Below are 274,301 nucleotides of genomic sequence, written 5' to 3'. Positions count from 1 at the left end.
ATCCTTCCCCAGGGGAAATGGCTATTTCCTAGATACAATAGTTAAACCTATAGGATTAAAAATGCTTTTACAAAGACATTAAAAAGTTGTTTACAAAAAGGATGGTTAATTTAAGAAAATAGAAATTGAAACTTGAAATGACTGCCATCAGCTTTCTCTAATGTTTTTCTCTAATCTTTTTTCCTGCGATGTAAATCAAAATACTTTTTTTTTTAAAAGACTGTTTTCAGGTGAGGATAAAAACAGCCAAAACCCTGAATTCGTTAGTAGTCTTATGATTCCTAGTCACCAACTATTTTTATATTCTTTTGTGAGATGGTTGTTATCTTTCAGCCCTCTCTAATACTGTATGTAACTAATCTCTAGGTAGAGAAACTCTAATTTCTCTGTTGTTTATCATTCCTGATTTTAATCTTTTATTTGATAAAAGCCCAGCTTTTTTATATGTAAATATTAGTAGTAGTCTAAAAATGCCATTTCTCAATGAACAGGATGCATTAACTTGGAAAATAGAGAATCAGGTAATCACCATTGAGGAAATCAGCAAATCGAAGAGTCCTATCCAGCTGGAAGGAAGTCAGACAGGGCTATAGCATGAAAATATTGGAGAAGTTTGTTGGAAGGGCAAGACCTAATATAGTTTACCTTTACACTTTTAGAAGATTTTGCTTCTTGCCTCTGCTTGAATGCCCTCTGTCATTTATTATAACTGGATTTATTGTTTCAATAGTGTTGTACCTGGAGTTTTGACCACAGTCAAAACAAACAAATCACTGGATATAGCTGAAGCCGTAGATAAATGACATGGCAGGGATTCGTGCACAGATTTGCTCTAGTGCCCTCTCACATTCTTGTACCATCAATCTAGCTGGTGCTCTCTGAGGGTCATCAAAGGTCAACATACTTTCAATAAGGTGTTTTTTTTTTTTTTTTTAAATTTCAGTAAGGTTTTAACTGAAAGGTGCCCTTAACATTCAGTAAACTTCAAGCATGTTTATAACCAAAAAGCCACTCCCCCTGTGGAATGATCACCCTCTACAGAAGTCACCCAGCCTGTGTCACATTTCCCAACAGTGCTCGTGCTCGATACATTGACCACTGATTCCCATAGGCCCAGCTGCTTCCAACGCTGATGGTCCAAATAATCTCAGTTGTCTGCCTGGCCTTGTCAAAGTCATCTCATTTCCCATCTTTGTGTTTTTGCTCACACGGTTCCTACGTGGAAAGTCCATACGCATCTACTTCATTTTCCACCTCATCATTCCACCATCCATATGCTCTCGGGACTATCCATCATCAGAACTGCTCTTAGCTGACTCTCCACCAAAAAGCTTTCCTTGAACTCATCCTGAAATAGCATTTTTTTCTGCTAAATTACCATTTGTCATATATTAGTGCATGGCATCTCTAACTATCATGAATTGGAACAGATGAGAGAAGATGGAACTTGAAAGGAAATCTGCTCTTTTAAGGTAGGCCCTGGGGAAGCAGGCCTGGCTGGAGGTGATGTACAGTCTAGATGATGTTTTCAGGATCTGAAGATGGTAACAACCACAAAACCAGTGTGAGCCCAGACAAGCTGCCAGTGCTGGTCCTAAAACTAGGTATTTGAATGAATGGACAAATCAGCTTGGAGAATTGTGTCAGTAAATAGAGGAAGGGCAGTCAGGGGTGCAGTGCAAGACTATTGAGGGAAAATGGCTCAGAGATAGCAAGACGAGGGGTGCCTGGGTGGCTCGGTCAGTTGAGTGTCTGACTTTGACTCAGGACATGATCTCATGGCTTGTGAGTTCAAGCCCTACGTTGGGCTGTGTGCTGACAGCTCAGAGCCCGGAGTCTGCTTCAGATTCTGTGTCTCCATCTCTCTCTCTGCTCCTCCCCTGCTTGCACTCTGTCTCTCTCCCTCTCTCTCAAAAGGAAATAAACATTAAAAAAAGAGAAAGAGAGAGATAACAAGACTAACACATCGCCTAAGTTGTTGAGAACTTAAGGCTATTACTAAATCACTGGATCAATTATATGAGCATAAGACAACACAAGAACATAGCTTAAGTCAAGATTAGCAGTAGGGTAAACTAATATTGAGTCTTAAAACACTGAGCTAGAAATATTTAAATCCTTGCCAAAGGTAAATATAAAGGGCATGTATTGGTTCAGGGTGAATTTCAGGTCTTTTGTAAAGAAGGCTAGAACAAAAATATTCTTTTCCCCTGAAAGGGAACAGTGAAGCATAAAACCCCAAATTTAGCTGCAGGTTCCATCACCTGCTGGTTTGTGTGTGTGGAACATGAAAGGAAGGCTCAGAAACAAAAGTCTGTAGGAAAAAAATAGAAGGCAGCATTTACTCCCAAAGAAATGTGAGGAAGTCAGACTTCAGAAGAACAGGCCCAACAAATTAAAAAATAGGACAAGTATTTGTAAACAAACAAACAGTATTATGAAAGCTCAAGTTCTCATCAGTGTGTTCATGGTAGAAGACAGCAATTTTATCGTGGTTACCATATTCACCAAGTTCATAACCTGTCTTCAGACAACAGCATTGCGAACGTCAAGGGTAAAGTCATTTTCACTTAGGAGTTCGCAACTTGCAGGGAATACTCAAGGTTTCATTTGGAGGACAGAACTAGGCAGAGAGATTCTTTTAGTTTTTATTTATGTAAGGGTGGAATGTTGAGGGATTTTTTTTTCTTTCGTTAGTGGTGAGACTTGGGGCACATGCTTACACTGCTGACAGTGCCAGGTGTCACTTTCTGTTTTGGCAGTCCTTCCTGTGGTCATGATTCCCTGCCCCCCATAGGACACATTTGTCTGCCTACATTTGCTTAGCAATTTTCTCAGTTGTTGTTATTGATTTCATATTTTACTTTGACCCATTTTATTTGTGTAAATATAATGAGAAATGTTGATTCACGTATAATTACCTCCTCGTAATTTTTCTTAATGAAACAATACGATACTAAGACCCAAGATTTCACTTCTGGTTGTAGGTTCATAAAGTCTTTCTGGTTTTAATTTATTTCTATGTGTTTATTAGCTCAGTTGAGAGCAGACTATACCACCCAGTTCACCTCCACCCGATTAACAGTACCTGTAATTGTAAGGCTGCCCTTTTCTCAAAAGATACTCCGATTTCTCAGAATCCACACCCTGCCAAAAAGTAACATTCTTTCCCACCTATAGAGCTGAGATTCCCTAGTCCATCAGGGCGAGTACCAGGTGAGTTTCCGGAAGCATGCTATAGGCATCACTCTATATGCAAAACAAAGAGTTGTTTTTATTACTGAATTTGTCTCATCTACTTGAGTGTAATTTGCAGCCTGATTATGTTAAAATTTTATTTTTCCCATCATATGATGGTAGAAAAGAGGACAGATTCTTATTGAAGCAATACAAATAACTATACTCTCATTTAAAGTAAAAGTTTTTAAGGGCATCTGGGTGGCTCAGTCGGTTAAGTGTTGACTGTTTGTTTTGGCTCAGGTCATGATCTCACCATTCATGCGATTGAGCCCCCATGTTGAGTTCTGTACTGACAGCCTGGGGCCTGCTTGGGATTCTCTCTCTCCCTCACTCTTTCCAAATAAATAAATAAATAAATATTTAAAAACTGTTATCTTCCATTAAAAAGAAGCTTTTATTAACAGTAAATTTATATGTTTGACCATTGTAACTAATTTATACCTTTGGTATATTAATCTCAAAATTTTAAATTTCCAAATCAATTATAAACCTGTCAACCCAGAGGTATTTTTGTTGATGTCTTTCAGAACCCAGGACATAATATTCTGACTTTAAAATGTTTATTTTCTATTTAATGGTGGAAAATAATCTATATGATGACAAACCAATCTAGAAGTTAGTAGTTACTTGTATAGTGGATACAGGAAAATTTTCTATATTTATATTAAGTGCAATACTCTATTTACCTATAATTACGGCTTTCTAAACTCCTCTTTAGAATGACTAAAAATGATATTAGAGAGGATGGTCATGTTGATGTTTAAAGCTGGTTCACCATTCTCTATCTCACTCTTATACAGAAACCTGACTATTTTACCACAAAAATGCATATTTAACATTTAACATTTCTTGAAAGGATTTAGAGGATAATCCCTATTCCCTCAGATGGCAATACTGCTATGCGTGTGAAAGAATTGACTCCAGAAGGACTATTTCTAATCTGGCAGGACACTGTAAAAAAACACTAGAAAACAAAGTACATGGTGCATGTTAAGCATATTTATGATTTCAAACTGTCTAATTGCTCTAGTGTTCTGAAAAAGTAATTAGATTTCTAGTTGGTCAAGAAGCCATAACTGTCTTGACTCAGGCTTGCTAAGACTCTAAACCTAAGGAAAAAATGGGGCACCTGACTGGCTCAGTTGGTTAAGCGACAAACTCTTGGTTTCAGCTCCAGTCATGATCTCATGGTTTGTGGGGTCAAGCCCCACATTGGGCTCTACACTGACAGTGCATGGAGCCTGCTTCTGATTCTCTCTCTCTCTCTCTCTCTCTCTTCCGCTCCCCCTCTCATGCTTACTCTCTCAAAAATAAATAAATAAACTCCAAAAAATTCTAAACCTGGAGGAAAAATAATAGATTTCAAAAGAAGTATCATAGGATAGAAATATGAACATAAGTTATAAGTCCCTAAGGGCAATGGATGATAGAAGCATAAAACAAGCATAGCAATAAGAAACCCTGATCATCAGATACAATAAGATAAAATGATTATTAAAAGTGTAGAATACTTGATTAAAGAGTTATTCAAATTTATAGCAAAAGCAAAAACATCATAAGTACCATGACTAAATGAAAATCCTTCACTATCTGGAAGAGAATAATTTTTTACTACTTTTACTAACAGCAGGCTGGTATATAAAGGTTGATTTATCATTTTATCAAAAAGAAAACCCAAAACTATTGCTTTTTTTAGATCTATATAAGAAATTGCACTAAAAGGTTCAAAAGCCTTTTTTATGTTTTATACATAAACTCATTAATATTGGATCAACTTACCGGGAAAATTATAAATATTTTATTGTTCATTTAAACCCATTTTTTTACAGGTATTATAAACTATAGTAAGTAAAGTTTATCTCCCTCAGATATTCTATAATTATTACACACCCCCCAAATCTGTATTCTTATTTATTTATTTATTTATTTATTTATTTAGAGAGTGAAAGAGAGAAAGTGGGGGAGGGGCAGAGAGAGGGAGAGAGAGGGACGGAATCCCAAGCAGGCTTTGGGCTGCCAGTGCAGAGCCCGATGCAGGGCTTGAACTCATGAACTGTGAGATCATGACCTGAGCCAACATCGGACGCTTAACAGACTGAGCCACCCTGGCACTCCCTAAATTTGTATTCTAAAGTCTAATTGCATATTCTGGCACAACAATAACAATTTTGCTTTTAGAAAAAATTACTCCCATTTTGCCCTGATAAACAGAACATATTAAGATCTTGCATGCACTTTTCCATACATTCACACGGACTTAAATTCTTAAAGAATTAAAGAATGAACATATGTAATAATAGGTGCTAAAGGTATTTGTACATACTGTTCATTTTCTTATCTGATAGTCATTCTATAATGTATAAAAATAAGGGGCATGGATGTTAAAGGTTTTGCTTGCATATACAGAGATTATTTATTAATGATCTCAGTATAATATTTATGAAAGTTCTCAAAGTTAACTAGTATAACAAAATTCCATGTAAGCTGACATATTACATAGAAACAAAAATTTATATGAAAATTTTGTCAAATATTAAATTTGTAAAGTTGTTCCCCAACAAGGTAAGAGTGATTTTACCTACACAGTATAATGATTTGTAGCCCTGTCTCAAGTTACAGGAACAAAATCTCTTAAAAGACAGTAGTTATTATAATTCAATTTAATTGAACCATAAAGCCAGTGTGGGACACTTTGAGAGCACTGATTAATTAGGGTATTTTATAAATTAGAAAAAAAAATATGCTTACATTAATTCTAACATTGTGATAAAGTCTTGAAGAAAACATAATTTATTTAAACCAAAATTATTACACCGTATACATTTATCCAAGGATTTCCCCTTATTAGGAATCTTACTGAACTTTATTTTAATCAAATAGAAAAATCTTTCAAATTTTGTTTTAAAGTAACAAAGGCATGGGATGCCTGGGTGGCTCAGTTGGTTGAGTGTCCAACTCGTGATTTTGGCTTAGGTCATGATCTCAGGCTTGTGAGATCGAGCCCTGCATTGGGCTCTGCACTGATGGTGTGGATCCTGCTTGGGATTCTCCGTCTCCCTCTCTGCCACTCCTTGATAGGCACACTCTCTGTCTCTGTCTCTCAAAATAAATAAACAAACTTTAAAATAAAATAAAATAAAATAAAATAAAATAAAATAAAATAAAATAAAATAAAAACAAAGTCCTTAGAATTTTGTGGCTCTTCTCAGGCACCTGCCTTCCCTTGTTTCTTATCCTTTAGCGTAGCAACCAAATTCATTAATTCAACTCGGAATTAAACCTCAAAATTTTTGTTCTTCTGAATTCAGTTCAGCAAATCACCTGTGTTTATGTAAGTAAGCAAATGAAAACAGCTCTATTAAATTCAAGACTTGTTTAACTCACTTCTTTCATTTTCTCTAGACATAGTAAAATATATATAAGAATTTGTTCAAAAAATATTTATGTCATACAACAGGACGTCATTATTAAATTCTGGGCCAGTGATGATTTTCTCCTTATTTTATTATATGCTTTTATGCGTTGTTTATTTATAGTCCTCATCCAGTCAGATTGTGGGTCAAGTTAGGGACATAATTATTGAGGTTAAGTAATACCTTATAGTTGGCATACAGAACATTTCTTGCATCTTCTTGTGACTCACTTTTTAATATAACTGTGAGATTTTCCTGGTTTTGGGGTTTTTTGGTTTTTGTATTTTTTGTGTGAGGAGAGAAAAATTTGCACACTTGAAATTCTAGAGTTTTCAGACGGGCATGCAACTCCAGATTAATCAAAAGCAACAATTTCCACTACAAATTGTATTTAGGCTCACTAATGTTTGGTTTAGGCAAATTAAGCAAAACCCTCTCAAAAGTTAGAACTCTCCAGGGTGCCTGGGTGGCTTAGTTGATTAAGCATCTGACACTTGGTTTTGGCTCAGGTCATCCGGGGTCATCCCAGGGTCATGGGATCAAGCTTTCCGAGGAGCTCCCCACCCCTGTCAAACCCCCCATCGAGCCAGGCTCTGCACTGGGCACGGAGCCTGCTTGGGATTCTCTCTCTCTCTCTCTCTCTCTCTCTCTCGCTCGCTCGCTCTCTCTCTCTCTGCCTTCCTTAGCTGTTGCTACAACAGTAATTTGAATTGCAAGAGCATTAGAATCACCTGGAAGGCTTATTAAAATGCACATTTCTTGGCCCTTGCTGGGCAGTATGTGCTTCAGTAGGAAAGGTCTGGGAAGTTGCATTTCTAAGTTCCCAGGTAATGCTGGTAAAGCTGGACTGGGGACCATTCTGAGTCCAATGTTCTAGAATGTTTGCTAAACGACCAATTTCTGTGCCCAATTAATCTGCCAAAATTTCCTGAGAGGGGGAAAAAGAAATGAAGAGTAGTAACACTTAAAAACAGACAAACCGCTATAAAGGCTAATTAATCTTTCTTCGTAAGAATGGGGGAAAATTGTATTTTGTTTCACACTCACAAAAAGCTTTAAAATCTAATTCATATGTCAGAAGGAAGCATAGAATGCAAAATTTACCGACCCAGATCTCAAAGGAAGATCAGAGGCTCAGAGGCTCTCCATTCCAATGAGCACAAAAATTTTGAGCAAAAATTAAAAACAAGGAGGATGCTGGAAGTTATCAAAATTTTGGATGTAAGCAGACCAAAAAAAAAGATTAGAAAAGTCCTGGGTGGCTCAGTCAGTGGGCATCCAACTTCAGCTCAGGTCATGATCTCGTGATCCATAAGTTCGAGTCTGTGCTAAGAGCTCAGAGCCTGGAGTCTCCTTCACATTGTCCCACTCTCTCTCCGCCCCTCCCCGACTCATGCTCTGTCTCTCTTTGTCTCTAAAAAATGAATAAACTTAAAAAAAAAAAAGATTAACAAAAGGTATGAAAGACTATCTCTGCTAGATTCCCCAACACTTTCACTCAAGAAAGAATGTCTCTCCTAATATTACCCAACAAAGTCAAAGAATTGTGGCCTGACGATAAATTCCCAACAGGAGTCTTGGACGTGGAGGCCCCAAATCAGAACATCTAGATTATTGAGGCTTAGGTATGGGTTTTCTGCAGCTCAGTCCCCAAGCTCCAGACCATTCCAGGCTCATTGTTTTCTGTCCTTGCTATCTAAGAATTCTAATATTTTTGAATTTCTTCCATTTCTCCTAGCAAGACATAAATACATGAATACAGTATAATTTGTCATTCCTGCTTCCTTGAAATTTTATTAAGAATTTCAGAGTAGAATAAACTGAGGGTTACTGGAGGGGAGGTGGGCAGGGGAATGGGTTCAATAGGTGGTGGGGAGGAAGGACTGTACTTGGGATGAGCACTGGGTGATGAATGTAAATGATAAATCCCTAGATTCCACACCTGAAACTAATGTTACACTGTATGTTAACTAACTGGTATTTAAATAAAAACTTGAAAGAGAAAAAAAAAGAACTCCAGAGTAAAAGAATCCTTTACTTTCCAACCTTTGTTACCTAGTGGTGTGAAAATAAGGATGAATGGTCGTGAGTTCTTTAATCGCCTCAACACAGGCTGACCCTATCAGTGGTATAATGGAGGATAAATTGGAACCAGTGTCTCCGGGGTCACAAAAATAGGCTGTGCAGAGTTGTTCACCATGGTTTGTTAACAATTTTCAAGGAATTTAGCAATTTTCAAGGAATTTATGGTTAAATCTTTGCCCTTCATAAAAACTGTGATGAATTTTATAAATGTAATTTGACTTTGCCACTTCAACTGATATAAACAAATTGCTTTACATATTATGCCATAAGAATGTTCCCCCAGGTCAAGAAACAAAAAGTTACAATTGTTGCATAACTGTGTAATTTTTACATGTAGATATAAATAATGTATATGTGTGTATATGTGTATGGGTATATGAATGTATATATGTGCATATAACTAAATTCTACAAGTAATGTAATCATTCTCCTATTGATGGAAATTTACCGTGGTCCCATATATTTTGCCGCCATAAAAAAAGCAGCAATAAACATTCTAACTTTCCAGAAGATGTATTCTTTCACACTGGTTCTTTAATCTCCATAGGCTCAAGTCCCAAAAATGGAACTGCGAAGTCAACATGTTTTTTGTCTTTAAAAATAATAATAATAATTACTACCAGATGACTTTACAAAAAGTTTTCAATTCACATTTCCACCAACAATGTATAATGTTCGTATCCCTGAATCCTCACCAGCACTGAATTTTTTTAATATAATCTAATGGAATTAAAAAAAACATAGTTTCCCTTTCAATTTGAAATTCCTTGATAATACTGAAATTAAACATCAACGTTATTCCTTTAATATTCAAATGCTGAAAATATGTATAACTACGATCAATGTCAAGAATCGAATAACCAAGAGTCCTGGTAAATTATACATCAGAATTCCTAAGCGAACACAGCACTGGATGTGGAGCTGGAAAATTCCTATATAAATCCTAGCTCTTCCATCTACCACATTGAAAATGTGGGTAAGTTGTTTAACTTTTCTAAGTTTTAGTTCCTACAATATCTAAATTGGACTAAATCACCACTCCTACTTCTTGAGGCATTGTGATAATGTGGATAATGTGACGATGTTGAGGAGTATCATCTGCTGAAGTGGTTAGCACGATTCCCAGCACCTAGAGAGCAGTTAATAGACATTGTATTACATTGTATTAGTATTACAAGGATGCTTACCACCTTCTGATATGCTTTCACTCTTTTTCTCTCTAGGATCTTGAGTGAAACGTGGTTAAAGAACAAAGCGGAATGATGTCAACTTGATGACCTCAATGTATTCACATTTGAAATACCTTAAAATATTTTTCTGGCAACACAAAAGACATCTGCTGTCTTAAGTTGGCACTGACACTTTCTTTAAATTATATATGCAACAATATTACAGTGACATCGGCAGCATCAAAGAAACAAAAACCAAAACCCAAACAGAATGAAGCAAAACACAAGAAAGCACATAAACCTTAATGGTGAGTTAATTAAATTCTTAATAGTGAGATGGCAATGTTTTGAGTATTACAATGCCTTCATAAATGAATAGGTAGCCCCTGTGAAACCATGTTATTGGTTCACCCATTCACTCACTATTTTTACATCTTTGCTCTTTGTCTCTGTAAATTCACTAATTCTTTCTGATGTTATGTTCTCACACTCTGAGCCATTTTTATCAATTTATAATAAACTTGATCGAATAGTAGTTTGCATTTGTTTATCCTTGGTTGGTTCAAAGCACTTGGTATAATTTCCTTGAAATCATCTCCTCCCATTTCACAACATTGCATTCTTTTCAATTAATTCCCAATAAACTCGTAATTGTCCATGCTCTGTTAGAGCCAGCAGTTAATCTCTGTTTAAGCTAATGGGTTCAACGTCTTCAACAAACAAATCTTTCGTGAAGGCTGCTGACAACCCAGAGTATTAACTGAATCTAGTTTCATTATTTCTCAGTTTCCTTGATCTTTTTCTCTCTTATTGTTTGGGAAATAGTCATGGCATTCTGGTACTAGTATATAATGTGATAAGGACTAGAGAACACAGTGCAAAGAGTCAAACTATTCTCCTTAAAGCTGGTGTGACCCTTCTTGTATACCAAGCCTCAGATGACAAGCCCATAACATGGGTAGTAGTACTCTCTAAACTCATTTTCAAGCATGAAACCAAACACATCTGACAATGTATGATTTCACTCGTACCTTATACAAGTGCCAAGAATAAGAAGTACAGTTGTATCAAATAAAATGATATATTTTTCAATTAGAATTAATTTTTCAAAATGGAAAAACTTAACCACTATTTTTATTATAAAAGTAAATGTACTCATCATTTTTAAAAAGTACAAAGAAAAAGGGAAAAAAAAAATTACCAGCTGTCCTACATCCCAGAGACAATCACTGTTAACATACAGATGTGAAATATCCAAACATTTGGATAAAATAGATAAAATTATTTAAAAAAAAAATACTAGACATTATTTTGGATAACCTATTTTTCTAATTGTATAGAGCATAAAATAAATGTCATCACTTGACAATATAAACTAACCTATTCTTTTTTTTTTTTTTTTTATGTCTATTCCTTTATTTGGAGAGAGAGAGAGAGAACAGAGGAGGAGCAGAGTGAGAGGGAAAGAGAGAATCCCAAGCAGGCTCCACACCATCAGCACAGAGTCTGAATTGGGGCTTGAACTCATGAACAGAGAGTCGGATGCTTAACCTACTGGGCCACCCAGGCACCCCTAATCTATTATTTTTTTAATTTTAATTTTTTTTTTTTTTTTTAAGGAGAGAGAGAGAGACAGAGCATGAGCAGGGGAGGAGCACAGAGAGAGGGAGACACAGAATCTGAAGCAGGCCCTAAGCACTGAGCTGTCAGCACAGAGCCCATCGCGGGGCTCCAACTCACAAACCAAGAGATCATGACCTGAGCTGAAGTCAGACACTCAACCAACTGAGCCACCCAGGTGCCCCCCTAATCTATTCTTTTAAACAGCAAGGTACATTTCATTGTAAATATATGTAATATACCATAATGTATTCACTGAGGCCTCAGGAGGGGAATTTAAGTTGCTTATAATTTTCCTATTACAAATAAACATTATAAAAGTAATCTTTGATGGGGCACCTGGGTGGCTCAGTCTTTTGGACGTCCGACTTGGGCTCAGGGCATGATCTCGTGGTCTGTGGGTTCAAGCCCCGCGTCAGGCTCTGTGCTGACAGCTCGGAGCCTGAAGCCTGCTTCAGATTCTATGTCTCCCTCTCTCTCTCTGCCCCTCCCCTGCTCATTCTCTGTCTCTCTCTCTGTCAAAAATAAACATTCAAAAAAAGTTTTTTTAAAAAGTAATCTTTGCAAAAATTTTTTCTATGTTATTTGTGTAGGAAAATTACTAGAAAGAGAATTGCTAGATCAAAGATCTATAACAATTTAAATTTCAAGATATTGGGACTAACTGTCCTTCAAAATATTGTACAGAACTGTATTTTTGAGTTTCTTTCCTTCGTTTTCTCCATAGCCAATCATTTTAATTTTTTCCAGTCTCTGAGACAGAAAAGAAATCCAGTCCAAAAATATACAAGGGAGATGAATAGATAGAGAAGGAAACACAAATGGCCAAGAGAAATAAGAGATGGTCAAAGTCAGTCCAATCAGAAGAGCTAAACTTTAAAAAATGCAACAATATTCACTGTTAGCAAGTGTGTGAGTATTAGACATTCTCATATCCCATAGACATGGTATTGGCAGGAATACAAACTAGGGCCTTGTTTTGGAAGCGTATTTGGTCACAACAAAAAATATTATTCGTATATTCATTCCACAGCAGTTTCATTGAGGAATTTATCATAGAGATAATCTTGAAAAAGTACAGAAGCCAAGATATGTTATTAATGTTACTGGTAGAAGATTATTTAAATAAATTATAACATTCATACAGTGCAGTTTTTAAAAGTAATATCTTGAAGATAAATTGAAGAACTCAACCAAGCTTTCATAATATATATGCCTATGAAATTATTATGTTGTATACCTTAAAGTTATATAATGTTATTTGTTAATTATATCTCAATAAAGCTGGGGAAAAAATGTAAAGCCTAGATTCCGAACATCCTTTTGTATAATTCCAAAAGAGTAAGTTATATTTCAGGGCACCTGGGTGGCTCAGTGGGTTAAATGTCAGACTCTTGATTTCAGCTCAGATTGTGATCTCACGGTTCGTGGGATCATCCCTGCATCAGTCTCTGTGTGGACAGTGCAGATTGTACGTGCGTTTCTCTCTCTCCCTATCTTTCTGCTCCTCCCCTTCTCTTGCGCTCTCTCTCTCTTTCTTGGATTTAAAAAAAATTTTTTTTAATGTTTACTTATTTTTGAGAGAGAGAGAGAGCACAAGCCGGGGAGGGGCAGAGAGAGAAGGAGACACAGAATCTGAAGCAGGCTCCAGGCTGTCAGCACAGAGCCTGACGCAGGGCTTGAACTCATAAACCGTGAGATCATGACCTGAGCCAAAGCCAGACGCTTAACCAACTGAGCCACCCAGGCGCCCCAATTCTTGGATTTCTTTTACCAAGTGCATGAATTATATTTTTATGTCAGCCTGAGGTATTAACTAAATAAAATTATGAGCCATTTTTGTCATTTCCCACTTTTGTGTATAAATGAAGAAAACCGAGGCTTGTCTTTTTTAAATTTGATCATTCTAAGTCTGTAATTTTTATGAAATCCTCTGCTAACTTCGTAAAGTTTAGTGCTCTGCTAACATCCTTTCACAAAGACTGTTTATGTTGTACAATAACTAGTTGCTCAAGACAAATCTTATAAGGTAGATACAAAATGTGGCATGCATCTTCTGGGTCAAACTAATTTCATGTAATGAACAAAATTGTGTAAATATCAAATTATAGGACCTTCATATGATCTATCAATCTACCAAGTTAAATAGCTGAAATCACTTCCAAAACAAATCCTTTTGCAGTCAGCAAAATGAAGCAATTACATGAATAAGTTTTTCCACTTGGCCTATTTTTCTGCCCATGGTTATTAATCAGTCTCACTGACTACATTTTCCATTTTACATCCACTTTCAGGCACTACTCCAGGTGGCCAAACATTTCACATTACGTAAATAAAATAAAACAAAACCTTTGCCCATTGAGCAAATGGATGTACTTCAGATCTAATTCTTCCAGCCTCTCTCAAATCATTCAGAAAACACAATATGGATTCTATAAAAGGATACTCAATATTTTCATTTTATTTGGCTAACTGGAATTTGTTTAAGTGAAATTTTGCTCCAACCGATATTACCCAGATAGCTGAATTAATTTAGGTTGATGGCCTGTTTTATCTCATGGCTCTTTGATACCTTTGGCTCGATTGTTTGTTGCTTTGCCTTGTCTCTTCTTCCGAATTCAAAGTCTGGGAAATGCCTGTTTGGAACAGCTGTTTCACATAATGCCTCTTTCAGATGCCAGTTCTTAACCCTTGCTACATATCAGAATGACTATTTCTTTATACTACTATTCTAGACGCAATCAGGTGGTGATTCAGATTTAACTGGGCCAAAGTGGGGCCAGGGCAATTTTTTAGAGCTTCAAATGTGATTCTGTTGTGCCCGTACATCCTGGCCGTCAAGCAGGGTCAAATATTACTCTATGTTAATGATAGGTCTCTTAAATTTAATCCAGGTCCTTACAGCTGATAGATTTCTGTAGGCTGATCTGCCCTGAGTGATAACATGGCTGTAACAAATCTACTCACAACATCTATGTTTTTCATAGGAATTCCAGTGTTCTAAAGATTAATGGTTCTTAGGCCTCAGAGCGTTTTGTTTTGGTTTTTTGGGTTTGGGGTTTTTTTGAGAGCTTTAAAAAATAATAATGCTTGTACCACTCCCAAAGTCTAAAGTGTGACCTGGGCATTGAGATTCTTTAAATTTTTCCCAAGTGATACTAATGTGCAGCCAAGGTTGAGAATGACCATATAGGGCCAAGATACTTAAGAAAATTCAAGTCCTGCCTTGTCAAATGCAGTTTCCCTCTTTCCCAGAGAGATTCCCAGGGGATAACTTAACCATGGGATAATGACCACAGGAAATAATCCACAACTATTATATATATACACACATATTCTTCTTTGAACTTTGGCTTGGAAATATCTGTGTTAGAGTTCATTTCTAGAACTCTATACGGGACAGTCCTAGGGGAAAAAAATGAGACTAGAAAATATATTTTCCATGGCCTTCTCTTAGCTTCTTTTATCAATTCTCCTCATTTCCCTACCCAGGAACTTTTCTTACATCACAGTCTCTGAGGGCTTTGCTCTCAGCTAATTAGCTAAGACATTAGCTTTCAAAAGTATAAGATGTTTTCTCACAAAGATGTAGAGTATCTGTATTTAATAGGACAGGCTATGGAAAGATTTTAATTCTTTCCAGGAACACTACATCTTCTCACCCTATTCATCAGAATAGTCAGGTTTCTAGACCAAGATTGAAATTTACTGTTAAAAAATAAATTCCTATATGACTTTTCTACAGCTCTACTATGCTCAATATTATCTTGATTATAGCAACAAAAATTCTTGGTAAATGGGGATATCGATCACCTCTTTTCCTGTATCTCTCCCTTTCATGACTGGCTCATAACCATGGCTCCTTTGGTCTGAATGTTTGTATCCCCCAAAATTTGTCTGTTGAAATACCAACCCCTAAGGTGATGGTATAAGGAGGTGGCACATTGGGAGATGATTAGGTCATGAGGACCAAACCCTCAGGAATGGAACCAGTGACCATAGGAAAGAGACCTCAGCCAGCCCTCACCTTTTCTACCATGTAAGGACACAGGGAAAAGACAGCAATCTGTGATTGAGGAAGTAATCTCTCTCCAGACACCGCATCTACCAGCATCTTGATCTTGGACTTCCTAGCCTCCAGAATGGTGAGAAATAAATTTCTGCTGTTTATAAACCACACACTGTATAGTGATTTGCTATAGCAGCCTGAGTAGACTAAGTAATGGTGAAGGTCACAGTGTTGTTGTTTTTTTTTTAATTGTATTTTAATGCATTACTCATTGCTGTTTCTGCATTTTTAAGTAGTTTGTATGTATTAAGAAACATTGGAAATGCAGAGAAAATAGTAAAGAATGAAACAAGAATCACTGACAGAAATGGTCACGATGAAAATCTTAACCCACTCCCTTTCAATTTGTCTCTCTGATTGATATTGACACCTATTAATGTCAAAGGAAAAAATCGGAGATTCAGTCCTGTGAACTGGCTGTAACTGTAAGACATTTGATAGTGTAAGACAAACATGAAGCTCAATTCTAGCCAGACTCCATGCAGATTAACCCTCTTCTGCTAAGACATCATTTGAGATGGAATAAATATAGTTACTAACATACAACCTTTCTTAGTTAAACCACAATTCAGTTATGCTTCCCTGACTTGTAGCAGTTGGATTTTGAATGATCACAGAACATGTCTTGAATAATTTCTAAAGATGGTTGATTATTTCTTTTGCAATTTGCTTCTTCCTTTTTAAATTCAGTTCTTGGAACATCAGTATAATTTGGGGGTACTTTTCTTCTCATATTTATATTCTCTCTCTCCCAAAGTTGATGTATACTTCCATATTTATGTATTTGAACATTGTATGGAAAAATGTGTAAAACAATGAGGTTATACAGTATATGCAAGTTTTTTATACTTCTATTTTGAAAAGTAATTGAATACTGAATATATATAAACTAATATTTATAAAATACGGATAAGATACACACATAAGTAATGAAACAATAATATATCTGCTTTGACTAGCCCCTCTCTTCCTCCTCTTCTCAGTCACTTAATGGGTCCTAAACTGGTTTGTTCTCAGACCCCTTCCAATCTACTCACCTGGTCTATTCTGTATTTAAGGAAAAAACATTTGCAGGTATATTTGACCTCCAATTCTTCATTAGGTTAGCCAGTGGGAGGTACTGGGAAAAGGCAGGGTATGATCTCCCTGTCTCCTATGGTGTCTCCAGCAAAACTTGTCCCTCTTTTGCTGGTCTAATTCCTGACAGATACCCTCTCCTTGCATGAAGCCTGCTCTCCTAGACAATGCTGATCTTAGCTCTACTGGCTGCCAGAGATTCCAGTCTCTTGAGTCTGAGAACACTTCTCCCACTACTCTTCTGGCCCTAGGGGCATGACTGGCTTCCTGTCCCCAGTAGCTGACTCAAAATGCCTGGTTTGACTTTCATAATCTGAGTAACCAAATTACCCGTTGTAATCACCTCTGCTTGAAAGCCCAAGAAATTTCTGATTTGTAAGTGGATGCTAAAAGCTCTTCCATTTCTAGTTTGCTAGAAAAAAATTATTAAGCTTTATTACTTAATTTTATTGAATTCACTTTCAGCATTTCCGGGGATAATGATTTGCTTTTCCTTCTTTAACTTGTTAATGTGATAAATTACATCTATAGGTTTTTTCTATTGTTAAAAATCCTACATAGACCAAGTTTTCATACTACACTATGAATTTTCTAGGTCACTATAAGAAAGAAAATTTGCTGAGTTCTAATTTAGAATTTTTACCATTAGATTCATGAGGGAGATTGGTTATAATTTCTCTTTATTGTACACTTATTGTATAATGTTGGTATCAAGATTATAGGGACCTCATAAAATTAACTAAAAAGAGTTCCTTCTTTTCCCATTCTGGTATAGTTTTCATATGACAAGAATAATACATTCCATTGACATTTGTAGAGCTCATAAGTAAATATGTCTGGGCCTTATGGCTCTCTTTTTGTGAGAAGAATTTTTAACTTCTAAATCAAATATCTTTACTGGTAAGAAAAATTTTCAAGTGCTTTATTTCATTGTGAACATTAATAAATTTGGACTATGAAAAGTCCTTAGATATTATTTCCTTGACTATAAACTTTCCTAATTTTCTTTATTTTTCTTTTCTACATCTTATCAGATATTGCCTCTATTTAGTTCTTAATCTCTACTTCACATATCCGTCTCCCCTCCCTGTGCTGTATTCAGGATAATTTCCTCATATCTAACTTCCAATTCATTATTTTATCTTTGGCTCTATCTAATCTAGTACTTAACCTCTCCATTAAGGTTTTGATGTTCATTATATTTTTTATTTCTAAAAGTTCTCTTAAATACAGTTCCAAACTTGCTTAATACATGATATATATACTGTTTCTAACTTCTGTTACCGACACATTTCATTGATTTCTTTAAACATATTAAATGTGGGTTTTATGGTTACATAATAATCCTAATATCTGAAATCTGAGTAGAGTTCCTTTATATGTTTCTGCTCAGGATGCCTATTTCCTTATGAGTTTTTTCTTTTTTAAGTTTATTTATTTTTGAGAGAGAGAGAGAGAGAGAGAGAGAGTATGAGCAGGGAAGGAGCAGAGAGAGAGGGAGAGAGAGAATCCCAAGCAGGCTTCAGACTGTCAGCACAGAGCCCAATGCAGGGCTCGAATCCACACACCATGAGATTATGACAGCCTAAATCAAGATTCTGACGCTGAACTGACTGAGCCACCCAGGCTTGCTTCCTCATGAGTTTTGTGATAGTTTATGTTTCATTCTATATTTAATGGAATTTTGGGTGTAGTAATTCTCTGAGACCTGGAATACATGGATTTCTCCAAAGATATTTTGCTTTTGTTTTGGCTAAGTTCTTAGAAATAATACGAAACAGGGACAATTATAAAATACATTTCAGTTGAATTTTTTTTTTTTTTTTTTTTTTTGAATCACGGAGATCATGAGAATTTAAACTACAAATTCATGTGAAGATGTACTTGTGATTTCCGCCCCCTCAACCTTGCACCAAGTTTGGGGCAGAAATATTTCCTAATGCCCTTCTGAGGGGCACTTATTTTTTCTACTTCATTCTTTCACTGAAAATATAGTCCTTTAGATTCTGGCTTTAAATAGGTTTCTCTGTAAGACTGCTACCCTGAGCAGGCTCTAAGCTTTGTCTCCACTTTCCCATATCTTGATAACCATAAAAATGGAAAGTCAGGGTTTTAAGGACAACACTGTTTCATGGAAGTCTCTGGTGATGGTGTTTTCATACCTCTCTGGATTCATGTATTCTCCTCATGATCTTCCTATAAGGTACACCTTAATACCTTGGCAAGTTATCAATACACTTTTAAAAATGGCATGTGCATTTTACCTGGTATTTGTAGGATTGTGGTACAGAAAAAAAATCCCCTGCACCTTGAAAACATTATGTAAAATAATTTTTATTGTCATTCATATTTTTTTAGAGCTGTGCTTTTAAATGTCTGCCCAGCATTTTGTTAGATCTTTTTGGTATGTATTTAACTAATGTGCCCCTCTTCCCTTTGTGCTGTGGAAGTGAAGGTTGTACTCAACTCTCCATTTTAAATAATGTTGCAATAAATATCACTCCCTATAGCATTTATGATTATTTCCTAGGGAGTAATTAGTGAATCATGGCACACGAACAGTTTTGATGTTTGAGATACCTATTTCCAAATTACATCCCAGAAATTACAGTACCAGTTTATACTCTGATAAGCTCATGTGAAAGTGCCCATTTCACTGCACTCTTACCAAGAAAAACTATCACTATTTTTATACCTATAAATCTGACAAGGACTTTAGCAGGCATCTTATTATTTCAATTTGTATTTATTTGATTACTAAATTACTCAGCACTTACTTTATCATCCACTTTCAAACACAACATAAAGATTTTTTCTTATTGTTTTCTATGTTAATGCAAACGCTAAATCACTACTTTCTTCGTCCAAAATTATTTCCTAAGCAAATTATACATGCCTTATACGTATGTTTTCTATTAGATTATTCTCCCTTCTATTTATATCCTGTAAAATCTGTTAAAATATATATTAATTATGAATGATTGATCAGAAATAATATCTTCATTTGGGAAATTTTCTCTGTAAATCTAAGTTTCCATAAATCTTCCTTTGAACAACTCTGCAGAATTTCCTCTAGTTTTAATATTTGCAGATAAACATTTCTTCCATTTCCTATTGCTTCTGGTCTGCTGCTCTCTCCTTTTTCTTTCATAAGGTAAATAAAAATTCTAGTTTCAGATTTTGTGATATATTATTTCTTACTCACAACCTCCCACAACACTTTAAGGATTCAAATTGACCTTTTCTCCCATTCTTCTTATTTCCTGCTACCGGTATGTCAATACCTAGGAAATCTCATCAAAGATGTAACTGTCCATATCCAACTGACTCATTCCTTCTTTCAAATTGGTCTTCCTTATTCTCATTCAATTTTTTTTTCAGTAATATAACTTCTTCAAGCATTTTACCCTCTAATTCATTTCTCCAAGCAACAACTGTAGCCCTTACTTGTCCTTATTCAGCAAAAACAAACAAACAAACAAACAAACTGCACTAATCTTGGAAACAAATGATTATATCAAATCTTCTATATCATATCTTCTCCCTCCTTCATATAAGTTGTATGTGACAAAATTAGTTAATCAAGTAAAAGCACCACCTTTCTTAATGAGAAGGAGCAGATACTGGCTATTATTTTCAGTGGTGAAATGGGTTATTCAGTCCCAATTAAAAATAGAGACGACAGAGACTGAGACCAAGATTTTTAATTTAAGATGTGCCTGTGATGCAGTTACATTTGCCAAAGGAAACGGCTTCAACAGTTGGATGCAGGCTTCTTCTCTCTTCTCTCTGAAAAGAAGGGAGGAAACAATAAACTTACAGAAATAAAAAAGATGCCACCTAGCTTCTTTTACCCCACCACGTTGCTTTCTTGTAAACACTGTACAGAGCAGTTAGCATTCAAAAAGTCAAGCCTCCCAGTTCTAAAAAAAATTTAAAAGACCCACTGTGATTTTATTTCAGAAGTTTTATCAAATACTATTTACAATGCTTTTCTTTTTGCTTCATTAAAATCTGATTAACAATATCTAAAAACTTCCACTTTATTAACAATCAATAACATCTCTTTTTCTGATCAGCATTTTTTTTTCCTATTAACTTTAGAAAATGAGTCTGGAAAGTATACTTAACTTTTTATCCTGAGATTTTATATTTTCAAACTGAAGTTACTTTCCTCTTGCACTACAGAAAGTACTTAAGACAGTTTAGATAATATTTAAATGCTCTTGGATGAAATGTGCTTAGTGACCAAAGCCAATCATTATACAAACCATGTGTTTTTCCATAGCAAATTAAATGAAATGAAAGAAGATGACAGTTCTAACTAGTAATCCTGCTTCAATAGTACACAAATTAGGAGCATCCGTATTCTATTATATTTATAAATTCCAGGACTTCTCTTTAATTAGAAACAAAATAATTGATAAGTAAACAAATTGTGTGTGATAATGAAAGAATGGACAGATCTAGAAACCCAAATTGCCTGAAGAGCTAACTAAGTACTTTAAGCAAGATGCATTTTTATGTCCATAACTTTGTATTAAACTTCAGTGACAAATAAGCAGAGTACACAGAACATAATGAATACTTGATGAGTCAGGGTTATCACCACACAATAACAATATGATATATAGTTTATAGTTAAAAAGTGACTGCTCCGTGGCGCCTGGGTGGCTCAGTCGGTTAAGCGTCTGACTTCGGCTCAGGTCATGATTTCACAGTTCGTGGGTTTGTGCCCCGCATCGGACTCTGTGCTGACAGCTTGGAGCCTGGAGCCTGCTTTGAATTCTGTTTCTCCCTCTCTCTGTTCCTCCCCCATTCATGCTCTGTCTGTCTGTCTCTCTCCTTCAAAAATAAATAAAAACATTGATAAAAAAAAATTAAACACGTGAACTCTCTAAAAAAAAAAAAAAAAAAGTGACTGCTCCTAAGACCTATGAGATATTCAGGGAATGTAAATAGCGTATGAAGAGAACAATACACCAGTAGGATTTAGTCTGCTACCTACAGGAACAGTATCTAAATTGTAAGGATTCCCTTAGCTTTTGAACAACCTCCACTCGTGTTTGGATTCACCCCATAATCACGGTCTACCTTTCTGGTAACATTGCTGAATGAAGACCCATGCTTGGGTCTAGTTTTTACTAATTTGACCCATTTAGATTTCTTTAACTCTGAATCTTCTTTTTATGTTACGGTAAACATACATTAACTCATATGCCAACGAGTAGAGTGGAAGATGGACAAACTGCCAAAGAACCATGGTGTTTTTTTGTTCTTTTCACAAACCAGACACCATAACAGAAAACAAATTTAAGAACGTGTGTGGGTCCAGTAACCTTCCGTGCAATTACACTAATTATTTCAAAGTTCATAGGAATCAATATTTTTTGAATATTTACCAGGTCTGTGATGGCTTATTTGATGTGTAACTTGATGGGACTACAGGGTGCCCAAATATTTGGTGAGACATTGCTCTGGCTGTTTCTATGAGAGTGCTTTTGGATGAGATTAGATTCAAATTGGTAGATCAAGTAAAGCAAATGGTCTTCCCAAACATGAAGCCTCATCTAATCTGTTGAAGGCCTGAATGGAACAAAAAAACAGACCCTCCTCCAAGTAAGAGAGGATCAGCTTTTCTTCTGCTTTCAACCTTGAACTGAAACATCAGCTCATTTTGGTTCTTGAGCCTGCCGACCTTCCAACGGAAACTACACCATTGAGTCTCCCAGCTTGTGGACTCATTCTGCAGATCTTGGGATTTGCCAGCCTTCATAATCATGTGAGCCATTATATGTATATCTTACATATGTCATTAGTTCTGTTTCTCTAGAGAACTCTGAGTAATACAAGGTCACTCACAGAATGTTAGAATTTTGACTGGGAAATAATAATGAAAATGACTTTTTTACAGTGTTCTATAATCTCCTACCATTTCTTCTTCATGTGCTGTTCTGGTTTGTGTGTGTGGTTATTGTTATAAGAGCAGAGGTGAGCAGGGGTGTTTCTCACGACCTCTTTAACTTTCTCTTGTATACTCAATTTCCTGACCAGTTCATGCTTTCCTCTTGCCCGTCTCAGTAAGATCTGGAGACAAGTAATAGATTAGCTCACAGTACCTATCTATTAAAGATGAATTTATCTTCCATCAGTCCAATTTTTAGAAAAGATACTGGTGAAATTGTTTCATATTGTAACATCAAAATCATTAACCAGATTCCAGAGCTAGAGGACAGGTTGACTCCCTGCATTCTCAGATGCTTATAAGGAAAGTTGTATCCACTAAAAAACCAAAAAATACAATTGAGGCAAAATCTCTTACTGCATATCCAACAGCTATTTCTCTTTTCTCCTTCATAAAGGATCCTGTTATTGTTTAGGACTTTGGTCTCAAATGATGAATCATGAAGGATTTTGAGATAATATGTAATATCATTTCTCCTTTGCATGTTATTATTTTAGAGGCAAATTTGTGATGTATTTTTGACCTCTGGGGTGTAAGAGGGAATATTTTGAGGATTCTTGGAAAGATTTTACCCTTAATTTTTAAAAAAGAGGGTGGGAGGTATCTTTTCCTCCTTTCTCTACCTTCCTATTTTGGAAACTTCAAATAAATATAGGCTATCTAGAGCTGCAGCCACTGTTTACAAATGTGAGGGGACAAGCCTGATGAAGAAATTCAATATTCTGAAGAAGTCAGTTAAAGGATGGAAAGAAACTAGTTTTTTAAGATCCCACTGGGCCACCAAACCAACCCTGGGGACAAGCTACCTTAAGAATTCCTGTTAAGTAAAAATTAAATGTTGCTCTGTTAATAAGGTTTTTTACTGGTTTCAACCAAGCACAACCTAACTGGCGTGATCTAACATAATTAGTTATATATGATAATGTATGGATTTGTCTTTATTTTTCAAAAGTTCTTTCTTGTTCTTAGCTTCATGCTGAGTAGCCTATCTCTTTTGCATTATAATTGCATTCTGTTGATTTCTATTATGATGTTTTTATTGACATTCCCATTGATTTAATTCCCTATGGTTGCCTTTGCTTGCATAGTATAATCTCCTAACATACTTTGTTAGAAACATAAAAAAATATTTCCTTTATGCTAATGGTCTAGAGTGCTCTATAGAAGCTCACAAAAGCTTGTAGTAAAATGCTTCTTTTTTTGGCAAAATAACATGTATGTATGTGTATATATATATATATATAATAACATGGCAAAATAACATATATATAACTATATACACAAAAAATAACAAATAACATATATATGTTATTTTTCTATTTTTTTATTTTTTAAAGAAATAACTCTTGATTTGATCCTGGGCCACTATAGAGACTGAAGTCTTATCAATGGAACAAAACATGACAACATGAACTGCTTGTCATGAAATTAGTGCTACCCAGTTAACTAGTATTAACTAGGAATAATATAGATGGACTTGAGCCAAAGCAGCTCCTAAAGGCACAGAAAGCTGCATGAACTTATTCTCTGAGCTGCTGCCCCTCCTTGATCCTCATCTCTGTCTTCACGGGAAGTTCTCTATGTCCAGCTCATGAATGAGGGAAAAATTGAGCCTGTTTTATAGAAGCACTGCTCAATATATCAGTGCCAGCCCAAAGTTGACAGCTTAGGCATTATAGCCCACTTGAGTGTAATCTTAAGAGATACTTCAAGCTGTATATTTGGTTGTCCACTATTCCTGCAAGATGAGTTATTGATTTATGCATGGTAGCTAATAATTTAGCTAAATGATTAGGGACTTGGAAGGAACAAGATGGGAGGACTGGTAGTAATGAATTTGAGGGAAGAAATATGTGGATGAACCACTGAGAATGAGCTAGAGTATGAGAACATTTATGCTTAATATGAATGCTTACCAAACTGTCAAGAAGATTATCAATCAGATATGTAGGTGTGAAACAACCTCTTTCACCAGGCACATTGCTTGTTCAGAAAGCTTATGAACAAAGCAACCTTAGCCAAAGAAAGCTTAGCAACAAAGGCAACAGAAAACATTCATAGGCTCATCAACATACGTTGTCCCTCACCAAAGCCAATTTATCTGGCAAGACTATTACATGTCCAACATGCAAGCAATAGTGAGCAAGGCTAAGCACTCAACAGTGTATCTTGGGCAAACAAACTACTTACCTTTTGGCAGGATCATTGATAATATTTAATTCCTCTGTCACGGTGGCAACAGGGAGTTTCATAACTGGAATAGATAACTCTTCTGAGATTACATTGTCTTTATCTACACACCATACTTCTCTGACCACCACCCCCCATGGGCATATTAAATGCCTTAAATGCTGCCACAGTCTGTGTTTCTACACTGCTTGTATGCAAGGAACTCTCTTTATAACAAAATAGTAGATATGCATTGAACATGCCGGTCTCACCATTTATCCTATGACCCCAAAATAACTCTTACCACTGTCTGGTGAATATTCTGTTAAAAACTCAATTCTAATTCCAGCTGAGAGACAATGGCTTGAAAAGTTGGGCTGATGTTAGAGGATGTGGTGTGTGTTCTAAACTAGTGATCAAGTATGAGCTTATGTGGGTTCCCCATAGAGCAAATACAAAAATCTTTGATTTGTGTTCTGGATGTCAGAGTGACACCTTTCACCATTACAATTACCAATCCTTTAAAAACTTTTGTCTCTTACTCCTGAGATTTTAGGCTTTACTGAATTAGTACCTGAGGGAAAATACACAGCAAGTTTCCTTTGAATTTGAGAATGAAAGCCTTTTAGGGTTCTTCATGCTTCTGGGCAATCAAAAGTTTAAGAGGCAGTTATATTGTTGGCTGGGGAATAAAATTTGACTCTAGAAGGGAATTGAAATGGCAATTTCGAGAAAAATTAAAAGAACACAGAGGCAGGATGGTGCCAAGGTGGCTCATTCTGTTAAACCACTGATTCTTGGTTTCAGCTCACGTCATGATCTCATGGTTTGTGAGATCCAGCCCTGCATCAGGCTCTGCGCTGAAAGTGTGGAGCCGGCTTGGGGTTCTCTCTCTCTCTCAAAATAGATAAACATAAGAAAAAAAAAAAAAAGAACACAGGGGATCTCCTTGGATAGCTCCTAATTCTGCCAAGTCCTACGAGAAAAATCAATGAAGACCTAATGGTCGAAACTTGGAAGCAACCAAGATGTCCTTTCATTAGTGAATGCATAAATAAACAGTGGTCCAAACACACAATGGAATATTATTCAGTGATTTCTATAAAATGAGCTATCAAGCCACAAAAAATTCTTGAAGGAAACAAATGCATTTTACTGAGTGAAAGAGGCCAGTTTGAAAAGCTTATATACTGTAATATTCCAACTATATGACATTCTGGAAACCACAGAGTCAAGTAAAAGTATTAGTGGTTGCCAGGAGTTTGGGGAGGGGGAAAGATAAGCAGAACAGAGGAGATTTTAGGGCACTGAAACTATTCTGCATGACGTTGTAATGGTAGATGCATGATATTAGACGTTTGGCAAAACCCACGGATCTACACAACACAAAGAGGGAAGCTTAATGTAAAGTAGGAACTTTAGTTGATAATAAAGTATCAATATTGGTTCATCAGTTTTAACAAATGTGCCATACCAGCACAAGATGCTAAAAATAACAAACTGGGGATTGAGGGAGATGAACAGAAAGAGAATACACAGAAATTCTGTGCGTTCTACTCAACTTTTCTATAAACCTAAAACTGCTGTAAAGAATAAAGTGTATCAATTTTGTTAAAACAAATGCCCACAGCAAACTCATGCAAGTAGATTATAAAGGATATTTATGTTAAGAATGAAGATTTGCGGGCACCTGGGTGGCTCAGTCGATTAACTGTTGGACTTTGATCTTGTCTTAGGTCATGATCTCATGGGTCTTGGGATGGAGCCCTGTGTCAGGCTCTGTGCTAACCATGTGGAGCCTGCTTGGGATTTTTTCTCTCTCTCTCTCTCTCTCTCTCTCTCTCTCTCTCTCCGCCCCTCCCCTGCTGGTTCTCTCTCTCTCAAAATAAATAAAACTTAAAAAAAAAAAGAAAAGGAGTCTCTTCTTTAAAAAAAAAAAAAAGAGAGAAAAGGAAAAGAATGAAAATTGGTCACTCTACAGTGGAAAACTCTGACTATAGAGATGTTGGCAGAGGGCACACGGTCACAGCTGCCAATAATGACCTGATGATCATCCACAGAAACAAAGGCCTTAACATCCACCCACATTTCTTGCGTTGTCTGGTATATTTCTATTTTATACGTATTTTATATTTATATATCTTAACAAAATTTCCCTCTTCTTTCTTCTCTCTTTCTCCCTCTTTTTTGCGTAGGATATTTTGGGGGTGGTTAGCTTATTTTTAAAACCCCGTATGACAAAATATCAAGATAGTATAGTGATTGGCTTAGAAGAGGAATGGACATCACCCAGAATTCTTGGATTTGGAATAGTTGCTGTGACTGATGAGATTTTTCGTTTGTTCCCTTGTTGAAGAGAGTGTAGCTAAATATTCAGTTGGTGAAAAAATAGTTGCATCTCTTAGTATGAAGCATGAGTTTTAGTGTCTAAAAAAGAGAAAAGTTTATGGTGATGAACAAAGCATGAAGTTTTAATTTATTATTATTATTAAAGTATAATTGACATACAATGTTATATTCATTTTAGGTGTACTACATATTAATTCGACAATCCTACACATTACTCAATGTTCACCATGTGAGGTATAGTCACCATCTGTCATCTTACAACATTATTAAAATATTATTGACTATATTCCCTATGCTGTCCTTCTCATCTCTGACTTATTTATTTTACAACTAGAAGTTTGTACCTCTTAACCCCCTTTATCTATTTCATCCATCCCCCCACCCACTTTTCTCTGGAAACCACTAGTTTGTTCTTTGTGTCTAAGAGTCTGAGTTTTTTGTTTGTTTGTCTGGTTTTTGCTGCTGTTTTTTAGATTCCTCATATAAGTGAAATTATATAGCATTTGTCTTTGCCTGACTTATTTCACTTAGCAGAATACCTTCTAGGTCCATCGATATTGTCGCAAATGACAAGATCTCATTTTTTAATGGCTGAGTAACACTCCATTGAATAGACCACATCTTCTTTGTCCATTCATCTATCAGTGGACACTTGGGTTGAAAGCATGGATGTTCTTATTATTTGAAGCTGTTGTATTATTTGTAGCTATTGTAGAAATTCCTTAGCCTCTCAGTCTTGATGGGAGCAAGAGACCACCTCTTGCTTTAGAAGCTGAAATATCAAATCCTCACTTTCCCAGCCTCCTTTGCAGCTAGGGTAGCAGCATATGATTTAACTTCTGCCAATCTGTTTGCCTGCGCTGAATTTTGACACAGGAATTCATAAAAAAGAAACAGCTTTAGTTAAGCTTTCTCTGTTTCTAGTGGAGGCAATGCAGCAGCTGCTAAAGCATCTGTTGTATAGCGCACAGTGGGAGCGAGCGGGAAGGGTGGTTAAACAGGTGGCCTGGGATTGAGCAACAGGTACAATCGTGGTGTCTGCGAACTGCAGCATGAGTTCCTAGAGGTGTGCCAGTAGAACTCTGGTCAACTTCTACATCATGGTTGGGGCATGTTTTGTGGCTCGTTAGCTTTGAGTCTGGTTGTACAGCCTTTCAACAGTACCACAAACACCGTGATATTTCTGATCAACTTATTTACTGTTGAAGTCAGAAATATTAGGCGACTGTAGTTTATATTTTTAGAAGTCCAAGATCTACAAATGTAACAGATGCTCTCACAACATTTGTCTTTTTAAGTTAAAATGCAACCTATGTCACAGAAGGTAGAATGAGCAGAAGTCAGCAAGTTGAACTGAGGAGAGACCAAAAATATCCAAGCCTGTTTGGTCTTAAAAATGTAAGTGGATGAAACTTAGGCTTTTAAGTAAGTAGAAAATACTTTAGGTAAAACACAAATAATAAATTAACATTCTCATTATGGATTTTTGTACTAGAATTTTTACTCTAGACTTTTTTCACTTGTTAAAATGTTGACTATGTTGCAAATCCTTAAAAATGTGAAATATAAACCTCGGTATTTTCCAAATGTATTTGAACATGGACTATTTTATTTACTAAGTTAGCATGCGAGTGCACTGCTAGACAATGGCAAATACTAATATAGATCAATTATGATCTAACATTTTAGTGCTAATGTATTCTGATAATTTGGTCAGAAGGAACAAAGGCATAATTCAAACTGGCTCATATAATAAAGAGAATTTGGAAAATAGTAAAAACTCTTACTAATTTAATGCCAAAGTTTAGTGATGACACAAAATAAATGCTTCTTGTCCTTTCCGTATCTCCACTCTACCTTATTAGTACCCATCTTATTTATTGATTGAAATTCCATAGCATCACCGGGTAACTACCTCGTGCTTCCTCTGATATGTTTGGAGAGAAGCTATTTCCCTCTCAATCACTGAATGAAAAAAACTGTGCTCCTTTCTGATTCAATGAGTTGAAAGCACATGCCCCTTCCTGTGCCAATTGTCATGACCAAGAATTCAGCACGGGTGTCATCCCACTCAGATGTTGCCGTGGCTGAAAAATTCATCGTCTGGTTAGGAGTGTGTGCATGGGGGAAGGAGCATATTGAATGCTTGGGAGGCCACTGTATATATTTCCAACGATGTCCACCACATATATTTCCATTTCAGCAAACTTTGCCATTAGGATACTGCTCTAACAAAAATCAGAGGAGCAGAGCTTAGATCCCCCAAGTTTGTTGATCTGAACAAAATGAGGCTGCTTGCAACTGGATAGTTTTGAATTTCACATGCACTTTTATGCCCTAGTCCAAATTTACATTAAACAATTTCCAGACCCCTATGTTTAGCATATTCTGCTTGTTGGTCTATATATGTGTATATTTCATATGAGATATAAGATATTTATATTTATAATTATAATTATATTTATATTTATATTTATATTTATATTTATATTTATATTTATATTTATATTTATATTTAACATGCACATGCACACACACTCCTACATATAGTTTGGAGGGCTTCACATTATACTGTTTTTCCCAAAGAGTGAAAAAAAAGGGACGCCTGGGTGGCTCAGTCAGTTAAGCAACTGACTCTTGATTTTGGCGCAGGTCATGATCTCATGATCATGAGATCAAGCCCCGTATTGGGCTGTGTGTTGACAGTTCGGAGCCTGCTTGGGATTCTTTCTGTCTCTCTCTCTGTCTGTCCCTCTCTGCTCTCTCTTCTCTGGAAATAAATAAAAAAATATTTTGCATTCTGGATGAATTAATATCTTCATGATTTTGTTTATTTTTTTTCATAATTTTGTTTGTTTATGGCTTAAAATAATAGAAATTTATTTCTGATAGTTCTGGAGGACAGAAGTCTGATATCAAGATGTGAGCATGGCCATACCCCCTCTGAAACCCATGGGGGAGAATCCTCATGTCTTTCACCTTCTGGTGTTTGCTGGCAATCCTTTAAGTTCCTTAACTAAAGATACTCCACTCTCATCTCTGGCCCTGTCATCACATGGCCTTCTTCTCCCTTTATAGGTCTGTGTCTTCACATGGTCATCTTCTATCATTTTAAATACTACTTTGAAACAAACAAATGCTTTCCCTTAAATCTGGTCAACTACAAGATATAAAAATATATTCGAGATGCAATTTGTTTCTCAGGATCCTGTACAGAAACTTAAAAGGCCCCTATATTTCAGAATGTACCTAACATGGGTAATTGCACACACACACAATGGTCTACAATTATCGACCAACCGACAGAGAGAACAACAGGGTGTTACTGAGAGATGGTAGCACCCGTGTTTGCATTAGCTTCTACTAGTTCTTTCTTCTGTATCTGACATGTTTCATGTCACTGTTACTTAGCTACTGAGCTAATGTGCCTATATCTATAAGGGGTCTCATGTGAGCCTGTAAATAATTAAAGACACATTAGCTCCCTGGAGGGCCCACATGCCTCCCCGAATAAGCCGAGATACCTAGGGACCTAATCATGCAATTTCCCTAAACCACCTAGCTTTGAGGAAGAAGTCACATCACTCAGCAGTGAGTATTATAATTATTCACAGCAGTTTGCCTGGTGCGATATAACATTCAATTTACGGAATTAAAGGTAATGCAATTCAAAAGAAAAATAGCTGGTTTTAAAAAACGAATAGCCACATCAACTACTAAAAGTGTCTTTGGGTCAGAGCCTCTATATTAGGGTTTCGGAAGGCTTATGTTTTTAATTAATATCCTATTCGGTTTGGTAAAATTTCCATTGAGCTTCCCCAAGACAAAACAAATCGGAAATTGATCTCTGATTGTAAGCCAAAAAGCAAAGAGCCAAAGAATTGAGACAAATTTTGAAGAAAGAGATTTATCAGAACTAATCATCTCAAAAGGATAAAGAGTAATCAGACAACAAAGAACCGAATATAGTACAAAAACCCTATGACATACACTGGGAAAAAAATTATTAAACTTTTTCAAGAGGAAGCGTTTAACCTTCCAGAGAAAAGAATTAGCAGTTTTGACTGTAAAAGAGACAAATAAAATACCAAAGAATTACTGAAGTCTGTAAGATGAAGCTCTAAATGTTCTCAAAAAGAGATCGGATGCTAAAGGGTAGGGTTTAGTTAGTAAGAACAGGCAATAGAGGAATAGTATCTTCTAAGTTGGGAGAGAAAATAATTGTCAACCTAGAGTTTGACAACCGAGTAAACCATCATTAGATGGATAGGAATTAAAGATATTACCAAATGTATATGGAGAGATTTAACTCACAAATGTCAATATAATTTGACTGTTGAAATGTAGTAAATGGACACCTGATAAGCTTCTTGGGAATTAGTTCAAAGCTCTTCAAAGCTGATGTCGTGTGTCCTCCTTGAACACGTGGAGCTTTGCACTTGATGTAGAAGCGATTCTGTTTCGTCTCCAAAGAAATCTCTGCAACTTCACTCCCCCAAGTGTAAGTGTAAGAAGTGAAGGGTTTTATTTTTGGTCTCTGTTCCCTGCTTATGAATATGCATATTCGCGTTACACTCGGGCTTCTCTTTGAGTTACTTAATTCCAGAGACCATCTCTTTCAAAAAATCATTATAGTCTCACCATCCATGTAGTCTTGTGCTAGTTAACTTGGTTAGCTGTATTGACTGTATGATAGTTATTTGGTTGACACCTTTCTTTATAAAATATATATTATATATATTATATTATATTATATTATATTATATTATATTATATTATATTTAGATGGGGAGCCCTAGCTACACTCAAACTAAGAAAATATTTTCTTTGGTAGTTTCTGAACACTTAGACACAATGACTGTTAACTCCTCCTTCAGCAAACAAACCAGCCAAAATAAAAGTATTTATAAATATAATTTAAAAAATTTTTTAAGGTTTACTTATTTTCAAGAGAAAGGGACAGAGTGCAGGCAGGGGAGGGGCAGAGAGGGAGGGAGACACAGAATCCCAAGCAGGCTCCAGACTCTGAGCTGTCAGCACAGAACCTGACTCAGGATTCAAACCCGCAAACCATGAGATCATGACCTGAGCCAGTCAGTCGCCCAACTGACTGAGCCATCCAGGCACCCCCATAAATATAACTATTTTAATCATACTTTCGGATGGTAAACGGGATAGCCCATGAAGGGCAAATAATATTCGGTGGGGAGGGAATGATTATTTCTTAAAAACTGGTGCTGAGAAAGAGAAATGTGTGGTGTGGGGAATGTGAGAAAAGCCTGAGTGTAGATACATCTTACATTTATAGAACAAGAATTCCTGATTGTGGAATGAGTAGGGCATCATGAGATGCTCTTTTTCCTCACTCAGTGTCTGGCACACCACAGTAACTTCTTACAAAAAGTTAAAGTTACATTATATGACAAGACAGAGCCCATCGAAGAAACTGGACTTTCTGGATGGGCGTGAGACAGTGTGGATCTGAAAGCGGTAGGGAAGGGAAAAGGAGATTCCAGGTGCTGCAGAAGGCTTGTGGTGCCTTTCCAGGAAAGCTGGGTTGGCGTTAAGATAAGGAAGAAGAAGGGATTTTGAGTGGGGAAACAACAGAGAGCAGGATTTCTTCATCACAGACGGGGTAGAGGGGCCTCTGAGAAAACCTGTCGGAGAAAGAAGAGTTGCTGTGGAGGAAGGATGTGGGAAGAAAACCCAGTGAGTCACGAAGAAACGATAGCATGCAGGAGGGCGGAGGCTTTGATCAGTTAAGGCTGCGGGGAAAGGAAGGGTGTGAAACTTGGTGGAACTTGTTGGCTGCATGTTTTCCAAAATAGTTAATTCCAGCAATCCCTTGGTCTTTGCCAGCTGAGGAAATAGCAGACTAGTGGATGGAAGACCTTTCTGGAAGAAAAAAGCTCGGTGCTGTCTTTTAAAAGCTCGTACAGAAAAATAGTAATTATGAGGTCCTGCCACGTCCATTAGTTTATTAAACATACATCTCTATCTATCTGCCTCTCTATCTCTATTACCATTATTTCATTTTACTTTTTTTTCTCTCCTTCCCACCCAACCGTTTCGAGTACTTTCTAGACCTCTGTGTGCTCCTTGCTGCTGGGGAGGGACGTGAAAAGATAAAGCAGAGAAAAATGTTTTCCTGGCTTTGGTTTCCTAAGTCAGAAGCACTCGGGGTAGTTTCCTGCTAGAGAAGGATTCTGGATGGAGAGGATTCTGGACTTAACAAGATATTTAGAGACAGAGCAGAACTTACCCCAACTTCTCGTTAAAACAAAAACAAAACCCAAAACACTTTGGGTTCAAACTGGAAGAAAGAGAAGGGAAGATAATGAAAGTGGAAAGAAGTGTTAAGACCTAAAAAGAGAGATGGGGCACCTGGGTGGCTCAGTTGGTTAAGCGCCCGACTTCAGCTCAGCTCATGGTCTTGCCGTTTGTGAGTCTGAGCCCTGCATCGGGCTCTGTGCCGACAGCTGGAGCCTGCTTCCGATTCTGTGTCTCCCTCTCACTCTGGCCATCCCCACTCGCATTCTGCCTCTGTCTCAAAAATAAATTAAAAAAAAAAAAACCTAAAAAGAGAGAGCCATTCCTATAGAGTCGCCCTGATGGGAAAGAGGAATGTTACAGCAAAGACCTGCAAAGGGGCAGAGGGGTCGCTGGGGACCCAGGAAGTGGAAGCTGAGCCGGCAGGCTCGGCCTTCACTTGCATTAGCAGACTAGTTGCCTAAGGACAGTTGGCTGAACTTACCCCTCTGTGAGCCCTGGTGCAGAGTCCACCCTTTGGTAGTGTTGTGCCTGAGATTACCGGTGACCCCTATCAGTACCCACGAGGTGGATAATCACATCTCTACGATGCCACTGGATGGAGGGTGTGGAAGGTATGGAAGGGAAAGTCTTCTTCCTGAACCCTGGTAAGACACACCTCGATGACAGAGCCTATCTACCGAATTCAGGTAAACAATATCTAGATGCATCCCTAGAAAATTGGGTTTTACTGGAGAAGTTTGTTTTAAAAAGAAACATTTTCTTTTAGAATTGAGAAAAATAAAGTAAAATAAAGACCCCACTTATTGAAGTGTAGCAATGTTTGCTTTTCCCCTTTTTTTGTTGTTGTTAGTTTCGAAACTCCCTCTGAGAAACAAGTGATTGTTTCAAAACCTGTAATTTGAAACGAGGCTAAATTTGTTCCCGTAAAAATAAAACAACATGTTTTGAAATTATGCCAATAAGCTATGTTATTAAAAAGTGTTTAAATAAGGCAGAAATATTCATAATACCACCATTCAGAAATAATCGCTCGTAACATTTTTCTGTGATTTCCAGGCACACTATGAAACATAACCATTCAGATTTAAAGAATCTGACTTTTCAAAAGTTTGCTTTCAAACTGTCCCTTCAACTTATAGGGAATGAGCTGAGCATGATGAAATGGGAGCTACCAGGAAGGCATGAAGACATTTTTGTATGTTTAAAATTGGTGATTGTTGGATCAGGTTTTCTTTTCAAGAAACCTGTCATTGTCTAGGTCATCCCAGCAATGGCCTGATGGAGTGTTTGCCTCATTTTTATTGATTTATTTTGTCTTTATTGTTTTGGTCAGTCAACAATTAACACAATAATGCTGAGTAACAAAGGCACTCCAGACTCTGTGGTTTAAATTTTTTTTTTTTAATGTTTATTTATTTTTGAGACAGAGAGAGACAGAGCATGAACGGGGGAGGGTCGGAGAGAGAGGGGGACACAAAATCTGAAGCAGGCTCCAGGCTCTGAGCTGTCAGCACAGAGCCCAATGTGGGGCTCGAACTCACAGACCATGAGATCATGACCTGAGCTGAAGTCAGACGCTTAACCGACTGAGCCACCCAGGTGCCCCGAGACTCCGTGGTTTAAAACAAAAATCGTTTGTTCTTATTCATGTGTCTGTGCCCGATCTAGGCTGGGGTAGACTGAGCTTAGCTCCAAATGGCAAGATGAATCCAGGTCTACCTTACATGTTTCTTATCCTTCTGGGAACCCGCAGAGTATCTAGGTTTATCTTCTCATGGTGATGGCAGAAGTGTAAGAGAGCAAGTCCAAACACTAGCACATTTCCAGCTCCTGCTGGTTTCATACCTATGAACAACCTATTAACCAACACATGTCAGTGGACAAGTCCAAAGGCAAAGGCAGCAATGTACATGTACTCCACTTGGCAGGAAGCCAAAGAGAGTCACCCATCCAACACAATAAGTAGACCTCTCCCCTGCAGATTAGAGGGCAGAAGGGTTTTTGAGTAAAAAATGGAATCGATCCTGTTAGATTTCAATACAAACATTGGAAATCGTAAGCTCGCTTTGTTAATTCTTGAAGTAATTGTATACTATTAATGTGAATGATACTTACATTTTGATTTACCCAAATTTGCCCAGGACAACTTTTTCACGGATGACTTAATTTCATAAGACAGAAGAAGAAAAATCCATTTTTAGAATTTATTCTCACTAGGTTGTTCTGTGACCACTTTTCCACGATGGTAACTAGTGATAGCAATGCTAATTCTAATCCCTGGTTCTGTTATAAACTTTCTTTGTAAACTATAAGACTTTTAAACAGGTAGAGCAATCATTTTAAACACACAGTAGTTCCCACATGGGGCAGTAGAAAGGCCAGAGACCCCAAGGGAAGAGAAGGTCAGATTCAGGGAACTAAGACTCTGTGGACTGATTCCAGGGATGAGAAGCTAGGGGAAAAGGAAGAAGGCACTTTGCTGTGATGTCAAGAAAGAAATTTGCAAAAGTCTGTCCACTGAGAACACCTCATGCTTTCATTAAAGCAAAATCATAAATGAATAACAACCAAGTAACTTTGAAAGGGGAGTGCTCCAATGTACTTCCTCATTTCATCCAGCTTGCATGTGCGATGCCACCCTTTTATAAGTATCTATCTCAAGGGGGAAAAAAAAGAGAGAGGGAGGCAAACCATAAGAGGCTCTTAACTATACAGAACAAACTGACGGTTGCTGGAGGGGCGGTGGGTGGGAGATGGGCATTAAAGAGGGCACTTGTTGGGATGAGCACCGGCTGTTGTATGTAAGTGAGGAACCACTAAATTCTACTCCTACACCAATATTACCCTATCTGTTAAATAACTAGAATTTAAATAAAAATTTGGAAAGAAAAAACAAAGCGTCCATCTCAACCACCCCAAAAGAAAACTTTTCCCTTCCAATCTCTGTATGTATATATGTATCTGTGTGTGTCTTTCTTCAATAAACTTTCCTCTCTATATATATTCCTAGATTTCAAAGAAATGCAAAAAGCCCACTTAGGTCAAGTCTCTACCATTAGACAAGACCACACCTGAAATAATCTAGACAGAAAAGACAAATACAACTAGAGTTGGCAACCTTTTTTGTTGGAAGCTTGCCGATGTCAACACTTCAGGAGGCTGGTGTGCCAGGAGGCAGGAGGAAACAGACTTGTATTCTGTGGGGCATATGAGCAACTATAATAGATGTAAATGGGGCTGCTGTTGGGACCACACCTGGTCCCGATGGAATCAAGTTTAGGTAGGGCCTGGCCTAGTTCTAGGCTAAGCAATTGGCTGAGACTGATTTTATAGGACAGGGAATAACTTCCCTAGAACTGCACGCACTCAATGCAGGGTGAATGTTTATTGTCACCCTCTGCCAGTTTTGCCATGCAAAACCGCTGTGGAAGGGCTCTCGCCAGCAGATATCGAGCAAGTCATGTCATGTGCTTTCCTTTTCGAAGGAAAGTGTCTAAGATTTTAGTGTTTGAGATTTCTGATTTCCGTGGTAAATACCCCCCACTATGACTTGTTTCAAGCTACCGGTAAGTCACTGCTTATGGAGTGAGGAAGAGATGTGTACGATGGGTCTTGCAAGCTTCTGCGAACCAACTCAGCACATCACGGGCTCCAGGACTTCCCACTGCCTAGAGGGTCCCGTTTCACTTTCTTTACTCCTATTTATTCAGTATTCGGCATCATTGGTGCCTACAAATGTTTTCCCCTGCTTCAATCTGAGTTATATGCCCTCTGCCTGTGTTTCTATTTTGCATCATGGAAGTGCACCGCCCTTCTTCCCTTTAGTGAGTATTCAGTGAGTGTTTTCTGTGTTTTACATATTAGCTTAAGTAGAAGAGAAACACTGTTGAACATAGCAAATTACTCACGCTCTGAGCACATTTGTTCATCCTCTCAAAAAAGGAAGACGAACAGTAGGTGTGCTAAGTACTATTACTGGGGTAAGCACAGAGGAGGGGGCGCTGACTTAGTGAATAAAATGAGAAGAAATCCAAACGGTGAAGAAGAAAATAATCCATTTCTTGATATAATTCAACCCCGAAAGATGAGTGAACACTACAGATCCATCTAGAGAAATGCAGTGAACTGACGCAGTAGGTGATTTTTTTATCAGACTAGCAAGAGATCTTAAGTGACACTGCCTTCATTCCTCCCCAAGTGCTGCCCCTGAACATGGAATCAGTATTTGACCTGGCCTAACATATCATAGTACATCATCCGCTTAGCAACAAAAGATAGACCCTTGATCCAAGCTGGGAAGATAATTATATTGTTTTTATTATGAGGTTAATATATAGGTCCTGGAGGGAAGAAGTGATCCTTCCTCCACTGGGTTTACTATGCTGCTATGTTATAGATTTGGGATTACCATAGGGCCATTTTCCTTGTTATTGGAAAGTAAGAAAATGCCAAGCAGAAATGGAAATGGAAAGAGAGAAAATTCAAGTTGAGTCCCCAGTTTGATTCCCTAAGTCACTAACTAGTTCTCCTGGTTCTTGTTTTGGTCTGGTAAGCCAACCAAGCACCTTTTCCAGTTATTTGAGCCAACAAACCAAATCCTGCCTTTGCTAGTTGAAGTTCTCTTATACCATCAATAGTGACATTGCATGTGATCTCAAAGAGGCAAGACTGGATTATAGCAATGGAAGTACCAGAAATGTACTTCCACAAGGTTGAAGCACTTGAGGAGAACTTAAAAGATCAGGGCATAAATAAAACGTTTGGGAATAACAAGAAGAGTATGGGGCTTCCCCATACTGTCCCATTCAATATTAGCAGCACGGGGGCACCTGGGTGGCTCAGTGAATTAAGCATCTGACTTCGGCTCCGGTCATGATCTCGCAGTTTCTAAGTCCAAATTCCACATCAGGGTCTGCGCTGACAACTCAGAGCCTGGAGCCTGCTTCAGATTCTGTGTCTCTTTCTCTCTCTGCCCTTCCCCAGATCGCACTTTGTCTCTCTCTTTCTCAGAAATAAACATTAAAAAAAAATAAAAATATTAACAGCATGTTCCCTTTAGTGAAGAGCAAAAGAAATGGAGGAATTTGGGATGGACTTACCGCCAAAGTGGGACTCAGAAGCAACAGAGAGAGCCATGTGGTCCCTAACACAGCAAATAAGCAGTGTTCTCTCAGTTGGGAGAGGCTGTGAGCGACAGGGCTTCTAGCATTGTTCTGAGGGGTCCACTGGCCCAGGAGCAGACTGGCTTCCCACGCATACCTTAACACAATGTAAGCTCTTTTAGACTTCAGTAAAATCCCAGGAGAACTGGAGTAGAATTCACAAAAACTAAAGATAAATTTTTTGTCTGCTAGACATGATAGGACTAGAAATAGAACTCTATTTAAGCAATCAAAAGTAAAATATAGCTCCTCCTCCTCTTCCTTTCCTCTTCCATCACTACAGTCTCTGCTTCCGTGGTCACATTGCTTCCTCCTCTTCCATCTACACGTCTCTCTAATCTCCTCTGCCTCTTGCTCGTAAGGACATTTGTGAAGGCATTTGGAGCCCAAGAATCTAGGATAAATCTCTTCCTCCCCAAATCCTTAACTTAATCACACATATAAAGAGCCTTTTTCCCTAGAAGGTATTATTTACAGGTCCCAGAGATTTGGACCTCATACCTTTGAAGGCCAGTAGTTGACTTGCCTATCACACTCAACGATTTGGAGGTAATGGAGCATCAGGTTGGCAGATTTCTGTTAAATATTTCAGACAAAAAAAAGTTATTTGTTCTCTACTTCCAATTTTTTATAACTTTATTTCAGAACAAAGAAATATGGATATCTTGAACAGTTGAAAGTAAAGGAAGAGAAATGTTCCTCCAGGGAAGCACTTGTTCTAGAATTCCTCCATCCTCTTCTACTACCTCAGATCTGTGCGGGTTCCCAGTTGCCACCAAACATGAGGGGGTTACAAATATGAGGAAGAGGAAGGCCCCGCACAGAGACTTATAACTTACTTATAACAAATGCATCCCAACAATACAATAGAAATTACCAGGTAAATTGGGGAAACAAAGGAGGAATTGGTCAATTGTATATGGAAGTGAGGGAGAACATTTTTGAAAAGTGGCTCCTCAAGAGTAATTAATTCTTACTAAGCAAATTCTATATCTTTCTTTGCATGTGCTTATCTCATCCTTTTCTTCAATCATAAAGAGACAGGAGCCATTGTTCTTCTCAGTTTTTAGATGAGAAAACTGAGAGTTTAAGTAATAACAAATTGTGGTTATGTACCTTGTCCAAATTTACATCGCTAGTAAGTTGGAGTGTCAGAGTTTGATCCGAACTCTTCTACTTCAAAATCTACTTCAGTCATCACAAGCCTTTCCTGGGATGAGTGTTAAAAATGCTTCACAACTGATACCACAAAGAAGAGAATGAATGCATATAGTGGAAGTTTTTACCTGACTTGAAACAGATAAATTATTGAAATTACATGAAATACAATTCACTGCCAAGAAACCAACCAATCAACAAAAACTCCACATGGTTAGCCAGCTAAAACTCTTTGGAAATTCCATATAACCTTCTTAGTTAGGTACATTACAAGCTCAAATTAGTTGGAGAGAAACCTATTTAAATTTATTTAATCCACTTTCCCCAAATTTACTTGAATCTGGAACAATTTGGAGGGAAATATCATTATATAATATGAAATTAATATCCAATGGCACACTCTTACAGAAATGCTTCTCTTTTGTGGAGATAGCATGAAATATTCAAGATCATAACAAAAAGGAAATCAATTAATCAATGCATATGTACTGAGTTTCACTAGTATATACTCAGCACTGTGCCAAAGGTTATTTAGGAGCAGTGGAAACAGAGTAACAGGGCAATCAAATATTCAAGAAACTTAAAACAACAACAATAAAACAGAGTAATTAAGATTTCATGTCATTGAACAATTATTCATTAAACTACTTCCTTTGCATCCTATTAAAATAATTTCCATCAAAAGTTCTTCTGAAGTTACTAAGATGAGTAAAACCAGTTCCTGCCTTCAAGGAACTTACAGTCTAGAAATGGGGAATTCAGGGAAGAAGAAATATTAGTGAATTGGTGAAGTTAGGAAAGATTTTTTTGAGGAAGTAGTTTTGATCTGAAGGAGTTAGCTTTAATTTTTTTTTAATGTTTATTTATTTTTGAGAGAGAGAGAGAGAGAAGAGAGAGAGAGAGATAGAGCATGAGCAGGGGAGGGGCAGAGAGAGAGGGAGATACAGAATCCCAAGCAGGCTCTAGACTCTGAGCTGTCAGTTACAGAGCCTGACTCTGGCTCGAACTCATGAACTGTGAGATCATGACCTGAGCCAAAGTGGGACGCTTGACTGACTGAGCCACCCAGGCACCCTTGAAAGAGTTAGCTTTAAGTTTTGATTGTTTGTTTGTTTGTTTGTTTTTTAGAGAGAGAGAGAGAGAGAGAATCCCAAGCAGGCTTCATGCTCATCGTGAAGCCCAATGAAAGGCTGGATCCCATCACCCTAGGATCATGACCTGAGCCAAAATCAAGAGTCTGATACTCAACTGAGTGAGTCACCCAGGTGCCCCTAAATTGTTTATTATTTTTAATAAATAAAAATTTAAAGTTCCTGTCTGACTAAAGCATATCTACGGCAGAAAAGTGATTGCTATCTGGAATATATAAAGGTCTCCTATAAATCAATAATAAAAAGTCAGAAAACTCAATAAGAAAATAGAGAAAGGCTATGACAGTCATACTCAATTATACTTGTACACTCAAAAGACTATACCATTTACCAACAAACACTTGAAAAGATGCCCAATATCACTAATAATCAGGGAAATGCCAACAAAATAAGATGAATATTTTTCATCTTCCCTGCTAAAAAAGATAAAGATTTGTAGTACCTATTACTGGGAATGATGCAAGAATTAGTAATCTCAAAAACAGTTGCTGGAATATAAAATAGGGTTATTTTGAGAGTAATTTGTTTATACCTATCAAATTTTTAAATTGTCAGTTCCCTGTGATCCAGTCAGTCCACTTATACCAATCTATTCCAAAGAAACTGCTGAAATTGTGCATACAGATATACACTTATCGCAAACTGTTTTAATCAGAAAACATTTTGAAAAGCCTATCATGACTGCAGAGGCATGGTTAAAGTATATTATGGCCTGTCGGTTCAATAAAATTCTGTACGGTAGCTGAGAGAAATGAGCTAGATCTCTTTGCACTGACATAGAAAGTTCTCCAAGACAGTGGAAAAATCAAGTTGCAAAACAACACGTATTATGTGGTTCCTTTTAAATTAAGATGTATATGTATAAGCCGATGAACGTATATATGTGGATATATAAATGCAAGAATGAAAAGATTCTCTTGTAACTATTAATACTAATTATCTTTGGGATCAGGAGTGGATTTAGGGGCTTAGATATGTAGGAATTTTCAAATTTTACTCTCTGTATTAATATATGCTTAAGTAGTTTGCACTGAGAATATATCCATGCAGTATTTACGCACTTTTAAAAATAAACCAAGGGATAGGTATACAACAAAGTAGAATGAATAAGTGTGAGTACAAGCTGAGAAGTGGGAGTTTGTTTTAATGGGATGATGAGACATCTAATTTAATGAGGGCCAAGGATGCTTCTATGGTAGAAACGGGAATTAAAGTTTATGGAGAGACAAATGGGACGAAATTAAAGAGAAGTCTGGAACTAGAAAGAGCAGTTCAGTTTTTCTGTTACAGCTTTGGTGTTAGTTAAGTGTCTTAAAGTTGCTCGAAAGGGCTATCAAATCTCAACGAAACCAACACGATGCTCCATTTGACCTTAGGTTAGGCGATACGGTAAAGACCAAATTGAGACAAATTCCACATCAAACTACTTAAAATTCACTTCCATTTTGTCGAGTTTATTCAAGGGTGACTTTGTTTTGCTCATACTTTGATTGCTAGACCTACCAAATGAGGTCAGGGTAGCAGGATCAGTTTCTCCCAAAGCAATACTGCAGAAAGAATTGCCCAAATCCACTTTATTTAGGAAAGGCCAGTTGGGCCTAGCAGGCATTTTGAATTTTATGGATTTCTGTCCATTACAGAGTCACTGCAAGAAGGCCTTATAGATCGTAGGAAAGAATTTTGAGATCCCAGTGACTTCCCATTTCTCTCATATAAAATCCCACTTCCTCCCGTTGGCTTAAAGGCTCTTGGTGATGTCTTCCCATCGCAATCCCTCATGCTCTCTCTCTCCCTTTTTCACTCTCATTCTACCTCAAAAGCAAATTATCACAGTGCAGTTTCCACAGCTGACCAAGGCTGCTTTGCGTCCCCAGGGGCATTTGCTACTGATGACACCATCATGCATTTGGGAAAGGGGGCTGTTCTCTTGCTAATTCTGCCTCCCAACCTCTTTTCTTAATTCCTAAGAAATAACAGAGGTCAGGCTTTGACTTTTCTTCAGATGTAACTGAGGACTGGGATTCCTTTGGGAAAGGAAGTTCAATGCAGGAAAGGGAAAGATAACTGCCACTAGTAGAGGCTATTTTGAGAGCCTGTAGGCTCCAGGCCTGTTTCAGAATCCATTAAAGGGCTTCTTGTTGGCTTAACTCCTGGCCTGCTGCCATTGGTGAGGCCAGTTTACTCTGAAGCGAGACTTCTGAACATTTATTTTTCTCAAAGTTCAGCTCAACTGCTGAACGTTTTGGAGAAAGGAAAAAGTTAACTGCAGTCTATGTCCCTGCTTCAAGAAGTTAATCAACTCCTTTGTGCCTCAGTTTTCTCTTTTGTAAAATGTGAAGAATTATAGGAACAGCTACCATCTAGGAGTATTGTGAATATTAAATGAGTTAATCTATGTAAAGCATATAGAGCAATGTCAGGCTGTTCTCATAACCTCTGGATACGTGTGACTTATTAGTAACTATGTCACGACCATTGAACTTAATGCTACATTTCCATTGCCTTATGCTTCTGGGTCTTTTAGTATAGGTGAAAAATTTACATTTTTCCTCTAATAAATTTTGTTTTTTGGCTTGCGATTGTTTTTCTAACCTGGTGGGACTTTTCTGACTAGACCCAATCATCCAACGTATTGATTATTATCTTGAATTTACTATAGCACACTACCAGAGTTCTCTCTCATTGTGAATGATTTTTATTTATTTAACAAACTGATTAAGGGCCCTATTATGTGATGTGTTCCTGAATGCATGTGAGTATGTGTGTGCACACAGGAGTGGTTAAGGCAGGGATATAACCTCCTCATCTCAAACATGCATATAGTTTTTAATCACTGTAAAATAAGCTAAATTTTAAATGAGAGTCTGAGATGAGGTCAGGTAAATGAGATATTGGCTGTGGGCAGAGTTTGAAATAATTATGCCATAAAGATCTAGTATGGAACACTGATGCTTTGCATGGTTTTTATTGGAGAAACTTCTCTTGCAACAATGCATGCCACGAAAGAAAGTTTTTTTTTTTTTAATCTTATCCCTTAACATTTAAAAATATTTAAATATATCACACCTTAAGGGCATGAACAGAGTGAGGTCAGTTTTGTTTAACAAAAACAGGGCAGCCTGTGAGGCTTGAAAAGAAAATCATATATAGGACAAATCATAAGAAGCCCTATTTTTTGAAGGGAGTAGTAAACCAAGAAGTGATCCAGACAAAAAACATCAGGTAGGTTTAAGACTATTTCAAATTTATTTGTAGTAAGGGTTTTCCTTGGAGAATGCGAGCTTCGTGGATGAAGAGATAACCATCAAATAAATTTGGGGGAGTTGATAGATCTTAAGCTTTGTAGAGAAGTGAGAGCACAGAATGATAGGGGGAAGTACAAGTGATACCCTGTGGAAAAGAAGGAAGTGCTTTTGGTAGCCAAGGGGCCTACACGCCCAGGAAGAACATGAACCTGCCCTGCCCTACCCTGCCCTACGCTGGAAGTTTCAGGACAGGTCTGAGCAGAAAATGTACTGCATTGTGACTTTGACATCAAAGATGGCAGTGGTCCTGAGTGCAGAGGAACATTTCCTCTTATAATTCATGATGAATGTGATGTGTTCTAGGCTGTTTGACAAATCATTTCATGTTTTCTTTTCTGCAGGATAAAGGATTTGCAACACTGGAACATATGATTTCTCATTGCATTTGTCTCTGGAATCTTAAGGTTCTGTCAGGGGTGATAGCGATTTCTAATTCTCCTAAACATCATGTTGCCGCTTAATCAGAATCCAAATTGGACTGATTAAGGGTCTGAGGCAGTTTGTTAACTCCTGCATACTTATGCTGATAAGGAAGTTGGCTAAGATTGTGTTACACGAAAAGAGGCTGCAAGGCACCACTGTTCATGCATTCAACCAACACTTAGGCCTGCCTCCTGTATTTCAGGCACTGCACCAGGCCCTGGGAATTCAGAACCAGCTGAGACATGGTCTGCTCAAGGAAGCCTTCTCGGTGGAGGACAAAACAACAAGAAAAGTGCCATTGGAGGCCCGTCCTAGGGCGTATGGCAATATAGAGGCAGGACGGCTACATCAGCCCTGCCGTGTCCTTAGGTAGAACAGGGAGTAAGGATCAGAGCAGTATCTCACTTCTAAACCAGACAACAAGATTGTAGGAGCTTTCCCCTGACCGGCAAAGGAGTGGCTTTTTAAAACAAGCCAGATATCCATCTTCTAGGGAGACCCTGGCACGTGCTTGTTGCCTCTGCCAATTTTTTGTGGACGGAAATCCCTAGGAGGGAAGAGCTGGTGAGTGTTTGGAAGTAGAGGAAGTCCCTCGAAAGGGGCTGCATTTCCTAAAGGGTGTCCCAAAGGGGCTGAACTATTTCCATCTGGGAGAAAAAGACTCCGGCAGGGAGGGCACGGGAAGGTGTATGTCTGGAGGCGTGTCAAGGCTTTTTCCATCTTGCCTGATGGGGCAAGAAGGAAAGATTTGTTCGTTTTATTTATTTATTTTCGATTTTTAAAGATTTTTCTTTTCCCTTTCCCCTCCCTCCCAGCCACTCCGGTTTGGGTTTTCCATATGACTCATAATCCCTTCCGAAAGTGGAGTCGAATTCATAAAAGTGGTGGAAGGGGGGGGGGCAGGCTGGGAGCCCCGGGGAGTCTTCACTACCTACATTCCCACTCAGCCCCCGGCGCGAGCGGCGGCCGGGGCGGGGACGCCCAGCCTGCGCCGGGGATGGCGGATACTATTCACACCCCGGCGGCCGGGACCCGGTGACTGGGCGCGGGAGGGTCTGCAGCGGGCGGCGCTGCAGCAGCAGCCTCGGCACGGCCGCCGCCGCCCGCGGGCGCGAGTGTGCGCGGGTGTGGAAGGCCGGCGTGCGGGCCGCGAGGGGTGTGCGCGCGTGAGGCGGAGCGGGGCTCGCCCCTCGCCGGCGCCCGCCGCCCCGCCGGTGATCGCTCTCCGGCCGTCTCCAGCACCTTCGGCCCCCCACGGCCGTTGGTCCGGGCGGGGGAGGGAGAAAGTGAGACTCGGTGTCATCACCATCCATTGTCAGGAGGGGAGGAAATTGGAATCCAGCAGTGGCGAGCAGCAGCTGGGCGGTCACATCTGGGAATGCAAAGCCGACCTCCCCCTCCTCCTCCTCCTCCACCACCTCCTCCTCTCTCACCCAGGATCACTTCCGAAACCACTTCGCCTTCAGCCCCTGCCTCGGCCAGAGGTTTCATTTTTAACTGAATATTTGCGAAAGCTGGAAGCGTGCGAGGGGGGTGGGGTGGGGTGGAAATAGCGGCTGCTTCTTTTCCAGGGATTTATTTAATGGGGATGTGTTCAAGGCAAGAGCGAATTCAGAAGGATATCGACGTCGTGATCCAGAAGTCCAGAGCCGAGAAGGACTGCCTGTTTGCAGGTGAGTTCTCGCCTTTCCGGAGCCTCCGACCCAGAGCCAGCTTCCCTTGCCCGCCCGCCGCCCCCCTTCCCAGTTTTCTGACCGCGACGTGTGTGGCTCAGGCTGGGGGTGGGTTGCACGTCCCTGTTCCGGGGTTCATTTGGCAACAGCTGCTGCAGCGGAGCGGCAGCCAAAAGGGGGAGGGGGCGCCAGCCTCTCCCCTACTCCCCTCCCCCCCAGTCTGGGGCGGCCACCAGCTCTGGGGGCAGAACCACCGTGGCCCGAGCCGGGGTCTAGCCAGAGGGGCCGTGCGTGGTCTTTTTACCCCCTTGTGGATGCCCGGAGCGTCCCAGCCCGCCTCCGGGCTTTCGGCAGCGGCGGCCGAGCCGGGAGGGGAGGACCCGCGGGTTTGCGCAATGGGCTGAGCGGCGGCGGCCGGGAATGGAGCCCGCTGCGCTGCGCTACGCTGCGCTGGCTGGCTGCGCCCGGCGCCGAGGCCCCCGGGGGGCAGCGCTGGCCGGGTCTCCCCGCCTTCAGCTCCAGCTAGTCCCCACCGACTGGCAGCGCGTTGCCCCGGAAAGAGAAGGGACGCCCGGGGTTTCCGAGGCGCCCTGCTCCCCTGCCTGGGGGTCGCCTTTCGTCCATTTTGCTCCCCCGGGAGAGGGATCGGATTTTGCTTTCTCAGCCGCGAGCTCCGCGGGGGCAGCTTCCGGCCGCCCCTACCGGGAAATTCCCGCCGTTGCCATGGCACCCGGCACTTGTTGCGGGGGGCGGCCTCCCGCGGCACCTGGCCCGGGGTGCGCAGCATCCCCTTCGGCGTGGCGCGGAGAGGGGACCGCGCGGCTCTCCAGCCCACGCCTGCCGCCCCGCCAGGCCTTCCCCTGGCTCCACTAAATAGGGGGCCCAAGTCCTGACCGGGGTTAAAAACCCAGTTAAGGGGTAGCTTTTAACAGGACTTTTCCGTTTCAGATTTCAGATACTCAGACTCCACCTTTACTTTCACCTACGTTGGCGGCCCCAAAAGGTATTTGTGTGTATAGAGTTGCTTCATTTCCTGTTCACAGGCTTGTGTTTCCTTTGTTCTTAGCATGTTCCTTGTTTGGGTATTTTTTTTTTTTTTCTTGTTGCTGTCCTTTAGCCACATCCCGAACTTGAGGTCCCTCCGTTTTAAATAACAGAGGGGAAATAAATATGCCCGATTCAAGTGTGTCTAAGATCACGCCACAGGCAATGAGCAGAACTCTTGCACTGTTCATGTTCTGCTGTAGTAGCTTCTTGAGACGTTTGGGGGTTGATGGAGTTAAGCGGGTGCAGAACCGGAATACTAGGTATGAAGTGAAATACATAAAAGATGAAAGATGTCACAAAGTATTTCGATCACAAATAATAATTTTCCTGGTGAGTTGGGGCTGCATGTTTCCATATTTTCTGAAGGTTGACATAAATATTCAGTCTCCCAATTCTCCATACCTTTTTTTTTTTTTTTTTAAGGAGTGGTATTTTGTTTTTCACATTTAGTTTTGGAAAGAATTTGGAAGTTCTGTGTAGCTGGAGTGTATCACTTCTCTCTCAAGGGGGAGGTAGGACAGATGCCTATATTAGTAACATATTGTTAACAGTGTGAGAGAAGTCCAATTCCAATTTTGTATTTAGGAAGTAGAGTTACAATGAAAGGTAGCCATTAAAATGTGACTTGCTGTCTTCACTTGTTAAGATTTTCTGGGACACAGGTTTAAAAGAGCAGTGGCCACATGTGAGAACTGTCAGAGATTTAGCCTTGCTGTTAGGACATGACACGCAGTATCATTTGATCACATTCCAAAATGTCGCTTAGCTAATGGAAATGTTTATGAACACACAAATTGCAAAAGAAGCTTTCCTCTGTAAATACATTTTTTTAAGGTTGGAATTAATGTGAATCTTTAAAATGCTAAGGATCTGTGCTGAAGTCTAAATATCAAAAAAGCTTTAATTAAGATGGTTATCACATTTCCCATATGTACAGCCTAAGCCTCAGGATTGGTGTATTGATTTGATTAACTAGTTGAAAATAGAACACATATAACATGTGTACTTACTGCGAGAGAATAAAATTACCATACTTCTTAATGTATTGGGGTGCTGTCATCTTTGTAATTATGAATAAAAAGAATAATCGAGAGGAGATTCAGCTGAATTAATGCTGCTCCTGCACTGACTGTCCCAAGGAGGTTGGTGTATATCCTTTTGGATTATTTTAGCAGTTAAAATACGCTGTGTGGCCCATTGAACACATTCTCTCCCATTCTCTCCCAGATATCTATTCAGGTAGATATCTACTTGAGTAGTCAGTTTCACAGTTAGGTTGTTCACCCAGGGAGAGGTGAGGCCTGGGGAATGCTGTGGGTCGGTTTTTCAAATAACTAGCTTATTTTCAGTAAGATACTTGAGTTCTTTTGGGCTCAGTTCACTTACCTGTACAATGAGGGAGTGAGCCAGACACTTAATCTCTAAGATCTGTTAGATGCTGCAGTAAGATTCTTTATCAGCAAATTATTGAACTGGTGTTAACACAGCAAGAGGTGGAGAAGGTATGAATGCCTCCAGGAGCAAAGCCAGGGGGGTTGGGATGAATAATTAACTAATTAAGATAACATCAGTTTTCACCGTAGGAACCAGTACCACGGTTGCTCTTCAAGTAAGAGAGGTTTCCTTTTCTATGTAATCGTATTAAGGGATAGTATTTTCTTCTGTCTCTGATTTAAATACCTGGGACTTGTGTCTGTCTTGCAGAACATACCGTCTGTTAAAGAAGAAAAATAACTCTTTGGGACTGTTGGTGTGATTGCTTTGTCTCCCCAAAAGCTTGTTCTCCAAAACAATATATAAAAGGTTGCTTTAGTATAATAATCATAATCCCTTTCATGATAATCCTTTATGGATTTATAGCTAATGGCAAAGAAGACATTTTTTTCCTGAAGAGAAAAATGCATTGTTTTCATTAACTACATTAGAATCTGATACTATGTATTTCTCATTGTGGCATGTCAGTTGGGCATTTAAAATTTTTTAAATCTCGCTGTTTTGATTTAAAGTGCTTATCAACTTCTGATATTCCATTAAGAGTGTCCTTTCAGGTAAGCTAGACTTACTTCACCATCAAAGGAGGTGGGAATCTTAAGGAGAGATAGTACATGATTATCTTGAATTCTTTATCATTTTCTCTAAACCATTGAGGACATATTTAAAGAATAATTTTCAGTTCAGGTTGTAGATAAATTAAGCCATTGTCTCTTTGTCACACATTCTAAGAACAAGTTACACTTTGTTCTAAAGGCAAAGGTTGACCTTACATGCTACTATTCAAATAAAGAAATACTATTGAGAACTTTTGTTACATGTGTATGTTTTATGTTTCTGTGGATAAGAGGAAATGCCCAGAGGCAGCTGTGTCTGGGCTGGCCAGTGGCCTAGTGAACTGGCCTTTCGTGTAGAGGTTGAAGTGCCCGTTAACATTTGCCCTTCTGCTGCGTCGGTCGACTTTCGGTGAGGAATGAGGGAGAGCCGATGGTCAGCTGGGAGACCGAGTTCAGTTAGTTTTGCCTCATGGGAAGGTACAAGGAATTCTTCTTCTCACTTTCAGATGTACAAACTGAGGCTTAGAGAGTTTAAGAAACATGCTGAGATGTACTCAGTTTGGTGAAGAAGCTACGGAGTAAACCCTGTTCTGTCACACCAAAACCTGTGCTACAGTAGTTTTCTCGGCCTCCTTGACCATGGGGACGCTTTAACATTGAAAGATTCTGTGGATACTTATTTGCGAGTGATAGTTTTAGTGTCATTTCATTGAGAAATAATGAGAAAGGAGGTGTTAAATGTTACGAATTTGGTTATTAGTACCATCTTCAAGTGCTTGAAAACATATGGTATGTATGCAGCCTAGATCACTTTATTCTAGCAATGCTCCTTGTAACACCTCTGATTCCCGGGTTCCTTAGAGGAACTTCACAGCCGTCAGTGGTTCAGGGCCTGCCACGGGCACCTTCTCGGCACTGCTGCTAGTTTCAGGGGTGTGCCAGTGTCTGGCCTCAACTCTAGACAGTTTGGAAGTTTATGCAAAAGTCATTCCTTCCCCATACTTGTCATGCTTCTGATCTCCTGCCTCCTCCTTTCTCCCTTATCAATGGACAATAAAATCCTTAAGACCCACAAAGGTTTGGGGTTCTTCTGGTCCTTCATCTCACTTGCCATCGGTCACGCAGTTAGTGGTAGGTGACACAGAAAGGGTAAAGTGGGTAGTGACAGCTACTAGAGACGGGAGAGCAGGCTGAGTCAAGAAAGACAAGGATTGGGCAAGTGAGCCCGATGGGCCTGGCCGTGGACCCTGGGGGGGGTCCCTGGGGGATTCCCTGATTGTGAGCTTCCAGCAAGGAAAGTATTGTGAGGATACAACTGAGATTTTAAAAATACACAGATAGTGTTGATAGTAAAAAAAAAAATTGAAAAGAAGAGATAAGCCAACAAAAAACAAAAAGAAACACACGATTTTTCCATCTTCTATTAAAGTATTAGAGTTTATTCTTTCAGAAGTTTTTATGTCTGTATTCATGTAAAATATATACATCCAGATTGTATTATACTCTTTTGAGACCTCACTGTTTTTTTCACCCAAGAATGTAACGATGTCTTCCTTTTAGAAAGGACATGAGAATACAGAAATGTTTGTTAAACGGAGTTTTCTAATCAAGGAGTATGACTGCAGGACAAGAAATCTAATATTAGAAATTACTAATAAGTTAGAAACTTAGTATCTGGCAGAATGTGCAGAGTGTATATACATATATATAGTGTATATATGTATATATATACCCATATACCTTTTATTGTAGGGACAGACACTCTCTCACGTGGTCATTGGTAGAGTGGCATCTTTGGAAGTGTGTCCCGCCCCCCGCCCCATCTTTTAGGATTTTCTGTTCATGTAAATGTTTTAGAACATCACGTGTAACACTAACAATAGTGTCAGCAATCCCTCCAATCACATGCTACCTCTTCTTTCTCCTGTGCCTTTGCACGTGCTGCAGAACACCCGTCTACACCCTGTCTTCCCACCCCTTCCCCGCATTCATTGTTGGATCTTTGCTAAGCCAAATTCCCCTCTGAGAAGCCTTTCCTGGCATCCCCTTGCCTGTCCCTGTATTATTCTTTTAGTTTTTTTGTTTTCATATTTATTTATTTATTTGTTTGTTTGTTTGTTTATTTATTTATTTTGAGAGAGAGAGAGTGCATGCATGAATAGGGGAGGGACAGAGAGAGAGGAGGGACAGAATCTTCAGCAAGTTCTGCGCTGTCAGAGCGGAGCCCGACATGGGACTCGATTTCATGAACAGTGAGATCATGACCTGAGCCGAAGTCAAGAGTTGGGTGCTTAACTGACTGAGCCACCCAGGTGCCCCACTGCTAGATACTTCTAAAACCATGTTGTCACGTTGTGTTGTTAGCACCTGAGTTTACTTGATCGTCTGTCTGACCTTGAGCCTCTGGGAGGTAGGGCCTGTCCTATTCACTGCATTTTTCCCTTGCCCCTAGCTCACTGCTTAGTACACTATGTTTTCTGAACAAGTAGATATTGAATCAATCATTATAGGAATGCTAAAAGGTCTTTTGGCAGGTGGGGAGCAATTTCCTAACTAAATGACTAGGTATAGAGATAATCACATACTTCAAAAAGCCCCAAATCTGGTAATGTCACTTGCAGTGGACTCTCTTAAGAATCCAAAAGTTGCCTTGCCAAGTTACAAGCCCTGTGGCATGCTCAAATGCTTTCAGGGGACAGGAAGATAATGCAGTGGCTTAACATTTGAAGAGAGTTATGAAGACTGGCACACTGGAGAGTTTGGACTCTTAAAAGTATTTAATTTCAGTTTAAAAAATCAATAGCACTTTGGTGATCAAGCAAATTTTCTGGGGGCCCTGAATCACCTGGGCTCCCAGTGTTGAATTTCTTACTCATGGGATGTCATGGAGAGAGACAAGCTACTTGACTGCAAAAGTGCATTTGTTTTGACTTTCTTAGAAAGGAGGAATGTACAAAGGTGTGCAGGAATGGGGACATTGGGAGGGTGGCAAAGTAGAAAAAGATCATCTGAAAAAGATTAATCAATTTCATTGTGAAAGAATTACATACTCACTCTAGAAATCTTGAAATATACAATTATTTTGAAACTATCAAGTGCTCCTTAAGATGTCATAAGGGAAAGAATGATCATTTTTTAAAATCAGAGATTACCACATTCCTCTTGGCAATGGGGACTTGCTTCCCATAATCTTATACTGTATCAGTTGCTATTTTTTATAGTGTGTTCCTTGGAGCCCTGAGAACAGACATTGGAAATTGGGGTGCCTGGTGGAAGGGAGTGCAAAGGAAGCCGAGTGAGGGAATGAGATCTGGGCTCTCTCATCCCTTTGTAGACTATAGCTGCTTTGGCTCTTTTCTGTGTACGGTTTTTTTGAAAAAAACTTTCATTGTTAAATGAATTTCAAAACCACTGACCTAAAATAGCCACCAATTTTTAACACGAATTTAACTTCATTGAAACTTACATATTAAAATATTTAAACCCCATTTACTTCACGGGTCAAGATAATACTCTTAATCATCTTTTTGGTCACAGTCTCTGCTATGCCTTTTGCCTACTGTACATCCTATGTTTGCAACAAAGACGAGTAGGTATTTTGTCAGCTATTTTACATTTTATAGCTAAAGAAACTTAGGCTTAGGCCATTTAAATAGCCTACAGTTAGTATGAAGCAGAGTAGGGATATATTTCAGTGTAAGTCAATGTTTATGTAAGGTTGAGGGGCATTGGTTGAATTGGCATGACTAGGATAGTTGGGAATGTTTGAGGTTGGGGAAGGATTGCTTAGTGGGATGTCAGCCAGGGGCAGTACTGAACATTCCACTGGTTGGCAAGGGAAGTGCCCGAGCCCAGCGCTGAGCATTAACAGTGAGAAAATTATGTACATTGGCTGTGGAATCCTTACACAAATATTGGGCTGATCCGTTTAAATTCCCCATCATTTCTCTCGGCAGCATTTTGAAAAATACATATAAGTGAAAATTTATCAGTCCTAAAAATATTTTGTAATTCTCTGCACAGATTTGCTGTTGGATAGATTGTGCTGTAGTTGATAAATCTTGCTTTAAGACAGCTGCCACTGACTTAGTGTGGAATTGTAAAGTTATTGGCGTGTAATCTTTCTTTTTCATTCTCTAAATTTTTGAAATCTTATTTTCCATGTACCCCCAGGAAACGCTAATAAGAAATAGGTTTTTATTAACAAAATAAGGCTTGTCATTCCTATTGTGACATAATTCAGGTTTTCTGTTCAATTGTCTCACTTAAATGGTGGACACTCAACCCAGCCTATCAGAACAACTCGTGATTTCCTCGTTAAAAGAAGCTGCCCTTCCCAGCCTTTCCCTGGTATCACATCATTTGAACCTCAGGTCTCATGTGTCTCACCTTCCTCTTCATTTCTTTCCGCTTCATATGCTCCTCTGCTGACTCTTCCTTTGAAATCACTGTGGTCATCTTCATCCTTCCCAGGGTCCACATTTGGTCCTGGCTGTGATCACCTTGACTTACATCAGTCACTTTAACCCAGTGTTTAAAAATTCTAGATTAACAGCCCCTCACCCATCCAGTTCATTGATACCTGAACTCTTTTAAGTATGAATTTAACCGTAGCATTTTTTCTTCATGGAAGCCTTCAAATGTGACCAGGGTTTTCTCCATATCAAATTTAAGCCCCCATTCTTGGCTTTCTAGGGCAACCTTCCTATCCAGTCGTATGCATTTCTTAGGCTTCCACTGTTTGTTTATTGACCTGGTCTCTTCATTCAACAGCAGGTTGTATTTAGTGCATTAAGCATGCACAGCTGTTGAAGGTTTATTGATTGATAGATTCTGTGTCACAAAATACGCTTGCTTTGGATATCATGTTCATGATTTTTATTATCACCAATGACAGTTCATTTAATCTTTTCTTTGACCACAGGTGGCATCTCTGTGAAAATATATGATGAATTTATGGTCAAGAAGGGGATAGAGTAAGATCATGAGTAGGACAAACAGAATAAGACAAAGTGAGATCTGAGGAGGATGGGATGAGAATATGAATAGTTCTGGGTAGTTCTCGGTTCATTACAGAGTAATGGCAACAACAAGTTTTGGGTGTAGTTCATTTGCATATCAGTGACATCCCAGTTTATGGCTGACACCTTCTTGGTATTAATGGTGGTGGGAGGGGGAGGGATGCCAAAGCAGAATGTTAAATTTAAAAGGGAATCATCCACTTAAACCTTTGTGCAGTCTGATCAATTTTCTCTGTATAGGAAGTAGCAGAAAGCTAGCTGCTAACAGACTTTCCCCAAGAGGGTTTCTTTCTGAACATTTTGAAATGTAGATGGAAAAGATCTTACTCATGGCCTGCAAGTGTCCTTAGGATTTGTCAACCAACTCAGAAGTGCTGTAGTTATTTGGGTTTTCATCATTGTTTTGTTTAAAAAACAAGTATAGGTTGTTATTCCAGGAATCCAAGAATCACTTATAGAATATTTACTGTACACAAAGTGTAGATTGGAGCCAGAGACTCAACGTAACTACTTTACATTTGTTAGGCTTTCACAGCTATGAAGAAAAAAGTTCAGACAGAATTGGAAAACAACAAAAATGCTGTTAAGGACAGAGCTGTGTCAAAGAGAGAAAGTAAGTCAAATAAAGAAAAAAGTCACAAAAAATCAATATTCTGTTTAAAGACTAGAATTCTGGTTCCCAGCAGAGTGCCTAGAATACAATAAATATTTCCTATTATTTCATTAAAAAAAAATGTTATTTATTTTGAGGGGAGGGGAGAGACAGAAAGAAAGGAAGTGAAAGAATCCCAAGCAGATCTGAGCTGTCAGCACAGAGCCCGGCGTGGGGCTTGATCCCACGAACCATGAGGTCATGACCTGAGCTGAAATCAAGAGTCAGACGCTTAACCAAGTGAGCCACCCAGGCGCCCCTTTCCTACTACTTCTTAAACGACAGTAATATTTTTCTTACATTATGTGATAACATTCCCAAACTGTTGAATTAGGTGTTAGGTGTATGGCCAAATATGTCTGGGAAATGCTGAGATAAACAATATTAAACCTTTCTAATGGTTGGCATTTTAGAGCTTTTTATATATTACTGTACATTATGCATATCCAAGAGGTGAATGAAGTCTTCAGGCTTTCTCAGACTTATTTGAGCACAGATCTGGAACGTCTTGAGAGAGTTGTTTTGTGGAAAACACTTTGGCAAACTCTGAGTCTTAGTCATTAAGAATAGTTTTTGAGTAAACAGCAGTATAGTAGAAATAGAAATTGCCGATTCACATTGAGCCCTGAAGAATTTATTTTCGGTGATTTTTATAAAACTTGCTTTATGACCAGGAAAGTTTTGGTTAAAGGCATTTGGCATTTCGTGCCACTCACTGTTTTGTATGAGGGTTTATTTCTCTGTGTTTGTCACTTTGTCCTCAGTCATGTTGAATCCATTTATAAGGGCTTTCAACTATTCTTCTTCACAGCCTTGAAGCCAGCAGGACCCAGTCTGGTGCAGGATTAGAAGTCAGCCTCATAAGGAAGTGTTTGAGATAAATAATGATTTTTGTGTAGCAGGAGTACTCATTATATCCTCTTGAATTCTGCCACTTTGACTGCAGTAGGGCTTCTTAGTGAGCAGTCTTTGGTGGAGTATATACTTTTGGAGAAATTCATGGTAAGGGAAATCTGGAATTTATCTAAATGTTTCTTTCTTTCTTTCTTTCTTTCTTTCTTTCTTTCTTTCTTTCTTTCTTTCTTTCTTTTTTTTGATAAATTACATCTAGAAATCAATGAAAATATTTTATACAATTTCCACCCAGTGACCAAATGAGAAATTTACTGAAGGGGTTTTAAAATCTTTCTCAGAGTTTTTCCAGCATTAGTCAGGAAGCAAAGCAGACTCTTTTAATTTTTCAGACAGTGTCAGCCATTAAACTTTAGGAAGTCACCTTACTTTCGGTAATGCATGAATGGAGAATGAAGCCAATGCTTTAAAGTGTACTCCTGTGGACTCAGGGCCAGGTGTATATTTTAAATGATGCATGTTAACAGTAGACTCATTCTTACATGAAAAGTCCATAGCTGTGGTGATTCAGGGAAGCCAGTGGAACCTCACAGATACTGGGAATCCAGTAAATTCTAGGTTTTTCGTTTGAAGTCAGTGCGCAGAATCTCAACTGAGTGAATTCATGGTTGTGATAATACGTTTGTCAGTCTGTATGTTTCTGTGGCATTGATCTTCTTAAGAACAAAGTCTTAGATATTGTTATGGTGAAGATCTAAGCAGGATGTTAAGATCCACTTCATAAGGTAGAAGCTGCTGCTGTCATCATTTCTCATTAAAATGCACCACAGCTAGATCTGAAAAAAAAAAAAAAAAAAAAAAAAGCCCTCTAGCTGTCAAGCAGTCATCACTTTATTATCACCACAGAATTTGATATGATTTCTCTAGTGAATGGTCAAATTCATTTTTAGTTAGCTAGGAAAAAAGTTTGAATAATTCACTGTGAGCCAGAATCTTTCCTGATTCTTTTTGGAGCAGTCCATCCTTATGGGAAAACCAGCCTAGAATGGTGATTTAATTAATTCAATTAATATGAGAATTGCATATTCTTGGCTGAATGTGACGCCCAAATGATAAAATTTGGACCAAGAAAGATTTTATTTTATTTTTTAAAAAGTTTATTTATTTATTTTGAGAGAGACAGAACACAAGTAGGGGAGGGGCAGAGAGAGAGGAGGACAGAGGATCCGAAGCGGGTTCTGGGCTGACAGCAAAGAGCCCAATGCAGGGCTCGAGCTCACCAACGTGAGATCGTGACCTGAGCCAAAGTCGGCCACTTAACCAGTGGAGCCACCCAGGCACCCCAACCAAGAACGATTTTAAACTTCATTTTTTAAAAATCATACTAGTTTGGTTTTCTTTTTAAGATGAAGTATAATTGACATACAGCATCGTATTAGCTTCAGGTGTACAGCATGATTCGATATTTGCATATAGTATGGAATGATCACCACAATATGCCTGATGAACATCTGTCACCACACGTAGTTACAAAATTTTCTTTCTTGTGAGAAGGACCTTTAAGATCTACTCTCCTAGCAACTTTTAAATATGCAATACAGTGTTATTAACTGTAGTCACCATGCTGTACATTATGTCCCCATGACTTAATTAGAACTAGAAATTTGTACCTTTTGATCCCCTTCACCCATTTCTTTTATCCCCATCCCCATTTTGATTTAATATGAGCTTTCTGTGTTGACTTCCTATGTCATTGATTTAAAATTTCCAGTGTTCTCGGGGCGCCTGGGTGGCTCAGTCGGTTAAGTGTCCGACTTCGGCTCAGGTCATGATCTCACGGTTTGTAAGTTTGAGCTCTGCGTCGGGCTCTGTGCTGACAGCTTGGAGCCCAGATGGACCCTGCTTCAGAATCTGTGTCTCCCCCTCTCTCTGACCCTCCCATGTTGATGCTCTGTCTCTCTCTGTCTCTCGATAATAAGTAAACGTTTAAAAAAAGTTAAATTTCCAGTATTCTCAATTCTTGATGTCCAACATACACGAAATCCTTTCCAGCTGTAGGTAATTGGCATGGAAAAATCTACTGAGGGCAGGAGTTTTGCAGAAGCTTTTTTTTAAAACAGAAGTGTGACATTTCCTGTCTTTGGGGTACATTCTCGGAAATGTTACATTTCAGACGCACTTTTAAATGAAAATACAGGTACTTACCATTACATACCTATTAGAATGGCCAAAATTCAGAACATTGAAAACACCAGATGCTGGTGAAGATGGGAAGCAACAGGAAGCCTTGATTCATTGACAGTGGAAATGCAGAATTGTCCTGTCATTAGAAGACATTTTGTCAGGGGTGCCTGGGTGGCTCAGTTAGTTAAGCATCCAACTCTTGACTTCAGTTCAGGCCATGATCTCTTGGTTTGTGAGTTCGAGCCCCGTCTCGGGCTCTGTGCCGACAGCTCAGAGCCTGGAGCCTGCTTCGGATTCTGTGACTCCCTCTCTCTCTGCCCCTCCCCAGTTCGTGCTCTCTCAAAAATAAATAGCCATTAAAAATAATAATAATAATAATAATAATAAAAAAAAGAAGACAGTTTGGCAGTTTCTTACAAGAATAAAGATGTTCTTACCACAGTGTCCAGCAGTCACACTCCTCTGTATTTACCCAAAGGGGTTGAAAACTTAAGTTTACACAAAACCCTCACATGGATATTTATAGCAGCTTTATTCAAAACTGCCAAAACCCGGAAGCATCTAAGGTGTCCTTCGGTTGGTGAATGGATAAATCAACTGTGATACATACAGACAATGGAATATTATTTAGCACTAAAAGGGAATGAGCTACCAAGCCTTGACAAGACATGGAGGAAATAATTCCTATGACTAAGTGAACAAGACCAATCCGAAAGGCTGCATACTGTATGATTCCATCTAAATGGTATGCTTGAAAAGGCAAAAATATGGAGACAGTGAAAATATCAGCGGTTGCCAGGGGTTACAGGAAATAATGAATAGGCAGAACAGAGAGTGTTTTTAGGGCACGAAAAATAACAATGGTGCATACATGTCATTATACATTTTTACAAATGCGTAGAATGCACAACACCAAGAGTGAGCCCAAGGGTAAACTATGGACTCTTGGTGATAATGATCTGTCACTGTGGGTTCATCATTAGTAACAAATGTACCACCCTGGTGGGGGCTGTTGATCATGGGGGAGGCTCTGCATATGGGGGATAGAGGGTATATGGGAAATCTCTGTACACTTTGCTCAATTGTGCTGTCTCCAAACTGCTCTAAAAATGAAAGTCTATTAAATAGCCAGAAAAAAAAAAAAGTCAGGTGCTTGCCAAGACTTTTTCAACTTCTAAATAAGGATTCTGATCTGTAGAAAGTTTAAGAACTTCTTTTTACATGATACAGGCATGTAAATTTGAATTAGGAAAATATAAAATTAACAATTTTTATTAAATAAAAGTGCCTTGGCATAAAACTAAAATGCATAGCCTATATTATGGATTTAGTATGCAGCTAATTACATAGCAGACAGTCACCATTTTAAATTATGTTTCTATCAGTTTTTTCTAAGTATACTAAGCAATAAATAATCAGTATTCCAAGAAATACTAACAACTATTACAGAAATTCTATGCCTGTTAATTTTTTAGTTGCCGTAGAAATACATAATGCCGGTGAACTTTTCAAATAAAATCAAGTAGGAGTTGGTGCCATCAGATACTTCTGTGGCTGAATACTGAGCGTAAACACAAAACATATTTGAAATGTGTACGTTGTTGTCTCTCTTGCACACGTGATGCACGGATGCCCCCACAGACATTTGTGTGCACATACCTGCAACACGTTGAAGTTACAATGCGTTTTAAGTTTTCCTCCTAAACATGCAAAAATAACCTAAATTGCATTTACAGACATTAAGAAAATAATAATATACCTATTTCTTTCTCCCTAACTACCTCCCCACCCACAACATGCACATACACATGCACAGGCACACAGTTCTCAAAGATAGAAAGTAATGAGAACTTCATCGCACTGGAAAGTTTTTGTGGGCAGGAGGAGTAGGCAGGTGAGGGACACCTCATAGTTTAAAAAACTAATGATTATGGCTTTTAGAACCACCACAGATATACATACAATTCTTGTAAGTCCAGCTTTAAATTGGACCATGTTTACAGATTAATTGTAGTCTAAATATTTTTCAGGGTTTATGAAATTGCATTTTATAGTTTCCAAAGGAAATATTTCCAGTGTTGGTTGAGTTATAAGATTATTATTTTTTTAAATGTTTATTTTTGAGAGAGAGAGAGACAGTGCACGAGCTGGGGAGGGGCAGAGAGAGAAGGAGACAACAGCAGAGATCCTGATGTGGGGGCTCGAACTCATGAACCGTGAGATCACGACCTGAGTCGAAGTTGATGCATAACCGACTGAGCCACCCAGGCACCCCAAAGTTATAAGATTATTTTAAACATTCTTTGTAACTCATAACATTACAGTGCAGTATAACAGAATGGACAGATTGATTTGGTTTCCTTTTAAATAACCAAATGACTTAACCTCTTTGAAAAGTCTTGATTTTATCATCTGTGAGATGGCGGTAATATTGCAAGGTTTTCAGGATTGAACTTGATAATATGCTTGGGTCCTGAAGACTACTGTCAGGCTCAGTGGTTTGCTAGAAGGAATCACAGGGCTCAGAAAGCTGTTATACTCACAGTTACAGTTTATTGTAGCAAAAGGGTACAGAATAAAATCACCAAATGGCAAAGGCTCATCGGGCAAAGTCCAGGAGATGGGCACAAGTTTGCAGGTGTCTTGTCAGTAGAGTCCTATGGACACACTTAATTTTCCCAGCAGTGATGTGGGACAGCACAGGCAAAGTGTTGCCAACCAGAGAAGCTCACCTGAGCCTGGGTGTTCAGGGTTTTTATGAGAGATCAGTTACAAAGGCATGTTGCACCTTTATGAATTGACCTCAGCTACTCAGAATCCAGCCTCCCAGAGCAAAAATGGTTTCACCATACATCACATTTGTTAGCATAAACTGCCTGAGCAAAGTGGTATTGCATGGCCCAAGACTTAGGGCATACAGAAGCACTCTTACCAGGCAGAATATTCTAAGGGCTCAGAGCTTATTTCCTTGGAACTGGCCCAGGGCCAGTCTTGAAGACAGGCCTTTCTTGGGAATGTGCAGGCTTTGAGCAACCAAGGCTTGCATTAACCCTTTCCTGCACATACACTGATGTGTCCAGCTCAGCACCTGTCAGAGCAGGCAGTACTTGATATCATTAGTTAAGCACTAGCCCAATTCCTGGAACCAGGACCTCAGGAGCAGGCAGAGTAAGGAAAAAAAAAATTGCCCCCGTTTTTTGGTAGGACAACTGCTCTGACTGGTTTGGAAATATAAAATTTTCTCCATTTCTCTACTATCATTGAATAACAATTTCTAATAAAAATTACATTAAATGTACATAAAAGTAAAAAATAGCAATAGCATATGTTTATTTTTATAATTGCATGCTATTTTTTTTCCCCAATAAATAACAAAGCATATGTTCACTCGTTTAATTGTGTGCTGGGTTTTTGTTTTTGTTTTTTTTTTCAGGGTCACAAAGTGCAAGGCTAAACTTTTATCATTTTTAGAATCTAAGGGTTCTCCAGACTCACTTTTGGCCATTATCAGGTCACCACAGCATTCAGTGATAATGCTTTTCCTCTCCACTAGTCTAGATTCCTGATCTTCACCTACAGTTCTAGAATAGTTAGGATTTTTATTTATTTATTTATTTATTTTGAGAGAGAGAGAGAGAGCGCGCGCACGTGTGTGTACATTCACAAGTGGGGGAGGGGCAGAGAGTGGGAGAAGGAGAGAATCCCAAGTAGAGAATCCACACTCGGTGCTGAGCCCAACTCGGGGCTCAATCCCACGACTGAGATCATGACCTGAGCTGAAATCAACCATCAGACGCTTAGCTGACTGAGCCACCCAGGTGCCCCTAGAATAGTTAGGATTTTTTATCTAACCTGAAAAATTTTATGTTTTTGTTTATATTCCTTATTTGCTTACCCTTGTATTTTTTTTTTCTCCATTCTTTACCTGAGTTGTGTAATACTGGAAATTAAGTAGTTTCTCTGGAAAGGCAGCTGAAATGTGTTTTAGGGCCACCACAAGAGCCTTTGTCTTGCAGGTACCTTGCAGTGTCCCAGTCTCCCTGATCCTTAGGAAGTCAGGGTATATTCTGATACATGCAGCAGTTTCTGCTGACTTTTCTTGCATTTTCTGACATGTAACAACCTTCTCTGTAGGGAAAAACCTTTTTCTGTTGTTGCTGTCGTTTTTATAGGGAACAACTTTTAATTTCACGGCTGCGTCATCGCTTTGCCCAATAGGCAAGTGGTGGTTCCAGGGCTGAGTGACATAGGGTAACCATGAGATGAAGTGCAATAGTCTGTTGAGGGTCAAGCTCTCGCTTTTGCTGATGCTGGCAGATAAATGTCACAACTTCCTCCTACACAGCAGTTAGCTAAAAAGTTTCTTTCAATATATGTATGTATGTATACGTAAGTGAAAAGCATGAATTTTGTTATCAAGAAATAACTGAACAAAGGCTCACTAAACAACTGATACGGGATAAACAGATCCTAATTCTTGCTTCTTAAGTTACTGTCACATTTTTGTCCCAAGCAAATTTCTCATTTATTCCATGGAAAGGGTAAATGAGAAGCTGTTGGAAGGAAAAGGTGGCTAAAGCAACTTTATACACTGGATTGCCTCAACATTTACATTTTTTTAAATGTGTATTTATTTTTGAGAGAGAGGGGGGACATTGCTAGCGGGAGCGAGGGGCAGAGAGAAAGGGAGAGAAAATCTTAACAGGCTCCATGCTCAGCGAGGAGCCTGATGTGGGACTCAATCCCACGACTGTGAAATCATGACCTGGGTGGAAATCAAGAGTCAGATCCTTAACTGACTGAGTCACCCAGGGGTCCCAACAGCATTTACATTTTTAATTAAAGTATCTGGTTGATAATTTAAATTAATTTTAGGGGCGTCTGGCTGTCTCAGTTGGTTCAGCGTCTGACTTCGGCTTGGGTCATGATCTCACGGCCTGTGGGTTCGAGCCCCGTGTCGGGCTCTGTGCTGACAGTTTAGAGCCTGGAGCTTGCTTGAGATTCTGTGTCTTCTTATCTTTCTGCTCCTCTCCCACGTGCGCTCTCTCTCAAAAATAAATAAATATTAAAAAAAAGAAAAGTTAATGTTAAGCCGTGTTGTAAAGGGAAAGATCCTCAGATTCTCTGGGAGAAGGTGTTCGGGACCAGATATTTACCGTAGGCTCACCGCTTCTGCCTCCTTCCTTACCCTGCACCCGTGGTCTGTAGCCTTACTTTCTGTAGCCCCCTCCCCTCTACTTCACACCCCCTCCATGTTCTCTATAAGCTCCCGGTGTTTTATCTTTTTCCACAGTGACTCTCAGGGCTCTTGGAGTTGCTATGACACGTAAGGTGGGAAACTGTGGCTGAGCATAGAGGTCATCCGTGAACCAGCCGTGTTCCCTTTGCTCCTCCATTCACTCTGTGTGTGTCTGTCTTTGTGGAAGTCTGTGTACGATTTCTGTGGAGCAACTATTATCACAATTAAAGCATACCGCCTGGCAAATACATGAATTGATTTCCCCCACACCCCCCAGAAAACTTGCTTAAGTGCCGCACACTCAGAAAAGAAAAACACTGTTGTCTCATAAAGTATGTTTCACTTTCATGTGCCTTTCCTCTGCTAGAAACTAAGGCCGCCCTGCTTGAAGGGTTAGCCTCTCAGTAATGTGGGAGGCCATATGTAAGAAGACAGAATTAGAAAATCAGATTTAAATTAAAAGAGTAAAATCTTCATCTGTCTGGCATAGATCCATCAGCTCTGTATGTTTTTATGACCTAAGGGCATGCCCGATTTTCATAAAAGCAATGCATTAGCATTCAAACAAACAAGCAAAAATTATTTTTGATACCCTACTTGAAAGGGTGCATGAATACTTTAAGTGTATTAAAAATTTCACAGATGGTTGAAATTGTATAAAATGCTGAGTTTTACCTTTTTTCATGCATTAAAACAGACCTTGTTTTCTTAATAATGAATTTACGTAGATACTTTCCCTAATAATAGGACATTAGTGAGTCTTAGTTCCAACTCAAAAGAATATGTATTTCCATAGGTATACTAGAACAATCAAATCTGTCTGATTCCATTAAAAATCCTACTTTTTCCTAAAATCTTAAAAGAACTTAATGTCTTAACTATTTCTTGTTTTATTAAAAACAATTGTTTTAGGGGACGCCTGGGGGCTCAAGTTGTTTAAGTATCTGGCTTTTAGTTTCCTGTAGGCTCAGGTCATGATCCCTTGGTTTATGAGTTCAGGCCCCACAACGGGCTCTGTGCTGACAGTGTGGAGCCTGCTTGGGATTTTCTCTCTCTCCCCCTCCCTCTGCCCCTCACCCGCTTGTTCTAGCTCTTTCTCTCTCTCTCTCTCTCAAAATAAATAAATACATAAATAAACTTAAACAAACAAAAATGTTCCAGTGAAATACAATTGAGCAATTGAAATTTGTTTTCCCAATATCTACAAGCTTTTTTTTTTTTTTTTTCTTTTTGGCTTTAAGTGTGTTTGGCTTTGAATTCAGTTCTTCCATTCTTGAAGGTCTGTTGTGTCACTGATCTATGAGGCAAACGCCATTTAATCATCCTGGATGTGGGTGGACGGTGACTTTTAAGCATCTTTTATTTCTTGTCCCTAAAATGGTGAGGGGGGCGGGGGTTGGCTTTGGGAAGCTGGAAAAAAGCGATAGTGAACATTCCTCTTTGATCATCTATAGTAAGTTTATTATTCTTATAGCTTCAAATAGTCTGAGAGCTTCATATAAAACTTAATTTCAGTTTCAACTAGTTGTGAAGCACTTAACCCAAAATAAAAGTCTTTGATTTTTAAGTTGTAGAGGAGACTCCAGAATCAAAACAGAAGTTTCTTTCATCCTGAAGTTCTTTAGAGTCTGTGAGAAGGCCTGAGTGAAAAAGCAAACTGTTTAGTTTGGTCATTAAGGGGGAACTAATTAATTCAGTGGTTACTGTGATTGGAAACCAAATAACTGAGCTTGTTAGAATCATTTCTAAAATGGCACAGACTTTGTTCAGGGACGAGAGGGAATGTAAAGACATGGCTTTGTGACATACTTTGGTGGTTTAAACCTTTCTTTGTGTTTTGTTTTCTTCTGTGCTTGATTTCGTAGTTATTATTTCACATCCTCTGATTAGTGCTTTGGCTGCAAAGCAGTGTAACTGTTGCTCATGGTACCCTTGGTCATATGGGCAAATGGCAGTACTGATGGTGGGGTATTGCTGTTTGTCATTAGAAACTTGTTTTCCCAAATATTCAGTACATCCTCCTCTTCTGCTGAGTGGAGAAACCTAGATGTGAGGTGAGGCTGATTGAATACACACCGGGGTGGGGCTAACATTTGATGTCAGCTTCTTTGCTTGTCAATTGTTCGTTGCCTTTAAATATGAACAGAAAGGGTTACCACCAAGAATATGAAAGTAACATTTGCTAAGCTAAATTTTAATGAAATCATTTTGGCTTATTTATAGTCACTTAACATTTTCAGTTCATGTGTTAATATTAATTCTACTTACTGGAGAGAAAGTACAGAAAATGTTATTCAGTCTGATAACCACCTTGTTACTAGAGAAATGTAGAAGTTTGGCATTTTAAATATCGGATGTTTTAAGTTAAAAAAAATTGCCAGTGTCCTGTAGCACGGAGAGATAAATCTGTGCCTGCTTGTGTCCCTTTAATCTTTCCCTTATAAAATTAAGCCTAGAGGCCTTATACTATTTTAAATTTTCAAAATTAGGTCACATAAATGTTGTGTCAGACTTCCAATTCATAAGTAGTATCCTTACGAATAGGAATATAGGATATATTTATATCCTAATTGCTTAACTGTGGACCAGAGGTGAACTTAGAATAATGATGGTGTTTTCAAATGTTAGTAAACTGTTTTTCTGTGATCTCATATACAAGTGTGATGGCTCCCCACCACCCCCCCCCCCCCAGCTAATATTAGAACATATGGTCTGATACATGTGAGTACATTTGGGGAAGGCAGGACAGAAATCAGGATTGACCTGGAAAAGACTTGGTCCCAGTATTTGTGGATTAGGAGGGGGAGGGACCAAAAAGGAACTGGAAAAGCAGTGACCAGTAGACCGAAAGGTTTAGCAGCAGAACTGGGGTAGCGGGGCAGGGGCAGGGATTTCTCCTAAAAGGCTGAGGAGAGTTCCTGTGGTCACTCCCTGCTGCAGGGCTCAGACTGAGAGCCATCCACCTAGGAAATGATTTAAACACCCTGTTTCTAGCTGGAAGGTGAATGCTTTATTTACTTTGAGGAAGATGTTTGACCCCTCAGTAGATTCCATCAATTTCAGATGTAGTGTAAATACATTTTCCCTTTGGCTATTTTACAAGGACATTGAGGATTAATTGTATTTAAAAGAAAGTAGCTCTTGAACTCCGGCATGGAACTCCCAGGAGATGAGGAGCTGTTTATCATTTTCTCCTCATTCATTCTTTATTCATTCATTTAACAAATATTTGTTGAATACCAATTACACTGAAGAGACTATAACAGGTGCCCTAAATGGGAATACAAAGATGAATGATTAGGGTGACTTCTGCCCTCTTTATATTATGTGTTCATATTTTATTTTTAAAATTCCCAATATGTGTAATTGTGCTAGGATATAACATTGCCAATCTCAGCAATAGTTGATCTTTGATCAATATCACTGACATATATATTTACTTTGTAAGTTCATTTTTCCTTTCCAATTTTAGAACTACTCTAACTTCTACTGTAAAAGATGTACAACATAACTTCATGTTTTTTTCCTAAATTATAATCCGTGCTATAAGAACTGTTTTTTCTTATTTAAAAAAAAACACAAGTAATACTAGTAAACAAACAAGAAAAACAGCTCCTTACACTTTACTTCTTCCATTTAAGATACATCTATCATATTTTTATTTATTTATTTTTACATGTGTCTTATTTTACATAGCACACCTAGAATCATTTGTTACTTAATGAAAATATTACTAGGTAGAGGCTTAAAAAAGTTTCTAATATTTATATTCTTTTTAAAAAATTTTTAAAGTTTATTTATTTTGAGAGAGAGAGAGAGAGAGAGAGAGCCGGGGACGGGCAGAGAGAGTGCGAGAGAGATAATCTCAAGCAGGCTCAGCACTAGCAGTGCAGAGCCTGATGGGAGACTTGAACTCACGAAATGTGAGATCATGGCTTGAGCTGAAATCAAGAGTCAGACGCTAAACCAAATGAGCCACCCAGGTACCTCTCTAATATTTATATTCTTTAACTAGCATTACAAAGCATGTGTTAATCCATAGTTTGAATTAAAATATGTTAATTATCAGGGACATGAACTTAAGATATTTCCAATGAATATTGATAGGATGTTCTAGTACAAGAATGCATGCCTTTTTTGGGAAGGCTAGTGAAGATTTCCTAGCTTAGGTGATATTTATTTGTTTATTTATTTATTTATTTATTTATGAATGAGAGAGGGGCAGGGGCAGAGGAAGAGAGAGTCTTAAGCAGGCCCCACGCCTGTACTCCAGAGTCCTGATCGTGGGGCTTGATCTCATAAGAGTGAGATCATGACCTGAGCTGAAATCCAGAGTTGGACACTTAACTGACTCAGCCACCCAGGAGTCCTTTAGGTGACTTGTTAGCTGGTTGGTTCTTGAAGTTCATTGAATAATGAGTGAACAGTTTTGACTACCAGCCTGAAAATGTTAATCTTTAATTTCAATCAGAGCAAGTGAAAGCAGATAAATTAATAATGTGTGCCCGATTCTCTATTTTGGGTTTGAAAAGAAATAAAGACTCTACCTCCTAAATTAGGATAGAAGGGAGGAGTATTTCTCTCCTTGATTATTTCTCAATTTGGAATTGTGTTTTTGGAAAAGGAAAATAATAGTGCTGATGTCAGTAGCCTTTGTCACTGCCAAATGACGTAGATACGTCGATGTTTTGGACTAGTTGTATAAAATCATAATTAAGTGTGTAGTCTCAGATGAATATCTGTAAAGATGTACGAATGCTGAGCTAACATGAAAATTATGGGTTGGAAAAACGGTGGATTGAGAATAATAAGTGGTAACTAAAGTTATATATATATATTCATTGATTCTGTTTCTCTTCAATTTACATAATGTCATAAAACTGATAAAGTGCCTAAGTGTAGACTTGACAGAGAACCAGCATCCAACTGCTGCTTAAATCACATGAGCCTGTCAGAAACGTTATGACAGTATTTTAGGGATAACTTACTGTTATTTGTGAACCACGGTCAGGAGTGACTTCTAGGACTCATTTGACTTCATCTTTACAGCATAGACTTTTAAAAATGATTATATCCGTATGGCCGCTTTGAAAGCCAGTTTAGTAAGTGTCACAAATGGCAGATATTTCTCTTCCTGCCTGCTGTTCCTTCCCCAGAAGCAGGGTATGGGATGAGGTCTCTTTGTAGGTGGTGTGCTTGCTGGTCAATCCGGGGACTCGTGGTTCTTTTGCATTTCCATCCAGTGAAGATCAAATCTTAGCATTTCTGTTGCTTCAGCTGGTCCATTTATAGCAATTGCTCCAGACTAGTTATCTGTATGTTTCTTTTTCAGGAATGCAGGTTTTCTGATATTCCTAATCATTCTTTTTGTATTTAAAAATGTTTTTAGTTGATTAAAGAATGGGGATCAGCAATCCAGGAATTCCGGAATGCACAGCAGTCTTTCAGGGCATGGAGCACCACAGGAGAGCTGTTTGTCTTGAAATCTGTGTGTGTCAGGATGCGTTTATTTGCTAATGACAAAATACTCAACTCAGATTGGCTGAAATAAAAAAGAATTTTCTTGTTTATGTAGCTCTAGATTGGGTGGTAAACTGGGTTTCCGAGTTGACTGGATTAGGGCTTAACAGTGTCTTCAACAACTTGGTTTCTATCCAGAGGTCGACTCTTGCCTTCCATGTCGGCTAGTATCCCTTCCTCGTGGGATTGCGAGACAGCTGCTGAAAACTCCAGTGCTTTTTCCTCTTCCATATCCAGAGAGGGGAAATGCTTTCAAAAGCTGATTATTTTAGGCCTCAATTCCATTCCCATTGCTAGAGTCAGGGGTAAAATTAGCTGTCCTCAAATTAGCTACCCTGAGGAAGATAGGATATGATGATGAATAATAGGAACATTTCTAAGAAAAAGGGATTAGATGTTGGTGTGACAACCCCGAAGTCTGCCGGAGAGAGTTTTTCCACCTCCATTTCACAGTTTATTTTTCTGTTGGGCCTTGGAAAATCTAGGGAGCAGTTGGACTTATCTTAGGCAAATAAGTGTACTGTGTGATGTGAGGATAGGCCAGTCTGACACACAGCGTCTGTAGCACAAATGAAATACCCTCCTGGATTTGAGTGTGCCGAGGGCAGACTTCTGTAACCACTATTTTTGCCATGAGCCCCAAAGAACCCTGTTGAGAGTGCATTACATAAGAAGAGGCCTCAGGAGATAGAGATTTACTGGGAAATAGATCAGAACATGTCATAATGATTCACCCCATTCCTGTGCAGGTGGTAGAGATCGTGTGTAAATATTTTATTCTTTTAGATAATCTTCCACAATTCATTTGAACTTGATGTGATTGCAAACCCACATAATGTGACATAAAGTATGTATTAATACTTTCAACCAATAATGATAGGAATAAATATCAGGTAATTCTCACCTCTCTATAAAATGTAATTATGAAAGTTCTCAATTAATATTTATATAACGCCTAGAAGTTAATTCTAGCTTTACTCTTCAAGTACTCATCAAGTGACATTTAAATTCTTTACAGAATTAAAACCATTATATATGATGTGTGACTAAATACATTTTATTCCTTTTATTATAGCCTTGTCAGTTAAGAAAATTAAGAACATCATGGTACATTACTGGTTGAGCTATGGTCCAAGAAAATTATCAAGAACAAGAAAATGATCACATTGGTATTCTTGATCTCAGACAAATATCATTCAGAGCTGCTTCCTTGTTTGGGCCAAAGGAATTGGGTTGGGTTTGGGAAGATGTTTAGATAGGAATAATTTTTCTTGCTGAGTTCTTCAAGGTACGCTACATTGTTCCTTTGGGCTAACCTACTGTTTGACCCTCTGGCCTTCTAGGGAAGAGATTCTTTAGTGTACTAGATACCCGAGATCAGATTTCCTAGGAGGCTGACTTGCTTGAAACTTTAAGCTGGCTACTCTTGTCATTTTTCCCACCCTATCCACTCCTGTCAGCCATCAATCACAGCATTTGATATTCTTGGTCAATATGAAAGTTTTCTACTTTCAGTGAGCATAGCCTTCTTATGTTGCAGCAACCAAATACTTGTGAAATATGAACCACTTAATTCTGCCAAGATTTATTTTCCTGTTACTCTCTATGTTCATCTTTGGCTCATGGAAGCTCCATATCATTACCTGGGGAGCCAGAAGAGCTCCTTCTTGCATTGCATTATCTGGAAATACACCCTGCTTATTGTACATTTCAGGTAAAGAAAGAACCTGGAGAATTCTACATGGGCCTTTCATTAACTCTACCTACAAGTGATACACATCACTTCCATTGCATATCATGGCTCACATTAATCATGTAGACCTACCCACCTATAATGGTTACAGTGAAGAGAAGCAAAAGGAATATTGGTGAACATTGCTGTACCTGTTGTATTTTTCTATGACCTAGAAAATGTTGTAATTTCTGCATACTTGGTGAGGTTCCTGGGGACTAATTTATCCCTTCACCTCCTGCCTCACTTGGTAAAAAGGTCTCTTGGAGTCCATAGACCTAGATAATTCCTAAATGAGGCATATGTCCCACCATGCACCTGGATTGTAGTTACTTCTTATTGGAAGATTCTTTTGGAAACGTTCTAGCCAGTGGCTGCTGGTGCAGACTCAATAAGGCTCATCAGTTTCTAGCCGATTGGACTTGCCCTGAGGTCATCTTCTCCTTATAGTCTCACGCCCTTTTGCTTTATAGTTGGGAGCTGGGGCCAGTGAATTATGTGTGATGATGGCAAAAAGATAAAAGAATTTTCATTTGATGCCTTCCAATCTTTCAGAAGGTAGAGGTAGAGGAAGAGAAATTAAGAAGGTTGGAATGGTTACTGTGAAGACGTGTGGAGAAGGGAAGAGAGATCCCCACTGCTTTCTTTTCCATCCTTTGGCTTTTGTAAAGCTGACTGTTTTTGCTGTACCCCCTTTTTCCCCCTTTTGCTGGTCTCTACCAAATGCCTGGTTATTCTCTCTTATTTACTGAGGACTTTGACACACGGTTTGCCCCTTTCCTGTCAACTCCATATTCAGCCAGCACATGAGTGACTCCAAGGATCCATATCTATGATCTACTTGATATCCACAGGTCTCTTAATTCTTTGATGATCTCCACACTGGTATTTTCAAATCCTCCCCGTGTTAGCCACCTACTTCATGGTCACACTCTGGAACTGCTTAGCCTCTGGTGTATTTAACCCACACACCTCATTCTCTGATATTGTCAGTGTTCCATCTTTCCTGCTCTCATATTATTACTACCCCGTAATTGAGACCTTTGATCTCATGGTCCACTTAGTTTCTAGTAACTTCCTCCTAATTCCTCCCTTCCCTTTATAGCCATGTTTCATTTCCAAAGACACATTTGGCAATATCCTCTCCTCTTTTTATGTTTCTGTGGGAAACTACATCTAGCTAAACTACTTCTAAAGACTGATCTACCTCCTCATTCCACTCCTGTGCCTGGGCTGGTTAACATTTCTTCAGGTAGATGGGGCGCCGGGGTGGCTCAGTCGGTTAAGCATCTGACATCGGCTCAGGTCATGATCTCACGGTTCTTGGGTTCAAGCCCCACATCGGGCTCTGTGCTGACCAGCCCAGCCTGCTTCGGATTCTGTGTCTCCCTCTCTCCCTCCCGTCCTGCTCACGCTCTGTCTCTCAAAACTGAATAAATGTTAAACAAAACAAAAGAAAACATTTCTTCAGGTAGAGACTCAGGAGCGACCACTAACGTGCAATCTCTGACCTCAGTGGGCCCTCACAAATCAAGTATTGCATAAATCGTAGAAAGAATGGGGAATAGTGAGAAACAAGCACGGTCTGTTTTCCTGTTTTCCATAGTAGTTCCTCTTCCTCTTTTTACTACTCTTCTCAAAACTCTTTTTCCTCCACCTCTTCCAGAACACATTCCATCAAACTTCACATTAAAATCGATAACCAAAAGGGAGCAGTACTTTTTACTTATTTATTGCCAGGTGTCTACAACCCCACTGTGCTCTTGAGCATCTGTTGCTCCCATTGGAAGAAGCCTGTGGCTAATATGCCAGTGCCCCCCCACCCCCGTCCCCAGTTGTGCTCTGGAACACACCCATTCCATGACTTATCCCTCTTTCACTCATCTTCTCAGTGGCTTGTGTCAACTTAAAAAAAAAAAAAAAAAAAAAGTTTAAAACAAGTTTACAAAGAAAACCTCCCTTCCAATTCTGTTTTTGCTCCTGGCTTCCTCCCACCCAAAGCCAGTTTTCTGATGGAAGTGTTTGTGTCCTTTTCTTTACATCCTCAGCTTGTCTCCTCACCCTAACAGCAGTCTATATTGGTGGCAGCTATTACTTGACTTGTGCAGCTATGGCCTTCCACAAGATTAATCATGCCTTCCATTTGGAAATGTTCTCCTGTCCAGGCCTCGGTGATGAACCCCCCGTTGTGCCCCATGTCTCTGACTTCTGCATCCTGCTAGGGACTCTTCTTCCTGTTTCCATTCCATAAATGTCAGCGTAACTGAATGTTTCCCGCCTGTTCTCCCACCTTTGTCCACTCCAGACATTCTGGGAAATCTCCGTTAACCCCCTTGCATTCGGTTAATCTCTGTATTTTCGTGTCCCACATCTCCCAAATCCTTGACTCTTTGTTTTTAAACACTATGATCTGTTTTTCAGCCCAGATCTCTCTTGTGTATATCCCCCTCTCACAACTTGGACATTTTAAGAATCTCCACGCTAAGTATATAAAAAATGAATCTCCTCTTCCACTCCCTCCCAAGTCCTTATGCCATTGATTGACTCCACTTCTTGCCCATATTTTCCCATGTGAAAAACTTGGGTGCCATCCAAGATGCCTTTGTCTTCCATACACCCTCCATATATAATTAATCACCATATTCATACTGATTTTTAACTCCTTAGTATCTGTCAAATGGCTGATATTGAATGGCTAGTACTTTCCACCACAACTCCTCTACCTTAGCTGGTGACCACTGCCCACAGTTCTTACTTTCATCATTCCAAAAGCCTTTTCCAAATCCAGTCTTGCTTTATTCCATTCCTTTCCATTGCACCCACAGCAAAATAATCTTTCTTAGGTATATATCTGATCATATTACTTCCTCCTCCTAAAGCCCTTTCTAATTTCTCCACTGACCACAGAGTGAAATCTAAACTCTTCATCATGGTATTTATTTATTATTATTTTTTTAATGTTTATTTTTGAGTGAGACAGAGAGAGTGAGCAGGGGAGGGGCAGAGAGAGAGAGAGAGAGAGAGAGAGAGAGAGTGAGTGGGGGAGACACAGAATCTGAAACAGGCTCCAGGCTGTGAGCTGTCAGCACAAAGCCCAACACAGGGCTTGAACTCAGGAACAGCTAGATCATAACCTGAGCTGAAGTCAGACGTTTAACTGACTGAGCCACCCAGGTGCCCCTCCTTGTCATGGTATTTAAAAGCCCCTTTGTGAGCAGGCATCGGTTGACCCTCCTGGCCATAACTCCCTAGTCCCTACCACTTTACTTATTTTTGATAGTTATTTTTATTTTGCATCTTTTATTTTATTTTCCTGTTTGCTTTGATTTCAATTTAGGTGTCATTTCCTCCAAGAAGTTTTCCCTGAGGCACTCAGAATTAGATTATATGTCTCTCCTAGATGATACTCTGCCACATGGGGATAGTGATCACATAATTAAAATTCTCTGTTTATGACTCTATCTTTACATTCCTTAAGGGCAGGAATAGTTTCTTTTTCACCAAGCACAGTGCCCGAGTTAAAGTAGATAATGAAAACTTTTCATTGAAGGAATGAATGCTGTTGGGACATAATTAGACAGGCCTATTGATGGGAAATTCTCTTGGTTGCTTTTTCTTACTTCCATAGGATGGTAAAAATTAATACTCTTTACCCTCTAATTATTTGACTAAATCTTAATTACCTTTCAAGATTCAGCTTACCTAGTCACACCTGATCAGTCGTCACCCTGTCTTAAAGGCACTTACTTTGTACTCATGTGGTACCCTGTGCTTGTTTGTTTTAGCACTTAAAACAATGATATATAATTACTGGTTTTTTCTGCCTGTATTTCCTTCTTTAAATTCTTTGAAGCAACAGTTTGAAGTTTTTTTAATGTTTATTTATTTTTGGGAGACACACACACACACACACACACACACACACACACACACAGAACAAGAGTGGGGGAGGGGCAGAGAGAAAGGGAGACACAGAATCTGAAGCAGGCTCCAGGCTCTGAGCTGTCAGCTTAGAACCTGACGTGGGTCTCGAACCCACTGACTGAGCCGAAGTCCGACATTTAACTGACTGACCCACCCAGGTGCCCCTGAAGCAACACTTTATATTGTTCTTGCCTGTGTCTCTAAATGACTGGCCCAGGAAAAGGGTAGCTCTTAAAATTTTTATTGTAAGGGTATTGGAGACCGCTGTTAGGAGTTTTTCACTTAAATTAAACCTAGGAGTTCTCAAGATGATTACCAAACTAAAATGCCATTGGCAGATTTTCAGCCAAATCATCGGTTGATAATAAATGAAAGAGGTATTTAAAAATTGTTTTCGTAGCCTTTAATTGTTTATCACAACTGACCGTAGATGCTACTACCAGTGGCCTGTCTCAAATAAAGTGTGAATAAGCACAGGAAGTAGCTATTATGGCCTCGGTGTTTTCTCATCTTTTATTAATTCAACACTACAGTTGACAGTATCCCCCAGGCATAGAATGGATTACATGTAGCCAGCATTTTGAATCTGAGCCTTTTTCTGAAGCCATTAGGAAATTAAGTCTGTCCAGGTGTTCTGATTGTTTTGACGGTCTCAGGAGGTCAGAACCGCTCTCGGGATAGAACATAACTACATTTATAGAAGAACATGTTCAGAGTCTGAAGTGATATGATAGAATTCTAAGCTTGTTTGTTTTGTTATGTTCACATCTATATTGCCCATGATTTTAGAGTTATGCCGTACTTACTCTAAAAACTTGACCATGCAGAAAGGTATGAAAAGGAAAGAAAAATTGCTTATAATCTCTGCACCCAAAGTTAATGTGTTAGCAGTTTGATATATCTCCTTTCAACTTTTTTTTTCTGTACCCATACCATGCGGCGCACATGGGTGCAAGTTGCTCCTCTCATTCTCATCTTTAATTATAAGGAAGGAATATCCTAAATTCTGAAGTGGTATTTTGCAAGTAGCCTTTTTTCATAATAACCTAAATCACTGTTTATAACCATTTATTTACCATACTTTGTTTGAGGCAACATTTTTGTTGCTTTCAGTAGCCTGCTGTGAACAAGGATCCTTGGACTTCTATTTTCTTGCACTTGTCGCTTTCCTCATAATATATTCCTAGAGTGAAAATTCTGAGTCTTTTGATGCATGTTGTGAAATTGCCCTCATGAATGTGACACCAATTTACACGCCTGGCAGCACTCTCATGACTTAGCTCATGCAGCATGCTCGAATTCTTTTTTGGTTTTGCCAGTTACACACACACACACACAACACACACACACACACATGCAGTTGAATCTCATTATAATTTTAATTTGCATTTATTTGATAGTAAATATATTTTCTTTAAAAGATTTTTTTTAATGTTCATTTATTTATTTTGAGAGAGAGAGAGAGCATGAGCAGGGGAAGGGCAGAGAGATAGAGGGAGAGAGAGAATTCCAAGCAGGGTCTATGCTGTCAGCAGATGCTTAACTGACTGAGCCCCCCAGGCGTCCCAATGGTGAATATATTTTCATGTTTAGTTTATTCTGCTAGGTTTGATCAAAGTCCACTTGAAGGGTCTCAGAACCGCATTTCCGGTGGAGGGATTTTAGCTCTGCTTATAGAAATTTTGTGTCCTTGAGGCATTTCCTCAGGGTGGCTTCAGGAACCTTATTAACTATGAGTATGACAGTACGGCTTGAGATTATCTCCTTCTAGAAACTGGGACCATGTTGACCTGGTTATATAGACTCTCTAGAATAATCAGCTCCCTAGTGTAGAAATGTAACATCTTGACAATACTGAACTGTCAGTGTCGGGCAGGCCTGAGATTTATGTGTGACCGTGCAGTGCCTGCAATGCTTAGAAAATGAAAAAAGTCACAACCGAGTCCAGGTTCATGTTCAGTCATTCAGACCTCTTGAAGTATTAACGTAGGTTGTAAATGACTATTGGAGTCTGACTAGTTTAGCTAATTGGATATTTATTGGACACACTTCATAAAAGCAAATGGATAGATTCTGTAATCTGTTCTAGTAATATGCACTAATTAATTAATGATTACTATTGTCAATAAAAAAGCAAAATATTTCAATAAGCTTTTCTTTTATGGCTCTTTTAAAAAATGTGGTCACTTTTTCCTTTGTTAGTGTTCAATTTTGTTCTTTTTAATTTTTGTATCCTTGCTTCATTGTAGAGTTCAGAAATGGATTATTTTCTAAACTCTTCCTAATAATAAATTATTTTGATTTAAGAATTACTCAGCAGATATGAGATCATTATTCTCAGAAGGACTGAAAGTTGATTTACTTTTGAATATGCAAAATTCAGGCTTTAGTGTACTTGAGCAATATTTTTGTGATTTAAAGCTGCTATGAGAAATATAAATTTCAGAAATTTTCACTTGGGTGAATTCTAAATTATTCCCTACCATGACATTATTTTGATATATTTCAGCTGAATATACTGTTTATTTTTGAACAAAGACATGATTCAGGTGAAAGAAATGCATGCTGTTTATTGTTACGAATTATGTAGATCTTATAAATTCAGTCTGTACATCAGTACTTAGAAGACATAATTTGATGCTTACACAGAGGAGATGGAAGATTTTGTTTTAAATGAGGATAAAGAAAAAGTTACTTTGAATTAATTTCACACAGATAATGTAGCAAAGGAATGAGTAGAATCAAACTATACCATGGCTCCTTCTGTGGGTTAATCTTTTATTACTTTATAGTCATCATTTGAGCTGCCTTACAGAAATAATAATACAAAAATTAAATTGGAATTCTTTTAAACTTTATGGTCTGAAAGCTGAAAAGTTTTAAGATTAGTTTAAACTTGCATAACTGAAAAATTGTCCCAAATTTTAAATTCAATTTGGGCATCCAAGGTACCATATTTTAATGTATGTGGAACACCATCCTTAAATTTCTTGAATGATTAGCCCATAAGCTTCAATTTGAAAGGATGAAAACCGGAAGGCAGCTCTGATTATATTATCTAAAAACAAAGTAGCAATTCTTTCTACCCATTAGCTATTTCCCTTTCTCTTTCCCCCTGAAATAATGTTATATGCTTATTTCTCATTTACTCATTAACCCTTTGTTATTTGTCCTCTGCCCTCACTTACCTGTCTCCTTCTTTGTGTCTTCTTTATGTAAAATGTTTTTCCTCTTGATTTTACAACATTACTCCTAGTTTGTTTGTTTGTTTGTTTGTTTGTTTGTTTGTTTCTTTAATCACTTCTCAGGCTTCAGCATTTCTACATTTATACTTCATCTGCTTGCCCCTTTCATAATTGACTCTGTATCTGTTGCAGTTCCATATACTTTTGCAAACTTAGTTGTCTATCTGCCCCGGAGGAGTCAACGTTCTTATCTCTTTGCTCTTGGATTTACTGCTCTGGCCTTGGGAGTTCTTATTCTCACTTATAATAGTGACGCCCAGTTTGCCACTACAACTGTCACTCAGATAGGACATTAAAAAGAATGGGTCATCTCCTTCTGAGTCAAAAACTGAAGGGTTTTTGGAAAGCTATTAAACAAGATGGCAGAATCTTATCTGGAAATCCTCTCTTTTATTTGAAATCCTGGCCAACAGTATCTGAAAGAAGAAAATCAGTACTTTAAGTCAAGGTGTTAGTAAATTAAAAAGACTTATTCTAGAAAAAGTTAAAAACCGAAATTTTCTTCATGAACATGTTGGTGGTTATAGATGTTGGTGGATACTCAGAGCTGTATCTTTTAAGTAAATATTCTCGTTTGTTACCCGTAATGTAGTTTAGTGTACGGCTTATTAACTATAACTAATTTTACTAATAAGGAAAATAATCACTGTGTGGGATCACTGGCACTGCTCTTCTTTTTTTTTAAATCTCCTTTGTATGCTTCTGGTCACTGCTTTAAGTATCACACAGAAAAACCCCTCTGTTTCTCTCCCTCTCTCTCCCTCTCTTTCTCATAATTAGGTTAATTCTACTAGAGATTTCTCAGTGCATTGAAACTGCAGTTTCATATATTTGTGTGTGATTATTTGATCAAAATTTAATTTCTTTGTCTGGACCATGAATCTACAAGGGGCTTTGGGGTCATGTTTGCCTCAACTTTCCCAGGGCAGCATAATGCCTGGTACACAGTAGGTGCCCAGTGGCTCTTTCTTAGTTATTTATGTCAGTTACTTATTTCTCAATAATTGAAGGAGTTAGTGCTTCATGATTAAATTAGAGATTTAGATAAGAAAACCTCTGAGAACAAAATGTATAAATGTGTAAATGGCCAATTGATTTACTCATCCGCCACTCCAGCAGACACAGGCACCAGGGAAACAAAGATGAATTCAACATGACTCCTGCACTTTAGGTGTCTATACTAATCTAAAAGCTTCTCCTATATAGAGGGCTTTCTGGGAATCCTAGAATGTCTATGAGCATTATAACTGAAATACTATGAAATGAATTACCTTCTAGAAGGTTGTTCATATCTCCTTTTTATTCCTTAGCATCTTTTCACTTAAAAAAAATTTTTTTTTAGTGTTCATTTATTTTTGAGAGAGAGAGAGAGACACAGAGCATGAGCGGGGTAGGGGCAGAGAGGGAGACACAGAATCCGAAGCAGGCTCCAGGCTCTAAGCTGTCCGCACAGAGCCCAATGCGGGGCTCAAACTCACGAACGTGAGATCATGATCTGAGCTGAAGTCGGATACCCAACTGACTGAGCCACCCAGGCACCCCAGCATCTTTTTGCTTCTTATCACTGTGATAAAATGACCGTTTGCCTTAGATGAAGCCAAAATTATACCTGAGAGTTTTGGGGCACCTGGGTGGCTCAGTCGGTTAAGCGTCTGATTCTCGATTTCATTTCAGGTCATGATCTCTTGGTTCATGCGTTCAGGCCCCACATTGGGCTCTGTGCTGACATTGCAGAGCCTACTTGGGATTCTCTCTCCCTCTCTCTCTGCCTGTCCCCTGCTCACATGTGTGCACCCTCACGCCCACGTGCTTTCACTCTCTCAAAAATAAATAAACTTTAAAAATTATACCTGAGAGTTTTACATGCAGGAGAATCTCACTAGAAATGAGATTCTTCTCCCTACAGCACAATGGAGGACAGGAAAGAGGCCAGAGACCATTTCTCAAAGACCATTCCATCAGCCTCTTATCCTGATGAGATTTTTGCTTTACCCTCTTCCTCTCAGAATGGAAAGAAAAGCCATTAGAGGAGATAAAAAGGAAGCAAAAAAAAAAAAAAAAAAAAAACTTGAAAAGAAGCCATGGGGTCAGGGGTTCTTTGAAAGGACTTAGGGAAGGACAAAGAAGACTAGGTGATATGTAAGATGTGCTAGCTCAGGTGATCGTCAGCTTCTATCTAGTAAGTCAAAAACGTACCAAGTGAATCTACTCAAGACATTTCCTCCTGCTAGGAAGACTTAGAAAAAGATTTTACTTAGTTTCACAGAAAAAAAAAAAAAAGTTTCTTTGAAAAGAGTCTTCCAACTTCGCCTCCTTGGAACTATAGTGGAAAGGTTTTTCCACATCCCTGTGTTCAAGAAATGAGGACACTGTGGTGTCATTGGATCCTGTGTGTGTTTCTGGAAGCGGGTGATTAACCTACTCTAGAACCATGATCATGTCAGTTCCATAGAGTCATGTCAGTTTTATTCTTTGCTGACTGTACTCTTGCCCGTAACATGGCAGGACATGAGTAGTGTTGCGTAAGTATGTGTTAAATGGCTGACCAAAAGAATGAAAGATTGAGAAGGGCCTACAGTGCCGAAACATGGGAAGGATCGGTTGTTGACCCTTTGGATCCCTCCCTGGCCAAGCCCATTACCTAAAGAACATGGATCTTGGCAGGATTGGAATCTTAAGAAAATATCACTGTACCGATGGTTTATTAAGACTTTACCAATTTCAGAGTGTCTGTTTATACATTTTCCATATAATCATTTCCATAGCTGCCTCCCAGTTTCCTAGTGGACTTGAGCACAAGGTTAAAAAGGTGTTTGGATCGGAGAAAGCATATGTTTACCCTCTTCATTAAGACATCAGCACCTGCTCAGGATTTCTCCTAAATTTGGTCCTAGGGAGACCCTTGTAAGTCAGCCAAATTACTTATACTTCCATTTCCACTGTCAATACGACAAAAAACCAAGTGTGCTTTGCACTAAATCTTAAACTGGAGTGTTGTAGGAACCACTTGAACATCTGTTGAATGTAGGTTCAGATTCAGTAGGTCTGAGGTGGGCTAAGATGTGATATTAAACAATCTTCTAGGTGAACAGATGCTGCTGGACTGTGTAGGGACCATATTCTGAGTAGTGGCAAGTTGCTTAGGGCACTTTTGATGCCCCTTGTCTTTCTCTGGCTGATAACATTCTTGATAGGGTAACGTCACTGAGTTAAAGTGAGTGAAAATACCGTAAAGAGACATCAATGGCTTATGGAACCTCTCTTCATTGAAATTTAGTGAATTAAACCAGACTAAATTTCTGAAACCAGACATTTCTGAAAGTCTAGCTGTAGGCACTCTGGTGAGAAAAATGAGGCTTTCAGATGTGGTTACTGGTTTAAGGTCAAAAAAATGAACTAAGTCTTAAATCATCAGCATATGTCCTCTTTCTGCTCTACCAAGGGCCAGATGTGCTGGAATCAGCTTCCAGAAAAAAAGAATTACACTGGTTTAGGAGTGAAAAAAGCTGATATTTTTTTATCTTTTGCCACCATGCTGAAAAAAAATCTTTATATAGTTCCCCTCTTTAGAATTCTTTAAACGGTAAAGCTTCTTCACAGTGAAAACCAAGTTCTATCAAACTATTGATTATTCTGTAGATTACTTCGTTCAGAGTTGGTAGATAAGTTTGCACATAAAAAACTTTTTTCCTTGGGAGGCCTGTGGTTTCCAAACATAAAGTTTTTTTTTTTTTTTTGCTTTTCTGTAACGCGGTGAAATTAAGAGACTTAATTTGATCAACTGCAAGGAAATAAAACATAACATGACCTAAATTTACTAAACAATGCTTTAAGGCAAGTATTTAAATTAGCAAGAATTGGAATATATGTTTGTTTTTCTCCCATTTTAGCAGTGTTTGTAATCTCTTGAGTGTTGCTCATACTTAGTAACTGAATATTTGTGTCAGGACATCATTTCTCAAAATTGTATTTCCCCCCTGTGGATACAATATTAAATTCATGTAGTAATGCTAATTCACTACTGTTTCATAAACTTCCATGTCCTTTTTTAATCTGGCAAAAGCCTTCTCTCAGGATAATCATTACCCTCTAGCAGTTCTCACTCTCATGCTTGAAGTCGTTACTAGACAATCCTCCGAATAGTACTCCAAACCCATCTAAGTATCATTTAAACATTTTTTTTTAATGGCATTGGAGTTTCTGAATTTCTGTATCTATGAGACAGTGGAAATTCCCCAGAATATGAAATGGAGAAGTTTTTACAGTTTAATTCATATCCAAGTCTGACATTGTTTGAATACCCTCATTCTCATTTTAAATGTGATTTATTTTTACTGACTGACATGGATGCAAGTCACAGATTGTAACTTTTGGAGTTCAGTTGACTCTAGCCTCTGTTGTTATCCCTTTTCTCATCTATTTTTTCCCTCAGTAGAAAGGGAAAGATAGAAAGATAGAAAGTGTTTTATATAATTATCTTTAATAGTGGATGCAGTTAATGGTAGTGGCTCCAAGGATGAGGATAAGTGGATGAACTGAAGTGAATCTCAGTGGCAGAACAGTGGGATTGATGTTGATAGTAGGTGTTGATTGGATGTGAGAGGTGTGGACTGGGGGAAGCCATTCAAATACACTCCTAAGGGTAGTGATTTGCTTATTTGGGGATAAAGCCTTTAGTTTTTCTAACAAAAAGACTACACTTTTTATCTCAGTCCTTTTTATAAATACTTATTTGCTTTTCTTTGGCATAGTTTCCATGGGTGGCATATATCATGACATTCTGATTATGTGATTCCACTTACAGCTTGAATCATCAGATTTGAAGTGACTGGCTACTACAGTTGGGTTTTTTGAAATCTGGAAAATTTGTAAGGTCACTAAAGTGATAGAAGTTTGCTTGGAAAGACCATCTAAAGCACATGTTGATTAGTGACTGCAGAATAAACTGTTTACTCTTCTGCAGTATGCGGATAGAGATAGATAACCACATACGGGAAGATCTTGTGTTGCTCAAGAGACTACAGATAGGGTACATATTGAGAATTTTTGTTTCTGTTTTTGTTTTTGTTCAGTAACACAGTTCTACACAGCATTTAGAACTTCTTCTCTTCTTGTTTAGAAAGTTGGTACCTTTTTATGTCCTAATTTTATTTTTATTTTTTTAATTCTATTTTTTTTAACTTTATTTATTTATTTTGAGAGACAGAGCAAGGGAGGGGCCGCGAGAGAGGGAGAGAGAGAATCCCAAGCAGGCTCCGTGCTGTCAGCACAGAGACCAATGTGGGGCTCGAACTCACAAACCGTGAGATCATAGCCTGAGCCAAAACCAAGAGTTGGATGAATGTTCAACCGACTGAGCCAGGCGCCCACTAATGTTATTTTTTTTTTTTTTTAAATTCAGCAATTTGACCTTGTTTTTATAGCTCTAATTCATGAGAATAATGGGTGTAATTATGGAGCTGTGATTGTTTTAGTTTGTTTTTTGTTTTGCCAACTAATGTTTTGAATAAAACACCATTCAGTTTTCCTGCTTTTGGAGATGAATTTGTAGCATATATGATTCGAAATCTAATGAAGATCTGTTCATCTTTAGTTGTACAATTTATGTGACTGTTCTTAAATGTTGTCCTGTCAGAAATAAAATCATCTTCTGTTGATTTTTAATTAAATCTTATTTAATATCTCTAAGAAAGGACATTAAAGTTTTAAATAAGTAGGTAGTATACATAATCATATAACTGCCGTAATCAGACCTAGTCTTCTAGGACAATAAATAACTTGATTTGTGAACACTGATAAAACATGAAAGTAATCATTTAACTCAATAAAGTCCTACTTTATTGGCAGCCCGTAGAACAGAACCACATTTATAGTTCACAGCTGTCTGTTGAAATGAAAGCATTTTGAAGTGACAAATTTCAATACTTCTCATTTTGTTATTTCATTCTTTAACACATTTTTATTTCTAAAAAGTATTTTAAATTCATTCTATGTCAGAAAATCCTGGTTCACTCCAAACTAAGAAGCTAGTAAATGACACCCTTCTTTCTGACATTTCTAACCTCTGTAAAAAGAAAAAGAAAAAAAAAAAGTATAAAACCCCAAACATCATTGTTACAGCACTGCTCTTTTCCCCCACCCACTTTCTCTCGGCTTTACTCAACAAAAGTAGTAGGAAGTGTTGTTGTTGTTGTTTAGACTGTAGTCCTGTAGAAGTAATTGAGGCACCAAATAATGCTAAGTGCATCTCAGGCTCAGTTCTCACTGCTGAGAACAAAACTGTCAAATACCTTGATCTCAGTGAGCTTGCTCTTTGTTCTCTGTTCCTTTGATGTGTCTCACCTTGGGGACATCCTCCTGGAAGTGTCCTCTCTGAAGAAAGCCTCAAGGAGAAGATGCCCTCGGGTGCGACGTTAGGGCGACATTGACATTTGTACACTCCCTTAGGATTGGGAAAGTGAAACAAAGGCATGGTCAAACAGTAGGATCTTGGAATTACTCATGTCTGGCTTCGAAATTTCAAAATCTGTCTTCCTGTTTTTCTACCCTTCAGACTTCAGCCTGTTACTTAATCTTTCACTTCCTTAGGCTCATATCTAGACTATGACAGGATGGCAGTAATAACTTTCTTAACTAGGGGAAGAGGAGGAATATCTGACTATGTTGGTGTGAACTTGTAAATATGGGAAATGAGTGTGCTTACTCAATTATTGTTACTGTGTTGATCTTAATTGGATTGAAGGGTAAAGAGGAGAGGTTGAAAATCTTATGGGATCATAGGGTTTCCCTGTCTTAAGGACAGAACGTGTCTTACCTGGTTCATTTTGTGGTAGTTGCCATAGCACCTCACATGGTGCTCTTCACCAGTGAGATGTTGGTGGATATTCAGGAACGACTACCCAATGATCGGCCCATTGATCTAGCAGCTTATGTGTTGCAAGCCTTTGAGGGGCTTTATCTTTATGCTGGACATTGGCGTTTGAATCATAGGCCTTTTCAATGGAGGCATTACTGTTGCCTTGAAAAGATACTCATCTGGAGACCTCATGAAATTTTCTTTTGAAGATTTTATGTCAAATATGGGAGGCCATTTCTGTTTTTACATTTTACTAGTTTATATTTGACTTAAGACTTTGTTTAAAAATTTTTTTAATTTTTTAAAAAATTTTTTTGCCTTAAGCCTTTGAACTTTCAGGGGCACCTGGGCGACTTAGTCAGTTGAGCGTCCGACTTCAGCTCAGGTCATGATCTTGCTGTTCGTGAATTCGAGCCCCGAGTCGGGCTCTGTGCTAACGGCTGGGAGTCTGGAGCCTGCTTCGGATTCCGTGTCTCCCTCTCTCTCTGTTTCTCTCTCTCTCTCAAAAATAAACAAACATTAAAAAAAAAGACTTTGAACTTTCAAAATATTCTTAATGTAGGGATTGAAGTTTGTTTTTATTTTTTAAGGAAAAATACTGTCATTTGGGGGCACTTACTAGAAAAGAATAATGGATCGCGTCTCTAATTTATTGATTCTGTAAGTTTTTATTAGCATCTCTGTGGCAGGCACTTTGCTGGCAGCTGGGAATGTAACAGCAAGCACAATGAATGGCTAGGTTTCATTATGCAGTCTGGCAAAAGATAGTCAATGAAGTTTCTAAGTACTCTTATACAAAATGTGATATAATAGTTAACAAGATCCCTGTTTTCAACAAAACTGTAATGAAGCGGAGTTGATAAAACTTAGTTTAATGAAGAAATTTGATATAAGTAAGGTATTGTATGATATTGACTTATACGTATAGTAGTATCTCAAAGAAAGGAGAAGCTGCATGGCCCTGAGTGATGTCTTGTATTTTTAAAGTTGACTATAGTTGAGAAGAAAATCAAGAAAGTGAACAGTGACACTAAAAATGGTAGCATTTTTCGGGCACTTACATGTTCCAGTTACACACACACACACACACACACACACACACACACACACACATGTATGTCTCGTACATACTTTGAGTTAACATTTTCAGTTTTGAGCTTTAATTCTTTAAAATCTTGTGTTATCGTTTACTAAAACATTGTAGGGAGTATTTTCCTCCTTTATCTTATCACCTCAATTATACCATAAATGTAATGATAATATTTTGAGAGACTAGGAAGCCATATGACATAAAAATGACAAAGTCTTATAGGAAACTTTTGTGTAATAAATGTAATATAAGAAAGTCCTTATTTAATAGCAGTTAGTGGAGAGAAAATGAGTTTAAAAGAATGAGCTTTTAAAAAGCTTTTGGTATGAAATACAGAGAACAAACTGGAGGTTGCAGAAGGGAGGTGGGTGGGGGGATGGGTGAAACAGAAGAGTGTGAAGAGGATGAAGAGTGCACATGATGAATGGGGCGCCTGGGTGGCTCAGTCGGTTGAGCATCCGACTTCGGCTCAGGTTATGATCTCGTGGTTCATGAGTTCGAGCCCCGCATTGGGCTCTGTGCTGACAGCTCAGAGCCTGGAGCCTGCTTCCGATTCTGTGTCTCCCTCTCTCTCTGCCCCACCCCTGCTTGTGCTCTGTCTCTCTCTGTCTTTCAAAAATGAATAAACATTAAAAAAAAAAGTGTACATGATGAGCACTGAGTAATGTACTGAATCAATGTCATGTACACCTGAAACTAACATAACACTATGCTAATTATACTAGAATTTAAAAAAGGCAAAAAGCTTGTGGTAGGTATTTTAATATTGTTGGCCTTTCGTGTCAGATAATCCCTAGATCCCTCATTGTTCCAAGTGCGGTTCCAACTTTTCATTTCTCTCATCTGTCTTTGAGAGTTTGCAGTGCTGAGGAAGTAAGGCATTTGTTGCCTTTTCTATTCCCGTTTATTCTTAGGGAGAAGGCACAAGCGTCCCAGATTCAGTGTCTGAGCTGGAGCAGTCTTCCGTGTCACATAGGTGGGGAACCTGAGATTTAGAGAAAGAACTTACCCCAGGTTACATAGCCCCCCAGCCCACGCAGGGCCCACACATGGTGTGCAAAGCCACCCTTTCTTACTCCATTCTAATGACTTGTTCACAGCACATGATTTTTCTTGGTGGGGAAAACAAATTTAAAAGGCAAGCCCTCCTCTCCCCACTTCTGATTTTTAGAATCCAATCTTTTTTGCTTATTGTAAAAAAACAGGTCTGAAGAAATGGACTTAGGTTTCCTAATCTTTCATGTCGGAAACCATTAAAAGGTGGGAATGAATTAAAATCGTAATCTGCTTGTTTTAGTGGTGGACTTGGTGAATACAAAACTATGGCTGTGGCAAAATATGCAGAGAGCTTGGACTTCCCTTTATTGCCAAAAGACCAGCGTCCAAAGACTGGTAGAAGAGTAGAATAAGGAAAAGCTTATTTGGTTTTGCATTTCAGCTCAGGAAATTTCTTCCTAGGGAATATAGTACTCATTTTCAGCTTCCCCAGATTTTATCCTGAAGTTCAAAGTCTACTAACTGCCTAAGCCTTATATTTACAGTGCCTCGTCCATGGCCATCCGAGTCAAACACACTGTTATCTTGGACAGCATCTTTGGAATTCTGTGTTCTTCAGCACTCTCTTGACTATTCAGAGAGTACGACCCTATTGGTGGCATTGTACCGATTCGGCCTGCATGCGTGCTTCCCAGTTTTTAAATAATCTGATTGTTTCATTACAGTTCTTACTTTTTCTCCACATCTGACTCGGACCTATTAGAATACTGAAATCTGAGAAGAGTCTAGATCAAGCCATTTGAATTAGTTCGTTTGTTTTTTGAGTAAAGTGGGAGTGAGGAAGTAGAGGGAGGAAGATGGCCCATCCACTGCTACTTAGATAAGAAGGGTCGCATTTGCAAGGATGTTCTCCAACAGCGGCTGTGTTGGCTTTCAGGGACTCAGCCTAAAAGCTGGTTGGGTGGATGTCACCGGGTACATTATGTGGCTTGCTAAGGTGGAATGTGCCCAAAAGCTGGCATGGTAAAAACACTTACGGTTTCAGCCCCTATCACAGTGCTGGGGATCTAGCTCAGCCAGAAACATTCCAGTCACGGTAAGAGTAAATTCACAGTACTTTGCAATGAATTTTCAATAACAGATAACAAATTTGCAGTAACTTTGTTGATGTCCACGGATTAACGCCTCAGTTATTTCACAACTTAGGCTTTTCTTGTATGAGAGTTTCTGTGTTAGATTATGTGAGGTCCCCTCAATTTTATTCTTTGCACTTTTTTAAAGTAATCTCTGTGCCCAACGTGGGGCTCGAACTCAACAACCCCGAGATGAAGAACTGCATACTCTACCGACTGAGCCAGCCAGGCGCCCCTGAACATTGATTCTTTGAACATTAAGTTTCCATATTAAGACGTGAATTATGGGAGAAAGTATCTACTATATAAAGCAGGATTTAAGATTTAGTTGATTATGTATTGAATGAAATGGTTTTGTTGTTGTTATTTTGAACCTTATTTAACGTTTATCTAATTTGCCCTCTTAAACTTACATTAAAACTTTTCCTGTAGCCAGAAGTTGTGTTACGGGTGCATTCCACAGACAGGGTGTCAAATCTGCCTTAGGCTGAAGAGGCTGGCCTACTTCAGCCTTTGAGACTCCAGATACCTCAAAGTCCTTCTCATTCTAGATGGGAGATCTGATATTAATTGATTCCTGTAGCCAGTTCTTATGTGTATATATCCCAGTAATTCTCCTTAGCATATATAGATTCTGATCACCAACTGACTATCAAAAAAAGGCCATTTTAACTGTCTTTTTTCAGATCATAATCAGAAAATACTGCCTATTTTTCTCCATCTTTGAAAAACTACCCTGACCAAGGTATTAATACCTAAGTGAGCACAGAGCCATTTACTTTATTTTAAAGTTTATTTATTTATTTTGAGAGAGAGTGTGTGTGTATGAGCAGGAGAGGGGCAGAGAGAGGGAGAGAGAATCCCAAGCAGGCTCCACATTGTCGGTGCAGAGCCTGATGCGGGGCTTGAACTCATGAACCGAGAGATCATGACCTGAGCCGAAATCAAGAGTCAAACAACCAACTGAGCCACCCAGGCACCCCTTACTTTATTTTCATCTTTACTCCCTAAATGCTCACCTCTAAAGGTATGGTAGCTAACAGCCAGAAGTGGCTTTTGAGCACTTGAAATGTAGTGGAATTGAGATGTGCTCAAAGTATAAACTATGCACCAAATTTCAAAGATTTAGTATAATAAAAGGAATGTGAAATATCTCACAAATAATCTTCCATTGATCACATACTGGAATGACATTATTTTGGATATATTGGGCTAAATATATTATTAAAATGGATTTTTATCTATTTTTTTTTCTTTTAAAAAAAATTTTTTTTTAACGTTTATTTATTTTTGAGACAGAGAGAGAGCATGAACAGGGGAGGAACAGAGAGGGAGGGAGACACAGAATCTGAAACAGAATCCAGGCTCTGAGCTGTCAGCACAGAGCCCGAAGCGGGGCTCGAACTCACAGACCGTGAGATCATGACCTGAGCCGAAGTCGGACGCTTAACCGACCAAGCCACCCAGGCACCCCTATTTTTTTTTTCTTTTTAACATGATAGTTTAAAGTTACATCTGTGGCTTGTAATATTATTTCTTTGGGACAGTGCTGCTTTAAAATAGGAATACAAGAAGAATTGTTTTTTAAAATGGTTTGGGGATGCTGCATCTGTTGATCTGTTTGTAGAGTTGTGGGATTATTTTAGAGCAGTGTAATTTTTAAATTTATAATTACTTAATGGATAACTTCCTTCTAAAGCAAGTGAAAGCTTTAGTATTGCCAATATTATAATCGGGCAGACCACAGATGGCCAGTACAGTCCCTTTATTGCCATTCGGATTATCTTCTCAACACACAGATTGACACTAATGCACACAGTGGAAATGTTTTGGTGGACATTTTTGTTTTAAAAATCGAAAAATGTATACTTTGTAATTATTGTCATGACTGGTACTGTAATGAAGCTTTGCTCTGGGTTTTTTTTTTTTTTTTTTTTATGCTTTGATGAGTTTCTAGACACCAGAGTAAATCGAGGGGTTTTCTACATGTGAGTGAGATGTAGTTTTTCTGCATCTACGTGCCTCACTTGATTATAGGAGAGCAACCACGATAGCTAATTAGCTTGCTTCTCTTTTAATTGCCGTTTCCTAATGTGTGACACAAGTGAGAAAAGAAAAATAATAATTTGATAAAGATGACTGACTTATTTTTAGTTAACTGGGCTCGTTTTCTTTTTAAAATCGGAAAGCTGCAATAAACCATAGAAGAATTGGAAACGTAATTACGTTGAGATAAATTATTGAAAATGAAGTTTTTAAAGCAAGTACTTTATTACTTTCAGAAATAGTTTACTGATTAAGACAGTTGCTCTGTCTCATCATGGCTCAGGAGAATGTGTGATTTTAAAAGTAAAGCATGAAAAGAACATTGGTGATGCCTCTGGCCAAACATTTAGGGACTATTTTCTGTATGTTCTGGCTCAGCTGTGAAGGGTAAAGGGGAGTCCGTTTACTAACAGAAATGGATGAAATAAAGTGATCATCTAGGTATATTATTTCAAGGCACCAGGGTGCAAACTAATTGGAAGATAAACATAATAGAGTTTCTGTAGATACAACATAGAAAAAAGTATAGGTGATAAAGTAAGATATAAGACATATGGAGATTACTAGCTGAGGAACTAAAAAGGCATATGTTTCCAAAGAGTCAGCGGGACAGGCCTGGACTCGATTGTCATCATAAAGTAGCTGCACGTACCTTGTTATGTGTTGTCATTTGTCTGCATTTCCTTAGTATATATTTTTAATTTGGTCTCAGGCAGTGGGTCTTACAATGTGGTTCAGGGTTTAGCTGCATCAGAATTATTGAAGTGCATGCAAAATGTGGATTTCTAAGTCCCACTTCTGAACAATTGAATCCATTTTGCTGGGTGTGATGCCGGGAAATCTGTTTTAGCTTGAATCCCAGGAGCATCCTGAGATCACTGAAGATTAAGGTGCGATAACTTCTGTGAGGTGTCAGAGTGTATATACTTGGCGAACGTTTTCCTGACACGTGAAGTATTCAGCAATAACTAAAATGACCGTGCACCACAAATGTGTTGGGATTGGTATAATATATAACTCTAGCTAGCCCTGAGCAGCATAATGCTGGGATTTACAAAGCACTTTTTGATAATGTGATTGGGGATCCGTAGTCTATATCAGTGATGACATGTCAGTGCTCCGTTTCCTACTTCTTGGGGCTAAGAATACTCTGATTTCTCTTCAGATTGTATACCAATTCTTGGGGCTAAACAAGTCTTTTGTTGGTACAGTATTTTATACTTGTAACACAGTGGCCAGCATATGGGGCATTAATCCTAAGCAAAGTATGCTCTTTACCGTGGTGGTTGCCTGTTGTGACCATGTCAGGGATGGTATCCTTGTCTCAGCCAGGGTTACCTGTGTTACAAAGGAACATCATACACACTGCTTCTGCTGCACTTACAATATTTTTACAGCAAATAGCAAAATGCTGGGACTCAACTGGCTTAAATATGAAGGAACTTTATTATGAAATACCAGCACTACAGTAAGCTGTACTCAGGCATTAAGTGATGTCATCAAGAAACCAGTTATATAGGCTTCATCCTAAGGCTGGTTTTCCACCTGTTTTCAGGATGGCTGCCATTAACAACTGGTATTTTGCTTGCTTACTTGTTCAGATTCAACAGAAGGAGTGAGGGGGACATCTGTCATTTAAACCAGGAATTCAGATCCTTTTCCTGCATTCTTACTGGGCCAATTTGGAACTAAGGATGGGGCCATTTTACTCAACGTCTTGGAAGCAAGAGAAGTGGATACTTGAAAAAAATTAGGATTTTTTTTTTTTTTTCTCCACGAAGGAAGAAGGGACACTGTAAGCAACTAACATTGCCTGTTATATAGACATTTCAGTATATTTCATGACAACTATTACTGGTAACTTGTAAAGTTGGTAATGCAAACTTTACAGATAAGACAGTATAAATGTGATGATATGTAATAGTTGATGAACACTACCTGTATGTTGGGCACCATTCTAAATACTTTTAATATATTAACTCATTTAATACTGAGAGCAGTCTGCTAAATGAAATACTACTGCTATATCTATTTAATGGATCAGGAAACTGGGACATAGGGAAATTAAGTGACTTGTCCCAGGTAACTTAAGGAGGAAGCAGCAGGTAGGGATTTGAACTTTCAGACTGGCTCGAGCTAACTCTCCTACCTGCTACCATATGGCTGTCAGAACAGGTGCTGGATGATGTCAGTCAGCTTGCATTGAATATGGTCTTTGAGAACTGAAGAGTCACGGTATTCATGAATCAAGGTTATTATCTTTTTTAAAAGTTTTTACTTATTTATTTTTAGAGGGAGAGAATCCCAAGCAGGCTCTGTGCTACCAGTGCAGAGCCCCACTCAGGGCTCAAACTCACGAACCGTGAGATCATAACCTGAGCCGAAATCAAGAGTCGGATGGACGCTTAACTGACTGAGCCACCCAGGAGCCCCTGAATCCAGGTTATTGTTACAGCTCTACAGCTTGCTCCTGTAGGTGCTACAATAATTTCAAAGTGAAATAGAGTGATTATTCAAACCAGAGGTAATAATAGTAGCAATAAAGTAATGATAATGATGATGATAATAATAAATTAACCTATGTTTCAAATATAAACCCCTCACAGTGAACTTATCTTTATGATTTCACCATTATCTGGGATAGGTGACTGTTAAATTTCCTAAAACCATGCGTTCATTTCTCCCACCTTTGCATTCATTAAGCATGATATTCATTTAGTCAACCAACATGTGCGTTTCTCTAAGTATAATGGTCTATGTAACAGTGATTTCAAGGGTAAATAGACATAGCAACTTTGCTTTTAAAAAATTGATGGTCTGATTAAAGAAAAACAACAGGTAAACACATAGATCTAAGATAGAGTAAAGATTACTGAAGTAAAAGAATGGAGAAGCTATCACAGAGACAAGAGGTCTGCAGGTTGTTGGGAAATGTCAAAAGTTTGGAAATGTTCTTGGACAAAAAAAGATTCTGGAAGATGAAGTGGGTAGACCCAATTAGGAGGATTAGAAAAAAGCATTTAAGTGAAGAGCATTTACAATGGCACTGGGAACTGAAGAGCTTCTTATTACTTTTTTGAAGTTTATTTATTTTTTGAGAGAGAGAGAGAGAGAGAGAGACCATGAGCCAGGGAGGGGTAGAGAGAGGGAGAGAGAATCCCACAGCACAGAGCTTGAACTCAGGGCTTGAACTCAAACCATGAGATCTTGACCTGAGCTGAAACCAAGAGCTGGACGCTTAACTGATTGAGCCACCCAGGTGACCCAAACCAAAGAACTTATATGTTTGGTAAATATAAGTGAAGCGCACTGTTAGGTTCTGAAAAAAGGATTGAGAGGATGGTTGTAGGAGTTTAGGTTAGACAAGTATTTTTGGAATGTTGAAATTTTTAAGATTCATTGAATTTTATTTCATTTATTTTTATTTTTTATTTTTTTAGAAGGAAAGAGTTTGTGTGAGTGAGGGAGAGGGGCAGAGGGAGAAAGAGAGAATCTTGAGCAAGCTCCACATTCAGCTCAGAGCCCAGCGTGGAGCTGCTTCCCATGACCTGGGATCATGACCTGAGTGAGCAGAATTCAAGAGTTGGGCACTCAACCGACTAAACCACCCAGGTGCCCCAAGATTCATTGAATTCTAAATCTTTAAGATTGGGCACCTGGATGGCTCAGTTGAGCATCTGACTCTTGATTTCGGCTCAGGTCATGATCCCAGGTTGTGGGATCGAGCCCCGAGTTGGGCTCCACTCTGAGCATGGAGCCTGCTTAATATGCTTGCGCACGTGCACGTGCTCTCCCTCTCTCTGAAATTAAATAAATAAATAAGCAAACAAATAGTTAAATCTTCAAGATACACTTGTTTCTGTATCAGTTTGTGGCTCAGAAAGTGTAAAAACACCTTTAACTTCTTGATTTTTAGTTTAGATTTAGAATCTTTATTCGTTCAAGACCACTGATATTTGGTAGAACAGATAAATTTGGGATTGTTAGCCATATTGTCACGTCCTCACTGCATGTAAGTAAAAGAATTCTTTAATATTGGATGTGTTTCAAAGTACTGAAGAAGTGTGTTATTTGAAGAAAATCATTAATAAATAATTTTATGTTCAGAGTGAAGACCCTGAATTATTCACTTTACACATATATTTTGATTACAGCATACCAGAAATTTCTTTTCCAGAAGACATGATATATATTTATTTAAAAAAAAATTTAATGTTTATTTATTTTTGAGAGACAGAGCACAAGCAGAGAGTGGACAGAGAGAGAGGGAGACACAGAATTCGAAGCAAACTTCAGGCTCCAAGCTGTCAGCACATAGCCTGACTGGGGTTCGAACCCATGAACTGTGAGACCAGGACCTGAGCCGAAGTCAGATGCTTAGCCGACTGAGCCACCCAGGCGCCCCTATATTTACTTTTAAACCCTTGGATTACCCTATATCAATTTTGTTGTAGTGGAATTATTGTATTCCAGTGTCATGTGGTTGTTTCAGATTAGTAAAGGTATTAATTTTATTGAGCATCTTTGTATGTCTCTTTATATACTTGAACTAGATTCTCTCTTGGGTATATTTTAAAAGTGGAATTGTTGGGTTAAGATTGGCTGATACTCAAAAATTGCTTTCTAAATTGGTTGTATTTAATTTATACTTCAGGTAGAATGAAAGTCACCATTTCCCTCACTCTTGCCAGTAGTTTATGTTACATTTTAAAGTCCATATCAATATTATAGTGTTGAGGTGCCTGAGTGGCTCAGTCGGTTAGGCAGCTGACTTTTGATTTCAGCTCAGGTCATGATCTAACAGTTGTGAGATCGAACTGTGCATAGGGCTTAAGATTCCCTCTTTCCCCTCTGCCTCTCTCCCCCTCCCATTTGTGCTCTCTCTCTCTCTCTCTGTCTCTCTCTCTCTCTCTCTCTCTCAAAAGAAAAATTAAAAAAAAGGAGTGTTAAATCATATTCCATTGTTATTTTAATTTGCATATACTAATTATTACTGAGTTGGAACATTTGTTTTCAAGTTCATTTATTTGTTTTGAGAGAGGGAGAGAGTGAGCAAAGGAGGGGCAGAGAGAGGAGAGAGAGAATCCCAAGCAGGTTCCACACTCCCATGCAGGAGCTTGACGAGGTGCTTGATCCCTCGACCTGTGAGATCATGACCCAAGCCTAAATCAAGAGTCACTTGCTCAATCGACTGAGCCACCCAGGCACCCCAAGTTGGAACATTTCTTAAGTTTGTTGAAAGTTTAAAACTTTATTTCTGTGAAGTTTTATGTTATTTTACATATCTTTTATTGGTTTTAAGTATTTTCTTAATTATCTTTAGAAATTTTGTTCTGAATAGTTGGTTTATGGGATGGAAAACTTTTCACGTCTGGTATCAATTTTCGTTTCCCTGAAAAATCTTTTAATCCTCTTCCTATCCCATTTGGTTATGTCTGGAGTCTTTTGATTGTAAACTTCTTGTGGTGGTTAATGTCAGAAACAAACCTGCTTGATAATTTCAGTGGTTAGGACCAGGGTTTCGAGTCGAAAAGTTTCAGTTTGAATATAGGCTCCTCATGATCTTGAGTAGTTAATCTCTCCGATTTCTACGTAGAAACAATAACCTGCTGTATGTAGTAAAGTCACACAAACACAAATCCTTAATTCAGAGCTCAGAACTGTACCCGCAATAAATGGATGCGATAATAAGGAAAAACAACATCAGTACTTAAAAAAAATTTTTTTTTAACGTTTATTTATTATTGAGAGACAGACAGAGCATGAGCAGGGGAGGGGCAGAGAGAGGAGGAGACACAAAATCCGAGGCAGGCTCCAGGCTCTGAACTGTCAGCACAGAGCCCGACGCGGGGCTGGAAATCACAAACCGTGAGATCATGACCTGAGCCAAAGTTGGACGCTCAACCGACTGAGCCACCCAGGCGCGCCCATCAGTACTTTCCATTTTGTCAAATGCTTTATGCTTTCAGAGTGCTTTTATTTAAATAAAATGTGGTTAATCTGAGCATTTCCTAATTCATATTTTAATAGTCCATTGTGCTCCTAGTAGCATAGAGTGATTGATTTCTGCAGTTTCCATATACTGGAATGCATATGTCTTACTTATGAAATCATTACTCAAGGGTTTCATAATTTACACAGAAATCTATATAGCTGCTTTTTTTACTGGGTAGTCTTTTCTAAGTGTTAGATTTGCATGTATTTATGTAGTTCACTAAGTCAGTATGTTCTTTGTGAATGGATATATAAAATCTCTTTATACACATTTATAAGAGCATTTATTGATTTAATAAATCAGACACTTGTCAACCAGGCATCAGTGTGAATTGTCGTTTATGTATAATGTAAGCATGTGCCTTAGAGTACATAATTCATCATTCAATTAACATAAATATATGAGTAGTCAGTATTTACCTCCCATGGCCCAAATCCTGCAGGAAAGAAACTTTCTTTGATATATAGAAGTTACAGTTGTTGTTCATTTGATGATGCTCTTAGTGTGTTTTTGTATTTTTTGCAGTGTTTTAAATTTAGATTTTTTGATGCTCATTTCACCGCAATAATTAAATAGACTTAACAGCTCGTTAGAATGCATAATTTTTTCTCAAAAACAATGCAGTAATTGCTGAAGGTTTGATTAAAATTCTTGATTAAAATTCATCAAAAACCTACTTAATGTCTGAATGTAATATTTGAATGATTTTAAAACTTGATCTTTGGAATGTATTCTTGAAGGGCAAGAGAGATTGATTGATTGACTGATTGATTAGGGGACATATTCTACTGCTTTTCAGGGAACAGTAGCCAAGTGTAGACACCATACTACTTGCCAAGATTGTCTTCTGAAAGCAGTCTTTTGACTGCTTCTTTTGGATTTGAATGAATGGTGGTTTTATCCTGCTTTTCTTTGCTCTTATCTGTTTTTGGTATCAGTGGGGAGTTTTCTTAAAACTCTGTTTTCATTGAAGTAAATGCATATTTAATTACAAAATCAGACAGTATGAGCTCATGATCAATATGTTTACTATATTTTAAAATAATTCACTTTAACTGCTCTTTATGGATTTATCCATTTTAGACAGTTTTTGTTGAATACATGTTATATTAGTATTTATCTCTCTTTTGTCTCTTTACCCTATAATCTCGATATAGCCATTTCACAATTTTTGGTTGCATGAATAATCAACATTATATTTACAGTGACTGTATTATTATAACTATATATATACATATATATAGTATATATACATATGTATACATATATACATATATACATACATATACATACTATATACATATATATAACTATATAACAATTTTTTATTTTTCCTAGAGTTAAAAATTGCCTATGAATTTTTTTCCACTAGCTTTTATTTGACTATATATCAATTATTTTTTTAAAAAACTATTTTAGAACATTTGTCATGGCTGTCAGTAATTTTCCCAAATGGTCAAAAACATAAAATAAATTATCAGTGACTTATCCCTTCCCACTTCCTGTCTTTTCTTGAAGCCTCCTTTTTTCTTGAGTCTGACCTATATTCTCTGTGGATTTGATATGTTATTTTAGGACATATATTCTTTCAGCTGCCAGAAAAAGTTTTTGTTGAAAGTCATTTTCTTGAGTCTGGGAATGTCTAAAAAAACTTGATTTGATCCTCATTTTAATTGACAGATTTAGAAGGTATGGAATTCTGGCTTAGAACTCATTGGTCCTCATAATTTTGTGGACGTTGCTCCATAGTGTTACAGTGCCAGTGCTTTTGTGTAATTCAGTATCTTCCTGATCGTAATTTCTTTAGATGTAACCTGTCTTTGTATCTTTCTGGAAGCTTTTCAGAACTTTCTTATCCTTAAAGTTTAGAAATTACCAATGATGTGGTTAGGAGTAGACTTTAAAAAAAAAAAAAACAAAACTGACTTGGAACTCACAGCCAGTGTTTTTAATGTGGAGGCCCCCTTTTTTTCCTAGGAAATTGTTTTGTCTTATGTTTTTGATAATATTTCTTCACCTCCTCCAACTCCTTTTTTTAATGAGCCTCTGTGTTTCTGTGTTTTCATCTTTTCCATGTCTTTATCTCTTTATTCTGCCATTTCAAGGTTTCCTCAATTTGATCTTCCGGCTCTTTTGTTGAATTTTAATTGCCAGTATATTGTTTTTATTTCCAGGGTTCTTTCTTAATTTTTTATTATTTTCCTTTTGAAAATACTAAAATATTTTCTTCTTATTTTATGTACGGATCACACTCAGTTTATAGTGGGATTACATCCCAACAAACCCATCATGAATTGAAAATATTGTAAGTTGAAAATGCATTTAATGCACCTAGCCTGCTGAACATCATTAACTTAGCTTTGCCTACCTTAAATGTGCTCAGAACACATACATTAGCCTATAGTTGGCCCAAATCATCTAACACAATGCTCTATTTTATAATAAAGTATCTTCTGTAATTTATTGGATACTGTCTGTACTGAAAGTGAAAAGCAGAATGAGAACAGATGGTTGTAAGTATTGGTTGTTTACCCAGATGATCGCATGGCTAACTGGGACTTGCAGGCTCACTGTTACTGCCCAAGCATCACGAGAGAATATCGTTCTGCATATGGTGAGCCTGGGAAAAGATCCACGTTCAAAATTCCAAGTATGGTTTCTACTGAATGCTTATCACTTTGGCACCATTGTAAAGCCCCAAAATTGTAAGTAGAACCATTGTAAGTCAGAGACCATTTGTACTTAAAATCTGTATTTCTCTATATCAACTTAGTTTCTTCTACTTCCTTTACTGTTTCTGTTTTCTCCAGGTTTCCTTTTTTGTTTGTTTTGGTCTCCTACATTCCTGTTGGAGGCTTTTCTCAAATGTCTAGTGATCTTTGCCTGTTGACATTCAAGAGTAAGGCATCGGGTAGACTATAGTGATCCTATAAGCAAGCATGATGGGAAGAGGCAACAATAATCCGTGTAACTCCAGCATGCAGTAGCCACATGGTTGAGAGGACTGTCATCTCAGGACTCATCCAGAAAGAACAGTGTCATTAAGCCCTACCACTGTTGCTAAATATAAAAGAAAGGGAAAAATGGAGATATAGAAAGGCCAAGAGACCAAGAGAGAGAAATGAAGACAGACTAAGAGTCAAAGATGAGTGGATGGATTGTAAGGGTTTGTGTACGAGTGTGTATACAGGAGGAGAGGGAAGTGGGGGAGGGAGAGAGAGAGAGAGAGAGAGAGAGAGAGAGAGAGAGAGAATACATGATAATGATAATGATAATATATATTCAGGGATGTTTGTGAAATGAACTTAATGACCCTTCAATAGAGATGAGCTGTGTGCAGATTTTGGTAGAAAAAGAATGGCAATGAGGGAAAAGTCACATTAGTAATTATCTGGGGTTAATTATTTATTGTGTTTTTATTTCATTACAGCATTATTCTTAAAATACTCCTTTCTCAGATATTTACAGGTGATCAAATGAGCACCTGAGGTATAAATTGAATTTTTTTTTTACATTTCATGGATCTTTGCTTAGATTCTGTCTTTTACTAATTTTTATCTCTATTTTGGGATTATTTATGAGGCAGCGGTTGCTGGTGCCTTGGTACTTTATAATAGCAATAGTAATAGAGAAGTACTCTCATACTTCTTATTTATATTCTTTTAAAAAGATTCTTCTCTTAGAAGAATCAGAGATTAGAATGGATTCAACACCCAATGGTATCCAGATCTCATTGAGTCCTGCTAATTCTCATTTTTGTAACTACTCCTTTGTTCTGGTAAGAACCTTTTTAGAGAAAGATAAGGAACAGCTTGTTTTTGTGTGTTTTCATGTGCTCCTTAATGGCGCACAGATTCTTGGATTTCATCTTTTTCAGAATGTCAATATTTAAGTATAAGGTATTTAGCAGTGTAACTCTGCTGTTGACTTTTGAAACAACATAATTTTGTTTACATGTCTGTAGCCCACGTATTTGATGGAAAATTATTATATCTGAGATGTTCTGGTTTGAATGAACCTTGGTGTATCCACCTCTATCTCTTACCTTGTTTCTGTCTATATATCATATATTCACATACACGTATACGTGTGTGGTATATATACACTCAAATATATGTATTCAAATGTTTCCTGGCATCAGAATATATAAGTATGTGTAGCTACTTTTTAGAAAGTGAATGGTTTCTTGTTATTGATCGTCTATAAAATGGCATATTGATTCCTTCTTTGGTGAACATGGCTGTATTTATGTATCTTTCCTCCCTTATCCTGCCTCCTTAGAGCTTGGTAATTTGGCCAGTAACAGAGCTAACTTTTCTGACACCATTTGTTTCTCACGTTTCGAACATTATTGTCTATCAGACATAGATTCCTACCTTTCTCCATGCAAAGAGAAAACCAGTTTTTGTTCACAAAATCACCCTTAGTGAAAATGAGTGGAAAACAAATTAGTTTAATCCAATTGTGTACCTTGTTCCTCTTGCCCACCTTCCCCTTCCTCCCTATCCTGATTGATTCATGGCTGGCTGTAGGATGCACATCTGGCTTCTAAAAGGAGTTTGCTGGAAGTGACTCCTATGCTGTTAAGAAGGAAACACACAGGAAGCCTTTAGACATTCTCATGTCTGGATGTAATGTTGGGACTGCAGCAGCCACCTTGTGCACCACACAGGAAGTTAACCCAAAGGTGAAACTTGGTATATCCTAAGAGAGAAAAGATGGGAAAAACTTGAGTCCTTGATGACATTGTTGAGCTGCTGAATTAAACAATTAAACAGTGGTGGAGTACTTCACTCTTACCCCCCATCCCCAACACCTGTACTCCCAACATACATTTCTATACTTTTTAAATGTAAGATAATCATGGTTTTATTTTTAAAGTCGGTTCAGTTTGGACTTTTGACACTTGGCAGCCAAAAGCATCTTTGGTGAAACATTATTACTGGTTTACCTTTTATTGCTGTTTTCTGTAGTGATTATTAATAGACCTGCTAACCCTCTTTTGGCTTTAAAGCCAGTGGAGTGAATGATAACCAGGTTATTATTTATCTAGCATCATTGCAATTATGATAAGCCTTTGGAGAAGTAAAAATCTAAAGGGTTTTTCTGCAAAATTGATCTATCTACTTCCCGAAGGATCTTATTACTTCTTCTGTCTCTGACAAATACATATATTACAGTATGATTTTCTTCTTTATCAATTGTAAGTTGTATTAATCTTCACTTTGTGCAAGATGGTTTGAAATGGACTACAAAGTTGAATGGCAAAAACTAAATTATGTCCAAAACAATAAGAACAAACAATGCATGCTCACCTTTGGCTGTTGATTACCATTTTGTAGACTTATCCAAGCTATACATTTAGAAATAGATATTTGGCATTTCATTAAAAGCAAAGAACTTTTGGAAAAGGTTTTCTGTTTCTCCACAGTGAATATATTCTGATTTGTGAAGCACATATAAAACAACAAAATGTTCATGTTTTTCATTCTCTGATTATTGTTGATTGCAGAAACAAAATAAACAGGAACATTTTGGAATCTATTCAACCTCATATTGATTTTATGTTAATCTATGGAGATATTTTAAGAAGCATACAAAATGGTAGCAGTAATTAAAGATTCTTGGCAAAACAACTTACCAGGTTTTTAAATAACTGCCGTTTGTTACTTCTTCACTTATTCATTCAATAAGCCCCGACTGAGGACCAGGCTCTACAGGCCACCCTGAGTATGGAGAAATCCCAGGCCTCAAGACACTCACAGGTCAAGGGCCAGATAAAGAGGCAGACGTTACAGTGTATTCTGATTTTACAAGTGACAGTATGGACAAATAGGGAACCATCGGAGCATAAAGGATGGGGACCAAATACAGAGTTGGAGAAGAAGGAAAGTGTTTATACTGGTGTAAGGAATATTTAGAACTGGAAAGTGGGAGGCACAGAAAGTGTTTCTAAAGTTCTTATGTTAATATTGTGCTTGATGTTTATCATGTTTTTATGTTCATGGCAAGAGATTTATGTAATAAATTCATTGCAGTCATATCATAGTAATAACAACAGCTAAAATTTGCTGAGTGTTTACCAGAGTGGTTAAGAGCACGCGGATGGGATTTTGAATCCCCCTTCTTTTTTTTTTTTTTTTGTCTTTAATGTTTATTTTTTGAGAGAGAGAGAGAGAGAGAGCGCAAGCGGGAGAGGGGCAGAGAGAGAGAGACACACACACAGAATCTGAAGCAGGCTCCAGGCTCTGAGCTGTCAGCACAGAACCCAGTGCGGGGCTTGAACCCATGAACTGTGAGATCATGACCCGAACCGAAGTCAGACACTTAACCCACTGAGCCACCCAGGCGCCCCTTGAGTCCCCCTTCTGTAAGATGCGTGCTGTGTGACGTCAGGTATAGGAATTGTGCTATACGTTTCTCAAGATGGTAGTATGTGTGTCATAGGGCTGTTGTGAGGTTGTTAAATCTCTAAGGGATTAAGAAAAGTCCTTGGCATTTCTTGAGTGCTCAATAAACTTTAGCTATTATTGCTATTATTGGGATAATCTCACGTAATGTTTTCAGTAATCTGACAAGGTAATGCGGTCGAAGGAGTAATGGCCACCACATGTCCACATCCTAATCCTTGGGCCAGTGAATATGTTCCCTTACACGATACGACGTCTTTTGAGAATGTGATTAGATCAAGATTTTGAGATGGGGAGATTATCCTAGATGACCGTAGTGAGCCCAGGGTAATTACAAAGATCCTTACAAGAAGCAGGAGAGTCAGAGTAGCCGATGTAATAAAGGCAGCAGAAGGGGAGAGTCCGGGGTTTGGAGCTGCTGGGCTGTTTACTGTGAGGGTGGAAGAAAGCACCATGAGCCAAGGAACGTAGGCAGCCTCTGGAAGCTGGAAATGCAGACACCTGATTTTTGCCTCAAACCCCTAGGGGGAATGTGGCCCTGCTGACAACCCCATTTTGGCTTGGTCACACTCATTTTGAAATTGTGGCATCTGGGAATACAAGATAATAATAAATTTGTATCAGTTCAGGCCACTGAGTTTGCGGTAGTTTGTTATGGCAGCAGTAGAAAACAAATGCAGATTTTACAGATGAAGAAACGAGCTCTGGGAAATGAAGTTTCTGGCAGGGTTCCTGGAGGCTCTGGGGTGTGAGGAGGAGGGCTTGAAGGCTGATAGGCCTTCCCATGGAAGTAGTCACCGGGGAGGGACTTGGGCCTACAGTTGTGTATAGCCTGCAGCCAGCTGGTTTTAAGCCTCCCTCCAGCTTACTGTGCCTGAGGTCCTGAACCTCTCCGGTGCCTTAAGATGGCAAACGGCCTCTCTTCTCGTGAGGTCCATTCTTGCAGGTAGCCCACTACTTACCTCTTCCACTCTCCTAATTTACTTAACTTTTTTCAAAAGTGTTGGAAAGTTTCTTTCCACTGATGGCTCTTCTTTTCTTCCTGTCCTTGTGAATTTATGCCCACACCTCCCCCTTCCTTCGCTCTCATTTTGGTAAGGGTTCATCAGGAAACCGAAATCACTGGTCAGCCAAGCACGGTCCACCCGAGCAGCATGTTAATTTTTGACCTGTGGCAGGGCCTCCTTTCCTTTCAGCTCCCTCAAAAGACTGCAAACAGTAGCATGAATTCAGCCAAGACTAGCACAGTCGAAAATGTCTCACGCGGTCTTCATGAAAGCACCCACAATTCTTGCTCTCTTTAGTAATCTTTCCATGCAGCCTTTTTTTATTCAAATACAATTAACTCCATATAATCTTAATGGTGGAACAGTGGGTAGGAGAGAAAATGCTCCTTACACACCCTGCCAAAATAGTCATAATGAATAAATTTCATAACTTTGGACAAATTTTTATGAATTCTCTTATATTTTTATGTGTTTTCTAGGAATTTACTCATAACTTCCATGAATTCCTTCTCTCTCCACGAATTCCTTCACACTTCTCTGGCTGTGTGTATATCAGTGTCCTCATATTCATCAAGACCTCTTCTAAAAATGAAACGTTGCAAATAAAGATGACCAAAATCGGTCACTTCGCGAGGAAAAAACAATGTGATTTCACCAAAATTTTTAAATGTTTCTTTTTAAACAGTTATTCAGACCACTGTGTTACATGTTACATGTAACAAGGGGACCCAGTAAATATGAACTAAGAGAATATTTTAAAAAGCTAGCATTTAAATTAAAATACACAGCATGTCTACCTCTTAACTTATATTAGCAAATTCCTGTGCTGCACGTGAGTGGAAATTGTAACCGTTAGGCCTTCACGGCACAGAAAGGGCCAGGGTTGCCTTCTCATTCTCATGTAATGTATGAGACCGATTCAAGTTTTTTTCATCTGTTCTTTAAAGCTGAACACTAGATTACATCTTTATTGTAAGTTTTTGGTTCCCAGCTTTCTTCCTGTAATTCCATCCCTCTTTAACTCCTGCTTGTGAAAGTATAGTTGAATGCATGAAACCGACATTGTAGCAAGAATCTCAAATTTATCATGCCTTATAAAAATGAGTAATTCTGTCCTGATCTTTGACATGTTTCAAAATGGCTATATATGAGACCCTTGGGCTTCCGAAACACGGAGACCAAGAATCGTCAAATTGGAACCTTTTGTGAAGAAAAGAAGCTGTTATTCCGTACTTTATTTAGACTTCTGTGAAGTTACAAAGGAAGACAGCTTGATGATGTTGCACAGAACTTTCTAAGTGAGATAATAATTAATACGACTTAGGGTGGGTCTGATTTAATAGTTGTGTCAATACAGTGAATGTCATGGGTTTTTACTTGCTCATCAAAGAGGCTCTGCAACAGTAGATTCTCAGATTAAAGAAATTGGGTAAAATGTTCAGTTCCTTGCTACTAGGGAATGTAAGCTGTGTTTTAATAAATATATTGCAAGTTTATGGCGTGTTTTCATTACCTTTATTAGTTCATTTGACAAGTAGCAATTGCATACACTCTGCGCATCAGCCACTGTCCTTAGTGCTGTGTGCACAGCAGTGAACAACGCAAGGTAGGTAGGGGTAAGGTCATGTCAGGCATTTCTCAAGAAATTCGAATTTTATTCTGACTACAGGGGAGGCCATTGGAGAGTTTTAAGCAAGAAAGTTACATAATTTGTAAATATGTAAATGACTTACATAATTTATAAACAGAGCACTTTGGCTTCTCTGCATACCACGGGTAACTTGGGAGAAGCAAAGAGCGAGTTAGTTGGAAGATGGGATGGAGGCATTACCAACGTTCAGGGGAAAGATGATGGTAGCTTGCCTTGGGGTTAGAGAAGAGGAAGTGCAGAGCAATGTATAGCTTCCAAAAGTGGTGTCAGATGTGGGGGCGGGTGAGGGAAGGAAAGAGTAATCATGATTGCCTGGTTTTTGGCTTGAGCAAGTATTTAGATGGTAAAGATAGAGAAATCTGGAAAGGAGCAGGTTTGGGAAGTAGGGTAGGGAATCAACAGCTAGGTCAGATAGGAAGTTAGATTTTTACTGTGGAGTTTTAAGTGTGAAGTCAGGGTAAGAAGGATGGATTTGGAGTTTATTGAAATACAGGTGATATTTAAAGCCCAGGAACAGATGATGTAACATTTATGCAGATAAAAAAGAGAATGCAAGACTGAGCCCTGGCACATTCTATAATTTAGAGGTCAAGCACGATGATGGATTCAGCAATTGATACTAAAGGAAGGAGTGTAGACATAGAAACCAAGATAGAGTATGGTGTCATGGAAGCCACGGAAGAAAGTGTGGCCCGGAAGGGAACATCATTGACTGTCCAGTGCTCATGAGAGTACAGCAGTGATATAAGTGACCATTGGATTTGGGGTTATGGAGGTCATTGATTATATTAACAAGACATTGATAGTAGCTCAGAAAAATTACAGTAGATTATACTAGAGTGTGTTTGGATGCTGATGGAAATGATCCAAGAGGTAAGGAGAATTTGATGATGACAGACAGGGCGATTTCACACATGAAGTTGTCAAATTGAGAGTATAATTTTTGAGAAATTATATAGTTGTGACCAGTGGAAATTGATTTTAACATCTGGGAGTTTGACCATCGTAAGAACGTTGGTAAAACTTAATGGATTTTCTAAATTTTGATAGTGATACACAGATAAATTTACCTTAATTACTTTTTTCTCCCAAAGAAGTAATCTTGTGTAATGTCTTTTTTTTTTTTTTAAGGATAACAGCTCTTTAAAAAATTTTTTTTGATGTTTATTCATTTTTGAGAAAAAGAGAGACGGAGCATGAGTGGGAGAGGGGCAGAGAGAGAGGAAGACACAGAATATGAAGCAGGCTCCAGGTTCTGAGCTGTCAGCACAGAGCCAGATGTGGGGTCTGAACCCATGAACCGCAAGATCATGACCTGAGCCGAAGTCAGACACTTAACCAACTGAGCCACCCAGGTGCCCTTATGTCTTCTTGATAAAAAAACAAGAGACGTATTATTGAATAAATAGAAAATGCTTTGAAAACCATGGAGAAAGCTTATGTATTTTTTTAATCTTTAAAGTATGACAACAGGACTTTGGACAGAGAATATTGTCAGTATTTTGGTTGTTTGTTGTAGACTTTAAGAAAAATCATATTAAAATGTGTATCCTTTTCCCTCTCAGAAGTTAAGTAGTTTAAAGATAAAGAGGGAAATTATGGAAATAAATACTTTCACAGCTTCTCCAGAGAAATAAAACCCCTTGGAAACAAAACATGCAAGTACATCCTCAGAAATGATTTTCATCACAAGTCAGAGTCTGCTATAGATCAGTTTCATATGCCAGCACCTGAACTTTTAAGAGACTTAACCCGTAGTGTCTTAATTTTTTGTTTAAGTTTATTTCTTTATTTTGAGAGAGAGAGAGAGTGAGTGCGCGTGCACATGTGAGTAGGGGAGGGGCAGAAAGAGAGAGGGAGAGAGAGTCCCAAGCAGGCTCTGTGCTGTCAGTGTAGAGCCCTACCTGGGGCTCAGTCCCATGAAACAGGACATCATGACTGGAGCCGGAGTCAGACACTTAACCAACGGAGCCACCCAGGCACCCCCTGTAGTGTCTTCTCAGGTATAAGTGTTACAAACTATAAAATCATCAGGCACGTTATTTGAAAATATTTGACATATTTCTATCCTTTTTACCTTTCAAAAGGAACATGTTTAGGAAATCTTCCTTTTATTGCTCCAAAAGTGTACTTTGCATTGCTTACATTATGAGAGACATTAAGCTAACTCAGGCAGTTGTTTTGCATTCAGTAGGGATCTAGGCCATGTGTCAAGGGAAGTTGTGTGTTTGGGGCCCCACTTACCCCTCTTGTTTTCAGTTCCTCAGGCTCCAAAGTCTTCACATGGCAATTTGGCTGCAATTAAGAAAAAGCCCATAATACCATTGGCTTGCATGAGAAGTTTTTTTTTTTCCTTCTCACGTAGGTCTTTCAGGGCTGGTCTGCTCTGGGACTCAGGCCCTTCCGGCTCGTCCCTTCCTTATGGCGCAAGGTAGTACCCCTGTTCCTGACAACAGGGAAAAATGGAGAAAGACAGCAGCAAAGGTACATATACCAGCTGCCTCTTACAGGAGGGTCCCAGAACCTGTTACCAGATACTTTTGTGTATACCATATTGACCAGAACGTGATCATATCATAATTCCTGGTTCCGGGAGAAACTGGAGCACAGGGTCTTGATTTGGGGCAGGCATGTTCCAAAGCTAAGCATCAGATTTCTATAGAAAAGGGTCTGAATAAATATTGGGGCCAAAAAGCAGTATCTGGCACACCCTGACACACCAAGGTCTGTATTTCCATGAAATAGACCATGCTTTTGAGATCATCTTTCCTTTTTCCCTTCCCCTCACCCTTGCTCTTTGACATGGATCTTTGGTATTGAGAAAATGGCTTCCCTTCCTCCTAGCCAAGCTGTGCTAGGGTGCAACTCTTACTGGGCAGAGTCCGGACTAGATCATGGCTCTCTTGGGAGCCCTTAGCCTGGAGCCCTTTTGCTGCACACAGTTTGCACAGCGGTACATGGCCGTCCTGTTTCCTTGCTCTAACATCTCTTCTGTGTCCTCAGCGTCTTGTGGGGAGAAGAGCGGTGTAATGATCTAATAAAGCGATTCACCTGAAGTAAAAATAATTGGTGTTTTACCGTCTGCAGGGGTTATATATGAAATATTTTTGATTTGGAATAAAACTCTTCCGGTCCTTTAATATCCCTGTGTCCAAAACTTTTCAGTAGCGGTTTTCCTGCTCTTAAGAGAAGTCTGTCTCTTTTGTTAGCAGCAGTGGGTGCCTCCCGTGTTTCAGAAAACATGCCATTTACACACCAGTGGGGGCAGGAAGCTAAACCTGTGTGTGTGTGTGTGTGTGTGTGTGTGTGTGTGTGTGTGTGTTAGAGGTAGTCTTGGCTTTTGTGAAGCAGTCATACCCTGATAGATGATTTCTTGAAATATGAAAATTGGCCAGCTGTTTAAGAAGCATTAAGCTAATTGTGGCTTGTGTTACAGTCCTTGCATTCAGTAATTTATCTCAGAGTGTGTCTGAGAAATGACGTTTTGCTCCCCCAAGGAATCTCTATGCCCAATGTGAGGTTTGACCCCGAGATCAAGAGTCACATGTTCTACCGACTGAGCCAGCTAGGCACCCCCAGAACTGACATTCTTGAGAGACCATTCAGTTCACTGAATCCTCCCATTTTCCCTGAAATCCTGAAGTCAAGTACCTGTGACTTCTTAACTAGTTGTATTGTTCTGTGCCTTCCTTTGTCTGTGGTTAATTAGTTCAGACAGGGAGGAGTATAGTGGAAATAGCCTGTACTAATAGGGGGATGAGATGGACACTATCTCGTGGCTGAATCTTTTTCCTTCTTTGGTAACTTTGTAGATGTTTTTTGAACACAATAGGGTCTTAGCCAGAAGGGGTGAGTGAATTCATAGAAACGTCTTGTCCTTAATGAAAAGAAAAGTTCTTACTGGTTGATAAGAAACCACGCTTTGTATGCAACATGTAGCGATTAAATAAAAGTGCTAAAGCTGGGTTCTGATTTTTCTGCCTTTCTTTTCCAAGCAGTTCTTGGAACATACGCTTTCCTTTTTTATGTTATTTTATGTTTTGTTTATCTGTATCATGCTCTAAAACTTTTGTAGCTTTGTAATAGTATTAAGGAACATGACTAAGTAGATGAATCAGCTTTTATTTTTCATGTCCAAGCTGTTTCCTTTTTCATTGTGCCCAATTAAAATATGTTAACAGTTTTCATAATGAATGTTTCAGTGTAATATTTGAGGAGGAAGGACAGCTGGACTGAACAGATTTCATGAAAGTTTTAGGGATTACTGAAATCTTGAAAATTACAGGCATACCTTAAAAAAATTAAAATTACAGGCATACTTTGTTTTATGGTGCTTTGCAGATTTTTCCTTTTTTTGCAAATTGAAGGTTTGTGGCAAGTCGGTGTTGACCAAGTCGATCGGCACCAGTTTTCCAACAGCATTTGCTCACTTTGTGTCTCTCTGTCACATTTTGGTAATTGTTGCAGTGTTTCAGACTTTTCCAGCATTATTATATTTGTTATGGTGATCTGTGATTGGTGATCTTTGATGCTGTTATTGTAATTATTTTGGGGAGCCCTGAACTGCGCCCATATAAGAGGACGAACTTTATGATAAATGTTGTGTGTGTTCTGAGTGCTCCACGGACTGACTCTTCCCCATCTCTCTTCCTCTCCTCGGGTCTCCCTATTCTCTGAGACTCAGCAATATTGAAATTAGGCCAGTTAATAACCCTGCAATGGCCTCTAAATGATTAAGTGAAAGGAAGAGTCACATGTCTCTCACTTTAAATCAAAAGCTGAAAATTATTATTAAGCTTGGTGAGAAAGGCACATTGAAAGCCGAGATAGGTCAAAAGCTAGGCCTGCTTCTTGCAACGATTAGCCAGGTTGTAAATGCAAAGGAAAGGTTCCTAAAGGAAATTAAAAGTGCTACTCCAGCGAACACACAAATGATAAGAAAGCAAAACAGCTTTATTGCTGATGTAGAGAAAGTTTGAGTGGTCTGGATAGAAGATCAAACCAGCCACAGCATTCCCTTGAGCCAAAGCCTATATACGCAGCAAGGACCTGACTGTCGTCAGTTCTGTGAAGGCTGGGGAGGGTGAGGGAGCTGCAGAAGAAAAGTTTGAAGTTAGCACAGGCTGGTTCATGAGACTTAAGGAAAGAAGCTGTCTTCCTAACATAAAAGTGAAGGGTGAATGAAGCACCAAGTGCTGATGTGGAAGCTACAGTAGGTCACCCAGAACATCTAGCTAAGATAATGAAGGTGGCCACACCGTATGACAGATTTTCAGTGTAGATGAAACAGCCTCATACTGGAAGAAGATGCCATTTAGGACTTTCATAGCTGAATGGGAGAAGTCAATGCCTGGATTCAAAGCTTCAAAGGACCAGCTGACCCTCTTGGTAGGGGATTAATGCAGCTGCAACTCTAAGTTGAAGCCAGTGCTCTTTTACCATTCTGAAAATCCTAGGGTCCTAAGGAATTATGCTAAATTTATTTTGCCTGTGCTGTATACATGGAACAACAAAGCCCAGATGACTGCACATCTGTTTATAACATGGTTTACTGAATAAGTTAAGCCCACTGTTGAGACCTCAGGAAAAAAGACTTCTTTCAAAATATGACTGGTCATTGACAGGGCACCTGGTCACCCAAGAGCTCTGATGGAGGCGTACAATAAGATTAATGTCGTTTTCATGCCTGCTAACACAGCATCCATTCTGCAGGAGTAATTTCAGCTTTCAAGTCTTATTATTTAAGAAATACATTTCGTAAAGCTTTAGCTGCCATAAATAGTGATTTCTCTGATGAATCCGGGCAAAGGAGATTGAAAACCTTCTGGAAAGGATTCATCATTGTAGATGGCTTTTAAAAACATTCCTGATTCAAGGGAAGAGGTCAGAGTATCAGCATTCATAGGACTGTGGAAGTTCCAGCCCTCGTGGATGACAGTGAGGGGTTCGGGACTTCAGTGGAGGAAGTCACTGCAGGTGTGGTGGAAATGGTAAGAGAACTAGAAGGAGAAGTGGAGCCTGAACATGTGACTGAGTTGCTGCAACCTCATGACAGAACTTGAATGGATGAGTTGCTGGTTCTCCTGAATGAGCAAACAAAGTGGTTTCCTGAGATGGAATCTGTTCCTGGTGAAAATGCCGCAAAGACTGTTGAAATGACAGCAGAGGATTTAGCGTATTACACAAACTGAGTTGATAAATCAGTGGCACCGTTTGAGAGGACTGATTCCAATTTTGAAAGAAGTTCTCCTGTTGGTAAAATGCTATCAAATGGCATCTCATCTACAGAGAACTCATTAGTGAAAGGAAGACTCAATCATCATGGCAAACTCTTGGTTGTCTTATTTTAAGAAATTGCCACAGCCACCCCGGCCTTCGACACCCCCCACCCTGATCTGTCAGCAGCCATCAACATCGAGGCAAGACCCTCCATCAGCAAAAGATTACCACTGGCTGAAAGCTCAGATGATGGCTAGTGCTTTTTGACAACAAAGGAATTTTTTAATTAAGGTGTGTACATTGTTCTTTCAGACATGATGCTTTTGCACCCTTACTAGGCTACCGTGTAGTGTAAACACAACTTTATGCACTGGGAAACAAAAATTCGTGATTTGACTGGCTTTATTGCAGTACTTGCTCTCGTGCAGTAGTCTGGGCCTGAACATGCAGTGTCTCCAAGGTATGCCTTTGTGGATATTTGTTTTCCTCTGCCGTTAATTTCTAATTAAAGGCATTGGAAAACTGGAGTTCTAAGTAATTAAATCTTACAATAAGCCCAGTGTATTAACGATGTTAAAGGATGCTGTGGTACAGACTTCTGTGTGATCACCAAATTCCTTTCTTCCTGGCCACACGGTGAGACTACATTTTTCCACCTCCTTGGCAGTTAGCTGTGATCATACACTTGAGTTCCAGAGAATGGAGTGTGGATGGAAATGATGTAGGTCCCTCCAAGGCTTTGCCCATGAAACTTTTCGTCATGACTTCCATGTTTTGTTTCTTGCATGTGGATTGAATGCGGAGGAAGATGAAGCCTTTGCAGATTGTGGGGCACAATAGTTTAATAAGCCTGGGGCCCTCATTGACTGTGTGGCGCAGAATCTCCTGCTCTTCTCCATATACTGTGATATGGATGAGAAGTCGACAGCTATTGTGTTCAGCTACTGAAATTTGGTGTAAGAATCGATATCAAAAGGTATATGCTTCTCAGTCCTCTTGGGACCTTGGAATCCAGCTGTGTCTTCTGGAGGCAGTAGGATGTAGTGAACACAGGACATTGCCTCTCTCAGAGAGAATTTGCCCGAATTTTCAGATACGGGTGTTTTGTGTATTTAAAGATTCTACACATCTCATGTTATCCCAGACCTTTCCTAACCCTGAAGAGTAATGTGAGTTGTGTACTCACTAGAAATGTTTGGGACGGTCCAGCATCAAGGAGGCATCTCATTTCACTTTAAGTCATGAATATTTCTGCAGCAGATAATTAACATTGGTAATTGTATTGTTTTATAGCCAGCTTACTGGAATGATCTGTAATGTGGCTTGGCAACAGTCAACAGCTATCAGATGTCATTTGAAATAATTTACTGATTAGAGATAACTTATTATTTCTTGCTCAGCCTTTTCACTGTGAATGTTAAAGTATATTTTTGCCTCTTAAATATGGTAATAGCTTTTACTTTGCATGCAAATATGGGCAATAAGCTAAAAATTCCCTTCCCTTATGAATCAACTTTCAGATGCCTGGAATGGATGATGATTTTTTTAATGTTATCATTTGGTTCTCAGATGCTTGTTTTAAAAATTTACTTCAGAGTCCTGAAGTGAAGTCCTGCATTAGGAAGCAATGGATAGATACTAAATTTCTCCTTGTACTCTTGCCCAGGGGCTTTGAGTTCAGTGTATCCTCTACTAGGGATAGATTGTTCTGTCTCACTCCTTAGATTAAATGGTTGCCTTTTCAAGACCCTGGTGATGATGATAATCATGATGATGATGATGGTGATTTACCATTAATATGGGTTAAGTGTTTGGATAGCAAAGGCCAGGGGTCTTTCTTTTCAGAAAAAGGTGATGGTTTATTCTTGGCCGATTTGTATTTAATTTCATTTAGGTAGTTTAGGTTTGCATGAATATTAGGCTCTTGTGCTCATTCTATCACTTTCTTGCTATCTGGTATCAAATCAATCTGTTAACCTCTCTTTGCTTTCTTGTTCACTCAAACCTATAATGTGGAAAGTTACGAAGCCCTTTAAAGCTCTATGATGGTGTGATACATTGAATTTATGATTTACTTGTGGCGGGTAGTACCTTTATCCTTGGAGGGGGTAAATCCTACAATTAGAGGTAAGAATAAGTTCTTGAAGAAGGAAAAAAAGGGGTGCCTGGGTGGCTCAGTCGGTTAAGCGGCTGACTTCGGCTCAGGTCGTGATCTCGCGGTCCGTGAGTTCGAGCCCCGTTTCGGGCTCTGTGCTGACAGCCCAGAGCCTGGAGCCTGTTTCGGATTCTGTGTCTCCCCTCTCTCTGACCCTCCCCCGTTCATGCTCTGTCTCTCTCTGTCTCAAAAATAAATAAACGTTAAAAAAATTAAAAAAAAAAAAAGAAGAAGGAAAAAAAGAGAAAACTGAATGAGAAAAATAAAAGAAACATGAGAAAAAATATGCATTGTTGAAGAATATTTCCAGATTTCCCTAAACAGGTTTATTTCTATTCCTTATTAGATTAAAAAGCAAAACAAAACATGGGGCGCCTGGGTGGCTCAGTTGGTTAAGTGTCCGACTTCAGCCCAGGTCGTGATCTCATGGCTCTTGAGTTGGAGCCCTGCATCGGGCTTTGTGCTGATAGCTCAGAGCCTGGAGCCTGCTTCAGATTCTGTGTCTCCCTCTCTCTCTGCCCCTTTCCTGCTCACGTTCTGTCCTTTTCTCTCAAAAATAAATAAGCGTTAAGAAATTTAAAACAAAGCAAACCCTTCTTTTAGGAGGAGGGAAGGGAAATTTTTAAAAGATTTCAGAGGTTTAAGTCCTAGAGACATTGAAATATTTAAAAAAAATATATTTGTGAGGAACTTAGTTCCCCTTTTAAATTTTAAGTAGAGGATTTCAGTTTCTCCAGAAGAACTTATCTCTTTGGGTCAATCTCCATATGCACAATGACAACCAATAAATATTCTTCAAGACCAACTGTAAAAATTCTCAAAAATGTGATTGTCTATTCAGATCACATGCCTTTCCTTTCTGCTTTTGCTTTTGGAATGAACAAACAAATTTATACCACGGTGAAATTCTATTGTATGTGTGAAAATTGATTCTTTACTTTTACCTACCTTAATAAGCACACAGAGTGCTAACTTTTCAGTAGATGCATTTAAAATATATTATAGCTAATCAAATGTTAAAGTGAATTACAGCCAATCAAATGGGTTTTGTTGTTTTGTTCCCTTTTAAATGACACAGTACATGAGCCAGCACAGCAAAGGAAAAAAATCGGTTTAGTTATCCTTTACTGAAAACAGAAGTTGATTGATTCAGAAAAGAATTTGCAGCTACATGAATTGATATTGATGATTTGATATGTTAGGTGGGTAAGAATCACAGATGTGTCCATCAGAAATGACTGTCTATGATATGTAGTGAAATGTTAGATCATTATTCCCTCTTCTATTCATCTGCCTACAATTTAATCTTTTATGATGGAAAATGTAATTAGGTGCTTTTTTTTCTAAATTTTTTTTTTTGGTAAAAGCAATACATATTACAATTTTGGCTGTATATGATACTTTTATTTAAAATTTTCATTGTTATCATTGTAGGTAGAATGTCTGAAGCTCTTTGATTGGAATAGTAGCTTAATACCATTTAAATAAATGTATTTGCTCTTCATAAGGCATTTTACATCATTTATGTATGTGCATATTAGCTAGAGGTAAATGCCCACTAATGTCTAAAGTAAGAAAAACGATCAGTGAATTATTTACCTTATTTATACTTTTAACAAGATACTTACACGTAGGTTCAAACAACAGTCTTATATTTGAGTCATCACTATCAATCTGGGAGAGTATCGGCCAACTCCTGCACGCTAATGGGAGCACGTGTTCAGTGAGGGCCTGTCTGTAAATTTCAAACGTAATTTCATGTGTTTACTGTTAATAATGGCTGTTAATTAAAACAAATTAGTGGTCTACATAACACAAATTAGGGAGTAATTTATTAATTCACTAAATGTTTTTTCCATGGCAGACATTTTCAATTGTTTACACGGCATACAGCACTGGTCATAAAACAAGGGTTTACAGCTAAGTCACGATAGCGGTAGAAGGTTGGTTAGGTCTTAAGCCAGTCTTTCTGATAGATGATCAGTATGTTGGTGGTTGTGTTTCAGAACAGCTCTGCTAATGTTGGCCTTATCAGTCTGCTTAGATAGTTTATATAACTCAGTGCATATATACATTCCTTCAAATTGAAGCACCCTTTAGAGCCTGAGTGGTTTCTGGTTATGCCACCTATTCCTATGGTGTTTCCATGCCTCTTTGGGGAAACCTGGAAGTTTGATTGCTTTACATGTGTTTATTTTACAGCTTACTATGTTGTTTCAAGTTGTCTCCCTCCCTACTTTTTTATTTAAAAATGTTCTTTTCGTGGTGTATCAGACAAGTCACTTTTTCTCTTAGTAGGAGGTGGCATTGGGACTGTTTCAAAGCTTGAGCGTCCCTGTTTCCTCAACTACATAGTAATGGTGGATTCATGGCATCTTAAAAGATGATGTGATTGTGTGTTACTTAAAAGGTGTTCAATAAAAATCTGTTGAATAACGTATGCAGAAACTTTCATTAGCTATCTTCCAAGCTTTATTCTTTTTTTTCATTTTATAAATACGTTTGTACTGATAAGAGTACCTCAGATTTGATTTCAAAATCTGAGAGGGGAGGCTGTTTCTTCTCATTTAACCACATTGATTAGCATCACCAACCACTGTAAAGCATGTTGTATATTGCCAATGCTTTCTCAATTAAAAATTCCCTTGGGAACAAAGCACCATTTAATAAAGTTGGCATAGGCTCAGAGATGATTCAGAAAGTTCCTTTTCCTAGTGCGGGAAAACTCACAAGGGAGCTGCTTTGTATGCTGGTCTCATTTAGACTTGCTGGCTCCTGAATATTCTCTCAGAAGGGCAAGACCACCAAGGATTGTACAGACAAGTCATGTGCAAGCCTGAGAGGCACAGCTCAGGGCTTGTCACTGTGGATCATCTTTGTCCCCTTGCTGTAGACCTTTCTCAAAGGGCAGATGCCAGGCACCTTTGTTTGCCCAAAAGGGCAAGACTTCTTTATCTGGAGGGGAAGGGCAGAAATGTACTAGGGAGGGAATTCACATCTTAGAATAATACATCACTCTGTGTTTTATATTTCTTTTTGTGGAAATAAACAAAAGAGTGGTCATTAGAAACTACTCTTCCATATAAAGATAAGGCATTCCCATGTTATATGGTAAGGATGACATTTATAGTCATAAATCAAAATAATCTGGAATTTCTCAGGGCCTTTTAAGTTGGTAAGAAAACCACAGCCACGTTCTTTGTACTCGTGTTTTGTGAGTGACAGAGGATCGCACTGATAGCAGTTTTGGTAATCATTTTGTCCTTAGCTCCTTATCAGCTGGGCTGTAGTATTTTTATGACCACCTCCCCTTCTTTTAATACACATCTGAGCTACTTCCTTGTACACAGAGCTGTAGGCACATTTGGACATGTTGTGAGTCAGCCATGGCTCTTGTGTGCCAATACTCTCTTCTGTTGGAGTGTGCCCAGTGCCCAGGCCTACGGCTCCTGTTTCCCATGGGGTTTGGTTTCCTCTGGAAAAGATGGACACTGATCCCCTCAAGCTGTATCCCTCTTTTCATGGCCTTTTGTGTGTGCATACTGTGCTTTGATCAAACTTGTGGCAGGTGTTTTGGTCAAACTTGTGGCAATATATATATATATATATATATATATATATATATATATATATATTTAATGATTATTTATTTTTGAGAGAGTGCTACTGGGGGAGAACCAGAGAGGGGGACAGAGGATCCAAAGTGGACTTTGGGCTGACAGCAGACAGCCTGATGTGGGGCTTGAACTCAGGAACTGTGAGATCATGACCTGCGCCAAAGTCAGACGCTTAACCGACTGAGCCACCCAGGCGCCCCATTTTTTTAAGAATTTAAATACTTCGGGTAATCTACATGACTTGTAGGCTTGCTTTCCATTCTTCTCAACAGAATATGTTAAGGCAGATTATGATTTGTACCTTCCACTGTGCCACGGGCTACAGATACTGCAGATACCTAGAGGAGTAAAATATAATCTCTGCACACGGGAAGGTCTGCATTCCACATTTAGTTGGGAAGCTATAAGGTTAAAAAATGAAAATCTTGAAGAATGGGATGGTGTGTTTTAACTCCTTCACCCTTTTCCTTTTACTCATTTACAGATTTCTATGGGAAACTTGGTGTCCCTGCACCGATGGCAAGTCACATGCCCTTGTTTTATGCTCCAGTTTATGGTGTCATCCTCCTTCAGAGCATTTGTCACGGCTGTAGTTTTCATTCATTTGGGTGACATTTTTACTGTATTTTCTTTGGCCAGCCTCGAAACTTCCTGAGTCCAGGGGCTCTGTCTTTTTAAAATTCAGCTCTGTTGGTACAGAGCGGGTCTTCGAGAATCATTCACTCCATAATTGGCTGAATGATTGTATGCGTTCTGATTATTAATGAATGGTGAGAACAAATTAATTGAATATAGTTTCTTCTTTTCACTCTAAGTATGTCCTTTCTTTCAGGGGCTTAATATTTGCCATATTTATAAAACCTCTTGTGTGCTTTAAAAAAAAATTTTTTTTTGTTATCTACCTATTGAGAGAGAGTGTGCACATGTGCGCATGCGGTGGGGAAGGGCTCAGGAAGAGGGAGACAGAGAATCCCAAACAGGCTCCATAAGGAACCCAATGTGGGCTCGATCTCACAACCCTGAGATCAGGACCTGAGCTGAAATCAAGAGTTGGATGCCTACTGACTGAGCCACCCAGTTGCCCCTAAAACCTCTGGTGTGCTTTTAAAAGTTCTCTTTTGTTTTGTAGCATTTTTAGTCACAGTAGAATAATCACTGTGAATTGTTTCCGCAGAGGCATGTTTGTAAGTGCTCGGGTGCGTTGAGATGGTGTGTGTTTGAGAAGGAACGTCTTGGGGAGTAGAGCTGGACAGACACGACCATTGACAGCATTCATTAGTTCTGTGTCATTTTTCTGGGTGGAAATAACTAAAGCTAAAGTATTTTCCTTCCAATTCTAATGAATATTTCTAAGCCATTATCTTGTTTCTTCTATTAAATGAAAACATCAAGTTAAGTTGTATTGATATTTGCAATTTTAGATATCACACTGTGTCTAAGTGATGAATGGCTGCTATTACAATTAGAATGACTTCAAAGAATGATCTGAATTTTGAGTTACCTATGAATCAGCTCATTAAAAAAGGTAAAAATGATTTTGTTGATCTTAACACTTTGAGTTCTGAAAAACATTTGTCATTTGATATGTTTATATAATCCTTAAATTGACATCATTTTCCTATTCTTTTTCCTCTCATATTCTGAGTGCAGTTTAATTGATGGCAATCTTACCACAAAAAACTTTCGCTTTTTTGTCAAACTATTTTTGTGTCAGGTTCTTGTTTTTGTAGGAATCACTTTCAAAATTAAGGTCCTGCGGTTTTCCTCAGTTCTTAAAAAAACACACAGAGCTTTTTCTTTTATTCTGTGTTTTCTTTCTTTCTCTTTTTACTTTTCCTTCTTTCTCTCTTCTCTCTTTCTCTTTGTTGGTACCCACATGAGACTTTCGGCTACTCCCCTCCCAGAATTAGTTGCCTTTCTTTTCCCAAGAATGCCTGATATAAAAATGTGTCTCAAAAAGCAAGTAAAACCAATACTTCAATGTCAAGGAAGTTGAATATTTTTTGAATTGATAACCTCTGCAATAGCATTTAAAATGTTTCATAACTTATAAAGTATGGTTTTTAGATCACTCAAAATGAAATTTTATATGGAGTATTTTAGAGTTTTTCCATACCCTCTCATATTGGAGCTATCTATATGTTAACTTTGAAAAATATTTAATAGTGTGATGAGAGAAAGGGAAGATCTTCACTGATACAGAAAAAGGTAACCAAGAAAAGCTCATTTTTATTAAAATTGACTGAAGATTTAAAACTTTTCTTCTCATAAATATACTTAGGTATGTAGTAATTTTATGGCCCAGTCTTATGGTACATATGTAAGTGTGTAGTTGTTGAACAGTGCTCCTCTTCTAAAGTGTGAAAATTTCGGGGTGCCTGGGTGGCTTAGTCAGTGAAGCATCCAACTTTGGCTCAGGTCATGATCTCACAGTTCATGAGTTCGAGCCCCACATTGGGCTTTCTGCTGTCAGCACAGGGCCAGCTTCGGGTCCTCTGTCTCCCTCTTTCTCTGCCCCTCCCCTGATCGTGTGCATGAGCTCTCTCAAAGAAGAAACATAAAAAAATTAAATTGAAAATTTCATTAAAAAAAAAAAACAAAATGGCACACGTTTTTTGCTTTCATTGCTTTGTCAACTATTAACTAAGTAAAAGTAGTTTATTAAAAAAAAATTTTTTTTAATGTTTATTTATTTTTGAGACAGAGGGAGAGAGAGCACGAGTGGGGGAGGGGCAGAGAGAGAGGGAGACACAGAATCTGAAACAAGCTCCAGGCTCTGAGCTGTCAGCACAGAGCCCAATGCGGGGCTCGAACCCATGAACCGTGAGATCATGACCTGATCTGAAGTCGGACGCTTAACCGACTGAGCCACCCAGGCGCCCCTAAGTAAAAGTAGTTTAAACAGTCACCTCATCATTAAAAGAACTTTCCTCTGATAGCTAATATCAGTTTGCAAAACTGATGCCAAATAGAATTAGACATGTCTCCACTCACAAAAGCTGCTTTGCTAAGGAAACAAAATATAGAGGAAAAATAACTTTCTTCACATTTTTAAATACATTTCATGATTGGTTTAAATTGGTTGATTTCTGGGGCGCCTGGATGGCGCAGTCGGTTAAGCGTCCGACTTCAGCCAGGTCACGATCTCGCGGTCCGTGAGTTCGAGCCCCGCGTCAGGCTCTGGGCTGATGGCTCGGAGCCTGGAGCCTGTTTCCGATTCTGTGTCTCCCTCTCTCTCTGCCCCTCGTCCGTTCATGCTCTGTCTCTCTCTGTCCCAAAAATAAATAAAAAACGTTGAAAAAAAAAAATTAAAAAAAAAAAATTGGTTGATTTCTGACTAGGAGTAACAGCTGGTGTTCTGCTGCATATACATATTAATAAATGTACTGTACAAGTTGTGGAAGTGGCAAAATTTAGTGGAAGGCCTCTAGATCAAAGGAGACCTAAGTTCTGGACCAGAACTTCCTGCTCTGTACCCAAAGACAAATTGATAGACTTCCCTGCACCTTGATTTCCTTACTATAAAATAAGAGGCCCAGATAGGATGGTCCATTTTTATTACTATAATTTTATGAGTGTTATGGGAATAAATTTTATTTCTCTTTGCAGTTCAGAAAAGTAACCCTGTTTGAATTATTTCTTTTCAGTTAGGTAGGAATATCTCCTGCAGGCATCTTCCATCCAGCTCTTCCAGATTAGCTGCCTCACATGTTTTTCTTTCCTTTTCTTACCGATAAATTTGGACTCCCTCTTGACGCCGATGACAACTTCAGCATCCTTCTTGTCACCTTGCAGACTTTAAACATAAAAATACTCATTGGTTTTAAAAGGCAAAAAAAAAAAAAATGTATATATTAGGACTATTAAGCCTGGCCTTGAAACATTTCCTGTCTTGTATTAAATGTCTATTACCTGAAGAGGATTTATTTTAGGATGGAAAGTGGGAGAAGAAAGGAGCTAGACACATTTGAGAATGCAACTATGGTCATGCAAACATTTTAAAAGCCTTCTTAAAGGGAACACATGGAAATGTATTAACTAAGGTATTAAGAAGTGTTACTGCTTGTCTGATGCTAATTAAGGCAAGCATCTGGGTATATTTCCTCTTCTTAAATTGAAGTATATTTTAAAAAAAAACATAAAACTTAGAGTCATCAGTACAGATTGTATAAGAATTTTAACTGGATTTTGTTTGGTCTTAGTTTCATCCTTTTTTTCTTTGTCAGTCTATGTAATTTTATAAATGTGAAACTATTTTTATTTCTTGAAAAGCTGATATGACAGAACTGAGTCTGTGTGCTGATTATTAACCAGTACTTTAGCTGATGTAATATTTATTCAATGCCAAAAATCATTGAGATATCTTTTGTTATAGCTTAAGTGACTTCCTTTGAAAACAACTCCATACTTTTAGAATATGAATAATTTCTTTTGTTAATAATGATCGAAGGTGAAATATAATAGATGAAGAAATAACTGGGATCACCTGAGTGGCTCGGTTGGTTAAGCCACCAACTCTTGTTTTTGGCTCAGGTGATGATCTCGTGGTTCTTGAGTTCGAGCCCCGTTTTGGGATATGCAGCATGGAGTCCGCTTGGGATTCTCCCTCTCTCTCTGTCTCTCTGCCCCTCCTCTGCTTTCTCTCTCTCTCTCTCAAAATAAACACACTTAAAAAAAAAGAGAAATAACTGCATAAACTTAAGCATATTAATTACAAGACAAGATTGTCATCTGTGGAGGAAAGGATACCTGGTGGGCTTTTACTTACTTTGGGGCAGTAATGTTTCTCTGTTGCTTCTATTTTCAAAAATATTTTGAGGAAGGAAGATTAGATCTTGTTGCAAAATACTCTGAAGTTTCTTGCCATAAAGCTTACAAAGTCACAAGAGGAAAAAGTCAGAAAACTTAGCTCTGTCTCGGTTCCACATGGAAATGCACGAATCCTTATGAATTTATGTTTCTTCATCTGTAAAGTGAGGGTGTGCATTGGGCGATTAAAGACCTATATTCCTCTCTAATATTCTGAGAAATCAAGACATTATGTACGTTCCCCCCCTCCCCCCATTTCTAAAACCTTTTTCCTTTGGCCTTTAGAGAGTAAAATCTAAACAAAGTCTCTCCATTTTGAATTTCTTTTTTTCAATTGATTTCTCTTTTGTTTGTCTGTCCAAAGGAATGATCATGTTTGTCTGTTGGACTTGAGTCAAATGAAAGTGCAAAGTAGGAAAATCATAGCGTTGTGCCTTTACTTGCACAGGTCTGGCTTATGTAAATCCGAGAATTCTGGTAGAGTTCTTAAAATTTATTTATATGCTAAAGAAGATGTGCTTGTTGAACCCTGAATAAAGGATCACTAGACAGCTTTTTATTCTTTCCATTGTGAAGTTATTTTCATCTGATCTTACTATGATGGGAAATGTTTGTTGTCTCCTACAGATATTTTTCTTTTCTTTTGTTTTTGGGATACAGTCATTAGGAAAGCATAAAGTATAGGCTTCAATGTTTAGGTATTTAGGTATAGATTTCTTACTATAATCAGTTAGGTATTTGCTTAATTACAGAATGTGGCCTCATGAGTCATCCTTTTAGATATTAAAAGTTAAAATATGTGTGTGTGTGTACACACAATTTATTATCCAGAATTTTTGAATCCACAAGACTCTGAATGTTGAAACAAAATTACTTTGTAAGTTTGGCCCATTAGTGGCAAACTGATCTGAACTGACACGATATTATTTATAGTGGGAATGTTCATGCGTTTCTCCAGATATAGTATTGTTTTTGATGATAAGGTGTAAAATGTGCACTCTGTTACCTTTCTAAAATATGCATAACTCTGAATTTCAAAATACATCTGGCCACTGGGGGTTCAGAGAAGAGGCTGATCTTTGTCATCATTCTCAAGGGATTATTAGCATGCGAGCGTAAGAATATTGCTTTCCTATTGTTGCTGGCAGTGGAAATACAATACAGTAAATAGACAATAATTAAGTTCTTGCCCCTGGAAAAGGTTGGAACTAGAATCTGGAAAAATAAACTGCATACAATATGGGAGAGAATCTTAACAAACAGAAAACACACGATAGTACTTATCCATAAAGATTAGTACATAGTACTTACAATTTTTAAAACCAGTTTTGTGCTTGCTATAAATGCAAACAGGGTTTTATAAGATTTGCTAAACAGGGTTAAAAAGAAATTCTGAATAGAAACAGTTGATACACAGACTGATATTTGCATGAAAACAAATTTAACAGATGCTTTGGAAACATTGGATATATTGTTGAGTAAATTGGCTTTGAGGGCAAAGTAGTGAAAAAATTGTTTCTTTCAATGACAAATGCAAACAACATACAATAGTTTTTACTCAGCAGATAGTATCTTTTTTCTTTTTTGGTAACTGTGGAAATGAAACTGAATGATTCTCTCATAGCGATGCTTTTTTTTATCTGTGACCTATGGTCATAGAAGACTGATTTAAAATGGACGAAAAACTTGCTCCTGACCTAACAGATGGTGTCTTGTACTCTCTGGTGGGCAACTTGACTTTTAAAAAAGACCTGAAAATTCAAATTGCTAATATCCATACTTTATGAAAATTATTTTCTTTTGCTTGAAAAAGTCTCTTTTAATAATTCATGATGAAGCAGTTTCTTAAAAAGCTTTTAAACGATTCTGTGACTGATTGACTTGAATGTAATATTTTATAATTAGTCAATATTTGAAAGATTATATTAAGCTTTAACAGTAGTATTTATGCTTAAATTTTAGTTGAACTGTATTCAGGGATAGAAATAATGGGGTTAAATAATTTAGAAAACAACTCATCATTTATTGACTCACAGCCTCACAATTTGTTATTTGTTACTCACAAAAAAGGGTATTTTGTCAATATCTATTGTAGAATCTAATATCCTTACTATCATTTTCCATCACTTCTTACCATGTGAGGCTTCATTTTATTTTATTTTTTTAAGTTTTATTTAAGTAATCTCTACACCCAATGTTGCGGCTCGAACTCAGAACCCCAAGATCAAGATTCTCATGCTCTTCCCATTGAGGCTGCCAGGTGCCTGGAGGCTTATTTTTAATATTCAGCATGATAACTTGTTTTCCTACCAGATCGGGTGCCCTACAGTTCTCTACAGATCTGGTTCTCACACTTGTTTATCTTTTCTTTAAATCTCTACTCCTCTTCAATTTCTAGTATGTTCTCAAGTATTATACACTTAACCTCCAAAAGCCATCTTTAAATGGCCTTGTCCTATTTGGGGCATTTCCTTATTTTCCTCACACTCTGTACATTAACTGATTAACTGTACATTAACTCTTCTAATGAGGAAAATGAACTTAAGTGAACTTTGTTATGAAAAGTAATTTTGGAAGCATTCGGAAAGTTGTGAGGGAACCTATCATATAATGGTATTAAATATAAAAAGACAGATACAAGTGACACAGAGGCTTTTAACATTGAATTTTATCTTCCTTAAAGAAATTTTTTTTAATGTTTATTTATTTTTGAGAGAGAGATTGAGAGAGAGAGAGAGAGAGAGAGAGCGGGGGAGGGGCAGAGAGAGAGAAAGATGAGGATCCAAAGTAGGCTCTGGGCTGACAGCAGAGAGGCAGTGCAGGGCTCTGTCTCACAAACCATGAGACCATGACCTGAGCTGAAGTACGACGCTTAACCAACTGAGCCATCCAGGCGCCCCTATCTTCCTTTCTTTTTTAAATGGAGGTTTTATTTAAGATCCCATAAGGATATTTATGTTTTTTTTCAATTGGTATGTGTGAAATTCTTAAGAATTTATGAAGGATTTCTTTTTTTGTTTTTAATTTTTTTAAATGTTTATTTATTTTTGAGACAGAGAGGGACAGAGCATGAACGGGGGAGGGCCAGAGAGAGGGAGACACAGAATCCGAAGCAGGCTCCAGGCTCTGAGCTGTCAGCACAGAGCCCGACGCAGGGCTCGAACTCACAGACTGTGAGATCATGACCAGAGCCGAAGCCGGATGCTTAACCGACTGAGCCACCCAGGCGCCCCTATCAAGGATTTCTTGAGGGTAGAGATGGGGGTTTGGAAATCTTATGACGGAAATTTTATCATTTTCCTTCTTACTGTCCCTCTGAAGGAAAAGAAGGAGTGAAGAGAAGAAAAGATCTTTGTGATGGTGCAGAAATAGAGTATCCAGTTCTCCATTTGCTTTGGACTATCACTGGATGATTATAATGATGATAATCATCTATAGTCAGCCTGTACGTGATAACAGAGGGCAGCATGTACGTGAATTATTTGCTGAAAATTACATAATCATTTTAAACAAGTCACAATTTGTCAGTAGTATATTTACTGTTATATAAAATTAGGTAAAATTGATTTTTTTCTTATTTCATGTCCTTAGAAATGTGTAATTCTCAACCATATTGCAAATGTCCCCAGGATGCCTAGTATAAATTTCCATCTCAGATTGACTGAACAAAAACAGTTAATGCTCTGTATCTCTTGTTCTCTCTCTTTGCTTTTCTCTGTAACCTGAGAAATTTCTTCATTGACTTAAATGAAGCTAAGAGGTTTACCTATTTTTAGAAACAGAGAAGTGACTTTTCCACGGGTGCTGGAGTTTTCCCGTTTTCTTCCGTGAAATTCATAGTGCCAAAATCAAGGACGCCTAGACACAGATTTAACCATGCATTGCCTAGAAAGGGAAGCTGAGACAGTGTGATATTTATGCCCACCCTAAATTCAGACTATAACAAGATTATGTATGAAGAAGCCAGTGTTAGACAAACCTATGTTTTAGAGCCTTAATATTATTAGTATCACTATAATGTATTGCTATAATAGAAATTAATCATGAACAAAAAGGTTGGTTGTGACTGGAAGAACATTTTTATAAACCAGATTGATGGCTGCTTCTCTCATGTGGTAGTGCTATAATAGGATTCAGTGTGCATTTGTTTGGTGCCTGGGGAACTATCTGAACAGAATATTTTCTGTAATTTATTTAAACATATTTGCATGGCCTGCAAATATTGAAATTTCAAGACCTTCAAGTCCCCTTTATTGTTTGTTCAGATTTTATCATCAATGTTGCAAATACCAAGCGTAATATTTTCGTGATTTTTGAGCATGTTGAATTACAGATGAATGTCCTTGAACCCTCTGCATATAATGTATAAACACAGACAGTATGACTTCTTTGTTTTCACTTCATAACATGATACAGTATGATAAAATTCCATTACCGTGATTTGTTTAATGCAGACACATTATAGGCCAAATTATATCCCTTAAAATATTACATACGTAAAAAATCTTTTCCATGAGTGAATGGCAAATGTTACTCATCTCTCATAAAATCCGGCTTATAAAGAGACTCAAGTTAATTGGATTTAGGTGGTTTATCTTTGATACAACATACTTGTTACTCTACCATATTTTAAGAGTCATTCATTGTCCATGGCAAAGGAGCTATATGTATATTTATATATATACATATATATGTATATATTACATATGTAATATGTATACGTACATATACATATACAATTACATATGTAATATGTATACATACATATACATATGTATATATATAATATGTGTATATTATATATATACATATATATGTGTGTGTGTGTATGTGTATATATATATATATGTATATATATATGTGTATATATATATATATATATATATATATATATATAAAAGAGATACATCCTAAGAGGTACTTTTAGGATGCAATATGCATATATTGAGTATCAGGCTCACAACAGTGGATAAGACAGAGAAATTAGGTCTAGTAGGGGAAAGAAGCATTGATTTCATATTCACCCCAGTTATAGCTATGAAAAGTTTTAGAAGGGGTTCATCTAGGGCCCTATGACAGTGTCTAGTAAGGAGTCTTAAATCTTGTCTGCATCAGATTGGACAGAGTGGGGTGAAGTTGAGAGGAAGGGCTCTTGAAGGTAAAAATGTGAACTGCTCCCTGAAAGACGTGGAAGATCTAGCCAACAGATACAGAGGTATTGCTCCCATTTTATTAATGACTGTACTTTTACTTGCATTGTGAAATATAATTTATAAATTAATTCTAGTAGTTTTCCTCTATAATTATACTTGATTACTGCTAGTAAAGTTTATTCCAGGAAAATTTGGAAGAAAAGAAAGCAGACGTCATCAGCGATAACAACCATCAGTGATCCAACACACCTTCTCCCCAGAAAGCATACCCTAATACCCTTCTCCCCGCCTCAAAAGTCCTATACAACTCGGAATAGATGTATTAATAAAGGTGTTTAAATCCAAGTTTTTTTTATCAGAAATTGGGTCACAGTATTATTAGATTGCAGTTTTACTTTTTCTAGATTTTACTTTTACTGGCTCCAGCACCTTTGCAAGAGACATACCATTATCTATTTAACCAGCCCCTACTTGTGAACCTTTTAGTTACCTTTAACTTTCTCACAGTCCCAAAAATACTTGAAGCAAAGTCTACTCTATTTATAAACTTGGTTTGGTCAGCTTAATGCCTATATTAATACGAAGTAAAGAAGGCATTCATTTGTCAATACCAGAGCTTTTCGGTGTAAATTTGCATACTAAAGATGGCTCAAATGAGAACTGGGTACACACACATTTAACTGACTGAGATATATATTCTTTACTGAAAGAAAACTCACTTGTAATGCCATAAATGGGAGTAATTTGCATTATGATCAGTCTTTTACCGCTTAGCTTTTAGCCCTGCAGGGTATGAAGATCGCTGAGTTAATCAGAAACCCCTTTAGAATCAGAATCTGCAGGGTCCACTGTTGAATGAATGCCCAGTGTGCCAGTGGAAAACATTCAGGATCTTTTATGCCCATTTTCAAGTTTTTGACAGTTTTCTTTAGAGTCTTCCTCCTGAGATCACAAGTAATTTACAAAGGTAATTCTTCATCCAAAAAAAACCCCAAAAACTGCAGCTAGAGTGTTAATTGGCCATAGAGGCCTCCTCTAGATTTGCAAATGTAGAACCATGAGCTGTTGAGGTGATAGAATTAATTTCTCTCCAGAAATTTTTGTTATAAACCTTGGATTGGACTTTTAAAAGCCTCTATTATTTGCTTCTCTGAGGCTAGGAAAACAAAACCAAGAAACTCTCTCCAAGAGATTTCCTCTTTAGTACCTGTGTAACTGGGTGAATTTCCGTCTGGTTGAGGCTCCCAACATTTGCTAAGGTTCCTGTTCTGACTGACGGTGACCTTTCTTACCTTCTTATAACTTTGGGAACCTATCTGCCAGCCAGGTGTGTTAGGCCAGTTTTCTTGGGGGAGATTTGTAAACTTAACCCTTGTTAAAAACTGAACCCTTGTCTTTCAGTAGTTGTCACTCCTGATTATGTGAAAATCATTTTCAAATATGATATTCTCGGGGTAGCTTTGGTTACACAATTGATTTGTCCAAAGTATTCTGCCAAAAAGAGAGGGCAAATTCTTACTAAACCTATGGGAAGAACTATATGGCCATGGGAAGTAAGGATGCCCATTATTCGTTTCTGAAATCTGGAGAGATCAGTGAGAATTAGATGCTCTTTTAACGTGTTTTGTTACTGGGGTGCCTGGGTGGCTCACTTGGTTAAATGGCCTACTCTTGATCTCGGCTCAGGTCATGATCTCATGGTTTGTGAGATCGAGCCTAACGTCGGGCTGTGTGCTGGCAGTGTGGAGCCTGCTTGGGATTCTCTCTTTCTCTCTCTCTGTCTCTCTCTCTGTCTCTCTGTCTCTCTGCTCCTCCCCCACTTGCTCTTTCTGTCTCTTTCAAAAATAAACATTTTTAAGTGTTTTGTTTTAATTTGAAACAGCAGTGTCCACCAAATTGAAAGGTATAGCTTAAAAGGAAAAAAAAAAAAGATGAAAGTCTTACTCATATATCATTAGAAGACAGAATATTAAAAGCAACAACAGTATCTGAAAAAATACCTGCAATTAAATGGTACCCATCCATTAATTCAATCTTATGGAATTCTTATTTCCTTGTATCTAGGGTCAGTGGAGTCTGCCTTGATGAAGTCTTCTCCCATAGGAAAAATCCAGAGACTAATTTAGTGTTTAATTTAGACGTATATTCAAAACTGGTATTATTATTGTAACTGCTTTGTTCAACTGCCGTTTTCCTTTGGTAAAACCATTTGCATGGCTATTTTTGTGTTATGTATTTGTTACTTTGAGGCTGGCTTTTAGTTACATATTCACTGGCTTAAGAATGAATTGCATTTGTTAATTGAATATCTAGTAATCAATTAACTTTGTGGCCAAAATATGTCAGATTTAAATACAGTACCCTTGTTTTCAAATAATTATACTTTCCACATTAATCTTGCGAGAACAAATCATTTTTCAAAAGCTTAATGAAGAGTGAAAGGCTAATTGATTGTAGCAAGCACTTAGAAGTACTGTTCTACAGTCTACAAGTATTCCCACTCTGCTGTTGAGTTGCTAACTTCCCTAAAGGCTGTAGTCTAGAAACAAACAAGAAAAACAGTGGTTAGGACTATAGCTTTTCAAATCCCACTTTCTAGAATATATATTGAAACAAAATAACAAACCAAATGCATATGAAGGACTAAAAAAATCATTTATCCATAGGGAAAAAAATACTGTACCTTAAAGAAAACGACCATAAAATAATAAGACCTTTGAACTCACAAATTTTGTTGTATAGTATCTAATTTATTACAATTGTTTTTGGGTCATCAAGTCTATAAAATGTATGAATATTACTTAAAATCCTAAATAAATCACTAAAGTATATACTTTGTAACGATTAGGCAAAAATCACAAAATTAAATTAAGCCTGTATGTCCGTTGTTTTTTAGTTTAAATAGCTTGCAGATGTTCACATTAAAGCATCTCAACAAGCCTAATAGGTCTATGTATCAGTTAAGATGATTTTGGTTGTAAGGAACAAAAAATATTTTATGCTGGTTTAAAAGAGCAAAAGGAAAGTTATTTGTTCATTGAGAAGTTCATTGATAAGGAATTTAGGTTTAGTTTGATCAGGGCTCTGCCTCTATCTCTGAAATTACCTAAGCTCTGCCTTTCTCTGTTTACCACGGGTGTTAGGCTACCAGGGAAACTAGGCTTATCTGATTGGCTTATCCATTTGCTCAGCTCTTTTCTACCCCGGGTGAAGGGATTCTCCTCTTGCAAACCCAAGGGCTTCCCTATCCAGCCGGGAGGGGAAGGGGTAGAATGGATAGTGAAGAACTCTACTACAGAATTATTTTGCATATTCTCATGCTTGAGTTTTGGGAAAGGAGAGGAAGTTGAGAAATATTTTCATTGATTGTCTCCTCTTATTACACAAGCCGCTTTCTTACACTTATCATCTTCCATGTAATCCTCTTGACAATACTAGGAAGTAGATGTTATCTCACTTCACAAATAAGCAGAAAGTTAGCCAATTCTTTTTCTCAGGCTCACATGGCTTGTGAAGGTATATTCTAAAGTCCATGTTCTTCTGTGCTCTTCAGATTGTAAACTAAATCACATTTGCTAAGTAATTTTGTGAGGAATGTTATTCCAAGTTGGAAGATCGCAAAGTATTTAAACATTTATCAATATCCATTCATTCCACATTTACAGTGTTCCTACTGTGTACTAGGTGTATGTAGTTGCTGGGATATTGTGGTTAGAAGTGCCTTCGAACCGTACAGATTTAGTAGGAGAAACAGATGTTAATGTCATGCAAATAAGTATATAATTACAAACTCTGTAACTGCTCTATAGTAAGATCTGAGTCTGGGAGAGGTGATCACAATGTTTCTTTCTAGGAGGTGACATTTCAGTTGAGATCTGAAGGATGAGAATGAATTAACAAGACAAAAGAGGAGTGGGAATAATGGGTTTTTGGAGTGATGGTGGGGTTCAGAGCCGACAGCCAAGATAGAATTCTTGAAGACGTCTTTGGTGCAAAAAGGTGATTTTATTAAAGCTTGGGAACAGGACCCATGGGCAGAAGAGCTACACGGGGCTGTGCAGAGTGACTGCTTAAATACTGTGGAGTTGGGGGAGGTAAAGTCAAGAGGAAGTTTCTTAAAGGGCTTTCCCTATGCTAAAGAGGATTTACAGATTGTTGGAGGCCTAGCTATTGCTAAGCTAAGGTGGTTTTTCCCTTTCACAAAGCATTATCCTTAAGATAGTAGGGAGTTCTGGAGATTAGGCTGTTGATAAGATTGCCTTTTTCTTGTGATATTACTAAAATATTTGTAAACTGATGGAGGTTCTATCAATGTAACCATTTGTTTTCTGTGCTTTCCTTTGTTCTTGAGCAACCAGGAGTGCCTGAGGAGTGTCAGGCACATCTCACCTCGGTTGGGTGGGGGGAGGGGCGGGGGGGCGGCGGGGGGGGGGGGGTCGTGTCTGATGCATGCCTAGAAAGTAAAGTGAGTCCTTTTTGTTGCAGCACAGAGAGAACACAGGGCAAGGCTAGGATGAGGCAAGTAGATAGATCGGATCCTGCAAGGGTCTTCAGGTGGTATTAAGAATTGTGCTGGATATTCCACAAGAAATTATCTTGGAAAGAACCGATCTTGGAGATCTTAAGTCTTTGAGAAAGTTGGTGAGGTGGTATTTTAGTATTTATTGTCGTTATCTCTCTGCATAATTTATAGTGTTTTCTTAAAACATGTTTTCTTGCCTCAACAAAGCCATACTTCATTTTTAGAATTCTTCTATCGTATTCAGCTTTCCAGTCCTGGCATGTTGTGTAAATCATTTGTAACCACTTTAAACTTTTTATAACTGTTTATAACTTGAACCTAGATAGAAAACAGTGAAGGTGGGGGTGCCTGGGTGGCTCAGTGGGTGAACCTCCGTGCTGGGTGTGCAGCTTGCTTAAAAAAACACAAAAAAACAGTGAAGGTAAAGGTATCTACATTTATCGAATGAATATTTATCAAATAGTATTGAATTAGTTGCAAACTGCTCAGAGAACAAAAGTCTAGACATTAAACTTTGGGGAGGAAATATAGAAATAATATATATAACTAATTTAATGTTGGTGACTTGGTGTTCTCTTTTCACTGTTAAGGTCTTGTTGGAACTGCACTTGTGACCTCCCTTTTATTTTTGGTTACAATTAAAGAATAAGAGAGAAACAAGACTTTATTTAAATATGCAGTTGGCTCTTTTCATTAGACTAAGGCAGTATAAAAGGAAAATTTGCTCATACCATATGGTGTATTAATATCATAAATAAAGCATGCATCTGGGTTACAATCAAAGTTGGACTTAGGTCCTTCAAGTTCATGTCTGTTGACAAGATGGTTTACTTGGAATTCTGAGCACTTGACCTATAGTATAATATTTAAGCCTGAAGCTGCTGACTCAACCAGTTCCCTAAATGTCACACAAATGAACGCCATTACTTTAATCTTCTTACATCACTTGCTGAAAGTAAAGCTTTAAAAATTATCAAAATAAGACTTGAGAGTAGGAACATATGTATTATTGAGAAACTAACTGAATGTGTAGTGGGCAAACATCATCATCCTTTTATCTTTGTAAAGGATAATGTGAATTGTGTTATACCAACAGTTTATTTCATTGTTGGGAAAGATGTGTCTTCTCTTCTGGAATGTAAGCTTAGTTCTCTTGTCTCCGTGTTGAAAGCTCTAGAAGAAAGGCAGGGCAGAGATATGTGCGTGGTTGTTGTTAAAATCCTTGACTAAAGCGGGGAAAAACTGAGAGCTTTTTCCCTGAGATCAGGAACACGACAGGGATGCCCACTGTCACCGCTGCTGTTTAATATAGTGCTGGAAGTTCTAGCATCAGCAATCAGACAACAAAAGGAAATCAAAGGCATCAAAATTGGCAAAGATGAAGTCAAGCTTTCGCTTTTTGCAGATGACATGATATTATACATGGAAAATCCGATAGACTCCACCAAAAGTCTGCTAGAACTGATACATGAATTCAGCAAAGTTGCAGGATACAAAATCAACGTGCAGAAATCAGTTGCATTCTTATACACTAACAATGAAGCAACAGAAAGACAAATGAAGAAACTGATCCCATTCACAATTGCACCAAGAAGCATAAAATACCTAGGAATAAATCTAACCAAAGATGTAAAAGATCTGTATGCTGAAAACTATAGAAAGCTTATGCAGGTAATTGAAGAAGATATAAAGAAATGGAAAGACATTCCCTGCTCATGGATTGGAAGAATAAATATTGTCAAAATGTCAATACTACCCAAAGCTATCTACACATTCAATGCAATCCCAATCAAAATTGCACCAGCATTCTTCTCGAAACTAGAACAAGCAATCCTAAAATTCATATGGAACCACAAAAGGCCCCGAATAGCCAAAGTAATTTTGAAGAAGAAGACCAAAGCAGGAGGCATCACAATCCCAGACTTTAGCCTCTACTACAAAGCTGTCATCATCAAGACAGCATGGTATTGGCATAAAAACAGACACATAGACCAATGGAATAGAATAGAAACACCAGAACTAGACCCACAAACGTATGGCCAACTCATCTTTGACAAAGCAGGAAAGAACATCCAATGGAAAAAAGACAGTCTCTTTAACAAATGGTGCTGGGAGAACTGGACAGCAACATGCAGAAGGTTGAAACTAGACCACTTTCTCACACCATTCACAAAAATAAACTCAAAATGGATAAAGGACCTGAATGTGAGACAGGAAACCATCAAAACCTTAGAGGAGAAAGCAGGAAAAGACCTCTCTGACCTCAGCCGTAGCAATCTCTTACTCGGCACATCCCCAAAGGCAAGGGAATTAAAAGCAAAAGTGAATTACTGGGACCTTATGAAGATAAAAAGCTTCTGCACAGCAAAGGAAACAACCAACAAAACTAAAAGGCAACCAACGGAATGGGAAAAGATATTTGCAAATGACACATCGGACAAAGGGCTAGTATCCAAAATCTATAAAGAGCTCATCAAACTCCACACCAGAAAAACAAATAACCCAGTGAAGAAATGGGCAGAAAACATGAATAGACACTTCTCTAAAGAAGACATCCGGATGGCCAACAGGCACATGAAAAGATGTTCAACGTCGCTCCTTATCAGGGAAATACAAATCAAAACCACACTCAGATACCACCTCACGCCAGTCAGAGTGGCCAAAATGAAGAAATCAGGAGACTATAGATGCTGGAGAGGATGTGGAGAAACAGGAACCCTCTTGCACTGTTGGTGGGAATGCAAATTGGTGCAGCCGCTCTGGAAAACAGTATGGAGGTTCCTCAGAAAATTAAAAATAGACCTACCCTATGACCCAGCAATAGCACTGCTAGGAATTTATCCAAGGGATACAGGAGTACTGATGCATAGGGGCACCTGTACCCCAATGTTTATAGCGGCACTCTCAACAATAGCCAAATTATGGAAAGAGCCTAAATGTCCATCAACTGATGAATGGATAAAGAAATTGTGGTTTATATACACAATGGAATACTACGTGGCAATGAGAAAAAATGAAATATGGCCTTTTGTAGCAACATGGATGGAACTGGAGAGTGTGATGCTAAGTGAAATAAGCCATACAGAGAAAGACAGATACCATATGGTTTCACTCTTATGTGGATCCTGAGAAACATAACAGAAACCCATGGGGGAGGGGAAGGAAAAAAAAAAAAAAAAAAGAGGTTAGAGTGGGAGAGAGCCAAAGCATTAGAGACTGTTAAAAACTGAGAACAAACTGAGGGTTGATGGGGGGTGGGAGGGAGGGCAGGGTGGGTGATGGGTATTGAGGAGGGCACCTTTTGGGATGAGCACTGGGTGTTGTATGGAAACCAATTTGACAGTAAATTTCATATATTAAAAAATAAAAAAATAAATAAATAAATAAAAAATAAAATAAAATAAAATCCTTGACTAAAGCACGCTTGCTCCTGGCATGGAATATATGATGTTGCAACAAATTCCTGCTCAAACATTTTCTAGTCCGCTTTCCTCTTCTGTCTAGAACTGTCTATACTTACTTTCCCGTGTAGTTCTTTCCTGACAAGTAAAAAACTAGTAAACTACTGATCAGTTTGAAATGCTAACATTTCTACTTGTTTGTATTGAAAGTAACTGGTACTTCCTTTTTGGTGGGGGGGGGGGGCATCTGAGAGATCTTCCCTTATTCTGGGCCATTGAATTTCAACTCATGCTATCAGGACTGATAATAATGCAAGTATCACCTTTAGTATGTAGATTTGAAAATGGCAAATACGGAGAACACATATGATCTGGGCATTCAGAACCCACTCTATTCTGTGCATCACGAAAAGCCTGCGAAGAGAATGTGAGGAAGAGCCGGACACTCACATGCATGGTGGTGTGGACCCCCAGGGTGAACTGTTGGGTACCAGCATTTGTTGATTTTCATCAAATATTTCAACACTTGCTGAAGCGATAGGTTTTCTATCAAGGACTGTCATGGAATATCTAGTACTTTTGGAAAAATATATGATTTGTTCATTTATTCAGAAATTATTTATTGAGTGGTAAGACTGTGTCAAAGCTCTAGGAATTTGAGGATAAAAATGCTTGGTCCATACCTTCAGTCTATTGGATAGTTAATGCCAAGATGAAGTGGGACATAGGGGAAGAAATGCCCAATCTTCCTGGATTGTTGGAGAAGTTTCATAGGAAGTTGTCCCTGAGATTGAGCCTTGAGGAGAGAGAGGAATGTGTTCCAGAAATTAAGTCTATGTGTGGGAGTAATAATAATGATAATATTATAGAAGAGGGTCACCTGGGTGGCTCAGTTGCTTGAGCATCCACTTCGGCTCAGGTCATGATCTCACAGTTTGTGGGTTCAAGCCCAGCATTGGACTCTGTGCTCACAGCTCAGAGCCTGGAGCCTGCTTCAGATTCTGTCTGTCTGTCTCTCTCTCTGCCCCTCCCCTGATTGTTCTCTCTCCCTCTCGTTCCCTCCCCCTCTCCCCTCTCAAAAATAAATAACTAAACATTTTTTTTAAATTAAAAAAAAATTTAAAAAGGATATTATTAATGAAACAGCTAAGGTTTATTGAAAATTTTGTGATTGTTTTTTCTCTTTTCTTCTCTTCTCTTTTCTTTTCTTTTCCTTCAAAGTGTTTCACGTGTATTAACCGGTTTACTCCTCATAGCAACCCTAAGAGATAGTAGACTACAGATAGGAAACTGAGTCAAAAAGAAGTAATTCTCTAGCTCACAGTCAGTCTAGCACACAGTCACACAGTTAATAATGACGGAACCAGATTTCACTTCCAGAGTCTAGGGCAACTTTGCTTTGTGTGAATAAAATGACCTGTTTGGTAACGGTAGAACTTGAAATGGTTAGAAGTTCAGGTCGCTGGGTATTTGATAGGGTTTTGGCTGGTCAGATTGTTATGGGTTACATTGTGAACAGCCTTGGAAGACATGCTAAAGAATTAAAATTTAGAAGTAAATTAGAAATGCACATACCAGGTCCTACCTCACATCTAGTGAATCAGAATTTCCCTGCTCCAGAAAGTATCCAAGGGTTTTGTGCCCTGATATGGTCAAATAGTGAGTAGATCTATAGTTTCAAACAGCAAGTGCTGCTATTATTTGCCCCAGGTTTCTTGGTATTTCGTTTGTTGAGTTGAAAAGTAAGGTAGAGAATGCAATAAATCCTATTTTGTATGACTTGGGTTTAATTTGCTTGCAGAATATCCTATTAAAAATGTGAAAAATAAAAAGCTGCCTGCCTGATTTGGAGATAGGGAATTTTTTAGTCTCATGTATGGCTGGTAGGAGATACTCATGGATATAGTTGAGATTACTCATGTGAGAAAATAGAGCAGTCAGCATGGATAGAAAGCATTGAAATATGAAATTTGAAATTTGAAATATTGTAAATGAAGAAATTAAGAAGAGCATCTTCAAATACCAGAGGGAACCCGGGGAGAGATGGAGTTTGGGAGCTAAGGAAGGAGGGTTTCACGGTATCTTTATTTTTTTTAAATGCATCAGAGAATTTGCGTAAGAAAAGGACTAGGGGGAAAAAAAAGACCAGGGATGTTGTGAAGAAGCAGAATTTTGGTGGGGTGGAAGCCAGATTGGAATGTACACTTGCCAGTAGGTAGGTAGTAAAAAGGGCTTAGATGACTCTTTGCAAAAACTTGATTTTAAGAAGGAAAGTAGAGTGATAATAAGAAAAGGCTACAAGGTAAAAATTACTAGCTTTTCCCTCTTTTTATTTAATACTTCTTATAAGATTGAAACAATACAGATACAAAAGATAAAGCTCCCTTTCATCCAAACACCAAGAGATAAGAAATGTTGAAATTTGTCATTATTTTTCAAGCCATGCTTCTATGAATATGTATTTGTAGTAAATATGTATCTATGTGTTTTTAACAAAAATATGTTGTAGCTGTCTAAATTTTCATATGTACCTTAATGTACTGGAAACACATATCTCTTTCATTACATGTTATTTTACACTATTACCTTTTCAGAGTTGCCTGGTGTTGCATTGTATGTATAGAATAGTTTACATAATCCAATTTTTGACATTTTTGCTTCTCTGGGTAATTCTTCATTTTAACAGTGCTACCATTAATATCTTTGTGGGTAAATTGTTAACACTTTCATAATTATAGATTTTTTATTAATTTCAAATTGTGGAACAAGGTCCCAGATGGAGCCTTCATTTACGGGATCTATAAATCAAGTAGATGGACCAGTCTTAGATAAAAGCATAGACATTTCCATCTTCCTGGGTGGGAGGAGAAAAGTATTAGCTTATAGGTGGTTGGTAGGAGAAAGGATGAAATAGCCATATGATGCTCTGTTTTATCTTCCTGCGGATAGTTGAAAGGGCACGTTGTTACAGGACGTTGGAAAGTTGTGAAGGTTTGAAAAAAACTACCAAAAAGAAAAAGCACAAGAGTATATGAAGGGTTACTGGGCAAAGTTGTGCAGAACTGGCACTGAGCACTCCATGTCTGCAGGGGTTCCAGATGCCTTGGTTCCACTGTCCTCTCCAGGGGCATTCAGAGCCCAGGTCTAGGGAGTTGAGAAGGCCAGACATGACTTATCTATGGTTTGGTGGTTACAGGTCTGGTAGGTGGTCGGCATGGGCAAAATAGGGGTACACCATGAAGGAGTTGAAGATGGTGTGGAGAGAGCAGTTGGGTCTCTACAGTCACATGAAGAAGAAAAAGAAGCTTGAAGGGACCATAAAGAGCACAAAGAGTGAAAGAAAGCATGGGGATTGGCGGGTGTCAGCGAGCAGGAATAAAGGACTGAGGGCTGAAAAGTTATAAAATTGTGGCCCAAAAGTGGGACACCGAGTTGAGATTTTAGAAGGAGAGCAATTACACTCCAAGTCAAGGTCCAAGGGGTAGCCATGGATCTGGTGAGCTAAAATTAAGGGAAGATGAGGTCATGGAACCATATGCAGCTCAACGTTGTCCATATGGCTGTGGGTGATGTGAGGATTTTTAAGTAAAGAGGAAAGAGTGCCCTAGAAATTCCTAATCCTGGATAAATGACAAAACAATTGGTAGCGAATAATGGTAAATAACGAAGGTGCTATAGCTGGTTGGCCTGGATATTTAGAAAATATTTATGGAAGGTAAAACTGATAATAAATGCGATAATGAATCTTTTGGGAAGCAAATGGCATCCAAGGAGCAAAATGAGCTTCTAGCATGCCAAAAGTCACCGTCTAGCTTGAGATGCAGGAGTTGGTTGAGGAGATGGATAGCTGGACGGTGTCTTTTTCACCCTGTAACACTGGACATTGGGGAAGACAGGTGCTGGAGTGAATTTTCTTCTGGCGAGCTCACAGTGGGTCTGTGAGTGGGGTAGGGAACATATACCCTCAGGTCTAAGCTGTTGTCTTGCAAGTGAACATACAGAATTGAGGCCTGTACTCATAAGCATTGTAGCCAGGATGGAGGGTTGCTTGCCAGTAGCTGCAATTTTTTGTGAGTTTCTGATTTTGCTTTTTTTCTTTTTTCCACGTAAATTTTAGAAGTGATCTAACTGGGAGGAAAAGGAGCTGTAAGGACTGGCTTCCCAGAGAAACTGTTTTAGAGAGTAAGGTGAAAGACCTGGTGAGATTCTGGGTTTTGCTTGCTCTGCCAAAACCCCCTGGGTGTAGCTGAGAAAGTATGAGCTCGGGATCCAAGATTCTTGAGTTTGAGGTATCAGAAACGTTATGGGGCCAACAATTAAAATACAGCCACTGAATCCAGTACCTCTGAGAGGTCTTCGGAATCTAAAGTCCTTTTGTCTTCACACCCGAGTTCCCTTCCCTGTTATGTTAAAACTGCCCTTTTCATCATCTCCCTACTGTTCTTAAAGAATTTCCTTATATCTGTGAACTTGGGGACTAGATATAAACTCCTATTCTTAGTTCTTTGCAGGCATTTCAGGAGAAATAGGATGGTAATGGAGTGAGTGGTGAGTTTAGATAGAAGAATGACCTTACGAATGCTTTTAATTACAGGAGTAAACAAATAGAGAAACAAAATACAGGGTTAGGTAGATAGTGAACACACATCTGAGGGCTCCCCCAGGAGCTCCCTTACAGGCTTGTGGCAACAGAGAGAGGTCTTTAGTTGGGACAGTTGCTCTCAGAGGAATAAGGGATGGAAGCCGCCATTTTATTTATGTTGCATGTAGCATTGACCACATGACGACCACCTTAAATTTCTCTGGCAAAGCACCTCGGTGTAATTGTAATTCAACATATTCTAAAATTTTGAAGCCATTTTTTCCTGAATCAGAATTCAGAGCTTGCTCCACGGTTTTCTTCCTTCTCCTGTTCGCCTTCCCCTTTCATTTCCTCATGATAATTTTGGCTGCTTTAGTATTTAGCATGTGCAGCACATTTTATGTAAGCCTATACATATACTATTATACCCTCACTCCTATATCTATTTAAGCTTGGTTCTTTGCCTTTTTTCTCTTTTTCTGGCCCTGTGTATTAGGTCCTTTAGTTTAATCATCCGTGTCTGCTTGTACTAGATTGTTTCCCTAAGAACTCTGTAAGCCACAGAGTGAAACTGATTTGGATTTTACAGCCCTGGTGATTTTCCTTCTGGTGTACTACCAAGAAAGTGCTATAGCACAGGAGCTGATGAGTCATTTTGCTGGGCTTTTGCTTTCTATTTTGTCTTTGAAAAATCAGGTATGATCATGAACATGGAAATGTCTCCTAACATCATGAGGGTAACACTACCATAAAGTAAAAGCGTCAGTGTTAGTTTTGGTCCCCGATAAATGGAATACATTGTGATTTCAAGTAAATTGAGTTCCCCCATAAAACATTCATTCATGTAAAATTTCGTTTCTCTAAATTTTCATTGCTTGTACTGGAAGCTGACTAGAATTACTCGGCACCTGCTGGTATGTGTCTGGCGTTGTCCTGGGGGCCTCACACCTGTTAAGCCATTAAATCATCACAGCAGGTTTATATGGTAGGTCTGGATTCTCCCATTTTACTGAAAAGAGGTTGAATCTGAGTGTGTTGAAATAACTTTTCTTATGCCACTCAGCTAGTAAGGCTGGTATTCAGGATCTCTGTGGCTATGACTGCAACAGGCTTCCTGATTGGAGATAGACATGGGAACGTATTAAGGTTTCATTTTGGATTTATACATTCATTTGGATTAGAAATGAAGCCAACTGTTGTTGGTTGAGATGGTAGGCTGTTGGGAATTAATTCAGTTTAGTACTGAGTATAATCTCTGGCAAGATCCCAGTCTTCTGTCACATAGTACTGCCAGATGAAGGGTTACCTTGATCGTCAATAATTTCATTTCTACATAGTATAGTTTCATTATCTAAGGAGATGAATTGTGGGGCAAATAAATTCATTGAGGTCATAGTGTATATTTCCCCCAGCTTGTTTGAGGCATCACTGGCATGGTTATTTTATCTTTTAATTCTTGGCATTTGATTCAGGGCCATGATTTCCAAAGCTGGTCTCTTGGCTGGGCTCCAACATCTGCCATTTGTTCCTGCGTTTTCTCCTCCCCGTTACATACCTCCCCACTGATCGTTGCTCATATTTTGCCACTACGGTAGCTTTTGAATCCAGTCTCCCTCTTCTTCAGTCTATCCTACATATTGCCAATCATAGCAGTTTTTTTCACAATACTCGTTTGGCCTCAAAATACTATTGTGCTTCATGGCACACTCTGTGATTCCATTTATATAATGTTCTTGAAATGACAAAATTATAGAGATGGAGAATTGATTAGTGGCTGCCTGGGGTTAAGGATGTTGAGGTGAAGGGAGATGGATTTGACTCTAATGAGGGTAGCACGAGGCAAATCCTTGAATGATTGAATAGTTCCGTAGCTTGATGTATGGTGGTACATGATGCAAATGTGATAAAATAACATAGAGCTATACTCCCTTTACCTAATGTTGATATCCTGCTTTTGATGTTGTACTGTATGTATATAACATGTCATTAATGTGGTAACCTGGATGAAGGCTACATGAGTTCTCTCAACTATCTGTGCAACTTCATATGAACCTATAATTATATAAAAATGAGAAGGAAAAAATACTGTTGTGCTTTAAAATGTTTAAGTTCCCATGTCTATCATATTCCTTGTTTTATATTCTTTGTTTCCTCCTGAATTAATCATTCAAAATCATCTCCCGATTTTTTGTCTACCTAAATCGTAGTTGACATTAACATAGTGTTTGTCTTTTATCAGGTTACCAAGAAATGCTTTTTGAATTGATTGATCAATTAAATATGCTTTATGAAAGAACCGTGTATCAGTATTTGGTCTCATTACAAACCATCTTGTTTTCCTTCTCACTTCCTTATTCATTTTTGTCTCTGCCTAATCTCTTTACAGGGACTAAGCAGCAGGCCAGGGATTTGATTGGTGGAGACTTGGGCTTGCCTAGAGGGGTTGCATTGCCTGTGGCCATAGTCACATTGCCCAAAGTCCAGTCACAAATTCTAAAAGGCAGTGGCTCATTGAGGGCTTACGACTTAGTTATAAGGGCTAGATGAGTCAGGAAACCCAGGATATGGACTAGGGTGAACCACAACCATCCATTCATTCAGATTTACTAAGACTAGTTTTATAGCACAGTGTATGATCTTTTCTGGTGAACGTTCCATCCATGTGTATCTGAAAGGAAAAGGATATTCTACAGTAATTAAAATCTATTTCGGATCTTCGGTCTTCAGTGATTTGGGTGGGGGGTGTCTAGTTCTATCAATTACTCAAATTGTGATTGTGGAGTTGTGCTTTTCTCCTTTTAATTCTGTCAAGTTTTGCCTCATGTATTTTGAAGTTCTGTTATTAGGTGCATACACATTTATGATTGTTGTGTCTTCATCCTGATGAATTGACCCTTTTATCATTATGATGATCTCTTTGTATCTTTGTCTTGAAGTCTTCATTATTAATTTAAACACGTGAGTCTTACGCTTACCATTTGCATTGGTATAACTTTTCCCTCCTTTACTTTGAATCTGTGCCTTTATATTTAACGTGGATCTCTTAAAGACAGCATAGAATTGGATCTTGCTTTTTCAAATCCATTCTGGCTGGCTTTGCCTTTTAGTCCGTTCACATTTAATGCAATACTTGCAATTGTTTTTTAAGGTTTGCTTGTTTGTTTGTTTGCTTGTTTGTTTCTTTGTTTTGTGGTTGTTCTAGAGATTACAGTGTATATCCTTAACTTTTCTTAGAAGTTATTGTTTAGGGTTAGTATTATCCCATTTTGAATAAGATAGAGGAACCTTGAAACTACATAAGAGCATTTAACCCCTCCCAGACATTATGCTATAATTGTCATGTGTATTACATTTACATATGTTATAAATCCCACAATGAAGTGTTAGAATTTTTACTTTAAACAAGTCATGTATTTTTAAAACAGTAAGAGAAGAATAGTCTTTTATATTTACAATTTCTGGTACTCTTCATTCTCTCTGGATATTTGATTTTCTGATATCATTCACCTGGAGAACTTTGGGATTTTTTCTGCCTTAGGTTTGCTGGCACAGATGTCCACAATTTTCTTTCATCTGTAAGTTTTTAAATTTATCTTCATTTTTAAAGATCCGTGGCCTGGATGTAGAATTCGGGGTTCATAGTTCTCCCCCAGCTTTTCATCATTCTAGTGTCCTCTGTCCTCTACAGTTTCTTATGAAACATTGATTCTTATTGTTTTCCTGTGTGTATAGTGTCAGTTTTTTCTCTTTAAAAATGTTTCCTTATATTTGGTTTTCAGCAGTTTGCCCACGTGCACCTGGATGTAGCTTTCTCTGCATGTAACCTGTTTGGGGTTTTCTGGGCTTCTTCAGTCTGTACATCAGTCTTTGAGTCAAACTGGGAAATTGCCAGCCCTTTTTTTTTTTTCCTGCAGTGTTTTCTCTCTCTTTACCTCCTGAAACTTTAGTTATACAAAATGTTTGCTCTTTTACTAGTGTCCAAAAGACCCTGATGATCTGTTTTTTCTTCTTTGGATTGGATTTTTCATTTTTACTTCCGTAAACATACTTATAATAACTTTTTTAACATCATTGTGGGCTGATTCCAGCACTTGGGTCAAACTTTCCCTTGAATATAGGTTAGATTTTCCTGTTTGTTCATATGTCAAGTAATTTGAATCTTACAGGATTCACTTTGTGAATGATACTTTGCAGAGATTCTGTTTTTTTGGTCCTTCAAAGAGAATTGATTTGTGTTAACAGGCAGTTAATTTGGCTGAACTTAAACTAAATTTTGACTTTTCTCTGGCAGGTGGCAGTTCCACCAATCTCTTCAGAAAGCTAATATTGAATATGTTCTGTGTGTCATGCAGTAAAATAGAGGACTGTGCTAAAAATAAAATAGACACGGACCCTAACCTCAAGAGACTCACAGTCTAGCTGATAGAGAGAGGAAAGTGGAGAAGTAATCGTGATAGCTTCTCATGTGTCATTGAGGTAATACCTGAAGGCAGTAGGGTTACTGGGGAAGGAGTTGTGAAATTGTTAAAATGCAATTTAAAAATTGTTTTTAAGGCAACCCAGTCCTCCTGAGGTCTGGAGATAGTTCGTTTATTCTATGTCGTGACGATGAGACATTGGCTGATGAACAACTATGAGTTACGCTGTCATCCTTTTGTTAAGTCTTTGAAGAAAAGGACATGTTTCAGAATCACAGCAGATTGTGGAGAAGCAGTATCAAAAACAAATGTTTAAATTCTGGACTGCCGTACCAAACAGAAAGAATACTTTATTTTGGGTTAAAAGAAGGTGACTTGATAAAATCTGAGCAGATGACACAAGTGATCATGGATTAGGGAATATTAGATATTGCTGAGATTAAAAAGACCTGTCTGTACTCAAAGTACCACTGTGGGAAGAACGATACTTCAAAAATCATTTCCAATCACAGAAAATATATCTCAAAACTCTGTAAGTTTCCGATGTCAAAAATCAAAATATTCTTTCTAATCTGTTTTGGATGTTAGTTGTTCATCTATAAAAATGAATGGGTAATATGACGGTTTTTATTTTGTAAAAACATATATTCCTTAGCAGTAACTTGAGCCTTTCTTTTCTCTTTTTTCCTGTTTTAACAGTGTATCCTATTCAGTACATGTATCTGAAGATTACCCAGGTATGCATTTTTTTTTCTTTCTGTTTTTATTACAAATACTTGTGTCGTGGTTTCTTTGAATATTTTTTTTTCTTTTGGAGATGGAAAATGTATATAAATATATCTGGGAGTGAAGCGTTGGCAGGGGAAGACTTAAAGATCCAGAAAAATTCTGTTGGTTGCCTGTGAAATACATGTCTTACCCTGAGATGCAGTCCAGAATCAAAATAGTTTCCTGATGAAAAATAGTTTACTTGAGCCCATGTATAGCTTCAGCCTATATATATTTTTCTCATTGCAAGTAAAAAAAAAAAAAGATTCTCTGAACTGGTTCAGTCATTGGCTTTGAAACATCATTTGAATCCTCATAATGTAAAAATAATAGGTAAGGATAGCAGCTAAAATAATAGGTAAAAATAATAGTAATAGCAAAAAATAGTCCTGTCTTCATTTCTCTAAGTATGTGTCTCATTAAACAATTCTGACAACGATCCTATGACATTGTTACCCTAGCATCCCTTTTTTCCTCATGAATGATGACACAGCTAGTAAGAGGAAGAGCTGGGTTTTGAACCCAGGAGTCCAGAGTCTGGACTGTACCACTGGACTAGGCCAGGTATCTTGTTTATGTAGTCTCACTGAGTGTCTGTTACTTGAAATATATTACTACGCCCACAAACACTTCTCCCTAGAAAACAGAATGTAAGACCACTGCAGATCCATTTTTCTATCAGTCAAACAAGGGTTTTTCTTCTAGGCCATGGTCAGTCCTGTTTTCTAGACACATGTAATCTCATCAGAGCCCAAGCTGTGTATGCCAACATTTTAGTCATGACAATTTTCAGATATGTAAACAAGATGTTTCTCTTTAGTATTTTCCTCACAAGTGATATCTATAATTTTATCTTGAATAAGAACATAAGTATTGTAGACTTAATGCAGAAAAAAATACAACTTGATTACTTTACCTCAGAGAAAAGAGTATAATGCAAGCATCTATTGTTTATCATATTTTGTAGCAAAGAACAGCAAATTTTTTTTTGATGTTTATTTATTTCTGAGACAGAGAGAGACAGTGCATGAGTGGGGAAGGGCAGAGAGAGAGGGAGACACAGAATCCAAAGCAGGCTCCAGGCTCCTAGCTGTACGCACAGAGCCTGATGCGGGGCTCGAACTCACAAACCGTGAGATCATGACCTGAGCCGAAGTCAGTCACTCAACCGACTGAGCCACCCAGGCACCCCAAAGAATAGCAAATTTTAACTGCCTGTATTTCATATATGTTTTACTCCAGCATTCAGACTTAATAAAATCAGGTGGTCACCAAACTAACTGTTGAGATCTGTCAGTGTCATAAATTAGAAACCTAATTTCAATTCTTATTCAAATCTAGCCATTTTATTCACATACTCGCATGATTTGGATCATATTTTTCTGTGTAAAATGACTAGATTGCTATAGGCAACTTTGATGATCCATACTTTGAGTACTTTTAAAAATGGTTAGTTCATAAGATAGTATGAAGATGTAAAACTTATTTCTTTAGCATTCATGCTAGTATTTTTTGTGGTTGTTTGCATCATGCATTTAATCTTTTATAAGATCAGATGTTACATTTAAAAATAATTTTGTGAGTCATAAACTCCAGTTTCAGTTATTTTGCTATGATCTCCATATATGTTAAGCATATTAGTCTTTAAAACTTTTGTACAGTTTTACAAGGGGAATTATTCATTATTAAAGAGATGGCCTATTTTTTTTAATAGTAGTATAAAAAGAGTTCTAAACAGATTTCATTGGAAGAAGGAACACAAGAAGTATTTACAAAGAAAAATTTTTTTGTAGATTTTGTAATCAGCTCTCTCCCTTATGGTATAGGATGTTTTTGATACTGAATGTTTGCTAAGTGTGTTAGGAAAATAAAAGCTCCAGTGTTGTGAATATTATAATTATTGTGCTTCTCATCTGAGGCAGCTCTTAGAGATGTCAGTCATGAGAGGACTTGAAGTCAGAGTGATAGAGGTAATGCCACAAATCAAAGCCACGTTGAAGACAGTAAGTGAATTATTCTGTAGCACAGGAAATAGGGCAGAAGATGCCCTTAGTAAACGAAGGGAGCCAAATGTTTAGCTCCCTCTTGTGGCCAAGAGGTATCACTGGCTTTTTCTCTCTGTGCGGGAGGTAGCCCCTTTAGGAAATGCAATATACAAAAATTGAAACTTAAAACACTAGTTATCATTTGTGCTTTTTAAAAATAAGTTCCTTTCTTGGAGAAAGTCTGTAGCGAATTTCCACTATAATTTCATTTCTAAAAATAAAAGGAGTGTAAATGAAACACAAGTTTTGGTGTGAGAGAGATTAATGCATTTTGGGGTAGAATTTTGAATTGGCTGATGTAACCAGTTCACTGTATACCAAGTATTTTCATACACATAATAGAATAGACTCTAAATGCTACTCTGTGTATAAGCAGAACAGAGGCTATCGTGACCATTTATAATTGAAGCAATGTGTCAAGAGAGGGTAAAGAGTATTTCCCAAGGACATGCAGTTTGGTGGTAAAACCAAGTCTGTAATTTAGTTCTGATTCCTGTCACTTGTATGAAAGAAGCAGTGGGAGTTATTTTTATGGAGTGTTCTTCAAAGTGAGTATTACTACATTAAAAAAAAAAATTCAAAGTGTTACTATGACAATATTTTACCCATTTTATTAAATTTTAATCTACATTTATTTGCATTAAAAGTTCAGTTAATACACTTGATTTCTCAGGTAGCTAATATTGCATACAAATTATGTTTGCTCTCCCTTTCCGGTATTCATCCTTGTGTCTTTTCTGCCATTACACTGCTAGAACTTCCAGAATAATTTTTAATGATGATTGTGAAAGTTGGCAGCTTTGTCCTTCTTTTCCAAAATTAGTGAGCGTGTTTCCATCTACTTTCAGAAAACTAGTTTTCTCGTTTTACCAAGTCTTTTTTTTTTTTTTTTTTTAAGAATGAGTTGTAAGTCTTGATCAAATTCTTGCTTAACATCTATTGAGGTATCACGTACGCTTTCTCCTTTTGAACAACAAGGTTGTTTAGCAGGCATCTTAATGTTGATCCGTAAGAACCGTATGCATCTTGCCATATATTTTGCTGTTAAAGAGTTGGCATTGCTGAAGAAATGCAGCTATTCTTTGGCATTTGCTAGAACATGCCAGCAAATCTCTCTGAGCCTGGCATCTCTTCAGGGATGGTTCTGGGGCAGTTGTTATTTTTCTGCCGTGATTATTGTCTGTTTTGTTTTTCTGTTTCTTAGTCACTTTTAAACATGAAAGCTCACTGTGTTGGTGAAATGTCCCAACTTCTGTAGCAAAAAGTTTTTTATCGTATTCGGCCTGTACATCTGAAAATCTGCCTCTTTGTGGATATTTCTCCTGTCTCGTACCTATTGTTTTACATTTGTTCTTGTCTTTTTCTCCTTTTGGTTTTTCTTCCCCAAAGTTTACTTATTGTAAAAATCAACTCAAACAGATAGCTTTTTATGTTGTTTTTGAAAATTTCTAAGTCTTGATAGTAATTACTATCAGTAATCGTGGTAGTACTTCATTAGTTCCTTCTGCTAATGTTCCTCAGTCTTTTCCCTTCCTACTTTCTCTGGATTATATGGTTGAATGATTAGCTCATCATCTAGCTTTGAAAATTTGGAACTTGCTTTGCCCTGTAGAAATATATGAGCATAATCCTCCAGATTCAGGATTATGGCACTTTGTTTATTTCCTTAGGAACAGATTTATCACTTCATAATTTTAATTTATTAAGTAACCTGTGCCACCTATTGAAATTCATGTCATAGTTTTGTTTTGTGTGAACAAAGAAGATCTTTATTGAGTATTAAGTATACTTTAAGTAACATGTTCATAAATGCAATGTTAAATGATATGTGGGCTTTTTTAAATGCAGCGAAGAAATAGAGCAACCTTCTGGTTTACTTGTGCTTCCTTATGGAATTTATACTGTAGACAGATTTTTGCTTTTTGAAGGCAAATATATTACAAGTCACAGATAATTGGCTCCACTGGAACAAAACAGCAGAATTTTTTCTCATCAGTTCCCACCTTTAATTAGGAGGCTCACCTACTGGTGGGTGTGAATTTTCTCATCCCTTTTTTATGTTTTACAACACATTGCGATTGTTGAGTGACAGCTTTTTAATATTAAAAAAAGCATAGCAAAGAACTGATGTCTGAATTCGGACAGTTTTACCACTTACTTGCCATGTGTAATTTTTTTTGTTTATTTATTTTTGAGAGACAGAGAGACAGAACGAGAAAGCAGGGGAGAGACAGAGAGAGGGAGACAGGACCTGAAGTGGGGGCTCTGCGTGACAGTAGAGAGCCGATATGGGGCTCGAACTCATGAACCATGAGATCAAGACCTGAGCCCAAGTTGGACACTCAACCGACTGTGCCACCCAGCTGCCCCTTAATTACTTAAATAATTTGGGCAAATTGTTTGATTTCTCTTAGCTTTGGCTTCCCCATCTTTAAAATAGAGATAATAGTTGATTGGTTTGAAGGTTGATATGAAGTGTATAAATATTATATAATTTAACACTCAGGGGAGATATCCAGATTATATTACAAAGCCAATATAATTATTATTATAATTGTATTATTTTTCTGAACGTACATAGTAATGAATAATGGAATGACTTGGCTTAAATTATGTTGCCTTTGAAATAGAATGGAAAAATAGTTTCACAGATGCTTTCTCATAGCTCTCTACCCATCTTGCCCCAGTTGTCCATGGAAGTCCCAGTAATGGCTTGCATAGTCTGGTAGGGCAGGGAAGAGAAAATAGTCACATTGTTAACAGCCTTTAATAACGATCTATAGGTCCCTACAAAACTTACACGTTAAGGAACCTAGCTGTCCTCGGAATTTTCGGGGGGCAAAAAAAAAAAAAAATTGGCACCTCTGGAGTCAAGTGGGAGAATTCCAGAGAAGGAATTTGAGTTTGAAAACATTCTATTCAGTCACTGACTCATTCTGTTACCTTAAATGCATTCCTTATCCTTTTTATGTCCTACTTTCTCATGTCTAAACAAAGATGATTTTATTATTACAGATGTCAAAATAGTTTGAGGAAGGTTTAGAAATGATTATTTAAAGAACAGCGAAAAGAGAAAACAGAATTCATTCATACAGCTGGGACGATCCTCAAAGAGCATCTGCAGACCTTCACTTTAGAACTAAAGCAACCATGGGTTAGTTAAAAGGGATCAATAGCTAGTTGGTAGTTGGGTCTAGATTTTATGTGCTTTGTCTACTGTCCTACATTTCTGTTTTTCACTCAGGTATATATATCTCTTTGATCGGGCCTATGATGTCGTAATGATGATTTAATAGATATTGGCATGAAACCTGAAAACATTTTGGCTTGGGTAAATTTAGCCAGAAACAGAAATTGAAAGTGTTCAAATGCCTAAACACTAATCAAGATACAAACTGGTAAAAAAAAAAAAAAATCTCTTAGAAAATGATGTGTTTGACTGCATAATCCTGTCTTAAAGCATTATGCAACGTGTGTTCATTCGTTCAATTCAAATTACATTCTCTTGAATCAAAGCTGACTGCCTTGTAGTGTCAACACCACGTAAGCCATTGGATCCATTAGATTGAGTTATTCACTTCCTTGTTTTCATAAACAGAATGCCCTAATTTACTTTCCTCTTAAAGATTTAGTAAAATGCTCCCGTCCATGACACTGAGATACTGCATGATACTGTGTGCACTTTGTGGATTTTTGGGGATCTCCCCTTCTAGGTGGTGGTTTAGCTATTACTTTTTTCCTTTAATGCTCATTTTTATTTTTAATACTCCTTTTCGCCGTAAGTTTGCTTCAAGGAATACATTATCTACAGGGAAAAACTAATTGAGTTGATTCAGTAGCAAATAACTTTGAATCAGTAACCCTCTGAATGAGGGTTTAAGAAATTGAAATACTGGCTTTAATAGAGGGGTTTACTCTTCACCTCAGAGTATGAGGTTATTGACAGAAGAGACTCCAGATAAATGGTCAAAGTCTCAACCAATGTGATGAAACAGTAATTAAAACAAATTTATATTAAACCTGTTTGTTAATCTGTGGTCCCACTTGATAAACACAAAAATCTCACACCCTCCTCAATGCTACTTGAAAGTGAAACAAGGCAAAATTTGTAATTAAAACAAAGTAATGAGGCAAACCTGTTTTGTTTCAAATCTAATCCACATTCCTCTCCTCTCACCTTCCAGAATTATTAGTAAAGCCTTATGTCTATTGAGAGTCTTTGAGACTATGCTGTGAACACATCACTCTCGACTCACTGCACTCAAGGTCTAAACACAGTGCAGATGTTTCTTTGCAAATAAAGTAGTGACTTTGATATCTATCAGTTAAAGATCGTGTTCTCACTGTACTGACACAATATTATGAAAACTTGGCTCAAGATCTTTTATCGTGTATTCAGTCAGTTGTCAGAATGCTCATTTCCTTTTGCAGAAATTGATAACAGGTTTCTATTATTTGTTGGGAATATTTTACACTTTTTATATTTTATACAGTGTCAATGAGAGTATTATAGGACCATAATTAATGAATTGGTGAAGCGTTTGGTAACGAACAGCGATCTCACAGATGCCCAGTAATTGTCAATGAACGAAGTAGAATAAATGGCTGTGTGTTATATTATATGCACAAAGATCTGTATTTTTAGGGAAAAATCCTAAATTTATTAAAATATTTTTTTCTGGAGAAAACAAATAATGAAGAAAAAAGCTGTGGAATAATTTAATGTTTTCTGTGCATTCAACTTGCTTAGTATTATTTAATGAAATTAATTTATGGAAGAAGAAGAATTGTGAGACTTAATATCATTTAGAAATATACATTAGAGTAATATGGAGGTATGATTTTCAACCAAGGCTTTGGTTCAGTTTTTTTAATGACTTGATATTGAATTTTTTTATTGTACCAAATGTTCTTGTTTTAGCTTTCTCCCAGTATCTGCTTCCTGTTTGGGGAACAGTCCCTATCCGCAGTCTGTATTTCTCTAGGAGACACAAGTGTCTTTGAAGAGGCCATTTAAAATTAAATCACATGTAAATCTGTGATAAATCATGTATACTTAATTTTTTCTGAGATTAACCAGAGCAGTAGTATGTGCTTCCTGAGTGATGGAAGCGATGTGGATATAATTTAACTTTTTTTAATAAAGGCTTTGTTTTTTTTGGTTACCATGCCTTTAATTGTCCATATTTCTTTGCAGATAATACGTATGTGTCAAGTTCAGAAAATGATGAAGACGTATTAGTTACTACGGAGCCAATTCCGATAATTTTCCACCGGATAGCAACAGGTAATAGGAATATACTGTTTTTTTAAACTCTAGATTAATGTTTTCTTGGCTATAGGTAGCTTTATTTACTTATTTTTGTTCTTTTAGCCCATGTAACAGATATTTATCTCCAGCATCTATAAATCTGGTGTCCCATACAAATTTTCTGTTCTAACTTGCATTAGTTTGTTTTTCAACAGTTTTTTAAACACATAAATTTACACTACTTTAAAAAAGCCCTGTTTAAATGCATTGTGTTGATATTTGCTCTTATGAAAATATTCCATGCATAATGACACTGGTAGACAAAATGAATATTTAAAAAGCTTACTTAAGGCAATGTAGATCCCATGAAATACATAAACGAGAGCTGAAGGGGTCTGTGTAGTGGCACTTTGGTTTGACCGTATTTTGATGGGCAATGAAAAAATCAGAATAGCTTATGTATCATGTAACTTCCTAACATAATATAATTATAAAACATTCCTTAATCTTTTGGCAAAGAGAGAATCACCTGAGGCGTGTTTTTATACTGAAACTTATAAATATTTGATAAATAGCCTGCTGAAAACTAAAGTGATGTTTTATAAATGATGTTTTATAACTTTCTTTCAGAATTAAGGAAGACAAATGACATTAACTGTTGCTTATCCATAAAATCAAAATTACAGAAGGAAAATGGAGAGGTATGAAGATTACATTTCATATTTTATACTTTATTCAAAACAGAATACATTTTAAACTTACCTTGTATTTATAGTTAATATCATTGCTATTTAGGTTAAGACTGTAGGGGCGCCTGGGTGGCTCAGTCGGTTGAACTTCGGACTTCGGCTCAGGTCATGATCTCACGGTCCGTGAGTTCGAGCCCTGCATTGGGCTCTTTGCTGACAGCTTGGAGTTGGAGCCTGCTTCGGATTCTGTGTCTCCCTCTCTCTCTGCCCTTCCCCCATTCATGTTCTGTCTCTCTCTGTCTGAAAAATAAATTAACATTTAAAAAAATTAAAAAAAAAAAGACTGCATATAGTGTATGAAGCACAGGCTTGTGGCCAAGAGACTTAAGTATAGGGAAGGGTAGTGACCTAGAATTAACCCTGAGAAGGAAGCTGCCTTTAACAGAAAGAATGTCTGGCTTAAATCTAAATCAAGTGCACACAAAGCTTAACTTATTCTCTGTATTTGGTCAAGTAATGTAGTTGACTGAGGAGCATCTTCTGTAACTTACAGTTCTAACAGCTGCATGTGGAACCCTTACCATTTCATTTGTAAAAGGTGATCTCTTTACCTAAGGTAGCAAAGAGAATGGGTATATAGTCTTATTATTAGTGGCCAATGTTAAAACAACATCAACGACAAATTCCTGCTACCCCTTCCTCACCTTTAAAAAATCTGCTAGAATCAGTCAATAAACACTGGGGTGTTAAAAAAAACAAGATGAGTGCAACAGGACTGACAATTTTTTGCTTTTCAAACTACGCACCCAGAACAAACTCCCCCCCCCCCCCCCCGCCCCGCCCCTTAGTATTGTATCGTTCCCTCTACTCTCCTTCATCCACAGCGAGAACCACAGATTTAGCAATACTGGCCCCCAAACCCAAATCTGTTAGCATTTTATAAAACCCAAATTCCCTTTTGTTGGTTTTTCATTTTCCTTAAGAATTTGAAATTTGGTCTAGAAATTTAGAAACGATTCCAAAACATTGGGTTGATAGATTCCTGTGTCTAATGGGATTTGCCTTTCTCCTAATTATTTTAACAGAGCCTGCCGGGTATGGGAATATCATCATTAGTTACTTTAGGTAAAATTTTACTGTTTGAACTTCAGACACAAAGCATATGTGGTTCCATTAATTAGAAACTTAGACTTCAAGTTCAAGCATATTTAATTAAACATCCTTTTGAAATCTGAAATCTAAAGTAAATAATTTCTGTATGTAGAAAGTTCTCTTCATAATGTAATTCATATTTATTTTCATAATTTGATTTTTATATTATTGGAGTTCGAGTGTCTTTTATTTCATACCATTATGTAGAGTTGGCAGTGGAAGTGAGCACGGTCAGGGATAAATAAATAATGCTGAGGAACTTTTTTTTTTTTAATGTTTATTTTTGAGGGAGAGGGAGAGAGAGAGAGAGAGACAGAGCATGAATGGGGCAGGGGCAGAGAGAGAGAGACACACACAGAATCTGAAGCAGGCTCCAGGCTGTCAGCACAGGGCCCGATGCACGGCTCGAACTTGAAAACCACGAGATCACGACCTGATCCAAACTCTGAGTCTTAACTGACTGAGCCACCCAGTCGCCCCAGGGCTGAGGAACTTTTTAGTAAACAATTGAATCAGTATGAACTCAGAAACTACTAGATCATGACCTGAGCCGAACTCTGAGTCTTAACTGACAGAGCCACCCAGGCGCCCCAATGCTGAGGAACTTTTTAATAACCAATTGAATCAGTATGAACTTGTCAGATGTTTTTATCAGAACAAAACCAAAGTTGTAGTTGATGACACATAGTTTTATGTAAACATCAAATAGTAAATTGTACAACTCAAAATCAATGAAATAGAACTTTTAAAAAAGATGTACAATAAAGCTTACTACACTGACAAAACTGTCTCTTACTGCCTTTTGTTTTTGGCTTGTACTACACCACACACGTTTTTTATATAAAATCCGTGTGATAAGCAAGCACAAGACCTATCTATTATGGCCACTTGCTACTTTCTTTTCAAAAGAAGGTAAGCTAATCTGACCATTAAAATTCTTTTCTTAATCTGTTATTTAAGGAGTCAAGACAAAATAGTACGGTGGAAGAAGATTCCGAAGGTGATAATGATTCTGAAGAATTTTATTATGGAGGACAGGTAAGCACATCAGACCCGTCAAATACCCACTCGCAGAGTTCGCAGTAGCCCTTACGCCCTAGTGAAAATCTGTGCTTGTGATCTGAGAGACCTGTGTGTTAGTTCTTGAGCTAACTTGGAAACCTATATAATTTCTCCGTTTCTCATTTCTACATATTTTCAGAAATCAAGATTACTTTTGCAACTCTTTGACTGTAATCACTCACACTGAAGTTGTCTTGCTTCATCACTGAGATTTTGCAGGCAGCAGCATTGTATCATAAAATAAAAGTTTTTTGACTTTTATATTTCTTAAGCATAATGGGTTCAGTCATTATTTTGAAATGATGACACTTCTAACAAAAGCATGGATGGATGGTTAGTTTTAAATAGATGATTAACCTTTATCAATGTTGATGGTCCCTCATTACTGAGCATCCTTAATGTTTGTATTCATTGTCTTTTCCTCTTACACTGTTGTAAAGTGTTTGTTGAAACATGTTGATGAAGAAACATCATAATTTATATATATATGAGAATGGCATAGCCGCATATATAAAAGAATTCACTATTTTTCCAGGATCATGTTAAAATTTTAAACCGTGGAGTTGCTTTTAGGATTTGGCTATGTAAGGCATCTTGTTCTGTTTCTGTAAACTTTTTTAAAAAATTATTTTTAAGTTTATTTATTTTGAGAGAGAGAGAGAGAGATTGAGCTAGTGGGGGAAGGGCAGAGAGAGAGAGAGGGAGATCGAGAATCCCAAGCAGGCTCCATCTCACAGACCATGAGATAATGACCTGAGCCAAAACCAGGGGTCAGACCCTTAACTGACTGAGCCACCCAGGTGCTCCATGTTTCTGTAAATTCCTTGATCAAAAAGCTTTGTTATGTTTCTTTGGTTTTTTTAATTAAAAAAAGTGTTTTTTTAATGTTTATTCATTTTTTAAGAGAGAGAGAGAGAGCTCTCTTGTGAGCAGGGGAGGGCCAGAGAGAGAGGAAGACACAGAATTTGAAGCAGGCTCCAGGCTCCGAGCTGTCAGCACAGAGCCTGATGCGGGACTCAAACCTATGAACTGTGAGATCATGACCTGAGCCGAAATTGGACACTTAATTGACTGAGCCACCCTGGCACCCCTTGATCAAATAGCTTTGTAACTTGGATAGTGTAATGGGAAGGTAGTATGTTAGAGTGGTATTTTAAAGCCAAATTTATTATTGTGTAGAAGAATGCAAGTCAGTTTACTTTTCTGGAATCAAAAACCAGTAATTTATCAATGGAGCATAAACAAGGCTGCAGAGGCGTGAACATATACATACAACTGGGCTTCTTCTCTCCAAGAATGCCCGTCCAGCAATGGGATACTTTTCCTAATGATTCTCTAACCAGTGTTGCACTTCAACATTATGCAAAATAATCCTTCCAGTTTGGATTTTTGTTTACACAGCTAGTATTTGCAGAGGGGAAGTAAATGCTTTTTCTCAGTATAGATATTCAGTCTAGAAGTTTTCAGATTATCTGCCAGCCACTACTTCATTCTTTTTAACATTGATCTTTTCCCCATATCAAGGTAGTCTAATTTTCCTTTCAAGCATACTAAGTTATACTAGACATAGGTGAACCTATGAACTTTAGCGAATATACTGCTGTATTCTCTGTATTTTTCAGTGAGAAATGTCTATGGCACAACCTGCAGGGTAACACCTGTCCAAGAGATGGTTTGTATTTGATTCTTTTGATTCTCTTCACCATCCCTAAGTCATTTCTAAACCATCCCTTTCCATCAGGTGAACTATGATGGGGAACTGCACAAGCACCCACAGCTTGAAGCTGATTTGTCAGCAGTGAGAGAGATATATGGGCCACATGCAGTTTCTCTCAGGTAAATAAATACCTCTCGTGAATAAAAATTGAAACAATTTGGTAAGCCAGTCATTGGGATTTTTCTGTTGCATTGTTTAAGTGGAAGTATTCTTGGGCTTAATTATATTTGAAAGTTCTGAGGACATTCTGCTGTGTTTTTACTTACACAAGATAGTATGTTTATGGCTGTAAGGATTTTTGTTTTGGGTACATGTGGTTTAAGGGTACATTGATGCATTAAAAAATTAGTTAATTTGGAGAGTTAGTTCGATAAAATATCAGTCTTAAATAGTGTCGTAATCAAATCCTGTAATAGATTTAGCCAGCTGGGTCCGTGCTGTTAATCATAAATCAAGGGCACATGCACGTGAACAATAAAAGTCAATAATGCATTAACGACTGAGGTCCAGAGATGACACTGTGATGTGATCTGACCCCAAAAAAAGAAAGGAAAAAAGGGACATAAATTTGCCGAGTGTTTGTTTGAATGACAATGTAGTTTATCTTTCAGTTACTTAATATATAATTTGGTGATAAATTTTGGACCATTATTTATTGCTTTTAATTATTCAGAAGACCCCACTATCTTTACTTTTTTTTTTCTCCTTCATTTGAAAAAGAAACTCTTTCCTGCCACTATCTTAGTTTCCCTCCATGAATCAGATCAGATTATTTCAGATTCTTTCTCTTTGCCTAAAGAGCAGCCTTCAACTTTGCAGTGGAATTCCAGAGCCCTATCCCAGCCTGCCCTGGGTTCCCACCTTGCCCACCCAAACCACAAATGCCCCCATCCTCCAGTTCTCTGTGATCCCTCTTGACCCTGGGCATTTATCTGAACTTGTTTCTTACCAAGAAGTGCTTCACTCTCAACCCCACTGCTGTTGTTATTCAAGCCACAGTCCAAAGGCCACCTACTCCTTGAGCCTTCTTTGAATCTCCACTGCAGGTTAGTTGTTCTTTCCTTCAGACTCCCATCACATTTGGCTCTATCCTCATTTATTATACTTCTCATATCCTGTCATTATTGCTTTACTTCCCCTCCTCATCCTAACTTATGTGACTTCTGGGACAGTGCAGTTGGTTTTTAAAGTTTATTTATTTTGAGAGAGAGAGTGTATGCGCCGGTGCATGGGAGGTGGGGGGGGGGGTGGAGAGAGAGAATCCCAAGCAGGCTCCTTGCTGTCGGCTCTGAGTTTGGCCCAGGGCTCGATCCCACAAACCGTGAAGTCATGACCTGAGCCGAAACCAAGAGTCAGACACTCAACCGACTAAGCCACCCAGGTGCCCCTGGGACAGCGCACTTTTTGTTATTCGCTTTATTTTGTTTTGTTTTGGTTTTTAACCATGCTTGTATTTTGGTACTTAATATAGCCCAGGGGACTATGTGAAATATGGGCTGATGATTCTTGATCAGTTCCAGTGACATCCATGAAAGATGTTCACATTATCTGGTTGCATTCTCTTCCATGGACATACCCAGATTTGGAGAGAGCAAACAAATACTTTAAGTTGGAAAGTACCACACAACTAAAATTTATAATTGTCAAGTGTTTCATTTTAACTTCAGAAACAAACTCACCACCACCTGCAGCCTAAATAAGCTGGGGTTGTATGCACAGATCCACTCTTTCCCACTCCCAGAGCTCTGGTAGGTTGCAGTTGAGTGAGAATGATTGGGATTATATTTGGAAAAGCAAATATTTGCAATTTTCAAGGTTTTAGCAAATGAGCTGCAATTATATCTCAGTTGATCTCTGCTATGGCTCCAGGCTAGGGAATGTGGATATTCAGTAAGTGTGTTAGAACGAATAAATGAAGAAGGCATTAGGGATTTAATCAAAAAATAATCCAAAACAATGACTAATTTTTTAACTTGAGTCAGAATTTGCTTAACAGCTTAAAACTTTGATCACAGTGATTTAATCCCCTCCCCCACTAAAAAAATGGATACAATTAATCATAGAATTCAACATGCAATTCGACTTCTTTTCATTTGAAATACGTATTTTGGGGGAGGATTACCTTAGCACATGTTGATTGCTCATATAGTGAAGGATTTTTTAAATACATATTTCCATGCTGTCTAAGCTCTAACTATACTGTTATGTGTGTGTGTGTGTGTATATATATATATATATATATGTGTGTGTGTGTGTGTGTGTGTGTGTGTGTATATATGTGAATTTGTTTGTTTCTTCAGCAAGAATTTATTAAGTACCAATGATCATCTCTATTAGTATTTTCCATTATTAATAAAATTATTGATAATTTATCAACTCTTGAAATTGGATAAATATTTGGAATTTCATTCAAATGAAATATCTAAAGTCACAGGGTTTGATTTTGTTTCCCTCTTCCGTATTTCACTTACAAGTTTTGATTCAATTTGAATCTTCATGCATATAAGCCATGTTCCTGCCTGCTGTAGACTTACTCTATCTACAGAGGATGTTTCCCGAATATATAACCTCCCAGAGGCCTCATGGTATAAAGTATGAATCACAGCAGGACTAGTCTGATTTACTTGAAATAAATACGAATGAATTTACTGTGTAGGATGAAATACTAAGGCTTGGGCACATGGCAAAGGCAGTAGTTAGGCATAAGGTCCTGGAATCTTCTTCCTTGCAAAGTTCTTAGTCTGTTGAAAACAGACTGTTCTAATTAGCTGTTCTTTTACTTAATTGAGGTTTATAAGAACTTAATGGAGTTTGAAGAACAAAAGTACCTCTATATACATAATAGGCTATTTGGTGTCGTTTTTTTTTTATGTGACACCTAATGAGAAAGGCAGCTAACCACATCTAAGTTCTCTTCAAGAGATGGAAATAACTAGGATTGCTTCACTTGAGACAAAACCTCTTAAAGTCAGTTGAAGGAGGATACAGAAACAGAAACTAATGACCAGTTTATTACTTAAGTAATTTCTGCTGTACATGGTCATATCATTCAAAAGCAGAATCCTGGCTATATCAAACTGTGATTCTAAACACTGGTGACAATTCCAATCCATAGGCTCTTGTATTGGAAGTGAGTTAGGTCTCTGGGAAAAGCACGAAAAACGATTAGTTTATCAGCCTGAATGAACATGTCTCATCTTGAATAATTCAGCAAAATGAAGATATATTTATGTTTTTCATTATAAATTTTCTCCTATAGTCCTGTATTTACAAAAAAAAAAAAAAGGATTTGATCAGTGCCATCTGAAAACACTTTGAGATTAATATTTTTAGAAAGGTGAAGCGAATTACAAGTCACAAAATTCTCATTTAGTCAGGAATGAAATGATTCTGACAATTTGCTTAGGGCGCTTCAAACTTCCAGCCCCTGTGAAATAACCTTTGCTTTATAATTATACCATCTTCTGCTTTAAAAGGTGAAGCCACAGGAGTAATATAAAACCTTTTAAAAATAAAATCTTTTGATTGTGCCTGATGCTTAATGAAGGTTGGAAGATTGCAAGACTGTGACTCTTCTGTGTTTTGATTACTTTCTGGGGATGGACAGTTGTAACAGGGCCTTTGGGAATTGAGCTTCTAGAGGACAGGGCATTCTGAGGAGTTTTTAAGGTTTGAGGTGATGACACTACAGTATTCAGGCTCACATACCTCCTTAAGGGAAAAAGAGGGAGACAGAGAAAGGAGGGAGAGGGGGAGGGAAGGGGAAAAAAACCCCACATAAATTGGTACAGACCACTTTCTCTGGGTTTATGTATTTCCGTTTGTAGTGACCAGTAAGACCACTTACTGATCTGGTTCCTGCCCTCCGGCATGTGGCAGAATTTTATTTCCCTGCCCCTTTTAATACTACGTGTGGGCACAGCTAGTTTTGGCTAGTGAAGTGTGAGCAGAGGTACCAAAGCAGGGTTTCCTGTTTCCCCCCTGACTCCATCACTCCGGGCTCCTTGGTGACCACAGTGAAGTAGCATCTCCTCTCCGCCCTCTGGTTCCATAGTAACTATGTAGTGTGAGTGAGATACACATCTTTTTTTGCATTAAACCACTGCCATTTGAAGAAGTTTGTTACTACAACATACTTAACCTACGTTGAAGTACGTCATTCATCAAAAGGTCTGGCGGGGACGTTTGCAGTGTCCTTTCCAGAATGTTAATTCTCCCAGCCCCACCTCTAGAGCCTTCAGAAAAATGGTCTGACTGAAAAGCAGGGAAAGTGATGACAGGAGGCACATAGAAGAAACAAAGAGGAGAGTATTTTCCAAAAACGCTGGCCATAATCTAGATGAAAAGCTTCAGAATGTCACCTCCCAGACAGTCACTTGTACTTTCTTCAAGCAAAACCAAGATTTTTTTAAGCTGAGGGGGAGTTGTAGCAACTGTAACCTCTTACACACTATCACTTTATATGGGCTTCCTTTTTTAATCTGGAGCTAGTTTTTAAATTCTCTCAGTCCTGTTGCCTTTTAGAGAAACTTCAGAACACTTTGGATACGATCTTGCAAATGCTTTCATCTGCCAGATTTCTTTCTGACTACTGAGTTTGCATATTTCTTGGCCCATTCACAAACATCTCTCCCACACTGAGCAAAAAACACACATTGAGTAGGCATGCGGAGACAGACATGCAAGCTGTTGAGTTTCAGATGTCATAAGAAGGTGTATGTTTCTTCACAAAATATGTTGCTTCTCAAAATATAACTGACCAGTCATTGGCTACAAGAATTAACTAAATAGTGATAGAGTTTTATTTCCCAAGGACCTGTGGTAAAGTTTCGTGTATGCATGTGTACATGTAATTCCCTTGACAGCTAAAAAGGGAAGGTTAAGATATCTAGAATATATTTTGATAACCTGCACAATCACTAATTTTGATCAAATAGTATTATAAAACATCACGACAGTATAATGAATAAGCTATATATAGTTTTACAGAGAATGAAGGACCAGCATAGACGGTCTGACATTTAATATATTGATTATGTAATGTATGTTGTATCTCATTAAAAAGGAGGCTGTCTTGGTTAGTTCCATTAAAAAATAAAAGGGCGAATTGCCAAGATTTCATGTAGTGCCCTCAAAAATACACATTCATAGAAAAATATATTTCATACATATGTTCTTAAATGAACTGTCACGTGTTAAGTACCTAACATCAAATGACCAGATTTCTGCCCAAAGAGTAGCTCAGAGGTCTGAAAAAAATTGTGGAATAGTCCTTTCTCAGTTCCAGGGTGTAACAACTACATCAGATCATTTCTGTGTTGTTCCCTTTATCTTGAAAAAGTATTCAGGTTCAATTTGATGTGATCTTTTCACAGTGAATAAATATAGGCAGTACATGAAATTATTTTGAGTTATTATAAACCCAATACAGCATTCAGGACACAATCAGATATCTGGCTTCACAATTCAAGTTGCATTCGTATTTCAGGCTTTTGACTTGATTCTGCATTTGCTATTCATGAGATCCGGGGCAACTGAAAGTTATTCAGATATAGAAGCAATCCTGATGACTGGGTCGCTGCATCTGGACAAACTGTAATCACGCTTTGTCATCTCACAGCGGGAAATGTGAAATTACTGGCATTATATAAAGAGGGCATCACAACGGAAATTGGTTTGCATATATGCAGAGCTGTTGTGAATTCTCTGAAGTGTGGCATAAAAACAAAAAGCGTAACTATTTACAGATCTACACCTGCAGAATCCACTTAATTGCAAACCTTTAATGCCTCTGCCTCCTTAGAATTCTGTGTTTGTGCTCTGTGGTGGTGAGGGGAAAGCACTTGTAAACCTTTATTTCCTTCTTTTTGTTGTTGTTGAAATAAATTGATAGTATTAGACATTGGGAAGATACTAACCACAAAAGTATGGAAGAAATCATATAAAGAATATTTTAAAATTCACATATTAAAAGTTTTAAAAGAATACATGCCACTGTCTCATCATAACTGTGTGATAAATTCTGCTGAAGTCTGGAAAACTCTGAAGAAAGAAGCTGTGGGTAAGGTTCTTCCTGGTGTTTGTTGTCTGTGATTCCCTTCTCTGCCTCTGAGTGCACCAGAGTCTTACCATTGTAACTAAATCCAGACAGAAGTTATTCTCCCTTGTGAAGATGGCAATGATGAGAGGAAACAAATGCCTGGTGATGATGAGGATGTGGGAAATGGTCACTGTGATAGCCTGCTGTGATTGCAGATGGCCATAACTTTTTAAAATAGTAATTAAATAACATACACAGTTAGTGTGTATAGTACTAAAAAACACATATACTTAACATATATAGTTAAATAGTATATATAGTTAGTATGTTAAATAACATACATAGTTAGATATATATATAGTTATATATATATTGTCATACATAGTGTATGTATATATAATTGCATAGTTTTCTATGCAATTGTATTCTGTTTTCTATTCTATTCTATATAGTTATTATATATATAGTTCTATTTGAATATACTTCTATTATTTATTTCACCCAGTAATTCTAGAAATTATTCTATGAGAATACAGATGCACATAGATTTTTATCTAGAGACTTTTTTTATCCATATTTATAGTGTAAAAAACATCAACAGCAACCGAATAATTGTATTTATACAAATACACCCATTTTTTTTTATAATTTTGAAGAGGATTTTATCATATAGAAAAACACTCATTTTAGAAGAAGTGATAGAGAAGGACAAAAATTTTTGTATACCACATTATCCTTGTACATATATTTCCATATATATATCTTTATGGAATGAGATGTAAAAATAACTGTCTCTGAGTCGTAGTATGACACATTGCTTTTTGTTTGTTTTTCTGTTTCTGGCATTTTATGAAATGAGCCTATACTACCTTTATAATCAGAAAAAATAGATATGTTTTTAGAAAACATAACATTTCTTACAAAATAAGTTTTACCCACAATCTATAGTTAACATGTAAATACTTGTTTTCTTTTCTTTTTTTACTTTTTTGGTATTTCGATTTTACTTAAAAACATTTTTTCATTTTGATGTATTTTTGGTAATCTGCTTGCTCCAAATAGTCCATTTTGGAACATTTCCCTCAGGGTAGGAAATATTTTTATATCAACTTCTTGAATATTGGGTAAAAAGATTGTTTTAATCATACCAGTGTGCTATAGTTTATTTCTTTCCTTATTATTCAATATTCATTTCTTACCCCAATTTCTGCACCTAACAAATATCCTCCTGGGCAAAGGTTCCCACATATTTGTTACAATTTTTACCCCACTTAAACATCTATTGAACATCATTAATAATTGATCCTCATCATTACATTTAGTGGTTCTTCCTTTTAACTTACCTAACAAAAGGTACTGGACTTTTATGTTTATGAATAATTTGCTGATGTTTAGGGTCCGCAAATTATGACCACTGGGTCAAGGGTCCTGTTTTTGAATAGCCTGTGAGCCATAGATAGTGTTTGCTTTTTAAAAGGTTTAAAGAAGAACAAAAACAAAGATGAATATGTGACAGAGATCAGAAAAGGCCTGAAAACTAAAATACTGTCATGACCTTTGCACAGAAACTTTACTGACCCCTGAACCAGAGGCATTAAAGAGATGGTTTATTTCCTTGGTCCTTATTCTTTTAAAAAAAAATTTTTTTTTAATGTTTATTTATTTTTGAGACAGAGAGAGACAGAGCATGAACAGGGGAGGGGCAGAGAGAGAGGGAGACACAGAATCTGAAATGGGCTCCAGGCTCTGAGCTGTCAGCACAGAGCCCGACGTGGGGCTCGAACTCACAGACCGTGAGATTATGACCTGAGCCGAAGTCGGATGCTTAACCGACTGAGCCACCCAGGTGCCCCTCCTTGGTCCTTATTCTTGCCATAGTGTCTGTGTAATTTCATAAATAAATGGGTAGATCTTTGTATCTAAATGTGCATGTCAAATCATGTCCTAATTTGCATAAGGTTATATTCTTATCCTTTATGAATAACACAGATGTTTTGATCCATGCAATGTTTTTGAAAAATTAATTCCTATGTGAATCATTTTTATCCCTTTTGTTCTTTATGTAATCTAAAAATATTATATGAAAGAACAAAAAGTATAATTTCATAAACAATGAAAACGTGGTCAGGGTTTTGATATATTTTTAAGGGGGCAGTGGAGAAACTACAGAGGCTAAGTTTTTATATTGTAATATGCTGCTTTTTGTGTGTCACAGACATCAAACATCACAAACCCCTTTGATTCCTTTATCCGTCAAATTACAAAAAAACATTTAATCATTAAAGACGTCTTCTCTGAACCCCATACAAGTGCCACAGTTGTGTATTATGTTAGCTTTACTTGAATATATAATACACAGAAATTGTCATTGAGTACTTACTGTGTGCCAGATACTATACACAGCTTTGAAATTGGACATGAATTCAATGCCTGACTTCCCCACTGACTCCTTATCTGCTCCTTGGTATCTGATTTCAAGACTCTAAACCTCAATGTCTTCATTTACCAATGAGGATAATAATCGTATCCTTGTCATAAGGCTTTGAGGACCTAATGAGAACATCCATTAATAATTGACTTGGTTTCCAACAGAGTGATAGTGTACTGAATATTGAACTGATTAATCACCTGCATAAATAAATAGAATATATGTGTTTAAATCTTGGCTATCTACAAAGTGATGATGGGTAAGTTAGGGACTCAGTTAATGCATATAGGAGTTAGAGGTGGTAGGTAGTATCTATAGTGCGCTATGATCACATGTAGGTAAAATCCTTAGGTTAATTTCTGGCACATAAGTGCTTAATGTTTATCATTTCAGTTATCTGTATAATTCTATCCCGCACTGGTATAACCTTTGTGACTTTGTAATTTTATAAAAATATAAAAAATACAGATACGTGTATAGAGAGAACATGGAAAAACTATTGTTTTTATATTCTTTAATTAACTTTAAAAAACTCTGCTGGTTTCCGCACTACCTGGGCTGGAGAAAACGTAGTTTTCAGAATGTCTTCATGTGGCACATACTATTGTTACTTGCTTTAATTTTGACGTATCAGACTTTTAGAGCTGCCTGTCAGAACGTAATGACATATAAGTGGCAGAACACCTGGGTCCGTTTCAGAACCACTGATGTTTAGCATGGAAGGAAAAAATCGTGGACATGCTGTTGTGACAGTAAATTATTTCCCCACCCCTTCAGAAACTCCTTTTTGAAGTGCCTTCGAAGCAGCTCTTCAGAGAGCACAATGAAAACCAAGTGGTCATATGAGAAGATTGCTTAATTTGCCACAGAGAAATGGGGATGTTTGAACTTATGAAGCAAACAATTCTTGAATTTATGTATGCAAGTGTTTGTACATATAAATAGAAAGAGGTCTAGATGGTATAAATAGTCACAGAAGACAGCAGTCCCACTCCATGGAGTTAGTTATTTCGTGTCCCCGGTCACTTCTGAGCTGTTGGCAGAGACGAAGGATATGAGTTCTTAACTGAATTTTTGACTTAACTTTGCACACATTATCTTTTAAGGACAAGGTAAAAATTAGTGTGAATCTTTGCTTTCAGGGAATATGGAGCCATTGATGATGTAGATATTGACCTGCATATTGATGTTAGCTTTCTTGACGTAAGTATCACTTTATACAATATGATTGGTACATTTAAACACTTATTTTTACTGTCGGAAGAAATTTAATATTTGTTTCTCTTATTAGTTACATACTGATTTTGTTAAAGTGATTATAAAGAAATACTATGGCTGAAGAAACAGATTTGGTATACACATAAATAAATAAATATGTTTTATATATATATAAATACATACATATATATTTCATTGTTTCTTTTAATATATTCTGAAACTTATGGGCTCTTATTATAATATTTCATTATATCTTAAATTTTCACTTTAATTTTCAAATGTAGGAGGCAAAAATTAAGAATACTTTGACTTTCTTTTCCAAACCAATAGGTTTTGAGGTAATTTGTGAGCCTTAATGATTTATGTATTTCTTCAAAATCAAAATTTTTTTTCATTTTGGGAAAACAATTAAGAATTTTAAAAGATGACTAATTTGTCTTTTGACATATTTGCACAGGAGGAGATTGCTGTGGCTTGGGAAGTAATTCGAACAGAACCTATAATTGTCCGACTACACTGTTCACTTACACAGTATTTAAATGGTCCAGGTTAGTTTTCCTTCTATGTATTATTTTAAATATGAATTAATTGTGCATTAAGCAAAATGTTCATCTGGTAATTATGAACATAATTGGCAGCTATCTTGATAATGGTATTTAAGTATACTTGCATCCTGACAAAGGTGGTTTATTGCTTTTGTAATTTAATGGAAACAGAAACATGTAACGTTTTAGTTTTAGATTTCAGAAGTTCAAAAGTTCCTGTGAAACAAACACAGTAAAACCTAAAAGAGAACTTTGCATACAAGCTCAGTAAGTATATTTTGGATTGCTCTTAGATTTAATTATTTTTGCCCCTGATTCTGAGATTTAATTTTAATGTTTACTTATCCCACCTCTGATTACTGATGAATTTAGTGTAACTATAAATATAACCTACTTCTATTTTTGAAAATAGAGATCTTAGTAATATTTTTGTTTTCCATTATCTTTTTTTTAATTTTTTTTAATGTTTATTTTTGAGAGAGAGAGAGAGGCCAAGCATGAGCAGGGGAGGGGCAGACACACACACACACACACACACACACACACACACACACACACACAGAATCAGAAGCAGCCTCTAACCTCTGAGCTGTCAGCACAGAGCCCACCATGGGGCTTGAACCCATGAACTGTGAGATCATGACTTGAGCCGAAGTCGGACACCTAATCACCCAGGCGCCTCTTTTTTCCACTGTCTTAAGGGATGATTTCGTTCTTTCTCAAGTGATAACTATTTACAACAAAGGATGCTGTTATTAAATCTTGACAAGACTTACTAGATTAAGATATATTTCCCATACAAATACACATGCCTGTGCATGTATTCAGATGGGCGTGCACGTGTCTACACATGCATACACACACATACGCTGTATCTACTCGTGTCTTCCAGTTATATACTGCCGCACAACAAACCACCCCAAAACTTAGTGGCTTAAAACAATTTACTGTCTCTCTCTGTTGTTTGAACTCAACTGGAGTCCGTCATGCTTTTGAAGTCAGATGGTAGGTGGAGCGTATGTCCGTTGAAAGGCTCTGCTGGGTTGGATGCCCAAGATGCTGGACTTTGAGATATCTAGTAATTGATGCATGTATCATCTTGGATATCAGCTGGGGCCTCTTGACTTGAGTGTTGACCTTGCATCCACATGGCTTCTTCATGTGGTTTAGGCTTCTTGTAGCATGATGACTGGCTGTTGTCCAAAAGCAAGTGTTCCCAGAGACAGGATGTGGATGTTACCTGGAAAGAAGCACAGTGAATCTTCCACTGGATTGTATTGATCAAAGCAGTTGAAAACGCACCTAGAATCACTTCTTAAAGTCATGGCCATCTTCACGTGTACTTTACTGTGATGTTGGCACGTTTTCCTTAGGCGTATTAAAGAACTTATATCTACTGTTAGTTCTTACATAAGAAAAATATCTGACCTTTCAAGTTGATGAATATATAGGAAGGTCTCTCATTTTGAAAAAGTTTCTGTTGAGTCACTTCTTTTCTGTTTTTGCATAATGAGACAATGATTTCTACTTCAGTAGTCAACGCTTCATGTAAATAACATGACATGATTTAACACCAGGCAAAGACAAATAGATGTTACATATTTTTATTGTGATTATTTAAAAATGTATAAAAATGTATAAAAATGTAATAAGGAAGAAAATGAATTACTCATAATTCCTCTATACTGAGAACACTGTAAATAGTTTGGTGTTCCTCTTTTCTGTGCACACATGGTTTGTTTTCATAAAGTTAACATTGAATTGTAGAATTACGCACCTTAATGTAGTGTCATGAAACTGTCTTCAAGTCACTGAATTTCTAAAATAGAATAATTTGTAATCTCTGCATAATATTCCACCTTCCAGGTGTATGTGTTTTTGCGGTTTTCCTAGATACTCTGCTGTATGGCTGTTTTTTTCTTTCTTTAGGGATTTGATACGTGGCCACTCGATTTTATTCTGATGGTGATTAGAAGAAAAAGAAACTCTCATGTCTGACCTTTTTTTTTTTTTTTAATTATCAGAGTTAGAAACAAAATTGGGCCAGTTCATCTCTGCTCACCCTATTCCGTCTGTGTGAGATGAAAATGTGGCATACTTTTATGTAATCTTACCAGTGTTACTCAATTTTTAAATATAATCTTGAATTTTAGGCAGAGATTTTTCCTTCTCAGCATCTCTTTAAAAATTTGTTATGTTTGCATGGTTTTATAAATGTTCTAACAATTATATTCTAATTCCTATTTAGATGATTTTATTGTTCAGTACCCATTCTTTGGTATTACAACTCATCTATAATTTAGTCTTCCTTTTTTCATTTTTGTCAGTTGATTTGCCTATTTAATAGTTTGTAAACCAAAGAGACATGAGGGTGATGCTTCCTTTTTTCATACCTGAGAATGACTCTCTGTTTTGTGAACAAGACAAATTTGACCTGGTAGAAGTTGATGGGGTCATAATAGTTGCCCTAAAAGAGGTAAAAATACTTCAGAGACCTCTTCCAGTTTGTGTCTGAAGTGTTTTAATTTTGTTCGTTTGTAAGACACCGGTTTTGGTGTTAAGTTTGTGTTTTGTTATGTGTACTTATTGGGCTATTTTTTTCTTTTTTTCCTTAATGGTATCTTTTATGTATTTCTTTTTGATTGGTACACTTCAGTCTTAACTTACCTCAAGCAAGTTTTATGACTAATCCAACATGTAGACTGACCTAGTTAACAGTTCTTTTTGAAAGCATTTATTCCTAGGTTTTGGAAATGTACGAATAATACTTACTTGAGCTGTAATATTTGGCCAGGGCTAATCTGACAGTATATCTGTTCTTACACCTCCTAATCCACTCTAATATTAAGGATAAGGATTATTTTCATTGTACATGAAGAAATACACTTGAAATAAAAAGACATGAGTGTTATAATTCTTATATTATGTATTTTCTTCACAGTTATTAGTGTCTAAGTCTAGTTTCTGATCTGAAGCACAAGACTGCTTTTAGTTTAAAGTGATAAACAGCCAACATTATTAAAACTGTTTTTCTGTGCACATCATTTCATCAATAGTACCTCTATGTTTACATGATCAGAGCGTTAGAATAATTTCCAAATATCTTAAGCAGCCCTCACTTACTGCCTTTCCAATGTAATATTTACTTTTCCGTTAAAGGAAGATTTGTTTGTTGTTTTTAGTTTTACATATCAGTATAGTTCTGTGCTTTTTGTTTTTTTTTTTCTGCCTGAGGTCACTAAGTTTAGCTAAATTTAATCATGAGTACTTGTTTGCTAACTGTTGGCTTAATGGGACTTTAATATTCCACTTTTAGTTATCAGAAGGCTATTTAAAATTTTTTATAAATATTAATCTAAAAACAATTTTAGATTTACCAAAAAATTGCAAAGGTAGTACAGCATCCCAATACACTCCACATCTAGTTTCATGGTTTATTAACACCTACTGAACACATTAAATGCAATTAATTGTAATAGTAATGTAAGTTTTATCACTTGAATCTTGGAACATTTTTGGAAGTAACATCCTGTTGTTACTCTCTCTTTCAGTATATTCTAAAATTTCGGTCATTCAGATTTTATATCAATTGAGCCAATGTTTGTAACTTACATTTCCCTATAAGATTTATCATTTTGGTAAAATGTTGATGCGTATTTTCTAAGCGTTCATGGTATGAATAAGTTTGGGTCTTTGTGTCATTAGTTTGTAGGATTCTGGATGAATCTACATTTGTATCTATCATCTCTCTTTTCTTTATCTGTGTATCTTACACAATTTCTTCCAGTGATTATTTCAGTTCTTCTAGTGCATTTTAGATTTTTCCACATTTTATTTTTAACCAGGTCCCTTTTGTTTGTCTGCCTCCATCTCCCCACTTTTTTCATCTGCCTGTGAAGAGATTGTGCCTTCTTAAATATTTTTTTATAAATTTTTTTAATGTTTATATATTTTTGAGACAGGGAGACAGAGCATGAGCGGGGGAGGGGCAGAGAGAGAGGGAGACAGAATCCAAAGCCGGCTCCAGGCTCCAGGCTCTGAGCTGTCGGCACAGAGCCCGACGCGGGGCTCAAACTCACAGACTGTGAGATCATGACCTGAGCCGAAGTTGGTCACTCAACCGACTGAGCCACCCACGCACCCCCCTTCTTAAATCTTTTAAGAGAGAGCACAGCATGTTCCAATTTTGTTATCTTTCTCTTAAAAAAATAATTCCACCAAACTTTCAAGATGTTAGGATTTTTTATTCATTGTTGAATTTCTGTAGTCCTGGGTTTGGAACAGGGGGGATTAGAGTGTCCACTCTGTTCCTCACTCTATATATAAGGATTAGAATGCTTTCAGGAAAGGAACTGATAGATGATACCAACACCAGTTTCTTTGATCAGTAGAGTGTTTGTGTCCCAGAATAACAGCCAACACGGGGGTGAAGCCATTGGGGATACCAGTTTGGTCTACACTGTCGAACGTGCATAGTCTGTGAATGTCCTTTTAACAAGACAGTTCACTACCTCCACTGATCCACACCACAGCATCTGTTGTCAATTACTCTGATAAGTTCCTGAGCGATCTTGCTACTTGTACTGTGTTCTTTACAAAGATCCTACACTGCCAACCCACAGTCCTTCTCAGATCCCCTCTCCTAATGTGGTACCTTGTTCACCTCTCTCTGGCTCCACTGGTCTCCTTGCTGTTCCTAGAATATTGAAGTACATTTCTTTCTCAGAGACAGTGCCCTGGTGATTTCCTCTGGCTAGGACACTTCATCCTATCTAGTGTTGGAACCTACTATGCCCATACAACCTTTACTCCAAGACCCTTTCCCTTTTTTCTTTTCCTCCAGAACCTTTACCACCATGGGGCATTCCGTCTATCTAGCTTTTGTCTGTCTCCTTACACTGCACCAAGGCTTCATGGGGCAAGGAGACTTGTGTGCGTGTTTTTTTGTTTGTTTGTTTTGTTTTGTTTTGTTTTTTTTACCATTCTATCTATAGTGATTGGCAGAGTGGACACTCAGATATTCTTTAAAACCTGTGCATAATGAATGGTGAGTGACTTTTTTTGACAGTTTATTAAATTCACAAACATCATAGTTACTAGCTTACAGAAATGCATATACCTGGTAAAAATATGAAGCACATGACAGGCTACCCAGTGAAAAGAAAGTCTCCTATGCCTCGTCATACATTGTTTTATTGTAAAAACAAAAAAAGGTTGTGTATGTATAAATATGTCTCTCCTCCACTTAAAGAATCATGTACAAACTGTCCTACACATTGCCATTTACACTGCTGTATTTTTTGGCCATTCTTCATCATTATACATATTATACATTTATATACACATCTATTATGCATTAGTACATGATATGTCATGACCATGAATGATCTCCAAAATAAATAGCAATGTATGTAGGAGTGTGTGTATGCTATTTTTAAATATGTATGTGTATATCACTATGTATTATGTATTATATAATATATAAACATATATGTTTGTGTACATACTATAGTTTATCATATATATTACTTTGCAGTCATTCCTGGCTGATGGTTCAGTTTTAACTCAACATTTTGACTGATTATTTTTTCCTTTGCAGTGCCCACTGTTGATGTCTTTCAGATTTCTACAAAAGAGCGATTTGGATTGGGACATCAGCTAAAAAAGTAAGTTTCCCAAGAATAAAAAATAAATTTCTATTTTGCTCAACCCTCTCCCCCCATTCTTATTTAATAAGAGCTTTTTGAAGTGAGTGCCTCAGGAGAGGAGTTCATCCATTACCAAGAGCTGCTTCAATAATTTAGCTGGCAGAGCTCACCTTTAGAACAAGGCTGCATTCCTTCTGTTTGCCCACCCAGGTCCACTCTTCGCCCTCCAACACCCTGCCCTCTCCTGTGGAGGCTGATCTGTGGGGGTGCAGGTTCTAATGTGTTGCTGTGTCTCAAATGTGACCAATAGAGGAGGAAGCAAGTATAAGAAGGAAGTATTTATTGCCTTTGGTTTCCACCCTAAGAGGTCCCCTTGAGTTGACTAGTCCTTCAACTGAAGCTTTCTTTTCTACTCTAGGCCACAGCCTTTGCATGACTGACTCTCTCTCTTACTGGATTCTATTACTAGTTCCCCATGCTTGCTCCTGGGGCGTAGAGGTGGGAACAATTTGTAGCCACCTGCCCTGGGCTATTGTACTGTCCTTAGTTCCTATACCTACATTCTTGAAACATTCCATCTTTAAATAAACCCTTTAGTTTCTCTTTGGACCTTGACTAAAGCAATGAATTTATAGTGTATAAACAAAATTATCCAGTCAAACTGACTTTTAAAACATACTAGCATATAGTCAGAATACAAATTTGTTAAATCCTATCCTATACGTCAGCTTTAAGAATTTGTATTACTGGAGAATTCCCAAAGGATTATTTATTCTTCTGAATATACAAATGTTACATCAATTTATATTAAGAGAGATCATTAGATTATTGTTATGTTTAAACACATGGTTCGCACCCTCCATAATGATGCAGTTGACGTGTTCATCTATACTTCAATGGATTTTAATTGAGCAATGTTCTAAGAGAAAGTACTTTCAAAAACTTTTTATTTCATTGACTAAATAGGGAATTTATTGTGGTCATTTTACCTGACCATTACAGATGTAAAAGGAAGCTTATGTGGGGTAGGTATTAAGGGTTGTACATATTATAGAGCTCTAGAATCGTCTAAGTTTTTATGAGTTTACATTGCTCAAATGTGAGTTATGTGTGGGTTACATTTGAAAGGAAATTAAGATAAGGGAGTATTCTTGCAAATTCTTGCAGATTCCTACTGTTAGGTTTAAATATGATCATATAAAAATTGGATAATAAACCCTTAACATTTTGAATCGTACGTCTCTAAAACTAAATTCAACTTAAAACAGACGGTTAGCACATAGAATGTGATCTCTATAAGGACTTTTGAGTCCTTATAAAAAGAAATATAAGACTGAGGAATTTTCTCAGTTTCCTGGACGGGGATGAGGTATGCTTTTCCAGTGGAACTGGTTTTGTCTTTTCAGTTAGATTTTGTTTTCTGTGTTGAGCCAGTATCTTACAGGTCTTGGAGCTAATGAGCACGGAGCCTGCCCCTGTGTTACGCCATCCAAGTTGGCACATAATTTTATTCCCCCTCCTCTGATTTTCTTCCCTCTCACCCAATTTTCTTCCTGTTGTTAATTTTTTTTTTCTATTTTGATGAATTTATTTTCGTAGAGCAGTTTTAGGTTCACGGCAAAACTGAGAACAAGATACAGAGATTTTCCATATGCCTCCTGCCCCCACAGGTGCATAGCCTTTCTGCTATCAGGGTGTCCTAGTGGAATGATACATGTGTTAACAGCTGATGAACCTGTATTGACACCTGATTATCCAAAGTCCATGTTCTTAACTTTATGCACTTTTAACCTTTTTTTTTTTTTAGTGAAATGTTGATCCAAATAAGACAAGAATTATAAAAATGCAGAATATATAACTTTCTGTTCCTTAATGATGTCTGAGTATATCGTTTGGGCTCAGAAAAAGAAGTGATGTGTAAATTCCAACTCTGAAAAATTAAGGAAAGCTATGTTCTATGTTTGCTGTTTAATCACTTTGTAGAATATGTAACATTTTATTAATATTTCCATCTAAGTGGTTAACATTTTAAAAAAGGTTACTCTGTGGATAAATTTTAGTTCTATGGACAGTTTAGTATATGGACTAGAACTTTTTTTTAATGATTCCTGATAAATTTTAATCTAACGTACTTCATTATAAATAACTGAGTTTGACTGTGATCCCTTCTGGTCTAAAATTACATGATTTCAAAACATCTGAACTCATCTTCACCATAAAGTAAAAGAGGAAACTGAAATATGTTTTCCAGAAACATATAGCAAGTTAGGAAGGCAGATTCAAAATCTAGCCCCTTTCTCATTATTGCTCTGGTTTGTTCTCGGCAGATAAGGAACACATCAAACTTTTTCTGTGATTCTTTATCTGCTTTGTTTCTGGCAACTAGACCAGCTTAACAATTGCAGCAGCAATGCTAATGCAGTGCTTAATGTATGTCAGGCACTGTAGTAAGTACTTTACCTACATTAACTCACTTGATCTTCACCACAACCCTGTCCAGCAGGTACTGTCACTATCCACACTTCCTAGATAATGCAACCGAGACCCAGAGAGATTAAGCAAGGTACTTGTGTCACAGCAGTAGAGTCAGAGTTTGACATCGGATCAGTATTTTTGACCCATCCACTAATCTGGTTTTCATATATTCGTAGCTGTCCCTTCGCTTTATATTAGACTTGGGATATATTTTCAGCACAGAATGAATATAGGGAGAATGTGAAGGCATTAAAAGAGGGGCCCCTGGAAGAGGGGCGCTTGGGTGGCCCAGTTGGCTGATCTCCTGACTCTTGATTTCAGCTCAGGTTTTGATCCTAGGGTCGTGGGATCAAACCCAGTATCAGGCTCTGCTCTGATACTATACTATATCTAACAGATATACTACACTATATCTAAGAGATATAGTATAGTGATCAGCCTCATTAGAATCTCTATCATGCAAAGGCTAAGTGTAACAGAGACCATGGAAATGATTTTAAACTGTGTATGACTTAATACTGAATTTCCATTGATCAAACTTAAGTTGTTTTTAAAAGGAAAAAAAGTGTTGCAAATATTTAAATTTAAATACATACAAACATAAAATTAGGTTCAGATTCTTCATATGTTGAGTTTTCACTTAAAACAAAATTCAATTTATTTTTTTTTTAATTTTTATTTAATTTATTTTTTAAATTTACATCCAAGTTAGTTAGCATATAGTGCAACAATGATTTCAGGAGTCGATTCCTTAATGCCCCTTACATATTTAGCCCATCTCCCCTCTCACAAACCCTCCAGTAACCCTCTGTTTGTTCTCCATATTTAAGAGTCTCTTGTGTTTTTGTCACCCTCCCTGTTTTTATATTCTTTTTGCTTCCCTTCCCTTATGTTCATCCGTAAACCAAATTCAATTTATAACTGAGGTGCAAATCAAAATAAAGTGCTCAGATTTGGATTGTAAAATCAGTACGTTAATTTAATCTGATGCATGATACTGTTTTGCCGAAGTTGTTCTCACCACCACCGTCTGCATGTAGTGCGGGCTCCTTGAGTGCCTATTCCTTTTGAAATCAGCACGAAGAAAGCAACAGTGTTGCCCTTGTGCACTCTCTATGCTCTATTTGAACTACCTTGGAACTTTTGTTGTTGTAGCTGACTATGACATCATCTGGTGTAATTGAGCTTTGAAGTCTTTTTCTCTTTTATTATCAGCCAGTGGCAACTGTAGCAGCTCTCCGTGGTGCCAGCATAATAGTAAACACAAACACCAGTGCCAGGACTAAAATCTCATGGCGGCTCTCCATTATGCGGAGGTGGTCCTTACACCAGACGTGCTCATGTGTACATTTTGCACTACCATTAACTTTAAACACAGCATTAACTTTCCTGTAGAACAGTTAATTCCCACCTTTTGAATCCAAGAGCATCTAGGGATCTGGGTGTCCAAGTTTAAGAATTAACTCATTTTAGATGTTGAAGTCACACTTTAGAAATGCTAATGTAATGTGAAAATTGGAACTTTAGCTACTGACTTGTTATATTTTTGTTCCAGTTAGTCTATCAAGTAAAAGAGAAACATGGACTAGGTTTCTTAGGGAATGGTACACAGGAATGGCAATTTCCCATACAAGGAAAAGAATCTGAATCTGCCTGGTACAGAGGGTGGGGTCACTGGGGATTTCAGGTTAGGTACAGGGAAAACTGAAGACCCTAATATTACTATTACATTTAAATCTTGCTGAAATCTTGAGTGAAAAAAAAATCTTCAAAAATTAAGTGCAAAATTAAGATTTCCATTGGTCTGAACTCTAAGGTGAATTTACTGCAAATTTGGAATCCTGCATCATTGACTGCAGTTCTGTCCCCTTCTTCCTCACTACCTCTGTGGCTTAGGAAGACCCCAACTTATTCCATAATGGCTATTTCTTCTAAAGATCGGTGTAGGAAGTCTGAGGTTATACATTCTGATGATCTGAGTTAATTTGATAAAACCCGAAGGGTCTTGAGAAATTGTCTTAGTGCTAAGGGTCACACCTGTCCCTTTTGAGTGAGTTGTTAACATAGGTCAGTCCATATGGGATCAGCTCTGCCACTCATTAACCAGGTGAAATTGGGCAGATTTCAACCATTAGGCTTATTTGTGAATAATAGCTACTACTGTCTGGGGGCGTTAAGAGTTAAAAGAGAAAAATAATCTGTGTATAAATTACTCCTTGGTATATTATACATGGTAAATATGGTACCATTTTTTGCTCCAAAAGCAATCTGTGTTAGAAGTAACTGAGAGGAGGGGCACCTGGGTGGCTCAGTTGGTTGAGCGACCGACTTCGGCTCAGGTCATGATCTCAAGGTTTGTGAGTTCGAGCCCCGTGTCAGGCTCTGTGCTGACAGCTCAGGGCCTGGAGCCTGCTTTGGATTCTGCGTCTCCCTCTCTCTCTGCCCCTTTCCCACTCGTACTCTGTCTCTTAAAAATAAAGAAACACTAAAAAAAAAAAAATAATAATAATAATAAAAAAACCCTGAGAGCTGAGAGGAACATGAAAAGTAGGCAATACTGAATTGACTTTTGAAAGAAAATCAAAATGTTTATTGTATACATAATGTTTAAAATATTATGTCTACTTTAGTATCAGCCTTAAGGGACCCTCCACCGTTTCCACCTGAAAGGTGAGATACCGAGAAGTTGTCGCAGCCTGGGAGCCTCAGAAAACAGTGCTGTGTCCACGTCCAAAATGGACGTTCCAGAATTCTTTGCCATAAAACAGTGATGTGCGGTGGTCTCAACTTAGAAAATACTGAGATCAGAGTTAGCAAATTCCTGCTTTGTGATAGTAACTAAAAGCTTTTAGAGACACACACATTTTTTTTTTAAACCACACTGTATTTAAAGGTGAATGGGCTGTGCTGAAAGATAAGATTTGCTGATTATGTATTTCTCCATAGAGTCAGTTTTGCATGGTTTATTTTTACTTATGGTTTTTGCAGTTTCATTTTATTTCCCTTTTTATGAAGAAAATTGCATAAGCAAATCAAGTGAAAAGAAATTGACTTTACTTGTATCTTAATAGATAAAAGCATAATTACTATCAAACATTTTTTTTAAGACTGTGTTTCTGGCACCAGCAAAAGAATTGTGAATTTTCTTTTGGCTGAAGAACTTCGGCTAAAGTTGGTCCTAAAGGCTGGCATTCTAAATCTCTCTCTCTCTCTCTCTCTCTTTGAGAGAGAGATAGAGGGAGGGGCAGAGAGAGAGAGGGAGAGAGAGAATCCCAAGCAGGCTCTGCACTCACAGTGCAGAGTCTGGTGCGGGGCTTGATCCCAAGAATCACGAGATCATGACCTGGGCCAAAATCAAGAATTGGATGCTTACCCGACCAAGCCGCCCAGGAACCCCTAAATTTCTTTAAAAGAAGATCCTTTTATCATTTATGTTATTAATCTTATCACAGTAATTAATGAGTTATTAACCAAAATGGCAGTCAAATCATAGAAATTTTCTGTATAATGCTTTCCTACATTTGGAGACATCTTGTATGATCCTAAATTAGAATCTCACCAATTACTGTGCATTTATTTTCCTTTGAGAAATACATGCTGTACGTAATACAGAAATCTCGTATTAAATCACCTTGGAACTGTGATAACAGACTTACTTTGGATTGACAGAATCATGCAGACATTTGTTACACAGCAGTGGAAACAGAGCAAAGAAAAATCCAATTGCCTGCACAGTAAGAAGCTGTCTGACAAGAAGGTGAAGTCCCCCCTGCATTTATTTACTACCTTGCGCAGGTAGGTAACAGATGACTTCACCATGGTCTTGACTGAATTCTGGGCGTGTGATGCTCCATGATTATTGTACTTCAAGCATTCTTTCTATAGCTGTGGCGTCTGTTTATTTTCTGTGTGACTTCAGAGAACAGACTGTTACATCCGTTCCATCAAAAACATATATTCATTTCTACATTTAGAGTTTTTGTTCTCTTAACGTGAGTTAAATATACTAAAATGGCATTCTTCGTTTTCTAGTCACATAGAGTTTTCTGTACCAAAATTGCTTCTGTATAGAGCCCTGAGATAGATAGGAGGGGGGAGAAAAAAACCCTGATAATCTTGTTTTGCTTTCCAGGAAAAAATATAATTCAGTTCAGTCCATGTGATCCCTCTACACATACTGTTGGTTTCAGTTTGAGCTGGATGGGCTGTATTTAAAGCAAGGCGGTGTTTGTAGCAGAGTTGAGGTGATAAAGCCTCACGGGTCTTTTCCATGGTGTGTTTTACTCGTGATTTGCCCTGTACTAATTGTTGTTCAATTTTGAAGGTCGCCAAGTTATCCTCCCCCTGGTTGTGGTAAAAGCAAATCCAAGCTGAAATCCGAGCAAGATGGAATCTCCAAAACACATAAGCTGCTGCGGAGGACTTGTTCCAGTACCGTCAAGGCTGACGACGTGTGCTCCAGCAAGTCGCACAGGACCTTTGGTCGCTCCCTGTCCAGCGACCCCAGGGCTGAGCAGGCGGTGACGACAATTAAGTCGCACAAACTCTTGAACCGGCCCTGCCCTGCAGCTGGCAAGCAAGAGGACTGCCTGGCGCTGAAGTCGCATAAACTGTTGGCTCGGTCTTGTTCTGGAGATCCGCGATGCGAGCACAACGCCAACCTGAAGCCCCACAAACTGTTGAGCAGGTCTTACTCCAGTAATCTCAGAATGGAAGAGTTGTACGGACTGAAAAACCACAAATTGCTCAGCAAGTCTTACTCCAGCGCTCCCAAGTCATCCAAGACGGAGCTTTTCAAGGAACCTAACGCAGAGGGCAGGAGGCTCTCTCTTACCTCAGGGCTTATTGGTATCTTAACACCCTCTTCGTCGTCATCTTCCCAGCCTGCTGTGCGTAAATACTTTCATCTTGAGTTCGTAAACGTTAGCTAGGGTGCAGGAGAGATTTTTGTTTTTGCAAGATCTGGTAGAGGAAAGAAGATGTTTTGTCGTTCTTTTTTTTTTTTTTTTTTTTTTTAATTTCCTCCTTTTGCTTTTTGGAAATCATTTGGCATACCAGACACGTGCAGCTGGTGCTGGAATGTTCGTTTTGATTCTGAAAAAATAAATGTAGCTGTTGATTTAAGGTCTAGTCCAAATTCCTATTATGGTCATGAATGCTGCTAAAAATGGAAGGAAGCCCGTTGGATCCACAAAGCCTATCCTTTTAAGCAAACATAGCATTTTAATGTTTTATCAAGTAGGTTTATCTGTTCTCTCGTTTTCTTACATAAGTGATGGAGGACAGAGTTTGACTAATAATTAAGTTCAGAGTAGTGTCCTTCCTGTTATATATAATATATAACATATTATATAATTATATAATATATAATAGTATCTAATATATTTATATTTAAATTATTTGTATATAAGTAAATTTGCATATACATAAATATTATAGGGATATAAATATATAAATTAGGAAAACTTCACCTGTGAATCGTAACTTCTAAAGAAAAGAAACACTTGCATCCGTATCCCAGAGCTTCACTTAAAGCTGCTCTCAGTGTCTGCTTTATAAAACTGAAGTCACTTTATCCTGAAGTTTTTCTGGGGGGAGATGGGGCCAGAAGGTAACTGTATTAACACTTAAGCCCTTTGGTGTGGAATTTATTGGGAGTCAGTCTTACACGAAATTTACCTCTAGAGTGATCAACATTACAGCTGATTTCAGATAAAGAAACAAACCTATTTTATGTATATTAATTACATAACATAGTTGATTAAAAATGTTTTCTTTTAGTAAACATGTGTGTATGTTGGGGCAAGGGTATATCTAACTCTTAACCATTAATATGGATACAGCTATCCATAGATGAAATTGAAAACAAATAAGATACGTTTTCAGAAAGTTGTGCTGCTCTCATATAGATTTATTTCTAAAATTACATTGTAAATGATACCGTAAAATTATATTTGTGTTAATAAAATGTATTTAAGTATGCTGATAATTTTAGGTGGACATCCTTAAAAGCCCATTTCTTAACAGAAGTTAAGGGCATATAGAAAATAGAAGTAAGGGCATATAGAAATAGAAGTAAGGGCATATAGAAAATAATGTCAGAGTGGTGCATACTAGAAAGTTTCTTCCCATGGTAGTTTCACCTAAGAAAGAGAATTTCACATATTCTGTAAAAGAAAATGTCTTCCTGTCTTCCTGTATGATTAAGCTTAATACAGTACAATAGTTTAATGTTGTACCCCTTCAGCAACTGTCTAATTTTTCCTTGGAAGAATAATTCTCATTGTAAAATGAGATTAAAGTAGTCTAAATGAGGAGGTGGGAGCATTTGACGATGAGTACCAGAGGAAATGAGCTTTTGTGTACATTTAAAAATACCATTTTTACTAGAGATCAGAAATTAAGAATACTATTCATTTAGCTTAGACAAGACTTGCAGTAGTAATGGCAGAAAGTATATTATAATAAAGAAATCCTAAAGTCTTGATGTCGTAATCACTGATTTAATTCCTGTAACAGGTGATCTTAGATAACACTTGTATTCACTGTTGCAAAAAGTCAAAGGCGTAATTTATATATGCTCCAAGTTAAAAAATTATTTTCTTCTTTTACTTTTCTTTTTATAGCCAAATGGTGCCAAATGCATTCCAATACGAGATCGCGGCTTCCTAGTGCAGGTAGGAGCCAAGCCATCCATTGCAGAAATATTTTAGCTTTTGATGGGTTTCCAAATTATTTATGAACTTGACTTCATTATTTCTCTTTATTGTTTTATCCAGACAATTGAGTTTGCTGAGCAGCGGATCCCTGTATTGAATGAATACTGTGTGGTTTGTGATGAGCCACATGTGTTTCAAAATGGCCCCATGCTTAGGGTAAGTTCTCATTGATAGAATACCATTGTTGATACAGAATATAAATGAAAAAAAGTTGAGACATAAAAATAAATAAGTAAATAACTTTATAGCAAATGCTCTCCTACTGAGGAAATTATTTAATACACATAATGGTATAATTTTGAATAAGTGAATCACTATTTCTGAAGGAGTCTGTGAAAGAGCAAGTAGTTTCATATTAGTAAAATATTTCTTACTGTATTTCTTATATGTGCCTATCTATCATCTTTCTTTCCTTCCATCTATTTTTTATCTATCTGTATCTTTATTAATATCAATGGACATAGATCTAGATGGATAGAGAGATACATATAGATACAGGTGTATATATACAGGTGTATATATACAGGTGTAAGTTTGAAAACAGTGTTTCTTCAAACCACACAATTTCAAGATGCTTGAAGGGTAGAAGTTAGAAGAGGTATGCAGTAGTATGCATAGAGTCAGAATAAAGATTTCAAGAAATGCCAGATCACTGACACATTTGGGATGTTATTGAAGGAGTATAGAAATAAGAATCAATGTGTGTATGTGCATTTTGGGAGGAATTATCCAATCTCAAGTGTTTTTTTTTTTTTTTTTTTTTGCAATTTTTAAATTGAGATAAAATCATATAACATGCAATTCACTGTTTTAATGTATACAGTTCAGTAGGTTTTGGTGTGTTCACATGTGTTGTGCAGCTATTATCACTGTCTAGTTCCAGAACATTCCATTCCCCACCCCCCCACAAAAGAAATCCATAACTGTTAGCTGTCATTCCGAATTTTTTACTCCCCTCCTCCCCTGACAACTGTTAAACTATTTTCTGTTTCTATGAATTTGCCTCCTCTGGACATTTCATATAAATGGAACCATACATTATGTGGCCTTTGTTTTTGTCTTCTTTCACTTAATATAATGCTTTCAAGATTCATCCATGTAGTGTGTATCAATACTGTATTTCTTTTTATGGTGTAATAATTTTACATTGTATGGATGTAACTGTTTGAGGGACTCTTTGAGGGACTGCCAAACTATTTTTGACAGTGGCTATACCATTTGTATTTCTACCAGCGGTATAAGATGGCTCCAGTTTCTCCACATCTTCTCCAGCACTTGGGATTCTCCTTTTTAATCCCCCCTAATAGCCATCCTAGTGTGCGTGAAGTGGTATCTCATTGTGGTTTGGGTTTGCGCTTTCCCTAATGATTAGTGATTTCGAGCATCTTTTCTTGTGCTTATTGGCCATTTATACATCTTTTTGGAGAAATGTCTGTTTTTATCTGTCGCCCATTTTTAATTGGACTATTTCTTTTTTGTTGTTTTTAGAGTTCTTTTTTATTTTTAAAGTTTATTGATTTATTTTGAGAGAGAGAGAGCATGCACTCATTCAGGAGAGGAGCAGAGAGAGAGAGGGAGAGAGAGAATCAATCCCAAGCGAGCTCCATGCTCTGTGTGAAGCCCAACGCAGGGCTCAATCCCATGACCGTGAGATCCAGAGCTGAAATCCAGAGTCAGAATTCAACCAACTGAGCCATCCAGGCGCTTTAAGAGTTCTTTATATATTCTGAATACTAGATTTTTGTTAGATATGTGATTTGAAGATATTTTCTCCTATTTTATGGGTTTCCTTTTCACTTTCTTGATAGTGTCCTGTGACACACAAAATTTTTTAATTTTTATGTAGTCCATATTTATCAATTGAACTGTTGCCTAATTCCTTTTAAGTGTTTTATAGTTTCTATCTTACAGTTAAGTCATTGATCCTGTTTGAGTTAATTTTTGTGTATCGTGAGATTGGATTTTAACTTCATGCTTTTGTATGTAGTATCCAAATGCCGCCACACAGTTTGTGGAAAAGACCTTCTTTCGCCATTGAATGATATTGACACCCTTGTGAAAATCATTTCGCTGTAGATGTGTTGGTCTCTTGTTGGACTCTTAATTTTATTCCACTGACTTGTATGTGTGTCCTTGCACCTGTACTACACTATCTTGTTTACTGTAGCTTTGCATTAAGTTTGTCAGCAAGAAGTACAAGTCCTCCAACTTTGTATTTCTTTTATAAGATTGGATTTCACTATTTGGAGTCCCTTGCATTTCTGTATGAATTCTAAGGTCAGCTTGTCCATCTCTGCCAAAAAAAGGCAGTTGGAATGGCTTTGCACTGGCTCTGTAGGTCAATTTGGGAAGTATTCCTGAGTTAACAAAAATTGTAACCCTTCCAGTCCATAAGGAACACAGGAAATTTTTCCATTTATTTAAATTATACCCTATTTTGTAGTTTTCAGTGTTCGGGTCTTGCACAACCTTGGATAAGTTTATTTTTAAGTTAGTTCATTCTTTGTGATGCTCTTGTCACTTCTCATCAACATTGTGCTAGAGGTTATAGCCAGGGCGGTTAGGTAAGCAAAATTATTCGAAGGTATCCAGGCTGTAAAGGAAAAACGAAAATGATCTCTGTTTGCGGATGACATGAGCGCTGTGTGCTAGGCACTGTGTGTACATATTTTGCATATTGCTTCCTTATTTGATTTTCACAGAACTCTTGTGGTTTGTGTATTTTTGTGCTCATGGTACAAATAAGGGGATTAAGATTGAAGGAGGTTAAGCAGTTTGTTCAGCATCACTCAGCAAGTATGGGTAAAAGCTGGACTTTGAACCTGCTTCTGCCTCATTTCAAAACTGCATCATAAATGCTTATTGAAAACTTCTTAAGTATAAGGCACCATGCTAGATTCTGCTGTACTTTTTAAGAGAAATTTGTCCTGTTCTTGGGAATATGTTTGAAAAGACAAATTACAAAGCGTAGAAAGAGACAATTCTATTAGAACTTGTTTGCATTTCAAGATTTAGACTCTAAAAAAACATAGAATAGCCATTTATGATCATAATCATCTGTCAAATTGTACGATATATTTGTTTTATTTTACTTGTTTATGGGAAACCTATATAAAAAGTTTTTCTTGCTACTCATACACTATTTTATCAGTTAGCTTTTCTCTTGAAGAGATACAATGTCATTCTGAAACCTAAATTAAATTAGCATTTGTTTATTAAATATTTGTGCAAGTTTGTTATTTTTGTGTGATACATGGAAATGTAGTAGTTACAATGAAAATAAGGAGAATGCTTTGGTCACGTTAGTTTATCCCATTCAGGAGGTCCATTTATACTTTGTTAATGTTCCTCTGTGGATCCTGGTCCATTGCTTGATCTAGGGCAATGCAATCTTCACTCCAGAAGATAATAGTAATGTTATTAATGGCACATGCTTTTGAGTGCTTTTTATGTGATCGTGTGTTGAACATGTTTTACATGGATTATTTAATTGAATCCTCATCATAACCCTATGAGGTGGGTATTATTATTACCCCTGCTTCACAGATGAAGAAACCAGTAATTTATTTAATATCAACACTGCTGGTAAGCGATACACACAAGATTTGAGCCCTGGGACAGTGGCACCAAGCCATGGTTCTTAACCGTAATGCTATTCTTGACTCACGTATTTGAACTGACTACTTTTACATCCTGGAAATTTACTACACGTTTCACTGGGAGTTTGCTCTTTACGGTTCAGTTAATGGCAGCTCATTCCTATAGTAAGTGATAGAAATATCCTAATTGCTATTGGTATTTTCTGCACCTTGCTCCCAGTTTTGTTTTACCTATTTTATTCTGCACCAGTGAAGTTGGCTGTTTCTTTGTAGAAGTGGAAGGGCTTTTGTAAATAACGATGTTTTCTAAATAAGTATAGCTAGCTATCAGCTGGTTTTCTTTTGCCGTGATTCAGACTCATACTAAGGAAATCAGAAAACTTACTTGGGTTTTTTAAATAGTTAGATAAATGACAGATGAAATCAGGTCAGGAAATGAAAGTCAAAGGAATATCTGATCTTCAAAGGAAGAGAAGTAAACAGAAAGAACTGCCTCTTGATTGTTTGAAAACAGATGTTGAACCTCAATCAGGCATACTCATTGATTCTGCATCTTTCTTATATTTACATTGCAGTATGTTCTACTGTAATTTTAATAGAAATGTGTAAAATTATTACAAATAAAATTTCTTATGGGGTATAAATTATTAAAATGACTCATTGACCATTTATTCAGCCTAAAGGACGCATTACAAGCTGCAGTGGCTCCCAGAGATGTAAAGAGGATAAGTTATATCCCATTTGGTGATGAAACAGGTTAGATAAAACTCAGGCTTCCGTAGAATTCTGTGCCTAATGTTCATTATGTTTGTTAGACTTTTCTCTTTCCGAAGCCAAACTGTGTCTTATATTTTTTCTCTTTTCTCTAAGCATGATTATTTATCGGATTATATAAGTCCTCTTTTACTACTATTCCCCAGAAGTCCTAACATTTCGGTCACTACTTGTACTATTCTGTCACTTTACTCAGAGGTCGGGGTAAGCATGTCCTACCTTCTGCAACACAGGTAACTACACTGTTTACTTATTTAGAAATACCACAAGGCTCCACTTAACGCTTTTGTTCACGAAGGTTATAAATATCACTCCCAGGCATGAGACCTGACTTGTAATACTTTGAATCTGCTTAAAATTCATATTAACATCACAAGGATGGTCCTAGATTTTCCTGGGTTTTTCCATTTGACAAAGCAGATTGGATTATGATCAGAAAACCCAACCCAAACCAAATCATTGGTTCTCTACATTTTGAAATCAATTAGAATGTTAATGCAGCAAACTGGGAGATGCTTTAAAATGCTTTAAAAACACTTCATCAAGAGGTTTTGGAAAATGCGAAAACAAGAACTTACTGCCAGACTCACCAGTGTTTTATCAGCCTGTAACTTCCCAGTGCCCTTGTCTTTTTGTTATACTCACTCTGAACACCATGAATCAGTGCAACTGTTGGTCTTCTTTGAACCCTGCATAAGGGCTGCTGAACCCGGTGGGAGAAAACCACGTACGTGGTTGTGTGGGTTAGTGTTCCTACAGTTAGAAGTTTTTATCACTGGTACTTGGCAATCATTGTGTGTGTCCCTGCTACTAGACTTTCCCATTTCCCTGATCAACATGGGATATGAAAAGTAGGATCTCATTCTCTTCTCCTGTCATGTGAAAACGTTCCACATTGCTTGCTCTGGATGGACTGATTAGGCCCGAGATCCTGCTTCATTATTCAAGAACAACGCCCAATCCTATTAAAGCAAAGTCAGCTGAGAAACCCGACAATCTGTACTTTTGTGTATCCAGCCTTGCTGTGGACCTTAGACAAATGTTTGTAGCTTAAGTTCTTATTTTCAGAATGAATGAAAAAGCACATCCTGTTCCCTCCTCACCCCATCCTCCCATCCCCCGCTCCATGTCTCAGAAATAAGATTTCAAGTTTTGAAATACAACCTAAGATAAATAACAATTATACCAAAAAAAAACCTTTAATTCAGAAATATGATTTTTTTTAACATCCAAATTGAGTAGAAGAAATTGATTTTAAAGCTCAAACAACAACTTAAGTTATATGAGACAGTGGAGAAGCTTAAACATGCATGGGCCTATCTTACTATAAATCTGTCTTGATCTCTGTGGGATTCCTGTCTTTCTTAATGGACAGTACCTCCCCCCCCCAGCCCCCCACCCCGCCTTGGAATGTGTCTCTCTTCCAAACCACGAAAAGAACCTGAAGCATAAACTATAAAAGTCAGAAATACAAAGAGCTGAAGGCTTGTAGGTTTTGAGTTTCCAGTAGATATTCTTCATTATTCTCATATGTGTTCAATACTAGTTTTTTAATTTTGAATTTTTATTTGCGCTGCTCATTTCTTTTTTAGCAAGAACAGTTTTAACAATAAGTTAAGGGTTTGGATAAACTATGGATATAAAAATAAAAACACTACTTCATAATAAGCCTCAATGAAAATTTTCATTAAAAACCTATTTTTGTACACACACTGGGTTACAACACACAGAAGACATGGCTTATCCAAGTTCCCTAATGCTGTTAATAGTGAAACAGCTCTGTATACCTCAGGGGGAGTTTATGAACCTTATCTTACTTGGTTCTCTTTCTCGGTCCTCTGCTCTACTTGATGCGCTAGGTGTGATTTTTTTTTTTTTTTAAATCCCCGTTTACAGATAGGAAAACTGAACTGTGCACATGTGCCTCAACTGGAATAGTAACCAGTTTCTGGTTACTGTTCTGTATATCGGGCTTACATGAAAAACTTTGTTTAAACAAAAAGAGGATGGCAAAAAAGGGTTTGCAAACCACTCACCAACACCATGCCAAGTATAAATACGTAGCTAGATTCTCTTGAGGTTTATCATTTCTATTTTCAGTGGGAAGTGATTTAAATTCATTGAAAACACAAAGTTTCTACAATGCAGTTAGGTTCTAAAATATTCTTTAGGGCTTAACCATTCTTGAAATATGTTTTCACTGCTCACATTTAAATTGTTTTGATTCAAACAAAATTTAAAATGTATGTTAAAAAACTTCTAAAATAAATCTCAGGGACACATAAAGTTCTCCATGTGTTTAAATGGTGTGTAATGAATATTATATTGCAAAAAAAATTATGTATGTGCAATGGCAAGAAGGACTTGGCATGGTTTTATAGTTTAAATTATAAGAACTAACTGCTGGAGGGCAATATAATAACATGAAGAATAGGTAATATTTTGCAAATGGAAACTTATTGATTGTAAACTCAAAAATAAACTCATAAATGTTGTACACGTTTGGTTATGTTTAGGCTTATACACTTTGTATTAAAGTGTATGTGTAGTAATAGCTATTAAAGGATCATGTTCTATTTTTTTAAATATATTTTTGTAAATTTGGGGGCTTATTTATTCATTCATTCATTCATTCATTCATTTAAGTAATCTCTAAACTCAGTGTGGGGCTTGAACGCACAACTTCGAGATCAAGAGTTGCATCCTCTACCGACTGAGCCAGCCAGATGCCCCAACTATGTTCTATTTTTCATTAATGCTAGAGTTTTTTGTGTAAATAGTATAGTAATAGAATTTGTTGGGGGCAGGGGATTAGCTGAGAGTCAGCTAACGTGAAAGATCGCTAATCCACTATATAAATCTTATGTTTCAATAGGGAAGAATGATTTGGTTTCTCTTTCTTGAATAAGATATCCTTTCTGTGAGCAAGGAGATGTCTAATCTTGATTTATTAATATGACTTGAGAACTTTCTTTTAGGGTGCTGTGTTGTGTTGACATTTTGAACTTCTCAAATAAAATGTGGATAAACATGGGAGAAGGGAAAGTCAAAGGCTTACAAAACCTAGTTTGTAAATGTTTATCTCAAAACGAACCTGATTTATGTCTCAAATACTGTCTTGAACTTTCTAGTAAAATGAGTAATAAATACAGAAGTGTTAGTTTAACGATTCACTAGTGTTTACTTAGGTCAGTGTTAACCTATATATATGTTAATCACCATATTACTACCTCTATATTTGCCATTTTACAAAAAGGGAAGATCAAATTATTTTTGTAAGAATATAATGTGCAGTTTTAATTTTTTAGTATGGTAGCAAAATTTCTTTTTTCCCCCCAAATTTTCCAGGGTACGTGATTTCCTTCTTCAGACAGTTGCAGAAACAGGATATTCCTATAAATCAGCTTTATACATTTTAATCAAAAAGATGCAAGAAGGGAAAAAAAGTGTCCATAAAGTACTCAAGCCATAGCTTTATCATTAGGATTGTAGGTTTATTATTTAAAGTAATGGGTCCATTGGTAAGTCCACGTGATTAGGAGATTTGGATATAATCATGTCTGGGAGGGGGATGAAAAGGAAATGCAAAAGACAGCATTGAAATGTTTATATGTTACCCAAGATAAAAAAAAATAAGAGATCGGGGGTGGAACTGGTGAAAATTATTTGAGACACAAACCAGGGTGGCGCATGAATCTCTAGGATTGGGGACAGAGTGGGCTGATAGAGATATGTAACAATAACTATTATATTTTTTCCTTAAGTCTTTGAAATTTTTCCTAAGTTAAAATTATAAAAATTTATCTATCCAATCTAATATAGGACGAAGTATTTTCTTTCATCTTTATTTCTGTTGTTTCAAGCAATAATCAGGTACTGAAAAAGGTAGTTTCTTTTGTTTTAAAACATTTCCTGGAATCTGTGTGTGAATACACATGTACATGCATACATACATACATTCATACATACATACATATTTGGATGATCACAAAGTAAGTGTAATTGATTACCAAAAGTTCAAACGACAAAATAAAGCCAATTGTTACTCATATACACTAAATAAGCTTTATCCTATTTTTAGCTTTGGGATTGATGGATTTTATTCATAAAAATGTATGGTTATTTGACAAGAGTAGTATTAAAAACACCATCTGTGTCCCTGTCTACTTCCTCAGAGAACACTGTTGGGTAGCTGTTACATGAATAAATTCCTAGGGCTCTTTATGATTGCCACAGTTTTATCTTCCCCCTGGACCCTCGGTGGTATACTGTTCCACTATCCTCAACATCAGTATAGTGTTTGGCACTACACTAAATGTACAATCAGTAGTTTCTGTTACTGTTTCAGACCATATCATGCTCCTAGACAATCCAATGTCTCTGGGAAAAATTGAGTGTGAGACATACATACACATAGATAAACACACAAAAAAATAGAAGATAAAAAATAGGTTAAACACTTAAGTAGACAAAAAATTGCGGAAATTGAACAGTCTGCTCTAAGTATATCCATCTATGTATAGCAGTGTGTATATAGCTTGAGTATGGATGAAGAACTTTCTCCAATTAATTTGCTCTCATAGGTAGTTTTTCCTGCTGTTTCTGAAATGTAATCAAACTGCACTTTTAAGGAGGACGAAGGAAATATATCAGTTCCTTTTTCCCTAAAATTCTTTGGGGAACGTCAACCAGAAATGTTTGTGATTGGTCATGCTTATGTACACAAAGCCACCACTTGGGCCCTTTTTGAATATAAAGGGTGGACCACAAAGGACCATACTTCCCACTGGATAAGCACTAGACCAAGTGGTCCTCAGAAATGAGTGAGCTTAGAAGCAGTGGCACTAACAAATGCCTTTTGTCTGCTAGGCAGCGGCACCATGGATTGTATCGTTAGGCTTCATCAGCTACCTAATGCAATGTAACTCGGGAGATAAGATAAATCAAACAGATGACACTATATTAGATTTGAAAGATGAGAACTTTTCCAAAGCAATTGCAGAGTGTATATTTCAGTGCTGTTGACTTCAGGAGGTTATTGAAGTCACAAGTCTTTGCACCAAAACCAATCTTTCAAGAGCTGGGTAACAAGTAAGCAGAGTCATGCTTATTTCTTCCAAAGAAAACTACCTAGGGAAAAGTGGAATTCTTCTCTGTATATTTGTTTTACATAGCTGTTCGGTTTAACCTCATTTTTTTAGGATATCACCAGCTTAGGTGTCTGCCTTTTTTTATACATCTCAGATGCAAATGTGTATTAAGCAGGAGAGATGTATTTTCCATCTACTGCTAAAAAGTTCTGAGTGCAAGTGCCTACAACTATTTGAAATGGATTTCTTATATTGGTGACTCTGTATCACTAGGTGATTATTTACCAATTGTTACCTAAATTTAGAAATGTATTAAACCAACTCGTAGGATTCCTTTCTTTTTAACATTCTGAAACTTTTGCATTATTTATTACATGGAATGCCATAAATTTAATTTAGGAATTGGGCAATGGAAAACAGTGGTGTAACTCATTCCCCTTTCTTTTGTAGCCCACTGTGTGTGAACGAGAGCTTTGTGTATTTGCTTTTCAAACCCTGGGAGTAATGAATGAAGCTGCTGATGAGATAGCAACTGGAGCTCAGGTAGTAACACACAATACTAATTATTCCTTACTCTGATTTGAAAAACTTGTTCTGACCTACTAGTTTCCTTCAGTCTTTTGGACAAATATTTGATAGTTTGACGTTAGATTAAAAAACAACCCGCATTTGATTTTTTTTTTAATAGATAGAAATTCGATTTTGCTATCTTTATCTAGTGAGTGTTTTGTCATTTTGCCATTGCCAAGGGAAGAAATTAAACCCACATTCTGTTGTTTAAAAAATAATTGTGATTCTTTCACGGTGAAGTTGAAATATCGAAACACTTGCACATGTATTCTGTAAAATTTATTTGTAAAGTTATGGTACCATAAAATGGAATCTAATTTATTCCTGAAACTTAGGTGAAAAGATAAAGGGCAGAACATATAAGAAAAAGCATCCAATTTTACAATAGCAGTGTTTACGACATAGGAAGGCAAATAAATATAAAAAAAAAATGAAACAACTTGGAAGTAGAGAAGCATTCCATGTTTCCAGAAGGAAAAAAATATTATAAAGATGATAGAATTTACTTGTTGCAATTCTATCAAAATTTCAATTGATTTTTAAAATTTATTCATGGAACCTAACTTTCTAATAAATCTATAAGAAAAAAAAATCAGACAAAACATAAAAAAAAATATGAATGTTAATTAAGGGAGGCTAGACCAAGCACATACAAAAAAATATTATGCAATCTTATATTTAAAAAAAAATACAGTACTGGCAAAGAATAGAATGTCAAATGATCCCCAAAACAGATCTTGTTAAAGATATACTTAATATACTTTAAAGAAGGCATCATATAAAGTTGTAAAGTAAAAATGATTTAGTAAGTGGGAACAAATGGCCTGTAATGTGGGGTGGGGGGAACAGATTAGCTCTTTACACTGTTGGTAGAAACAAATTCCCAATGGCCTGAAGAGTTTTGTTTGAAAATACCGTATACATACTAGAGGAGAGTAAACAGTGTGTCAGGTTTATTCGTTTATGCCGTTTCAGGAAAGCATAAAGGAAAACACCAGCATCGAGTCCATACATATTTCACGTTTTCTACTTGAAAGAATAGTGAACATTAAGAGATAATTATGAAAAAGTTTATTTTCCCTCAAACATAAATGTATAAAAGCACATAAAAATAGAAAACCATGAAGATCATAACGGATTATTAGAGGAAATGAACGCACGATTCACAAATATGGGCCTATAGTTAGTAAAGAAACATAAGAAAATATTCAGCTGTATTTGAAATCAACAGGAAACTAAATGTGAAAAGAATTGCCAATCTGTCATTTTTAAAATTTGCAAAGATGAGTGGGAACAAATGATCATATAACAGACATTCTTTCAACAAGTACTGAACGCCTGCTATGTAACAGGCATTGCACCAGATGGAGGTACAACGGTAAATATGGATAGCGCAGGCCTCATGGATTTACGTACATTCTGTTAACCTGATTATTTCACTGATTAACTAAACTGAGATATATCCACCTGAGGAAATATTAAGGAAAACAGTTGTGATGTAATGAGTTACAAATGAGAAATAAAAATACAACCAGTATAACAGTGATTGTATGTCATGTGGCAAAAAAGATTCCATGATTAAATTTCAGAAATACAGATTGATATTGCCCCTACACCCAAAATGCACATATTTGCATATTAAAGGCTCTCAGAAAAACGGAAACTAAGAAAATGAGTAGCCACTACTTTAAGGGTTTCTTGAATGTGTCTGACCATGTGGGTCTTTTTTCTTTCCTTATTATTTTTTTTAATGTGAAAGTTTTTCTTACCAACTGGAACTAATATTGCTCAAAGAAAAGATAGTTTACTATATGCTATTTATAGCTAGGTAAAGATGATTAAGCTTTACACAGGTGTGTGTGTGTGTTTGTGAATATACATACATGTATTTTACATGAATAGTGTGTGTGCATGTGTGTGTGTATTTATATATGTATATATATAATAAGTATATGTATGTATGTATGTATATAAAATTATTTGAGTGGTAAAATTAACATTTGTGCATTTTAGTGGATGTAAATTGTCCCTCAGACCATTTGAAAAGGGAAGGATTTAAAGCCTGGAAATAAGAAATAATGGATTAGAAAGAAAATTAACATCATGCCAGCAAGTAGGCTAGGCTGATAAAATATTAGATTAGGTGCTTTCCCCCCCTTATTATACATACATCTCAAGAAATAATGTTTGCTAAAGAGAGATTAATTTTGGATATACATGATAGTTATAAAACACAATTACTCGGCCGTGTCAACTTAGTGGTTCTACTCCAAAGTGGAATATTCTTTTCGCTACTTTAAAGCAAGTACCCAATATTCTGTTTATAATTCCAAAGATTAGGTGGAAACAGATTCTCTTTCTAGTATATCTCAGTAGTCCTGCTGCATCAGTTGGCGCCTACATTTTAAATGGTTCTATGAGGCTGCAAGAACATTCCTTAGGGGGACACTGAAGGAGGCTATCCTGGAAGGAGTGTGTTTCAGCAGCTAGGATTCCAAACACTCAAATACTGTTTCAACAAAAACAGCTCCATTTTGTGTGTGTGTGTTGGGATCTCATATAAATGATTAAGAAAAAAGAAATCCATATGAAATGTTTGAAGGCCATCGATCTTCAATTTTCAATACGCCTCTTTTACAGAATACGTTATATATCCGTAGGCCACTCCTGTACATGCCTTTCTTGCTCACCTGGACTTGAACTTTCTCATTTGCAAGTGCTCCTAGGCCGCCTTTACCTGCGGGGGAGGGTGCAGAGTCTTGCTCTGCCAGCTGGGTTGTATGTAATGTCCTGTGGCAGCATGTGATTCTGTAAGCCCACAGACCTCTGTTCACTCAACAAATGGCCTAATTCCCATTGCCTGAATTCTGTATTTCTCTATCCTAAGTATCTTAGCCTCCAGATTGCCTCTTCAATTATATTATTTGGGCTAAGAGGAAAGATGTGTGTAACCTGATGGCTACGCCACTCACCATATGTGCTGAGGTCCTATTAAGAATCTCTCATTTTAAATGCTGAGAGTGGGGAAATACATGATTTGTGGTAGAAGAAATCATAGTCATTTGTTAATGTTTATTTTTTAAAGTAGACACTTTCCTTCATTGAAAAATTAACACATGCAGACGAATACAAATCCAGTGTTATACAAACCTTTCCTTGTTCAAAAATTCTGAATGCTAACTTCTGCAACAGATAAATCATAAAATTACAGTGGTTTAGGATGATAGACATTTTTATTTCTGGCTTACGCTGCTGCCCAATTAGAATGTTTGTTAGGCAGCTTTCTGTGTGATGATTGAGGGAACTGGACCGTCTGCTCTGCTGTCTAAAGTACCTGTCCGATAGTAGAGTGGAGAGAAAAGTTGAGAAGGTGCACCTGTTGCTTCTTCAGCTCCACCCCTTCCCGCTGCCAGTCCATTGATTGAGGTGATTGAAGCTAATCATACAGCCTGACCTGGACAAAAGGGGCAGAAATGTCCCACGCAGAGCAACTGCCCCCAGTCAATAGCTCTATACCCAGGAAGCCAGGAGTAGGAGGCTTTGGTAGACCGCATGTGATTTTGCTATGGTAGTTATGCTATTTCTTTGAAGTTAGCTTAGGACATATATTAACAGAAATAATTCTAATTAAATTCTCTACCCCGACATCCATTATTTCATTAGAGTTTGCTTGACTCCACTGGTGAAATTATTGGCAAAAGAATGCATATAACTTTTGGTAGTTTTGATTGTTTTGAAGCTTTCAGCACAAGATGTTTAATAAATATTTGATTGAAAGAAGGAACATTGTTCAGGTTATTAATTATTGTATCTGTATCTTTATTCTTGTGGTAAAAAACACATAACATAAAATTTACTATCATAACCATTTTTTAAGCATACAGTTCAGTAGCGTTAAGTATATTCAACTTGTTGTGAAACCGATTTCCATAACTTTTTCATCTTGCAGAACTCGAAACTATATCCATTAAAACAACTCCCCTTATGTAAACCCCCTTCGTCCAACCCTGGTAACCACCATTCTACTTTCTGTCTCTATGAATTTGACTACTTTAAATACCTCATAAGTGGATCTTAAAATATTTGTCTTTTTGTAATTTCACTTAACATAATATCCTCAAGGTTCACCCATGCTGTAGTATGTGACAGAATTTTCTTCTTTTAGGCTGAATAATATTTCCTGTATGTATATTCCACATTTTGTTTATACATTCAACTGTCAATGGACATTTTGATTGCTTCCATCTCTTGGCTATTATGAATAATGCTGCTGTGAGCATGCATATGCAAATGTGTTTAAAGTCCTTCTTTGAATTATTTTAGAAATATATCCAGAAGTGGGATTGTCACTGCCAGCAGGATCATATGGAAGTTCTGTTATTAACTTCTTGAGAGGCCTCCATACTCTTTTCCGTGGTGGCTGCACCATTTTGTAATTCCATCAGCAGCACACAAAGACTCCAATTTCTTCATGTGCTTAACACTTATTATTTTCTGGGTTTGTTTGTTTGTTTTTTTGTTTGTTTGATAGTAGCCATCCTAATGGTTGTGAGGTGATATCTCATTATGGTTTTGATTTGCATTTTTCTGATGATTAGTGATGTTGAGCATCTTTTCATATGCTTGTTGGCCATCTGTATGTCTTCTTTAATGAAACGTCTATCTGGGTTTTTTCCTATTTTTAAATTATGTGATTTCTTGTTGAGTTGTAAGAACTGTTTATATATTCTGGATATTAACCCCCTTTCGGATATCTTATTTGCAAATATTTTCTCCCATCCTATGCCGTTTCACTCTATTGATTGTGTCCTTTGATGCACCAATGTTTTTAAGTTAGATGCACACCCACTTGTCTGTATTTGCTTTTGTTGTCAATCCAAGTAATCGTTGCCAAGTTCAGTGTCATGAAGCTTATCTCCTATGTTTTCTTGTGGGAATTTTATAGTTTAAGGTCTTAGGTTTAGGTCTTTATTACATTTTGAGTTAATTTTTATGTATGGTATAAGGGTCCACTCCAGTTTTTTGTGGATGTAGTTTTCCCACCATCATTGTAGAAAAAAGTATCCTTTTCCATTGAGTGGTCTTAGTACCCTTGTCAAAGATCATTTGACCCTATATGCAAAGGGCGTGTACTTTTATAAAGCTTCAGTTGCAGACCGTGTCACGTAATTCTCGAAAATTTTTATAAGACAGTGCCAATTCCCTCTCCACTGCCAGAGTTTCAGAAGAGGCTATTTTATTTTACTGATTATTCTTTTTTAGGAGTTTTTACTTGTTTTTCTTTTATTGGGAGACCAGATAATGCTGAAAACAATTTGTATCTGGGTTAAAGTGCATCGCTCTGGGGTAGAAGGAATGTGAGTGTGGGTATGGAAGACAAAAAGGATTTTATTATGTCTTTATTATATCTATTGCTTGGAAATCCTATGTATACACACACCTATAAATAGAATAGTGTGTTAAAAACATACTAACAGTTTCAGTCCTACTGTTCTCTGAGTGAGTCTTGGGGGTATGTATGTCTGTGTACTTTGAGAAGTATTACTAATAGATCATATACCCAGTGGAATGGTTTGAGTGTTGCTAATTATTTTAGGTCCCTGGCATTTCTGGATGCTGTGATTGGGTGGCTGTGTTTTGTGAGTATACACACAACAGAGTGAGCCCTGCCATTGTTAGGTCACAGTGCTCCTTTCACTAACCACAAGAATCAAAATTTGTTTTACTCTTTGTGTGCATTTTTAAAATGCCTGTTTAAAAACTTTCTCGAAGTATTTTTTCTCTATAAAGATTAAGCCCATTGCTTTCCTTATGATGTCCCTGTCTTCACACTGGCACACTGTCTCTATTTAGACAGTATCTGTTTTCTTAATTCCGTGGCCAGAAGCTCATTGGTTTGGGGACTGGAGAGGGGGCCTTGCCCTTAACTGTTAAATAACACTGCCTCTTAGTAAATTGTGTGAAAAGGCCATAGAAGAACATAGGACTAAAACCATCATATTTAGCATACGAAGGTCATTAATGGCCTGAGGCAAAGAGCTGGAAGAAGTAAGATGATGTCAGGAGCTTCACTCTTCTTAGAGCATGTCAGACTCATTTCCTGCATCTGCAGTTTCCATCACCCGGAACGGTTTCTCCCCAGAGTTAGGTCTCCCTCTCTATCTTTATTCTAGTCTCTGTTGAAACATCACACCTTCCTAGCCACTCAGAAACAGCACCCTCTATTGCCTTAGTCTCTAATGCCTGCTTAATTTTTACAGCATTCAACATGACCAGAAATGTATTTAAACATGTATTTGTTTAACTGATTTGTTTTATTATGCATCTTCTCCATTAGAGTGTAAATTCCACGAGAGAAAGGACCTGTCTGTCTTGTGCACAGAGCCTAGAACAATGTTAGAGCATAATATGTGTTCATGACAAAGGGATATTAGGACGTAATTGGGAGCAACTTATTTTATTTTATTTTATTTACATGTTTATTTATTTATTTTGAGAGGGAAGGATAGAGCAGGGGAGAGGCAGAGAGAGAGAGAAGGAGAGAGAATCCCAAGCTAACAGCACAGAGCCCATTATGGGGCTCAGTCCCACAAACCATGAGATCATGACCTGAGCTGAAATCAAGAGTCGGGTGCTTAACAGATGGAGCCACCCAGGCACTCCAACACATGTCAGCTATTTTAAGTTAGTGGTCAAGTTTGTTCAAACTTGATCTGAAGCCGTAAGTTACAGATCTGAGAAGTTGATAGCAGTGCTGAGGCTTTCCTGATTAACTTATGCTAGGTACCATGACAGGAAGAAACAATGGCAGAGCACTTGATGAAACCCAAAGGATGGTAACTATCTTATGTATGTATTTCAAGGTGGTAGATCTACTAGTGTCCATGTGTAGGTCTGCATTGGAATCTCCTAGAAAAGTTGTCATTTTCGAGCCATATCCTTCTGTGGTAGATCCTAACGATCCTCAGATGCTGGCCTTCAACCCCAGGGTGAGTACTTACCCTCGCGCGCCCCTCCCGTTTCTGGTAACAGCAGCTGAAATTCTAATCTCCTTAGCTTTCCTCTTTCTATCTAAATCCCTCCCTTGGCAGGCACATCCCTGACCTGCTGTGGACTCTGGATCCATTTAGTAAATACGGTTCTTCTAACACAAACTTGGTTTCCGGCCTCCTTCGGTCTTTCCCATATCCTGTTACTTTCCCTGTCTTTCCGTCTCTTAAAATCATTTTTTAGAACTTCATCTTTATGAACCTAGACCCATTTCATCCTCTCAAATTGTGATCTTTACACATCCCATCTGCATGGAAGGCAGGTAAACAGCTATAATAAACTGGTTTGTAATGGCTGATACGATTAATTTCATTTTATATTTTTTGAGATTCTAGCTTAGTGTAACCTCATTTTCAGGGTCATGGGTAAAAGGACCGACTTGTTTTTCTTTTGTATTTTTTGCTTCCTCATCCCTTGCCTTCCCCCCCTTCCTCCCCTGTTATATGAAGGTTAGTGGAAGTTTAATTCATGTGATCAACTAACATTTCTTCAGAAAACAATTTCACAAATATTCGTGGAGATTTGGTGGAATCCTTCTAAAATAGCAAAATCTTCAAATTGCATGAGAGCTAAAATTGCCTTAGTTTCTATCACTGTTCATCTTGAAATCATTTTCCAGAAACAATGGCTATAAAAAAATGTCCTTGGAAAAGCTTTCCTTCCTTCATAAGTGACAACGGTACACATAGTCACAGTGTGCTTGAAGATGAATCATCAGTTAAGTGGTGTCATTTATACACCTGCTAGTCATACTCTTTTGGTAATAATCTTTCAATCAAAAGGAAATAAAAACAAAATGATTTTGTAATATTTAAAGTGGATTTTGGATTTTAGAAGGACTCTATGCTTACTTTATACATCATGGCTTAATTTTTTTAGTGAAAGTAAGAATCAGGAGCCCAATATCTTTTTTGTATTTATAGTTTTCCCCCTGCAGGCTAAACATGATTTTATGTACTTATACATAAATAGGATTGTATTGTTTAAGTAGGATTGACATTGTTTTCTTTTTTCTTCTCTCTAACTCAGTTATATATCCTACATTCCAAAACCATCTTGTTAAAGTCTTCTCTTTTATGTACACAACAGACATTGCTTTCAAATTGACTCTGGTGGAAAATCCACATACAGAAATAATATGTTTCTCTAGTAATGCGCAGACTTGCAAAGGCTTATAGTGAATACTATTTTTTTTTTCTGTTCAAACAGAAGAAGAACTATGATCGAGTAATGAAAGCACTGGATAGCATAACTTCTATTAGAGAAATGACACAAGTAAGTATGTCACCTTATGGTTTTATGCAGTTCAGTTTTGCTAGAGTAAAATCATATTTTACAAATGTCTTAGAGTATTGGCTGTATAGTGAAATGTAGACTTTTCTATTAGATGGGAGTATAATTAAAATAATTTACAGATTAAAATTGTGTTGTATTAGGATGTTTTAATTAAATTACACCAGTGTATTGGTGGGCTACCACAGTGACTTTTGGAGGGTAATTGCATAATTATAATCCTCATTCTCTCTGCAGGAGTTTGAGCATATGGAAGTGTGTCAGAATATCTTAAGGCAAAGGTTAAATCTGGTACCATCTTCCTAGACTGTCAATTTTCATTAACAGTAGCAATTTTAACACATATTTAATGGCAAAATAAAAACAAATATTCTATCAAGTGTAAATTGTGCATAAATATTTTAGAAAGAACACAGATTCTCAGAACAACTTCAGAGGACACAAGACTCCCAGAGAGCATGAGTTTATGTTTTTGGTCATTAGAGAGCCTTTGGTGAAGTTTGATGAGCAAGGATTGTGGCTTATTATGAAAGTCTAACAGATCACTGGGCTGTAGTCCAGCTCTTGGAAAAGCACATACCGTTGAATTATTGAGGCCTTTCCACTGCCAAAGATTTGGAGAGAGGCTTACAACTCATTATTATAAGTAGAAATTAATAATCCATAATTGACATCAGCACACATTATGGGTTTGGTTTGCATAGGGTGGTTTCAAGGCTTGCACTGCCCTGGAGGCCTTGGAGGCTTACAATAAATACTACCCTGGGTCATTTGCTATCTTTGGGGAAAGAGTATTAGATTCCTTCAGTCTTGAGGCCCACAAAACTTCTGTGTCACTGCTCCCTTCTCCCCCACCATCACCCTTACTCTACTTGAAAATATGCTCCCAGAGTACATCGTAACATTCCCAAATTTGAGATTTCATTCTTTTGATAGTATTTATTCCATGTAGTTAAATAGGCATCAACAAACAGTGTGTGTCTGACGATGGTAAATGAGGAGATCTTCAATTCACCCGTTATAGTATTTGCTGAAAAGCCATCATGCTTTCTAGTTGTTTTTCTATGTCCATAATTTTCTGTGTTACCTGAATTCCTTTTCAAACAAATATTTATTATTTGTATAAGACAAAGAAAACAATAAAACACATTTCCATTTAGGGAGAAAAAAGGACCTGTTCCAATATCTTACACAAAGTTCAGTAAACATTTTTGTGTTACCAAAAACTTTGGTGGTAATAGGGTATTTATACGATACCCTAGACCAGGATCATTCTTGGATAAAAATAGCTACAAAATTCTGACTCTGGGATCAGCTCTCTGCCAAAATTTGCTTCCTTTATTCTGGGTCATGTGTAAGCTATTTTAAATAGAAGGCAGTGGAGACGATCAAGAGTCAGCCTAGGAAGTCAGAGGCGTGTGTTGTATAATCCACTCATCGATGATGTGGCCTGTGACCTTGGGCAAGTTGCGTAATTGCTCGATGCCTCAGCCTCTTCACTGTCAAGGTGGTAAATAGTAAATACCAACGTGGCATCGCCTTCCAGTGTGCGCTTCGTAGGGTTGCCGTCAGGGTTCACTGCGTCATATCTTTAAACCTCTCCCAATAAATATAACATAATACCGTCCTATTTTCTAGAATGTACTGACCTTATAGACAGACCTAAATTGCCACAGACAGATTGCCTCTTGTTCTCTGAAAAGGTTAATTGTCTGGGTAAATTCCAGGAAATACTTTCAAAAGAAGGGCTCTTCCTATGTAAATTTTGTCCAGTTTTTTCCTGTAAAGCTCTAGACCTAAGTCAGGACCCTAGGATAGGAGCATGAGTAGTAGCTATGATACAAGGTTTGCTTTGATGTTAGTTAAAAGTTAAAAACAGTCATTTTCGAAGAGAAATGGCACCCGACACTTGTTAAAGGTGGCGAGATAGATTTTATTTGAGGACTGGAGTGGGAAAGAGAGACTTGCAGCTTGAGCAAGGTAACCTCCGAGTAGGACCAAGGTGACTGAGGTTTTTAAAGTGAGTACAGCAAGGGACCAAGAGGGGCTCGTGGAGTAGTGAAACTAGGAAGCTGTGGGGAACAGGAAAATTGCAGCAGGGGGATAAGTAGAGAATTACCGGAAGGTTGGCAGTGTAGGTTGGGACAAGATACCTCTTGTGGTTGGGCGGCATTATATTACTTTGAACAGAGACTCAGCATGATGCCAGGGATCACCTTTAGGGACATGGCCTAGTACCAGGAAGCCAGGCTAAAGCTTGATGAAACCTCTCTGGGTAACAAAATGTTGGCGCAAGTCCATCGTGCTATGTGGAAGTTCCGAGTTCACCTGGCCTTGTGGGGGGAACAAGAAGGGTAAATTGTTGCTGTTTGTTACCACTTCACAGCCACGGGCTTCCGGGTTTAACTAGATTAGGTACACCTGTTCAACCTGATTTTCCTGTTGCAAAAAGGAAAAACAAAAAGGAAGAAAGGAATTTATGAGAGAAATCACGAAGTATAATGACTTTTTTTCAGGCACCGTATCTCGAAATCAAGAAGCAGATGGATAAACAGGACCCCCTTGCTCATCCCCTGCTGCAATGGTATACAATTTTAGTTTTCCTCTTCATTAAAACGGCATCGTTTTCTACTGCCTGCTTTAAGCGGGGAGGGGGGAGGGGGAGGGCCCCATTTTACGAGGCCTGCAATGCTACAGTTCTGCAAGCCTGTGAGGCCTGGTGATTTTATAATCAGAGTCCGTAATGACTCTCACTTTAATTGAAACTTGTATATCACAAGGGGAAGAAAATGCTGTCCTACGCGCTACACAGGTATACAGTGTATTTGATGGCAGTTTGTCCGTTATTTTAAAAAATGTGATTAGCTGTATTCTAATGGTGAAGCCGTTTTGGTTCATTTAATTGTCTCGTTAAGTGAGGACTGAGTGACAATACTCACTGTTTCAAACACTTACTGAAAACCTTTCTAAAATGTATGTCTCGTACGGTTCACTCCCTTAACAAGGACAGCATAAACTTGATGAGCTCTTTGTTTGCCGGCTGCAGGTGATGCCCTGCTCAGAGTGAGCGTGGTGAGGGGCAAGGCCGTAGTCCCACAGGGATCCTAGGAGGGCTGAGCGAGAACAGGAGCGTGGCTTGAGAGCTCCCCTCCTACCATGCCTGCCACAAAACCCTTTGCCCTCCGGTTTCTTACTTGCAAGATGAAAACAATAGTATCTACTCCCCATACCTACAAGGGTTTTATGTACAAGTCTCTTTGAAATCACTAAAAACTTAAAGACTGGAATTCATCATGACCATCATGCAGTAACACAAATGTGAAGATTATGAGAGATTGATTTGCATGAGATTGATTCTATGCTACAACATTTTTAAAAAAATGAAAAGATGAGCAAAGGAGAAAAAATGCGTCTGATTACTTAGCTTTCACTTAGAATCTTACAGTGAGCACTTACTCTAATAAGACTTTAAAAATTAGATTTGGAAGTCTTTCTTCTTTGTACCTTTTTTTATCTTATTATTAAAATTCTGATGGATCGAGTAGAATAACACATAGTTTTCATTTTAACTTTTCAAATTCTCACATTAAGTCATATTCAAAATGAAGGTAAAAATCTCAAATATTGAATCTTTTTTTTCCACCCCCTGTAGTCAGCCTCTGATTGTCAACTTTTATTTGTGATCATTTTCTTCGGTTTGTTAATCACGCATCTTTCAAGGAGAAGAAAATCTACCAAAATGTTTTAGAGTTTTCCTTATTATTATTTTCTGTACTGAAAAGCATAAAATCATCAGTTCTTTCAGATACCTGAATTGAATTTTTTTCAAGCTCAGTGTCTAAATATGGTGAATAACAGCTTGTGTGTAAACCACTGTATATATCAGCACAAAGATCCTCAAATATTTAAAGAAAGAAAAAGATCTCGTAAAAACTCATTCTTAATTAGACAATGTAGGGAAGAGCCAAAGAAGCGGTTGTAGGAATCAGCTTCTAATCTTTGTATTTACGTGATCGTCATGTGAAAATATATTTAGAAATGTTCATTTTGCTGATGTCTGAGGGGGGTGATGATTAAAGATCACACTTTTAGGGTGTAAGGAACTACTTCTGCGTTCTCAGATAAAAAATATTATCTTTTTTGTTACATGAGCTCTTTCAGTTGTGTTAGGAACAAAGCAAACTGATGTAACTAAGTACAAGGATCACTCAGTTTAGTTAATGTCACAGCAAACGTTAGTTCCATTCACTTGCCAACTAAAGAAGAAAACTTTAAATATATTTGGCATGTATTTGTGACTGATGGATTATTTTAATTAATTTCAGGGTTATTTCAAGTAATAGGTCACATATTGTGAAACTGCCAGTTAACAGGGTAAGTTGTTTTTTCACATATACATACAGAAATGGGAACAGTCCTGACTAGTTGGGAGAACTGACCCTGTGATGTTTAGGCAGCCTCTCCAGGAAATGGAAGTAATCTCAGGTTAGGCCTCATTCTTCAGTTTGAAATGACCATATGGGCACAAGCTCTAGGTTTTCCCAAGAAATCAAATTCAAATTCAGGCTGCTGCCCTGAACTTTTAAGTGAGTAAAAGGGTCAATATGAAATCATTTAGTTATTCCGCAAGTGATAGGAGGAATCTGGAGATTGAGCAGAGAAAGGTATTGTGGTTTTTATTTTTATCATTGTCAGTTTCTTGTTGTCAAGAAAGATACTGCCTTATCAGCTTAATATGCTTACAAAATAAATGAAAAGCCAATGGACTGATTTCAGTTGTGATCATTACCTAAGGAGATCAGTATCCAGAATCTCAGCTCTCCTGTCTGTGAATGTCTAAACTGCGAGATTCCTTTATATGGAATTCCTATACAAATACATTCCTAAGTGAAAGGGCAGCAATTAGAAAATTTGTCGGGCAACTAATTCAAAAGATTCTGTTTTAATTTCTTTCCATGAACAAAGGGGAAACTCTATGTGAATGTAGGCAATTTCCAGATTTATAAGCATATGCAAATAAAGCATGACGATGGTAATTTTTGCAGTTTTAAAATCTTGAACTAACTTTTCTTTTCTGCTTAGCAAACTCAGATATTTCCCCAGTTGAATAGCTAGTGGATACTTAGGGAATTCAGTAATAAAAGTCTCAAAAAGAAACATAATTAGGAAGGCAGATCTGCTTGGACACGATTACACAATGTATTCCAAAGCTAAATATAAATGACTTTGGATTGTCTGTCTCCTGTTCCTTTTCCATTAGCCTAAAGAATTACCCTTCCTATCAGCAACTCCATATGATTTATCATTTATGTAGGTTTTTTTTTTTTTAATGAATGGTCCTGTTAGTGTAAATTCGTATGGCTTGAATCTAGATATTTCTAAAGCCAGTAAAATTTGAAATTGTCATCAGTCTGATTCTATGTTAATTTTGACATGTTTTCATTTGTCATTATTTTAAATGGCAGCAACTGAAATTTATGCATACTCCACATCAGTTCCTTCTTCTCAGCAGTCCACCAGCCAAAGAATCTAATTTTAGAGCTGCTAAAAAACTCTTTGGAAGCACCTTTGCATTTCAGTGAGTATGGTTTAACGCTGATGGGGATATAGCTTCACCTCAGTCTTCCAGAAATGTGTGGGGAGGAAAACATTCACTTGTAGTAGTTGGCTGTGAGCACTGACTAGTCCAGTGCCTGATACTTGACTTGGAAATTCAGGACTTTCTGAAGGTACATGATTTATCATGCTATGGCTACTTTAGAGGATTATTAATGTTTGGTTTTACCTTGTCCTTCCCCTCCTCTGTGCTTTAGTGGCTCACATATTGAAAACTGGCACTCTATTCTGAGAAATGGTCTGGTCGTTGCTTCTAATACTAGACTGCAGGTAAGGTTCTGGATGCTTTACCAAGACCATATATACTTTTGTGTTAGAGTTCAATAAGCAGTCCTGGTGTTTTGTTCTTATGTGAAAAGGGGTAAGCAAGCGGGCTTCAAAAAATTACATAGGATTTTTAAAAGGCGTAAGTAATGTTCACAAAATAACTGAAGCAGAATTGACCTATAAATCATATAGGGATGGAAAGGAAAAGAAATTGAATTCCCTATGAGAAAACAGTAAAGTCACTTTGAGCTTAAGTAGAAGAAAAATTATCATGCAGAAAGTAAAAGCGTACAAGCATTCTGTTGCTAATTCAACACAGATTTCTTGAGCACTGCCCAAGTGTGAATACGTTAAGAAAAAGTAGGGCTAAGAGTTAGCAAAATGGAGATTGGATACCAAAGCGCTATCTGTTGCCTGCTTTACCGTCTCTGGGGCAGCACTGGGAGTTAGCGGGATGTTGCGGGTATAGTGCTCATCTTTATTTATTCCCTTCATCTCCAATACCCTACCTCACTCTCATTCAGCTGATTTTCATCTGAAGATGGAAAGAGGTCAGGAAATGAGACGCTCAATCCCATCACCTGTGCCAGATCTCACGCTCTGTGACAGTTGAGATGATACAGTTAAATGTAAACGTCCATAAACACACACTTATTCGATTAGTATTCAGTTCATACTAAATAGGGCACAGGGGTTCTAGAAGACAGGGATAATGAGAGAGAATTTTAATTGTTCTGAGTAGTTTCTTAGAACAGTGGAAGAGTTTCAGTTAATGAAACTGTAACCTGCAAGGTTAGAGGCGATAAGAACGGGATTACAGTGTTGGGTAATGAAAATGTCAATAGGCTCCTTTGTGGCTATACTAGCATGTGAGTCCTAATCAAAACCCTCACCATATATAATGCAGTCTGGTTTGTTTTCAGTATTTTGGAGTCAAATATTTTGGGTAAAAACGTTCCTTTGTAATAATTCACTGACTTTGTCATAGATCAGGTGGAAAACTCTAAAATTAAAGATTTTTTTTCTCTGGCCATCACTTTTTATGTATCAACTCACTGAATTTTGAGGACAAAGATATTAGTAGTCCTATTTTCAAATGAGTCCTTTAGGAAATAGCTTTATCATTTTCTAAGAATTTATGCTCCAACATGAGACTAATTTTTCTTACGTAAAGTATTAACCTTTGAAACCGTTGGCTGCCCACTTTCTCTCCCCCTTCTTCCCCTTTTAGCTCCACGGTGCAATGTATGGAAGTGGAATCTATCTTAGTCCAATGTCAAGCATATCTTTTGGTTACTCAGGTAAGCGTGTGCTTCATTTTTACTTTTTAAATTTTTTTGAGTTTATTTATTTAATTCGAGAGAGAGAGAGCGTGCATGCATGCAGGTGAGCAGGGAAGGGGCAGGGAGAGAGGGAGGGAGAAAGAATCCCAAGCAGGCTCCATGCTGTCAGTGGCAGAGACTGACACGGGTCTCGATCTCACCAACCTTGAGATCTGACCTGAGCCAAAATCAAGAATCAGACACTTACCGAATGAGCCACCCAGGAGCCCCTTAAAACCAATTTATGAATTTTGTAACTATATCGATTTCTAAATATAGCAAGAGAATTTCCTATCCCTATTTTCCATGCAAATTTTTTTAAAAAGCTGTATTTTCTACTTCCTAACACTGTCAGGACTTCTAAACCCACTGACTTTCCACCCCAAGTCACAGGAGCTGGTTCTTCAGGAGCCCATCGTGATCATTGGTGCCCCATGCAATGAAATCTTAGGCAAAGTGTCAAGGGATTGTATTTGAGGGGCATGATACAGCTTTGTTCCTGAATTACTCTTTTCTTGGTGTCCTCAGGGATGAACAAGAAGCAGAAGGTGACAGCCAAAGACGAGCCGGCCTCAAGCAGTAAAAGCAGCAGCACATCACAGGTGTTGTAGTGACTCGAGTGGCTGATGTGATGAGTGAACGTTAGCCTCATTAGCCAGCAGGACATCAATAAGTCTGGCTTTTTAAGTCTTCAGAGTCATTGTAAATAGTCATTACGCATGAAGGAACAAAACTTACCCTCACGTGTAATAATCAGAGCGCCTTTATTCAGTAAACATTCAGCAAGTATTTATTAAGCTTCTCCTGTAATGTTTTAGAGACTGCTAAGCATTGGGCTATAGTGATAATAAAAAATAGATCGCAAAACAATAGAGAATTCCTTTGGGAGCTTACATTCTGTTGAATGGCTGTGAATGAATTAAATATAGATTTAGATAGAATGCTAGGTGGTGGAGAAAAATGGAGAAAAATCAGGGAACAGAGATGTTTAATACCGTGAGATAGAAGATGGGACCAGAGTGACTGTCCCTGGGCTGGTCAGGAAAGGGTGCTCTTTCTCAGGTTATTGTGTGGAGACCTATAGTCAGTGAGTCCATGAGCCCTATGAGAGGAAGAACATTCCAGGCAGAGAAAAGAGCAAGCACAGATCCCTTGTTGTTTCAGAGGAAACAACCATTCTGGACCAATTAAAAATCTACTTAATGAATAATGTGACTTTAAATTGAAAAAAAAAAAAAAAAAGGATAGCTAACTTAGTATCTAAAAACAAAGCAAACTACAGATTTTCTACATGAGATTTTTCTGAAACGCCTGCAGCTTAAGTTAATGGTGCTGTAAGAATGGGTTGGTTTTAGGTTAGTTAGATGATCTGGAATAACTGATTTTAATGTTTAAAAAGACCATGCAATTTTAATTTTGTTTCCCTTGAAACAAGGATGCCAGGCTTCCAGTGAAAATAAATTTGAGTTCTAATTCTATGATGTGATGCTGTTAAACTTTAATTTAGCCTTTTTAGTTCACTTATCTTGAGAGTGATTTGATAATGATTATGTACAGAAATTAAATGATATAACAAATATAGCTTGACATTAAGAAAGAATTCAAGGATATTACTGCTAGTCTAGATAGCCCCCCCCTACACTTTTTTTTTTAATCTGGAGCTATCTCAGGGGCTATTATTTTTTAACGATGATGAGTTCTCTTTTCACTTGAGCAACTGCCCCATTTTCAGTCTAATTTTTAAATTCTTTTGGAATTTAGTCACAGAAAAAAGGACAACAATCCCAATTCCTGCAAAGCCGTAACCTAAAATGCATCGCCTTATGTGAAGGTACGTTGAAAGTTCTACAAACCTTGTAGCATTAATTCTCTATGTTATATGTATTTAGGAATTTGAGTATATTTACAGAATGCTCATAATGCATTAGTGACAGCATTATTCCTCGTGACCTTCTCTAAGGGCACAGATGGGAAACAGGTACAATATAGAGCGTTAAAGGTGAAAAACAAAGTGTCACTGGCAAGAGTTCAAACAGTGCTATATTTTATTCTTGGCAGATATCTCAGAATGGTAATTATATTTTCCTGATCAAGTATTACTAATCTCTTGTGTTAATATGCCACCTTCCTCTTTAAGTTGGCTTTTGAATGTATAATACCATGGAAAATTGGAAAGATGAACCAAGCACCAAGAAGAGAACCCAAATAGGTCTTCTGAAATTATTCATTTCTTCTGAACTTGGGATAGAAAAATCGATAGGCGATTTGGAAAATCATACACTTTTCTTTGTTCTTGCTATAAAATCTGACCTTGACTAGAAAAGCATTTTTTCCTTGTGTTGAGAGTTTTCAGTAGCCACTCTTAATTGCCTTTTAAGTTTTCAACCCTTGATAGTTATATGGGAGACCAAGTTGTTTTCCACATAGTTCCCGAGTCAGGACTGTTTGCTTTTGATAATACACAAGTGATTGCTTTCCTGTTGTTACGCTGATGGTGTTTAAAACATAAAATTGTTACATGACATTTCATTGTTTTTACTACATTTTTGACAGCTAATTAGGTTAAACAATTTTTCATATGCTGGTCTGTGCATGTTCTTTTTGCTTTTAGATTCTAAGAGCCAGGTGTATAGTAACTTAGAAAAAATAGTTCTTTACTTTTATCTTCCACTTACAGTGATCACCTCACCTGACCTGCACAAACATGGAGAGATATGGGTCGTCCCCAATACTGATCATGTCTGCACACGATTCTTCTTTGTGTAAGTGTAAAGGTTCACATTTGTGTCTTACTGTCTTCTCCATGAATGAGATAGTAGTGACTACATTTCTTTCTTTCTTTTCTTTTTTTTTTTTTTTTGGTCATTTTAGCTGCCAATATATAATAGACAGCTAATTTCTCATTATATTAATGTTTGTTTTATTTTAATGAGCTCTAAAAAACAGAGTGATATTTAAATGTTAATTTAGAAGAACTGAAGAAAAACATCCTGTCTCTTTAACCATTTATGTGTGCATGTATGTACATGTGTATATATGTGTATATATACATACACACAGATAGATGTAACATAGATATACACACACATACACACATATCTTTATCTATGGACTTAAAAATACGATAACTGGGAATGAAGAAAACAATAATGAGAATGCCCTGTCCTTATGAAAAGTTGATGCAGGACATACTGATGTGGAGTTTTGACACAGCTGTATCAAAAGAGCTGTATGAAAATGTAATAGCATTAGTTTTCAGCCCTAAATAAATAATAAGTCCAGTAAACCTGTCTGATGTTCACCCATCTTTGTTTGACTCCCAACCCCTTCCCCTACCTGTTTCTTCCTCATCCATGGTCCAATCACAGGAAACCCCTCGGGGAAGAATTGAGCATATCTGTTTTATACTTTTATGTAGTCTTCTAAACAGAAGATGGAAAAATGCACTGGGTCGCTTTATAAGCCATGTCAAAATGACTGCAGCAAGATTGCTTCGATGTATAATGTATCTGTAGGATGCTATGCCTACAGCATTTGATCTCTTACCTAATGGACAGGTGACAATGGAAATTTTATGAACTGCCTGGTTTTCTTTTGGATAATATGAAAACTGACTTTCTTATGATACTGATTTACATATTATGTATTTATATATCTTCTGTATTTTTGATACACATTAATACATAAGTTATGTATTGTGAGACATATATATATCTATAGATTTTTTTTCTTAATGCCAAAGCAGCCATAAGTGTTGTAGAAAAAGCCTGCTTTGGTTAGACAGTTTGTGTCCAGGCTCACCAGTTAGATGATGTTAACCATGCTACATAACCTTCCTAAGTTTCATCAGTGGGTACAGTACAGTATCATCAGTAGATATGGTAGCACAATATATCTACCTTAAGGGGCAGAATCCCAACAGGAAACCCGTGGCCCATGAAAAATACTGTAATTTCTTTTTTTTTTTTTAATAATAATATGGATTTATTTTTGAGAGAGAGAAAGAGAGAGACAGAGCCTGAGCAGGGGAGGATCAGAGAGAGAGAGAGAGAGAGGGAGACACAGAATCTGAAGCAGGCTCCAGGATTTGAGCTGTCAGCACAGAGCCTGACACGGGGCTCAAACCCACAAACCCTGAGATCATGACCTGAGCCGAAGTCGGACGCTTAACCGACTGAGCCACCCGGTCACCCCCAAAATACCATAATTTCTATCATCCACAAGTAAGTTACTTAAAAAGGTGTGGTTTATAGGGGAACCATGGTCTAGTGTAGTAACCAGGATCTAGTAACACCACAGCTGTTGTTACTACATATACTTAGGGCCAAAAGGACAAGAACAAGAAACAATTATGAGACCTGGCAGGAGAACCCTTTCTAGTTCAGCAGCTTTGAAAGTCTACACATAGCCCGAGGTGCCCTTGTGGATCTGGAGCTAAGGGAAACCTGGACTTTGTCCTCCTGCCAAGGTCCTGCTGGGACTCCCCATTTCCTCTACCAGAAAGTAGAGGGCCAGGGAGCATACTGAGAGAGTCCGTACAAATCAGTCTCCTGGGTCAGAATGCAAGGTAGACAAGGATGCCATGTGGGTCTGGAGGTTCCTAGAGAAGCTATCTGCATGCTAGCTTAAGGTTATTATGAGCACAAAGTTGGTGCTATGCAGATCTCCATTGAAAGGCACTCATTAAATACTTTTTTTCCCTCTTTTTTTTTTTTTTTTTTTTTTGAGAGAGAGAAAGAGAGAGCCTGTGCACATGAGCAGGGGAGGGGCAGAGAGAGAGGGAGAGAGAATCCCAAAGCAGGCTCCATGCTCAGTGTGAAGCCCGACTCAGGGCTCAGTCTCACAACTGAGATCATGACGTGAGCCGTAATCGAGAGTGGGATGCTTAACCCACCGAGCCACCTAGGTGCCCCTCCCCTCTTCTTTCTTTACCATCGTGACTGTTATCTTCTGTTAGAAGATTGGCTTTCCCAAAGACACATCCAGTCCCGAAGTTGTTTCATTGAGTGGCCTTAGGATTTAGAAAGTAACTCCAAAGTCCTCTCCTTAGCCTGATGTTAATTTATCCCTTTTAGTAACTTGCTAAAAGTCAAATGTATTGAGCCAAATAATCAACTTTAGATATTTAAGTATGCATTCTAGCATTATTTCTTTGAAATTTTACATAAATTATGTGTAAAATAAATCTGTAGGGATATATGTGTTGGGTGTGTATTATGTGTGTATCTGGAGAGAAGGATATCTGTATTAGAAGAAAAATTTGAGGAAAGACCACCTGAAGAAAAGAGAACAAAATTCTTCTAGTATATTTGGATACTTTACAAATAGTATAAAGAAAAAAATTCTCTTAAGATAATGATTTTAATTTCTTTATAATTTTTTTTAATGTTTATTCATTTTTTTGAGAGATAGAGACAGAGAGAGAGAGAGAGAGAGAGAGAGAGAGAGCATGAGTGGAGGAGGAGCAGAGAGAGAGGGAGACACAGAATCTCAAGCAGGCTCCAGGCTCTGAGCTGTCAGCACAGAGCCCGACGTGGGGTTCGAACTCACAGACTGTGAGATCATGACCTGAGCTGAAGTCAGACACTTAACCCACTGAGCCACCCAGGTGCCCCCTATTTTCATTTCTTTGTAAATGCAAATGTGATTTCATCCTTTTTCTCTGCACCCTCAGGAAAGAAGGGACTAATTAAGGAAAATTGATAAGATTCAAACACATCAAAAGGAGAATCCATTCACTAATTATTGTACATTCTAATTACAACCATCAGCTTCTTTATAAAGGATATAATCACAGAGTTCTGTGAGTGATGTGCCTCCCCAGTGAGTGGTAACATCTAGGAAAAGATAAATTGAGGAGAAAGAAGTGAGTTATCACAAATATACTGTTATCAGACAGAAAATCTTATTTTCTTATTATTTTATTTTGTTTTTTTTTATTAACATTATCTGATTCCTTATTCAGAAGTCTGACCTGATAGTAGGATATAAATTAATGTTCCTTCTTTTTTATCTATTATTAAGTGAAACTACTAAAATATTTCAGTAATTTCCATGCTAATCTGATTTCTAGAATGGAGATAATAAAACACTAATTTAACATCCTATTCATACTCTTTCCAACAAGTAAACAACAACACAGAGTAAAGGAAGAATTGTGGGGATATTTTAGGGAACAGACTGCTACATCAAAAAAAATTTTGAAAGTAAAATTTAAAGGAAGACATCACTTAGAAAAAAAAGAATAAGTTCAAAAAAATTTTGTTGGATAATTTCAAAGTGAATGAACTTAATCAAATTTTAATGCTTTAGGCAAAATGTAATAATTAGATGTTTTGAACAGATTGTAACCAATTTTAAGTGTCTTAAGGATTCCTGATAAAGTTTGATTTGTGATTGGGCTTGAGACACATGTACACAAAGGCATTAAGGCCAATATTTAGAAATATGGCAGCAGTTTTTAAAAGGGGCTAGAAGCTGGGCTCGCCGAAGTAGAAGATGCAAAAACCAAATGGATGTATTGTACTCTAGTTATATGCAACAAACATGCCTGCTTCACAGTGAATGGGGAATTTTAGAGCAAGAGAAGGAAGATTTACTATTGGTATTTCCCATTAATAGGATTATTAAATAATAAAATTGAGGATAAGGTAAGTGATAATTTGGCAAGTAAACAGGTGTGTCCAGTGCCATGCCCCCCCCCCCCCCTCGCAGCTAACCCTCACCCCCACCCCATCCTGCCATAGTGACAGCTGTTAGAGGTAAGAGTATATGTCTTCTCCCTCAGCTCTCTGGGACCCAGGAAAGGTTAAGAACTGCTAGGTTTGTATATCCTGCTTATTTGATGTTACAACCTGTTTCATGCTTTAGTGTTTCTTTGATTTAGAGCAGGTAGATCTTCGAATGAATTGTTTCCATATGTTGTCTATTAGATAAAGTTAAGGTATATACACTCCCTCCTATTTTTCAAGACATACCAATAAGTTCAGAAACTTAAGAACGGGAAGGACCAAATCAGGTAAGTCTGCAGAGAAGGGATTGGGTATTTTCAGGTTTCTGAGTCAAGCAGATCTCAGGGCTAAATACGTTTCAGGAATTCTTATCCAAAATCTATCTTCTAAGGTCTAGCACAAATATCACCTCTTCCATGCAGCTCCCAGTTAAAATTAATCTTTCTTCCTGGTGTTCTTACACCCCACATTGCAGAACTTCCATTTAAAATTCAGTTTTTTCATTGTATCTGACTTTTCCATGAGGCTATCAACTGCCAAAGGGCAGACCCCTGCTCTTGCTTTTCTTTTACTCTCCTACATGCCCTGAAGCACTTCCCAAGGTACCCAATGCGGAGATGCCTGTCAGTACGTTTTTAATGAATGAACAAAAACAAAGCCGAAAAGGACAATATTTTGGATTACTAATGTATGGTTTTTACTTTTGGTCAAAGTTTGAAATATATCTAAAGAAGATACAAGAAAAATTTGTAAAATAAGAACTGTATAATGGCCATTAAATGAAAAGAAAGAGAACTTTCATCATTATTTTGCAAAAACAAAACAAAACAAACAAAACCCACAAACAGTGTTTGAATGGGAACATAGTGAGTAGACAGACAACTTATTTGTAAAGTTGGAAGACAAACCATTTGGTCATGGCTCAGTGACACTGTGTGACATAAGCTGTGAGACATCAAGCTGATAAGATCGGGAACTTTGCTTTATCCCCAGACTATAATAAATCCAATTTCTCTGTCTGCAACCCAGATCCCTTTCCAAGATTTAAACTGCCACATCACTCTCCTGCTTAAGATTCTTTCGGAGCTGCTTGCTTCTTATAAGACGAAATCCCGTGTCCTTTTACAAAGGGAACCACACAACTCCCCAGCCCTTTGTTCCTCCTTCAGTGCCACCGCCTTAGAAAGTCAAGGAGATCCAGTCCCCAGCCTCATGCCCCCCAGATCTCATTGCCCACAATTTCTCTCCTCCAGATGTTATGCGTCACAACCTGAACTGTGCACTACAATTCCCACACCTTCATGCTTTTCTTCTTTCCTTTCTCCATTGAGCTTGGATTCTCTCTTCCTCTCTACCCTCAAAGTAATTTATCTAATTCCTACTCATCCTTTAAATTTCAACATATGCCTTCCGTTCTTCCTAGAACTTTCCTAGACTCCTTTGTACCGCTCCTTAGTGTTACTGTGTGATGCCGTGGGCATGTTTTTGTCATTGGGTTATTCTTCCTTATGCATGGTCTTCTCCATTATTCTGTATACTTCTTGAGGTTGTGGACTGTATGGCTCATTTGTCTTTGTGTGCCCAGCACAGTGCTTAGCAGAAAAGAAGGAATGAATGAAATGCCCACATTTAACTGCTCGCTAGGTATTTCCCCTCGAGAAGTCTGCTCATACCTTAAAATCAGTGTGTACAAAGTGGACCCCATTATTGCTAAATCCCCTAATCAAGTTCTCGGCTTTCTCAATCTCTGCAGTCATTTTACATCAAAGAGACTTGCAATCTGAGCTCTTGTTCTTAATTTCTTTCTCCTTGTGCACTATAGTTATCAGCTCCCCGTATACCTTTACCGTTTTCTCCTTTCAGTATCTTTGTTTCCATGGATGTATCATTCTCTGCCCCAGAGTCCACCAAAAGATTACTAGTTATTCTCCATGCTTCTCATTACCCCTAATCTATCTTGTACAATGCCAGATTTATTAAACATTAAGATGATTAGACTAGTGATACCTCTTCATTGTATAGAAACTGAAATCAAAGGCAAGCAAAGAGAAGAAAATCACCTGTAATATCCCCACTTGGAGTTAAATACAGCTAATCTTTTGGTGTATAGTCTCCATTTCTATGCATATAAAATTTTAAGGTCATACTATTTATATCACATTAATATTCCTAAAGCAGAGTGTTGATTATACCTTGTTCATACAGACTGGTAGTTTTTAACAAACAAAAACATGGTATTCTGCAACATAGAGACCATTTTACTTTCCCTCAATTCTCCATACAAAACACTGATTGAATAAGATTATTATCCAAGGTGTTTCTTGAGAGCAGCTTGGAATTATTTTTCCCACTACTGTGCCTTTGTTCCGTCAGTCCAAATGATGGGCCTTCTCCCCAGCTTAGCCTTCTCTAATCTTCCAAGCCTAACTACATGGTCTTTTCCAAGGGGTCTTCTTGACATCCCAGTCAGACATGATTTCTGTCTTTAAGTTTTACTCACTCTTTTTTTTTTTTTAATATTTATTTATTTATTTTTGAGAGAGAGACAGAGTGTGAGCAAGGGAGGGGCAGAGACAGAGGGAGACACAGAATCAGAAGCAGGCTCCAGGCTCCGAGCTGTCAGCCCAGAGCCTGACGCAGAGCTTGAACCCACAGACTGCCAGATCATGACATGAGCGGAAGTCGAATGCTTAACCGACTGAACCACCCAAGTGCCCCTTTACTCGTTCTTGCTCATCATAAAATTTGCTTGTCCTTGATGCCTGCCTTACAGTTATTTGCATAACTTTATTATCTCCCCTCGTAAAGTGCAGATTCTGTTCACAAGAAACAACACATAGCAAATGAAAGCAATGACAAAAGACTGCATGTTCCAACGTAATGAAGAAATTGTACATGAGTTGTGACATAGACAATGCTGTTACAGCATCAGATATCTTCAGGAACTTTGGGGAAGTGCTGGATATCATTCGATTCACAGTGAATTTCTTCTTTTTATTGCTAATGAAAAATAGTGCTATTATTTCTGTATTCCAGATTCAGGGAGCCCGAAAACAAATTTACGTGTGCCATTCTTTAAAACTGTCACAAAGCTGCTACATCAGTTTGAGAATAGAACATGTCGATACATTCAAAAGTTTTTATCCACGAAATTTTGTAACATACCCAGAGAGTTCCAGACAGCTAAATTCCATCTGTTGTCTTATTTTCCTTCTCATAGCTTTTTAGGCAGATTGGTTTATTTTTTATTAAAATTTTAGTAATCTTCTTATACTCCTGGGAACATAAGTAATTTTAGACTTCTTTTAGATGGTTTCATTTTTCCTTCTTCAGAAAACCCTAGTCAAGTATATCATTTCCCTATGATATTATTCTTGCTCCATTTCTTTTTTTTTTTTTTTTAATTTGTTGCTTTCTGGGCATAAATGAACTTCACTGTTAACAACTGAGTGTTTGTCTGTAATACTAATAAATAGTTGCAAAGTATTCTGTATGCCATATTGTAATAAGTGCCCAAATGCTACTAGTATTACGTAGATATGAATTCTGCCAGTTGACCCAATCAAATGGTAGTTTGTCTTTCCTTTATTATTATATATGCTTCATAGTTTAAGACACCTGGATGCCTGGGCCAGTTTTATCCTTCCAACCCACAGCTGTTATGCTTTCTTGTGGGATTCACAGACAGTGGGAAAACATGCATTTTTCTTAATACTTTCAATCTCAGTCCCTCACTCTTGCTCTCCCCTCACCCTGTGCTCTTTGTGTCTTAAATTATTAGCATTTATTTAAAGAATGTGAGTCTCGTCTCCTTTCCACTAACTACATATGCTTTTAAAGTGTTGATGAACACATAGTATTGGGGGTAGCAGACCCTTCCATTTGGACATAGGGTGTCGGGGGAGTGGGACATGACTGGAGACAAAGTTTTGGTTTGAGTCCCGCAGGACCTGGTGTGCCATGCCAGTCTCATTGGATTTTGTCCTGCAAGTAAAGTGGAGGCCATTAGTATCACTGTAGCAGAGCAGAAAATAGTCTTAGGGGAGAGATGATGGGGTAAGTGTGGAGACAGAGAGATCAGCTATAATGTTATTATAATCATCTAGGTCAGTGTTTCTCACCACAGAAGAAAATGTGTTTGACATCGTGACTTGGGAAGAAACAATGTGTCCTTTGTGTGGTGCATTCAGTGTTCTGTATCTTATTCTACCATAATCTCATTGAAAAATGCTAGCCTGGACAATCTAAGTTAATTTCGGAACCCGCTAATTGTACATAACCTGAAACTTGAAAATCCCTTATTTAGATGAATGATAATGAAGGCCTAAATGAAGGTAATGGCATCAAATGGAGAGAAGATGCAACCGGGAATAATTAAGAAAACAGAAGCAAGATAACTTGGTGACTTACTGGAATCAGGCACATGGAAGAACCAAGAAGGACTGAAGTTACCTTGTTGGGAGAGTGGGTAGACAATGGTACTCCAAATTGAGATTTTGTTAGGATAAAAAAAAAGCAGTTTCAGGGTAAAAAAAGTTAAGTTCAGTTTTGAATACACTCGATTTGTGATTTCTGTGGGAAAATTACAGTTAGGGAAAGGTGTAAGGATTAGAGATATAGTTTAGGAATCAGCATGTGGGTGACAATTAAAGCAGTGGGAGGGATTGAAATAATTGAGATTTTGCAGATCATGAGAAGAGAAAACACTGAGAGTGAATTGTGGATAAAATCAGCATTGAAATGGGAGGCCACGGAAGAGGATGCGGTGAAGGAAATTGAGAATTAATAATCACAGGGCCGGGGCGCCTGGGTGGCTCAGTTGGTTGAACGTCCGACTTCGGCTCAGGTCATGATCTCACAGCTCATGGGTTCGAGCCCTGCGTCGGGCTCTGTGCTGATGGCTCAGAGCCTGGAGCCTGCTTCGGATTCTGTGTCTCCCTCTCTCTCTGCCCCTAACCCACTCGCATTCTGTCTCTGTCTCTCTCAAAAAATAAATAAACATTGAAAAAAAATCTTTTTAAATAATAATAGTCACAGGGCCAACGAGGAAGTGAAGAGATAGTATCACTTTAGGAAAAAGAGCAGTCCACTGTATCACATACTGCACACATAGCAGGTAAAGTCTTGTGAATTCCTCACCTAGGAGGCCGTGGGCAACCATTGTCAGTACGCTCAGTAGAGTGGTAGGATCAGACGAATGACTGCAGTGGCTTGAAGACATGAGAAGTTAGAAGGTATTACAGACAAATCTCAAAGGTCAGCATTAAGTTGGAAGGAATACAGATGGTAGTAGGTAGACTGGGTCTCAGTTAAGCCAAGAATACCCTATTCAACTTTGTGTCCTGTGTACAGAGGACACAGTAGGTGTCTAGACCCTACTATAGATGCCATAGAGCCAGAATAAACATAAATGCATATTGGGAAAATGAGAAGAGCTACATGTGGACTGTATGTGTAACTGGTACTATGGTTTTCTTTGTGTCTTCCCACTGTCCTTTTGGCAGTGTCTTTGCTTTCCAAAATCCGGATCCTGGAGGAACTAGCTGGATTGACTTGGTAAACACTATTATCTCCCTCGGAACGAGCCTGCCAGCCAGTTTGCCTCTCCAGCCTTGGCTCAGTATTACGGATGGCTTAATTTACCCTTAGTCCTGTGGGTAGCCGGGATTTGTGTAGAAGCCAGTAAAATGTATTTTACTTGCCCTGTAAAATATATCTTTTACATAGTTTGCCACAACGCACCAAATTTGATTTGGACAGTACTTAAAGCATTTCACTTGAACATTTTCCACTTAATTAACAGAACACTTACAGTTTGATCTCCTGACGAAATAATTATAACTGGGCTGTATACCACATACCCCTTTCTTTTCTTTGCGGTGGTGTTTCGCTATGAGTGTGTGTGTGTGTGTGTGTGTGTGTGTGTGCGCGCGCATATTTATACGGAAAGAATTAAACAAGTTGATAGGCAACCGTGGGTCAGTTCTTAGGAGTCTACATTCGATATAAATACAGTTATCACTAGGTGTTTAAGCAGTGGGTTATGTAAGGACCTGGGTTCTCATTGCTGTATGCCCTCCATTTCATTTCCCTGTATTGTGCTATTTCAGGAGAATTTTTATGTGGTTAGGAAAAGACAGTGGTGCGCATAAATCTTTGAGACTGCTTACAGCCCTGGTTATCTATTTTGAAGTAATTACCACTTCTCTAAAGCTTCTGTCTTGAAGTCATTTTTATGAAATAAAATTAATTCATCACCTATTCTACTTCTGACCGTTATCATGGAAGTTTAAAAATTCATTCTTGGAAAATTCTTATTGCCCAAGTAAGTTTATTTGAGGAAATGAAGAATCATCTAAAACGCAATTATTTCTTTTTAAAGGACTTTGCAACTGCTGTCCTTTAATGTTCTATTTTCACTTCTACAGCTTAGCTACACTTGGCGCACTTGCGTTCTAATGTGAAGTACCAGCATTAAGTAAGAACGTCTTGTATAGTCCGACTACGTAGAGCAGCCAGAACGTCTTGTATAGTCCGACTACATAGAGCAGCCAGAGATAAGAGAGAAAATGCAGCACTGATCACAACAGAGTGATGATGAGAGGGCAGGCATGGCAAAAGAGCAGCGGCAGAGAGTGAAGTCATTTCTAAGAGTGTCGCAGATGAATAAACAAATAAATGATTGAGGCTGGAGTGGGGCTGGGAAGTTTAGAAGCTAAAGAACGCAAAGCCGAAGCTGGTGTTTCCTCCACGGTAGGCTTCGTATAACAGCCACTGTGGGAAAATGTTTGCAAGGCCAGGGACATGGGTGCTTCCAGCATCACAAGCCGTGCTTTATGTGGGGGTGAAAAAGTTGAAATTAAGAAAGGAAGGAAGGGGAAATCGGGGCCCGATTGAGCATAATCATGTGTTTAGTAATGCAGACACATTATTAAATCCAGCAGAGAAATGGCTCCTTTGCTATTGATTCCCTTCAGTTGTACTTTGGGTGCCAAATAGCATTTCTAAGGTGGCTTAAGTGATTTTTGAATGTTTCGTCTTTTTAAATGTCTTATGTTTCTTTTTTGCATTTCAGCTATGAGGATGGCCAAGTCGGAGATGCAAATATTAACACGCAAGAAGGAGGCATTCACAAAGAGATCCTTCGAGTAATTGGTAATCAAACCGCTACTGGGTAAAGGACCACCATTTAATTAACGTGATTTGAAAGCCTTCCTCGGGTTCAAAGCTGGATTTTGAACTGAAGAAGATGATAAAATAATTTATTGTTATTATAAACAAAAGTAACCCTTTGAATACTGATTTTTTTCTTAGTATTTCTAAGTATCTCATTAAACATACCTAAAATGGTATACAATTTATCAATTGTAGGGTTATGGAATCTAGTAATAAAATTACAACAGCACTTAAACTTAAGTTTGGGTTGCTCACACAATAAACAGATTGAAAAAACAGTTTTGTGCTGATATTTTTATATTAAACTCTTTAATTGGAAATTTGGTATTATATACCGACATTTTAGGTTACCAAAATAGAACTGAGAACATTTTATAATGACGTCTAAATCTATACAATACTTTGCAATAAGTATGTTTGCACATTCCGATGTGCTATTTAATTAGTGTTATGAACATTCAAATGTTTGGGGAGGGGATATTTCCTATTCTCCTGTTACTTTTTTCTTAAACAAAAACAATTAGGTCTTAGATGCAGTGCTTTGCCCAAGAGTATGTAATGTACATATCTATAGATTCATGCATCAAAATGTGTGTGATGGTGCATATATGTGTGTGTATACACATATATGTGTATTGGCAACAGTGATGGCATGGCTCCATGATTCCATTCCCATTTAATGAAAAGAAAATAATATTCAGTAAGCAGGAAATCTGGACATAAACCAAGATATGAGTCAAATTTATCACCATTCATTCACTGAAAATATTTACAAACAATTTTTCTATTTGTTTAAATAATTTTTCCTTCAGTTAAGATTCAACTTTTATAACGTTCTCTAACGATTATAATTTGGGGAACACAGGTGCCCCAGGTGGACTAAATCTATATTCAAATGATTATATGTTTAAAAGAAGGGCCTCAGAATTTAAACAAACAGTATATATTTTTTATTTACTACAATGGAACATTTTTACAATTTATTTATACCACACCAGCATTTTTATATTTTTTCATCTAATACCTCTGCTTATGTTTTTTCGTATTGAGAAAGAAGACAAACTTTGAAGTTTCTTTTATATTAAAAGAACACAAATAGATTTATAGAGAATAATAGCACCAGCTCTCAGCATTTTCCTTTCAAGAGTCATGTGCTCATCAAAATCATTTCTATTTCTTTGGGTCCTGAAGTTATTCTTGCTCATTATAAGTTTTAATTGACAGTGTTTTATTTCCTACGTGATATCTTTGGAAAAAGGCCATTCATGAGAGCAGTTTAATTAACAAGTCTGCCACTCTATTCATACCCTGAATCAAGGCTCATATCTGATTCTAATTTATTTAGAAAGAAAAAAAAAGTAAAAATGTATAGTCATTTGCAAGTATAATGTTATAACTTCTGTGTTTATTTCCTTTGGCATACAAGGTGAGCAAAAAGGTCACACGCATCGCTAAGGGTTGCTATTTAAGTATTTACCTATTGTTTGTTTCCTTATATTGTAAATAATTGATAATGCCACTTATTTCTGCAAAAATAGACTTGAAGCGGTTGAGATATTAATCATTGTGATAGGATCCACTTAAAACATTGATCCATTCCGACTTGGGCCTCCAAACTCAAAGCCAGACTGAGGCATAGTAGGGCATAGATCTAGCATGTCACTTAGTGCTCTGTGACCAGATATTTGAAGACTTTCCATGGGACAAGTGGACGACTTGCTTCTTTCTGCCAAGACTCCCCAAGTCTCCCAAATCCCTTTGACTGCGTTTTAAAAACATTTTTAAGCGTCAAAATTACTATTTTCAAATTCATTTTGTGGCACGTTCTATATATAATATAGTTGTGAAGACGTACTGGCAGGATTTGGAAGTCGAGGTCTTGGAACCCCGCCTGTGTGGCCACTGGCAGCACTGAGGCAACTCCAAAAACGCCCTGTAGCGCCCCCCACCAAGCATAGTTTTCGAACCACGGACCTAATCCATTAAGGTTTTACTTAACAGTTGAGTGATCTACGAGGAGTGTAGTATCAGAATCTGAACTGGAATGGGTGGCTTGGAGGACTCAGGGGAGAGTATTTTAGGGAGGAAAAACTGGAAGAATGCAAACCTCTACCACCAGTTTAAGAATATAACTTGGATGTAAATTTTTTAAAAAATGAAAAGAAAACAATAAAAGTAGATTCACCTCTTAGAGCAGGGGAAGCAGTTGATAGTTTTAATGCCCACTAACTATTACAGACAATGGACATCTGTTATGATAATAAGATGTCTCCAAATAGTAACTAATTGAATGCTATTGCAGTGCAAAATGACAGATTTTAAGTTTGTTTTGAAAAATTAAGTGTCAGAATCTCTGTAAGCAAATATTCGAAGTATGAGAGCCAATCTTTTAATTGAACGTTTTTGATATTGGGGTTACTATAGTATACTGATACTTACCTTTATTTTTAAATAATCCAATTTCAGCATTAATTAATAATATTCATTAATATTCATCAATAAATGAATCATGCTTCCAAGTAGGTCCGTAAGATTTAGAAGTTTAAACATTATCATGCCTTGATTCAGTCACCCCATTAAGATATTACCCATTGACATATTTGATGATTCCAAACATGTGATATTGTATTGTATTTATATAATATTTGAAGTCTGTTCACTGATGCTTTGTAACAGTTGTATTAATTGTGTAGTCATTACTACTTAGCATTAACCCACTGAGCAAAGGTAATCATTTATTTTCATTCTTGAAGTAGGGAAAGAAGAACCTTAATTTATTAGTTCTGCTTTTTCCTACATTACTGATTTTTGTAAACATTTCACTATGAGTGATTTGTCCTTTTCATTGTCCACTGTATTGGAAAAAAAAAAGAAAATGAGTGAACATTTGAGAAGAGAAAAAAGTAATAATATACTTAAAACCTAGTGCTATAGAATACATTATGGTAAGGTACCTTGGGTGCCTTAGATTGCATTATGTTGAAATGATTTTTATTTTTATTTTCTCTTCAGCAAATCTCAGTCAAATGTTGGATTTGAAGGTGGTTTTTAAATTTAAAATTTAAATGAGTGCCACCTCCTCAAACTTAGTATCATTAATGTGGTGTAAGAAACCAACCCAAAAACCATTGCTAATGTTCTGAATATTTTTCATCAAAAAATTTAAGAGCTTAAAAAAGAGATCTCTCAGTTATTCTCCACTTTGCGAAAAGAAGGGAAACTTTTAATACGCAATATCAATTTTTAGTATCATTGAAAGAATTCTAGCACTAATAACTTGCCAGAGGGCATGGTGTCAAAGAAGGTTATAAGGAAAAATCATCATCTTTGTAAATGTCTGGATGCCTTTCATCAGATAGTAATTTAATATGTCACGAAGGGCCGCTCAACCTTGGACTGTCTACCACTTAAATATGTGGATTTCATAGTAGCACTTGAAGCACATTTAAAAAATACTAGGATGTTATTCGATTGTTCCGCTGAATTCTTCATTCTAACACTACCTCAAGACAATTGACAGACCGTTTGTTAAGGTAAACTGGGTTTCCCGTATAAGGAACACATAAAATTTTGCAAATGGAAGTTATCAAGTAATTCAACAGTCAAGACTGTGCTGGACATAGATATTGTCAGTGACCTCTTGACAGTGCTGTAATACGGATATTTCAGTCACTGGTGATGAGCGACATAGCTAACTAACACCCAGTGAGTTATGTGAAGGGGTTTCAAGTTGCAAAATCTGAATATAAGTAGTCCCCTTTAAGATTGGTTTTCTCCACGGGCCAATTTTATGTCCATTCACCTAAGCCACAAACAATTGCCCACTTACAGTTAAAGGATTAAAATACTCAACTGCTTTGCCAGAGTGGCAGACTGAATATTCAATTATTTTGGCATTGAATGCCTGCTAAATTTTTGTCAGGTTAAATATAAATTTGATGTATATTATTGTCCAGTCAATTTTTCCTGGAGATTTTGTATACACTATGATATATTAGGATAAGTTTTTGTAGGTTGAAAGAATTTCAAGTAGTTTTTAGACAAAACATATCCATGAGTGTGAAAAAGCTGTGTTGAAGAATAGATTACATTACACATTTACCAGCAAGTCAGTAAAAAAATAGTGCTTATTTACATAGTCAACATAATTTAATGTTCTAAAAATATTTTCTTCAATCTGCCCAATATTTAATGTATCATTTGAGATTTTTAAAAATGCAGCCACTCCTTTATGTAAACATTAAGATATGCCTATGTTTCTTTAACTATCCAGCCTTTCTTGACTTCTGTGCACAAAATAGTATTGCAACCTGCTATTTAGCCTTTGGTGCCTTAGAGTTATTATAAATATTTAACAATATGTACATAATGTAAATACTGCCAAGAGATCACTAAGGCCAAATATTTTCTCTATTCACTTTTTATTGCACTTGCTTTCTATTGCTACTTAAGCCTCTTTTATCCAGCTTTGTAATAGTTCTAACATTGTAGCCAATGTAAATGTTTACTTTCAATAAATCTGAATTTGTTCAACAAGTACGGTATATGTGGGCACTATTTTGAAAACTCGGTGAGACCTTAGCTACTCCTCACGATGAATCTTGCTTCTGGGGACTAGATATTTGAAGTTCTCAACAAACTCTAAAAATGATGTTGCCCTTTTCACTTGTAAAGTACTTCTAAAATAGGAGGGAATAAAAGAAAAAACCCATCTTGTCAGCATTGCCCCAGATAGTCGTGATAGATTTAATTGGTCATGTTAATTTCAAATTCTGTCAAGAAACAGAGGATTGAAACAAAAGAGTTTTATACGTTTTGTATATATGCTTTGTAAACACCTCAGCATACTGTCAAAAGGAGCACTTCACGTGAACTATCTTGAATTTTCTAACCTGACTTGATTAGTAGTTGGAAAATGATTTTTAAACCACTACTTTTTGTAACATACATCTCATTAACTGAGTAAGACCTTAGCCCATAAACAAATTTGGTTTTCTAAACACATTAATAGTAAATATGAGGAACTAAGTTTATATTCTCATAAGAGATAAAGTAATTTTTTTTACTCCTGTTACATTTATAGCTGAGAAACCATAGATAGCAAACTTCTGTTTATGTCAGTTACTCTAGAAATACTTGTTAAGAGTCTGTGATGCATATTCACAGTCACGATATTCTCTTATATATATATATATATATTTTTTTAACTTATTTATTTTTGAGGGACAGAGACAGCGTGAGTGGGGGAGGGGTAGAGAGAGAGGGAGACACAGAATCTGAACGAGGCTTCATGCTCCAAGCTGTCAGCACAGAGCCCGACCGCGGGGCTTGAACTCATGGACCATGAGATCATGACCTGAGCCGAAGTCAGACACTCAACTGACTGAGCCACCCAGGCGCCCCCACAGTCACAATATTCTTACAAGAAATAGCGTTAGAATTTGTGTTGGCCTTAAGGAGCCTTCAGTCTGTTTGTGAAAAGCAAAAACATGTTTGGAAATAATTCACGAATCACATAAAAACAACACTATTGAATGGAAAAGACCAAAATGCAAACACCGCTTAGAAGAACAGATGAACCACATCATAGCTACGGGGGAACCACCATGGGAGACCCATGGTGTTAGCTGGCCCCTCAGTATCCCATTGGCCTTCCCCAACCCGAAGCCAAGGCTTTCAAAACAAAAAGGAGAGGAACACTGGCACATGATGAGAAGTTGGCTTACAGATGCAAGGGTCTTGAGTGAACCTACAAAAACTCCCAAATAACTTGAATCCATTCAATTAAAAACTGCAATGCAAGTGACGTTTTGAATCCTTTCATTAGTGTTAACGAGTAGTGTGTTACTAATTTCTGTTTACTTATTCACCGGATACTCTTTGTAATCCTTTTGCAACAAAGTTATAATAATTTACTTGCATGTCTGTTTCTTCTTTGTTGTAATTAATACATGTATTAGAAAGCACTTCATTTTTTTAATTTTTAGCTTTCGATTCTTCACATTTTTGATAATCTCCTTGTGACTTCTCAGTCTTACTGACTTCTGGAGCTTCCATTCCCTCTGACACATACCTGCATTCCTCGTCACAGGAATATAGTTGGCAAGAGTGTATTTCTACATCCTAGGTTAACTTAAAGTCCCTTTAAGCCTGCTCTTTTGGAAAGTCAACGTTGAGGGTCCCTGAGGATTGTTGAGTATTTATTTGGCCTCTATTTCTGTTCCCAACCTCCAGGTCTCTCTTTTTAATTATTTCAGATAGTAGTGACTGCTAACTTGTATCTAAGAACACTGAAGATTTCAAAGCTATCAAACATACATAGTTTAAAAATCATGTATTCTTGAATTTCAGATAAGAGAAATTTTGATTACATAGGATTTGCTTTAGCACTTTATAATTTAGAAAGCACGTTCACGTAGATTGTCTTGTTTACCCTTCAGAGTAACTATGAAATGTGTTAGCAGATTTCTTTAACTCTTATAGATAAGAAATTAAATAGCCTATCAAATGGGTCACTAGGCTCCAAACCTAGGATCAGAGTTTCTGAGTCTTCCTCTCCGTGCTCTTTCTTTCTAATAAACCTTGTTTATTATTTCTGAGATCCCAGATCCGCAAAACAGAAAACAAGTGTAAGAATTTCAGTAGACCAGGGGGGGTGAGTCAGTGAAGATTTAGTTCTGATTGCCTTAAAGAACTCTACCAGGGAATCATTAAAACCATTCATCGGCTAGGTGTGATCTTATTCTGGAGAGCCTGGAGGGAAAGAAGTCTGCACTTGATGTAATTGCAAATGGAAAAATCATTGCCAGCTCTGGGTGAATGACATCATGGAAACGGGGTTTTGGAAGTATGCTGGCAGCCATGTTCGGAAGGATCTCTAAGAAAGGCAGAAAGCAAGAAGCTTTAAATTCGTTTTAGTAATTCTCACAGGTACAAGGGCCTGAGAGGAGGAACTGAGAGAAAGAATGGATAGACAAGACATAAGACTTAGGAAAAAACAGTAAATTGGTAAACAAGAGGTTCAGTTTCCATGTTAGCATACCTTATAACTTGAGAATCATTTTCCTCTGAATTTTTTATTGGAGATACCAAGATTCTCCTACTCCTTTTAGTATTGGGGAAAGAGAGAAGAGCTAACTCAAGAGCGTCTCTCTATATCAAGTCTGTAAACACATATCCTGCATGTGAAGAAGGGTGTGTGTGTGTGAGGGGGGAGGATGTTCTGATCCACAGGGGGGCGTGTTTGTGAATGCACTTCACCCTTCACCCTTCACCTATGAAACCTATAAATACTGAGATTTGTAAGTAGTTGCAGTAGGTTAATAAATCCCATATCTGGTTTGGTATGATATGTCATTTCCTGGATCCATTGAATTGTGTGCATGTTGTCAAATTGCGTGTGTGTGTGTGTGTGTGTGTGTGTGTGTACAAAGCACTATATCCTAGGAAATACTTAAGATTCACTGCCCAAGATGATGGTACCTTCCTCTACATGCTCCGCTTGGAAGACACTGTCCACCGTGAATGGCTCCAACTCCCACCTGCAATGATGATTCCTAAGCTGCAGCTCTTGGTCCTGTCTCTCTCCCGGGCTTCAAATTGGTAGGATCAAATGATGGTAAACAAACATCTCTTCCTCAGTGTTCCAGAGATAACTCACTGGTGTCCCCACCCCCCAGCCATTCTCCTCTCCTTTCAGACTTCTCTCAATGAACCAATGAATGGCCACCCCATCCACCTGTTTACTCAAGCCGGGAGACAAGTCGTTTCCTGTTACCCTCCCTTTCACTCAATCCCCACCAATTAATAGCGAAGCCATTTAATTTCTCTTTGTAAGTGTCTTGAGTGCGTTCAAGTATCCTGATGTCTCCTGTGACTTCCTTTGTTCACTTTTACGTGGGTTATATCAGTAACTTCCAGTGGCTCTCCTTCACTGAATCTGGTGCTTCTACCCAGAACAGATATCCAGCCAGCACATATGAGTACAGCCTTATGATTGCTAGGATACTGAATACCTCTCTATGTTAGTAAATAGACACTGACTCCAGTGGCACATCTCTGGAGAAAGCAACTAAAGGGTTAACTCGGGAAACATCAGACCTTCCTGCCCTTAGATCCCCGCTAAATAGGCTACTAGATACTTTTAATATCACAACTGGCTTCAGCCCCTTTCCAAAGGCTCTAGTTAAAGTGATCTTTCTAATTTTTTTAATGTTTATTTGTTTTTGAGAGAGACAGAGACAAAATGCAAGCGGGTTAGGGGCAGAGAGAGAGGGAGACAGAATCCGAAGCAGGCTCCAGGCTCTGAGCCGTCAGCACAGAGCCCGACGTGGGGCTTGATCTCACGAACTGCGAGATCATGACCTGAGCCGAAGTCTGATGCTCAACGGACTGAGCCACCCAAAGTGCCCCTAAAGTGACTTTCTAAAATGCACACTTGATTTTGTAAGCCTTTTACTTAAAATCTTTCAACGTCTCCTAACATATCTCTCAAAATAAAACTTCTGGCCCCTTCTCTTTATTCCCTCTCCAGCCTCATTTTTCACCACCACCCCTGCGATGTTTATACTCAGCACTGGAGCCACACTGAATTATACGCAGTCCAGAGAACAGCGCATTGCTACTCACTTCCTCTCACATGCTTTCTCTTTGCCCAAGACAGCCCCACTCCCCATTTACAATTTTTACCCTCTTAGCTTTAATCTCTTCTCATTTCTTTCAACACCTTCCCTCTTACTCCCAGACTGGACCAGATGATTCTTCTAAATCTCCGAGTATCTGACCAGAGCTCATCTATCTCACTTAGCACACAATGAAAAGGTTTATTGACTGCCTGCTTCTTTCTTCCCCCTAGTCACCCCTCTTCTTTGCTACCAGGCACAGATTATTTTCGGTGCCTTAGTATGTACATAAAAACTAACTTGCAAATGTCTATCTGATGAAGATCGTCTTCAAATACAGTGACCTTAAAGCCAAAAATCTTTAGAATATGTCTTATAGTTGGCACATAATATATTCATAAGTCTAAACAGCTACTCAGCAGGAGGAATCTAACAAGCCACATCACCATCACCATAATCGTTATCATCGTCATCATGGGCGCCAGCTCCAACTCCATCAGCTGAAGAAAATCTAGAAACTCCTGGATGTTGCTAACATCTACTCTCTCTTGTCACCCTTGACAAGACCCTTGGACCAAGCAATACCTGGATTGGAAGGTCATTTAGAGGCCCCAGAATGAAACAGAAGACCGGATACTTGCAGATTTATAATTTAATGTCAGTAATTTGCCTAATCAAAGGATCATTGCTTTGCTAAATAATTACCTTAAATAATGAGCTTCTTTAGCATATTTAAGAGTTCATTTACAGGTCATTAACTACTTGACATACATGGAAGAGAGATACTTTAAGCTAAAGTACTAATCCTCATTACCAATAAAAATAAATCAGTGATGGAATTAAGTACATCTATAATTATAAGGCAATGGTGAAATAAGGTTCCTTCTAAAGGAATTGCTTGCTTCTAACATGGTATAAATTGTAATGAACCTGAATTTTATTATACTTACTACTTTGTGACATCTAACTAAATTTTTGCAGCGGTGTAATTGGGAACATTTCTATTCTTTATGTGTTTCTGGGTTAACTTCTGGGATACGTATTTCTTAATAGTTGTAGGCTTATAGCATAATCAATATTCTAGTGCTGAGCTCCAGCAGCCGTAAAGCAGTGTAGCTTTCTGCAATTTATTATTATTTGGAATCTTTTCCCCTGAGTATATGCCTATTGCAAATCTATCCATAATTCAAGGCCAAACTCATGTACCCTCAAGTACATGAATACTTTCTGGATCACCCAGCCATACATGATGTCTCCCTGCTCCAAATTCCTGCAATGCTTTATTGTTTTCTTGGAGCACTGACATAGTTAACACTGTTTCTGGTGCTTTTTGTGTAAAAAAACCCTGCATTCCTGAACATCATACTCTACCTACCACCACCATTAGTCCCTCTTTGCTAATGTTAGGTTAATTTCCTAACTTTAATCTAGTAAACATTCAGTGTTTAATTTTATAAAGCCTTGTAATTAAATAGCATTTTAAAATTTCTGCTAGCATTATTGAAGAAAGTGACAAAGAGGGAGGCCCATCACTTTGGACGGAAGGTGACCGCAGTCCCTCCCCATTTCTATCAGACCTTTGCCACTTCTGCTACCTAACCGGGATGATTTGGGAGAGGGAACAGCACAGTGTTACCATTTAGCTATGTAATATAACAATGAACAATATTGATCCACCACTTTCCATTCTCCTTATAAGAGTTTCCTTAATTTGTAGAGGGTGAAAGGGACTGGTCACACGTTGCTCATGAGGCAAGATATCAAGCTACATACAGACATTCAAAAATCATCAGACACATGCATGATTTGCTTTTTAGTAAACAAGTTTATTTATTTATTTATTTATTTATTTATTTATTTTAAAGTTTTTTTTTTTCAACGTTTATTTATTTTTGGGACAGAGAGAGACAGAGCATGAACGGGGGAGGGACAGAGAGAGAGGGAGACACAGAATCGGAAACAGGCTCCAGGCTCTGAGCCATCAGCCCAGAGCCTGACGCGGGGCTCGAACTCACGGACCGTGAGATCGTGACCTGGCTGAAGTCGGACGCTTAACCGACTGCGCCACCCAGGCGCCCCTAGTAAACAAGTTTTTAAAAAGTATGTAAGCAGATAGTAAATTTCATAAACAGTGATTTTTGTTTTCTACTATTGTGTGAGTGACATCTGTTTCCAGAGATCAAGAATGCTAGTTCAGCTTGCATAATTCTAAGAATGAGGGTTTGGAACGGTGCACCAGCACATTTTCCCATTTTCCCATTGAGATAGCAGTGCCGATGGCTCACTGACTACCTTATTTCTGTCCAAGGCACCTCCATTCCCGAAGTGACCACGTCGAAAACAATTTCCCTTGCCCACTACATCCACTCAGTCTCCAAGAACTGTCAAATCTCCATCCAAAATATCTCTGCTCCCCTGGAATGCAACAATATTCGTCAGTTCTAATACTTTATCTATTCAAAACGTGTATTTTTTAGCCCAGTGTGGACTCCAGTTTCTGTGACACATGTTCTCCAGATGCTTGTTTTTATCTTCAAGAGGTGGTTCCTGCCTTAAGAGTCCACAATCACTAAGAGAGTACAGATTGGGGCAGTTACAATTCAGGATGCTGCACGATGTGACAGGTGGGGACATGGAAGGAGACGTCTCATCGACTCATAGACCTCCTCGTCAAGGTCCTGTCCTGCCCTTGCCCTGCCCTATCCAGATGTTGTAGTTTCTCATTACTGCATGGACCACACATTCTAACACAGCATCCAAGCTCTGAAGAAACGGAACAGTTTTCCACCTGGACATATGTATCACTTCAGATGACTTTTATTTCCAATCAAACCAGGATCCCCATTAATCCCTGAATCCAGCACACCTTGGACTTTGTTAATTCTATGTCTTTCCTCACCCCCATTTCCCTGTGACTCAAATCATTCTACCCGTTACAACCATCCCATCAGTTGGTTTTAATCTCCAAAAATCTCAAAGGAGGGGTACCTGGGTGGCTCAGTTGGTTAAGCATCCAACTCTTGGTTTAGGCTCAGGTCATCATCTCATGGTTTGTGGGTTCGAGCCCCCAGTTGGACTCTGCACCGTCAGTGCTTGGAATTCTCTCTGCCCCTCCTCTTTCAAAGTAAATAAGCAAACTTTAAAAAAAATCTCAAAGGAAATCCTACCTCTTCTCTGAAGCCTGTCTCCAGATGCAATGAATCTTTTTTCTTCTAAATAACGTTACAGCCATTAGTTTGAACATTTCTTGTCATATTCTGCTATAGTTAAGAGCAACAGCCTTGCCTCATTTCTGCCACTGGACTGGAAGCTCCTCCAGATTAAAACACACACACACACACACACACACACACACACACACACCCTGTTTATTTTTTTGGCATCCTCCAAGACCTGAATAAGTTAGCAAATATTTTTGAATGAGTAACAACATACAATTTGAAGATTCTGTGGCAGAGCAGTATTGTTGTATGCTAAGGGCACTTCCTTAACTAGTTTCTGCCCATCCATCCCAATAGCACCAAACCACAAACTGGGGATAAATTAGTATGTCTAAATCTCGTTTTACAAATTCAGTACAACAAGATGCTATTTGTGCCCCTAGCAACTAGAAATCCCCTCTAGGAAAAAGGAAAATAGTTAAACCTCAACTTGGGATCCTGGTTCTCTGTTTCCTATTCTGTCTTGAAAATACAGCTATCTTGATATCTTCCTCACCACCTGTTTTTTTGCGTCAAAGCCTGTCCAGGCGGGGTCAGGATTAGTGTGGTTGTTGGCTAGAGAAATGAAACAAAAAGGGAGGGTAAACCCGTAAGACTCTCCTTTCCCTCTGAACTGTAGCCCCCAGGCTCTGCTGTCTCTCCTCTCATTCTCTGTAGGGATAAACTTACTGTTTTGGCTTCATTTATGAAATTCCCAGGAGACACACAGAGTGAAATTTCCTTTGCCATATTAGATGAAGATACTTGATTCCTTTGATTATCCTTGGGACTACTTTTTTTTTTCCTATGGGCAAAAAAGAAAGAGGCTTGGGAAGGGATCCCAAATAAGCTAAAGTCCTCTTTCCCAGTTGGGAGAGTCCTCAGAGAATCTGGGAAGATTAGCCATGCGTTTTCCTCTGTTGATGTGGGTTGAGGAGTTGGGCACCAGGAGGGAAGGTAGGAAGCTGCCTTTCATTCCTTCCATAGCCAACAGAGCAAAGGAGTCCAGGTCCAAAGCAGCAGGGAAAGTGGGGTAACAATCTTGGAGCCCTCTGATCCCAAGACGAGTCTCAAGAGAAATTGATTTCTCAGCCCCCTAGCTAGAGGCCTCATGTTAACCCTGACTCTTATTTCCCGTGCTACTTTTTAGAAACGATATTCAGCTTGTTTAAATGCCCACTAACTTAGTTGGGTTTTGCTTGTAGCAATGCTACCATCACCTCTTTCAAGTCGTCTAGCTATTCAGGTGGATATATATATATATATCTATATATATCATTTATAAATATTATAAATATATATTATATGTTACAAATATATTATTATAAACATTATATATTATAATTATATTGTAAATATAAATATATGTTATATATAATATCTATCTGCTGTTTTTCATTTTATTTATCTATGCAAGTGCTTTCCTCAGCCTGACTGCAGCTGAGCTTTTACCCACACCTCCACAAGCGTCCTCCAAGCCATGTGTGCTGACATATTTTCAGAAACGTCAGTCTGGAAGGCGAGAAGGTGAAAGGCTGGCCCACACTGGGTTGTGACACTGCTGACAAGCTGTCATCCTCTTGGGGCTTGCAGACAAACGGTGAGCGAAGTGAGCACGATTTAGGAATCTAGGAAACCACCATTTTCCACATAACCACCAGCAGACCTCACAACAGCAGAGAGATCAAAGTGAAGAGGTTTAAAAGCAGTGACAGGGACTGACATTTAATAAGATTGGCAAAGGCAAGAAGTTAAATATTAAGCCCAGGCTGTAAGATATCAATTGTTCTTCACACCAGAACTATCTAGTGTGTTTAATTGGACAAAAAAAAAAAAAAAAAAAAAAAAAAAAAGCCTGTAATTCCTTCATCAACCCTTTGTTCTCCCAGAAAGTGCAGAATGGGGTCCTGAGCACAGAATACATAGTGGAGACTCTAATTAATTAGACTTGTTCACCCTGGGATTTTTAGGCTCTGCATAATTTGACTGTTCCCATCAATCCAACCTTATCGCCCACTAGCTGTCCTTTCCCGGCACTCGGACCATGAGCCTGTCTGCTCTCAGGTCCCAAGTTTCCATCCTTGCTCAGAAGGCCCTGGGTACCAATCCCAATCTATCTATATCTGCAAGCCCAAGCTAAGCTCTGTCTCCTCCATGAACTCCTTCCACGCTGTGATCTGCATTGTTTAGAGATACATCGTGAGGTTGTTTTGGTTTTGGTTTTGATTTGGTTTGGTTAGTTCTGCCTAATATTCTGTAAAGACCCAAGAAGAAAGGAAATATCATGTATACTTTAGCTTTCTGCAAAGTTTAACATACAGTAGGTACTCAGTAAACAATTATTGAATATAATTGACCAAGATAATTGAGTGTTGCCAGAAAAGAATGAGATTTGAGGAAGACTGGATATGTAGCCAAGAAAAGTCCTGTATAGCATTACTTAGTCGTTCCTACTTTGTCTACCCAGCACCCATATGTCCTTCCGTCTAAAATTATCTCCCTGATCCAACTATTCATTCACACTGATGTCTCCTTATGTCTTCTGAGACTGAGGCCCTGATGTTATTCATTTCCCTCATTAGTTCTAGTCCAGTGCCTGCTACAGAGTAGGCACTCAGTATGCGTTCGTGAACGTGCCGACTTCCCAGGGCCTTTCACGAATTCATGAGTGAAAGCAGCAAGATCACATTTGGGCCTCTGAGCAACGCCTCTCACACCGATCAGGGAAGTCTGCCCTGTGATGAAAATACTCCAGTGGGCCTAGTAGAAACACATCCTTGGACCAAGGATTTGGGTGCGTGGGGGAAGGAGGAGGCAGGCCTTCTAAACAGGGGAACTGCATGAGGGCCACACGAGAGTGAAACAGAGTGAGTGTGCAGGGGAAGGGAATAGCTTTCCATTAATTTTATTCCCTTTTGGTGCTTGGAGCTGTGTCTTCTTTTGGCCTCCTCTCCTTTTACCTTGACTTTGCCTTTCTCATCTTTGTTTGCTTTCCTTATCTTCTCCACTCTCCCTCTTAAACTCCAATAATCCTGAAATGCAAACTGAGGGTAGACAGAGAGCCAAAGAATCAGGAGATACCCTAGATGGGTATCTACCCATCTAACCACCCTAGATGCTTACGTGGTACATAAGGTATAGATTTTCCCCAGCAAAATGAATCAGGGCTGAAAATAAGGCAATTTTCTAATAGGACATAAGCAACTTGGTGCATTTCAGTATTGAGTAGAACTAAAAAAAAAAAAAAAAAAGTAAGTAGCTAACTAGGCTTCAGGTTCTCTGCTGGACACTGGGTGGATACAAAGGAGGTCACCTTGAAGGGCTATACAGTCTGTGAGGTCTTGATCGATAAGAATGATAATGATGATTATTAACGCTACGTACAAGGCATTGTTCTCAATACTTACAATAAGCTTTGTGGTTGATCCCATTATTACCCCATTTTACATATTAGAACAATGAGGCAAAAGGGCATGGGGATTTGGCTAAGGTCACATATTCACTGAATGGTGGAACCAAGGCCATCCAACTTGACTTCACACTCTTACCTGCCCTGTGATTTTGTCTCCCTCTCTCTGATCAGCACAATGCGAAGCACAGAATCCACATGCCAAAGGGTTTGCTGAACTGAATCACTTTTATGCAGTGTTTATAAAAAGTTTTTATCCATGCCTTTTGAATTAATTTTGGCATTTATAATGGCCCAGAAAAAGACCTTGGCCAGTGAGAGGACCTCATAGGAATGAAAAGAACAGCTGCTAATATAAATGCTACTCACAACACTTAGAGAGTTTTGCCAACAAGTTCAGCAGAATCCTGGGAATGTCTGCTCTAGAAGGCCTTGAGATCAATTCCAGTGCCCTATCCTCTGCCCAGGCTGCCGACGGCAAATCGAATGCTACGTTCACAGAATGTTGAATGAGCATCTCCACGAGGGGCCACTGGAACAGGCTAGGTTCTGCAAAATGCAGCAGAATAAAACCCAGAAATTGTCATACCAACTCACATGGCCTGGGGTGCAGTGACTTTCATCATCCTTTGCACTATGAAGCTTTGGAATAATATCAGACTTAGGAGGTCCAAAGCAAAACATCACAGAAAACTCAATACGTATATAGGACTCATAGATACCTCTATGGGAAGTGGAGGCTATACTCTGTATTTGGTTATCAAGAGATTGAGCTGCCATCCAAAGTATTTTCTCACGGAGCAGTGTGTCAGAGTTGTGGAGGGAGCCATGAGATTATAAAGATTATTTATCTATATGATCTTTTATCCATCAATGAAGTCATCGAGGATGGATGTTGGCCACGTATTACATGCAATCCCTAGGCAAACAGTTGGGAATGCAGAGGTGAAATACAATGAAATGCTCCTATACTCATGAGGGCAGGAAAAAAATTGTTTAATTTGTTCATTGCTGTGCCAGTCCTAGGCGTTTTTGCCCTCAGATTCATTTTGCACCCTTCCACTGCTCGGCTGTGTGTCACAGTGGGAGCCAAACCTCCTAGATTTCTCATGCTCCTGTTTTGACTGGCTTCCAGACGGTCTTGACAATGGGAAGCACTAGCAGGAGACTGGGGAACAGAAGGGAGGAGACAGGAATTTCTCCTTCCATTTGTTTCCCTGGTGGCCTCTCTAGCAGAAGCTGTCTCTCCCCCGTGGCTCCAGCTAGCACCTGCAGGCCAGGCTGTGTGGTTCCAGTTTCTGAAAGGTGACCTCCACCCCCGGAATCTTGTAGGTCTCTCCCTCTTTTAGCCTCTCCAGTCCCAGGATGGTGCCTTCCTGGTATTATTAACTTCTGGACTGCGTCCCCTTGCCCTGTTTGGATTCGCATCTTCTCTACCACCCGAGTAACCAATACCCTGAATTAAATCTCTTCTGTTGTAAATACTCACAGTGCTTTCTATTTTAGACCCTGACTAACACAACTGCTATCTTCCCTGGGCTCAGAACAGAGCAGTACACGTATTTATTGGTCGATATTTGCTAAATGAACAAACTGATTAGTGGGGGGAGACGCACAAGTGTACAGATGTTTATAATATATACCGTAAGTATGATGAGATGGACATGCACAGGAACAGAAAAAGAAGTGCTTGGCATGTTTTGAGAGTCTAGGGAAACTGAGTTTTGAAGGAGGAGTTTTCAGGTGAACAACAGGTAAGGCACTTTCCAAGAGTCAGAATCTACAGGAAGAGAGATAAAGAGATAGTAAGGAGAAGGGATCTATGGAGTATTTCTTCAAGCGTGAGATGTGAAGTGACTGAGAATTATGGAAATCAAATTTAAAAATGATCAGCTCTAGACCACAAGAGACCTCATGTCCAAACTAAAGACTTTGGATTTATCCTGCAAAATCATTGAACAAGTTTCAAGCGAGGACATTACAAGAACACCCCCCAAAATTCGATATCCCTGATATGCCCATTTCAAAAACAAAGCAAACATTTCAGATTACTTAATTTTTACCTTTCTTTGTCCATTGTTTATTTTTGTCACAAAAAGCAACAGTTGCTGACATATTGTGTCTAGTTAAAGATGATTTTCAATGACAGTGGATGCTTCAGTGTGAAGATGCCTTCATGAATACTGATGAGTTAAGAACCTCAGGGTCTACGCTGCTCCATTAGAATAAACATCAACCATGCTTTGTTTTGTTTTTAACCACTGATGCATCACCTTACAATGTCAGAGGTGTGCCTCCTTACAGGCTGCCAGATGGCTGCCATGTGCCAGTTGCCTAAAAAACCCTACAAAAAATGTCATCTACATCGAGAATTATCCAAAAATGAGAAGAGAAAACTACAGAGTATCAGGATGCTGTGTTTTTACAACCGTATTGGTATGGACCCTTTGCTAAGTATGCTAACATATAGATACAGCCCCAAATGCTGGAAGCAACGCCTGAGCCATTACCTGTGCGCATGGAGGAGTAAGGAAGGGCAAGTCGTGATGGCTTGGACCTCCGAAGCCCATAGCTTCTGTGTACCACCAACTTTGAAAGGATTTTTACAATTATTTTCTTACTTCCTTGCTCCTCGAACTTTAGATACAATTGGCTTAAATGCCTAAGTCGATACCTTATGGGAATTCAAAACCTAACTGTAGATTGCTCATGGGAACAGGTCACCTTCGCCTCCTGGTTCCTGACAGGTGCTATTTCTGCATCGTCCGTGTTTAGAGTCAGAGATGGAGCTCAGCCGTTCCCTCACTTGCCACACACACATTGGGGCAGTACTGCCCTGCATCACCAATGATTTCTCCCTCAGCACTAACAAGTTGTCCGGTTCTGGGGCACATGGGTGGTTCAGTCGGTTAAGCGTCCGATTTTGGCTCAGGCCATGATCTCACAGTTCCTGAGTTCAAGCCCTGTGTTGGGCTCTGTGCTGACGGCTCAGAGCCTGGAGCCTGCTTCAGATTCTGTGTCTCCCTCTCTCTTTGCCCCTCCCCTGCTTGCACTCTGTCTCTCTCTCTCTCTATCTCAAAAATAAATAAGCATTAAGAAAAAAAATTGAAAACTAGTTGTTCAGTTCTTTCAGCTCTCTCCCCCTGGGGTTTTCTCACTGGCTCTTCACGGGCTACTCATGCCATTGTATTTCAGCTTCCTCACCAAGAAATTTGCATGATAAAATTTTCCAACTTCTTATATGATTGCCTTTTATTCTAGTTTATCCACCAACTGTCATCCTAACAGTAACAAGGAAGAAACTGCTTAAAGAAGTTAAGCCAGCGTAAGGGATCAACATAAGTGATCGTATCATTAAGGTTACTGCTGTGGTTTAAACATCATTAGGTCCTGGCTCCCTTGAGACTCTGATAAAAATGTTGGACTGCCATCTCCTTGTTGCCAGATGGGGGTTGAAATCTTGGTTCACCACTCAGCCTCTGTAGGTTTCTGACCAAGTGGATCCCTCCTTACGGTTGGGTCGAAATGAGAGTTATGGTTCCCCATGGGTCCCCATGGATGTCTACCAGGTCAGCAGGAGTAGGAGGGCCTTGTAACTTGCTCCCTACATGACCTCCATGAAAACCACAGAAGGAGGTTGCCCTCATTACCACCAGGCCGTGAGAAAACCACTGGGCCTTTACGGGTGTGGGCAAGGGTGGAGCCAGTTGTGGGGTTTTTTTGGTCGGTTGGTTGGTTGGTTTTGTGTGCGTGTTTTGTTTTCTGTGGTGCTTGGATACAATGCAGTGATCATTGTCTAAAACTTCTCTTGGCTAGGCTGCCCTTTTCCTGGTCCTTTGGTTAGAGAGAGCAGGCTTTAGTTGGAGCTTTGTATCTGTTAACATACCGGGGTTTCTGGCTTCCTCAGATCCAAGCCTAGAATATACAAGGAAAAAAATCCCCCAGAGAACTCACCAGTATTTTGTCCCTTGAATCCCCAGGTCCTTAGCCAGTCTAGCTGCCTCCTCTCCATGTTCCATAGACTTCTTATGTTTATTTTATATAGACTGCCAAGGTTTACAGCTGTACATAGTGGAGGAATAGGAAAAATAAGTCTACCTCATCTCTTGGGAAGTAGAAGTCCACTTCTCCAATTTTTGTGAGATTTTTGTTTTTATTCTTCCATAAATTTTCTGCTTATGATTTCTACATATTGAACTATTGAATGGTCATTGCTATTTTTATTTCTTACCTAGTTATAGTTTAAAATTATGAACGATGTCATAATGGTTGTAGATATTTTACCATATTCTGATGGGCTTTATTTTGTTTATAATGTTGACATGTGGAAATTTTAATCTTTAGATAGTCAAATCCATATGGTAGTTTTTCATGTGAAGTTTTCTTTACATAAAGCTTACAAAGTCTTTCTCTATCCAAATATAAGATAAACATTTGTAGATATTTGTAGATGACTATTTGTAATTTTTAAAACTTTATATCTTTTTTTTTTTTTTACTTTTCACACTTTCATCCACCTAAAATTCATATTGTTCTATAGCGTGAGAAGAGAAATTCTTTGGACTATGGTTTCAGAGGAAGAATTCTTGATTGTGTTGGAGACTTGAAAATGTTCCCAATTATCCTCAATTCGAATACAAAATCTTACTACAATAACTACAGACGGTATCATTGATTTATTCCATGCGTTAGCAGCCCCAGTGCTTCTCCACCGTGTGTCTGCGTTAATCTAGGTTCATGTTGAGGATAATGGGGAAGGGAACTTTGCCTGAGATGTCGCCCTCAGGAAGATGGCCATGCGGAAACCCTGTGTGGATGACGGTGGATGTCTTGAGCTGGTCAGTCTGAGGATCCTGGTTGAACCATGTTGCGAAGTCTCCTAACACCCCACATACCATTCTAAGCCCAGCAACAGAAATGACCTCTACTGAAATATTAATGAAGTGATTTACTTCAAGCATCTTGATTTGAAATTAAGGATGCTTTGAAAGATGAGCAGGTGTGCACTATACCTCCTTCATTTTCCTTCACAAATGTTAGTCTTTGTTAACTCCAGGGCTGGGGCACCTGGGTGGCTCAGTCAGTTGAGCAACCAACTCTTGATTTTGGCTCAAGTCATGATCCCAGGGTCATGGAATTGAGCCCTGTGTTGGCTGAGCATAAAGCCTGCTTAAGATTCTCTTTCTCTCTCTCTCTCTCTCTCTCTCTCTCTCTCTCTCCCTCTGCCCCTTTCCCCTGCTTTGCGTGTGTGCTCTCTCTCTGTCTCCCAGAAGAAGAAGAAGAAAAAAAAAGAATTCTAGGGCTAAACCGAGGTTATTTCTTGCCACTCTTTTGGAGGTTGGGGATCTTTATAATCATCTCCCAGAGTACAAATGGGCCAGTGTGGTGTTGCCATCTTGAAAAATCAGGAAGAGATTCTGTGGTGGTGCTTACACCACTGAAAATAAATCCCTCAGTGCTCATCGCCTTTGTCTTTTTTTTTCTTTTTTTGTATGTGCTTCTATGTCTTCACCAAAGCCATAGACTGAATAAAACAATGATTTTTTCTTTGCTTAATACATCAAATTATAGAGAAAGAACTCGTAATTCTATTGAACAAGGGTAACTCAGAAATAGAGTAAAAATAAAAGGAATCTCATTGCCGAAGTGAGAAAAAAATCAGCGCTGCTATTAAACATGACAATTATAAAGGCTTCATAGAAGCATAGAAGATATTTCTGGGGCGACATTAAGTGCAAAAGGCAAGATGAGAAGCACATAGTTTGCTCACCATGTTAGGGAATAAATTCGAATTATGGCGGTAGTAGCTTTGAGGTGGTTTTTCTCTCTTTTCTACACCGTTTATAATGTTGCATACATATGAGATATCCTCACATTATATCATAACTTTTATTTTATTTTTTAATAATTTTTATTACTGAGGGAAGGGTTATTATATTATATATAAGATATAAAAAAGCAGGAGTTTCTTTGATGTACTTTGTGGCTCGTTCCCTGGGGTTACCGACATAGTGACTTTGGATGAAGGTTTACATAGGCTCCTCCTATAACAGTGAAATATTGTTTTATTGAACATTGCCTCATCACTGCCTCCATTTTTATTGCTACACAACCCAAAGGTGGATTAAAAGTAACTCAAATGTTATAGCACTTTATAAGTTTCTTTGCTATATCATAAGCAGTGCCCAGATAGAAGAGAGTGCAAGATAAAGAGTGTCTGCTACTTCCCAGAGTAGCCCTTTCACTGTTCTGTCTGAGCTATGAGAGGGATGTTTAAAACCGATGAAACCAGAAAGTATCAGCAGAACAGGTTTGTTTCTTTTGGGTGTACTTTTCAGAGGCCTCTTGCTAAGAAGCCCAGGTGACTGTATTTATTTTTTTTTTTTTTTTTAGAGCCAACTAGAGCCTTCAGCTATGCCAAGAATTACTTGGGAAACACAAACACACACACACACACACACACACACACCCCAGAAGCATTCCATTCTCCAGACGGCAGATTTTGGTGCAGGCTTGGGGCAATGTGCGTGTGTGTGTGACTCAACGGCAAGAGAGTTTCATGCTTCACAAGAGAAACAGGTAGCAAAGTCCAGGAGTTATTGCAAGCTGGGAACAGAAACATGTAAATAGTTACAAGACAAAAGATTGACACTTCGTAAGTAGTGCATGAAAAATAAGAGAGAATTCAGGTGCCGACCCAAACACACACACCCACATACACACAGACACACAGCTGAAGGGAGGGGTGATGTTAAAAGGTATTTGGCAAAAAGAAGAAAAAAGCTCTCTGGAGCCAGAAGAGGGACAAACAAGGTATAAAAAGAAAACAGAACGGGAAGTAGAGAGAAGCTAGGTCCACAGTAGGTCCTGGTCATGACCCCATGCCTCTGGATAGAGAACATTAATCATTCTCTCTGATTTTCCCAGTTGCTTAAACACTCCCCCCCCCCAAGAAAGACCACTCAGGGGCCATTGCCCCAGGCACTACCCAGGAGGGGGACAGTCCTCTGGTGGTGATCCGTGGGCACCTATGACAGAACACAGCGAATTCTCACCTCTGTGTTGTGTCAGCTTCCACTGAGGTCATTTTAACTCTGTAGCCGGTCCTTTCATCCACGTTCCCTGATGGGTCATTTACATGGCACACCAGTGCTTCCTGTTAAAAATAGGCACGCACATTTTTCCAGTAAAACTACGCTATGTATTTTTAATTTAGAAAAATGAAAAGGGTAATGTAAATTTTCCAGACTAGCATTTCTCTAGGACACATTTACCTAACCTTTTTTTTCTTTCTTTTTTTTTTCCTGCTTGCCTCACTATTTTTCCATTTACACTAATCCCTAAATGCCAGTGGTATTCTGCTGTGTGTCACTGTTCACCTGACACGTTTCTTGGGAGGGGACATTCCGTTCGCAGGAACTTGCATCATGCCACTGTTGGTGCTTCCATCAGATCCGACAAATGTTAATGTCGCAACTGTCACAATAACATTCAAATTGTAAAAATAAGTATTCGAGGCTTCAAGCTTCAGAAGTAACCATTGAGATACTTCTCTTACAACCTTTCAACTTTAAAAGCATTCACTGTTTTGTTGGCTGGAGTGGGTTTTACAAAGCAAAAAGGTAGAAGCAAGAGAAAAAAATCGTTTTGAAAGTTTTTATCTATATGCACTTTCCCACTCACACCTTTCTTTCTTCCTTTATTTTTATTTGCCTTAAGGTATTATTTGTAGTATGTTGGAGATATATTTTTTGCAGTGCTTTGTAAAGGAAAAGCTGAAAAGTAGGTATGGTTTCATAAGATTGATTTTTTTCTTACCTGGGGTTGCATGAGTTGAATTTCTAATACAGTGTCATTCCCTATATGTATCATTTTAGCCATTAGCTCAGGAAAAAAAAGCATGGCTACGTTTCTCATTTTAAAATGCATTGTGGTTGGGGCTCCTGGGTGGCTCAGTGGTTAAGTGTCTGACTCTTGATTTCAGCCAAGGTCATGATCTCAGCGTTCCTAATAGTGAGCACTGTCTCGGGCTGACAGCATAGGGCCTGCTTGGAATTCTCTCTCTCCTTCTCTCTCTGCCCCTTCCTTGCTCTGAAAAATAAATAAATCAAATAATAAAAAAAAATGCATTATAGTTGTTCTCTTGAACTGAGTGGGACTTTGTTTTTTTTAATGTTTATTTATTTTTGAGACAGAGAGAGAGCATGAACGGGGGAGGGTCAGACAGAGAGGGAGACACAGAATCTGAAGCAGGCTCCAGGCTCTGAGCTGTCAGCACACAGCCTGACGTGGGGCTCGAACTCACGGACCGTGAGATCATGACCTGAGCGAAGTCGGATGCTTAACCGACTGAGCCACCCAGGCGCCCCTGAGTGGGACTTTGAAAGTACTCTTTCCGCAAAACATAAAAACATCCTGAGGCTAAGACCAGCCTGTGTCTATGTGTGTGTGTTTAGGGATGCATTCAGGATTCTTGGGCTGAGTTGTTCACAACCTGTACTCCTGCACAGAGCTCTCTAGATGGTTGTGTGGGCACCTGTCTCTATACAGCTTTGAGAGTCTGGATGTGGGGAGCACACACAGGAAACATTAAGAGAATGGTGACAGTAGATCGGCTCAGCATGCACCTCATTTTTTAAAGGGAAGAGAACGGCAGAATGTATAGCGTTCAGTCTATTGTGTCCCCACGGACTGACCTCCAGATCACTCTAAACTCAATTTTGAATTTTATCAAATTTTACGTACTAGGCACAGAGCACAGAAAAATGACTACGTATTATAACAAATTACAAAACGCTTTAAAGAGTTCAGTGTCTCCCTGAGTAAAGTAGATTTCTTATCAATTCGGTAGCTGCTCACAGCAATTCCATGTTGGGATCATAGCAACCGAGCCTGGTCTAGGAAACCGAGACGTTCAAGGAATATGAAGCCTTTCAGTAAGATGTACTGCTGCTGTTACTTCCTTGTAATAACAACCTTCTCTTGTACTTTGCAAGTAGACTGGTGATAATAAACTGTATCTCTTCACCCTAGTTTGTGTTTATTTAAGTGCAATGATATTTTTCTATGCTATCTACTCCTCACTCTCTTTACACAGTCTGAAGCAAATAAGGCAAACACAGCTCCCCCTTTCTCAGTACAGATCACCTGGGCCATCTGGAATTTCAAACACCATTTCGGATATTGTTATTCTAGGTTCTGATTCAAGCTTCACATCCGTTTCTAGGGAGAGACCTCACTGCGTGGAAGATCGACAGAGAAGACCTTTTAGGCCCCACAGACCCTTTTGTGAGCTCTGTTAGGTCAAAACTATTTTCATAATGATACTAAGATGTCACTTCCCTTCACTACTCTCGTAGCCGTTCAAGCCTACCATGGCTATTTTCACTTGGAAAATACAGTTATTTTTCTTAAAAATTTGCTAATTATGATTTATGTAATGGTTAACATGATTTTAAATACATGACTGCATTCTTGTTTTGAAATTTCTCAGTTGTATTTGTTACTACAAGACATGAAGCCTGTATGACTTAAAGGTTTTTGGAGCCCTCAGTAGCTTTGAATACATTGAAGTGAAACCAAGAATCTGAAGAACTGTTCTGAGTTTCTTCTGCATTCATTTAATCCTCTCTTTCTGTAAAGAACCTTCGGGTAGCTGACTCTTAGTTATGAGGTACTCATCACATTCTTCTTTCCTATTTCATCCACAAACCCCGTCTTTCTCCCTGCACCCAACCCAGGTTCCCCAGGTATGTGGAACATACCCACAAAGGTAACCCACTCAATTGTGCCCCGAAGGAAATAAGAAACCAGAAGAAATGAAGAAAAAAGGCTAGTGTAATAAAAAGAGCACAGGATGTAGTCCGTGGGGGGGTGAGGGGTGGGGGGCTCTAATCCTCCTACCAGGAGAGCGTGTTACCGTTCCTTGTCTGTAAAATGAAAGAGGAGATTAGTTATTTTCGAGGTACATTCCCCAGACCTCATGTTTCTGAAGATGGGACAATGTTTCCAAGCGGGGAACTGGGTGCGTAGACCTCCTCCTCCCCGGCTTCCACCAACACAGAGCCACTTCCAGACCGTCTGAAATAACAGGATTTGGGATAAGACTTCATCTGACAAAAGAAGAGTTTGCATTGACAACGTTTGGAAACGACAGGACTGGAAGATTTCTGCCAGCCCTCACAGCCCCACCTTGACGAGCAGTGGCTTCCCATTAGAAAATATGTCAACCTTGACTAAGACAATGTAATTTTGTTTCTCATCCTAAACTTCATGCATTGAGGAGATTTGAATGAATTAGACATGGCGGCTGTACACAGGTCCTAAGTGAAGAGGCCGTGGAGAGAATTTTCCTGTGCTCTGCTGGTGACCTGTGCTGCTTTGACATCTGAGCACAACCCTCCAACCGGAATCTCACTCCAACACTTGGCTACACCCTCCTTAATTGTGCCGCTAACTTCACAGAAGCAATTTTACCTGGATTTTTAAAAAATGTTTATTTATTTTTGAGAGAGAGAGAAAGAAAGAGAGGGAGACAGAGGATCTGCAGCCGGCTCTGTGCTGACAGCAGAGAGCCCAATGCGGGGCTCAAACTCATGAACCGTGAGATCATGACCTGAGCTGATGCTGGACACTTAACTGAGCCACCCGGGGGGCCCCAACCTTGGTTTGATAGAACATGATTGAGTAGAAAATTCAGGAACTTGTCAGAGAAGTTTCTTTACTGCATTGGAGCCCCTGGAACATTTGCTTTGCTGTTGAGGTGAGGAAAAAAACAAAAACAAAAACAAAAAACTGTAAGATCGAAATAACTGTTGAAATGCAGGAAGTTTTTAGAACAATAACAAATTAGAGCAATAAAATATTGCAGTGAAGTAGCCTGTGTTTTTAACGTTAAGAAGGCTTCCTTATATGTTATCTCAATTTTTTTCCTCAATAAAATATTTAGACAGGATACTGTCTGCCTTGACAATGTAAATATGGAGCCACAGAAATGTGGAGTCACTGGTGTGGGTTCCCTAGGAAGAGCACAATAAAGAAGACAGAGCTAGGATACAAGAATTTGGACACCTCCCCTGACTTCTCTGTTTTGTGTTCAGGAGAATGGGTCTTCTCTGGATTACTAACTATGCCAATGCTAGGAGGTGGCCTAGAAACAGGTTTTTACAACATGAGGTATTTCCTGAAGGCACTACTCTCTTGGGCAGAGAGACCGCTTATTTTCATCTCTGCCCACCTTCTGCCCCCAAAATCTAGCTCCCTCTTTTCTTGTCAACAAGCATCTTAGACATTCTAAGTGAAGTAGTTTCAAATAAGCTCTGACTGCTGTTTGCACAAGACAGAGGTTGTGCTTTTTCACTTCCATTTTATAATTTTAAATGCACTTTGAAAAGCCCTAGCACTTGCGAATGCGTATAGTTGAAAATGTAAAGAAATGCATGATCCCACAGTCTTGGGCTCCCCAGGAGACATCCCATGCTGATTTCAAGGCCAGATAAAATTGGGTTTGAATTCAATTTCTCTGGAAGTGGCTGTTTAAACTCCTATTCTCTGAGAGCTTTTTAAAACAAACAGTAGCACTTTTGTTAAAAACAAAGTCACAAGATTTAAAAATCTCTAATGGAATACAGTCTGCAAGCGAATTTGAGATTTTTCCCATCAATCATAGCTGTGTCACTTTCAAGATGTGTTTTTCAATATAGCTCTCTATAAATTTATGACATTCTCTAGGTTGATTTTCCTCTCACATAATGAGTGCTCAATTTTTCCTGGATCATGAAAAAAAAAACTTGAAAATATAAGTGACATTATAAAATTCAGATTCTACACCATTTGCTGTTTCGCAGAAACTATGAATGTGTTAGTCATTTCCTGCAATTATTAATGACCTTAATGTGATCACTTGATGAAAGTCATGCTATCTTTGTCTGTGATTTTTTTGGTTCTTCTGGGAGGCTTTTTTGTTTGTTTGTTTGTTTCTTTGGACCAGTTCTATGGTGAACTAAATTAGTTAATTTATGTCTGCTATTTCAGCTCTAAGTTACATATAATTCATTTTTGTGTGCTTATCTGGAAACAATCCATTATTGACTTAGTTTGGAGTAGACATAATGTACCAATCTTAGTCATCAGAAATATGTCCTACTTAGAGAAATTTTCCATTCACTTTATTTCTCAAATGCACAGACCACTTTGAAAAGTCCTTATCTACAAACAACAGAGAGGAGTGGTTTCACACTCTAAGAATTTATCATAAGTCCCTGGAGAATTTGACATATCCTTATACATCGAACTTATCTGCCTGAAGTGAATTTCAGCGTAAACCCTTAAATGATTAAATGAAATTCACCCAACCATTTACTTGCATATTTTGGAGATTTGTAACAAAACTGATGGTTATATTTTGGGAAGAAGAAATATGGTCTCGATGGCTGGTCTGACACAAAACAAAACAACCCACTTTAAGTGCTTACAGGCATATAGATTTAGAATGGATATGAATGATTGCTTTTCTGCTCCAGCTTTATCTTAATTTCTTACTTTTATTTTCTCTTTTCACCTCTCCTCCCCTATCACATAATCTCTACCTTTCTTTGGTCAATTTGCTCCTGTATGTCCAAATGTACACTATTTCTGGAGGAGACCTCAAGCTTTTTGGAACAGGGCATTATAACTTCTTTCCACATTGTTCTTCCACCTTATTCTAAGAAGATACAATCTAAAAAGTTGACACTTATCTAACAAAATATTCCATCATTTAAAAAGATTCCCAAGATTCTTTCAGAAGGACATTGCAACTCTTTGTGAAAACCAAAAACCAAAAACCAAAAACCAAAAGCAAGAGAAGTATTTCATGCTCTATAGAGGTAGAGTTTTAAATAAGACTTTTGATTTCCTGTTGCATTAGTTTGCTAAGGCCGCCGTTACAAAATACCACAGAATGGCTGGCTTAAACCACAGAAATTTACTTTCTTACTGTTGTAGAGACCAGACGCCCGAGATCAAGATGTCGGCAGGTTTGGTATATTCTGAGGATTTTCTCCTTGGCTTGCAGCTGGTCTTCTCGCCGTGTTCTTTCCTGGTTTCTCCTCAGGGTGTGTGTACCCTAATGTTTCTCTGTGTGTCCAAATCTCATCTTCTTACAAGTCATGTTGGATTAAGGCCCACCCTAACAACCTCATTTTTACTTAATTCTTTAAAGGCCCTATCACTAAACAAAGTCAGATTCTGAAATACTAGAGGTAGTATTTCAACATATACATTTTGGGGAAACACAGTTCAGCCTGTAACACCTGTGTTTTGGTAGAGCCCTCTTCAAGTAGCCACAGTAGATCTGTTCTAGTAGGACCTGATTTTCTCTTCATATAAACATTAAAATGTCCATTAGCCTTTCTATCATATCTGTGATAAGAGTGGCATTATCATTGGAAATTAGAATTATCATTGGAATTTCCTCTTTGTCCTAGGATGGGTTAACATCCTTAAGTATCCTAGAGAACCCTGTAGGTATAGTGTTACTGTTCTTTTTTTTTTTTAAGTTTACTTATTTATTTTGAGAAAGAGAGAGCACGCGAGTGAAGGAGGGGCAGAGAGAGGAGACAGAGAATCCCAAGCAGGCTCCACACTGTCAGCGGAGAGCCCAATGGGGGCTCGAACTTGCCAACCATGAGATCATGACCTGAGCTGAGATCCAGAGTCAGATGCTTAACGGACTGAGCTACCCAGGCACCCCTATAGCGTTACTGTTCTGATTTATTTTGATTTACTTCAAGTGATACACTGTACTTTTGGAAGGGAGTGTCCCCAGCAGGGAGGACTGTTTAAAGTCAGATATTGAAGACTTGGTCTTCTAGCTATTTGCAACACACCAGTTTATAGACTTCTATATTTGCAAAGGAAGATCTACACTTAACCAGAGCGAGAAGCCAGATTAGAAACAGTTACCTGCTAGATTTGGTTGTATATTAGACTGTGTTAGGACCTTCCAGAGAAATAAGAACTAATAGAAAATCTAGGTATTTATGTATCTACCTATGTATCATCTATGTATCCATCTGTCATCTACCTTTATTTATTTTAAGGAATTGGCTCACATGATTGCGAGGCTGGTAAGTCTAAAGTCTGCAGGGCAGGCTGGCAAGCTTGAGATCCAGAGAAAAGTTGACATTGCCATCTTAGATTTAAGGTCAGTCCAAGACAGAATTCCTTGCTTTTCTGGGGACCTCAGTCTTTTCTCTTAAAACCTTCAACTGTTTGGAAGAGGGCCACACACATGATGAAGGATAATCTGCCTTGCTCAAAGTATACTGAATTAAATGTTTATCACATCTAAAAAAAAATTCCTTCACAGCCACATGTAGCCACATGGTGTTTGAACAAACAACCATGTACCATAGCCTAGCCAAGTTGGCACATAAAATTAAACATCACAGGTGGCTACATTGATGACAGCTCATTGTGGATACCATGTCCAAAACCATGGCTTATGTTTTTGCTGTAAGTTAACCTCTCTTAGGCATCGAATGAAGGTAGTGATGTCAACTGATCTGTAATACAGCCATCTTAATGTGGAAATGATCAGTGCTGGAACGATCTCTTCCACACGGACAACTACCTAATGAATGCAAGAAGGCACTCCCAAAGAATGAGTATGCATTGTGAATGTTCAACTGCCTGAGGCACAGAACCGTACTACATGTTGAATCCCCTGTATATCATAGAAGACATGATTTCCACCCCATAATTTTATAGCAACGGTTCGTATTTTGGAGGTAGAGGGTTTCTGAGCCCTTTCTTTGAATGAAGTTTGGAAGCATAAACAATGATCAATGACATGGAACGATAACATTTCTTGGGTGTAAGTGGCTTCTTCACTACTCGCCCCAATCTCAACCTCAACCTGTAATGTGATGTCATTACACTGACATCATAATGTAAATGTAAGGAATTACATAGTTCACACACAGCCAATATCAAGTCTTCAGAACACAGTTCCAAAACAAGAAAATAAAGCTAAACTACTCTGTGATAACTTGAAACAGCTATTGCAAATCCTCTGCTCTCTAACTAGCACTTTATTGTTTCATCCTTCATGTGTGACCTCATTGGTCTCAACCTATTTTTTCCATTCTTCACTAAACCCAATTATGTGCTTTCTAAGGCCACCACATTCAGTATGGTGTTGGTGAGCAAGCTTCTTACTTGGAAGTTGATTCTATCCAGTGGATAGACTTTAGATCTTCTCCTTCTGACTTACGGGGAGATATAGTTCCAGGAACATGCAATTAGAAGAGAAATGACAGACAAGACAGAGGTGTGGAGGTCCCAAAACAGAATTACTGCACAGCGAGGGACGTCTGTATTAGTAATAATGAGTCAAACTCATTTAATTTATATTTAGTAGCCTCTCTTTTAGAGAGCGGTTGAGCATGTTAGCAAGTATTTTAGAGAAGTATTTGGAGAGTATTCTGGAAATACTTTAGAAGAGTATTTTAGAAAGCTTCCCAATAGATTGATTACCATTGTTTTTTTTTTTTACAAGTTTTGGCACCCTTATGGGAAAAGTCAGTTTAAAGAACTTCATTTGCATCAAACTAAGAATGCTGATTATATAACCATGACCGTTTTATAATAGTCTATGAAAGTACACCCTTTTCTCAGTTAAGCTCAATTTCAGAATTTGAAACACTGTATGTGGCACTTGCTTTTGAGGAGGATCTTTCACCATAGTTACAGAAACACAGTTAAATGGGATAATCTGTCATTAAAATAAAGAAAACACCAATGATAGCCAGAGCTACAGTCACTAAATGCTTCTGCATCAGACACTGATCTAAGCAGTGTCCAGTAAGAGATGATTTAACCTCCCTCTGAGGTAGGTGACATTCTGCTTATTTTGCAGCTAAGGAGACACCATCACAGGAAGCTCAGTAATTCAAGATGGCACTGCTCATTCTTGCAGAGACAATATTAACACACAGGCAGTCTGGCAACAAAGTCCAGCTTAGGTACTCAAGGACCTGGACTCATAGGCATCCAGAGAAAAGCTGTGTGAACAAAGTGGGTCTTTGTCATTGAGGGAGCAATGCAGGTGGATAGGTAGTTAAAGGACAGGAAGCCTTACAGGAGCAGACACAGCTAAACCCTACTCACCGCTCCCCCGCCACCCTTTGGAGGACAAAGTTACAATTAAGGGCCGAAAAGGACCGTCAGAGCCCGAGTGACAGTGTCTCAGGGGCAGTTACAGCATCAAGGGGCAGAAAAATGGAAACCACAGTCAATTGATGCAGGATCTCAAGTTGAGGCCAAGTTTGGCTCCTGATCCAATAGGACTAATTGAACCCCACTGGAGGCTCATGAGTGTGCAAAGTGTATACAGGTTATACTTTGAAGATCATTGCGGGCTTGGTTCCAGACCCTTGCAATAAAGCAAATAGTGCAATAAAGCGAGCCAAATGAAGGTTTTGGTTTCCCAGTGCATATAAAAGTCACATTTATACTATACCGCCATCTATTAAGCATGCAATAGTATTGTGTCTACAAAGACAATGCATACACCTTAATTTAAAAATACTTTATTGATAAAAAACGCAAACCATTGTGTGCGCTTTCAGTGAGCTGTAATCTCCGATCACAGATCACTGTAACCAATACAATAATCATAAAAAAGTTTGAAATATTTTGAGAATTACCGAAATGTGACCCAGAGACATGATGTGAGCAAATGCTGTTGGAAAGATGGAGCCGATAGACTTGCTCGATGCAGGGCCGCCACCAACCTTCAACTTGTAAAAAATGCGGTATATGGGAAGCACAGTAAAATGAGGCACAAGGTAGGCCTGAAATGGAAATGACTTTGGAGAAATAAATGGTTTTGGTAACTTGGCACTGGGGAGCGGGGAGAAGCTGATTCAAGAATAGATCTGGACTGATCAGGGCGCCTGCCCTGAATGCTATTTGCTCTGAGAACACAGGTTTGGATTTACATAAAATTTCTTAGAGCCTTCGAAGGTCATGTTTCCCACACTGAATGCCAGGCGCCCCCAGAGAACCTCAGGGAACTCACAGGGGCACAGCAGGATATGTTGACTTTTTGAGGGAAACAGCAATATATAACATCTTTCAGACACAAGCAAGTTATCAGCTTAGGGACATTCACAGTTTCAACATTAAATAGCGCAACGTTCCTTTTAATGATGCTATATTTTTGAGAAGCGGATTTTTCCAAAGCTGCTGTGATAAAAAGCGAGTAGCAATGCAGAAATCAATATGAAAGAGGAAATAAAGGTGTCAATGGCCAATCTGATTGCAAGGTCTCAGAAGCTGTGCTGTGCCCAGGGGGCATATGCATTCCACCCATTAGTATGTAGCTGTGGTTATTTAAAGATGAAGTAAAATATAGGGTTTTTTTCCCATTTGTTTGGATTAAGCTATTTAAAAAAACATTAGGTAATTCATTTGCTTTTGCCTCTACCATGAAAAAATGACACCAAAGCCATCATGAACTGAGAATTTGCAAACCTCTATGTTAGGAATCATGCCTGTTTTGTATCCTACCAACTAAGGAATGATCTTCAAAGTGTTCTAAATCTATTGTGTATGAAAGAAAGTGAGAGAGGGACAGAGAGAGAAAGAGAGAGAGAGAGATTTATGTTTATTTAGGGTACATTATATTTATTTTTATAAAAGGACTATTTAATTTATTTATTTTTTATTTTTAAAAAATGTTTTATTTATTTTTGAGAGAGAGAGTGTGGGCGGGGAAGGGCAGAAAGAGAGGGGGACACAGAATCCGAAGTAGGCCCTATGTGAGGCTCAAACTCACCAATCATGTTAAAAAAAACAAAGACAAAAAACAAAAAACACCTCACCAACTGTGAGATCATGACCTGAGCTGAAGTCAGACATTCAACCTACTGAGCCACCCAGGCGCCCCAAAAGGACTATTTAATTTTAAAGGCATAAGTGATGTTTAATCTCACCTCAAAACTCCTGCCTATTCCTTATTAGTTTGCCCCCACCTTGGTAAAATGGGATCACTATCCTTTCAGAAGCCAAAGCATCATCATTTATTCTTTCCTCTCTACTACCCTCCACAGCAAATCTATCACTGGGTCTTATTGCTTCTGCCTTCAAAACAGAGCTCAAGTCCACCCATCTCTCTCTCTCTGGCCTCACTGCCACCCCCTCCCCCAAAACACGTTCTTTCCTCCCCTAGACGTAATGTCTGTAACAGCCTCCAGTAGGCCTTTCTGCAAGCATCCTTCCCCTTTCTCTGTTCTCAGCAAAACAGCCTCAGTAATCTTTTGAAAATATAAAGGGAATTAGCTTATTCTTTTACTTAAAACCTTCAGTAACTTTTCATTTCACTTTATTAAAAAAAAAAAAAATCAAAGCTACTTACCGTGTATGACTTAAGCCAAGCCCATGTCATGTATCTATCCTCTGGCTCCCTGACTTCATCTCCCCATCGTGCCCTCAGATTCCATACCCAGCACACTGGCTTCTTTTAGTTCTGCAGAAACTCTGAGCTCTTCTCCCACCCAAGGCTTTTACGCCTCTGTCTGGAACTCTTCCAACCGTCAGCACCATTATGACGAGCTCCTTGCATCCTTTGGGTAACAACTTAACTGTGATTTCTTCAACAAACCTTCTCTGACCACAATGCCATAAGCAAAGTCCCTCCACACAGTCAAAAATAAAATCTTCTTCATGGCCTGAACTGATGACGGTTTTTATTTATAGTTGGCCATTTACTTCTTTGTCGCCTGACTGGCCCCACTACACTGTTGGAGCAGGCGATGGGTCTTTGTACTTATCGGCATATACCTAACACCTAGAAGTGTGTCTGGTATTCAGTAGGTATTCAGTAATAATTGTGAAATAAATGAATGAATAAATGGAAGAGTAAATGGAGTAGATGGAAGATGTACTCCACTCCACCAGATGTGTGGGTTGGGATATGGGGGTGGTCAGCTTGATCTGTCCTACTCTGCTGGCCATTGCCTCCAGCCAGGTCTCCTGACCGCTGGCCCTAACATCAACTGCAAGGTGAAAAGTAACGCAAAAGGGCATAACCTGAAGGCAAATTCAGGGACACAGACAAGGTAGCAGAATTCTCTTTCCCTGAATAGCCTTTTAAATCCCCTAACTCTAAATCCCCTAAATTTCAGATTGTAGGGGCGCCTGGGTGGCTTAGTTGGTTAAGCGCCCGACTTCGGCTCAGGTCATGATCTCTCAGTTTGTGAGTTAGAGCTCTGCTTTGGGGTCTGTGATGACAACTCAGAGCCTGGACCCTGCTTCAAATTCTATCTGTGTGTCTGTCTCTTCCCCTCCCCTGCTCGCTCTCTGTCTCTCTTTCTCTCAAAAATAAATAAACATTAAAACATTTTTTTTTAAATAAAGAAAAATTCAGATTGTTTTCTTTGGAACACTTTTTCCTGCCCTATGAACATGGCTATTTTAATATTTCTTAAATGGTTTGTATATATACCATATATAAGAGCTTTCTTGAGCAACCATTTCCTTTATGCTATCCTGGGTTTTTGTTGTTGTATATAGAAGTCCCATTGGGTTGCCTGGGTGGCTCAGTTGGTTAAGTGTCCGACTTCGGCTCAGGTCATGATCTCACAGTTCGTGAGTTCGAGCCCCGCATCGAGCTCTGTGCTGACAGCTCAGAGCTGGAGCCTGCTTCGTGTTCTGTGTCTCCCTCTCTCTCTGCCCCTCCCCCGCTCATGCTCTGTCTCTGTCTCTCAAAAATAAATAAACATTAAAAAAAGAAGTCCCAGAAATGATGTTCATAGGAACAGCATAGGAGCAAGATTTCTGGGGATGTCTGCCACATAGAAGAACATGGAGGATGTTGCAAAACAAATATTTTGGTTTTCTGAAAATCAATTTTATCTCCAATTTTTTACTCTGTCACAAATGCCATTATAGTACTGGAAAAAAACTTGACTTGGTGCCTGAAAAATGATGGGAAATTTGGGCAAAGGTACACAATAACTGTCAGGAAGAGATTTTGAAAGAACATGCATTTGCATTGTACATACTCAAAGTGTTTTATTAGTTTTCATATTTTAGTCTTAGTAAAGCATGTGTGTATATCATCATTAATTTAACATTTTATAAATATGTAAATATTAGTTTCCTAAATACCAGGGGTAGGGCTCTAGAGTAAACACCAAAGAGAAAAAACACACTTATAATACCTGGTTTTACTCACTGGGAGTTTACATTCTGAGAAATATAGACATTTATATGTACAATTTATATGTACAATTTAGACATTTATATGTACTATGATGTCATTTGTAATAAAACTTATACTGACAGAACTGATAATAAGTACTGTAGAAAAGTAGGGAAATCAGGGATTTCTCTGAATTCTTTTTCTTACCGGTTTTCTTGAGGTATAATTGACAGATAAAAATTGTATGTATTTAAGGCTTACAACATGGTATTTTGATATACATATCTGTTGTGAAATGATGACCACAATCAAGTTAATTAATCCACCCATCCCCTTGCATAACTACTATACTTTTTTTAATGAGAAAACTTAAGATCTAGTCTCTTAGCAAATTTTAAGTATACAATACACTGTTGCTAGCAGTCACCATGCTGTATGTTAGATCTGTAGAACTTATTCATCTTTTAATTGAAAGGTTGTACCCTTTGACCAACACGTCCCCATTTCCTTACCTCCCAGGCCCTGGCAACTGCCATTCCACTCTCTGTGCCTATGAGTTTGTCTTTTTTAGGGTCTCCATATAAGTGAGATCGTGCAGAATTTGCCTTTCTGTGACTGGCTTATTTTCATTCAGCATTATCAGGTTCATCCACGTGGTCACAAATGGAGAATTTCTTTCTTTTTTATGACTGAGTAATATTCTACTGTATGTAACTATCACATTTCTTTATCCGTTAATCAGTGAATGGATGTAAGCTGTTTCTGTATTTTATTTTTAATTCTTTGAATTTCTGAGAAGGCTGTGGAAAAGAGGGGCCTTGCTGGTGCTTAAAAGGGAGATTTCTTTGTAAGTAGAATTTAAAAAAGTATTCTATAAAGAAGAAATGGACAAGGAAATGGCTCTCTTGGGAAAGTATTAGCAATGGATAAAGAGAGACAGCAAATTTCAGAGGTATCTGCTTATGACCTAAGCTGAAGGATGGTTCAAATAAGGAGCAATTATCAGCAACTAACATCCACCTCAAGTATCGGGGTCCATTCAGCACAAAATAGATCGTGGTAGCCATGGCCCTCTCATCTTTGCCACCCCTGCTTAGCAGAAGAACACTGGGCCCTTCCCTGACACTCTTTTTTCTGCTGAGACAAAAATAAAAGTAAGAAGGTAAGTAGAGAGTTGCCTCATTGATACCTCCTTAGAATGTGTAAGATTTTGTACAGAAGACCCTGGATTTCTTCCGAGTCTCGCCTTAGACTGTGGCCTGGTCCATGTTGCTCTGTGATGATTAAACACCCAAGAAAAGAATGTTCCTGAGCAGATAACGAGAGTTTCAGTGACAGAGTAGCTACCAAGTGTTTACCTTAACAGCATTTACCAGAAGAATCCTGGATCAGTATCTCTCAGTGGGAGCTTCCACTTATCTTCTTAGAAGATTGTTCCGATTAGGGAAAATTGTTTCAGAGGAAGGGATGAATTCAGGTGAAGCTGGTGACAGAACTTAAGACCGCTGGCTGCAACTTTTACTTTTGGCATGGTGTAATTTTTCTCCTATTTTACCTAAAATATTTTAGATTTAGTAGAAAGCTGGAGGTTTAGCATTTTATAAAGATCATTCAAAATTCAAAAGAGACTCTCCACAAGATAAAGAATGGCAAATAACATTGTGTTTGCACCTTCATCGTTCAGTGGGAGGATTCAATTTAATCTAAGAAATGCAATTAAAACGTAAGTGTTTGCACCCAGTTTAAGTCAATAGGCAATAGATGTTACTCCGCATAAGGTACCATAAAAATAGCGGTGGAAGATTTGAAAAGTTCAGTGCATGGTCTCTGCCATCACGGGGGAGAGGAGACATAATCACAGGAAATACAAAATATATAAGGCACTATGTAAGCACCAAGTTAAGTGATTCAGCAATTTAAATTTAAAGACTGAAAGCCTCATTTTAATTGCAAATTACCTAATCGCATTTTCATGTTTTACAATAAATGAGATGAATTTCTCTCCAAATTGTTCTTTTCTTGGAGAGGCAACTTGGCCTGCATAGTCCCCGCCTAGTCCCCGCCAAAAGCCAGGGCCAAGCACCCCTGGCAAAAGCATTGTTGTTCTGCAGCCACACAGCCCCACTTGCACCTTCTGGGTGGGATAGACTGAGGTTTGCCTCAAATAAAAAAGTGGAATATGCAGTTATTATGGATGTCCAAATTCTGAGATACAGAAAAGATTTCCTTTTCTCTGGCACAATGAAAACAAGCTATTATGTTTCCCCAGTAAACAAACAAGAGAATTAATTTGTAGGCAATTACCCACTGGTGTTTAAAATCATGCTCGGAGTTTTGAAGTATTTGGACATGAGGACGAGCTATGGCTCAAATGTATGGTTCAAAGACTGGGAATCTCGGGGTAGATTTTGTAGAGTGAAGATATGGCTATTTTTCATTACCTAACATACAATCAGCATTGGCTTTGGGTGTTTTCCCTGAAAAGCAAGAAAGCTAAACTGTGCACATGAGTCCTATGTTCAAGTTATTATACAAGATGAAATTTTCTGGGTGAACTATATAGATATTATTTTAAATATTGGGAGAGTAATTTATGTAAGCGTGAGCCCAAGTTCCACTCACTGCTGGGATTCTGAAACGTTCAGGAATGTCTGATAAGCTGATCAAATGAGCAGCACACAGGTATTTATTCACTTCTTTGGTTCACACAGGGGAAGTACTTGCTTCAAAAAAATAGGAAGAGGAGAAATGGGGTGGGCACCACGGTGTCTGATTCAGGTAAGGGTCCCATAGGAGACCTGTTGGACATCTGCTCAGTCTGTTGGCCACTTCCCCTTTTTTGAGGTTTACTCCCGTTTCCTAGAGGCTGACGCATTGCAGACATATTTGTATTATATCATCCTAGCCATGGCTGATTGGACCTGGAGTAGGCATCTTACTCAAGATAGCTTATTCTGATTTTCTTTCCTGAGAATCTGGAATTGAAATTCCAGGATGTCCAGGGAGTCTCTCCACAGGACTGAATCCTATAAACCATTGAATTGTAGTCACAGCCATACCGCGTGCCATGTGAGGGAAAAGCAGCGAGAGCTGGCTGGCAGAGGGCACAAGAAGAGTGAAGTAGATACACCAGAAACTTGAGGTAACAAGTTGTGTCCCAATGGTTCTCAGTGACAAAGGGTGACGCAGGGAGAATAAAGTCATTTTTACACTTAATGTGGAACTACCCCTGGCACAGACACCAGTGGTCTCACGGAAGTTCCAGAGAGCAGTGGCAGTATAAGGACACTTGGAGGATCAGGTGAGTAGTTGCCAAAAGGAAACAGTGATGATGACTTATGAGTGACGCCTGGAGACCTCAAGACAAAAGAGCGTAAGGTATGCATCCATGAGAGGAGGAGAGTATGAGTCATTGAACATCGGGTAAATAGAATTAAAGAGATCCCTTTAGTGCCCATGATTGGTCAGGTCTAAGGAAACTTGCAACCATATAAAAGCAAGGGCTATGTTTCCAGAGCAACTGCCTTGCAAACAGCAAGCACTGAATGAAGCACAATGGTTGTTCTGTTTTGTTTTGTTTTGTTTTGCTATCCCAGATGGACTTGAATCTTGAAATAAGAAGTGTCACTCAATGACTGGGTAGCTTTGGCCAAATCAATTACCTTCTCAGGACCTCATGTGCTCATTTGTAAATTGAGGCATTTGGACATGATGATTCATGTGTTGTTTTGGGGTCTGAAACTTGTGTTTATGTGAAACTAAGAATATCCTACATCCGTTCTCCTCCTTCTTCGAAAGCATTCACAAAAGATATTTTATTGTGGCTCATTCATTTATTTTGGTGTTCCCCTATGCTTGCAATTTACTATCTGTATGTATTTTACTATAAATCAGCATTTGTCATAATCTTTCTTATAAGCTGAAGTACAAATGGACAATTTTCTTAAGACAGGATTTCAAAACAATAGTTTTTTTTTTTTTTTTTACTACAGATTTTAAAAAAAGAAATAGTGTGGTGAAATGAATCTTTCCTCTACGAGGTATGCGGCCCAAAATTTATTATAAACTTGCCTCTGGTACATGTCAGTGACTGAACATGGGAAGACTAGCGTAGCTGTTGTTGAAAATCTGATTTGTGTTTGCTGAAGTTTTCCAGGAGCCCCTTGAGTGGAGACCTTCCTAAAACTCTCACCAGTGGTGGAAACGCCCCCATAGAGGCCTGAGAAATGAAAGGCTGCTGAAGTAGTGGAAGAGAGAGTATGATCAATACACCTAAATCTTTGATAGGCTATGCAAGGTTATGCCTATCATAAATCCTAGTTTGGCAGAAGAGTCAAAGAAAAAAATAAATAAATAAACAGAGACCCAAGGATGCAGCACAAAAGATTTCCACTGGAGAAACAAAGTGAATCAGAAATAGTGTAAGGACTGTCCTACATGGAATTAGTATGGTAGTTTCGACCTAACCTTAGGAAAACCTTGAAGGAGGCAAAGTGCATTTGGAAGTATCTCCATTGGGCTCTAAAAACTACAGGACTTCTTTTCCAAGATATAATTTTTTATGTGTTAAAGCACCATCCTGGATGCATGGATATGCCTTGAAAACAAGTTGTAGAATCGTAACCCTTACTGTAGGATGAGAATTATTCAACATTTCTGGATTATTCTCTTTGCTGGAGCCACAATGCCCATGTATTCTACAGAAATACATAAATGTAATGGCAGGTTAAGGACTAAGTGCCTTAAGATAGTAAATGAAAGAAGGGAGGGAGACAGAGAAAGGAAGGAGAAGAGGAAAGAAGGAAAATTTAGAATGCCAAAAAGGTATCAGACATTCTGCCGGAATGTCTATAAGTGTGATTTAATTTTTACCACGAGAGAGATTGAGAATCATGTGGAATAAATATGGGAGAAGAATGGAGATTTTTAAACAAGGTATTGAGTATTGCGGAGACAATATTACTTCATCCTCAAAAGGTTGCAGGGACAATGATGATGAATGTGTAAGTTTTTGTATACTGCTGGCCCCAGAGTAAGCCATCTTTCCCATCTGAGGTTGATATTCTTATGCACATTTTACAAATCTGGCATCTGACAGGGAGAAAGTTTCAAGTCCTTTGCAAACCCAGCCTTAGGACTTCAAGTCTAGAACACTTTGGCTTACCTGGGACTTTGATCAGAGAACCCAGAGCAGAAGCGGGCAGAGTGAAAATGGCCCGCCATTTTTGTACCTCTCTTCTCTTCACCACACCTCATATGATCCACAGGACTTCATAGAGCCATTAGTATGCTAATAGTCTGCCCCTTTGGTAATGGCCCTTGAGTGATGCTTCACCTTCTTCCGGTTCCCTTCAAATTGACCTGTGAGCTAGTCCCTGAGTGAATGCTCTGTCATGGAAAACTAGAGAAGGCACTTTATGTTAGGACACTATCTTATGATAGTGATTGGAGAAACCACCACCCCAACCTCATCTCAGCTCTTACGATAGTTCAAAATAAATTTTAAGTTCTCGAGAACTGCCAAGTTTCACATTCTTATAATAAATACACCTTCATTCTCCACACACAGGGTTAGGCACCAGACCACACAGCCACTGGGAGAGATGGCTGGCTGTCTCACTTGCAGCTCACAGCCTTGGGGCACTGACCTTTGGACCAGGCCAGATTCCTGTAGGTAACTGTTGTCCAGCTCTGGGTTCAGGGTGATTTTCTCCACCTTAATCAATTAGTTACTGTTTATTGAGTATCTCCCAGAAAGTCAAAATTAGGTAATAAAAAGACATAAAACACCATGGGTTGACCTCAAGGGCTTTCTAATAAAGAGTACCCAAAGCAAAGTCAAGGAAAGTTTCCAACCATCTGTGACTGCTTGTTGTGCTCTTTCAACTAACTCTTCATCTATAAGAGTGATTCAAGCAAATCAGTCAAAAAGTGGTAAAGATTTTTATTTGTTTTGGTAATTTCAGCCACACAGAGCACAATTAGACCAGGGGATATCTAAGGGATCAATAAAGAATGACTCTGGATTCCTTTTCTAGCCTTTAAACCTATTAACAGATAAAATAGAGTTTTACAAGGTCCATCATCAAAACTGCCCCTTAAAATATAGTTTTGATCCAGCTGTGAGTAGCTGTGTGATCTTGGCTAGGTTACTTAACCTCTCTGGATCTTGGTATTCTATTCTATAAAATGAAGAGTCTACAACGTGTGAGATATTACATGCCTAGATCTTTCTTTCAGCTGTAACTATGAGCTCCTGGGGCCACTCTCCACAAAATAATGTTTTTGTCTTTAATTATCATGATGACAGGTGTGTGGACTTGGCCTCCAGGGCAACCTCCAGTCCTTACTGAAGTTTCAGGCTTTTGCAACTGCAGAGAGCAACTGTGGGCTTTGCGACATGGAGGGACTAGGAGGAAGGTCCCTCTGACCCCTCAGGGCGCCTGTGAGATAGCCCTTAAACTAATGGGCCCCAGCCTACACCTAACAGTGATCATGGCTTAATGAAAATAGATTGAGAGCCACAGAGAGTTTCACCTTCTGCTCTGATGCTAAGTTGAACTGTTAATTTAGGCAAGTTATTTGCCCTGTCAATTTCATATCTTCCCCCTTCACCAACAGGGAAGAATAACGTTGGTTCTAATCATTTCATTGGATCATGTGAGGATCACTCCACACTCCCTGCACAGTACCCAGATATAAGATGCCTTTAACATCTTTGGAGGATGGTGGTGGCAGTGTGGTTTGTGATGGCAGATCTCTGTTTAGAGTATATATGTCACCCACTGACCTCTCCACGTGATTAATCTTAAAGGACCACTCTTAGCGTGCCTCTTCTTTGCTCCAAAATCTTCTACAGCTGCCACTGCTTGACAAAGGCAATCTCAGTGACCTGGGGCCTCAAGCCTGATTACTATGAAAGTCATAGAGACCATTTAGACTCAATAGTGTCAGCTCAGCAGTTTGCAACTGTGTACATAAAGTCCTCTGCACTTCTTTTCTCCACTGTTTCTTTAGAGAGTTCCACGAGGCTGTCTGATGACCTAATGCATTAGCCTGGGGTTCTGATCTCTTTGTATTGCAATTCTGCATCTGTCTTCCACTGAAGAGCTTCCCACCTGACGCTGGTGTAGCTTCTGTCCCCAAATGTCATTAGGCCCCTTCTCCAGGCTCCATTCCCAATGCTTCTGCCTCCTCAGCTCAGACCTGTATGACTACCAGGCTTCTGCTTCCCGTCAGAGCTGCAGTCACAGTGCTGAAGTCCTGGGCTGCCATCCAAGGTCTTCAGCAGTCTGACCCCAATCTACTCCAGCTTTGTTTCCCGCCTCTCCCCCTTGGTAGGTTATTGCTCAGGCTGAAAGTTAAAATAACCGCTTAGAAAAATCCCTGTCTTCCGTTCCCTTTTGCACCTGTCCAAATCTTAGCCATGTTGCAAGGCTTAATCAAAACCTCCCCTGCTCTAAGAAGCCTTGCCTTGCTACCCCACTCAGACTCAATAGCCTGTTTTCTCTCGCCAGCAATAACTTTTACTTTTTTACAGTCTGCTTCTGCCACTGAAATGCTATCACAGCTGACGTTCAAAGGCAAGACTTGAGTCCTGCTATAGACTTTGTAAACCCTACCATTTAAATAAGTTTTTTTGACTCCTTTCCCTAAAGCCCAACTAAAAAAACACATTACTTGCAACAAAAGGTGGTACAGAGTGAAAATACAGAATAATTTTGTTTTAGTTGATATTTTTTTTCAGTAGACCTACTAGTGATGGAGTGACGGACTAAATACAGTCAGTCCCTATTTCCACATTGTTAACGATACTCTTTTCCCATCTACCTCAGAGGATTCTTCCAAACTCTAAGCAAAGTGAGTGGGAAAGAAGGCAAAGGCAAAGCCAGCAGCAGCGGTAGTTATGCTTTTGATTCTCCCTTAAATGCCTTGGAGACTAACAAAGGTGTGGATTACTCAGCTGCTTCTTTCCAGGGACAAGGACAGGGTTGCATAAAATTATTTGATACATCCTTCCCTTTGAATCGAGGGGATGCTGTGACTACCTTGATGTCTTAGCTCATTTAGGTTGCTATATAGCAAAATATCATAGGCTGGTAGGCTTAAACAACAGAAATTTATTTCTTACAGATCTGGAGGCTGGAAAGTCCAAGATCAAGGTGCCAGCAGATAAGGTGTCTGGTGGAGTTCATAGCCCACCATCTTTCTGCTGTGCACTTACATGGCAGAGAGAGTGAGGGAGCTCTCTGGGCTTTTATAAGGGCACCCTTATAAAAGGGATGCACCCTTATGATGTAATCACCTCCAAAGGCCCACCTCCAAATATCATCACACTGGGGATTAGGTTTCAACATATGAATTTTGGGAGACACAAACATTCAGTCTATAGCACTTGACCAATTGAATACAGCAGAAGTAACACTGGACCACTTTCTGGCCCAGTGTTTTCAGGCACTACAGCTCCTACTGTTTCATACACTCACATCTGAGACTGAGCTGCCTTATGAGAGGAAGCCCAAGCAGTCCATGGAGAAGTCCATAGGGAGAGAAAGAAAGATCTTTGGCTGTACGCCCCAGGGGAGCTTCTAGCTGACAACCAGTCCAAGCTCCATGTAGATGAGACATCATGGAAGCGGAATCTCCAGCCCTGGTCAGGCCACTCCAGGGGATGCTTCAAGGGATACAGTTGGGCTGTCCACAGAGAGCTCTGCCCAAATGACATATTTTTTAGCAAAATGAATAATTGTTGTTTTAAACCACTAAACTTTGGGTTGTTTGGTAGGTAGTTAGAGACAACCAGAATACAGTTGGAATGAATTCCTGTCTTTCTGGTTGAAATCAGAGTTGGTTGAACTGACCTGATGCCCTGATGCACTTCATGATTACACTCCCCCAAATCTTACCAAAAATGTGGATATGCTCACATCTGGAATTTTTGCAAAAAAAAAAAAAATACGTTAAAACAACACAAAAAGCACCAGGCCAACTTTTTAATGAATGATCACAAAGTAACGCTGCTTTAATTTCTCATAGATATTCTACAAGCTGGAAGGAGAGCATAAATGCCATTAAATGATGACTGGCCTAGGTTTCCCCTTTCCTGTCATGACAGGGCATGTCAACACAGCCATTAGAAATGGAGTCTAGGGAGCTCAGGGCTCAGGTTGGGGAGAGTGTTTGGAAATTAGCAATATTTCTACCGTTTCAGGGCCTGGTAGATAATGTAAGGATTTGGTGGCATTCTACATTCACCAAATACTTAGTGAGCTTTTACTACACAATTATGGGTGAGGCACCCTGCTGAGCTTTGGAGGTACAGTGTTAACAAAGAAGATTCTGACCCTGTTCTCATGGGGCTTACATTAGGTGGGAGGCATGAACAGTAAACAATAACCATCTACCAAATGACTGTGCCACAACCATTTTGCCAAGTGCCATGGAGGAAAAATACAGAGAGTATCAGAGGGCATGTTGGCAGAATCTAACTGAACTTGGCGGTAAAATACATCCTTCCTGAGAAGTGGCACAGACTGAGATCTAGGAGTGAGTAAAAATTTGCCAGGTGGAAACTGGAATTTGCCAGTGAGAGAGCCGCTCCTGTGAGCTGGGAAGGAGCACAGGGATTGGAGGAACGGAGAGAAGCTCTCCTACCAGAACAGACTGACCGAAGTGGGGAGGAACAAGGATGAGGCTGCCAGGGGGTCAGCGGCTGGGCCGTGTGGGTCTTTTAGGCCATGATAATAATTTTGAATTTTAATCTGAAGAGTGAGGTGACATCCATGACATGCTTTCGAATGTGAAATGATTATACTGGGTTTTAAAACAGATAAATACCAGAGAGAATGTTTTTGGGGTGATGTAAAAAGGGAACTAGATCCATCTTTTAACAAAGGAGGATTTTGTTTTAAAGTTTATTTATTTATTTTGGGGGCAAGGAGGAGCAAAGAGAGAGGGAGAGAGAGAATCTCAAGCAGGGTCCGGGCTGTCAGTACAGAGCCCAATGCGGGGCTCGGATCTCACGAACCGTGAGATCATGACCTGAGCCTGAATCAAGAGTTGGTCACTCAACAGACTGAGCCACCCAGGCGCCCCTCATATTGATTATTTTTTAAAGATAAATCCCGGAAAGAATGTGTTTGGGGTAATGTAAAAAGTGAACTAGATTCATCCTTTAATCTTTAATCGTCTAAAAGGACGATTTTTGTTTTAACGTTTATTTATTTTGAGAGAGAAACAGAGCGAGAGAGAGTGAGTCGGGGAGAGGCAGAGAGAGAATCTCAAGCAGGCTCCGTGCTGTCAGTACAGAGCCCAGTGCAGGGCTTGATCGCATGAACTGTGAGATTGTGAACAGATTGTGAACGGCCACAATCAAGAGAGTTGGACTCATAACTGACTGAGCCACCGAGGCACCCCTACCAAGGAGGGTTTGTGGGAGAGGAAGTTGGGATGCTGTTGATACCTGACTTCATCTACCTAATGGGTCTGCCCAGAACCGGCCTTCACCATCGCTGACCCCGGGTCCTTTCCATCTACAAAATATCATCTGACTCTGCATCTGAGGTAAGGAAAGACTCCCTCGGGAGCAACAGACTGCTGCTGCAGCTTACCTAGAACTCTCTCTGGCTCCCTCGGGATGGGGAGGGTAGTGTGGCCTCAGGCAAGTAGGAAGAGAAAATTGTGAAGTGGCCTTCTTCACGGGAAGCTGGACCAGTAGCAGATACCCTTTTTGCCCACCGCTGGAAAAAATAGAACTGATTATTCTGTGGGTGGCATTTTCTTTTCCAGAATCAGACTCATCAGTGTCCTGCTGTGGTGTCAAGAGACACTGAGTTGCTGTGACAGTTGCCTTTCAGGGGAGAGGAAACTGGGCACCTGCAGTCGGGTCCAGAAATAACTGATGGTTATATGCCCCGGGGACGGAGCTGCTGGTCTGAATGTTCCCGCCGAATGCTAACTTAGTTATGCCACCATGGCTGTCTAAATTACCGGTATAATTTCAGGGAAAAAGCACTGGTTTGGCCAGAGCAAAAAAAAATATGTATTTTAAGAAGCACAGGTTTATACCTGAACTAGGACTTTTGGCTGAATATCTCTAAACGCACAAAACCCAAGAAAAAAAATCTTCCCATAGCGATTCATATTTTTTTGTACTTGAATCTGCCTAACCTCAAATCTGTGTAGTTGCTGTAAAACAACAAGTACAGGTTATAATGATTATATTGATATATATTACATTTATAATCATCAATTTAATTTTAGCCATAATCAAATAGGCATCATTGAATAGTAACCATGTGTCTAAAACTGTACTAGCAATCAATCCTCTTATCCGTGATAGCATCTTAAGAATTAGCTTTGTTGGGGCGCCTGGGTGGTTCAGTCGGTTATGCATCTGATTCTTGACTTCAGCTCAGGTCAGGATCGCATGGCTCGTGAGACTGAGCCCCGCATCGGGCTCTGTGCTGGCAGTGTAGAGCCTGCTTAGATTCTCTCTCCCTCTCTCTCTGCCTCTCCCCTGCTTGTGTGCACTCTCTCTTTCTCTCGGTCTCTCTCAAAATAAATAGGAAAACTTAAAAAAAAAAAAAAAGAAGAATTAACTTTGTTTATCCCAAACCTACTTTTCTAATGAAATTTTTTCAGCAAAGCCTCTATGCCAGGTCCAGGGATATATTTGGGAATCCTTTCTGCATGTGGAAGGATGACCTTTAGGTCATAAAGTTTTCTCTTCTAAAGCTGTGAGGTATTCTCTCTTCTGGTGGCATTTAACATACATATTTGTAAATCTGCTATTATTGCAAGTGTGTGATTTTGTATCCATCCTTCCACAGAAATATTTGGACAACTGAATAACACTACTTTTCATTGCAGACCTCTCAGAATCATAAAGACAAACCTTAGTGGCTTTAATATTACTCTTCATTTTAAAGGGACCTTCCAATAGTGATGCCTAGCACGTAGCCCATAGAAGCTGAGATTTCTGAAACTTCTCCCATATCATCCTTTTACCTTTCATATCTAGCTGGCCCGGGATTTTCCAGTCCTGCAGTGGCTCTCACTACCCCCCAGCTATCTGGCTTGTGGAAAAGCCCTGCAGGATGCCCCTGCCTCCCTAGCCAATCTCATGAAATCTTTACCGCAAATCAGTTGTGAACGGCTCCCCCTCCCTGCCTTTGGTAACTATTTCTGATTCTGTGGCTCAGCCTTCAAGACCCCATTAACTGGTTTCCTGCTGTTCCTCAAAAGGACTCTTCTTGTTTCATTTTGGTTTTCCGTTGCCTCTGCCCCCCACGCTCCCAATCCATCCATACAATCCATGTTTATTTCAGCTGCATGACTCTATTCATGATATTTCCCTCCATGCGTAGCTCTCTTTCCTTTGTTCCGTTATTTAAAAATTTGAGCTTAGGTTTCCCTCTTGCTAAAGGCCCACATTCTGTATGAAGTCTTATGAGATGTGTTAAAGCCACACAAGCAGTGAAGGAAAACATACGGTGCAGGGAGATAACAGAGAGAAGCAAGCCAGTTCCGATCACAGACTCAAGAGGATGCAAATAAATATCGCTGCATTTATTGCTGAGGTCAGGGTGAGGCACGAGGCCGAATACGGAGACATTGTTTGGATGTTTGCCTGGAGCTCAGTGCAGGTCCCATGCTGTGTAGCCAGGTGATTCTTTCCCTGCCCCAGCAGGATACTGGGGATTCTGCAGAAATATTGAACTAAAGGGGCTCAGAACTAGAGGGGACACCTGACACATTGAAGGAAAGAAAGAGGCACCACATGGAAAAGAGGAGAACGAATTGAATTGAAATTCTACAAACTGAGATGAAGCTCCAGCAACCTTGTAGTCGTGAGTTTCAAGAATACTGTGAACCAGGCACATATCCCAGCCAGACGATTGTAAGTTTCTTCTCTGGAGAAGCCAAACAACCTCAAAGGGGGGAAAAATCTATTGATACTTGTATTTGGAAAAATCCCCTGATAAAATGGCCAGATCTCCACCCATTTCCTCCATGGTGAAGCTTACCAGTTGCAAAGTCCTGCTCAACCACAAAGGGTTTTGAATTAGGGTTTTATTAATTTTAGGAAAGCCCCTTCTTGAAAGACAGAGATGAAAATAACTATAGAAAGGAAAAGGAATTTGAAGGAAAAAGAGGTAATGCTGGGAATGTAAGGGAACGTCAGAATTATGATCAGTTTCCTAGGAGACAAAAGAAGGTTTACATCTGTGGAATAATAGAAGGCTCTTTAAAAAAAATAAGGAAACAACAATACAAAACTTCTGAAAGATAAAAGGTATGATACCTTTTATAAGCGAATTTCATACAGTTTTGGAATATAATGTTGAAGGTATTTTTTCCAAAACTAAAACCTAAACCAGCTTGAAAGTAGGAGAGTCCAAATAAGTGAAAACCGGATCACTGCATGATGGATCAATATGAAATAGCCAACATCCAAATAATAGGAGTTCCCAAATAAAAGAGAATAAAGGAAACTTAATGGTGATAATAATAAAAAAATAATAGACATTTCTTATTTGGAAGGCATGAGGTTCCAGCCCAAATGAACTCTCTGACAGCCCAATATCTTAAGCGAGAAAGACTCACACCAGCTCATGTTATGATGACGTTTCAGATAATGGGGATAAAAAAATTTTTTTTAAAGCTTCCAAAGAGAACAAAAATAGAAAGGATAGAATCTTTCTGTCCCATAGAAAGGATAAAGAATCAAAATGTCAATAGACTTAGCAGCAGCAACTCTAGATGCTAGAATATAGTGGGGCAAAAGATACCAAATTTTGAAAGGAAATGAATTCCAACCTAACCTTCTATAATCAGCCAAGTTGGCAGGCAAGTATAAAGTTACAGAAATAAATTTTAATACATAAATGTTCTGATAAAGTAACATCCCATTGTCTTTTCTCATGGGTAGCTATTAGAAATTTTCTTTAATAAATTAAGAAAATAAACCAAAATGAGAGAAAAACAGATCCAAGAAACATGGAATCATGTTTCAGAATGACAGCTCCACCAAGCCTTCAGGGCAACTGGACCAAATTAATAAGGAAGTTATCTAGGAAAATCTTAAATTTAAAGACCATCATGTGTCTGACTATATATTTTTAAAGGTAAAATGCATACAGCCAGAACTAGTTTCTGCTTCTATTGATGGCAAACTAAGCTAAGTCTGTGGATTCACTATAAACACATCTATAGATAAAACGTGACAAATGGCAAATTCCAAACATACACACACACACACACACACACACACGCAATAAGTTGGTGATACTATATCCCAATTCAAGTTCTAGTTTTACAAATCCAGGTTGTTTTCTTCAATTCAACATGGAGTTTTTGTTTGTTTCCCCTAACAGGTCATAGGGGAATAGGGTCATAGGGGAATATGACTTATTCCATAGTCGTAAGTCCATAGTTAATGCTGTGACATGATCCCAGTGAGCCTTTGGGACCTACTTACACTATCTCTCCAGTGAGGTCTTTTCTCTCATTCTCTCCTGTTCCTGTTATTAGTGTCCACTGACTTCTCTGTCTGTTAATATCTTCCTTCTGTAATTCCTCCAACACTGGGAAAGGTTCTGGAATGTCAACAATTTATCCATCCTAGGATCATGACTTTGACAAGAACCAGGATATTCTTTCCTAACCCTTCTCCCCAAAGAAGACAGACCCGTCACAACATTGGCACCGCTACTTAATTTTTCATCACTTCAGGAGTTTTTCTAGCTATTATTCTCAAAACGCTGGGGAAAACAGAGATGTTGGAGTGATTAGAAATTTTGTCAATAGAAATTACATCAGTTTCTTTCTAATCTTTTGATCAGTGAAAAAACAAACAAATAACGCAAAGCATTATGGGTTTGGCTGTCTCCAAGAGTTAATGTAGACAGATCTGATTATCTTAAAAACCATCCTTTTTTTTTTTTTTTTTAACTTTATCTTTTAGTGAGTTTGTCATGTTGATCAATCAGATGAATTTAGCCACAGGCTGCAGGATCAGCTTAATTTCATTTTGTTACACTGTCAGTTTAGAAGTGTCTTTACTTTTTCAATAAATTAAGGTTAGTAAAGTTTCATTCTAAATTTCAGTTGGATAGGATAATTTATACCTGTTTATATGCTTCAGAGGTAGGTGTTTGTAAGCTTTTGCCGTATGGGGACACTTCAAATAATATCAGGTGTTAGTGCTGTAATTAATTTCCAACTAGCAAGTTTAATGAAATTTTCTTCCTCAGTTAGAAAATTAGGTAAGAATGTTTGGAAGTTCAACACCATACGGCGCAATAAAATACATGTTAGTATTATTTTGAAGAGTTATGCCCATCAATAACTATTGGCTTGGGAATTAAAAAGCCTTGATTATGACCTAAATATATAACATTAAGAAAACCATTTACACTTTCTGGATGTCAATTTTCTTATCAATAAAATGAAAAATTATCTCTAAGATAATTTTGTCTATTGGACAAATTTATCTCTAAGACCAATTTCTAGCAATATATGATTTTATAATTACTGTCTTGTGATGGAAAATTACCAATAAAAATGAGGGAATACAGGTTAAGAAGTTTTATCTAAAAAGTAATACAAATGATTGGTTTGAAATTGATAATCTAGGTAAAAATGATTTATGTGTTGCTTGAGCAAATTATTGTAATAAGAAGGAAATGTGAAATAAAAGGGATTTAGTTCCAAATTATTGTTTTCCTTTTGAGTATTATCACAAGTTTTGAATCTTACTATTCTTTATTAATATCATAATATTAGGCTCATACTGACATAGTAATTTCATTTTCCAGTTTTCATTCTTGATTCAATAACGAGAGCCGTCCCATACAGAGGGCTTATTATGAGCCAGGTGTTTATTATGAACATTTTATGAACATTTTTTAATTTAATTCTTACAGAATGGATATGAGGTTAGTTATTACTATCACAAATGAATTTGAGGCATAAACTGAGGCATAGTCAGCTTGGCTAATTGTTCAAGGTCATACACTTAGCAAAGGAAAGTTTTTAACTTGGATCCATCAGACTCCAAAGCCATTTTCTGTGCTACCCTGTTTATAATTCTTTACATATATTTTAGCAAATAAATATGCTATTACTTTCTTTGATTTCTAGTCACTCTGCAAAATGTTGGAAACAATTTTTTTTCCTCAGTGAGATTCTCACCATGACCAAAAACAAAAAGGGCTTTGCCATTGATACATAACAAAAGTGTTAATAGAAGAAAGATGCTTCCTAGCCATAAATCCAAGATCTTGTGAAATAAGCAGAAAACAAAAACAAGACTCTCGAATTGTCTACTTGAAGATTGATTTTTCATGGACCACATATAACCACTTCCTTGTGTATAGACACAAAGTCAATGGCAAGTTAGAGATGATCAAGTTTTCAAGAGCAAAACTTCCCTCTCCAAACCATTAATGCAGTGTAATATCTAGTTCCAAAAGTAAAGATGTTATCTTATAGCCACTTGACAATTTCATTTGTACTTTTCAAGTGAAAAAAGTAAAAATGAAATCTTACTTTTTATGTAATCCATGTGTTATGGGTTGAATTAAGCCTCCCCCCACATTCCATGACATATTGTAGTCTAAACCCTAAATACCTCGGAACATGGCCTTATTTGTAGATAGTGTCTTTGCAGATGTAATCAAGTTAAAATGAAGTCATTAGTGTGAGCCCTAATGCAATATGATTGGTGTCTTTATAAAAAGGGCAAACTTGGTCACAGAGATAAACACATGTAGAGAGAAGACAATGTGTAGAAACACGACACGATGTTCTTCTGTAAGCCAAAGAGAGAGGCCTGGAATAGATCTTTCCCTCATGCCCTCAGAAGGAACTAGCACTTTGAGTTCAGACTTCTAGCCTCCAAATTGCGAGATAATACATTTCTGTTGTGTGGGTCCCCCAGCTTAAAATACTTTCCTCCAGCAGCCCTAACAAATGAACACACAATATTTTCTAGGCCATATCAACAGTGTGTTAAGAACTTTAAGACATAGGGGTGCCTGACCACTCAGTTGGTTAAAGTGTCTGACTCTGTCTGGACTTTGGCTCAGGTCATGATCTCATGGTTTGTGAGGTTGTGCCCCATGGTATGGAGCCTGCTTACGATTCTCTCTCTCCCTCTCCCTCTTCTCCTAAAAAAAAAAAAAAAAAAAAAAAAAGAAAGAAAGAAAGAAAAAGGGAAGTTCCTGGGTGGCTCAGTCAGTTGTCTGACTTTGGTCCAGGTCATGAGCTCATGCTTCGTGGGTTCGAGCCCCGTGCCAGGCTCTGTGCTGACAGCTCAGAGCCTGGAGCCTGCTTCAGATTCTATGTCTGCCTCTCTCTCTGCCCCTCCCTTGTTTTCACTCTGTCTCTCTGTCTCCCCCCAAAAATAAATAAATATTTAAAAAGAAAGAAAGAAAGAAAGAAAGAAAAAAGAAAAGGAAACAAAAGAACTTTAACATTTAATATCAGTACTTTTCTGGCTCCACCCGTTTTTAGAAAAAACAGATTCATCAATTTATTCATATGGATATCAGTGCTACGTGCTCCAAAACCTTTCCACTTGTTTCTCCTTATATTTTCCTTGTCCATCTGACATGCTCTCCTTGAAGTCCTCGCTTTGTGAATCCTCCTCTTGGCTTCTTACATTTCCCTGATGGAGACCAAGATGAGGACTGAGAAAAGAGGGCAAGGACTTCGACGTGGTCCAGCACACTGCACAAGGAGATGAGACTGCATTGGGGTTTGGGTTCAAAGAACATCTTATCCTCAGGGCATATTTCTTTTGG

General features: G+C 38.1%; 1 protein-coding gene and 1 long non-coding RNA gene across 2 annotated transcripts; both read left to right on the top strand.

The window, feature by feature from the left end:
• Positions 1 to 9,577: 9,577 nt before the first annotated feature.
• On the top strand, positions 9,578 to 10,442 carry LOC122231800. Its single transcript, XR_006209047.1, has 2 exons — positions 9,578 to 9,710; positions 9,962 to 10,442. It is a non-coding gene; the product is annotated as an uncharacterized LOC122231800 (long non-coding RNA).
• A 35,315-nt stretch (positions 10,443 to 45,757) lies between these two features.
• PARP8 (poly(ADP-ribose) polymerase family member 8) lies at positions 45,758 to 221,348 on the top strand. Its single transcript, XM_007076652.3, has 27 exons — positions 45,758 to 46,112; positions 46,200 to 46,301; positions 47,250 to 47,304; positions 144,525 to 144,562; positions 151,836 to 151,925; positions 152,520 to 152,590; positions 154,691 to 154,768; positions 156,534 to 156,628; positions 166,120 to 166,180; positions 166,653 to 166,743; positions 172,340 to 172,406; positions 178,533 to 178,658; positions 179,188 to 179,752; positions 181,490 to 181,540; positions 181,643 to 181,738; positions 191,496 to 191,588; positions 198,479 to 198,604; positions 199,875 to 199,940; positions 202,475 to 202,542; positions 204,284 to 204,332; positions 205,424 to 205,536; positions 205,772 to 205,844; positions 207,073 to 207,142; positions 207,692 to 207,765; positions 208,925 to 208,994; positions 209,841 to 209,925; positions 220,970 to 221,348. The coding sequence occupies exons 1-27, from the start codon at positions 46,007 to 46,009 to the stop codon at positions 221,070 to 221,072; spliced, it is 2,682 nt and encodes an 893-aa protein (XP_007076714.1). The 5' UTR covers positions 45,758 to 46,006; the 3' UTR covers positions 221,073 to 221,348.
• Positions 221,349 to 274,301: the final 52,953 nt, after the last annotated feature.

The sequence above is a fragment of the Panthera tigris genome, chromosome A1 (assembly GCF_018350195.1).
Source record: "Panthera tigris isolate Pti1 chromosome A1, P.tigris_Pti1_mat1.1, whole genome shotgun sequence".
Classification (NCBI taxonomy): domain Eukaryota; kingdom Metazoa; phylum Chordata; class Mammalia; order Carnivora; family Felidae; genus Panthera; species Panthera tigris.
This window is presented reverse-complemented; position numbering and strand designations above follow the sequence as displayed.

What these genes read in the sequence shown, in the direction of transcription:
- PARP8 (XM_007076652.3), top strand. Translation starts at nt 46,007, where the DNA reads ATGCAAAGCCGACCTCCCCCTCCTCCTCCTCCTCCACCACCTCCTCCT. An exon ending in TTGGGACATCAGCTAAAAAA is followed by an intron (nt 172,407 to 178,532) that starts GTAAGTTTCCCA and finishes TTGGATTGACAG; the next exon opens with AATCATGCAGACATTTGTTA. An exon ending in TGCACACGATTCTTCTTTGT is followed by an intron (nt 209,926 to 220,969) that starts GTAAGTGTAAAG and finishes TTTGCATTTCAG; the next exon opens with CTATGAGGATGGCCAAGTCG.